The sequence below is a fragment of the Macaca nemestrina genome, chromosome 1 (assembly GCF_043159975.1).
Source record: "Macaca nemestrina isolate mMacNem1 chromosome 1, mMacNem.hap1, whole genome shotgun sequence".
In the NCBI taxonomy this organism is placed as follows: Eukaryota; Metazoa; Chordata; class Mammalia; order Primates; family Cercopithecidae; genus Macaca; species Macaca nemestrina.
Genome location: NC_092125.1, coordinates 208,314,718 through 208,587,478, shown reverse-complemented (window position 1 = coordinate 208,587,478; position 272,761 = coordinate 208,314,718). Strand labels below are relative to the sequence as shown.

Genomic DNA, 272,761 nt, shown 5'->3' with positions numbered 1-272,761 from the left:
AAGAATTGCAGGACGATAACGGCAGAGCATAAAATGCCAAGTGGGGACCCTTCTGAGCCTCGGAGACGAAGGGGTCATAGGAAAGGAGGCTAGAGGAGGTTGTGCACAAGCTTTCTCTGATCTCCATTGTGACCAGGTTTAGCTTATTCGCTTGCAACAGCGGTGGGGACAGGGCTATCGCAAATTAGGCCCTGTGAGCCGCATGGCTAGCACCCTCTTGCCCAGGCCCCCAAGAACCATTGATGGATGGATCTGCCAGGTCCCTTAACCAGCCTCTGTTCTTCCTTCTGTGGGAGGAGACAGATGAACAATTTCACAGGCTTTTATCTCAGAGAACAAAGGGGCTGGAGGCCTGGGGGAGGGAGATGAGCGAAGGCCTCTGTGTGGGGCATGGCTGACCCTATGGCCCTTCCCTGGGTGGTCCTCAATGTGCTGGCTGGGCAGAGAGCATGGGAGGCAGCCTGTCCCTCAACCAGGACCCAAGCCTGCTCTGGCTCATCTTCTGTTCAGCATAGTCACACCCAGAGGGGTGCAGGAGCCAGGTGGCTCAAATGAGCAGGTTGTCTAATATTTAGCAGTTCTGCAAGATGGTTATTAAACTTCTGGTAACTTGAAATTGGCTGTGGTGGGTGTATTTGCATCATGGAAATTGGCAAACAGTACAAATCAGAAATGGGGTTAATCAGCACGTCGCTGACAAGGTAGCAGCTGCCAGCACCGTGGGGCAGGGAGCACCCAGAGACGCACATTCAACGCACAGCTCCGTGCAAGCCCTGGGCTGGGCAAAGGGAACATCTAGGCAAACCAGATACTCTCAAGTGCTTCTGCTCTCAAGGAGCACCCAGCCTAGTAGGGAGACAGAAAAGCGACGTGGAAAGTTATGAACCAAAGGGATACCATTGACAGCAGCTGTCATATCTGAGGTCTCTACTGTGTGCCGTGGTGCTGGAAACTTTTCACACATCACCTCTAGACTCCACTGCACAGACGGGAAAATGAGACTCAGTGGTATTAAGTCACCTGCCCAGGATTGTGCAGCTGGTAAAGTTAGGTCTGAAGCCCACCTTGTTCTGACTGCTGAGCCTGTAGCCTTAACCCCAGCAATATCCTGTCCCCACACATGTTCCATGTGAAGCATGGAGAAGGGAGCAACCCCACCTGGGGTGAGTGCTGGGGTGGCATTGGGAAAGGCTTCCCAGGCTTGGTGACATTTAGTCTGGGCTTTGAAGGATGAATAGGAGTTTGCCAGTTGAAGGGCAAAGTGGAGAAAGGCATTCCAGGTAGAAGGAACAGCAAAGGCATGGAGAAGTAGGAGGATACAGGAAGTTTAGGGGAAGGGGCTACAGGGTAGTATCACAAGGCTATGTGGCTGGGGAGGACGAGGGATGGGAAGGTGGGTTGGGACTTTAGTGAGAAGGGCCTTGAAAGCCAGGCTAAGAGGTTTGGTCTTTATCCCATAGGCTTCGGAGAAGTTGAAAGTTCCTGGAAATCAAACCCTGGAACTATATAGATATTGTGGCAAGATTGCCACCAATGGCTGTTTTATAAAGTCCACTAAGTCGTGCTTCTCAAAGCATCAGTGGAGCAGGACCGTTTTTAAAAGAATTTCTAATCTGTCACAGACCAATGCTTTTGTAAAATACAAGGAAAATGAATTACTAGAAAAATAAAATAAAATAAGACAAAAAACACAAGCCTAATTTAAAAAATGAGATTCAACAGACATAAAATTATCAAATTGCTCTAAAAGTTCTCAACCCTTAATATCTATATTCTCTTTGATAGGACTGGGCTTGTCCAGGGATCTCTTTATAGGCCCAGATTCAGGACACATGCAGGTTGTCCTAGTAAGAGCTAAGTGCTCTCAGACGAGTCCCATTCTAGAGCTGAGGAACCTGCTGCCTGGAGACGGTAGGTAGGTGGGCTGCCCACGATCCCACAGCTGCTGAGTAGGGCTTGAGACTCAAACCTGAGGCTGTCTGCCTCGCACTCAACCAGTCTGGAAGGTGCAGCAGACCCCTAAGCAGAGTCCTCTTTGGCCTCGTCCCTTCACTTTGTCCCTCCTCCTACCTCTTTTCAGCACGAGGTCAAGATCCCTGTAGACAGAAAAGGGGAAATAGAGTCAATTTAAAAAGGGAAACTCCTTGCCCAAAGTGCCATTGCAAGAGGGTGGCAGAGGCGGCCAGCCCCCATGTCTCCTGACACCAGCCTGTGCTCAGTCACACCACTCTGCCTGCCTCCGTGTCTGTGCGGTGACCTCCAGGCCAGACAGTGCCAAGGAGGATGAGGGAAGCGGGGGCAGGAGGAAGCAGGGGACTCATCAATTGCTGGCAATTACACGGTGCTTTGTCATTCTTAATTAGCTCAGTGGCTCCACAGCCCAGAGATCTCCCCGTAGATGCCAGGCTGGGGGAGGAGACAACTGCTGGTCCCACCATGGAGGGCGATTTGGAGGGGTAGGGACCAAGGGCCCCCCCTCAGGAGCACCTCCCCAGGCCCATTAGGGGCTGCTGTTTCTCCACCTGCTGTTTCTCCTCCTTCCTCACCCACTTGCCAGACACTGTGAGAACAAGAGGACAGAAGTTAAGCCATTGGATGCGTGTGAGACACCTCCTCTGCGCCAGGCACCGGTCAGCAGCTCTAGGAGTCCCTGGAGCGAATGCTGATTTCCAGCCCCCATGCCTGAGGCATGCCCAGATGCTGGAAGAGGCAAACAGGCTCACCATCATCATAATAATGATCATCAGAGTTACTCTTTTAAAAAAATGTTATCTTTATTTTTATTTCTTTGAGACAAGGTCTCTGTCATCCAGGCTGGAGTTCAGTGGCGTAATCTCAGCTCACTGCAACCTCTGCCTCCCAGGTTCAAGCGATCCCCCCACCTCAGCCTCCTGGGTAGCTGGGACCATAGGTGTGTGCCACCATACTTGGCTAATTTTTAAAATTTTGTTTTATAGAGACAAGGTTTTGCTTTGTTGCCCAGCCTGGTCCTGAACTCCTGAGCTCAAGCGATGATCCACCCACCTCAGCCTCCCAAAGTGCTGGAATTACAGGCGTGAGCCACCGTACCCAGCCCTGTTACCATTTACTGAGCACTCACCACACGCCTGCCACTAGACTAAGCATTTTGCATATATTATCCCACAGAAGCCTTACAAAGCCCTCTAAGGTAGGTATTATGCCCACTATACAGATGAGGAAACTGAGGCTCAGAGATAGCTAAGGTTACATATACATACATGGAGGATTTGTTTTAGAGCCAAGGTATGTGGAGCTCCAAGGTCTAACAGTTGTTTAGGAGTGTGTGTGTGTTGGGGAGAGATTACTGGTGTGTGGGTGACTGTGACCATGGGTGTTAGGGAGGAGGCCAAGTAGCTGTTCAAGGCAAAGGTGGGGAGGCCAGGAGAGTTGAAGCAGTCTGGCTGGATGTTCCTAGAAGAAGCAGCTGCATGGGAAGGGTCTGAGGAAGGATGGGTTCAGAGGCAACTGGTTGGGGTGGTCAGGTCAGCGGGCATAGCAGGCAGGAAAGGCCCTGCATTTGGGGTAAAAGGTCAGAGCCCTGGGGCTTGTGACTCACCAGTAAGTAACCTAGGCTCCTTCTGATTCCCTGGGAGAGGACTGTCTCCGACCTGGGCCCCAGGGAGGGTGGCGCAACCCTACCCTCTCCGTTGAGGGTGTGATGTTAGCCTGCCTACCGCTCAGACTGGGCTATGCTGGTTCCAATCCCAAGACAAAACGCTCCCTTCCCTGGGGCCCAGCCAAGAACTATGATATTCATAGGTGCTCCAGCCACGCCATCTTCATCGTCCACCCAGTTAGGAAAGCAATTTTAGTTTTATTAAAATATGTGGCCGGGTGTGGTGGCTCAAGCTTGTAATTCCAGCCCTTTGGGAGGCTGAGGCAGGAGGATCATGAGGTCAGGAGTTCGAGACCCGCCTGACCAACATGGTGAAACCCCTGTCTCTACTAAAAATACAAAAATTAGCTGGGCGTGGTGGGTGCCTATAATCCTAACTACTCAGGAGGCTGAGGCAGGAGAATCACTTGAACCCGGGAGGCAGAGGCTGCAGTGAGCCGAGATGGCACCACTGCACTCCAGCCTGGGTAACAGCTAGACTCCATCTCAAAAAAATATATATATATATATGTGTGTGTGTGTGTGTGTGTGTATATATGCAACATATATATCACTTACTATTTGCCAGGCAGAATTCTAAACATGTCACAAACATTAACTCTTTTTTTTTTTTTTTTTTTTTCCTGAGATAGAGTCTCGCTCTGTCACCAGGCTGGAGTGCAGTGGCATGATCTCGGCTCACTGCAATCTCTGCCTCCCAGGTTCAAGCCATTCTCCTGCCTCAGCCTCCCGAGTAGCTGGGATTACAGGCATGTGCCACCATGCCCGGCTAATTTTGTATTTTTAATAGAGACAGGGTTTCACCGTGTTGGCCAGGATGATCTCGATCCCCTGACTTCATGATCCACCTGCCTTGGCCTCCCAAAATGTTGGGATTACAGGCATGAGCCACCACTCTTGGCCATTTTTTTTTTTTTTAGATGGAGTCTCACTTTGTTGCCCAGCCTGGAGTACAGTGGTGCAATCTTGGCTCACTGCAACTTCCACCTCTCAGGTTCAAGTGATTCTCCTGCCTCAGCCTCCCGAGTAGCTGAGACTACAGGCGCCTGCCACCACACCCAGCTAATTTTTATATTTTCAGTAAAGATGAGGTTTCACCACATTGGTCAGGCTGGTCTCAAACTCCTGGCTTCAGGTGATCCGCCCACCTTGGCCTCCCAAAATGCTGGGATTACAGGCATGAGCCACTGCACCCAGCCAACATTAACTTTTAATCCTCATGATGACTCCATGAGGTGTAATCCCCATTATTCTAGTCTATTCAGGCTGCTCTAACAAAATATCAAAGACCGGCTGGTTTATAAACAACAAAAATGTATTTCTCACAGTTGCAGATGCTGGGAAGTTCAAGCTCAAGGTGCTGGCATATTCTGTCTGGCGAGGGCCCACTTCCTGGTTCATAGACGGCTGTCTTGTCACTGTAAGAGTGAACAGGGCCAGGAATCTCTCTGGGGTCTTGTTTATACTCATGCCATTCATGAGGCCTCTGCTTCCATGAAGGGATTACCTCCCAACGGCCCCATCTCCTGATACTTTGAAGGTTAGGATTTTGATATACGAATTTTGATAGGACAGAAACATTCAGTCCATTGCACCAGTTTTACATTTTAGAGGAAACTGAGGCCCATGGAATTTAAATGACTTGCCAAAGGCCATGTAGTAAAGAAATAGGGGAGCCTGGATCCCGGGATCCAGCATCGGTGTGCTTAACTACTGCGCTCTGGTGTCTTCCACTAATAACTCCCATTTTATAGATGAAGAAACAGAGGAAGGGATTGGCTTAGGGAAGTAGGGAGGACAGACCACCTGAGGACCCCAGGGCCTCTCATCCCAGCTTAGGCTTTTGTCTTGGTCCCACTACAAGCCCAAATGATGGCTGGAGAGAGGCTGAGAGCCCTGTCAACCCCTTGGCATCCACTATCTTGCTGGGGTCCTGTGGGTCCGCTGAGGAAGAAATGAGTAAGATTGTAGCTGATGCCATTTGACTAAAGACAAAAGCCATTTATTCCCATAGGTAGCTCCCCCACCCCTTTTACTGTTCTTTTTCTGATCACTAAAGGAACATGATCACTACAGAAATGTTTACGAAGTTAGGGCAGATAAACAGAAAACCAAACAACAGAAGAGAAAAGAAAAATCCCCTTTCAAGCCCCTCTTGAATACTGAGCTACTTTCAGGACTTATTTTTTTCTTTTCTTTTCTTTTTTATTTATTTATTTATGTTTTTTGAGACGGAGCTTTGCTCTTGTTGCCCAAGCTGGAGTGCAATGGCGTGATCTCGGCTCACTGCAACCTCCACCTCCTGGGTTGAAGCAATTCTCCCGTCTCAGCCTCCCGAGTAGCTGGGATTACAGGCATGTGCCACCATGCCCAGCTAATTTTGTATTTTTAGTAGAGATGGGGTTTCTCATGTTGGTCAGGCTGGTCTCAAACCCCCAACCTCAGATGATCTGCCTGCCTTGGTCTCCCAAAGTGCTGGGATTACAGGCGTGAGCTACTGCGCCTGGCCCTACTTCTTTGCCTCCTCCTTGTTATAAGCATCCAAGGTGGGAGGCAGGAGACCTGGCATTTGTTCCTGGCTTGCTGTGTAACCTTGCACGAGTCCCTATCCCTTTCTGGGTCTTAGCCTCCTCATCTGTGAAATGAGGGTTCGGCCACAGTGACCTCAGAGGAGGCCACTCACAGCTCTGACATTCTGTTTCTGCTTCTGTTTCTGCGACTGGCAGAAGGGGCACTAGCAGGCTGCCCCTCTGCAGGGGACACATGGCTGACAGCTCCCAGCAAGCCATCTCCGGGAAACTGCAAAGGCCGGTAAACAGCTTTCGTTGCACACGCAGAGTTCCCAGGCCTTCCTGCTTATCAGGCCCATATGGTGCCCCCTGCCAGCCGGACACCACCAGCTGCCCTTGGCCAGTCTGCCCTGGGGGATCACTTTTCCTCCCTGCTCCAGAATGCTCTACTATTCCAGAATCTAGCTGGCTCGGGATAAGTGAGCCGGGGGGCTCAGCCCTGCGGACCCACCTACCTATTGCCACAGCCCTTTTGCAGAAGGCAGCCTGGTTTGGTGAAAAGTTGGAGAAAGGGAGAAGGGGAGGAAAGGAGGGAGGAAGGATAGGAACACTGACTGTGTTCCAACTCCATTTGGACCCCTTACTAGGCATTTGGGATTCAGAAATGAATCAGAAAAACTTCCTGCTTTTGGAGGGTACAAAGTCTAATGGAGATGAGAAGAGTATAAACAGGCAGCAGCAGTGCTTGCAGTGCTGAAAGTTCAGGATTGTGGGCGCCCACAAAGAGAAACTTAATCTATGGGTGGTAGTCAGGGAAGGCTTCCTGGAGGAGGCAACTTTAAAGGTAGGTTCTCAAGAACAGGATTCAGCCATTCCAACTCCTGTTATTTAGTCCTTACGGATAGCCCCGTGAAATAGGTACAGTTGCCCCTTTTACAGATGAGGCTCAGAAGGGTGAGTTCACAACCACCAAAAGGACAGCTGAGTTCTAACCCCTGGCATTATACTCTACCCCATCGCCTATGGGCCTGAGTCTGATCCCAATCTCTGACTCTCGGAGACTATCAGTGAATGCTTCCCTCCCTGACCTAGGGCTCTCATCTGTTAAGTGGGTCCACCTAAGCAGTGTTGCTGGGGAAGCCAAGGACAGACTGGCTAACAAAGCACTTGGTTTATAAACAGGGGAATGTCAGTGAGGCCACCCTATCCAGCTGGGGACAGCACAGTGCTATGTTTCTCCCGACACAGAGAAGACTGCTGGCTTCTGAGCTGGGAGTAATTACAGAGGCTGAAGTTGGCCTTGCCTGCGGCACCCTCTTCTAAAAGAAGCCAGGCTGTGGCTTGGATGTGTGTGTCCTCCCTCTGGCTACTTTTGGCACAGTTTGAAAGGAAGGCACGGCATCCTAGAGAGTTAGAATAAATCCTTCCAATCCTGGAGTTAGAACATCTGTGCCTGAGCAGTTCTGGGGTTCAGACTGCCCTCCGAATGCTCCTAGGAAGCAGCATGGGGTCAGGGTCAAGGTCATGCAGATTCTTGACCCTGGCAGGTTGGAAGGATCACTAGAGATAGCATTGACTCTCATTCACAGAAAAACAAGACTCAGAGAGGGGAAGGACTTGCCTGAGGTCACACAGCAAGTCAGTGTCAGGGGCACATTCCAGATCATACCATTTCTGAGGCTACCTGGGAAGTTGCAGGGGCATGGGGTGGCCCAGCATGCTCAGGTGGTGCCAGGGAGCAGCCAGGGAGCTACGTGGATGAGTAAAGTAAGGGCAAACTTTTATATACCGACCCTGCGCCTAACAAGGGTCTATACTGCAAGCTTGTCCAACCTGTGGCCCACTGGCCATGTGAGGTCCAGGACGGCTTCGAATGGGGCCCCACACAAATTCGTAAAGGTTCTTAAAACATTATGAGACTTTTTGGGCCGGGTGCGGTGGCTTACAGCCATCCAGCACTTTGGGAGGCTGAGGCAGGCAGATCACTTGAGGTCAGGAGTTCGAGATCAGCCTGGCCAACATGATAAAACTCCATCTCTATTAATAATACAAAAATTAGCCGGGCATGGTGGTGCATGCCTGTAATCCCAGCTACTCGGGAGGCTGAGGCACGAGAACAGCTTGAACCCGGAAGGTAGAGGTTGCAGTGACCCGAGATCGCACCACTGCACTCCAGCCTGGGCGACAGAGTAAAACTGTGTCTCAGGAAAAAAAAACAAAAAAACAAAAAAAAACTCATGAGTTTTTTTTTTCTTTTGAGAGATATATGTGTGTGTGTATATATATATATTTTTTTTTAGCTCATGGGCTGTTGTTAGTGTATTTTATGTGTGGCCCAAGACACTTCTTCCAATGTGGCCTAAGGAAGCCAAAAGTCTGGATATCCCTGATTTACAGCCTCCACTCTTTCCTAAGTCTCCCACTGCCCTGGACATCGCATTGTTCTTGTCCCTGAACAAGACCTTTCACCATTGGAGGAGCCCTCAGTCTCCCCATCTGTAAAATGGTCACTGGAAATCGTAGGCCGCTGCTCTCAGACCCGCAGGCTCCTACGGGGTGGGGATTGGGGAGAAGGAGGAAAGCGGGGGCGTCTGGGGCTTGCGATTCGCTATCTTCTGGCGCCTTCGGGCGGCCTCAGAAGCTCTTGGGGCCTGGACCCTGGGCCTGGACAGGGACCAGGCGGGGCGAGATCGGCGGTCGGGGGCGGGGCCCGCCTGGGGGCGTGGCCTGTCCTTCCTTGCCCCGCCCCGTCGGACGCCGCGGCGGAGCTCGCGCCGGGAGGGGAGGAGCGCGCAGCCCGCGCGCTGCAGGGCCGGGCGGAAAGTTTTTCCTGACGGAGTTTTGGTGGCGGCAGCGGTGGCGGCGCCGGAGCGGGCCATGGACGCGCTCAAGTCCGCGGGGCGGGCGCTGATCCGGAGCCCCAGCCTGGCCAAGCAGAGCTGGGGGGGCGGCGGCCGGCACCGCAGTGAGTGTGCGCGCGTCAGCCGGGCCGGGCCGGGGTCGGCGCGCGGGGCCTCCGCCGGCGCCCGGAGTGCGGCCAAGTTGGGCAGAGGCGGGGCCTGACCGGCGCTCAGGTCCCGGCGTGGCCCTTTCCCGGCCCTGCGGGGCAGGGGGTCGGCCGGGGTCAAGTTGCGCACCTACTCCCCGGCCGCTCGGTGCCGCTGCGAGGAGGGGCAGCGCTGAGGAAGGAGCCCGAGCTCGAGGTCCCCAGGTGCAGCCGGCATGGGGTGGGGTGCAGGTTGGGAGGAGAGGCCCCCGCCACCCGCGGCACCTCCCGCCCTGCTGTCCTGGCTAGCTAGGGGGAGGCAGGCCCTGGTCGTCGGTGCCTGAGGGAGGAGGAAAGGGCGCAGGAGCTTGGAAAGACGCCCCCGTCCCGCACCCCTGCGCCCCAGCCAGCGGCTGCGGCGGGCGGGAGCCCACTGGCCCGTTCTCCCGCCCCCTGTCCGACCCACCGGGCCAACTTTTGACTCCGGGTGTCCAGACACCCACCCAGGTGTGAGCCCGGGGTCGCAGGTACGTACTTGAAATTGGGAGAGAGGCCCCGCCTGGGGTGCCTCGGGAGAGCCCTACATGAGGCGGTCTAGACCCCTGCGTCCCTTCCTCTAGTCGGATCCAGGTGACGAGCCTGGCGTCCCAACTATTTTTGAAACCTGTTTTCTCTCGCACCTTTCCCTTCGGGCTTCTAAAGTCCCTTGGGCGCCCAGGCCAACGGCAGACTCGCTGTCACCTCTCCCTGGAGCGTCTGGGAGGCTGGGAGGGGCCTCCCCGTGGCTTCTTTCTCTCCCTGTCTCTGGTTACGCTCAAGGAACTTGTCACCTGGCACCTTCCCCTGAAGCCAGAAGACCAGCCCAGCGCAGGTCGCAGGTCTCGTTGTTTGGGAGGGAGAAGAGAGTGGCTTGCCTGGGGTCACACAGACCTTCCTGCCGGTTTTGGAGCCAGAACCCAGGACTGCTGCACACTCCCACCTCCCTGCCAGCCACTTCGGGCCACAGCCTCTCCCCTCATCAGGAAACAACTGACAGTACAGCACCCCCTCACCCCATTCCCTCTTGGCCTTACAGGGCTCCACCAGGGGAGCCCGAGCTCCCTGGTCCCAGGAATGCCAGCGTGTCTGGGCCTAGAGGGCCCGCCTTGCTCCTCCTCTGGCCCCACTCTGTTGTTCAGCTGTGGCCGCCTCCCAACTGAGACTGGCATTGGCATTGGGAATGTGGGGTGGTGCCTGCTGGTGGGGGGTGGTGTCAGAGACCCATTAGGGCTGGGCCAGTGGGCCAGGGGATGCACCGTTTATCACACTGATTGCCTCCCAAAATAGACCCTTTAAAAACTGGCAAGATTTGACCAGAACTTCTGAGAATGGCCATCTGTTCCAGCGGGAGAATCCTGCGGTTTTCTCCAGGAATGAGGGAGGGAGTGTGGCAGGGCAGCCCCCGGGGAAGTGGTTTTGAAGGAAGGGGGGCTGGCAAGAGAAGGGAGGCTAGAAAGAAACATCTCTGAATCTGGGGACGCAGAAGAGGTAGCCACTTTGGATGGTGGAAGAGAATTTCTCTTTTTTTTTTTTTTTTTTTTGAGACGGAGTCTCACGCTGTTGCCCAGGCTGGAGTGCAGTGGCGCGATCTCGGCTCACTGCAAGCTCCGCCTCCTGGGTTCACGCCATTCTCCTGCCTCAGCCTCCTGAGTAGCTAGGACTACAGGCGCCCGCCACCGCGCCCGGCTAATTTTTTGTATTTTTAGTAGAGACGGGGTTTCACTGTGGTCTCGATCTCCTGACCTTGTGATCCGCCCGCCTCGGCCTCCCAAAGTGCTGGGATTACAGGCTTGAGCCACCGCGCCCGGCCGAGAATTTCTCTTGCCATCTTCAATCTTGGGCAAGTCACTTGTCCTTTCTGATGCTTGGTTTCCTCATCTGCAACATGGGGATAAAAACTCTTACCTGGCAGGAGTATCAAGGAGATTATTGGTAATAATGCTCCCTCCTAACTGGTGGCTTTCTTCTGCCCTGCTCCTCTTCCCCCTGCCTATCCTTGGGACGCCGCCAGCATGATTAGTACTGTGGTGAGATGGGTTTTGGGGGCCCAGAGCTCGTCTGCACCTTTGGAGGAAAGGAGAGGAGCACCTCTCTCCCTCCTCCAGGCCCCAGTAAGCCCAGAGTGCTGTCCTGGAGCCTCTGGACCTGAAGGAGGGCGGGCCAAGCCCCACCTGTCCCTCGTGATGAAGTCTCAATTTCCTCACCTGTAAATTGCAAATAACAGTAGTACCTGCCTCCAACTGTTTGTGGGGATCAAATGAAATTGCATTTGCCTGGCATAGAGGAAGACTTTGGTAAATGGTAACTACTTTTTTTGTAATTGTTTTACAACGTGTTTTTGCTTCCATTCTCTCATTGACTCCTGTGAGGTGACAGAGCAGGCCCATTTTAGAGACAAAGGAACTGAGATTCTGAGCATTGGAGTCATTGGCCCCAGACACAGAACGTCTAAGAGGCAGAGCTCCACATTCCTAGCGCAGAGGTCTTGGTGGATTCTGCCATGGGAGGAGCTGGGAGCAGTCCTCACCCACCCCAGGTTGGGCTGGCAGCCTCTGACAGCAGTGGCCACAGGTTAGAGCAGGGGCCATGGGGTATGTGGGGGTGGGGGTGCTAGGGTCACCTTGTTCAGGGTTGTGACCCATCCGGGCCTTGGACCTGGTCCCTGTGGTTGAGTTTTGAGGCCAAACTGAAGCCAGTGGAGTTAAAGTTAGACTCGAACGCTGCTCTCAGTTGTGACCTGTTCCTCCCCGTCAAGGTCCCCACTAGGATTAGCATGAGCATTGCTTATTTGTGGAGAAACAAGCCCAGAGAAGGGCAGCACCTTGCCGGAGGGGAGGACTCCCGGGGATGGGACATCTTCATTCCCCAGTCTGCACCGGCCTCAGCATCTCCAGCAGGTAGAGCGGCAGGTGCTGGCAGTCAGCACAACATGGAAGTGGTATGCAGAGGGGATAAGGGCGGCCATTGACAGCACCAGGGAAGGTCCCTGTGAGAAGGTGACTCAGTACACACCGGTGAATCCCAGGAGGGAGGAGTCTGGGAAGAGCGTTCCAGCCAGAGGGAACAGCAAGTGCAGGGAATGGTGAACTGGAGCCTAAGACTCTGCTTCTCACGGGCCTGGGGGCTGTGTGAGGGGCATGTGGCTTGAAGGAGTCAGAGGTCACCCACTGCCCACTGAGGGTCAGATACTCTTTTTGAGCAGCCCTACAGAGCTCTGCCTGATCCCACCAAGGGGCTTGGGCTGCAGGAGGCAGGTGTGGACTGGAGTCCCAGTGCTGTCGATTGTGAGCCATGGTCAGACTCCTCTGGGCTTCTCTATCTGTGAAATGGGAACACTGATCTATCCTGGACTCTTCTTTCAGTATGAGAATGGCCATGGACATGTTAAAGCTCTTTGCATTTGACCATTGGTAATGACAGTAGTTCACACTTGTGATACTTGGTATGTACCAGACAGGGTTCTAAGCTCACCTCAGGTGTGAACTCAATTCATCCTCAAGACAATCCCGTGGATGGATACTCTTTTTTTTTTTCTTTTAAGAGGGAGTCTCCCTCTGTTGCCCAGGCTGGAGTGCAGCATTGGGATCTTGGCTTAGTGCAACTTCCACCTCCTTGGTTCAAGTGATTCTCCTGCCTCAGCCTCCCAAGGAGCTGGGATTATAGGTGCCCGCCACCACGTGCAGCTAATTTTTTTGTATTTTTAGTAGAGACGGTGTTTCACCATGTTGGCCAGGCTGTTTTGAACTCCTGACCTCAAGTGATCCACCTGCTTCAGCCTCCCAAGTGCTAGGATTACACGTGAGCCACCACGTCTGCGGTGGATACTCCTATTGTCCCTGTTATTTATTTATTTATTTATTTATTTATTTATTTATTTATTTTTGAGATGGAGTCTCGCTCTGTTGCCCAGGCTGGAGTGCAGTGGCCGGATCTCAGCTCACTGCAAGCTTCGGCTCCTGGGTTTACGCCATTTTCCTGCCTCAGCCTCTCAAGTAGCTGGGACTACAGGCGCCTGCCACCTCACCCGGCTGGTTTTTTGTGTTTTTTTAGTAGAGATGGGGTTTCACCGTGTTAGCCAGGATGGTCTCGATCTCCTGACCTCGTGATCCGCCCATCTCGGCCTCCCAAAGTGCTGGGATTACAGGCTTGAGCCACTGCGCCCGGCCCCCTGTTATTTATTTATTTATTTGAGACAGGGTCTCACTCTGTTGCCCATCCTGGAATGCAGTGATGTGGTCATAGCTTACTGCAGCCTCGACCTCCTGGGCTCAAGGGATCCTCCTGGGTAGCTAGGACTACAGGTGCACAACTGCCATGCCCAGCTAGTTATTTTTTGTAGAGATGAGGTGTTAACATGTTGTCCAGATTGGTCTTGAACTCCAGCCTCAAGCAATCCTTCCTTCTCGGCCTCCTAGAGCACTGGAAGTACAGGCATGAGCCACTGTGCCTGTCTTGTCTCTGTTTTAAAGTTAGGACACTGAGGTCTGGGGAGGTTCAGTGACTACGGACTCCAGAGCCCATAGCATATTTTTCTCTTACTGTGTAAGTAGGTACTTAGGACGTGGTAGCTGCTGCAATTTATCATTTTAAAACTTATTTTCTTTTGATAACAATCTCAATAGCTTTGACTTCCAAAATTTTCCTAGTACTTTTCACATCCAGAAACTTCTGATGATGCTCCTGAGGGGCTGAACCCATTTGTCAGATAGAATTATAGCCCAGAGAAGCAGCTACACTCCAGGTCAGGGCAGAGCTTGAGCCCTCTTCTGAGATGTTGTCATTCTGGCCTCTGAGGCCATTTCCCCACCAGGCTGGGGGAGACTGGAGGCCAGAGCCCTGGTCAGAGGCTCCCCTGGCCCCTGGGTTTGGCTGCAACTCTCATGTTGCAGACACACCAGCCAGGCTGGGTCTCTGGGAGCAGCAGAAGGGGCACAAGGGCATTCAGCCCAGCTCTGACTCCTGGGTGGTTGGGGGGACCTTAACGAGGAAAGAGCACGTGTTCACAGCTGTAATTTAGACCAGGCATATGGTCTGTCCCCAGCTAACTCCGGGAGCAGGTCATCTGTAAAATTGCAGCGTTAAAATAGCACAGTCATTACCCACTACAGGGCCAAAAATAACTAGGACCGGAACAGGGCTGTGCACTCAGGCCTGTATTTGCCCGGGTCCTCCGGGAGCACCGGGAATAAGGCCTCCGGCTGTGGCTGGCAAGGGGGGCGGGTGTGGTCCTGAGCCCTACCAATGAGCCTTCACTGAGAGCTCCCAGGTGCTGGTTTCTGTGGGGAGGGTGTGGGCATGAGGGGCCTTACGCTCTAGTGAAGAGATGAGTCGCGTGCACAGACCACAGGAGGGAAGCAGCTTCCTAGAGAGAAAGGAGCATCTCAGTGGGGCCTGGGAACATGGGGGACAAGGGAGAAACAGGACCAGACTGGACGGCCACACTGGGCAGGCGTACACCTCCGTGCCAGGTCCTGGGGAAGCAGACATGAATGGCAGGTTCTTTAAAGGGAAGAGACGTGCGGGCAGTGCTTGGCAGTGGGTGGTGTGGCTGCGGGAGGAAGAAGAGATTTACGTTCAAGAAAGGCACCAGCAGCCTGCCCACAGGAGGGATGAGGCCCCATTGGAAGGTGTACTGAGCACCTACGATGGGCCTGCCTCTCTGCTAAATTCTATAAACGTATCCACGGGCCACAACAGCCCCCAGGAGTCAGAGCTGTTGTTTCCCCCATTTTAAAATATGAGAAAACTGAGGCTCAGGGAAGGTAATGAACTCACTCAAAATGGCTCAGACATGAAGCATCGGAGCTGATATCTTAGGATTAAGGCCCTTGCTGTTAACCACAAGGCTACATTGCCTCAAAGGAGGCTTCCTGGAAGAGGTTGGATGTGTGGGATTTGATCAAGTGAAGAAAGGGCATTTGGGATAGAGGGAACTACCTGAGCAAAGGCACAGAAGTTAGACAGTAAATGTGACATTATTAGGAAGAAGCTCTGCATGGTTGGAGCTTCTTGGGGTAGGGAGCGTGTAGGGATATTGTGGGAGAAGAGACGGGGAAACTTAAAATCCCCTCACAGTCACTGGTCATCGTGGGGATTGTCTATAGTGGGCTGGGTGGGGTGAGGAGGGGCCCTCTGACTTGCCCTGTGACCTTGCACAGGTCCTGTCCCTGTCTGGGCTTCAGTTGTATCATCTATCAAGTGAGGGGCTTGAGCTGAGGGCCTAAGGCTGATGAGTGGCAACCAGTCTGTAAGGACGTGGTTAGAGGAGGGGAAGGGTCAGTCCAGGGAAGGAGGAATGCAGAAAAATGCTGAACATTTCAGGGGTCAGGGAGGACTAGGGAATGTTTTGACAGCAAAGAGATCACCAGTGACCTTGGCAGGCTTTGGCTCTTTGGAATGGAGGGAGCGGAAGTGGCTTTGGAAAGGGGCCAGGAAAGGGCTGAACCAGAGGAAGTGGGAGAATGGGGACATGAAAATGGGGGCTGGAGAGGGAGGGTGGAGAATGTTTGCCAGGGGTGGGAATGGATAATGAGATGTTCAAAACTTGATCAATCAGTATTGCCCGCCTGGGGCCTTGTGCTGAGAAACGGTCAGAGGGAAGTAGAGCTGCAATTGATTATCAATGTCTGCCAAGGGCACGGGCCATAGGCACAGTATCACTTCTCTCCATTGCTGTCCTTGCTTAGATGGGTCTCAGGTTGAAAGTGGTGGTCTGGATATCCTAGCCTGCAGATGGGAAACCTTAGGTATTAGGAATACCTAATTCCAGGTGAGAAGAAATGCCTCCACCTCCAAAAACCTGATCTTTTGCTAGAATTAAGGTAGTTTGCTGCATGATAAGGTAGTGTGGTCTCATGGTCAGGAGCTTGGGCTTTAGAGTCAGTCTGTTTCCTCTCTGTAAAATGGGAATGAAAGAATGCCTGCTTGCAAGGTGGCTGTGAGTGTTAGAGGTGATGGTAATAGCTACAGCTTTATTATCGTTGTATCTTTGTTATATGAAAGCGCCGTTTTTCCCTGATGATGGTGCTGTTATTCTGAGCTTGAGAGCAGGGTCTGTGTCTGAGTTGCTCAGGGCCCCATCACTCAACCCAGGACTGGGGACACCTCAGGGACTTTCACATTCTTTTGGAGGATCAAATGGAATAGGCTTGTGCTTGATGGGACAGAGGATAAGGTCATGTTGGGCTTTGGGGTCATCTCAGTGGGGGCCCGGCCTTATGTTGAGGTGGAAGCCCGGGGATGAGGGCTAGAGCTGAAGGGGCAGTGGGCCTGGGGCCAGGGCTGGGGATGGGATGGGGTTGTCCTCATCATTTCTTCCTTGAGCAAGTATTGAGCACTAGCTGCATGCCAGGTTCTAGATGACAGTCAGTAAGTCCCTGCTCACCTGATCTCAAGGCATGAGGGGAACTGGGCACATCTGTAAGTTCCTGTATAACCCTCCGCAGCCCTGACACCTGTACCCTCTTTCAGATGAAGAAATGGCCTCAGAGAGGGACAGTGGCTTGCTCAAGGCAAATCCAGAGAAATGTGGGTGTACAAGGCCCCTTCTGGCTGTGGAGAGGGGGACCAGAGCCCCTGGAGGCCCAGAGCTCTAGGACAGGAGCTGAGAGGGGCAGCAGGGATCCAGACTGGGTAGGGGACCTGGTGATGCCACCTGGACCCAGACTTCTGCTCTTGACAGAGCCAGAACTCCAGAGCCAAGTGGAGCCTTGTAGTAGGGGCCCACATCCCTGCTGGAGCCTCAGCTGCCCTGGAACCAGCGATACCTAAACTTTCTTCCTGTGGCTTTTCAATCGGAGCCAGTGAGGAAGGCCCCAGGCAGAGGTAGGGAGGGCCCAGGACATCTCCCAGCCCCTCCCTGGGGGATGGTCTAGGGAAGCTGGCCCTGGCTACCTCTCATGGCCCCTGGAAACTGATCCCTGGCTGGATCCTGCTCTGTCCTTAACAAGATTGTGTGTGAGGCTGAAGAGCAGTTTTCTTTCTCATCTGTAAAATGGTGCAGTCATAACAAACACCTCCTACAAGCACAGCATCTGTGAGGGGATGGTAGAGGACAGGCAGGGGCTCTGGCAGGTGGAAGTGTGGGGTGTTCGTTCATCTTTGTTCATCTCCTTCCGAGGAGCCGGGGATGGTCAGAAACCACCAGCATAGCCCGATTTTCCCCTCATGCCCATCTGCCTCCACAAGGCCCTCACCCATGTGGTGGGGCACTCTTTCCACATGTCCCTCCTGGTCCGTTTGCCCACCAGTGAGGCAGGCTCATCCCCTTATTTCCTGACATGTGTGTGGTTTGTGCTTTTAGAGGACTCTCCTTGTGGACCCCGCTCTGTGCCATTGCCACAGCCCAGAGAGGGGGATGCAGTGTTAGTCCCAAAGAGGAGAGGGGACTTCCCTAGGACCATCCAGGGAGTGGGAAGCAGAGTGGGTCTCGAGCCTTCTCAGATTTGGGAAATCACCTTCTCCTCTCCCCACCTAGCCTTACCCTACCCTGCTCTCCCTGGGCTACTGTCTCCTTCCCAGCCTCCCGCACGCCCCCGTGGGTCTCTACCGATGCGCACAGGGAGGAAAGCAGTGCAGGCTGGGGCCGTGGGAACCACTCAAGGTTGAAGTCTGACTCATTGTATGTGGCCTTCATCTCATGACTTTGCCTCCCTGAGCCTCAGCCTTCTAATCTGTAGAATCACTATCTCACAGGATTGCACTAAGGATTCAGTAAGAAATGGTATGATTTGCCCTCAACAAGTGGTAGCATTGAAGTAAAGAGGGCTCCGGGCTTGAAAACGGGGCTCGAAACTTGGCTCTTGCACTTCCTGGCTCTCTGGACTTGGTTATGTGATTGAGTCTCCATGGCCTCCATGTCTCTGTCTGTCAATGGGTTTGATAAAAGCGTTGACCTCATAGGTTCTTAAGGAGGATTAATGAGAACATTTTAGGTAAAGCTGCTTACATGGAGCCTTGATATGTGCCAGAAAGCTTTAGCCTTTTATTAAAAGTGACAGTAGGCCCAGCGCGGTGGCTCATGCCTGTAATCCCAGCACTTTGGGAGGCTGAGGCAGGCAGATCACTTGAGGTCAGGAGTTCGAGACCAACTACTCGGGAGGCAGAGGCAGGAGAATTGCTTGAACCTGGGGGGCAGAGGTTGCAGTGAGCTGAGATCGCACCACAGCACTCCAGCCTGAGTGACAGTGAAACTCAGTCTCAAAAAAAAAAAAAAAAAAATGACAGTAGTGGTGGGGGAGACCCCCAGCCAACTTGCTGGGGTTTCCTAGGAAAGAAGGCTGGTGAGAGCTGTTGCTGGTGGTGGGCCCTGAGCCGCAGGGTCTGAGGGCCTTCCCTGTCCTACCCCAGAGCTGCCTGAGAACTGGACGGACACTCGGGAGACGCTGCTGGAGGGGATGCTGTTCAGCCTCAAATACCTGGGCATGACGCTGGTGGAGCAGCCCAAGGGCGAGGAGCTGTCGGCCGCCGCCATCAAGAGGATCGTGGCTACGGTGAGCACCCCAGTTGGGAAGGGTGGAGGGACCAGGGACCAAGGACCAGCTTCTTCCCAGGGTGCCCTTGTCCCAGCTTGTTACTCCAGTTGGGTGTGTCTGAGCCTGGCCCTGCCCTTGATTCTCCTTCCATCCAGCTTTTGGGCCTTGATAGAGGGAACCACTGGACTTGCAAGGTCACGGTCAGTGGCTTCCCTCCAGCCGTTATGACCTCTTCCAGCCTCCCCACCCCCGCCTCAGGCTCCCTGCTGATGCATTGGTGCTTCCCTCCAGCCGTTATGACCTCTTCCAGCCTCCCCACCCCCGCCTCAGGCTCCCTACCAATGCATTGGTGACTTATCAGCACCAGGAAGGGTGGGGAGGTTGCTTTCCCTTGACTACCTGCTCAGCGGCCTGAGAGACAGCATAGCACATCCGAGAGCACATTGCCCCCTCCCTAGTTTTGAGCAAGGGTGGGCCTTTTAAATCCACTTCCCTTGGTGGCCTCGGACCCCTCAGCTCAGTGGATGGAGCAGAGTCCCCAAGAGTCATCCTGCTGGGTTGTGCTAGCTCATTCAGTGCCGAGTCTGTGTGCCCTCCTAGCTGTGTGTCCTTGGGCAAGTCCCTTAGCCTCTCTGAGTCCATCTCCTTCTGGGGAGAGGGAGGATGACTCGAGGTCCACGGTGCCTGACAGATAGCTGGTGCTCAGCAGATGCTGCTCCTGTTTCTGTTACAAGAGGGTGCTGGCTGAGTGGTCTTCCCCATGCCGCTGCCAGTCGCCTGAGCTGAGATGGGCCCCGCATCTGGGTCCTAGGAACAGTGCAGTGTAGGCCATAAGCGTGGGTCTCAAGTGAGGCTGGCAGACTCCTCTGACTCCTGTCTGCCCCAAGGCTAAGGCCAGTGGGAAGAAGCTGCAGAAGGTGACTCTGAAGGTGTCTCCACGGGGAATTATCCTGACAGACAACCTCACCAACCAGCTCATTGAGAACGTGTCCATATACAGGTACGCTCAGCATGGGGTTGACCCATCGACTCTGCCACTGGAGTGTCCCATCTGAGCCCAGGCTCTACCGTTTCCTACCTGGGTGACATTGGAGCCTCAGTTTTCTCATCTGTAAAATGGGGGTGGGAACAGGTCCTGCTGCACAGCGCTGTTAGGAAACGCCGAGTGCATGGCACCTGGCTCACGATGAGCACTTGGTTAAGTGGCAGCTGCTGCTGTCATCATCACCAGTTACAGAAGACAGCTGAGCCTGCCTGTGCCCCGCCCCCTAGTCCCCACCAGCATGCCTCTGAGCCGGGCTTGGAGCAGAGAACTGCAGAGTCACTGCCTTTTCCTCCTTCTGTGAATGCAGCGGCTCAGCTCTGGGTATCTGGCCAGGCATTCCAGGGAGGCCTCAGCCAAGATCTGAGGTCAGTATGGATGGTCTCTCTAGTGGGTCCTCTGGTCAGCCCTTAGAGCCTCAGGCTATCCCCACCTCTCTCAGCTGGTCAGTTGTAGTTTTTCAGAACCGGAAGGGATAGCTCAGGTCCATTTTACAGATGGAGAATCTGAGGCCCGGAGAGGGAATTGTCTACGGCTGCACGGTGAGGTAGTAGCTGAACTGGAACTAGGATACCCAGGCCAGAGCCCTGTCCAGCAGGCTCCCATCTGCCAAGCATCCCCCCACCCTCTTGCTTTGTCTCCAAGCAAATGACTCCGCCCGTTGGTGCACAGGCCAGTAGTAGGGTGGATAGATGTGTGTTGTGGGGGCCTGGGTGATATCTTCCTCTCACTGGCCTGATCATACCTGCCTGCCTTTAGTCAACAGTTTCAGATACCTGTTCTGCCAACATCTGTGCCAGATGAGGACTCCAATCCTGCTCATGCCCTCGAGCTTCCACTCTAATTGGGAATAGTTGGGAGGAAACAGGAGAGAGAGCATAGTGTTTTCCAAGAAGGCAAGGAGAGGGTCTGCCCGGGGAAATCCAGGAAGGCCTCCCAGGGGAGGCGGCACCTTGCTGGGGCTTGAGGAATAACAGGATCTAGTTTATTGATACCAAGGACCCAGTAACATTTAGAGCAGGAAGCTGGATCCCCTGGGATGGAGAATAGGTAGGAAGGGCCCTGGCACCTTTACGCTCTGCCCACCTGGAGTGTTGATGCCTGTGATTAAAGCTGGGGCCATGTGGTTGAGGGATGGGTCTGTGGCACTCTGGTCCCACCTCTGGGCTGCCGCCCCCTCCCCGATTGAGACTCTGAGGCTGACTAGAGGCAACGAGCTGGGACCAGACATGTGAGGGAGGGTGGGAGGCCGAGGGCTTGGGTGGCCCCAAGGTTACGGGTGGCGACTGGGGGCAGAGAGGGTGCTCCATGCAGAGGGAGTTGCTGTGTGTCTCCTCCCAGGCCCACTAGGACTCCTTGTTGGGTCCTTATCACACACACACCCCACCCCTACTCCCAACTCTTCCACCCCTGGCCACAGCTCCAGAACATGCAAATGGTCCCAGCCACCCTGAGAGAGACGGACCCGAATCTCACTAGACCTCTGGGTGGGGGCATGGGTCGGAGGGCAGGTGGGATGGGGGAGGCCAGGTGAAGGGCATCGGTGAGCAGGGGAGTGTCCTGCTTTCTGCTTCCCCTTCCAACCAGTTGGCACATAGCCTTAAGAGGCAGCATGGCAGTCATGGCCTCTGGAGTCCTACAAGTGAGTTCAGGTCTGGGCTCCGGTCTTTAGCCTCAGTTTATTTCATCTGAAAAACGTGGATAGTGATAGAACCCATCTCAGAGGGTAGCTTTGAGAATTACATGAGGCGAGATCTAGAAAGCGCTTGGCACATTGCCTGGTATGTGGTAAGGGTTCAGCTATTACTGTTTTGGGGTGTGGCTCAGTGTGGGATGGGAGGAAGAGGGGAAGTGCCCTGCTTCCAGTCTTTACCCCATTCCTTCCTTCCTGCCTGGCCTCGGCCCCTCCTGCACAGATGGCCTAGGTACCCACCCTGGAGGCCAAGGCTGGACTCTCAGAGTCTGCCCTGGTGGAGTGGGAATAGCAGGTTCTCTGCAACTCAGGGGAGCTGCCCTACAGGGCATCCCACATGTGCTCAGGCTCCCGTGCCAGGTCCGGTGATACTTCCTCCTTGCCTTTCAGGATCTCCTATTGCACGGCAGACAAGATGCATGACAAGGTGTTTGCATACATTGCACAGAGCCAGCACAACCAGAGCCTCGAGTGCCACGCCTTCCTCTGCACCAAGCGGAAGATGGTCAGCGGGGAGGGCTGGGGCTGGGGCAGGCTCCAGCGGCCTTGGCAGCCCTGCTGTGGGTGGGGGGCTGTCTGGTGTGGGAGGCAGGACCCAAAGGTGACCATTACTGAAGAAGAGGGTGAAATCCCTGGGAACCCCAAGTGGGTGCTGAGAGCTAAGTGGTACAGTGGTGAGGCTGCCGGCAGGCAGATGACCCGGCAGTCAGCCTGGTGTGGGCAGTGGCTAGCCCGTGTCCCCAGTGTTTGTCTGGGCCCCTTTCTCTCTGTAACGTGATTTGTTGGGTTGAGGCTGTTTTGGATCTGCTGTCTTTAATATGGTCTAGGGGTGCAGGGCCTTGTAGGGATTGGTCCTCGGAGATGGGAGATCGGGGGGCCTGGGGTGGAAGGCAAAGGCGAGAGCCATCAGAGAACTGGGCTTGCTGTGACCGGAGTGAGGAGGGCAATGGCCATTTCTTGGTGCCTCCTGCGTGTCCATTCCAGCTGTGACCGGAGTGTGGAGGGCAGTGACCATCTCTCGGTGCCTCCTGTGTGTACATTCCAGTGCTAGGTTCCAGGTCTTTACTCGTTTAATCCTCACAGCTCTGCAAGGTGGGAACTGTTACTCTCTCCATTTTTTTTTCTTCTTTTTTTAAATTTTCAATGAGGAAACAGACTCCCAGAGGCCAGCTGTCTTGCTGAGGGTAACACAACCAGTCAGGGTTAGAGTGGGGGTTTAAACCCACGTTTCTTCCCCTCCCTGCGTGACTGGGAAATTCAGAGTTCCTTGTCTCATTTCCAGGACACCCCTGACCACATCTTAGCCGGGATGAGTGGGAACCTTGGTGGTCACTGGGGATTCGTCCTGAATTTGGGGGCAAGGAGTGGAGTGGGTCAAACTTTGGCATTGCAGCTTTTGTTTCTGAGACCCCCAGGATCTGAGCATCCTTCCTATAAGGTGCTTCCTGACACCCGTTGATGGAGCATTGACACCTGTTGACCTCTGTTGACAGCTCAGAGCCCCAGTCCCCATGCCCTGTAGCCCTTGGAACCTATAGGAGACAAGATCCCCTTCCCTCCGCTGTCATCAAAGGACATGTCAGGTCCATCACAGTCTTTGTGGTCCCCAGGCTTCCTGCTGCCCATCAGGGCACACTTCAGATATTGTGTAAGTTGTAACAAATGATGACAAACTTAGTGCCTTAAAACAACACAAATTTATTCTCTTATGGAGAAGAAAAATGTATTCTGTGACAGAGGTAGATGAGGAGTCTAAACTAGGTTGGCAGGGTTGCGTTTTTTTCTGGAGGTTCTAGGGGAGAATCCATTTCCTTACCTTTTCTACCTCCCAGAGACCGACCACCTGCACTTCCAGGTTTGTGGGCCTGTCCTCATCTTCTGAGCCAGCAATGTAGCATCTTCCGGTCTCCTGATTTCGTTGTTACGTTGCTGCTTTTAGCTCTGACTCTCCTACCCCGCTCAACACTCCTTGTGATTACATTTGGACACACTGAGTAATCTGGGATAATCTCCATCGCCAGATCCTTAACCCACATCTGCAAAGCCCGTTTGCTGTGTAAGGCAGCATTCACAGGTCTCGGGGATTAGGATGTGGACATCTTGGGGGCAGACACACAATTCAGCCCACCACAGGTGTCATGGAAGAGGCACTATAGGAGGAGACAGTCTAGCCATCTGATCCTGGCTGATTTGCTGTGTTACCTTGGAGAAGATCCTGCCCTTCTCTGGGCTGCTTGCCTGTCAGCAGAATGAGAAGGTTGCCTCAGTGACCTCTAGGGTTGTTCTGAAAGGCCCCAGGTTCTTTTGAACACCTTGTTTCTTTCCTGCAGACTCAGTGTCACTGGACATTTGCCTCGTGAGGTCCCAGGGCTCCAAGTTGCTGTGGCATCTCCTGTGAGTTCCCACAGATGTGACTCGTGGCTTTGTCTTTTAGGAGCCCACGCAGGCTTAAAAATACAGCTCCTTATGTCCCCATTGTTCATCTCTTCCTCCCTGCTGACCAGGGCAGGCCCTGGGCAGGGACAGCTGGCCTTGGGTGGGAGGGGCCTTTGACAGTGCAGAGGCTTCCTCTGGGATGAGGGGTCTGGGAGTAAGAGAGGTGCAGGCCCAGCTCTTACAAGGGAGACCTGGCCTGTGGTCAGAGGACTTCACACAGACTTGAGCGAAATCAGCCTACTCTCAGGCCATGGGGTGAATTACCGAGGAAAACAGAGCCAGGCCACTGCTCAGCCACTGACTGCAGAGCCCTGACCGGGCAGCAGGAAGGGCCCCTGCCAGACACCCAAATTCTTCATCTTTCTTAGTGTGTTCTTCTCTGGGGTTGGGTTGATGGCTGGAGTGGCTTATCTATCTCCCTACCCTTTGCTACCTGGCCTCCCTGCTTCAGGGGCCCTGCGGAGCCCTCTCCAAGACAGCCCAGCCCAGCATGGTGTAAATACATCACCTGCTGCCTCAAGGTCTTAGCCCAGCCCGGGCTGACAGTGTGTTGATGACCTCGTCATGTTGGAAATCCTAGATTCTTGAGCTAAGTGGAAGTGTTCTTGGGGGAGGCAGGAGATGGAATGGCTGTGTCAGCCTCCGCACCTGCTGGCAGCTCCGCCACAGATGTTTGGCACCGTCTGTCCTGGTCTGCGCCATGGAGAAAACATCGAAGGCGGTAGAGAACAGTCCAGCTTCAGTATCTGGAACCCAGGGGGGCTTAGTTCTGGGGTGGAAGTTAGTAAATCTCACAGGAGAGTCAGTGAGACTTCCCTGAGACAGACACCTGGAATGGGGCTTTGAAGGCTGAGGAGCCAGGAGGAGTTTGCTAGGCCGAAAGAAGGGGGTGGGGTGGTGGGTGGTGAGTGCACAGCAGCACGGGATTAACACGTGCAAGCACAGAGGGGCAAAGTGAAATGGTTCCGCTGGGGTGGGTGGTGAGGCGGCTTCCGTTTGCAGCAGGCCTTGAATCAGGATGTTGAGGGCCTTGAATTGGCGTGTTGAGGGCCTTGAATCGGGATGTTGAGGGACTTGAATCGGGATGTTGACAAAACCGCACTCATTGTGACTGGGGGCCTCCACATCCCTACTCTTCCTGGCTGGGCTGCCTGAATGAGTTCATGACCCATTCAGGTTGGGGGAGAGGGGCTCCTTTCTACATCACCCACCAGTCAGTTGAACTCTGGGGCAGCACAACCACCGCAGCTCTCCCCTCCCTGGTGCTGCTGGGCACAGCCAGCATTGGGTTCCTCCAAGGACTCCCTTCCATCTGCCCAACTGGGAGGCCTCTGGGCTCCAAAGTGAAGGTGTCATGCAGCTGCTGGGCCTGGGCTGATGGTAAGCAAAGTGCTACCCGCATTTCCACCTGGGGGGCACATGGCTGTCTTGGTCCGAGTTTCTGGCCCCTTTTGAGCCATGAGCAGCCTGGTTCCTGGGAACAAGGAATGTGAAAAACTGGGCAAGGTAGCATCCAGTCAGGATAGTAAGGCAGACCTGCAGGCCAGAGGCAGTCAGGAGGGGCGGGCATCCCGCCTGGGCAGGCCCGAGCAGTCCCTCACCTAATGCTGGTCCTCGGATTCCTGCAGCCACCCCAGGAAGCAGGGCCCACCCCACTCCCAGTCCCTGCCCAGCCTGGGCTTGCAGCCACCTGCACACATCCACCTCTTGGGTTGTATTCGGTTTAACTTACAGCTTGGGACTTCAGGGCAAAAGGGTAGGAATGTATGCAAATGAACAAGCAGATTTATGCAAACAGAATTGGAAGGGCTGGGCCCTTCCAATTCTGGCTTTTCTGTTCTTCAATTCCAAGGGCTAAGTCCACAGGTAATTAGGGAGGGCTTCTTGGAGGAGGTAAGCCTCACAGTTCGTTGAATTTAGGGAAGCCCAAAGGGGAAGGAAAAGACATGGAGGTGAACAGCCTTTGCAGTCTAAGCTTGTGTCTCCAGATTTCCAGCAGGCTTAAATAATGGCGTTTTCATATCCCTGCCACATTGGGTGACCAGCCCTTGCTTGGGTGGATAGTGATCTGACTTGGGCTGGTAATTAGCCCATATTTTTAGTTCATGGGCAATTCTCAATGGTAACTGGGTCTATTAAACTTGATTCAGATATGACAGCTTAAATTGTAAACAGCTGCGAAGAGTTTCATACTTAATTACCATATTTAAGTTTTGCCATAAAGTGCCTGTACTTCCATCAAAAATGTAAATGTTGGAGACATTCAAATGAGGTTTTATACTTTTGTGAAGTTTAATTGGCACGGATCCGTCAGTTTGTTTAGGAATTTTAAATATTTTTTTTAAAGGAGTTTTAAAGGCAGTGGCCACAGGTCCGTCTCTCAATTAAATTGAGTTGTCTAGGGGAGGGCAGGGAGTGGGGCTGAAGCTGGTAAGGCCTGAACTTGTTGTGAACTTGAAAGAGGCTGGTGCTTTCTTCTCTCAGCCAGGGCTTCAGAAGGAAGCTAGATGTTTCCGGCTGTAGCTGCGAACTCTGGGACTTCCACTCCCAGAAGCTGAGTTGATTAACCCTGGACTGGAATGGCTGAGAGAGCAAGGTGTTGAGATGAATATGGGCTGGGGATAGGTCCTGGCTGGAATGAGGCCTGCCCCTCAGATGAATATAATTCACCCAGCATTGTTGCCACCTCTGGGAGGCTTTGGCCCGCTCCAGAGGGCGGGGGTGTTCAGACTGATTCTTGCTTTTAGGGTGCACACAGCTGGGGGAAACACAGGCAGGGGAGCCAGTGACACTTTCACATGCATGGTGCCAGAGGGAGGTGGGTGGGGCTAGAGGAGTCTGGGGCTGGTGATAGGAGAGAGGTGGTGACAGATATCTGAGCCGGGTTTGGAGGAGTGTGGGGGGAGTTCCCCCCGGGTGAAGGGCCGAGGTGTGGCCCTTCCTTACAGGTGGGTATAGCACTGACCGGTTTTGGTCCCCGGGCCTTCATTGACATCTTGCTTCTATCAGGAAATTGACAAGCCTTCTACTCTGTGGGATCCAGTTATAAACCCTGGCATAGTCCCAACAGGAACCTAACTTTCACCTCTCTGGCTGTGGCTCATTTGGGGCAATGGCTGGGCCCTTCCGATTCTGGCATTTCTGTTCTCCAATTCCAAGGGCTAAGTCCACAGGTAATTAGGAAGGGCTTGGAGGAAGTAAGCCTCACAGTTCATTGAATTTAGGGAAGCCCAAAGGGGAAGGAAAAGACATGGAGGTGAGCAGCCTTTGCAGGCAGGGGCCCTAGAGTGAGGGTGAGAACTTCGGTGGGACCAGAGATGGTAAAGATGAAGCCCCTACTGCCTCTGCGAGGCTGTGGCCTTATGACACGCCAGGCTGCTTTGGAGACCTGGGAAGGGCCAGGACCCTTCTCTGCCCAGGAGGCATTCCAGAGCCTGGGATGGAGCTGCAGAAGCTGCAGGGAGGGAGCCGGGGGTCCTGGCCTGGAGTCCCCAGCCCTCCAGTGCAGACTTGCTCTGCCCTGGCTGACGCTGCACCCCTCCCCATCCCCACTTCCTGTTTTCAGGCACAGGCTGTTACCCTCACCGTAGCCCAGGCCTTCAAAGTCGCCTTTGAGTTTTGGCAGGTGTCCAAGGAAGGTGAGACTTTACATCTACATTGTGGGTGTGGTGGGAGGTGGGGAGACACGTGAAGGCCCTGGGGTCAGACCTGGACGGACTTCCTGCTTTATCACCCACCTGACTTGTGACTGTGAGCCGGTCCCTTCACCGCTCGGACTCTCAGTTTTCCCATTTGAAAAATGGGAACAGCTGTCTCCCTCCCCAAGGGTGCTTGTGAGGATTAACTGACATCCGAAAGGTTTCTTTCCTCCTGGCTGGAAACCTGAAACTGTCCCCTGAGATTGGCCACAGCTAATCACCCCTGCCCGGTGATTGCTGGGGACGGAGTGCTGGGGTCTGAGGCTCCAACATGTTGTGCCTTCATCCTGCAGAGAAAGAGAAGAGGGACAAAGCCAGCCAAGAGGGAGGGGATGTCCTGGGGGTCCGCCGAGACTGCACCCCCACCTTGAAGAGCTGTGAGTCCTGACAGGGAAGCGGGGTTCTGCCGTGGGGTGTTGGGGTTGTGCTTCACCAGGGGGTCCCGCTCCTGCCTGGGCTGGGGCAGCCTCTTGGTTTTCCACTTTTGTTTTGTTAGATAAATAATACACGTTCATTACAGATTAATTAGAAAATGTAGATAAGGGGAAGAAATAACTCATTTTAGTACATTTTCTTCTAGAGATATATCCCTATGCAAATATATAAATATGTGTCTACCTATGTATATACTTAACATACTGTTGTGTGGTTGCTTAAGAAAACTATTGTGAATACAAAAGTTTCAGTCTAAGCCATTAGTCAGGTTCTCACTCTGTGGGCAGCTGTGCATTTGCCGTGGGGAGGTGCCAGGGCTGGGCTCTGCTAGGAAGCCTGGGCAAGGCCACATCAGAGGGGAGGGTCAGGGCCAGGACAGCCCAGGAGGGGGCCAGGAAGGAAGAGGCTGATCTCCCACTGACAACCTGACCGGATCCTTCACAGTGGTCGCCACTGGGAACCTGCTGGACTTAGAGGAGACGGCTAAGGCCCCGCTGTCCACGGTCAGCGCCAACACCACCAACGTGGACGAGGTGCCACGGCCACAAGCCTTGAGTGGCAGCAGTGTTGTCTGGGTGAGTGGTTGTGTGGCCAGCAGATTGGTGATCCTCAGCCTGACCTCTGGGCAAGCCTTGGGCTGCTCCAGGGACCAGGCCCTGGGACCCGTGACTTGTGGGCCTCTGGGAGGACCAGACCCAGCCCGGTAGTGCCCAGGCCCAGGATGGGGAATAAACAATGTCCCTTTTGAACCTGAGGCTGCGTCCCCAACAAGCTTGGCTCCCAGCACAGCTGTCTCCTCACAATGCTTGGCCTCTTGGCCTGAGCGTCCACGGCTCTGCCCACCACAAGACCAGCCAAAGGCGCCCTTGTTCTTGGCGTGGCAGAGCTCGCTGCTGACACCCCTCCCCCTCAGCTGCCTGAATGAGGACCCAGAGACTTGGGCAGTCACCAGCTTGGTCCCTGACTCCCTCAGGGACTCAGGACAAGCCCCCTGACCTCTCTGTCTCAACTTTTTCATCTCAGTGAGGGTGATGACCTCTGCCAACAGAATCTCCCCGAGGAACCTGAAATTTTAATTTTTCATTTGGAAATAATTTCAGACTGTGTTATAAAAGTAGTACAAAGAATTCCTGTTCACCCTTCATCCAGATTCCCCAATTTTTAACATCCTGCATAACCACATTACAGTGGTCAGAATCAGGAAACAAACACGATACCATGCGGTTGTGTATAATCTGTAGAACTTACACGTTTCTCCAGGTGCCCCTCCGGTGTCCTGTTTCTGGCCCAGGATCCATTGCAGAATCACATGTTAACTTGTCTCTTTAATTTTTAAAAATCTGGGTACTGGGAGTTCCCCAGGTGTCCCTTGAGCCTGTTCTCTGCTGTTCAGGAACTACCCTTGCCACTTGCCCATCCTCACCAGCAGGCCATGGAGGGACCTCACCCATCGCTCTTCCACTGAGGCTATGGGACTCCTGGCATCAGTTATCCCTCATGAGCTTGGAATTTTGGCTTGGCTTTTGGAAATAAATGAAGGCAAGAAAACTTCCTTCCCCACCCTCTTCCTTTTGGAATTTGAAAGCCATAGAAATTATCAGGTCCAACGCCCTCCTCTTACGGAAGGACAAGCTGAGTTTCAAAGAGGAGCAGTGACTTGCCCAAGGTCTCGTGGGCAGGTAGCAGTGGAGCAGGGCACTGAACCCACCTGGGTCTCCAGACACTCTAGGACATGCCCTTTCTCCTCTCCCACGTCTCCAGCTTTGGGTCCTTGGGCTGAGATGCTGGCAATGCACCCAGGCAGGAGGCCTGCCTGAGCCCGTGCCTCTAGGCGCCCACCTTGAGCTTGTGTCCTGAGTCTCCCTGTAGCTTACCCAGGGCTGGGACAAGCTCCAGCTGTGAGCGTGGGCTCCCCCAAACAGAGTTCTTATCTCCTGCTTTGTTTTCCCCAAGGAGCTGGATGATGGCCTGGATGAAGCGTTTTCAAGGTAACGTGAGCTTCCTGTGCTGGACGGTGGGGTTGGCGTGCGTGGGCTGGCCCTGCCACCCTTTCCCCTGGGGATGTGATTAAGAACACAAGCGGCCGGGCACGGTGGCTCAAGCCTGTAATCCCAGCACTTTGGGAGGCCGAGACGGGCGGATCACGAGATCGGGAGATTGAGACCATCCTGGCTAACACAGTGAAACCCCGTCTCTACTCAAAAGAATACAAAAAACTAGCCGGGCAAGGTGGCAGGCGCCTGTAGTCCCAGCTACTCGGGAGGCTGAGGCAGGAGAATGGCGTGAACCCAGGAGGCGGAGCTTGCAGTGAGCTGAGATCCGGCCACTGCACTCCAGCCTGGGCGACACAGCAAGACTCTGTCTCAAAAAAAAAAAAAAAAAAAAAACCACAAGCCACTCGGACCCCTCCAGAGCAACAGACCCATCCCTCCACTCAAATGCTTCCAGGGGCAGGGAGCCGACTGTCTGGGGAGGGAACCCCTTCCAATGTTGTCCAGAGCTGTTAGAAAGTTCTTACTGTTGAGTCAAAAACTATTCCTGGTGACTGCTCTGCCTCAGTCTGAGCTGAGCGAAACACACTGCAGCTCAAGTTGATTTTCTCCGCCTGGCGTGGCCTTCAAAAAGGGGCGGGTTTTTTAACAGGCTTTGCTCTCCAGAGGTCTGCATTTATGAAAAAGGGAAGGGAGAAAGTGCTTAATGAAGCTGTGGACTGTTCCACAGCGGGGAAGGTCAGGCACAGTGGGGAGGTGTTTTGGTAAAGCCTGAGGGTGGTGGCATTTCCCTATTTTCCCAGGGGCCATCCTTGTGGTCCCCTGCAGCTTGGGGACATGCCACTGAGAAGGCTGTGGCTGAGGAGAGGCCTGGGCAGGTCAGGGTTCCGAGCCCTGGGTCCCCGTCTGTCAGGCCTCCCTTTCTCCCTTGAGACCCTCAGCAGCCTCCTACAGCCCTCCCACATCAGGGGCTTTGTTTGGGGTTGCGGTCCGCGATTTTTGGTCCAGCGAGTGGGGACAGAGTCAGGGTCTTTGCCCTCCTGCTTCCTCCTTCCTCTTCCTTGCCTCCTCCTTGCCAGGGACTGGTGGAAACCCCTTGGTCCAGCCTGGGGCGAGGGCGACACCTTCCTGCCTCACTGGCTGACTAAACCCGCCCTCTGAAGAAAATCTTTCACACACTGTTTCATCTTTCCACACTGTTTTGAGCATCATGTGCCCTTTATTAACAATTTTGAAAATCAGCAAAGCGTTAAACAGAAAGTAACACCATCCCATAATCCCACAGCTCAGAGTTTTGGGCTTAATTCATCATGCTAATCCTATACATATACATTATTTTGCATTGATCAGCTCATCGTATTTGCATTTTGGGATCCTGGTTTTTCACTTAACAGCATTGTGTCAGAAGCATTGCTCCAGGCTGTTAAAAACTCCTCGTAAACACCCCTTCCATTGACTGCCTAACATTCTCCTAAGGGAAGCGTCTGTAATTTACTTGACTCTCCCCTATTCTTTTGGACACGTAGGTTGTCTCCCTTTGTAAATTTATTTTTCGAACAGCACGGTGTTGACACAGTTATAGCCAAAGAATCTTCCGTGTTCCCTCCCACAGCTTGTTCCCCACCCCACACCACCCCTGCCGCTCCCTTTACCAGCACTGCCCCTTCTCCTCTTTCCTGGGCATATCCTGACTGAGCTGGGCCACAGAGTGGGTGCTCTGGCCTCTCCCGGGGGTGGGTGCACCGCTGGCTGCCCCAGACTTTTCTGAGCTGTTTGACTTTCAAGGGAGGTGCTTTGATCTGAGGCTCCTCCACCTCCACTGTACTTGGGGCTTCCTTTTTGGGCCACCTGCCCTGCTGTTCCCCACTGCTGCCTCCTCGCATCTGACCCTGGGGCCCGCCAGCCCTCACCCAGGCCCTCGGCTCACACAGCTCTGCCTTCCAGGCTTGCCCAGTCTCGGACGAACCCTCAGGTCCTGGACACTGGCCTGACAGCCCAGGACATCCATTACGCCCAGTGCCTCTCGCCTGTCGACTGGGACAAGCCTGACAGCAGTGGCCCAGAGCAGGATGACCTCTTCAGCTTCTGAGGGCCCGGGGCCAGCCGGACACAAGCGACCCTGACATCTGACGACCAAAGCCACCTGCTGCAGGGGAGCCGGCTCCGGAACCCACCCGCCACCTCTCCCAGCCCTCAGCACTGTCAGCCTGGAGATCAGAGCTGCAGCCAGTCAGGCAGGGGAGAGATTTTTTTTTAAGCCCTGCTCTTTCTCTGAGAACCAAAAGATGCCTTGAATATTTATTCAGTGACTTCTGGCTTATGCTCGGAAGCCAGTCTGCGTCAGGCACGTCTCCTGCTGCATGATGTGTGCAGTGCTGCAGTCGGCTCCCGCTTGCTCTCCTGTAGCAAGCTCTGCCCTGGCTGTGGGTATCAGGACTGTGACCAAAGCATTTCTAGTCCCTTCTCTCTCTCTAAGGACCCAGATTTCCCTGGGGGCATCCTGCTTTCTGAAAGCCGTTGGATTTCAGTGATTTTTTCCCCTCACCCCCCAGCATAGGAGAGCACCCACAGCCTCAGAAGGGGAAGGTGTCCTCCTGCTCTCTTTCCTCAGGGCCCAGCAGGCGGGACTTGAGTCCTGGACCCCAGGCTCTTAGAGACTAAGGGGCAGCTCCTGACCAAAGACGATACAGCTTGGCACTTTAAAGCATTCACAGCAGGTGTGGCCCTGAGGGCTCCTCCATGGTGCTGCATTGAATCCAGCTTTCCTTCTGCCCTTCCTCCAGGAGAAGGGGCCCAAGGTCCCGTGGATGGTCTCCACCTGTGCTTGGAACCAGTGTAACTGGCTGCTCCCCGCTCCCAGGGACTGACTGCGGGGATCATCTCTGACCGCCCTCCGTTGGGCCCCTCCCTGCCTTCTCCCCTGCACGCAAGGCTGTGCTCCTCCTCTGCTCTCTGTGTGTCCCTTTGAGTGTCTCTGCCCCGCCTCCCCATACTTCCTGGGATGATGTGTGAAACCTGACACCTAGATTTATTTGGAAATATTCTATGACCACTTTACAGATGAGGAAACTGAGGCCTCAAGCATGGCGGGGTAGAGTGAAGAGTAGAACCCAGGTCTGATGCCAAAGCTGCTTTCTTCTCTGCCTCCTCCTCACACAACTCACACCTCCTTTGCTTCTAGCTTTGTTGTCCTCCCAGGAACCAAAAAACCCCAGCTATTTTCTGACCAAAATGTGTTTCATAACAAACCATCTGGTGCCTTTCCACACAGAACTGGCAGGAGCCCCGTGTCCTGCTAGCTGTCTCTCTTGTTGATTTCCGTGAAAATGCAGTGTTTGAAGTCTGCTCATCCCGAGGGTGAAACAAAATCCAACCCTGTCAGAATCGTGCTGTTCTCTTTGCTGACACTGTGACCCTGGGTCGGGACATACCAGCAGCAGTCTGTCTTTAGACTCTCTTTCCTTCCTCCCCTTTTGCCCCCGTGGGGCTCCCGGCATCCTGAAAGCCAGCAAAGCCTCCAGCATCTTTGCCATCCTGAGGTGCCTCCCAGTGGCCTGGCTTGTCTCAGCAAGTTTCATCAGCCCCAGGGAAAACCCAGCCCTCCTTAGAACCTCCTTACCTGGAGTAACCGGACACCTTAGATGGAGGTGCCTGAGGGTGGGGTGGGATTTGTAGGGTCATTATCAGAACAAGAGGATAACTTTCTTGCCCCAGCTCTGTAGCCACCTCCTTGGCATCAGCCTCTGTATTTGTCATAAGGCGGCGTGGGCGAGGCCTGACACAGGCCAGCCTTGGCACAGGGGGGGCCCGGGGTTCTGAGAAGCGCTGCCCTATGAGAGCCACACTGGCCTTCGTCTTCATCTCGTTGACGGGCTGTCCGTGTGCCTCCTGTGTGTCTGCAGACAAGTCTTGCTGTGCTTTATTTGTGAAAGTTTAATGAGGAAAAAACAAATAATAAATGTTCTCGTTTTGAAACGCAAGCAGCGCTCATCAGATGGAGTAGACCGGCAGCAGCGTCCGGCAGCTCCTGCCCTTTGGGGATGGCAGCAGCAGTGACTGCAGGCTGGGTGGGGCCACATGCCCAGGTGCAGCACTGAGCTGGGGGGTGATGGTCTTAGGTTCCCGGCGTTGAAGGCCCAGTGGGGCCCCCTTTTCACCCAGCAGCTGGGTGTGTGTGTGATGAGGTCACCTCTGGATGACTCATGGAGGCCACACCAGGGATCTGGTGCATCAGCTGAAGCGTCTGTGAGCCTGGGCGGGGGACCCTGGCCAGGGGCTGTGAGTTCCCCACAATGTACATGAGGTTGTGTACGTGTCCACATGGGCGTTTTCCCCAGAGAGGATGTCCGTTATTTCCATCACTTTTTGGATCTGCAACACTTTTTTATTCCACAGCCTTGCTCCAGGCCGAACGTGGACTGGGCCTGGGTCTCAGTACTGGGGACAGGGGTCCAGGCGTCCCCCGATGGACTCAGGATGTGTCGTTTCAGTGTGTTGGGGGATGGTGGGAAGTATTTCAGTGTCTTGGGAGACTCAAGGTCTAGCCCTAGCTCTGCCACTTGGAAGCTGTGATGCTTGATCAGTCACCTCTTCTCTTAAGCCTTGATTTTCCCATCTGTGAAAATGGTGCAACGACCTCCCCGCTTTTACCACCCTGGGTTTTGTGTGACTCAGCGGTGACCATGATCACGTTGGTAGAACACTTGTGCATTCAGGTTATCTCAGAGCCAAAGGCAATTGGAACTCAATATGTTTAACAATGGCAAAGTAAAATTGTTAGCAACTAGTGTTAACTGAGCTCTTGCTATGCGCCAAGGGCTGTGCCGAGCTCTGCACCATATCAGAACGGTTGTGCTGAGCCCAAATGGTGTTAGATGGCATTCGTTCCCGCTACTGCTGAGAGGAAGTAACGGGAGAGGAAGGCAGCTGTGTTTCCAGTGCCGGGCAGGGCCACAGCCAAGCCTCCGACCTGTGTGGCCCTCACCTCACCATGTCCTGGCCTCCCGGGAGCCCAGTCTGGCCATATGCTGCCTGAGGCCTCCTGTTGACCTGTGCGGTGACCTTCACAGAAGGACCGCTCTTTTCAGGTTCTTTCAGCCACTCTCCGGAGACTCCCCTGCCCGTCAGCTATGGCTTGTGGGGGTCCCCTTGGGCATGTATCTCTTTATCCCTTTCAAATGGTGGTATTTTAAGTGTCCGGAACCCAGAGGCAGAGCCCTCATATCAGCATCAGGCCGACTCCTAGTGAATTCTCAATGGTTCGTGGATGACTTAAGAAATTCTCCCCTTTCTTCTTTCCCTCATAATCTGAAAAGACAGCCAACAAGTTCATCTTTCGGTTTAAATTTGGCCAATGTCTTTAGTCTCCGGATGTCTCGGATTATGAATCCTGAGCACCCGCCGTGTGCTCTTTCATGCATAAGGGATGAAGCCGGGAGAACAAAGTCGCCTTTCAGATGTGATGTGACCTTCAGCTTCACTGGGTGCATGTTGGGATCTTCTCTCCCAGGAAGAGATCCTGTCCCATGTAAATCTCTCTGGGGACTTTTCAACAAGCCTGGCTAGGGAATCGGGGCAGATTTGCATCTGGGGTGCCGGCTTGGGGCCTGGTCTTCCTCCGGCCTCCTTCCCCTGACCATTCCCAGGTACTGATCAGAACAGGTGCCGGTTTGTATATTAAGAAGTAACCCAGCCAGGTGCGGTGGCTCACGTCTGTAATCCCAGCACTTTGGGAGGCCGAGGTGGGCAGATCACAAGATCAGGAGATCGAGACCATCCTGGCTAACACGGTGAAACCCCGTCTACTAAAAATACAAAAAAATTAGCTGGGTGTGGCAGCGGGCGCCTGTAGTCCCAGCTACTTGGGAGGCTGAGGCAGGAGAATGGTGTGAACCCAGGAGGCGGAGCTTGCAGTGAGCCGAGATGACGCCACTGAACTCCAGCCTGGGTGACAGCGAGACTCTGTCTCAAAAAATAAAAATAAAAGAAGTAATCCTTGGGCTTGTTAGGTCTTTTGCACCTAACACCAGTGATACCAGTCCTCGCAGCCTCACATGCTACCAGGTAGGTGGTCCTAGTCCCATTTTCCTGATGAGGCAGCTGAGGGTGAAGGAGGATCAACAAGTTGGCCAAAGTCTCACATCCACTCGGGGATCTGGGATTTGAACCCTGCTCTCTGACTCCAGCGCTCCAGATTTCCACTGCACAGTGCCTCTCCGTGTAGATCAAGGTAAAGCCCAACCGAGCTGCCGTGCCCTGCTCTGCCTCGCCAGCAGCCCCAGCTACCACGGAAGACACTGGAAGCTGCTGGCCAGTGGGTGTCTCCACAGGCAAGAGCTGACTTCCTAGCTAGACACCAGAGCAGATCCCATCTCTTCCCCAGTGGCTGCCCTTTGGGGCCACTTCTCTGGACATGTCTAGTTTAGAACTCCACAGGGGTGTGTGTCATTGCATTGAGACCCTGCTTTGTCCCCAATGGCATTGCTCAGCCTGCCAGTGGGGCCCACAGTGAGTGTTGGTGCCCCTCAGAGAAGGAAGGCTTCCTCTGGGAGGTGAATGCCAGCCTCGGAAGGGCAGGAAAGGAGGGTGCACATCTTGAACACTAGCAGCATCCACACATACCAGCTAGTTTAAGCTGCTGCACAGCACCTGTGCCTGTAGGTATTGTTAGCTCATTTTAGAGATGATGATACTGAGGCCTATGGAGGTTACATGATCGGCCAGCCTCACGCAGCTATTCGGCGGCAGGCCTGAGACCCAGAGCCTGTGTGTTCTCCACTGTGCTGGGTGGCTACCTCTGCAGGCCGGTTGGAACATTGGCAAATCAGGATGACCTTGCTTGCTTAGGAACTTCTGAACCCAGCGCAGAGTAACCTTAGCCAAGTGTCCAGCACAGAGGTACTGGATCAGATGGTGCGTTTGTGGCCAGGACAGATGTGGGCTGTGTCATGAATCCTTGTTGCCAGACAGCAATTCTGACTGCACCTGCTGAGCCCTGGCACAGCCTGTCTCAGGGTGACTGAGGTACAGCTGCCCTTGACCCCCTCGCAGTCCAGGGGTTGTAGTTCATGGCACCCTGGAAAGCTCCCGGGTATGGGCCGGGCTTGCACCAGGCCAGAGGGACATTGGAAGTCAGAGCTGAGGTATGGCAGCTGGGGAAGCCGGGGCAGGCTCCTAGAAGAGGGACTTATCCCTGGTGGGCCTCGAAGGAAGGGTAGAATGGTTGGCGACTGCATGTGCTAGCCTGGGAGCTCCTTGAGGACATGCCTGTCTGATTCGCCCCATGGCCTCAGTGCCCAGCCTACCACCTGGCACAGAGTGGCCATCAGTGAGTTCATCAGGAGGGGAGAACCAGCCTGGCTCCCATGAGAGCTGCGAGAAGGGGCAGCCCTGGCTCAGCAGGCGGCGCTAGAGCCCTGGACCCTGGGGGTCCATTTTGCCAGCTGTCGCATGCATCCTGTGACAGCTCCCCGGTGTGCACTGGGCTTAGGCACTCTGGGTCTCCATCACACACAGCCCGTGGCGTGGCACACCCATCCCGGTTTGGTAAAACGTATTGTGTGGTCCACCCTCTGCGCCGACTAAAGATCTTGGATTTCATGCTGTCTTCAAAGTAAGATTCTAGAATGTTAGTACTGGGAGAGCCCCTGATGGGTCCCAGCCCACCCACTGTGCTTATAATGGGGAGCTGAGGCCTGCAAAGGGCACAGGACTTGCCCGGGACTCACAGCAGTTAAGAGAGCTGGGATCTGAGCTGTATTTTCCACTGACTCCATGCCCAGTCCTCCATCCACTGGGGGAGAGGAGAGAGAAGTCTCGCTAGAAGGGGGCCACGCGCTTGCGGGGAACTGGATGTGATGATAACAAGAGGCTGGAGAAAGGACCTTGGTGGATTCTCGAGCATGTAATGAGCACCAGCTCATCATCCGTCTCTCCACTGTCCCCCTCAAGGGCCCCGAAGTCTCATCTGCCGCTCAGGCTGCTGGCCAGACGCCTAGAAGAGGGGGCATGGAGCTGCGGTTCTGAGTGCAGCCTCTGGGGCCACAGCAGTCAGGACTGGGTTTCAATCCCAGACGACCGCTTTTTAGCCGCAGAAACAACTTAGTAGCCTGTGTCTCAGTCTTCTCACCTGTTAAATAGGATAAAGGTGCAGTCCAAACAGAGGGGCTGCTTTGCGCGGCCCGGGGAGGTCAGATGGGGGTGGGGATGACCAGTCTCTCCCGAGGGGTAAGGCCCACCCAGGGTAGCCGAGGTGGGGAGGAGACAGGTTGTGTCCTACCGGCTCCCCTGATGCACCCAGGTGCACACTCAGGCCCGCCACGTTGAGACCACCACATTGTGCCCTCAGGAAAAACTCAACAAACTCCACGGCCTAGGCAGGAAAGCATTCCAGTCTAGCCATTCCAGTAGGAAGGTATTTAGTGAAGAGCGCCAGATCACAAAAGCCCTGGCAGGGTGAGGGTGCAGGTGGTCCCTGCAGGGGCTCAGGGATCTGGCGGCTGCTGCCCCTGTAGGTCCCGGTGGCTGCATCCCAGGGCAGAGCTGGCCTGAAGCTGCTGACAACAGAAGTTGGGAAGAGGTGGTTTGCAGACATCCAGCCCCTGTGGCTCAGGAGGGCACAGGGAAGGGAAGGGAAATGGTGCTGAGATGCAGCAGACCCTCTGGCACCCCACCACCGCGACACTATTGGGGGGCAGGGAGGGTAAAAGAAGCTGGGAGAGGTTAGCCCCAAGAAAACCTGGCTGCCACACTGTGTCAGGAGCTATGCCGAGGCTTTGCACACATTATCATGTAAGCCTTAGGATAGCAACGTGAGGCCGTGAACTGATCTGATTGAGATGTGAAAAGCTAGGATAGCACCCCAGGGCTGTTTCATATGGGTGGGGCCTGCTCCTGCCTCTCCCTGAGCCAGGCTTGGGTCAAGGGTCATTCATCCAATGCCCAGCAATTGAGTGCCCACTACATGCCAGGATGCATGCCAGGCGCCTGGAACATGGCAGCAAACAAAACAGCAGAAATCCCCATCCTCATGGAGCTGATACTCCTCCAAATATGTATAAATATGTATAAATATGTGAAAATAAGTGTGGTGTAAGCACTTAGAAGGAAAAAGGGCAGGGGAGGGGACGGGAGTGGCCTGGCCAGACGTGCTGCTCCACCCGGGGTGGTCGACGGCATTGGACAGAGCCCTGGAGGAGGTAGGGAGGCCCGAGAGAAAGGCACCTGAGAGGGCAAAAAGCAAGCACAAAGCCCCAGGATTGCAGTTTGGAATGTGCCAAGGGCAGGAGGAGGTCTGCGGCTGGAGAGGAAGGAGGAAGGAGGTGAGCTGGGAAATGGGCTCAGAGCAGGCACAGCGCCTGGACCAGGGGGCAGTGGCAAGGCTCAGACCTGCTGTGCAGGGCTCAGTGTGGGGTCTCGAGGACACGAAGGCTGCACAGCCAGGGGCAATGCAGAGACGGAGGCTCTCGGAGAGTGAGGCTGTCATCCAGGGTCGGACCCAAGAGAGAGCAACCTCCTGGCTTGCAAGGGGGCAGGTGGAAGGTTGGAAAGGCAACCCCGTGTCTTCCCGCTCTGTTGTCCAATTAGGAGCTTCCAGGTTTGTCGAAGAAAAGGATGTGTGCGTGGCCAGTGGCCTGGGTTTGGTGGTGGTCCCAAGTCTGTGTGTCGGGAGTCCTGTGGGTGTCTGTAGGCCTCTGGCAGTGGCCTGAGTCAGAGATTGATGTATCCCCGTGTGATGTGGAGGGCTGGTGTCTCTTTGTTCCTGCCAACCATGTGAAAGGCTGATGTGCCGAGTGTTCTGGGCATGCTATATCATTTCTCTGGGTGTGTGTGAGTGGGACTGTGTATGTGCCAGGGGCGTGTAGACCTGCAGGTCTGTACATGAGTTGAGGGTGAGAGGTCTGTGTGTTTCCTTGTGCATGTCCGTGGGTTCCTGCTTGTCCATAGTGGGCAGCAGTGAGGGGTGTTTTTGACTTTGGCCTGTCACTGTCTGGGTCATGCTGGCTTGACATTCCACAACTCAGCTCTAGTTCTTGCGATGAATCGAAACAGACAGCCCCAGGACCCAGTAGGACTGGCCTGTGCCTCTTGGGGACTTGGGTTCAGGGTCTGCTCCCCGGGCATCTTGGGGAGGTAAGGAAGACTTACTGTCCCGGTCCCCAGATGCAACGCTTTAAACCCAGAGACCCTCCTTTCTGGGTCACAAGGCTGGACCAGGGCTCTCACCACCCGGCTGGGAAGACTCTATGATGTTTGAGCCTTGCCAGCCCCAAGGAAGAGTCAGACCCCTAAACCTGGGGGCCTCCTGGGAAGGCCAGGACTCCGGCACTGTGGAAAGAGCACAGAGTTAGAAGTCAGAAGTACCTGAGTTACAATCCCATTTCTGGCCAGGCACAGGGGCTCACGCTTGTAATCCAAGCACTTTGGGAGGCTAAGGCAGGTGGATCGCTACAGTCCAGGAATTTGAGACCAGCGTGAGCAACATGGAGAAACCCTGTCTCTACAAAAAATACAAAACAAAACAAAGCAAAACAAAAAACCCCCCAAAAAAACAACAAGCCGAGTGTAGTGGCATGCACTGGTAGTCCCAGCTACTCAGGAAGTTGAGGTGGGAAGATCGCTTGTGCCTGTGAAGTTGAGGCTGCATGAGCTGTGATTGCACCACTGCACTCCAGTCTGGGCCACAGAATGAGACCCTGTCTAAAACAAACAAACAAACAAACAAACACTTGCTCTGTCATTTCCTAGTTCCAAAACTTTAGTCAAATGGCTGCTCAGTTTCCTTATCTGCAGAGGCAGGACTGGCCTCTTGGACCTAGTGTGGAGATTAAATGAGCACTGACTACATACCCAGCCCTGGGCTGAGAGCTTTGCACAAACCACCCCATTGCCTCCTCATGATAACCATGGAATGGGTACTGGCCCCATTTTGCAGAAGAGCAGACTGAGGCCCAGAGAGGCGGTGTGAGTTGCCCATGGTCATTCAGCTGGGAATGAGCAGAGCCTGGATTTGAACCAGGCAGCCTGACTTCAAAAGTAGCAGTATGAGGCTGGGTGCGGTGGCTCATGCCTGTAATCCCAGCACTTTAGGAGATGGAGGTGGGCGGATAACTTGAGGTCAGGAGTTCGAGACCAGCCTGGCCAACATGGTGCAACCTTGTCTCTACTAAAAATACCAAAAAAAAAAAAAAAAAAAAATTAGCTGGGTGTGGTGGCACATGCCTATAATCCCAGCTACTCAGGAGGCTGAGGCAGGAAGATCGCTTGAATCCAGGAGGCAGAGGTTGCAGTGAGCTGAGATTGTGCCACTGCACTCCAGCCTGGGTGACAGAGACTCCACCTCAAAAAAAGCAAAAGTAGGCCGGGCACGGTGGCTCACGCCTGTAATCCCAGCACTTTGGGAGGCCAAGGCAGGTGGATCATCTGAGGTCAGGAGTTCAAGACCAGCCTGACCAACATGGAGAAACCCCGTCTCTACTAAAAAATGCAAAATTAGCTGGGCGTGGAGGCGCATGCCTGTAATCCCAGCTACTTGGGAGGCTAAGGCAGGAGAATCGCTTGAACCCAGGAGGCAGAGGTTGCAGTCAGCCGAGATTGTGCCATTGCACTACAGCCTGGGCAACAAGAGTGAAACTGCGTCTCAAAAAAAAAAAAAAAAAAAAAAAAAAAAAAAAAAAAAAAAAAAAAAACCACACACACACAAAAACAAAAGTAGCAGCACGAGACAGTGAAAGGAAAGCAGAGCACCTGGCTTTGGGTACCTGGCTAGTGGTAGCTGTTACTACTGAGGCTCAGAGAGGTGAAGCAACTTGCCCCAGGCCACACAGCCAGGAAGGAACAGGGCCAAGATTTGAGGCTGGACCTAACCCAACATACCATCCACTTTCTCTTTCACAGAGGCTCTCTCCCACCCCATCTGGCCTGCCCTTCAGTGGAAACTGAGATCGGGCCCAGATTTGGGGTGGGACTTGGCTAAGGTCACACAGAAGCAGTCCTGCAGGCCCAGGGCTGCTGCTTCTTCAGAGAGCAGGGTTGAGGGGCAGACAGACACCCATATGCTTAGCAAGCCCCCATTGTAGGCCTGGAGTGGTGCCCGCCCCTCCTGATGTGGAGGAGGCAGGATGGTGCCATCAGGCAGAGGCACTAGGAGTGGCCTGAGACACAGACCCAAGGAGGAGCCAGCAGGGTGGTCCAGGCCCGCACCTGCTGTCTCTAAGAGCACAGAAACTTCTGCCCGGCTCAGGGAGTCTGGGGCGACTCCACGTGGGAAGGTCCTGCTGGGCCATGGATATCCAGCCAGTGGTTTCCTCCTGTGGCGATGTTCCTGTGAGCGTGGCAGTCAGTCCTAGTCCCACTTGGTCACCCCAGGCAGCAGAGACCCTGTGCCATCCCTGCATCCACTGCCTGAGAAAGATTGGGAGGAAGCATGTTCTGAACGCTGCTTTATTGCAATAAGTTTGTGGATTCAGCTCATTACATTTAATTAGAATTATTTAATTAGAATCTTAATAAAAGAGTAGAGCAGGAAGGAGGCTGATGAACGGAGGTGAGGGGAGCTTTGCTGAGCATGAGGAGCAGACCCAGCTGGGAGGTGGAGTGGGGGAGGGCTGCCAGGATGAAGGCCTGGATGGCTAGGCAGAAGGGACGTGCCAAGACCACCAGGGCCTGGGCTGGGCTTTCCTTGACCTGTTCCTTACCAGGTGGCCCTGTGGGCAGGTCCTGGGCTGGTTTCCTGTCCTCAAGGAACTCAGGGTTCATGCAGACAGTTACCACGCCCAGTGCAGGAGGCAGAGTCACGTGCCAGCCAGAGATGGGCGTCGAGCCTGGCGTGCGGTTAGAAAAGCTTTCTAGAGCAGGGAGGCCTGCGGTGAGACCTCACTGTGTTGAAGTTCGACGAGGAGGGGAAGGGCTCCAAGCAGGTGTGAGGGAAGGCGGAACGTTTGAGGCACCTGGCGGGGACAAGACAGGGTGCAGGGCAGAGGCCTGGCGCCGGGTGGCTGGCTCACGTCCCGGTATCACCATGAGTTGGCTCTGGCAAGTGACCTGGGCAGGTTATGCCCCCCTCGGAGCCTCGTCTTCCTCATCTGTAAATGGGGGTGATGGTGAGGCTCTTGCGTGGATGAGAGGAGCTGCAGAGAGCACTTGGAGCAGCGCCTGGCATGCGTCAGTGTGTGTGCACGAGCTGTTGGGACTGTTGTTAGGATTGTCACAGTGGAGGTCTCCAGCAGGTCATCAGTTACATAAGTCAGGAGCTCAGGGGGCTCTGGGCTGGGGACGTAGCTGTGTCATCGGTGAAGCAGCAGGTGTGGGTGAGCCCCCCCACCTCCATTTCCTCTTTCCTCATTCCCTAAAAAAGAAAACAGTTTTGTTCAGAGATCTGACCCCAACAGGGCTCTTGCACTTCAGGGAACACTGGGAGAGTTATTTCCTCTCTCTCTGTCCCTCTCTCTTGAGCACACAAAGAAGCGCGTGACCATCAACTAAAGACAAAAAATCAAGCTTTTAAATAATTAAAATTAGTTTTATACAGAAGTCTTGCTGATGACTATAGACAGAGGCTTATGGCCCACAAGCAACCCTCCAGAGAGGGTTTGTCAGACGACTACGGCACAGCATTTGAGCCCACTGCTGATATGCAGCTGGTGGAGGTTCAGTAGTGCAAAATCACATCGAAGTTTGGGTGCAGGAACCCATCTGGTGACAGATTACAGAGGCATCATCGCTAACCCCATTAGATTAGACATCATTACCTTATGTGCAGGAAAAGGCAAGGACTAGGGTTGTTTATCTTTCTTTTTTTTTCTTTTTCTTAAGACAAGGTCTCACCCTGTCGCCCAGGCTGGCGTGCAGTGCGGTGTTGTGATCATGGCTCACTGCAGCCTCAACCTCCCTGGCTCCAGCGATCCTTCCACCTCAGCCCGTTAAGTAGCTGGGACTACAGGCACACATGCCATTGCACCTGGCTAATTTATATATTTTTTGTAGAGACAGGGTTTCACCATGTTGCCCAGGCTGGTCTCAGACTCCTGGGTTCAATCAATCCACCCACCTTGGCCTCTCAAAGTGCTGGGATGACAGGTGTGAGCCACTGTGCCTGGTGTGTGGCCATTTATCTTTTTTTTTTTTTTGAGACGGATTCTTGCTCTGTCGCCCAGGCTGGACTGCAGTTGCGCCATCTTTTGGCTGTCTGCAAGCTCCGCCTCTCAGATTCACGCCATTCTCCTGCCTCAGCCTCCCGAGTAGCTGGGACCACAGGCGCCCGCCACCACGCCTGGCTAATTTTTTTGTATTTTTAGTAAAGACGGGGTTTCACCGTGTTAGCCAGGATGGTCTCGATCTCCTGACCTCAGGTGATCTACCTGCTTCGGCCTCCCAAAGTGTTGGGATTACAGGCTTGAGCCACCGCCCCGGTCTCATTTATCTTTTAAAGAATATAGTGACTCAGGCAAGAGACGTAGGGGGTTTGTCTTTAAAGCATCTTTCTGGATTGCTGCACGTTGTCACAGAATCAGGGGCTTGTGAAATGATGCTGGCATGCAGAAATGAGAAACATGGCTTCTTAAATTCGTTACTTTGTCTTACATGACCTATGCTACCCCTTCAGAGGACCAGATCTGGGAAGAAGCTAGCAGTATGCAGTATGCAGTATGCCACCTCTCCATGTGTTGTTTAAAACCTTGATTTGTAGTGTTTGTCTATTTCCTAGTATAAATATGGCCAATGTCAAGCTACCAACATGACATCGCTTAACCTGGAGTTAAGATGCACACAGTCTGTTCTTGCAAGCCAGGAAGAGTCGGCTCCAGCACCCCACTCGGTGAGGCCAGCCCTGAGAACAGCAGAGCTGGGAGCGAAAAGCACCTGCACACAGATCTGCACCACGGATCTGCCTCCGTGGGCAGCTTTCTGTTACTTGGGGCCAAATGCATCCCACACCCTGGAGGACTGCAGGGCAAGAAGAGAAGAAAACCCAGGAGCAGCCCAGAGGAACGGACAGGATTTGTGCAGCAGGCAGAGGAAGAGGAGGCCGTGAGCTCAGCTGCCACAGTAATGTGGTGATGCCAAGGGTCAGATTTTACATTTGTTTTTTCACAGACTTAATCCTGCTGCCATAAAAGATAAGAGAATTTTTTTTTCAGCACAGTTATAGAAAGTTCCTAGGCTCCAGTCTATGCCTTGAGCCAAGAATTTAGGGATTTAAGCTTGTTATTCTTTTTCCTTGAATTGCCCAGTGCCACAGAAGCAGCTACCCCATCTCTGAAATCTTCATGCCATTCATGTGTTCAATAGCAGTGTCGACTCAGACCCTCAAAGCTCTACCTTCAATGGCGCTTTTTTCCCAGATGGCCACAGGCCATAATTTAATTAATTATTATAACTTAATTAGCTGTTTCACCACTACATACCACAGCTGCTAGATTCTCATCCCTGAACACTAACTGGATTTTCCCTTCCTTCAGCTCCGACTAGACCAGATCATCATTTTCCCGAGGGTATGGAGTGTGAAACCACCCCCTCCAACCAATTTCCAAACCCGCCAGGTTTCCGAGTTGAAAACAATGGAAACTGACCCTTGCTAATTTAAGCAGAAAGGAACTTATTGGAAAGACACCAAGGAGCTCAGGCAATCGGCTGGAGAAGTGGGCTCAGAGAGAGAACAGCTGTTGAGGGAGGCTGGCAGTCAGGACACAGGCAGGGTGCCCCTACAGATGTCTGCTTCTGTCTGTTCTGTCTGTTTTCCACAGATTCAGGGTAGGCTCCTGGTGGATGGAGTCGTTGTAATGCCTGCTTCTAGCTGACTAGGGTGAACGTCAGCTCCTGCACGGGAAGACAGAGCTGTCTCCTGTAAGGTTCACTGGGCTTGAGGCCGGGCACGGTGGCTCCTGCCTGTAATCCCAGCACTCTGGGAGGCTAAGGAGCACCACTGCACTCCAGCCTGGGTGACAGAGTGTCTCTAAAACAAACAAACAAAACATTTTTAAAAAGGGGTTTGAATGCTGAGTGAGAAAAACAAAACAAAACCAAAAGCCAGAAAATATTTACCTAAGGCCGGGCGCGGTGGCTCACACCTGTAATCCCAGCACTTTGGGAGGCCAAGGTGGGCGGATCACGAGGTCAGGAGATCAAGACCATCCTGGCTAACACGGTGAAACCCCATCTCTACCGAAAACACAAAAAATTAGCTGGTTGTGGTGGTGGGCGCCTGTGGTCCCAGCTACTCGGGAGGCTGAGGCAGGAGAATGGCGTGAACCCGGGAGGTGGAGCTTGCAGTGAGCCGAGATCGCGCCACTGCACTCCAGCCTGGGCGACAGAGCGAGACTCTGTCTCAAAAAAAAAAAAGAAAATATTCACCTTGGCTAGACGCTGTGCTAACATTTTGGCTTCATTATCTCAATTTAATCTTCACAATTATTACTATTTTTGAGACAGGCTCTCACTCTGTTGCCCAGGCTGGAGTGCAGTGGCACAATCACAGCTCATTGCAGTCTTGACCTTTCTGGGATCAGGTCATCCTCCCTCCTCAGCCTCCCAAGTAGCTGGGACCACAGGTGTGAGCCGCCATACCTGGCTAACTTTTTAATTTTTTTGTAGAGATGGAGTCTCACTACGTTGCTCAGGCTGGTCTCGAACTCTTGGTCTCAAGCAGTCCTCCTGCCTTGGCCTTCCAAAGTGCTGGATTATAGGTGTGAGCCCCTGCACCTGGCCCACAATTATCTTTCAAGAGGTGTTGCTTTTATCAACCCCATTTTATAGATGGGGAACAGGTTCTGAGTTTCTTCAGTAGTAACCCCAGGCTTTGGGGTACTGTGAGAACCTGGCAGGACACCGTGAATCCTGGATGGCTCAGAACCAGGCTCTGGAGGGGCTTCCCTAAATTTAGGCCAGCCTTAGTCTGTTGGCCTTAGCAAAGGCAGGAAGAGCCTGTCTAGACTGAGTACTTCCTAATTCTAGATGTTACGCCATTGGCCTGCTTGGGGGCCAGTCCTGGACCAAGAGGGTGCCGTGCTGGGGTGGAGAGCTTCTCACCAAAAGCAAATATGGTGTGAGGAACATGTGTTCTCTGCCGGGCCTCAGCACATGGGCAGTCTGTCGTGATGCTCGCTGTAGCCAGCAGCCTGGGGTGGGGGCCCTGCTGAGTAAACTAGGAGAGCGGCTGAATTCTGAGGAGCAGAGAGGTAGATACGGGCCCCTGGCCTCTTGAGCCGGGGAGAGGAGAGAGTTTCTGAAAAAGAGAGATACCAGCCAGGGCCCAAGCACTGACACAGGAGACCCTGTGATGGCGATGGCTCAGGTCTCCCCCATCAGATCAGGAGTTCCTGAATCCGGAGTGGTCCGTTTGGGCTGGAGGCTCCTAAGGGCAGAACTCTCGCTCCTCCGACACATCGGGAGCTCCTGTGTGCAGGGCTCTGTCTCCAACTTCGGGCTGAGGCTTCTAACGGCAGCACGTCTCTTCCCTCCGACTAGGGCAGTGAAGCGCTAAGTATTCCAAGACAGCAATGTCAGGAAAGGCTGCTCAGGTTTGAGGAGTGGGACCGGCAGAGCTGGATGAAACCTGACTATGCTGAAGCGGAAATGGAGACCCTGGGAGGGGCAGGGACCTGCTGAGTGCCTCCCCTAGGGAGTAGCTGACCTGGACTGCATCCTGGTGCTCCTGCTGAGGGAGGAGGATTTGGGGTAAGGAGAGTAAGTGTGGCCTTAGGAATACAGCCCCCAGAGCCAGGCAGGAGCGGGCAGCCCCACAGGGCCCAGGTTCAAGTGCGAGGCTGCCAATACCGCCCGTTGGAAGCGCCTCCGTTGTTCTGTCCTGGATGTTTGAGTCCTTGGCCAGCTTCCTGGGCAATGGCCTCATCCCACTGAGACAGACAGATGTGCACAGCTGGGGGAGGGGCTTGGTGAAATCCAACCCCGCCCAGCACAGGCCTGGGCTTCCCGGGGCTGGAACTTATCTGGATTCTGGTCCAGATCTCTGCCTTGGCCCTGTTGTGCAGCCCTGGGCAGTGCTGTGGCTTCCCCTTGGGCCTCAGTTTTCTTGTCTCTCAAATAGGGGAAGCTCTTCATTCTTTCATCAGACATTGACTGCGGTGGTCCATCGTTGGCCCACTGACTCTAGTATTTGGGGGTGCATTATGTGGTTGTAGGATACTTCTGCCCCTCTATTTTAAAATTTGTCTCAAAAAATTATGGTAGAATGGTCTGGGCGCGGTGGCTCATGCCTGCAATCCCAGCACTTTGGGAGGCCGAGGCGGGCAGATCTCGAGGTCAGGAGATCAAGACCATCCTGGCCAACATGGTGAAAACCCGTCTCTACTAAGAATACAAAACTTAGCCGGGCGTGGTGGCGGGCGTCTGTAGTCCCAGCTACTCGGGAGGCTGAGGGAGGAGAACCGCTTGAACCCGGGAGATGGAGGTTGCAGTGAGCCGACATTGGGCTACTGCACTCCAGCCTGGCGACAGAGCGAGATTCCATCTTAAAAAAAAAAAAAAAAAAAATTACCATTTTCACCTTTTTAAGTGTACAGTTCAATGGCATTACATACACTGACATTGTTGTACAGCCTTCCCCGCTATCTCCAGAATTTTTTCATCACCTTAAACTTGAATCCCCCTCCTTTTAAAAATAACAGCTTTGTTGTGATATTATTCACATATTATACAACTCATTTAAAGTGTACAACGAGCTGGGCACGATGGCTCACGTCTGTAATCCCAGCACTTTGGGAGGCCGAGGTGGGCGGATTACCTGAGGTCAGAAGTTCGAGACCAGCCTGGGCAACATGGTGAAACCCTGTGTCTACTAAAACTACCAAACTTAGCCAGGCGTGGTGATGCACACCTGTAGTCCCAGCTACTTGGGAGGCTGAGGCAGGAGAATCACTTGAACCTGGGAGGCGGAGGTTACAGTGAGCCGAGATCACACCACTGTACTCCAGCTTGGGGGACAGAGTGAGACTCTGTCTCAAAAAAAAAAAAGAAAAAGTCCATCCCACTCTCTTTTTGTTTGCATGGTTTCTGAGAAGTTGGATATAATTCTCTTTGCTCCTCTGTAGGTAAGGTGTTTTTTTCCTTTGGCTTTTGTGGGGATTTTTTTTTTTTTTTTTTTTGGTAGAATCTCACTCTGTGTCCCAGGCTGAAGTGCAATGGAGTCATCTCAGCTCACTGCAACCTGCATCTCCCAGGTTCAAGTGATTCTCGTGCCTCAGCCTTCCAAATAGCTGGGATCACAGGCACCCACCAACATGCCTGGGTAATTTTTTATACTTTTTTAGTAGAGACAGGTTTTCACCATGTTGGCCAGGCTGGTCTCAAACTTCTGACCTCAAGTGATCTGCCCACCTCAGCCTCCCAAAGTGCTGGGATTACAGTCGTGAGCCACCGCGCCCAGCTTTTTTTGGGATTTAAAAAAATCTTTGATATTCTGTTGTTTGCAAACAATATGCTAGGTGTAGATTTGTTATTGTTGTTGTATTTATCCTGCTTGGTATTCTCTGAGCTTTCTGGATCTGTGGTTTGATGCTTGACATAAATTTGGAAAAATTCTGTTGTCATTGTTTCAAATATTCTTCCGTTCCTTTCTCTTTGTCTTCTCTTTCTGGTATGCCCATTATATGTAAGTTACACCTTTTGTAGCTTCCCATCCCCATCCATTATAAACCCCTATGCCACCCTCCACCATGTCTCTACACTCCCGACTCCCCCAGCCTTAGGCAACCACTAATCTGCTTTCTGTCTCTACGAATTTGCCTGTTCTGGACATTTCATATAAATGGATTCATATGACCTGTATGATCTTTTGTCTGGCTTCTTTTGCTTTGTGGGATGTTTTCGAGGTTCATCATGTTGTAGCACATGCCAGTGCTTCATTCCTCCCTATTTTTAACATCTGGCTTCTCCGGCACAGGGACTGAGAGAACAGGGGCTCGACAGGCAATATCTCCTTCTTCATCCACCCGGACCGTGCTCCTGTCTGTGGGTCGAGCCTGTCAGCAGCCAATGTCCTCTGCATGGCAGGTGTCTGAACGCTGGCTCTGTGGGAGCCTGTGTGTGCTCTTTGGAGGTCCTGTGGGAGCCTCAGCCTCCACAGTCACCTGATGTGGTTATCTGGCTTCTTGATAACCTATTCCAATGCCCCCCCAACCCCCTGCCCTTGCCTGCAGCAGTCCGCCCCATGGTTCCTGTTGCTGGGGCCCCTTGTGTGGTGGGTATCTTCTTGGTTGGGTCCCAAAAGATGGTACAAGTTCAGCTCTTTTTTCTGTGTTCTCTGCTGGCCTCAGCAAATGGCAAGCATGCAGACTGTCTTACTGCCAGCCCCTTCCACCCTGCCATTTCTCTCCACTACTCTCTTCCCCTGCTCAGAAGGCCCAGGGACAGAACAAGTTGGCCACACCAGCAAAGGTCCCCAGGAGGGAGATACCAGTCTTGCCTCTCAGCAGGGGCCTTCCCACCTCCATAATAACATGTGATTTTCTTGGTGCCTCTCCCACTGGGCTTGGTTGAGAGGGGTCTCAGGTGGTGGGGAAGAGGAGAGAAAATCCACAGCTTCCATATGAAACTGAAGCTTCATATCCCTGAAGAATCCCTTCCCCCACATAAATCTAGAAGTAGAGGGATGGGAGGGCCAGTCTTGCCTTCTCAGCAAGCCCTAGAGGGAGCATCTGGACCTATTTGTTGGGGCCTGTCTTCAGGATTTGGGGTGTTCTGCAATACTTCACCCTGGCTCTGCACCCCAGTTGTCAGTTTTGGGGCGAATGGAAAAGCTCCTGCTGCTATCCTGTTCCACATAAAACCCCAGCCTCATGTTACAGTCCTGGCAACTGCGACAAAGGGCAGGGCAGAGAATGTTCTGATCTCATCTGGGGGCACTCTGAGGAAGTGACTTTTGGAGGTCAGACCAGGTCAAAAGAATGGCATGTCCCAAGATCCTGAAACAGGAAGGAGTGTGGCACTTGGGGAGATGGGAAGACCGGTGAGTGTGGGGTGGTGAGACCGAGGACAGAGCGGTGAGAGTTGAGGCTGGCAGTGGCGCAGTGGCAACAGCAACATTTATAGATCATTTCTGTTTATGCATTTCTTATTTAATAATCCAAAAGAGGAAGTAGCTCTGATTATCTCTCTTTTGTACACGGAGGTTCGAATCTTGCTCAGAGAAGTGAGGCAATTCACCTGACAGCATGCAGCAGGTGTGTGGGGAAGCTGGGGTTTTAACCTGGGTCCAGAGCTGGAGCTGGCCTCTGGGCCTATTCGACTCTCCTGTGCTCCGAGATCCTAGCAGACCCGAGGAGGGGGCAGTCTGTCCCGCCCCTAACCACCCACCCCTTCTTCTTTTCTACTGCCTACTCCTAGGAGCCTGCATGAGGGGCTGGGGTGGACATGAACAGGTCAGCCTCTGAGACAAAGGAGGCCTGATTGACAAGAGAAGTAAGGCCTTTGCTGTCAGCAGGCCTGGGTTTTAGTCCCCACACTGCCCCCCACTGGGCTGTGCGACCCTCGGTCAGGTTCTTCCTTTTTCTCTGATTGTGAGTTTCTTCATTTGTCAAATACCCACCCTCCTTCAGTGTCATTTATTCCCATTTTACAGATGGCCCAGAGAAGGGAAGCAAGACAGTGGCACCCAGGAGCCCAGCACCAAGCCCAGGGCTGTCTTCCCTATACCTGGCCATCATCTTTCCAGGGGTCTGGGCAATGCCAGTCCAAGGGGCCAACTTGTAGACAAGGCGGATGGTTTTTGTGGAGGCCCAGACTTCTGAAGACAGGTGGCTGAGGAGCTCTCGTGATAGGAGAATGGGAATGGCCAAGCCAAAGGAGAGAAAGAGTGACCAAGGACTGGTATTCAGATTGGGTGGCCCGGGGCTCTCATGGTGGGCTGGCTGGAGAGTTGCAGCCTGAGCCCCTCCCTGTCCCTGCACTCATCTCCGGGCCTGCCTGAGAGCTGATTGTGCTGCAGCCGCATCTGATCTGGGCGGACTGGTCCCTGCAGATACCAGCGTCCATCAGGGCCACAGCACTTCCCAGGGCCATATACCTAGATCTCTGTTTCCCACGTGTGTGTGTGCGTGCATGTGCATGTGTGTGTGCCTGTGTGTGCGTTTGTGTGTGTTTTGGGTCGGGGAGGGGATGAGTTAGGAGGTCTGGAGCACAGCACTGCAGCAGGGGTGGGGGCTCTGTTGACGTGTGTCTTTACCCTCATTGGGCTTCTCCCGCCTCACTCCCACTCTGGGCACAGGGCACACTCCAGGCCTGAGCAGATGGGGGCCCTGACCAGCGATGCCTGAGCCCTGATAGTCCTCAATCCACTCTCAGACGCAGATTCACATATCTGAGCTCCAGCCTGAGCTGAACCCTGACTCTAGTTCTAAGTTGAGACCCAAAGTTGACCCGAGAGTGAGCTTGACCCCCGCTCCGACGGAGCCCTAATCCTGGTTCCAGGGTGGATCCTCAATCTGGTTCCAGGCTGAGCCCTGAACTTGCTCTAAAACTGAGCCCTCATCTTTTAGACAATTATTTGAACTCTGTTCCAGGCTGGACCCTTACTATACACTAAACTCTAATCCTGGCCCCTAACTAAACCTTGACTCTGATCAGAAATTCTGTAATGATTCACTTCTATTTACTTTTTTTATTTTTGAGACGGAGTCTCGCTCTGTCACCCAGGCTGGAGTGCAGTGGCCCAGTCTTGGCTCACTGCAAGCTCCGCCTCCCGGGTTCACGCCATTCTCCTGCCTCAGCCTCCCAAGTAGCTGGGACTACAGGCACCTGCCACCACGCCCGGCTAATTTTTTGTATTTTTAGTAGAGACGGGGTTTCACTGTGTTAGCCAGGATGGTCTCGATCTCCTGACCTCGTGATCTGCCAGCCTCGGCCTCCCAAAGTGCTGAGATTACAGGCGTGAGCCACCGCGCCCAGCATTTTTTTTTTTTTTTTTTTTTTTGACAGAGTCTCACTCTGTCGCCCAGGCTGGAGTGCAGTGGTGTGATCTTGACTTGCTGCAGCTCCAGCCTCCGGGGTTCAAGCTATCCTCCTGCCTCATCCTTCCAAGTAGCTGGGACCACAGGCATGCACCACCATGCCCTGCTTTTATTTTTTATTTTGTAGAGACAGGGTCTTACCATGTTGCCTGGGCTGGTCCTGAACTCCTGGCCTCAAGTGGTCTTTCTGCCTCAGCCTCCCATAGTGTTGGTATTACAGGTGTGAGCCACTGCATCCGGCCATGAGTCACTTTTAATTTCAGTCCTGACCTCCATCCCTAGCTGATCTGTGCCTGTGACCACAGTCTAACCCCTAATTTCCAAACAACCAACCAACCGTTAACCTCAAACCTAGCCCAAATGGGAGCCCAAGATCCCTTCCCATGGCAGGACTTGTGCTCGAACCAGAAGGAAAGTTAGTGTTTCACCGAGCAGAGCCGTGCAAACTGTGCACAGAGGCATGGAGTGGGAATGTGGAGAATGGAAATGGCCAACGCAGAGAAAAGAAAGAGTGACCGAGAACTGTTATCCACAGTGGGAGCGGGTGCGGTGGGAGGACTCTGGATGCAGTCACAGCTGGGGTTCAAATCTAGGCTCCGCCGTGTGTCAGTAACCTTAGTTTGGATGGGTCAAGTGGCCTCACAGAGGTTCTGTGTTTCCATCGTAAAGTGGGTACGCCCTGCTTTTCTCTTGGGTCATGGAGCTCCTTGAGAGTGTCATTTCCATCTTGCCTTTAGGTCCTGTGTGCTCTCACCGCTGCCTGGACCACTCCTCTTTCCATGCCCACTTCTGCATCTGCAAGATGAAGTGTTCCTTCCTCTAAGAAGTCTTCCTGGGCTGCGTGTGGTGGCTCACGCCTGTAATCCCAACACTTTGGGAGGCCAAGGCAGGGGGATCACCTGAGGTCGGGAGTTCGAGACCAGCCTGACCAATATGGCAAAACCCCTTCTCTACTAAAAATATCAAAATCAGCCAGACGTGGTGGCACATACCTGTAGTTTCAGCTACTCAGGAGGCTGAGGCAGGAGAATTGCTTGAACCTGGCAGGTGGAGATTGCAGTGGGCCGAGATCATACCACTGTACTCCAGACTGGGCAACACAGCAAGACTCCATCTCAAAAAGAAATAAATATATCAAGGGCTGGGAGTGAGCAACACTAAGGAGTATGCTTGTCAAGTGTGATGGTTGATTTTATGTATCAACTTGACTGGGGTAAGGGTTGCCCAGATAGCTGGTAAACCCACTATCATTATGGGTGTGTCTGTGAGGGCGTTTCTAGAAGAGATTCAAATTTGAATCCACAGACTAAGAAGATCCACTCACACCAGTGTGGGTGGGCACCATCCAGTCTCTCATAGAATGAAAGAATGGAGGAATAATATATAGAATAAAATGCTGGAGGAAGGGTAAATTCTCCCTCTCTCTCTGCTTAAGCTGGGGCATCCAACTTCTCCTGCCCTCCAGCATTGAAGCTCTTGGTTTTTGAGTCTTCAGATTTGGGCTGAATTACACCAAGGCTTTCCTGGCTGTCCAGTTGGCAAATGGCAGATCATGGAACTTCTTGGCCTCCATAATTGTGTGGGCCAACTCCCATAATAAATACCCTCTTACAGGCCGGGAGCGGTGGCTCACACCTGTAATCCCAGCACTTTGGGAGGCCGAGGCGAGCAGATCATGAGGTCAAGAGATCGAGACCATCCTGGCCAACGTGGTGAAACCCTGTCTCTATTAAAAACACAAAAAAATTAGCTGGGCGTGGTGGCACGAGCCTGTAGTCCCAGCTACTTGGGAGGCTGAGGCAGGAGAATCACTTGAACCCAGGAGGCGGAGGTTGCAGTGAGCCAAGATTGCACCACTGCACTCCAGCCTGATGAAAGAAGGAGACTCCATTCCTAATTAAATAAATACCCTGTTATATGTATATCTCTCTATATCCTATTTATTCTGTTTCTCCAGAGATCCTGACTAATACACCAAGGCCCAGGGCTGCATGCCGAGGACTCAGGAAGTCTCTTGAAGAATCCTCTGCACACAAGAGCGCTGCTATCCGCCAAAGCTGATGTCAGCTATTCCCTGCAACCTGGCCTGGTCCAGCGGAGACAGCTCTGCTAAACTACCAAAGGCAGGAAGAAAATGAGCCACCAGGGGCCTCCACACTTGTCTCTCATGAAAGATATATGCTCCACAAGGGCAGGGTTGAGTCTGTCTTGTTCCCTGCTCAATAATTGTGTGCTATGGATAAATAAATGAATGGATCAAGAGATAAGGATGGAATAGCAATTTACAAACCCTAAGCATTGTGCAAGGCAGGGCATAATTGGGTAGGAATGCTTCTTCTAGAAGTTATTCCTTAGGAAAGGCCAAACAAAAAGTCTATTAATAGACCCGATTAATAAACATCAGCCAAGGTAAATGTTAACAGGAAGTATTTCTGCAAACGTTGGCAGTCTCTTAGGCTGGGCTCAGAGTAGGCTGGCGTGCTGACTGGCATGCTGGTGAAGAAGGCTTCCTCCTTCCTGTTTGCTCAGAACATGTTCTCAGGCCTAGGGAAGCCTCCTTCTTGAATTCCAGAATGAGTGCCACAGTCCCAGGCTTGCTGCATCCTGGAAGCTCACTCTACTTCAGTATGCAGTGAGACCCAGGTACGCAGGGACGCAGTGTGCGGTCAGAACCAGGTGCGCAGGGACGCAGTGTGCGGTCAGACCCAGGTGCGCAGGGACGCAGTGTGCGGTCAGACCCAGGTGCGCAGGGACGCAGTGTGCCGTCAGACCCAGGTGTGCAGGGACGCAGTGTGCGGTCAGACCCAGGTGTGCAGGGACGCAGTGTGCGGTCAGACCCAGATACCCAGGGATGCAGTGTGCGGTCAGACCCAGGTGTGCAGGGACGCAGTGTGCGGTCAGACCCAGGTGTGCAGGGACGCAGTGTGCGGTCAGACCCAGATACCCAGGGATGCAGTGTGCGGTCAGACCCAGGTGTGCAGGGATGCAGTGTGCGGTCAGACCCAGATACCCAGGGATGCAGTGTGCGGTCAGACCCAGGTGTGCAGGGATGCAGTGTGCGGTCAGACCCAGATACCCAGGGATGCAGTGTGTGGTCAGACCCAGGTGTGCAGGGATGCAGTGTGTGGTCAGACCCAGGTGTGCAGGGATGCAGTGTGTGGTCAAATCCATGTATGCAGGGATGCAGTGTGCGGTCAGACCCAGGTGTGCAGGGATGCGTGCGGTCAGACCCAGGTGTGCAGGGATGCAGTGTGCGGTCAGACCCAGGTGTGCAGGGATGCAGTGTGCGGTCAGACCCAGGTATGCAGGGATGCAGTGTGCGGTCAGACCCAGGTGTGCAGGGGTGCAGTGTGTGGTTCGACCCAGTTAGGTGGTCCTTAAACACGCCATGCTGGTTTGCCTCTGGGGGCTTCACCTGTGCTCTTCCATTTTTCCTCTTTTCCTCACTTCCTTCAGGTTTCTGTACAAATGTCACCTCCTCAGAGAAGCCTCATCTGACCCCACTCAAAATTAGCAGCCACAAAGAGGTATAATATACTGAGAAAAATTTAAAAATAAAAATAAAATAGCAGCTGTTGTTGCCATCATTATCCTTAAAAAAAAAATCCCCTAACCCTGTTTTAATTTTTAATTTTTTTTTGAAATGGAGTCTCCCTCTGTCTCCAAGGCTGGAGTGCAGTGGCGTAGTCTCACCTCACTGAAATCTCAGCCTCCCAGGTTCTCGGCTCAAGCAATTCTCCTGTCTCAGCTTCCTGAGTTGCTGGGATTTACAGGCATGCACCACCATGCCCGGCTAATTTTTCAATTTTCAGTAGAGACAGATTTTCGCCATGTTGGCCAGGCTGGTCTTGAACTCCTGACCTCAGGTGATCTGCTCGCCTTGGCCTCCCAAGATGCTGGGATTACAGGCGTGAGCCACCGCACCCTGCCTTAATTTCTCGAATGGGTTTATTAGAAGTTGAAATTGTCTATAAGGTACATTTGTTTTTATTAATTTTATCTGATTCCCTTTTCATTCTAGAGGGGAAGTTGGACAAAACACATTTTTTTTCTTTTTGTTCTTTTTTTTTTTTTTTTTTTTTTGAGATGGAGTCTCACTCTTGTCTCCCAGACTGGAGTGCAGTGGTGTGATCTTGGCTCACTGCAGCCTCCACCTCCCTGGTTCAACCAATTCCCTTGCCTTAGCCTCCCGAGTAGCTGGGATTACAGGAGCTCACCACCACACATGGCTATTTTTTTTTTTGATTTTTAGTAGAGATGGAGTTTCACCATGTTGGACAGACTGGTCTCGAACTCCTGACCTGAGGCAATCCACCCACCTTGGCCTCCCAAAGTACTGGGATAACAGGCATGAGCCACCGCTCCTGGCCTTTTCTTTTTGACAGAGTCTTGCTCTGTTGCCCAGGCTGGAGTGCAGTGGCATGATCTTGCTCCTGTAACCTCCACTTCTGGGTCTCAAGCTTCCTCCTACCTCAGCCTCCTGAATAGCTGGGACTACAGGCATGCCACCATGCCTGGCTAATTTTTGTATTTTTTGTAGAGATGGGGTTTTGCCATGTTGCCCAGGCTGATCTTGAACTTCTGAATTTAAGTAATCTGTCCACCTCGGCCTCCTGAACTGCTGGGATCACAGGTGGGAACCACCGTACCTGGCCATTTTTCTTTTTTTTCTTGAGATGGAGTCTTGCTCTGTCACCCAGGCTGGAGTGCAGTGGCATGATCTCAGCTCACTGCAACCTGCACCTCCCGGGGTCAAGCGATTCTCCTGCCTCAGCCTCTCGAGTAGCTGGGACTACAGGCGTCCACCGCAACACCCAGCTATTTTTTTTCCTATATTTTTAGTAGAGAGAGGTTTCACCGTGTTAGCCAGGACAGTCTGATCTCCTGACCTCGTGATCTGTCCACCTTGGCCTCCCAAAGTGCTGGGATTACAGGTGTGAGCCACCGCACCTGGCCCGTTTTTCGTTTTTTTTTAAATAAGTAAGTTTGTCCTGTTTACTGCTCTGTCTCCAGCACCTAGAACAGTGCCCGGCACCTAAGCAGGCATTTGGTAAAACTGTGCCAAATGAGCGATGAGGACAGAGTCCTAGTCCTTCACCAGCCCCCTCTCAGCAGTGCAGGCACCTGGCCCGGCTGTGTCTCCCGCACGGGCCAGCGGGCAGTGTGATGGAGGCAGTGCAGGATGCCGTGCGAGACCGAGGAAGGACTTGCAGCCCTGCTGGGAGGATGAGGCAAGGCTTCTTGAATGATGCCACATCTAAACTGAGATCCCAGGGCTGAGTAGGAATTCACTTAAAGAGGAGGAGAGAGGGCTGGGCGTGGTGGCTCATGCCTGTAATCCCAGCACTTTGGGAGGCCGAGGTGGGTGGATCACCTGAGGTCAGGAGTTTGAGACCAGCCTGGCCAACATGGGGAAACCCCGTCTCTACTAAAAATATAAAAGTTATAGCCAGGCATGGTGGTGGGCACTTGTACTCCCAGCTACTTGGGAGGCTGAGGCAGGAGAATTGCTTGAGGGTGGAGGTTGCTGTGAGCCAAGATCGCACCATTGCATTCCAGCCTTGGTGACACAGCGAGACTCTGTCTCAAAGAAAAAAAAAGGAGAGAGAGAGAAGGAGAGAGTTCAGGATAGAGAGACGTACAGGTGCAAAGTTCTGAAGGCAAGAGCGAGTCTGGCAAGTGGATAGAAAATAAAGATTCATGGGTGTGTATGAGAATGGGGAGAGCAAGGTGGGCTCATGAAGGATCTGGAGTGGCTCTTAAGTCTGGACATGACATGCCCAGAACAAATATATGGAAATAGCTCCAGGAACTTTGCCATATCCAGCATCTCTTGTCCTGGTGATAAATACTATTTGCTTAATATTTTACTTATAGCTGAATCACTTTAACTAATTCATATAAAAAGGAAATGCTTTGTAACACTATCCTAATTTGTGTGATATACACAAAGTAACAGTAAAACTAAACCAAAGGAAAACAAAATTCAGATGCTCTTTAACATGAGGTTACATCCTGATAAACCCATTGTAAATTGAAAATATGCTATGTCAAAAACGCATTTAATATTCCTAACCTACTGAACATCATAGCTTAGCCTCACCTCCCCTAAACATGCTCAAAACACTTAAAATAGTCTACAGTTGGGCAAAGTCATCTGGCAACCCAGTCCACGGTGGAGTATCTGCTGTCTACCCTCACAGTCCTGTGGCTGACTACAAGCTGTGGCTCCAAGTCAAAGCACATATTGCTAGCCCAGAAAAAGATCAAAACTCAAAATTCCAAGTACAGTTTCTACTCAATGCCCATTGCTTTTGGATCATCATAAAGTCAAAAAATTGTAAGTTGAACCATCTATTTAAGTCAGGGACTGTTTGCAATGTTATATTTCATTGCCTAAGACTGATTTCAACTTTCTCTTCTTAAAAAGGGAGAATCACAAGTGTCAACAAAGTGTTGAAGACATGGTAGCACCAGATGGAACTTTCTGTCTGGGTTCTTTCTAAGATTACTGTATTTCAGTAACTACATAAAATTGTGTATATATATAAAAAATATATAATTTTTTTTTTTTTGAGACGGAGTCTTGCTCTGTCACCCAGGCTGGAGGGCAGTGGCACAATCTCAGCTCACTGTAACCTCTGCCTCCCGGGTTCAAGCAATTCTCCTGTCTCAGCCTCCTGAGTAGCTGAGATTACAGCCACCATGCCCAGATAATTTTTTAATTTTTAGTAGAGATGGGGTTTCACCATGTGGGCCAGGCTGGTCTCAAACTCCTGACCTCAAGTGAGCCGCCCTCCTCGGCCTCCCAAAGTGCTGAGATTACAGGCATGAGCCACTGGGCTAGGCCAAATAAACTTGTAAGTGGTACAATTTCCATACATAGAGAAACTTGCTGTAAACTTTTCAGGTATCTGGCTGAATGGGAGCAGGATAGGGAAGAGGAAATGAGGTAGATGGCTAAGAAAACCAAATAAGTCAATCAATCAATCAATCAAGTTTTGTCCTCTCACTCCCCTTACATTGTAAAACCTACTCATCCACTCACCATCCATCCAACTACCTGGGCATACTCCTGCCTGCCCATACACCCACGAACCTTTCTGTTTATCTGCCTGCCCATCCACAAACCCATCTACTTACCCATCTGCCTGCCCATCTATCTGAGCATCTTCCCACCTGCCAAATATATGTACCCTCTCTCTCCACCAAACCACTTTCCTAAACATTCTCCATCCTTTCCTCCAGCTACCTACCTGTCCATCCATTCATTGTCCATTTATCTATCCATCCACCCATTCATTCAGCCATCTGTCCGCTCAACCTTCCATTCATCTACTCATCCACCCAACCTTCCATTCATCTGTCTATCCATTCTTCTACCCAAATTTTCATTCAGCTGTCCATCCATCTATCCATCCATCCATCCATCCATCCATCCATCCATCCATCCATCCATATGTCCACCCAAGCTTCCATCCATCTGTCCATTTATCCATCTGTTCATCTACGAATCCATTCATTTGTCCATCTACCCATCCATCCACCCTTCTCTCTATCCAACACAATACAATCCCACATAATACAATCCCCTAGTTCTCCTCCTTTTCTTTCTAACACGGAAATTATGGCCATGACCTCTTTAACTGGTTTCAGATCTGGGGTCTTATTGCCTCGCACAAGCCTCAGTCCTACCTGAGTTGCTTCTTGGATTGTCCCTGAGTAGAATTTCTGAAAAATCACCTTATTCTTGCTGTCTCTGACCCCTTGCCCCCAGACACTCCTCCCTGGGTCTGTTCCCACAACCTTACCAGGGCAGAGGACTAGTGTCAAAGCTGGAAGGACTTGGACAACCAGGTTCAGTGCTTCTAGTTTCTAGATGGGAAAACTGAGGTCTAGAGTGGACAAGGCACTTAAGCAAGGTCACAGTGAGCCAGCTGCAGTGCAAGGAACCTTTGCTTTCCCAAACTAAATCCTCCAGTTCCTGGAAGTGTGTATTGATTTCTAAAATGGAAGGGTTCAAAGCATCCTCAGACATCAGCTCATTCAGTATTTTCTCACTCAAGGAGAAGGGCCTCGCACAGGAGGTTGGGAATGGTCTAGTTGCTGAGTCCTACATTCCTATTTTTCTTTTTTTTTCTTTTTTTTGAGACAGAGTCTCACTGTGTGGCCCAGACTAGAGTGCAGTGATGCAATCTTGGCTCACTGCAGCCTCTGCTTCCCAGGTTCAAGTCATTCTTCTACCTCAGCCTCCATAATGGCTGGGATTACAGGCATGCACCACTACTCCCGGCTAATTTTTGTATTTTTAGTAGAGAGGGGGTTTCACCATGTTGGCCGGTCTGGTCTCAAACTTCTGACCTCAAGTGATCCGTTGGCCTCAGACTTCCAAAGTGGTAGGATTATAAGCGTGAGCCACCTCTCCTGGCTCCTACATCCCTATTCAACCACAGGATAGGAGTATGTAAGATTTTTTTGAACAAGAGATTTTGCTGCTAAGAAAAAGGTTTTAAATCTTTGTTCTCATCCAGTGCCCTCGCTTTATGAACAAGGCAGCAGGCTCAGGGAGGAAGAAGTTCTTACTTAAGGTCTCATAGTAGGTAAGTGGCAGAGCTGGGTCACTAACTCAGGTCTCCTGGTCCTGTCATTTTTCTTTGCTAAGCATCTGCTGGCTTTAGAGGGACCTGAATTGTGGCCAGGGAAGACGGAATGCTACTCTTCTATTTCAGGAATTCCCAGGTCTGCCTTAGGGAAGGCAAATGCTGCAATTTTCCTGTTCATAAACTGAGGAGATACTATACTTTAAAACAAAATCAAATGTGGGCAGAGCATGGTGGTTCACGCCTGTAATCCTAGCACTTTGGGAGGCTGAGATGGGTGGATTACCTGAGATCAGGGATTCAAGACCATGCTGGCCAACATGGTGAAACCCGGTCTCTACGAAAAATACAAAAATTAGCTGAGTGTGGTGGCAAACACCTGTGATCCCAGCTACTCAGGAGGCTGAGGCAGGAGAATTGCTGGAACCCAGGAGGCAGAAGTTACAATGAGCCGAGATTGCGCAACTGCACTCCAGCCTGGGTGACAGAGTGAGACTCTGGCTGCTGAGGAAAGGCAGGCATGGTGAAAATTATACCCTAACTCCCTTCTGTATCATGGCTTCCTCCCTTCTTTTTTTCCTCTTTTTAAAAATATATTTTTTAAGGCTGGGCCCAGTGGCTCACGCCTATAATCCAAGCACTTTGGGAGGCAGGCAGATCACCTGAGGTCAGGAGTTCAAGACCATCCTGGCCAATACAGTAAAACCCCATCTCTACTAAAAATACAAAAATTAGCCGGGCATGGTGATGGGCACCTATAATCCCAGCTACTTGGGAGGTTGAGGCAGGAGAATTGTTTGAACCCAGGAGGCAGAGGTTGCAGTGAACTGAGATTGCACCATTGCACTCCAGCCTGGGAGACAGAGCGAGACTCTGTCTCAAAAGAAAGAAATAAAAAATACATATATCTCTTCTTTTTAGAACCAGGGTCTTACTCTGTTGCCCAGGCTGGAGTACACTAGCTACTCATACGTGTTATCACAGCATGCTGCAACTCCAAACTCTTGCCTCAGCCTCCTGAGTGGCTGGGACTACAGACATGCACCACCATGCCCAGCCCTCCCCTCCATAGCTGTCTCTTTGCTTTACAAAATTCTGTTAAGGTTATGAGAGCTGAGCACACTTTGCTCACTGTTGATTGTGGGGTTTTGCCACCGAAAATGGCAGTCCCACGTAGGAGAGACACAGGATGCTTTCCTCCCCCTATACACAGGACAAATAGCTCTCTACTCCGTGAGTGGATGGCAGCAGTTTTGGGGATTTTTGGACTCCTCTGGTTCAGCTCCTCTTGCAACTCAGCCTGTTGATGTTGTCTGGGATCTAGTGCCAAGCTCTCTTGCATCTGACCTTGTCCTGAGACCTTCTACCTGCACTTGCTGTCACTCTTGAGTTTTTTTGTTCTCACCAGCATTTGCTGAAGCATCATCCTTGTGTGTGCAGAATTCGTGGGTTCTTGGTCTCGCTGACTTCAAGAATGCAGCCGTCGACCCTTGCGTTGAGTGTTACGGTTACTTAAAGATGGTAGTGCGGAGTTTGTTCCTTCAGACGTTTAGATGTGTCTGGAGCTTCTTCCTTCTGGTGGGTTCATGGTGTTGCTGACAGGAGTGAAGCTGCAAACCTTCCCAGTGAGTGTTACGACTCTTAAAGGTGGCACATGTGGAGTTGTTCGTTCTTCCCGGTGGGTTCTTGGTCTCGCTGGCTTCAGGAATGAAACTGCAGACCTTCGCGTTGAATGTTACAGCTCACAAAGGCAGTGTGGACCCAAAGAGTGAGCAGCAGCAAGCTTTATTGTAAACAACAAAACAACAACGCCTCCACACCGTGGAAGAGGACCCAAACAGCTTGTCACTGGCGAGTTTAGGTACCTTGCTTTTACTCCCTTATCTGGCCCCACCCACATCCTGCTGATTGGTCCATTTTACAGAGAGCTGATTGGTCTATTTTACAGAGAGCTGATTGGTCCATTTTGACAGCGTGCCGGCTTCACTTAGTGGATCCTACACTGGGGCGGCAGGCAGAGCTGCTAGCCAGTCCCCAGCTGGGCCTGCACTCCTCAGCCTTTGTGCGGTAGATGGGACGGGGCGCCATGGAGCAGAGGGCAGTGCCCGTTAGGGAGGCTCGGGCAGCGCGAGAGCCCACCGCGAGCCGGCGGGGGGCTCGGACATGGCGGGCTGCAGGTCCCGAGCCCTGCCCCGTGGGGAGGCAGCTGAGGGCCTGCGAGAACTTGAGCGCAGTGCTGGCCTGCTGGCACTCTCTGCAGCTGCTGGCCTGGATGCTAAGCTCCTTACTGCCCTGGGCCGGAGGTGCCGGCCGGCCGCTCAGTGTGCGAGGCCGCCAAGTCCACGCCCCCTGGAACTCACCTGGCCCTGGTTCCCGCCCACACCTCTCTCTCCACACCTCTCTGCAGGGAGAGGGAGCCGGCTCCGGGCTTGGCCAGCCCAGAGAGGGGCTCCCACAGTGCAGTGGCGGGCTGAAGGGCTCCTCAAGTGCCGCCAGAGTGGATACTGAGGCTAAGGAGGCACTGAGAGTGAGGGCTGCTAGCACATTGTCACCTTTCACTTGTTTATCTGCTCTGCCTGGGCCTTTTAATGCAGGTGAACTCACGTTTGTATAACATCATGTGATGATTAAGAGCAGGCTCTGGAGTGAGGCTGTGTGGGTTCAAATCTCAGCTACACTGTTTACTGGTGTGCTCTTGGGCAAATTACTTAACCAGTCTTGGCCTCTGTTTCCTCATCTGTAGAATGGATATATAAAATGATAGGAAAATCAGAGAAAATACTTGTGCTGGGATCCAAAGGAAGAGGGAAAGAAGATGGAAGAGAACCACAGGCAGAAGCAAACAGTGTGTGCAAAGCCCTGCAGCAGCAAGAAGAGGCAGGGAGACTGCGAGAAGGCCCAGGGCTGCAGAGATGCGACAGCTTGGCTTGCTCAGCCTCTTTCGTTGTGTGCCTTCCCGTACTAGAGAGACTCGGAAACTAGATGTCTCTGAAGCCAAGGGTGCAGGTCAGATGTGACTTAGGCTCTACCAATCAGGTGTACCATGGATGTTAATGTTCCAAGGCAGGGGCCATGTTTCTCTGGTCTTTGGACAAGCAGAGTCAAGGAGGTATTTGTTTTTGCACAGCCGTTGTTTTGGAGGGCTCAGCATCTAGATCCATGTGTTGTGATTGTAGGGGAAGAGCTTGGGTCACCCATTCTGCTGCATGGGTCAGGGTAGTGTACTGTCCTTCCTGGGGCCAGCAGGTGTGGTGGTCACCTGATTTCTCACCTTCTTGATCATGGTGGTGGCTGCAGCTCCCCTGGGAGGCCAGTTCTGCAGTTCATATCTGGAAGATCATATCTGGGGATCATATCTGGAAGCTCTTCTGAGGATCATATCTGGAAGCTCAGCCTAGAGCCAGCCTCTCCGGCCCTCCCAACGCTGGTGTAAGCACCTTTCCCTTTTATTAAATTCCTTTCTTCCTAAACAAGCTGCTACAGTTCCTGTGATCTGAAACCGAGACTGTGGTGTTTTAAAGCAAACCATAAAGTTTTCCCATTGAGAAATGAAGCTTATTTCTCCTCCCTTCAATTGGCACTAGCCCTGTGACTTCTTAACCAAAAATAAAGTGGTAGAATTGATGCTCTGTCAATTCTAGGCCTAGCCTGGAAATTAAGAGCTACTGGAATGCTCACTCTTGAGACACTGTCTCTCAGAACCCAGCTGGCATGCTGTGAGAAGCCCCAGCCACATGGAGAGGCCACATGTTGGCACTCCAGGCAACAGCCCGTTGAACTCCCAGGCAACAGCCATCAGCAACCATCAGACATGTGAGTAAGCCACTTTGGAAAAGCCAACCCAGTCAAGCCTCCAGATGACTGCAGCCCCAGAAGAACCATACAGCTGAGCCCAGTCAACCCAAAGAATCACAAGAGATATAAACAATTGTTTTAGGGCACTAAATGTTGGGATGATATGCAGTAAAAGATAACACTGACCGCTACAGGCCAAGGAAGCAAGAGGCAGCTGGAGGAGTCAGCAGAGGTGGATTATTAGCCAGACAATGGTTAGCAGCTTTGTGGATATCCAAGGACATAGACAGAAAGGTAGAAAGGTGGAAAGGTGGCTGGGTGCGGTGGCTCATGTCTGTAATCCCAGGACTTTGGGAGGCCAAGGTGGGAAGATCACCTGAGGTCAGGAGTTCGAGACCAGCCTGGCCAACATGGCAAAACCCTGTCTCTACTAAAAATACAAAATTAGCTGGACATGGTGGTGAGCACCTGGAATCCCAGCTACTTGGGAGGCTGAGGCAGGAGAATTGCTTGAACCCAGAAGTCGGAGGTTGCAGTGAGCTGAGATTATGCCATTGCACTCCAGCCTGGGCAACAGGAGCAAAACTGAAAAGAAAGAAAGGAAGAAAGAAAAAAGAGAGAGAGAAAGAAAAATGACATAGTAGAAAGGCAACATGGTTACATCTACCTTTCATATGGGTCATTCTGCCTTCTGTGTGGAGAACAGATTGCAGGGAGCTGGAGAAGTGGACCAGCCTGGAAATTATTGCTGTTGTCGAGGCAAGAGCGAGTGTGGCTTGGGACAGGTGGTAGTGGTTGAAGGGGAGCCAGGTAGATGCATCAGAGATAAAAGGATAATACTGGGTGTTGGCTGAGGGGCTGCAGGCTTTCTGTATGAGTTCTACCCACCTAGGTCCTTCTAAGGGCCTTGTACCGCTACAGAGTCACACAATGGAAAGAGCAAGGGCTCAGGTATTGGATATATTGGGTGTTAATCTTATATCCAACACCCACCTGCTGTATTACCTCGGGCAAGTCACTTAACTACTCTGGACTTCAGTTTTCCTCTTCAATCAAATGGGACCATAAGAAGGATGATAATAATAATGTCATTGGTTTGTTGAGCAGTGCCTGGCACACAGTAGGCACTTAATAAATATTTGTTGTATAAATGAATTGAATAGGCTGAATTGAGGGGGACAATGAGGAAATGGTCTCCTCTCCCTGCAAACTTGCTCTATAAAGAACAGATTTCCCTTCTTGACTCCTGCTGATAATTCAGGCAGATCTGTGACTTTCTGTTCCTCTTTTGGTCAAAGTAAACAGTTTCATTTTGATAATTAAAACTCACAGCAGTAACTAGAAAGTCCACTCTGACCCAGTGAAATGTAAAATTTGGATTTTGCCTCCAGTTCGAAGGTGAAACAAATCCCTCCCTCAATCAGTACCTACCATGTGCCAGCCCCTGTGTGTGGTATAGTCAGCTAAGGGCAGCTTGAATCATCAGAAAAAAATACAGGAAAGCCTGTTAAACTTGAAATTCACATAAATAATGAGTATCCTTTTAGTATATGCATGTCCCAAATAATGCATGGAGCATACTTAGTAAAAATTATTTGTAGCTTATCTAAAATTCAAATTTAACTGGACTTCCTGTCCAGTATTTTTTTTTTTTTTTTTTTTTTTTTGAGACAAAGTCTCGCCCTGTCACCCAGGCTGGAGTGCAGTGGCGCAATCTCGTCTCGCTACAACCTCTGCCTCCCAGGTTTAAGCACTTCTCCTGACTCAGCCTCCCAAGTAGTTGGGATTACAGGCGTGTGCCACCACGGTCGGCTAATTATTGTTTTTTGTTTGTTTGTTTGTTTTAAGTAGAGACAGGGTTTCCCCATGTTGGCAAGGCTGGTCTTGGACTTCTGACCTCAAGTGATCCACCTGCCTCGCCTCCCAAAGTGCTGGGATTACAGGTGTGAACCACTGCCTCTGGCCCCTGCCCAGTGTTTTTATTTGCTAAATCTAGCAACCCAGGGGCAGAGGACATGGCCCTGAAATGACTTGGCCCTTGTCCTGTGGGAGTGTTTGCCTTCGCTAAAGGCGCTTGACTCCATGTGGATAAACAGGAGCAGGAATACCTTCCCCCTACTTTCCCTTAGCATAGTGGGCATTACCTACACTGGAGAAGGCTGGCTGCCCGCCGGTGAGATTGGAGCAGCACTCCTTTGTCTGAATGACTGGTCCCATTGCCTAGGTATCCACCATTAGAACTACAACCCTTTGACCTTTGGAGGCTTCCTTCCTTCCTTCCTTCTGTCCTTCGTTCTTTCCTTCCTTCCTTCTTTCCTTTTCTCTCTCTTTCTTTTTTCTTTCTTTCTCTCTCTCTTTCTCTCTCTCTCTCTCTCACTGTCTCTCTTTCTCTCTCTCTCTCTTTCTCTCTTTCTCTTTCTCTCTCTCTCTTTTTCTCTCTTTCTTTCTTTCCCAGAGTCTTGCTCTGTCACCCAGGCTGGAGTGCAGTGGAGCAATCTTGGCTCACTGCAACCTCCACCTCCCGGGTTCAAGCAGTTCTCCTGCCTCAGCCTCCTGAGTAGTTGGGATTATAGGCCCTTGCCACCATGCCCAGGTAATTTTTGTATTATTAGTAGAGATGGGGTTTCATGATGTTGGCCAGGCTGGTCTCAAAGTCCTGAACTCAAGTGATCCGCCTGCCTCAGTCTCCCGAAGTTTTGGGATTACAGGCGTGAACCACCGTGTCCTGCTGGAGGCTTGTTTCTTTTCAGATGGTTAGAAGAGCACATGTGCCTCTGGGAGGGTTAAAGGCACGGCAGTGAGCTCTTCATGTGACAACCGATGGGGAGAAGGAGTTTCTGAGAGCAGGATTCAGGGGTGATTTCCTAGAAGGGGGTATGGTGCTAACAGAGGGCAGGAATGGTCTGATGCGGGAGTGGCAGGGCCCCACACTGGGGACCTGTGCCTAGCTACTGGCAGGACGTCTCCTGCACCTCTCCAAGCGAGGGCTGAAGAGAAAGAACCTGGAGCAGAGGTCTGGAGGAAGCCATTGTCTGCCTGGGTGGAGGAAAAGGAGGCAGGGAGAGAGCCAGGGCTGGAGTGATGGGCAGGGCCAGGCTACATATGAGTTTGGGACAAGGCCTTTGTCCCCTCAGGCTTCCAAGACCCCATCTTAAGAATTTGCTCCAACCTCTGGGTGAGGCAGCCCGCCAGACCTGCCTACCTGCATCTCCTTCGTCTTGGTCTGTAACTTGCCTCTGCAGGCTTTCTTCTGGGTCCGGAAGAGTCCACCTCCTGGGACGGACCCACTTTGGCTGTGCTTCTGTGTCTGCCGCCCTCCCCCACCCAGGACACCTGAAGCCCATCAGAGTGCCTGGCACACAGCAGCTGCATGTGCCCATAGAGGGGACAGCCTCACTCACCCCTGCACCTCAGACCTGACCAATGTTTCCATCAGACGCAGTAACTGGGTGGAGGGAAGTCAAAGAAGGGAAGGGAAGCACTCTGCTGTCATCAGTTCCACCTCACCTCGGTATCTGCAGACAATCACTGAGCCATTGGGGGTTCTGCAGCATAAACTGGGTTACTTTCATCTTTCCCCATTGGCAGTTTAGGGTTCAGGGTTCTTTATTTTTATTTATTTATTTTTTTGAGAAAGAGTCTCACCCTGTGGTCCAGGCTGGAGTGCAGTGGCGCGATCTCGGCTCACTGCAACCTCTGCCTCTCGGGTTCAAGCGATTCTCTTGCCTCAGCCTCCTGAGTAGCTAGGATTATAGGCACACACCACCACGCCCAGCTAATTTTTGTATTTTTAGTAGAGGCGGGGTTTCACTATGTTGGCCAGGCTGGTCTCAAATTCCTGGCCTCAAGTGATCCACCCACTTCAGCCTCCCAAAGTTTTGGGATTATAGGTGTGAACCACTGCGCTCCATGGGTTCGGGGTTCTTGCTTCCGCTAAGTTAAAGGCCATCGATCTGCTGCCTTCCAAATTTTTCTAATGTCATCTCCTCTTTTGTGCTAACTATCCTCATGGTTTCATGTCTTTAAAAAATAATCCTTTCTGCCTTCGAGTTTAGCGGAGCATCGGGAGAAAGCAGAGCTCTATGTATGTGCTCAGTCTGACTTCCTTAAGAGAATTCACAGTCAAACTTACCTTCATAACAACATCAAGGGGCCAAGAACACACAATGGGGAAAAGATAGTCTCTCCAAGAAATGGTTTGGGGAAACTGGATATCCACATGCGGAAGAATGAAATTGGACCCTTCTCTTACATCAAAATCGACTCAAAATTGATGAAAGACTTCAACACTAGAAGAAAACTACTAGAAGAAAACATAGGGGGAAAACTCCGTGACCGTCTGGGCGATGGTTTTTTGGATATGATCCCAAAAGCATAGGCAACAAAAGCAAAAATAGGCAAATGGGACTACATCAAACTAGAGAGTTTTTGCACAGTCAAAGAAACAGCACAGTGAAGAGATAACCAATGGAATTAGAGAAATTATTCACAACTACGCATCTGATAAGGGGTTAACATTCAAAATATGTAAGTGACTCAAACAACTTAATAGCAAGGAAACAAATGACTCAATTAAAAAATGGGGCCGGGCTTGGTGGCTCAATCCTGTAATCCCAGCACTTTGGGAGGCTGAGACGGGTGGATCATGAGGTCAGGGGATCAAGACCATCCTGGCTAACACGGTGAAACCCCATCTCTATTAAAATATACAAAAAACTAGCCGGGCGAGGTGGCGGGCACCTGTAGTCCCAGCTACTCGGGAGGCTGAGGCAGGAGAATGTGGCGTAAACCCGGGAGGCGGAGCTTGCAGTGAGCTGAGATCCGGCCACTGCACTCCAGCCTGGGCGACAGAGCGAGACTCCGTCTTTAAAAAAAAAAAAAAAAAAAAGGCAAAGGAGGTGAATAGACATTTCTCAAAAGAAGACATATGAATGGACAACAGGTATATGAAAAAAATGCATCACTGATCATCAGAGAAATTCCAATTTAAACCACAGGATATCAACTAATACCTGTTAGAATGGCTGTTATCAAAAAGATGGAAGATACCAAATGTTGGCAAGGATATGGAAAAAAGGAAACCTGTACATTGTTGGTGGGAGTGTAAATTAGAATAGCCATTATGGGCCGGTCAGGAGTTCGAGACCAGTCTGGCCAATATAGTGAAACCCCCGTCTCTACTAAAAATACAAAAATTAGCCAGGCATGGTGGTGCACACCTGTAGTCCCAGCTATTCAGGAGGCTGAGGCAGGGGAATTGCTTGAACCCGGGAGGCAGAGGTTGTAATGAGCTGAGATCACACCTCTGCACTCCAGCCTGGGCAACACAGTGAGACTCTGATTTAAAAAAAAAAAAAATAGCCATTAGGGAAAACAGTATGGAAGTTCCTCAAAAAACTAAGAACTATTATATGATCCCACAATCTCACTACTAGGTATGTATCCAAAGGAAATGAACTCAAATCAGTCCAAGAGATATCTGCACTCCCCTTTTGTTGCAGTATTATTCAAATAGCCAAGATGCGGAATCAACTTAATGTCCATCAACAAATGAACGGATAAAGAAAATGAGCCTGGAGGACATTGTTAAGTGAAATAAGCCAGACGCAGAAAGACAAATACTGTGTGATTTCACTTAAAACTGAAATCTAAAAAAGTCAAACTCATAGAAGCAGAAAGCAGCATGGTGGTTATCAGAGGCGAGGAGGGGAGGTTGGAAGATGTTGGTCAAAGAATACAAAATTTCACTTAGGAAAAATAAGTTCAAGAGATCTGTTGTACAACCTGGTGTCTGTAGTTAATAGCTATGTATTGCATACTTGAAAACTTCTGAGAGACTTTAAGTGTTCTCACCACAAACAATAGGTGAGATAATGCATATGTTAGCTAGCTTGATTTAGCCATTCCACAATGTGAATAGATGTCAAAACATGATGCTGTACACCATAAATGTATATAAGTTGTATTTGTCAATTTAAAAAACAAAAAAATACCAAGGGGCCAGTATCATCATCCTCATTTTCCAAATAAGGAAACTGAGGCTCAGAGAGGATGTCTGAGGGCTTGAACGTGGCGGGACCTCTAACTGCTCAGGGCCTCCTGACTCCAATACTCTTTTCACAGCTGTGCACAGCTCTCCTTGCAATGCCCAGAGAAGGCTCTGCCCTCCACAGCTACAAAGATATTGGGACTTCTGTGGCAAAACCCTGTGACAGTGGATGCCCTGGGGTGACACGCCATCCTCCATCTGAATGTGTCCTCCTACTGTCCGCTCTGTTAGAGATGAGGCATTATGAGAAGGAGAAACTATTTGTCAAAAGTAATTAACAATTAGAAATGACCTAAATGTCCGATGGTAGCAGATTGGGTAAATAAATGATCATAGAGCCACATAAGAAATACTATTTGGCTGTTCAGAACAATGAAGTAGAAGAATATTTAATTTCATGGAAATGCTCCTGACATATTGGTACATTAGAAAAAGCAGATAATCTAAGCAGTGAGCATGGTACAATCCCATTTTAACAACAACAACACACACAACATAACGAGTCAACATTTATATACCCATACTTATATTCATAGCAGCATATTCACAATAACGAAAACATAGAAGCAAACCAAGTGTGCTTTGATGGATGAATGGACAGGGAAAATGTGGCAGATACACACGATGGAGTATTATTCAGCCTTAAATGGGAAGAAAGTTCTGTCACATGCAAACGGATGAACTGTGAGGACACTGTGCTAAGTGAAGTAAGACAGTCACAAAAAGACAAATACTGTATCATTCCACTTATATGAGGTGCTTAGAGTAGTCAAATTCATAGAAACAGAAAGTAGAAGAGTGGTTACCAGGGACTGGGTGATGGGAGGAATGTGGAGTTAGTGTTTAATGAGTACAGAGTTTCAGTTTTAGGGGATGATAAGTTGCTGGGCAGCACCTATGTCCATAGGCACCAGCCATAAGCCACCAGGGCTTGCAGTGCACTGGAAATGTGGCTTGGCTGAATTGAGATGGGCTATAAACGTAAAACCCACCGTAGATTATAAGACTTGGTATGTAAAAAAGAATATAACTTTTCTCATGAAGGATTTTTTTTTTTTTTTGAGATGGAGTCTCACTCTATTGCCCAGGCTAGAGTGCAGTGGCACGATCTCAGCTCACTGCAACCTCTGCCTCCTGGGTTCAAGAGATTCTCCTGCCTCAGTCTCCCAAGTAGCTGGGACTACAGATTCATGCCACCAGTCCTGGCTAATTTTTGTATTTTTAGTACAGACAAGGTTTCTCCATGTTGGCCAGGCTGGTCTTGAACTCCTGACCTCAAGTGATCCACCTGCCTGGGCCTCCCAAAGTGCTGGGATTACAGGCATAAGCCACTGCACTTGGCCTCATGGAAGATTTACAAAAAAAAAAAAAAAAAAAAAGATGTGGCCGGACACAGTGGCTCACGCCTGTAATCCCAGTACTTTGGGAGGCCAAGGCAGGTGGATTGCCCAAGCTCAGGAGTTTGAGACCAGCTTGGGCAATATGGTGAAACCCTGTCTCTATTAAAATACAAAAAATTAGTTGGGCGTGGCAGCGTGCACCTGTAATCTCAGCTACTTGGGAGGCTGAGACAGGAGAATCGCTTGAACCAGGCAGGCGGAGGTTGCAGTGAGCCAAGATCGCACCACTGCACTCTAGCCTGGGTGACAGAGCGAGACACTGGCTCAAAAAAAAAAAAAAAAAAAGAAAAAGAAAAAAATTGAAGTGATAATCTTTTGGATGTATGGGGTGAAATAAAATATATTATTAAAATTAATTTTACCTTAAGAAAAAAAACTTTTGAAAAGTTAAAAATTCAGTGGCTCCAAAACTCAGAAGTCAATACCACACACATTAATAATCTCTCATTTAAGCCCCATGCGGGTGCAGCCAGTGTGGATCCTCCGAAGGCTCTGCTGGTCACCAGGGCCCTGGCTGAGGGTGCAGCTGCCATCTCATCACGGTCAGTCGCCTTGCTAGTGGGACAGCCGCAGCTCTAGAGGATATGGCACATTCAATTAAATGCTTGGGCCTCAAAGTGACAGTTGTCATTTCTGCTCACAGCTTATTGGCCACAACTCGTCACACGGCTCCACTCAACCACAAGGGGGCGGGGCAATCTTACCAAGTGCCCCAAAGGCAGCAATCTGGAACATTTTGGCCAAGAGGGCAAAATGACTAGCTCCGTGCAGCTTTTTTATTTCTTTAAAATACATAGAATAATTTTTAAAACATAGAATGGAATAAAGTAAGAAATACGGTATGTTTAACATTTTTAATTTAAAAATTTAAATATTAGGGTATGTTTAAACTTTTTAAATATCATGTGTGGGTCACAATAAATATTTGTGGAATGTTGACAATTCTTTCTGAAAAGGGATCACAGCGCTAATGAATATGTCTTCTTGGCTTTATCACTCACAAAGTGCTTGCCCGTGGGTCATCTCATTTAAGGTATTATGGGCCTCTTTGCAGATGAAAAAACTGGTCTAAGACAGATGAGTGACCTGCTGAGGTCACCCAATCAAGTGGCAGAAGTGGGACTTGGGAACAAGCAAGATATGAGACTCCTTCTTCAAACCCCAATATTTCTTCTCTTTCCTATATCAACCTCAAATCTTAAACTGGCTATGCTTTACTTCTTCTGATAATACTAACATTTAACATACTGAGTTGAGTACTGTCATCACTGCTAAGGAAGCTGATGCTCAAACAGAGGAGGAGACTTGCCCAAGGTTACGTGTCCCTGAAGAGGCAAAACTTGGATTCGAACGTGGATTTATGAGAATCAAAGCTACAACCACAATGCCCTCCTGCCACTCTGGCTTATTAATCTGCTTCTAGAAAAAAACTTGAATGGCATAGGGGATAAGTTTTAAGGGGACTTCCCGTGATTGTATGGTCCGGGTGGTGTTCGCCCAGCAACGCCTGGCTGATGCCTTCAGCCCTTCTTACCATTCTAACCCTAGAGGGGCAGATACTTTGACACACTGCATAGAACCTGGAGCCTCAACTCATGGACATTTAAAAAACAGACACACACAAACAAAAACTCCTTGATATTAGCAAGGGGAACCAGGTGACTAAATTATGTCAGGGTTGCATTTTAAAGAGACTGTTTTATTTCTGGCTTTATGGTGCTTGATGTAAGCTTTTGGAAATGTATTTTTATGAGAATCAAAAATATTTATTTTACATGCCCTTTAAAAAGTGCCAGGACTATAAATAATAATAGCTAACATTTAGTTCCTACTATATGCCAGGCACACTGCTTAGACATTAATATGGATTATTTCATTTTATCCTCACAATGTCAGTGAGGTAAACATAACCCAGGACCACGGGAACGAGAAGAACCTTGATGCCTTCCTGTGCGTGCGGAAGCAGCCTCAGCTGGGATTCTTAAGTACTGCTAGCCAGCGTCTGCTCTGCTCCAGCTGCAAGTTACTTACAGGCTCTGATCCTTAAATTGCACATCCGCAACATTCCACCATTGGGCTGAATGATCTCGAAACTCCTGGAGAGGAGGGGCTTCTCTGAGTAGCGCTTAGCGCCACAGGGCTTCCTAAACAGGGATCATATCTTCTGACATGAAATATCGTCCAAACAGGGATCATATCTTCTGAAATGAAAAAGCGGTGTGTACAGTCTGACAAGTGAAAGTTCTCATAGGGACCATGGACAGAGTATTTGAAATTCTAGCATCTCTGAAAGCTCTGAGTTACAATATAGCAGTTTGGGTTGCTATCTTGCCTGCCACTAGGAAGTGAGGCAGTGCTGATTCTTTTTGTCTTGTGTAACATTACTTCATATTTATTGAGTGCTGCTGTGTGCCAGACACTATGCTGAGATATTTACAAAAATTAGCTCCTAAGTCCTCATATCCATCCTACATCATGGGCATTATGATCATCTTCATTTCACAGATGAGGAAACTCAGGCTTCAAAAAGTGGGCAATTTCCCAAGGTGTCACTGCTAGTAAGTGACTGAGTCCAGGCTTAGAGCTGGCACTGTGGCTGCAGGGTCCTCATTCTTACCACTCCATGTTCCCTTCTCCAGCATACTAAGGACTTGGCTTTGGGAGTAGACCCGCTCACTCAAAGGATGAGTAAACATTTGCCTCAAGCTCTTTGCCAGTGATCTTATCTAATCCTCACATCATCTTTCTGAGGTGAGTATCACTATTAATCCCGTTTGACAGATGGAGAAATTGAGGCTCAGAGAGGTCAGACAAGTTACCCAAGATCAACCAGCCAAATGTGTGGTAAAACCAGGATTTCAGACCCGAACCTGTCTGACCTCACAGCCTTGGCTTGGAGCCAAGGTTTCTTACCCTTTGCACCACTGATATTTGGGACCCGATAATTCTTTGTTGTGGGGGACTGTGCTGTGCATTGCAGGATGTGCAGTAGCATCTCTGACCTCCACCCACTAGTGGCACTCCGCCCCCGGTTGTGACAATCTAAATTATCTCCAGAAATCACCAAATATTCCCTGAGGGCAAAATTGCCCCCGATAGACAACCTCTGCTCCCCTGCTCTAACCACTAGGCACCCAGTGCTAGGACCCATGGCAAAGCCCCAGCTGACCGCTGCTTCTGCTGCAGGACTGGGGACTCGGGTAAGAAGAGTTAAAACAAAACCTTTACGCTGTCATTTTAAAAGCCTCATGCCAGGTGTTCCTGGTTCTATGACCCTGAAATTGACCCCTACTGCACAGTGAGGTATTGACTGGATCCCGCAGTCTGCTGGGGTGAGGCCAGGATGGCTGCAGGGCCTTTTGTCTCTCAAGACTAACTTGGTGTGTTCTCATGGGTGCAGCCCCTCCCACAGTCATCAGTGTCTCTTCTGCCCAGTGCCAAATTTGTCTGGTGGCTATTAAGGAAGCTGCTTGATGATTATCTCTTGGCTCGAGCTTGGCTTTATCTCTAGTCTTCGATTCTAAATGAGACTAATGACCATTTGAGATTCAGATTCTGCACCAACTGCCCAGCTGCCTCCTCAGTGCAGGAGCTGAAGGGGAGTCCCTTACAGCCTGGTTCACTGCTCCCATCTCAACAAATACCCCCACCAGGCACAAAAGAGACCCTGGGAGATACCTCCCTCTCCATCACTGCCCAAGTTCAAGCCATCACCTGATCCTGTCAATTTTGACTTCTAAATATGGTTTGGATCCTGTGGTGCTATCCATCTCCCACTTCCCAAAAAGTCTAGCACAGCCTATTGCAATATCTTCTGAAAGGTACCCCCTTCATTCACCCCTGTCTTCCATTCTGCCTTCCACACTGTAGCTAGAGTAACCTTTAAAAATATTCATTGGAATCTGCCCGCCCACCTCTGCCTACACACTCCCACTCCTGCCCTAATTCATTCGGCGTCACTTCTTGTCTTTCTCCATCATTTTCTCTACTCCAGACCTACTGACTTCTATTCTCAAAAGTACCATGTTCCCTCCAACCCAGGGATTTTGCCTGTGCTGCCCCCTCGGCCTGGGCATTCTCACTCTCCTTCTGCCTAGGTAACTGCACTCATCCTCAGGGGGAGCCTCCCCTGGCCACCCAGTGAAGCCTGGGTCCAGGTCCACTGTTGCCTGCTCTTAAGGCAATGTTTCTCTCTCCTTCCTCTCTCTCATCTCAGCTCATACTCCTTTGGAAGTTATTTGTTTAAACTCATCTTCCCCATGAGACTGTAGGCTCCATGATGGGAGAAATGTGTCTGCTTTTTCTCACTACTATATCCCTAAAGCTTAGTGTATTGCCTTGGGTTGGGTATATACATCAGGTGTCTTGTACCTGCTTGTTGAACAACTGAATGAACTTACATAATCCTCCCAACGAACCTATGATGATCTTGCCTGAGGCCAGTGCTCTTTCTTTGCTCTCACTACCTATAGAACCTGCTCTCACAGCATTACAAGAGGGAGACAGTAGACTCTGACAGGCATAGAGGGCTCTGGATCCTGATTGTCTGGGCTCAAATCTCTCTTCTGCCACTTCCCAGCTGTGTGACTTTGGGTAAGTTCCTTAACATCTCTGTGCTTAATGGTACCCCTCACATGGGGTGCTGTAAGGATCAAATAAGTTAGTCTTGTTATTATTATTATTTTTTTTTTGAGACAGAGCCTCACTGTATCACCAAGGCTAGAGAGCAGTGGCATGATCTTGGCTCACTATAGCCTCCAACTCCCAGGTTCAAGTGATTCTTGTGCCTCAGCCTCCTGAGTAGCTGGGATTACAGGCACATGCCACCACGCCCAGCTAATTTCTGTATTTTTAGTAGAGACAGGATTTCCCCATGTGGGCCAGGCTGGTCTTGAACTCCTGACCTCAGGTGATCTGCCCACCTTGGCCTCCCAAAGTGCTGAGATTATAGGCGTGAGCTACTGTGCCTGGCCAGTTTAGTCTTTAACATGTTTTTAAAAGGGCTCAATCACATAGTAAGTGCTCCATCAATCTTAGTAGTTGCTAATATCATTAACAAAAAGCACATAGATTCTGTGATTAGATGGGCCTGATTTCCCCTCATATTTGCCCTATGTGGCTTTGGACAAGTCACGTCACACCCTGAGTCTCAATTTCCCCATCTGCTAAACTGGGTTCTTGAGACTTACCTCAGAGAGGGCTGTTGTGAGGGTAAGACAGGATGTGAGTGAAGCACTAACACTGGTGCCTGGGGGTTCCCTTCCTGATGGGCCAGATTGGTCTGTGTTTGTTGCCTTTTAGACAAGAAGTTCCATGAAGGCAGGCTTCACGTCTGTGACAGGGCTGTATCCTCTGCCTCTCTGTACCTGGCACATAGCAGGTGTTCAATAAGTAGTTTTTTACTGAATGAATTAATCGATAGTAACAAGGGACCATGCTTTGCTCACCTTTGTGTCCAAAACTAGTGCAATATCTTGCATCTAATTTGAATAAAGATTTGTTGACAGAATAAATAGATTTTTAGAAATGGCTGTTTGTTTCTGTTCTCAGTTCCGTTTGAATTTCTGAATTAAACTGAGAAAGATACTGTGAAGGTTAATTTTGTGTGTCAATTTGACTGGGCTAAGGGATGCTTACATAGCTGATAAAACATCACTTCTGGGTGTGTCTGTAAGGGAATTTCTGGAAGAGATTAGTAATTTAATCAGTAAATTGAGTAAAGAAGATCTGCCCTTACCAATGTGGATGGGCAGTATCCAATCCACCGATGGCCCAAACAGAACAAAAAGGAAGAGGAATGGCAAATTCATGCTCTGTGCTTGAGCTGGAACATCCATCTTCTCCTGTTCTTGGACGTCAGCTCTCCTGGTTCTCGGGTCTTCAGACTCAGACTGGTATTTACACTATCAGGCCTCCTAGCTTGGACTGGAACTACACCACCAGTTTTTTAGACCTCCAGATTGCAGACGGCAGACTGTGGAACTTCTCAGCCTTCCATAATCACAGAAGTCAATCTCTCATAATAAATCTCTTTTTATATATCTATATATAGCCTATTGGTTCTGTTGTTCTGGAGAACTCTAATATAGATACTTATAACTCATCCCAAGTCTCCTTGGTATTCTTATCTGTAAAATGGGGCTGTTAATAATTATCTACCACAAAGATTATTCTGGAAAGTAAATGAGACAATATGTATTTGGCACATAGAAAATGTTAGTTCACTGTTGTTCCATTCCCTGAGCCTCAGTTTCCACATCTGTGAAATGGGCATCTACTCACTCATTTCTTCATTCATTTACTGAGCAAACGCAGTGCCCATGTGGAAGGCATTGTGATTAAGACCTGGGCAGTTAGATAAGTTAGAGAGTTAGAGAAGTAAGCAAGCCATGGTGAAGAACGGAGCACCTGCTTTGGGAAAGCACACCAATAGTCACAAATCAGTGGGAGAAGAGCCACGGGATGTATGAGGTCTCTGGGGGCTAGAGGTGTGGGGCAAGGGGACACCCAGGGTTTCAGAGAGCTTTTTAGAGAGAGACTGGTATCTCCCTAGCAAGTGATGGTATCAACAACTTGGTGTGATCACCAACATCACATCACTTTGAAATGGAGTTACCTGCTGGGGCCTCTAGTTTTCGTAGCCTGAGTTTGAAAGGCAGGTCAGTCTTGCTGCAGTCCCACTTTCTACCCTGGCTCACGGAGCATAGCAGAGTTTGGTCAGAGTGTCATATCACAGTGAGCATCTAGTTCAAACAGACATTTCCTTCTGAGATTCAGCTCTGCTCTTCTCCCTTCCTGGATCCTACCTTCACAGGGGACTGAACAGTGATTCCCCTACACTCTCAATGAGGAACAATGCAGATGACGACTCTAATGAATGCTGGCTCCCTGCCTGGTTCTCCAAACACATGGCTGCCCTTTCCTGCACTGAGACCCAGTGAGACGATGCTTGGGTGTTGGCGACATGGGTGAGGCCAGGCCAGGTCTCTGGGCTCCTGCACCCAAAAGGGTCACATGCTTATCTCTGACATGCACAGCTGGTTCCACATCAACCTGCCAACCAAACTCACCAGAGATTGAAATATCTGAATTAGAATTTTATATTTAAGCTGCGTGTATTTGTGGGATTGGGAAGGATTAGTCATCTCCAGTGACCAAAATGTTTGCACCTGTTACCCCACTTTCATTTTCAGTTGAGAGAAAGTTGCATGCCAGGGATATTTAAACATCGAGGGTGGGTCTGCTGTCAGTTGTCTGGCCAGAGGTAGAAGGATGACTGAGTCCCAGCCGCCCATCTGCATCAGACCTCAGGGAAGAAGCAAGATTTACGAGGAGAGAGCCTGCCTGGCCCCCTTCTTCTGTTGGGAAAGGCTTCCCTGCAGTATTTTCTGTCTCGTCAACGCTGCATTTCATTTTAAATGGCAGTTGAAAGTAGATATTTTCCCTCTTGCCTATTACAAACCTCTTAATTTGTCTCTCCCTCTGCTGTTATTTGTCTCTATAAAGTGTTTTGCATGAAAGACCCACACAGCACAATGTTGCTTCACCCTGGGTTAGGTTTAACAGGAAGGGAAGATGCAGAGACTAAGTCCAAGGAGGAAGGTGTGACGGCCTTGCGGTTGAGGACACGCGTGTCTGGGAGTTGATGCCCGGCTGTTTTTGGAGGTATCTGTTGCCTGAATGTGGGTATGCGGGTGCACATGTCCATGTTTGTGCTAATTTGCATATATGTCTATGCATACTGTGGTATAATCACTTGGGTGTCCATACCCAAATTAAGTGTATGTTTGAGTGCATGTACACACCCACATGCCAGTCTCTGTGTGCATATGGATCTATGCCCAGACGCACACATGTGCATATAAACACACGTAGGCATCAAGGTACACGTCCGTCACATGATGTGTGTGGTCTACTGTAGACACGCTCGGGGCGCTCTTCCTTTCGCTGCTTCTCAAGGCTGCGGTCAGGCTCCCTCCCTGCTCCACCCAGGGGCCCTGGCCCCGTTTAGGGTTGTAGGAAAAGGAAGGCACGCAGTGGTCTGCGGGGGGTTAGTGGAAACACCGCCTCCGCCGACCCCGCCGCGGTCACAGCTCTCTGGCTTGGCTCCAGCCACGAACAGCATCGCCGCGGCTCGGCGTTAGCGCTGAGAAGCCCGGGGCAGCCGCCAGGGCGCGGGCTGCCAGCTCCCTGACAACCCCGGACTGACACTGGGGGGCGAGAGAGGTCACCCAGCGACGGGCACAGCCCTCCAGAGCAGCACTGTCTCCGGCCCGCTTCCGGGGGCCACCAACCCGAGCCTCGCGGGCGGGTTGAGGGGTGGTCTCGGTCGCTCGGGGTCCAGCGAAGACTGGGCAGTAACCAATAGGCGACTGTGGCCCAACGGGGATCCCTCGGATGCAGCCAATGCCCTCGCTGCGCTCTCCGCCCCCGCCCTCGCCAGCCCCCCCGCCGCTGGACCATTGGCGCCGGCGGGATCGGGGGTGCGCGCGACGCCGGCCTTTCGGGGAGGGCGGGGCTTGGAGCCGGGCTGCGCTCCCGCCCGCGCTCTGCCTCTGCCCCGCCCCCGGACGCGCGGCCCTCAGCACCTCTGCGGCGCGGCGGCGGCGGGAGGGGGCGCGGGGCGCGCGCGTGGGCGTGGCCGGCGGGCGTGGCTGGCGAGCGGCAGGAGGCGGGGCGGCGAGCGCTGTCGCAGTGAAAGCCGGAGCGGCGGCGGCGGCGGGGACGGCAGCGGAGGCTGCCCGGCGGCTGTGCGCGCGTGTGGGGCGCAGGCTTGGCGGCGGCGGCCCGTCTGGAGCGGTCGCTGCGAGGACGACAGCTGCAGCGGGGGAGGCGCGGCCGGGGCTGCGCGCTCCGCGGAGCCGGCGGGGCCGGGAACAGGTGATCCCAGCGGGAGCCCCGCGCCCTACCGAGTTGGAGGGGCGGGAGCCCGCGCTCCCGGGCGCAGCTGCAGCCGCTCAGCCGCGGCTCCGGACTCGGGCATCCCTGCGCTCTCGGGGGTCCGGGGAAGCCCCCTACCCCCGCAGGCTCGGAAGTGCCTTCTCCTGCTCCCTGGCCGCTCCCGGCGCCCGCTCGGCGGCGGAGAAAGTTGTGGACGTGTCCCGATAGTCGAACCGGGCGCTGTCGCGACCGGGCTGGGTGTGCGCGCGCTCGGGGCGGCGCTGACACGCCAGCCCCCCATCACCTCGGTCCCCTCCGGAAACTGCTTTTGAAGCTGAAACTTTGGGCGCCGACCAGCGCAGGCGGGAGCCCGGGGGGCGGAGGGCGGCTCGGTGCGGGCCTGCGGGCGCCCCTCGGCGCGGACAGCCGGGACGCCGCGGACGGCATGTGACGGCCCCGGAGGCCGCAGCGCGGGAAGGCGCGGGCCCCGGCGCGGCGGGGAGGGCTCGGCCGGAGGGGAGGCTGCGGCGCGCGGCCGGTCGCTGCGGGCCCGGGCCCCGAGCCGTGCCGCTCCGCTCGCCCGGGCCCCGCCGAGGCCGCTGCGCCCCCGCCTCCTCGCGGGAGGACTCACTCCAAACTCCCTGAACTTCGGGGACAGTGCCCCGAAGCGGCGAAACTCTCAGGGTTGGCAGCCCTGCCCAGGGATCCCCATCCCGGGCGGCGCTCCGGACGCCCTCTCCTCACCGCGGCCCCGCAGACACGTGCCTGGACTCCGAGGGCCTCTGGAGCCCCCGGCCCGGCCAAGATGCTCATGAGGAAAGTGCCCGGCTTCGTCCCGGCCTCCCCGTGGGGGCTGCGGCTGCCGCAGAAGTTCCTCTTCCTCCTCTTCCTCTCGGGCCTCGTCACCCTGTGCTTCGGGGCCCTCTTCCTGCTGCCCCACTCCTCTCGCCTCAAGCGCCTCTTCCTGGCCCCCCGGACCCAGCAGCCTGGCCTGGAGGTGGTGGCCGAAATCGCCGGCCATGCCCCAGCCCGCGAGCAGGAGCCGCCTCCCAACCCGGCCCCTGCCGCGCCGGCCCCGGGCGAGGATGACCCCAGCAGCCGGGCCAGTCCCCGCCGCAGGAAAGGGGGGCTGCGGCGCACCCGCCCCACCGGGCCCCGCGAGGAGGCCACGGCGGCCCGGGGCAATAGCATCCCGGCCTCCAGGCCCGGGGACGAGGGCGTCTCTTTCCACTTTGACTTCAACGCATTCCGGAGCCGCCTCCGCCACCCGGTCCTGGGAATGAGGGCGGATGAGAGTCAGGAGCCCCAGAGCCGAGTGCGAGCCCAGCGGGAGAAAGTCAAGGAGGTATGAACTCAGCCCCCACAATTCTTCCCACCAATTGCCCCCACTAAGGAGAAGATCCTCTTTCCCTTGCCTCAGTCACTCCTGGTCCCGGTGCTCCCACCCCTTTCCCTTGCCTCAGTCACTCCTGGTCCCGGGTCTACTTATGGCCCTGCAGACTACACTTTGCACCTTCCCCTTTCCCCCCAAGTGTCCCACCTTCTCTCCTCCCTACACAGTTTCCCACCACTCGGGTCAGTTAATCGTCCCCACCGTGACAGATGGCAGCTGAACCCCTAGACCAACTGCCCCCTCACTCCCAGACTCTGGTCTGTCCTGTCCAACCTCCAGCCCCAGTGAGCCCCACTCCTTCCCTTTGCGGAGTTGCTAATGAGAGAGGAGTTCAGGTTTCTTAGTGCACCCGCTTTTTGCATTTATGGACACAGAGTCACTGGTTCCATTCTTTTTCACTGTGCTAATCTTAAGTCCAAAACCCCTGTAGGACCTGCTTACCTGAAAACCCAGGATTTAAGGGGATATTTGGTGTCCTGCAAATATTTTGTAATCTAGTAAGCAACCTACAAACCAGAGGATATTGTGCATTCTGTTTCTATTGAGCTTTGGATCAATTGTACACGATTGTACATAATTGCATGTGATGCAGGAAGAGATGATAAAGCAGTGGTCATGTTACGGAAGCTCCGAGGTTATTGGCTTAATGAAGCAGGTCTTGAGCTGGTTCCCTGTAGGGATTGTACGAGGAGGGATTTAGAAGGATCACTTTAAGTCTGAATCTTAGTTTAAGAAATCAGAAGCAAACATAAGCCTCACAAGGCTTGAAGACAGTTGCCAGTTTGCTACTGCTGACTAAAGATTCTGCTGGACCACTGTTAGAACTGCCTGCGTGCGGATGGTGCCCAGCAATGCAGAGGGGGCTGCAGTGACACCCCCAGGCCACGAGGGGGCCGTGGGCAAGCTGTGGGCCAGGGTCTCCTCCGTAGATGCTCTCCTCCCTAGATGCTCTCCTCCCTAGATGCTCTCCCCTCCCCATGGACTCAAAGGAAAGAAAGGGCTGCTTTTGCCTGGACTTTTGATTTGCTGCAAAGAAGTCAGCAGGTCGGCCCTGATTTCCAGGAAGAGCAGGCAGCAAGGATCAGGACCTGCTCTGTCAAGACCTGCTCAGAGCCGATGGAGAGCTTAGCCAGATTATCCCCTTCTTCTTGTCTGAACTATTCTCCCTTCCAGCACCCACCTCTCTTCCACTTTTTATCTCTGCTGTTACTTTGTTTGGAGACTTAACTAGCAATCACAGGATATTTTGTGAAGTTACAATAGGAAGCCACAAGGAAGTTGAGTGAGTGCTTGGTGTGTATGTGTGTGTGTGCATGTTTGTGTGCTCTCAGTTTCCAGATTCCTGTTGAAATCGCAGGTTGATTGAAAGCTGGAACTTGCAGTAGCTAAGTAAGGGGCATTAATTTCTCCCTTTCTTGTTAAGGAACTAAGCTGTTGAATACTCAAAAGCACCACCCATAGCTCTTTCTCAAAGCTGCTTCTGAGCACAGTGGCTCTTTTTGCCCCTCTCGGCCTCCTAGGAGGGCAGTGACCCCCGGGAAATTACATATAAATTGCATGCATGCTGTTTTTCATGGGGCATCCAGAGGTGCTATCGGATTTTCAAACTGCCCAAAGGGTTAAGAATTAACTACCGTCCTCCTCAGAAGAGATACTCTCTGTGTTTGCACTTAGATGGTGGTCCATTTCCGAATGCCTGGGGCTGGGAGTCATGGCAAGAAGGGCGGGCTGGCTAGTAGGGAACTTGATTTTCCCTCTCTGTGTAAGACAGTTTCTTTTGCCAGCAGAGTCTTGGATGATGCTTGCTGGAGTGACTGGAGGGCGGTAAGAGGGGTGAGGATTCTGTGCTTTGCAGGCGGGTATAAAATAATGTGATGGGAGAAGGTCTAAGTTGGTGGCCGGATGTCTGGATCTTTCTAGCTGGCATCTTCCTGCACCCCCTGGTACTAGCTGGAGGCATGCTGCATGTACTTGGAGTTAGTGTTCAGCTAGCCCTCTCTTACTAATCTTGAAGACCTTAAGCTTCTCAGAATGGAGAGGACTGGTTTCTGTGTTTTGAAAGCTATTGACTCTTCAGGCTTCCTGCCACTGACCACGCTCCCATTACAACCCGAAAGATGTAGAGTGGTTTTTGGTTTGGTTGTTAACACAGTTACCATTCCTGCTGTCCCACCCCAGGAAGAACGCATATGATGGTTGCTGGAGGATGTCTTTATTTCCTTCACATTTAAATTCTATCTGCGTCATGCCCAGGGGTAGATCATTTTAGAAAGGTGCCTGTTTTCACAAAAGGGACTGTTGCTTTCCTCTCTGGTTTGTTTATTTCCAGACATGGATTGATTAAATCCAAGGAACAGAGGGGGAGCTGGCATCAGATAAAAAAAGGCCCTGTTCTTATAAGATTTTAAAGTGAAAGTAAATATCAGGAGAGAGTCAGAGAGGGTGATAAATGAGCATGAGTGAAAACTGGACGCTTGGACTCTGGATCAACACCGTGTATTCATGAGCATCCCGAGAGATGGACATGGTCACCAGGTCTGTGTTGATAAGATGGTTGAGGCTGCAGGTTCTGGACATGCATACGTCAGGAAACACTCTGTCACTAGAATCAACTATTTTTCCTCACTTTCCAATTTTGGAACCTTGGCAAAAGCAATGTGGTGGAGAGGGGAGACCCACAGAACATGGGTTGGAGTTTCAGCTCACTCTCAACTGTCTGACTTTGGGCAAGCCACCTCTCCTTCCTGGACCTTCTTGTACAATGGGGTGAGGGAGAGGAGAATAAGCTGGTTATAGACCCTCTTGCTTCTGGCCCTGGCCCCTAAGTGAGCTGCCAGTCTGGTCAGGGACTCCATAGCAGCTGGGCTTTCCGAACTCTGTTTTGAGATATCTTGTACTGGAAGTCAGGGACAATGGTGTGGTGGTAGTGGTGGTGTTGATGGGGTCGTGATATTCACTGCTGTATCTCTGTCTGGCACCTAGCCAAGAGTAGACATTCAGGCTGTTGATTAAGTTAATTATTCCCATTACCCTCAGCTTGGAATCATGAAGAGTAAAGGTGTTGGCTAGAATGTAAAGAGGTGAAGGCTTGGTAGTAGCCTTGCCTTTCAGATCTGAGGATAATATAGGAAATGGGGGATGTCATTCATAGGTGGGTTTCCTATGGATTCAAGTTCAAACAAACTTGTCTCACACATGGAAATGTACAGCTTTTTCGGGTTATATCTCAGTGGAAGAATTCAGACTGCCCTGGGTCCTCCCCATGATTCTTGGTTGTGTTTTTGTTGTTGTTTGTGTTTGTGTTTGTTTTGTTTTGTTTTTTAAGGCGGAGTCTTGCTCTGTCGCCGAGGCTGCAGTGCAGTGGTGTGGTCTTGGCTCACTGCAGCCTCCGCCTCCCAGGTTCCAGGTTCAAGTGATTCTCATAACTTAACCTCCCAAGTAACTGGGATTACAGGTGCCCCACCACGCCTGGCTAATTTTTGTATTTTTAGTAGAAACGGGGTTTTGCTGTGTTGGCCAGGCTGGTCTCGATCTCCTGACCTCAGGTGATCCGCTCGCCTCAGCCTCCCAAAGTGCTGAGATTACAGGCACGAGCCTCCGCGCACGGCCAGTGCTTGGTTGTTGTTCTGGGGAACCTGTTCCTTCCAGTGAAGGGGGCTTGTTATAAAAGGGAATTAGGCTGGCTGGGGCACTGAGAACGCGTTGGAACTTGCCCTTGACCATATGGTGTTTTCAAACAAACCACAGAAAGGGCTCCTTCCTCTGGTCAGATGCAGCACCAGCACCACTCCAGAGTGCAGGGCTGGGTGAGGAAAATGTGGGTTGAATTTCCCCACCTTCGCTGTGCTGTTGGCCCAGTGTTCTTATAAGCCACTGTATGCCACAGTTCTGTTAAGAATCCAAGCTGGGCCAAGTCGTAGCTGTTCCATCAACTCTGATTGGAAATTCCTGTTTATTACTGGACCTCAGTCTTCATGGTAAAACCAAGAGGTTGTCATTTAGGGGACCCTTCTGTCTCCTCCACTTCCACCTCTTTACTGTTTTGTTTATGGATTTGCCCAGGCACCTAGAATAGGGTCTGACATTTAGTTGGAACTCAGATACTTGAATGAATGGCTACATTAAAGATGTATAAACTAACAGTTAAGGTTGCTAGTGGCTGAGGCTGGGTCTTCTCCCTCAGGGTACCTGGAATTCCAAGGAGCCTCAAAGTAAGAGCTATAGTCAGGTTTAGAAGCTCAGCAGCTCAGTGACCCAGCAGGCCTTTCAGAAGTTGCAGCAATTTTCCAAGGGCAAATCTGACTTGAGGGAGTGGAGGTGGCACCCATGAGTAAAATCTCTCATGCCTAGATAGCAGGCATCGAAGGGTGCCTGTGATTTGGCAGGGAGTGCCCCAGCTCTTGCCCTCTGTGCCTGCTGCATTCAGCCGCCAGGGTATTGCTGGTTATGATATGTGACAGTGTCTGAATAAGTCATCTTGGCAAATGATCTTTGCTCCCCATTAACGGGCTGGTTCGTTAGTCATGTGTGGTTTTTTTGTGGTTTCTCTGTATATCTGATTTATCGTCACTAGTGCCAGGGACAGGTAGGAAAATTAAAAGGCTTTGTAGCATGTGAATCTGAGCCTGTGAGATGTTCAGGATAATTAATATTAGGAACAGCTCAGATTTAAATAGCTTTCTTTCAAAGAGCTCTGTTTGAGTTGCAAATCCATTCAAGATCCTTTCCCTCCTCCCTGGTCCTTCAGTCTCTTCGGTTTCCCTCTTGTCCTGCTCTACAGTACATTTAACATAGGTGGAGACTGGCCTGTAATAACTGAACAGGCCCCTTGGAAAACCCTTATGTCCTCAGCCCAGCTACACGCCTCCTCCTTCTGTAGGACAGAGTGTGCAGTTGAGTAAAGCTTAGTACTTGTCCCTACCAGGTATACAACTTAACTCCCACATGTTGGTTGAGTCTCTGCTTTCATTTCCAGTTGTACCATTTGAGGGAATTAGGCATTCCAGGAGCAATTGCTTCTCAGGCTCTGTATTCTTAACTCTGTCTTTAGTGTTAGAACTAGAAACAAATAGAAGGACGATTTTTAAAAGTCGCTGCCTATTTCACAGTACAGTTAGCAGAGGGAGGAGGGGGTAAGAATATAGATTCTCCTGTGGTTTTCACGGTGACTGATTTACATCCGAGTTCAAGAAATGCTTTTTCTCTAGCTTTCCCGGAAGACGGATCCATTACTCCACCAAAAATAAATATTGTGATATGTATCAGGCATACTTTGCTCAAAGGGACTTACATTCTTTTCTCTTATTGAAAAAAATAAATCAGGCTTGCAGATTGTAAAGCCTCCGTGCAGGGAGCTTCTTGGTAATCCAGGTGAGCACCCAGCCTTGTGGATACTGACTCTGGCTTGGAAAAGAAACCTCTCTTTGCATCCTAAGTTGAATCTGTGTTAGAGGAAGTGTTGGGAGCTTTATGCTCTCCCTGCATTGCTTTCATTGATGAAATTGGGAAGGGTTTCCCAAGGGAATGATGGAGGTAGGATAGTTGCCTCAGGCGAGCTCGTGGATTTATGATTACATTACTTGAAAATAGGGGCCATTCATGGAGCAAGGACAAGTTCGTGAGTCAAGGATTATTATTCCAGTTCTGTGCACCTGCAGTCCAAAAAGACCAGGCTCATCCAAACAATAAGCCCTGGTTCTTGATTCCCTACTATTCCTGGACCAAGCAAGGCCTTTATGCATAAGCATTTGCATAATTTGGGGAAAAGAAACAACAAATATTCTTAGCTCTATATTTCCATGCAGATGATGGTAAGAATCCAAATTGGAGACTCCTCAAAGAATTCCAGGGACTCAAGGACCTTAGCCCCCTCCCTCTTCCTCCTCACTCCCCCTTCACTCTGGGGGCTGGTCAGTAGCTCTGACAGCAGGGTTTTGGATATCTTAAATGTAGAGTTGATACAACTGAGATTGCTGTTAAGTCAGACCTGCTTTGGTGTCGCCCTCTCAAAGAGAAAGGAAGCCACAGAGACCACAGCCTCAGTGTGGGGACTCAATTGCAGGTGTTTCCTCTCCTAGAAGGCTGTTGCCTAAGATTTGATTGAGAGCTCCCCACACTTGGCAGGCAGGTAGTCAGAACAGTTCTTACTCTGAATTTCTTGGAATCTTCTTTAATTAAAGGCTACCACCAGGGCAATTGTCCATCTGTTTTAGTGCAGTACCTTTAGTGGTAACTTTTACAGAAGAAACTTTGATATATTGATTAGTGCCCGCCTTGATAGATGATCAATAATTGTGCTTTTATCTGGCATCTTCTGGGAGTCAGCTGCTCCCAAGGTGAACCTTCCGGGCAAACAATTGTCACTAAATAGCAACCATTCTCAATGGCCAAATAACAGGAAGTTTTTCTCTCCTCCTCACACCTCTGCCATCTTCTTAAGCCTCATGCTGAACACAAATCATTCTTGCTGGCCTCGTGGTCACCATAAAATCCACTGTGGATGCGGCAATGTCCTGTTGAGGCTGATGGGATGTATCACGAAGACTGTTTGCTTCCCAGCTTCTGTTCTTTATGATCTCGTCTTAGTTTTTACACAACCACCTTGTGTTGTAGCTACTATTTATTTAAGTATAATTAATTAATACATATAGTGAAATGCACAGAATTTTTTTTTTTTTTTTTTTTTTTTTGAGATGGAGTCTTGCTCTGTCTCCCAGGCTGGAGTGCGGTGGCACAATCTCTGCTCACTGCAACCTCCACCTCCCGGGTTCAAGCGATTCTCCTGCCTCAGCTTTCTGAGTACCTGGCACTACAGGTGCGTGCCACCATACCCAGCTGATTTTGTATTTTTAGTAGAGACGGGGGTTTGCCATGTTGACCAGGCTGGTTATGAACTCCTGACCTCAGGTGATCCACCTGCCTTGGCCTCTCAAAGTGCTGGGATTACAGGCGTGAGCCATACCCGGCCAAATGCGCAGATCTTAAATATACAGTTTGCTGTATTTTCAGAAATGCAGAAAACCGTGTAGACCACAGTCCTATCATACACAGAACATTTCCATCATCGCAGAAAGTTCCTCTGCTCCTTGACAGACGATTAACCCATCATCAGCCTCTCATCTAGCCTTAATCACTGTCTTGATTGCTATCAGCTGAGATTAGTTTTTGCCTGTTCTAGAATTTCAGAAAAATGGGGTAGTAAGCCAGGTACAGTGGCTCATGCCTGTAATCCCAGCATTTTGGGAGGCTAAGGGGGGAGAATCACATGAAGATAGGAGTTCAAGACTGGCTTGGGCAACATAGCAAGACTCCCTCTCTCTCTCTCTCTCTCTCTCTCTCTCTCTCTATATATATATATATATATATATATATAAAATACACATATATATATAAAATAATCAGGTGTGGTAGTGTACACCTGTGTTCCCAGCTACTCAGGAGGTGGGTGGATTCATTGAGCCCACGAGTCTGAAGCTATAGTGAGTTTTGATCAAGCCACTGCACTCCAGACTGGGTGACAGAGCGAGACCCTGTCTCAAAAAAAAAAGAGAAAAAAAAAGTAAAAAATAAGTGGAATAGTACAGTACATGCCCTATGGAAAAGGCTTCCTTCATTGAAGACAGTAATGAAATTGATCCATATTGTGTGTATCAGTACTTCATTCCTTTTTATTGTTGAGATGTATTCCATTGTATGATTATACCCCAATTTGTTTATTCATTCACCTGTTGGCCTTTTGAGTTGTTCTGGCTATTGTGAATAAAGCTGCTATAAACATTTTATGTACAAGTCTATGTGTGAGCCTATGTTTTCATTTCTTTTGTATAACTAGGAGTGGAATTACTAGCTCATAGAGCAGATGTGTGATTGACTTTATAAGAAACTGGAAGCACTTTCCCCAAGTAGTTAGACCATTTTATATGCCACCAGCAATATGTGAGAGTTCTGCATCCTTGCTGACACTTATTATTGTCAACCTTTTTAGGTTTAGCTATTCAAGATGGCGTGTAGTGACAGTTTGTTGTGGCTTTAGTTTTTGTTTCCCTGTTAACTGTTGACATTGAATGTCCTTTCATGTGTTTATTTGCTATTTCTTTTTTTTTTTTTTTTTTGAGATGGAGTCTCGCTCTGTCACCCAGGCTGGAGTACAGTGGTGTGATCTTGGGTCACTGCAAACTCCGCCTCCCAGGTTCACACCATTCTCCTGTTCCAGCCTCCTGAGTAGCTGGGACTACAGGCGCCCACCACCACACCCAGCTAATTTTTTGTATTTTTAGTAGAGACGAGGTTGCACTGTGTTAGCCAGGCTGGTCTTGATCTCCTGACCTCAAGTGATCCTCCTGCCTTGACCTCCCAAAGTGCTGGGATTACAGGTGTGAGCCACCGTGCCAGCCATTTATTTGTTATTTCTATATCTCTCTTATAGATGTCTATTTAAAACTTTTGTTCCTTTTTAATGTCAAAAACTGGTCTGTTTACTGTCTTATTGAATCGCAAGAATTCTTTACATATTTTAGATACAAGTTCTTTAGCAGATATATGTATTATAAATGTTTATTCCCAGTCTGTGGCTTGTCTTTTCGTTTTCTTAATGGTGTCACTCAAAGAGCAGAAGTTTTAATTTTTATAAAGGCCAGTGAATCAGTATTTTCCTTTTGATGAGTGCTTTCTATATCTACTTAAAAAAAAACTTTGCCTACCCCAGGTTATGAATATTTTTTAATTCCAGAAGCTTGATCATTTCAGTTTTTACATTTAGGTCTTTCATTGACTTCAAGTTAATTTTGTATATGATGTAAGGTAGGAGTTAAAGTTCACTGTTTTCTATTTAGATGTCCAGTTGTTTAGCACTATTGTTGAAAAAAACTTTCCCTGCTGAATTGCTTTGATACCTTCGTTGGACTAATTGACTGTATACATATGGTTTTGTTTCTGGACTCTTCCACTCTACTGATTTATCTTTTATGTCAATCCATGCTTGCTTGCTTGCTTGCTTTTTTTTTTCTTTTTGACAAAGTCTCGCTTTGTCACCCAGGCTGGAGTGCAGTGGTGTGATCTCAGCTCACTCCGCCTCCCGGATTCAAGCAGTCTTCCTGTCTCAGCCTCCCAAGTAGCTGAGACTACAGGCAGGAGCCACCACGCCCGACTAAGTTTTGTATTTTTAGTAGAGACAGGGTTTTACCATGTTGGCCAAGCTGGTCTTGAACTCTTGACCTCAAGTGATTTGCCTGCCTCGGCCTCCCAAAGTGCTGGGATTACAGGCGTGAGCCACTGTGCCCAGCCAATCCATGCTTTCTTCATGCTGTAGCCTCATAGTAAGTCTTGAAAACCGGTAGTGTGATTCCTCCATCTTTGATCTTCTTTTTCAAAATAGCTTTGGCCATTGTAGTTCCTTTGCATGTCTGTATACATTTGAGAACAAATTTATCACTTTTCATGAAAAATCTTGCTGGGAGGCTGGGCATGGTGGCTCACATCTACAATCCCAGCATTTTGGAAGGCCAAGATGGGTAGATGGATTGAGCCCAGGAGTTCCAGACCAGCCTGGGCAACATGGCAAAACCCAATCTCTAAAAAATAAAATAAAATAAAATAAAGTAAAAAAAAATAGCCAGGCATGATGGTATGCAACTATAGTTCCTGCTCCTGGAAAGGCTGGGAGGTGGGAGGATCGCTTGAGCCTAATGAGGTTGAGACTGCAGTTAGCCATTATTGCAACACTGTACTCCAGCCTGGGCAACAGAGTAAACAAAACAAAACAAAACAAAAAAAAACCTTGCTGAGATTTTGACTGAGTTTGTCTTGAATCCATAGATCAAATTGGAGAGAGTTGTTATCTTAACAATACTGGGTCTTTCATTCTATGAATGTAATATCTCTGTCCATTTATTTAGATTTTCTTTAATTTCTCTCAACAGTGTTTTATAGTGTTTATGTTCAAGAGAGCTTGAACATATTTTATTAACTGTATCTGTTTTACTTTTTAAATACTGTAAATGATATTCTTTATTCTTATTTTTAAATATTTTAAAATTTTCATTTATTTTTATTTTTATTTTTGAGACAGAGTTTCGCTCTTGTTGCCCAGGCTGGAGTGCAATGGCGTGATCTCAGTTCACTGTAACCTCTGCCTCTCGGGTTCAAGCAATTCTCCTGCCTCAGCCTCCCAAGTAGCTGAGATTACAGGTGCACACCACCACACCTGGCTAATTTTTGTATTTTTAGTAGAGATGGGATTTCACCATGTTGGTCAGGCTGGTCTCAAACCCCTGACCTCAGGTGATCCGTCTGCCCCTGCCTCCCAAAGTGCTGGGATTATAGGCATGAGCCACCACACCCAGCCATTTTTAAAATTTTAATAGCTTTTGGAGTACAAGTGGTCTTTGGTTACATGGATGAATTACATAGCGGTGAATTCTGATATTTTAGTGCCCCCTTAACCCAACTAGTATAGATTGTGCTCAATATATAGGGTTTTTAAAAATCCCTCCCCCTTCTGAGTCTCCAGAGTCTGTTATATCACTTTGTATGCTTTTGTATAATCATTACTTAGCTCCCATTTATAAGTGAGAACATACAGTATTTGGTTTTCCATTCCTAAGTTACTTCACTTAGAATAATGGCCTCCTGCTACATCCAAGTTGCTGCAAAAGATGTTATTTCAGTCCTTTTCATGGCTGAGTAGTATTCCATGGTATATATATATACCACGTTTTCTTTATCCACTCGTTGGCCAGTGGACACTTAGGTTGGTTCCATATCTTTGCAATTGTGAATTGTGCTGTAGTAAACATGTGTGTACATGTGTCTTTTTTCATGTAATGATTTCTTTTTATTTGAGTAGATACCCAGTAGTGGGATTGCAGGATCGAATGGTAAATCTACTTATAGTTCTTTAAGGAATCTCTATACTGTTTTCCATAGAGGCTGTACTAATTTCTATTCCTACCAGCAGTGTATTAGTGTTCCCTTTTCACCACATCAATGCCAATATCTGTTGTTTTTTGACTTTTTAATAATGTCATTCTTGCAGGAGTAAGGTGGTATCTCATTGTAGTTTTAATTTGCATTTCCCTGATGATAAGTGATGTGTAGCATTTTTCATAGTTTCTTGACCGTTTGTGTATCTTTTTTTGAGAAATGTCTACTCATGTCATTTGCCCACTTTATTAATTAATTAATTTACTTTGAGACAGGGTCTCCCTCTATCACCCAGGCTGGAGTGCAGTGGTGCGATCTTGGCTCATTGCAGCCTCTGCCTCCCGGGTTCAAGTAATTCTTGTGCCTCAGCCTCCTGAGCATCCGGGATTACAGGCATGTACCACCATGCCCGGTTAATTTTTTTGTATTTTTAGAAGAGATGGGGTTTTGCCGTGTTGCCCAGGCTGGTCTCACACTCCTGGGCTCAGGAAATCCACCTGCCTCGGCCTCCCGAAGTGCTAGGATTACAGGCATGAGACACTGCACCCAGCCCAGTACTATGTTTAATAGAAGTGGTGAAAGTGGGCATCCTTGTCTTGTTCCAGTTCTTAGGGGGGAATGCCTTAAACTTTTCCCCATTCAGTATGATGTTGGTTATTATGGGTTTGTCATATATGGCTTTTATTATTTTGAGATAAGTCCTTTCTGTGCCTAGTTTGTTGAGAGTTTTTATCATAAAAGGATGCTGGATCTTATTGAATGCTTTTTCTGTAACTATTGAGATGATCATATGGTTTTTGTTTTTAATTCTGTTTATGTGATGTATGACGTTTATTGACTTGTATATGTTAGACCATCCCTACACCCCTGATATGAAACCCACTTGATCATGGTGTATTATGTTTTTGATGTGCTGTTGGATTTGGTTAACTTGTATTTTGCTGAGGATTTTTGCATCTGTATTCATCAGGGACATTGGTCTGTAGTTTTCCTTATTTTTGTTATGTCCTTTCCTGGTTTTGTTATGAGAGTGATACTGGCTTCATAGAATGATTCAGAGAGGATTTCCTCTTTCTTAATCTTTTGGAATAGTTTCAGTAGCTGGAGTGTAGTGGCACGATCTCTGCTCACTGCAGCCTCCGCCTACTAGGTCCAAGTGATTCTCCTGCCTCAGCTGCCTGAGTAGCTGGGACCACAGGTGCGTGCCACCATGCCTGGCTAATTTTTGTATTTTTTGTAGAGATGGGGTTTCACCCTGTTGGCCAGGCTGCCTGGTCTTGAACTCCTGACCTCAAGTAATCCACCCACCTTGGCCTCCCAAAGTGTTGGGATTACAGATGTGAGCCACCGTGTCCAGCCCCAATTCTTTGAATGTCTGATAGAATTCAGCTGTGAATCCATCAAGCCCTGGGCTTTTTTGTATGTGTGTGGCAATTTTAAATTTACTGATTGAATCTTGCTACTTGTTCCTGGTCTGTTTAGGGTTTCTGTTTTTTCCTGATTTAATCTAGGAGGGTTGTATGTTTCCAGGAATTTAACAGTTTCCTTAGATTTTTCTAGTTTGTGTGCATAGAGATGTTCGTAGTAGTCACGAATGATCTTTTGTATTTCTGTGGTGTTGGTTATAATACTTGCAGTTTCATTTCTAATTGAGCTTAGTTGAATCTTCTTTTTTTCTTGGTTAATCTAGCTAATGGTCTATCCATTTGAAAAGCTAGTTTATCTTTTCAAAGAACTAGCTTTTTATTTCATCTTTTTTTAATGTTTCAATTTCATTTACTTCTGCTCTGATCTTTGTTATTTCTTTTCCTCTGCTAGCTTTGGGTTTGGTTTGTTATTGTTTCTGTAGTTCCTTGAGAACTACAGAATTGAGGTGTAACATTAGGTTGTCAATTTGTGATCCTTCAGACTTTTTAATGTAGGCATTTAGTGCTATAAACTTTCCTGTTAGCACAGTATACAGAGTTTTGATAACTTGTGTCACTATTATTCGTTTCAAAAAATGTTTGAATTTCCATCTTGATTTTATTGTTAACCCAAAATCACTCAGGAGCAGATTGTTTACTTTTCATGTATTTGTATCATTTTGAGGGTTCCTTTTGGAATTGATTTCTAGCTTTATTCCACTGTGCTCTGAGAAGGTACTTGATACAATTTTGATTTTTTTTTTTTTTTTTTTTGAGACGGAGTCTCGCTCTGTCACCAGGCTGGAGTGCAGTGGTGTAGTCTCAGCTCACTGCAACCTCCGCCTCCCAGATTCAGGTGATTTTCCTGCCTCAGCCTCCCAAATACCTGGCATTACAGCTGCATGCCACCATGCCCAGCTAATTTTTGTATTTTTAGTAGAGACGGGGTTTCACCATGTTGGCCAGGATGGTCTCGATCTCTGACCTCATGATCTGCCATCCTCGGATCCCAAAGTGCTGGGATTACAGGCGTGAGCCACTGTGCCTGGCCACAATTTCGATTTTTAAAAAAATTTATCGAGACTTGTTTTGTGTCCTATCATATGGTCTGTCTTGGAGAATGTTCCAGGTGCTGATGAGAAGAATGTGTATTCTGCAGTTCTTGGGTAGAATGTTCTGTAAATGTTAGGTCCATTTTTTCTAGAGTATGGTTTAAGTCTCTTATTTCTTTGTTGATCTATCTCAATGATCTGTCTAGCGCTGTCAGTAGAGTATTAAAGTCTCTCACTCATTTCTTAGATCTAGTAGTAATTATTTTATGAATCTGGGAGCTGTAGTGTTAGGTACATATAAATTTAGGATTGTAATATGTTCTTGTTGGATTGATCCTTTTATCATTATGTAATGACCTTCTTTGTCTTTTTTTTTTTTTTACTATTGTTGCTGAAAAGTCTGTTTTATCAGATATAAGAATAGGTATTCCTGCTTGCTTTTGTTTCCATTTGTGTGGAATCGTTTTCCACCCCTTTACTTTGAGTTTATATGAATCCTTATATGTTAGGTGAGTCTCTTGAAGACAGCAGATATTTGGTTCATATTCTGCCATTCTGCCAATCTGTATCTTTTAAGTGGAGCATTTAGGCCATTTATGTTCAACATTAATACTGAGATATGAGGTGCTGTTCCATTCATCATGTTAATTGTTACCTAGATGCTTGTTTTTCCATTGTGTTACTGTTTTATAGGCTCTGTTTTATGCTTTTGAGAGCTTCTATTTTGGTGCATATCAAGCTTTGGTTTTAAGATTTAGAACTCCTTTTAGCATTCCTTGTGGGGCTGGTCTGGTGGTGACAAATTCCCTCACCATGTAAATGATATTCTTTAAATATTTGTTTTCCAATTGTTTGTTGCCAGTACATAGAAATATAATAGGGTTTTTTTCTGTATATTGATTTTGTATCATATGACCTTATTGAACCCATTTATTATGTGTGTATGTGTGTGTATATATATATATATATGTATATTTTGGTAGCTTTCTTAGGGTCTGTTACGTATATGATCATGTTGTCTATGTCAAGACAGTCTTACTTCTTCCTTTACAGTTTATATGCTTCTTATTTCCTTTTCCTGATTCATTGCACTGACTGGGACTTCCAGTTCAATGTTTAAAAGAAGTAGTGAGAACTGACATCTTTGCCTTATTCTTGATCTCGAGGGAAAAGCATCCAGTCTTTCATCATTAAGTATGATGTTAGATGTAGGTTTTTGGTAGATGCCTTTTATCAAGTTGAAGTTCCCTTTTATTCCTAGTTTGCTGAGGGTTTTTAATCTGTAATGGGATTAAGTTTTGTCACATGCTTTTCCTGCATCTATGGAGATTATATTGTTTTCCTCTTTAATTCAGTTAATATAGTGAATTATATTGATTTTAAAAGAATGCTAGACTGGGTGCATGGTGGCTCACGCCTGTAATCTTAGCACTTTGGGAGGCTGAGGTGGGCAGATTGCCTGAGCTCAGGAGTTTGAGACCAGCCTGGGCAACATGGTAAAACCCCATCTCTACTAAAATACAAAAAATCAGCCAGGCTTTTTGGCACACTCCTGTAGTCCTAGCTATTCGGGAGGCTGGGGCATGAGAATTGCTTGAACTAGGGAGGCAGAGGTTGCAGTGAGCTGAGATCATGCCACTGCACTCCAGCCTAGGCAACAGAGCGAGACTGTCTCAAAAAATAAAAATAAAAAAAAGAATACTAAATCAAACTTGCATTTGATCTTCTAATATTTTTGTTAAGGACTTTTTCATCTATGTTCATGAGGGATATTGGTCTATAGTTTTTTTTGTAAATCCTTTGGTTTTTGGTGTCAACATTATGTTGACCTCATAAAATAAACTGTAAATTGACTTGTATTCCATGTCCCTTTGTTTTCTTTCTTTCCTTTTTTTTTTTAGATACAGTGTTTCACTATGTTGCCTAGGCTGGCCTCGAACTCCTGGGTTCAAGTGATCCTCCTGTCTCCACTCCAGAGTAGCAAGGACTACAGATGTGTGCCTCCATATACCATGCTCAGCTTCTCTCTTTTCTGAAAGAGTCTGTGGGACACTAATGTTTTCTCTTTCTTAAATATTTCATGGACTTCATCAGTGGAGCATTATATGAAGCCTAGAAGATATTTTTTTGGGGGGGGTTAATTATTAATTTAATTATATAACAGATATAGGGTAGTCAGAATTTTTTGTGGCAGTTTTCTCAATATGTATTTCAAGAAATTTGTCTGTTTCATCTAAGTTGTAAAATTTATTGGTCTAAAATTGTTCCTAAGGTTCTCATTTTCTTCCTTCCTTCCTTCCTTCCTTCCTTCCTTCCTTCCTTCCTTCCTTCCTTCCTTCCTTCTTCTTTCTTTCCTTTTTTTTTTTTTTTTGAGACGGAGTGTCGCTCTGCCACCCAGGCTGGAGTGCAGTAGCCGGATCTCAGCTCACTGCAAGCTCCGCCTCCCGGGTTTACGCCATTCTCCTGCCTCAGCCTCCCGAGTAGCTGGGACTACAGGTGCCCGCCACCTTGCCCAGCTAGTTTTTTGTACTTTTTAGTAGAGACGGGGTTTCACCGTGTTAGCCAGAGTGGTCTTGATCTCCTGACCTTGTGATCCACCCGTCTTGGCCTCCCAAAGTGCTGGGATTACAGGCTTGAGCCACTGCGCCCGGCCTCTTTCCTTTCTTTTTTTTTTTTTTTTTGTGAGATGGAGTCTCGCTCTGTCTCCCAGGCTGGAGTGCAATGGTGCAGTCTCAGCTCACTGCAATCTCTGCCTCCCAAGTTCAAGCAATTCTCCTGCCTCAGCCTCCCAAGTAGCTGGGATTACAGGCATGTGCCACCATGCCCAGCTAATTTTGCATTTTTAGTAGAGACAGGGTTTCACCATGTTGATCAGGCTGGTCTCAAACTCCTGACCTCATGTGATCCACCTGCCTTGGCCTCCCAAAGTGCTGGGATTATAGGCATGAGCCACTATACCCAGCCTCATTTTCTTTTTTTTTTTGAGACGGAGTCTTGCTCTGTCGCCCTGGCTGGAGTGCAATGGCTCTATCTTGGCTCACTGCAACCTCCGCCTCCCAGGTTCAAGCAATTCTCCTGCCTCAGCCTCCCAAGTAGCTGGGATTACAGGTGCCTACCACTACACCTGGCTAATTTTTGCATTTTTAGTAGAGATGGGGTTTCACCATGTTGGCCAAGCTGGTTTGGCCTCCCAAAATGTTGGGATTACAGGTGTGAGCCACCACGCCCAGCCCATTTTCTTTTTAATGTTTGTGAGATCTATGGCGGTATTCCTTCTTTCATTCCTGGTATTGGCAATTAGTTTTTCTGTTTCCTTCTTAAAAATAATTTAGCTCAGCTATCGGGGAAACCTGCCCCCAATATTTCAATGTAGGTTCCTTCTATTTTCCATAAGTGTTGGCTGACTGAGAAATAAACAGAAAGAGTACAAAGAGAGGAGTTTTACAGCTGGGCCTCTGGGGGTGACATCACATATTGGTAGGACCGTGATGCCCACCTGAGCTGCAAAACCAGCAAGTTTTTATTAAGGATTTTAAAAGGGGGAGGGGTGTACAAACAGGGAGTAGGTCACAAAGATCACATGCTTCAAAGGGCAAAAGGCAGAACAAAGATCACATGCTTCTGAGGAAACAGGACAAGGGCAAAATCAGAACTACTGATAAGGGTCTATGTTCACCTGTGCACATATTGTCTTGATAAACATCTTAAACAACAGAAAACAGGGTTTGAGAGCAGAGAACCGGTCTGACCACAAATTAACTAGAGTGGAGTTTTTTCCCCACCCTAATAAGCCTGAGGGTTCTGCAGGAGACCAGGGCGTATTTCAGTCCTTATCTCAACTGCATAAGACTGACAGACACTCCCAGCGTGGCAGTTTATAGACCTCCCCCCAGGAATGCATTCCTTCTCCAGAGTATTAATTATTAATATTCCTTGCTAGGAAAAGAATTTAGCAATATCTTCCCTACTTGCACATCTGTTTATAGGCTCCCTGCAAGAAGAAAAATATGGCTCTACTTTGCCCAACTCCGTCGGCAGTCAGACCTTATGGTTGTCTTCCCTTGTTCCCTGAAAATCGCTGTTATTCTGTTCTTTTTCAAGGTGCACTGATTTCATATTGTTCAAACACACGTTTTAAAATCAATTTGTACAGTTAACATAATTATCACAGTGGTCCTGAGGTGACATACATCCTCAGCTTATTAAGATAACAGGATTAAGAGATTAAAGTAAGACAGGCATAAGAAATAATAAAAGTATTATTTGGGAACTGATAATTATCCATGAAATCTTCACAATTTATGGTCCTCTGCTGCAGCTCCAGCGGGTCCCTCTGTTCGGGGTCCCTGACTTCCTGCAACACTCGGCCAGGCACAGTGGCTCATACCTGTAATCCCAGCACTTTGGGAGGCTGAAGTGGGTGGATCACTTGGGGTCAGGAGTTTGAGACCAGCCTGGCCAACATAGCAAAACCCCATCTCTACTAAAAATACAAAAATTTGCCAGGCATGGTGGCACGTGCCTGTAATCCCAGCTACTCGGCAGGCTGAGGCAGGAGAATCGCTTGAACCAGGGAGATGAAGGTTGCAGTGAGCTGAGATCATGCCACTGCACTCCAGCCTGGGCAACAGAGCAAGCTCTGTCTCAAAAAAAAAATTAAATTAAAAAATAATTTAGGTCATACTTTATCAGTTTTATTAATCTTTTCTAAGAATCAACTTTTAGTCTTCTTAAAAATATCCCTTTAAAAATTTTATTAATTTTCACTCTTTATTTCCTTCCTTCTGCCTATGTTGGGCTTAATTCACTGTGTTTTTTCTAACTTAAGATAGAGACTCATTGATTTGGAATTTAATTTTCCAGATATCTTTTAATTATTGATTTCTAATTTAAGTCCCTTGTGTTCAAAGAACATACTCTAATTTTTGAAGCTTTTGAAACATGAGACCTGTTTTATGGTCAGCTATATGTTCTGTATTGGCAAATGTTCCATGTACATTGAATTAAGAAATGTGTATTGTATGGTTGTTGGGTGGAATGTTCAATAACTGTCACTTAGGTCAGATAGGTTGATAGTGTTGTTCAAAACTCTATGTATTTTTTTTTTTTTTTGGTCTAGTTTTAAAGTCTTTTATGGAGAAAAAAATATTGCTTTCCAACTGTAATTATGGATTTGTTTCACAATTCCCTTTCATTCGGTCAGGTTTTGCTTCATATTTTTTGTATTTATGTTATTAGGTATGTACACATTTAGGATTATTCTTAAAGAATTGGCCCTTTTTAACATTATACATGTATTTCTTCATTTCTGATAATTCTCTTTGTTTGCAGTATATTTTACCTGATTGATATAGCCTCTTCAGCTTTCATATGATTAGTGTTTGTATGGTAGAACTTTTTCCATTCTTTTATTTTTTAACCTATTTGTATCTTTGTATTTAAAATGTACCTCTTATAAAGAACACATAATTGGGTCTGGCATTTTGAATCTAGTCTGACAATCTGCTTTTGAATTAGTGTTTATTCTATTTATATTTAATGTGTTATTTATGTAACTGGGTCTAAATCTGTTGTATAGCATTTTTTATTAGTCTCATATCCTTTGTTTCTTTTTTCCTTTTCATGCCTTCTTTTGAATTAATCAAGTATTTCAGATTCTATTTTTATGTCATCCATTATACATATACAGACACACAGAGAAACATACTTTATTGTTTTGGTGATTAGAATTTTCATTCCTATCACAATCTACCCTGAAATAATAATCATTTCATGTATAATGTAAGTCCTTCCAACAATATACTTCCATTTATCTTCTCCCAGACTTCATTCTGTTGCTGTCTTATATTTTACTGCTAGGTATGTTACAAATCTCACAATATATTGGTATTATTTTTTGCTTTAAACAGTCAGTTGTCTTAAAGAAATTAATAACTTAGATTTCTTTTATTTACACATATACTGACCATTTCCAATATTCTTCATTTCTTCTTATACGTCTGATATCCATCTGGTATTATTTCCCTTCAGCATGAAAAATCCCTTTTAACATTTTTTTTGTAGTGTTGGTCTGCTGGTGACAAATCCTTGCAGCTTTTGTTGATCAGAAAGCATCTCTATTTTTTTTTTTTTTTTTTTTTTTTTTTTGAGACGGAGTCTCGCTCTGCCACCCAGGCTGGAGTGCAGTGGCCGGATCTCAGCTCACTGCAAGCTCCGCCTCCCGGGTTCACACCATTCTCCTGCCTCAGCCTCCCAAGTAGCTGGGACTACAGGCGCCCGCCACCTCGCCCGGCTAGTTTTTTGTATTTTTTAGTAGAGACCGGGTTTCACCGTGTCAGCCAGGATGGTCTCGATCTCCTGACCTCGTGATCTGCCCGTCTTGGCCTCCCAAAGTGCTGGGATTACAGGCTTGAGCCACTGCGCCCGGCCAGAAAGCATCTCTATTTTGCCTTTATTTCAGAAGGATATTTTTGCTGGATGTAGAATTTTAGGTTGACTCTTTCTTTACACCAAAGATGTCATTCCATTATCTTGTAGCCTGAATTGTTTCTGATGAGAAGTTACAGGATATTCCCCTGCATGTGCTGATTTCTCCTTCCTTTTGGATGCTGTAAGATTTTCAGTTTATCTCTGGTTTTCAGCAATTTGACTATTGTAGTTAGCTGTGATTGTCGTTGTTGATCTTTCTTGGGGTTTCTTGAGCTTATTTTGTCTGTGGATTGATATTTTTTCATCAGTTTGGAAAAAGTTTGGCCCATATTTCTTCTCACTCAACCTATCTCCTTTTCTTTTATTACTCCAGTTACATATAAGTTAGATTGCTTGATATTGTCCTAGAGTTCACTGAGGTTCTGCTCACTTTTTTTTCTTTAGTCTTCCTTTCTCTCTGTACTTCAGTATGGATAATTTATAGTAACCTATCTTTAAGTTCACTGGACCGTTCTGTAATGTACAATCTGTTGTAAGCTCACCCAATGACTTTTTTATTTCAAGTAATTTTTACTTTTAGAATTTCCATTTGGATTTTTAATGGTTTTTGTTTCTCAGATTTCCCATCTGTTCACTGATTGTTTCCATATTTTCCTTAAATCCTAAAGCATATTTATAATAGCTTTTTAAAAAATTTGTTGTCTGCTGTTTCCAACATCTTTGTCATCATTTGACCTGTTTATATTGACTATGGGTCACAGCTTCCTACATCTTAATGTGTTTAGACAATTTTTATTCTATGCTACACATTGTGGATGCTACTTTTTTGAGATTCTAGGTTCATCTGCTTTGAAACAGTTTTTCTCCCCTCTTTTTGTTGGGTTGTCAGATGTTACTTCTTGTAGCTGTCAGAATACTTGCCTCTGGCTACTATATTCTCCACCCTTCTTTGTTATTTTCTAACCAGCGGTTGGCTAGGAAACCATTTAATGTAGCTTGTTAGCCTTATATGTAAAGTACAAATAAACAGACATTGAGTAGATCTCTAAAGACTCCTGAATCAAATGCATGAACTTCGGTGTACAGGTTTTTGCATAATTTAGATATTTAAAGATTCTTACTTATTTTTTGTAATTGGCATTGGATGAGTGAAATACAATTTTGTGTTGAAACTATGACCTGAAGAGAGACAACAGTTCTCCAAAGGGCTCCTAATTTCTGGCTGATGTCATCCCAAGTTATTTTTGTAGTTTTTGCTCATCTGCTTTTAGTGTTAGAAGAAAACGTTGATATTTGTCATGTTCCCGTAGCCTCTATCAGTGTGACTTTCAGTATGTCATAACCTGTCAAATATTTTCTCTGGGCTTTTTACCTTAAGCCTCATGACTGCTTTTTAAAACTTACTTTGTAAATCCTCACATTAAAACAATTTTTAAAAGGAGAATCATTCACATAAGCCAAATTGCTGAATTACTAATCATAGGGATGCTAAGTAGCTGAAGGAGTTTCCAAGGCACCATCTGGGAGGTCTGATCTCTTGTATCTCCTCATTCAGAAAATTTCAATGTGAAGTAAATATTGTTTTTTTTTTTTTTTTTTTTTTTGAGACGGAGTCTTGCTCTGTCGCCTAGGCTGGGGTGCAGTGGCCGGATCTCAGCTCACTGCAAGCTCCACCTCCCGGGTTTACGCCATTCTCCTGCCTCAGCCTCCTGAGTAGCTGGGACTACAGGCGCCCGCCACCTCGCCCGGCTAGTTTTTTGTATTTTTTAGTAGAGATGGGGTTTCACCGTGTTAGCCAGGATGGTCTCGATCTCCTGACCTCGTGATCCACCCGTCTCGGCCTCCCAAAGTGCTGGGATTACAGGCTTGAGCCACCGCGCCCGGCTTTTTTTTTTTTTTTTTTTTTTTTTTTGAGACAAATATTGTATTTTATTGCAAAGGCTGCCTTTAATTTCATTTGTCTGATTTGGGATGGGTGACAGTATTGAATAAAAGTTTTAAGTCTCTTAGTTAAGATCCCTCTCCCCCATCCTCATTCTTGGAATGAACTTTTCAGAGGTTAAACCTATACTTTGCCAAGTAAATGCTGATTTCCTGGGAAGACATTTCAGCACCTTTTCTGTTTTTCTGCACTTTCTTGACCTAAATCAGCAAATCTTCCTCCTTTCCAAGTGTCCCAGAAGCCCTTCTCCATGTCTGTCACATATCTTACAGAGCTCTGGAGTAGTCTTGTTTTTTAATTATAAGAATCAATAAGAAAAAGAAGACTTTAGTTTCTTCCTTTCAGAACTGGACCTTAGAGAACAGCCTATAAAATAGAATCAATTTTGCTACTTCTGAGTGTAAGGAAACCCTTTGTAGAGAAAGGTTCACGTTTTGGCAGAATAATAGCAGCTCAGTCTAGAGACTTCTCTAGCAGTTTCAGAAACTGGCATTTTTGTGTGTATAATTAGGTGAGGGGTAGAGACCCCAGACTAATGTATACTCAGGTGGTATTGTGTAATAACTTCCCTATAATCATGCTAGGATATCTGTGCCTGATTATTGATCCTTGAGTAGCTAAAACTGGTGCCAGAGTGGTATAAATCCAGATGGAGCCGAGGGAGACCAACATTAGACATTTCTGTGATTAGGCACTGGGGTAGATTTTAGCATGATAAGTTTCTCTGTGCTCTTAGTAAAGTGCTCTTCAACTTGGTGCTAGTAGGAGCAGGATTCAGGTTTGTCAGTTCTGGAACTTGAAGTCAACTTGCCTGTTAGAAAAGGGGGTTTTAGACTCTGTACAGCCTGTAGTCTTTTAAATGTAAGAATCCCCAGGGAGTCTGCTTTGAAGGGGAGTTGGGGCTAGGCTGGAACAAGGCTTCCTGGACAGATCAGGTCAAAAATTACCAGTGTGCAGGGTATTCTTAGAGCCCACACATCCCCTTAGGAGTTTAGCTGATCCGGCCAACAGCCTTGTGGCATACAGAGCATGGGCTCTCATCCTGTTTTAAGACTGAGAGAATGAAGACCCTGAAAAGGGATGTGACCAACACCAGGTCCTACCAGTTTAAATTGCGATGCCTAGACTTAAACCTTCCCTCCCCACTCCAAGGGTGATGTTCTTTCTGTGACGTCATTTGAAGCCTGGTGGGTGATGACTTGGAGGAAGAGTTTTCACTTTGGAATGGAAGAAAATAGAAATTGTCATAGCCTAGATAGGCATGCAAAAGAACCGGTCTTGTGAATCTTTAGACCAGGTATCTAGCCTTTATTGCAGTCTGGAATTGCCTGGGGCATTTTAGTAAACATTGATGTCTGAGTTCCTCCAATTATCAGAGATGCAGATTTAATTGGTCTGGGGTGCAGCCTGAGCCCAGGGATAGAAAAATCTTTAGAATGAACCTGTGGCAATTGTGTCTTAGCCTCGCCTTGCCTCTTTTCTGGCTGTAGTTCACTTTGACTCACTTATGGAAGAGGTTGGAAATTTTCTTTATTTATTAAGACCTGCACCGAAATTGAGTCAGAAAAAAGCTGGAGAAGAGACTCAAAACTGAGTTTTCCAGAGTTAAGAGCAGACACTGTTTACATGATCTGGATAAGCCATGAATTTATTAAAACTTTAAGAGAAATGTTGAAAACACCAACCATCTATTGAGTCTCAGTTGCAGTGAGCTGAAGGAAAGACAGAGACGAGTCTCTGGCTTTAAGGAATTTTACTGTGTAATCTTGCCATGTACCAGAATCACTTCTAACCACATACAGGTGCATGGATGTAGGGAAATATTGCTTGGCTGCATCAATATTTGCCTGTCCCACCTAAATCTTCTTTGAGGAAGCAGCCAGGACATAAACAGCTGAAATGAAAATATTTACTTGTCCCGAAGTCGATTTCCCCACAGGCCATCGCCCTCCCTCCTGTGGCTGCCTCTGCTGTTCTCATTAGCAGAGCAGCCTTTCCCTGTTGCTGTCTGGGCCTTACAGAGATCCTGAGGGCAACGAAGCCGGTGGTCATCTATAAAATCCAGTAACTGATTGATGCTCAGGAAATAGGAGATATTGAAGAAGTGAAAGAGCCTAACCCAGTCCCAGGTGTTCTGACTCTGTAGCCGTGCTCTGCTATTTCATCTCGGCCATGCCAGGTGCTAGATGTGACTTCACCTGAGAATTGCTGACCTGTGTTGATCAGATCAAATCTATCCAGGCCACCTCTGGCAGAGGCGGCAGCAAGTGAGAATATGCTGTAGATTAGTGTGAGAATCCTCCCCAGAGGGCTTAATGATGGTCCCTTGGAGAGCTCTGTTTCTATGCAAGAAACCTGTGAATTCTCAACCTTTGCCAACTTGTAATCTTTCTTCAATCTGCCCCAACTATTTCTAGCAAATTCTTTGGCTAATGCAGCATAGAAAACACATCCTATTTGTCCCAGACTTATTTCATTCCAGCTTCAAGGGGGGGACATTTAGCCTAAGAGCATTCATAGAGAGTCAGACTTCAGAGAAGATACTTCCCTCTGTTAAATCGTATATGAAACCAAGCTTGCTCCGAGCCTGCTGGCTGCAGGAAGCAGTGACAAGGATGGAGCTTGGCAGATGGTTGTAGCTGTGGTTTCCTGGAGGCCTTTGTGGGGAGGTGATTGTTTGTGTATTGGTGTTCATTTATGTATTGGTCTTATTTTCATCTTCCTGAGGTACCCAGATGCTATGGTAGTAGACTGATTGGAAATGACTCATTTGTCAGGGTTCTTTGGGGGACGTAGGTTCCCTTCTCGTGTGCAGTAGAGTCTAAAATGTTTAATTCGATGCTGAGGCATTTCTGCATGGGTCCATTTCTGCCCATTCTCCCAGGTGGATGCCATTTCTTAGGTTACAGAGGGACGGGGTTGGGGAGGGACTTTCCAGCTCTCCATCCTCTCCCTCTATCTTCTTATTTTGTCTGGCTGCAATCCTTAGTCCTACCTCCTTTTTAATTAACTAATTAATTAATTAATGAAATAGAGTTTCGTTCTTGTCACCTAGGCTGGAGTTCAATGGCACGATCTTGGCTCACTGCAACCTCCACCTCCTGGTTTCAAGTGATTCTCCAGCCTCAACCTCCTGAGTAGCTGGGACTACAGGCGCCCACCATGATGCCTGGCTAATTTTTTTTTTTTTTTTTTTTTTTTTTTTTTTTTTTTAGTGGAAATGGGATTTCACCATGTTGGCCAGGCTGGCCATGAACTCCTGACCGCAGATGATCCACCTGTCTCAGCCTCCCAAAGCGTTGGGATTACAGGCCTGAGCCACCACGCCTAGCCTTTTGTTTATTTTAATATATTTATATATAATGTATATAAATTTATATATATTATATATTTATTTATTTATTTTGCCTCAGATTCCTGAGTAGCTGGGATTACAGGCACCTGCCACCCCACCCAGATAATTTTTTTGTATTTTTAGTAGAGACGGGGTTTTGCCATGTGGGCCAGGCTGGTCTCGAACTCCTGAGCTCAAGTGATCCACCCGCCTCAGCCTCTCAGAGTGCTGGGATTACAGGCATGAGCCATCGCTCTTGGCCCTACCTCCTTTTGTCTGCTGTTTTCTACCTCCTAACATTATTGTCCTAAAAATTGCCTTCATATGGCTGCTAGAATTTGCAGAACTGATTCATGTTGGAAATCTAGTTGTCAAACAGGTCCAAACCAGACTTCATGAAATAATGTAGTTGAACTGATATGCAGTGAGAGGAATATTAACTGCTGCTTATCTGTTTTGTTCTACTTCAGCTTTTTCAGGGCCTTACTTTGTTCTTACTGTGTGCCAGGCAATACCCTACATGCTGAGGATGGAAAGGTCTGATGGATGCACCATGGTAACACCATGGAGATGCTAGATAAAGGTGTGAGCAAAGGGCTGGGTAGTCACCTGAAGATGACGTGAGTCATGGGTGTGGGCGAAAGAATGGCATTTCAGGCGAATGTGGGCAATCCTGGGGGTAATGGGTTTGCAAACTAGCAGAAAGCCCCGTGTACTGAGTCGTGGGAGGTGTTGTACATGTGGATATGGTGCAGCTTGGAAAGGCCAAGGCTTCCACCTGGGATAGACGGTGACATAAAGAAGTGGGAGACAGTGAGACATCCTGGAAGAGGGAGAGGGGTTTAATGCTAGGCATGATAAAAATGAGATGCTTGTGAAATCTAGGTGGACACATCTAATGGGTTGTTGGAAATATGGGCTTAGGACTGATTGGGGTAATGGTACCAGAGACATAGATTTGTTTTATTTTATTTTTATTTATTTATTTATTTATTTTGAGACAAGGTTTCACCTTGTTGCCCAGGCTGCAGTACAGTGGTGCGATCTGGGCTCACTGCAGCCTCCATCTCCCAGGTTCAAGCAATTCTCCAGCCTCAGCCTCTCTGGGACTACAAGAACATGCCACCAACACCCGGCTAATTGTTTTGTATTTTTGTGGAGATGGGGTTTCGCCATATGACCCAGGCTGGTTTTGAACTCTTGGGCTCAAGGCGATCCTCCTGCCTCAGCCTCCCAAAGTGCTAGGATTACAGGCATGCGCTACCACTCCCAGCCAAGAGATGTAGATTTAGAGGTCATTGTATGGTGAGTCAGGGCTCGAAGACTTGAGCACAGAGCCATTGGAGGAAAACCTGGATGGAAAGGGAGAGGGCTCAGAGCTTTGGGAACACCAGTGTCTTAAAGAAGAACCAGAGGTTGGAGGAGAAGTTTGAGTCAGGTGGCAGAAAGACCAAGTGTTGCATCCAGCCTACTTTTCCCTTTACTAGCTGATTCTGCCAAACCTGACTGTCTGCTGAGCCTGGTGAGCAGGCCTAAGCCACTGGGGGGCTTGCCTGCAGTTTCCCCTTCTCCTCTCCCTTCGCCTGGTGTGCCGAGGGCGTCTTCACTGGCTGCAGGCTCCTGGGCTTTGTTTCCTTGCTGGCATCAAGGATTGGAAAGCCTCTTTCTCCCTCATCTTCTGACGTTGGTCAAGCCTCACCATTCCACCTCTGCCAAGGAGCGCTGGGCACTCTCAGCTGTCTGCTTTCCGGCTTCCCACTGAGAGTGCGAGAGCTCACCTGAGGACCGTCCTGTGTCTCTTCTCTTGGACTGTGCTGCTGGAGCCCAGGCTTGTAGCTCATTCTTTATGCCAGCAGAATGCCCAGAGCCCTTCCTCCATCGCCTTTCTGGAAACGGGATGCAGCTCTGACCTGGCCACACACTGAAGATTCACAGGCTAGCTCCCTCCTCAGGAAAGAAGTTCATCTTCATTGCTGTTGAGGAAAGGAAGAAATTGCAGAGTGGTGAAGATGTATTTTGTCTTTACTCAGTGACCATAAGCACACAGTGGCCAAATAGATAACACCATGTGTTCTTCTCAGTTTCTGCCTGGAATCCTCGGTAGCATTCTCTTGAAACCAAGCCCTGACCATTGAAGGGAGAGTCATTTGGCAAAGTTCCTGCTGAAACTGTCATCCACTTATGTCTAAGTGGCATTCTGGCTCCAGCCGTCCTTCCAGATTTCCCCGATATCTGATCCCTCGCTGCTGCCACCGGAGCCGCCCTGCTTCTTGGCCCTGCCTGGGTTTGAACACAGCTCCTCAGCTGGGCTGCATGTCTGAGGAGGTCTTGAGGCTCTGATGCCACAGCAGTCCCTGTCTCTGGCACCAAGTAGCCTTGGCTTTTGCTGTCTTGCCCAAGTCATTCTGAGCTTTCTTCAGTGGTTTGAGCATCTTGAAGAATGAACGTTGAGGTCTGCCTATCCCCCGGGGTAGCAGGTGAGATGGGGCCGGTGCACATCAATTCCAGTTCTCTGTTGCAGAACTGAGAAGTGTGCGGGGACTTTCTCCTCTGTGTTCACTGTGTTTTCAGCAGCCAGTGCTGGGCTACCTAGCCTCCTTGGAGAGGTGCGGAAAGCTAACCTGAGTTCCTGTTCCTTCCTTCATGCTGGTCCCCCCAGGGCTTGTGGTGGAGGACCCTGTGGCCATCTCACCAACTACACTGAAATGCATCTGACTTCTGACACCACGCCCATGTGCGGTGCAGCCTCCCTGCTGGGCCCAGGCCTGCCAGCCGCTTGGAGATGGTGCCCTGATCGTCCTGGGCCTTCCAGGCTGCAGAGGGTGCTGGGAGCACCGAGGAACTGCATAGATGGCTGTGGGAGGTGGTGGCTTTTAAAAAATTGTAGTAAAATACATATAACATAAAAATATGTGTTGGCCATTTTAAAATGTACAACTCAATGGCACTAGGTATAATACATTCACGGTGTTATGTGACTATCACCACTGCCTACACTATCCACAACTCTATCACCCCAAATGGAAAACCATACCCATTAGGCAGTTACTCCAGACCCCCTACCCCAGCCCAGCCCCTGGCAGCCACGAATCTGCTTTCTGCCTCTGAATTTTTCTATTCTGGATTCTTTATATAAATGGAACCACAGAATATGAGGTCTTATGACAGTTTTGAGGTTCACTGTGTTGTAGTGTGTGCGAGAGTTTCATTTCTTGTGATGACTGGAGAAAATCCCGTTGTATGGGTAGACCACGTTTTGTTTCTCCATTCTTCTGTTGATGGACATTTGGGCTGTTTTCACCTTTGGGCTGTGATAAATAATGCTGCTGTGGACATTCGTGTACATGGTTTTGGGTGGACATGTTTTCAGTTCTTTGGGGCATATACCTGGGAGTGGGACTCCTGGGTCATATGGTGACTCTGTTCACCTTAGTGGGGAATGGGCAGACTGTTTCTCCCAGTGGCTGCACCACTTTACACTCTCAGTAGCAGTGTATGAGGGGAGGTGGTGACTTTGGAAGCTCAGAGTGCCAGCCCCTCTCTAGCACAGACAGAATTACCTGGAGTGACCCTCAGTGGAGGGTCACTGGGACCAGTGGCATAAGGAGTGAGCAGGGAGGGCACGTGGGGCCTGGGGAAGTCAGGTGGCATTCACAGGTGCAGGTGGGCAGGCCAGCGTCTGGTCCCGGGCGGCTGAGCCCTCTCCAGTTTTGTGGGAGCATGCCGTGGGAAGGCAGGGGACTAGGGTGGTGCAAGGCTGCATGGTGAGCTTGGGAGGGATGATCCAGGTGGTGCCTGTGGTGCAAGGTGTTTGACCCTAGGGCTGGGATAATGGCAGAGTGTGGGCTCACCCAGGGAAGACAGGTTGCAAGCCCAAAGGAAAAGGTGTGAGTTGTGAGTCCCCAGGCTCTCTTGGCTGCTGGCTAATGGCTTAGGACCTAGGGTAGGATAGGGGTCTGAGAGGACCGGAAAGGATGATGTGAAAGCCTCTGGGGTGCTGCTGCAGGACTGTCCTTCCCACCCCTTGCTGGAAAGACCTGGAGCCAGGCCACCATGAGCCCACAGCAGCCCCAATCAGCACAAGTAGTATCGGCTGGGCACTTGTTGCTGTGCCCAAGCTCTGGGAGCCCCGCCTGCATCTGGCAGAGGCTTCCTTTGGGGCATGTGGGCCAAGTCAATGCCATCTTTTTTCTTTTTTTCTTGAGATGGAGTCTTGCTCTGTCGCCCAGGCTGGAGTGCAGTGGCACGATCTCGGCTCACTGCAAGCTCCGCCTCCCAGGTTCCCGCCATTCTCCTGCCTCAGCCTCCCGAGTAGCTGGGACTACAGGCGCCCGCCACCACGCCCGGCTAGTTTTTTTGTATTTTTAGTAGAGACGGGGTTTCACCATGTTAGCCAGGATGGTCTCGATCTCCTGACCTCATGATCCGCTCGCCTCAGCCTCCCAAAGTGGTGGGATTACAGGTGTGAACCACCGCGCCCGGCCAGTCAGTGCCATCTTGTAAGCAGCATTAGGGTTTAGCAGTGCTACCATCTCCTGGTGATGCTTCTACAGTCACTGTCTCCTGGAAGCATCTGCTCATCAGGGAGCATATTCCCAGTTTACAGATTGAGGTTTAGAAAAAGAGTGGCTTTAAGTTCCATGAGTAGAAGAGCCAGAACTAGAACACACATCTGGGGCTTCTGGCTCTAGATTCAGCATTCTTTTTGTTGTGTTGTACTTCTTGCAGAAACTATCTGATATTGGTGCTAATCTTTCCTACCCTCTCTTTGTTAGAGCAGATGATGGTCTTGGGGTTGCAAAGAATCTGGAGGAGGAGGAGGGTGACACCTGATTCTTATGCAGGGTGCTTTCTCCTCCTCACACGCTGGTCACATATGAAATGGATCTATTTTACCCAGCTCTGTCAAGGCCATCTTGACCCCTGGCTCTGCCCCATCTGTCCCAGCCCTTTACTGGGCAGCAGCCTCCCCAAGAGACAAGCCCTCACCTGGAGTTGGCAGAAATATTTGAGTGGAGCCTCAATTCTGATGAGGCACAGTCAGCTTCCTCTGCTGTGGCCCCAGCTTTCAGCAAATGGTCAACTCTACTTGAGGGCATAATTCAATTATGAAAATCTATTTCTCTTACACATTCAAAAAGCTCCTAATGTGCCTTTGTGCACACACACATTTAGTGACACATCACCCAATGTGTATGTGGCTGCCAATGGAAATGTCTGTCTTCTAATGTGGCATTCCAAGAGCAGAAAGAAGGGAAGTTTTCTTTGTAAAGAGAAGCAGAGCAGAACTTGGCTAATTGTCATCACACTAATCCCCAAACTGTCATTCCTTCCCTCACTACCTGTCTTCTACTTCCTGTCAGCAACTGAACAGGGGAAGGCAAATCAGTGTGCAGGACTGGGTCTCTCACATTTCCTTAGGAATTTCACAAGCATTGTTCTTAACCCTTGTGCCAAGCACGTACCGGGAAGGACACCGGGTCTTCTTGAGTTGAGTTTGCACCTGGAAGCTTAGAAGGTACCTTCCTGGACTGTCTAGCACTTGCCACCCACGAGTACTCAGAAGAACTCCTGGCACCATTTCTCTGTGGCAAGTGCAGGCTGAATAGGGCTTCTGAAGAGGCTTTGTGTTTCCCACCAGAGCTTCTGTCTTTGTGACAAGGGCATGATGTGACAGCATATAGAGCATGCCAGTACGAAGGCACTTTTTGAGTCTTGGAAATCCCAGATGTTTTCTTAGTGGTGGTGTGAGTCCACAGTGTGGGACCTGAGTCTGGCTGCATGCCTCTGGTCTTCCCGGCTCAGGCTCAGGTTGATCCTCACCCTCATTCTGTTTTCACTTGTCCTCTTGACTTTCTTGACTGAGCCTTTCTGTGGGCAACGAGGTCCTTATGTTTCTGGACTTTACCAGCAGTCTCTGAGGGGATCCTTGGTCCATATTAGCGGACTCTTTGACTGGGTCATTGGGCCGCCTTTCCCCAGTTTTGGCGCCAGTTAGCAGTCCGTTTTCTTTTTTGGAGATAGGGTCTCACTCTGTCGCCCAGGCTGGAGTACAGTGGCGCAATCTCAGTTCCCTGCAACCTGCCCCTCCCAGGTTCAAGCAGTTCCCCTGCCTCAACTCCTCGAGTATTTGGGATTACAGGTGCGTGCCACCATACCTGGCTAATTTTTGTATTTTTAATAGAGAAAGGGTTTCGCCATGTTGGCCAGACTGGTCTGGAACTCCTGGCCTCAAGTGATCCATCTGCCCCAGCCTCCCAGAAGTGCTGGGATTACGGGTGTGAGCCACCGCGCCCGGCCTGGCCTTGTTGCTTTTAGTGCGGAAAACTCGAGGGTGCTCCGTCTTGTCTGTGGTTGTACTGGCTCTCGAGAAGACCTTCAGCCCCTGGCCTGGCTGAGTTGCCAAAGTCAGGGGAGGGGGTGGTGCACAGACCCAGCTTCTGACTCTCAAAGCAGGGGCTGTACATTCTGGACATCCCACGTCCACAGCTCTGCACCCCTGACTGGGCCGTGTGGGTCTCCGCTGACTGTGGGTCATGCAGCAGGTCATTTCTGCCAAAAGACAGTGTCCTTCTTGCTTTTATAAATCAGGTCCTTAACATTGTTTCTTACCCAGTGTTTATTTCTCTGGCCCTCAAGGGATTAATCTAGAGGCATCTGGCTCATGGCTGGGCTGTGACCTTATTGAATGTGTGTAAATTTGACCAAGAGCTGAGGGAATCGTACCAGCAACTCCGTAGGGGATGCAGAACCTTTTATTACCAAATACGGTGTCCAGTGTCTGCTCTTCTGAGGCTGCTGTGGGTGGCCACTGCTCCAGTGTACTTTCACATAACTGTTGCTTTTGAGGTGGTTCTGAGATTATTTGGGGGCCTGTTTGTGGAGCTCATGACCCCCTGCAGAGAGAGCAGGTCCAGGTATGGCCTGCTTGACTCTGTGGCCTCTCCATAGCCTAACCAAATCTCTCCAGCAAGGGACGGGGCTTTTAACAATAATAAATTCTGTTTGGGATAATAGAGAACTTGGCTTTGACATAGTATGTTCTCATTCTTTCTTTCTGCCGTTTTAGACACCAATAAATCTACCAGACTTGGATGTATAAATGGCTGTTAGGAGAGCTGGCTGCCCCCTTTCGCTCTTGGCTTGTGCAAGTAAATATCAATTTAGTCCTTACAGAAGGAGAATAAAGGAGACTTGGTTGTCTCCCTAATCCACAAACCCTGTAATTCTCACCTGGAAAATCTAGCTCTCCTATTTCAAGTCAGTTTTAATAGCAAAGGCTAAAGGGAGGCTTTATTGCTCTTATCCAGGCTTATTTTTAAACTTATTTTTTTACTTATTCATTCAGTAAATAAGAACTCCTCTAAGGAAAGCTGGAGGGGGGTGGCTTAGGAGAAGGGGAGAAGGTGAGTGAATGGAAGCTTGGTGGGAGAGATTCCCACTGGGTGGACACTCACAATAGGGGCCGCTCACCAACTGAGCAGGCGTTCTGGAAATCAGCAGATCCCAAGGACCAGGACGGCTGCTGCCAAATTCTTGAGCACCAGTGGAGAATCCTCTGCCACCCTTTCTTCTGTCCCAGAGGAGAAGCGGGCAGACTGGCCCTGGCTGGAGACTCCTGACAGTGACCAGGCTCAGCTGGCCAGAAAGACAGACTGCCCTGACTGACGGGCAGGAAGGCCCTGGTTGGTCCCAGTCTGCGCTGGCCTTGCACAGCTCTTCAGCTGTCCTGTAAGCCTCTCTCGAGCTCACTGCCTTGTTGCTGGCGCCTGGGCTGCTCATTGCCCTGCAAGTGGTATGAGTGGGATGGATTCCTGTTCCCATTCTGCCCTGGTCGTGTGTGACAGGCAGGAAGGAAGGAGCAGCCCAGCACTGTGGTCCGAGTCTCATCAAAGAAGTATCCAGCCTTTCCTTTGTCAGAGGGGCCGTGACCCAAGGTGAAAATCCTTTTCTTAGAGGAAAACACTGTCTGCAGGGAGAGACCAGTGCTGCCTCCCTCTGCCCTTGCACGGAGCAGGTATTCAGAATTAACATGCTTATTCTGTAACCACACACGGGTCCTTCTGGCCTGTTCAAAGGTGTTATAATCCCCACCCTGGCTATGACCTGAGATTAAATGTCAGAAAGAAAATAAGATGTTCCCCACGGGAAAGATCTGTGTATTGGGGGTTATATCAGGGTGATTTCAGGTGTTTCCTCAGACTGATAGGTTGTAAGGTTTAGAAAAGCAACTAAGTCCTGCTCCATGTAGGGTGTTAGCAACATGTTCCCACGTTGCTATAATGGGTGCTTGTGAAGGAGGAGAGAAGGCCCTGCTGCCTGCCTGCCAGGGCCAGAGATTGGCCTGAGCAGGAATTGTGGAGTAGTTTGGGAACCCAGTGGGCCTGTCCTGCTGCCCAGCAATGGCCACTCGAAGCCAAGCACTTGATCTTTCTGATTGGCCTCTTCATAGCAGCTACTGACTTCTGAAAGTCTGACCCCAAGGCCTCCAGGCACTTCCCGAGGACATGTGTGGACGCTCTTGTCCTGGGGTCTAAGCTGAGGAGCCTTCCTGCTGCTGCATGTCAGGCCCTGAAGGCCTGTGTCACTCCCAGAAGAGGCCTCCCTGACCAGAGGTCCAGGAAGCAGGAGGGACTCCTGTGCAGGACAGCTGCTGCCTTCCTGGTTGCTGTTGGGAAACAAATGGCTTCTCCAAGTAGCGCTGGAACTCTTGCAAGGATCACTCACTGCCAAGGAGTCTGCTCAGTGTGGCAGTGTCGCTCTCCCGGGAAGTGAGACACTGCAAATGTGTTCTCAAGTTCTGTTCCAGCTGGCGCCAGCCCTTCCCACCCCACGGGCTGGAGGCCCCCAGCACCCACTCAGGCATGGGGCCAAGTTGCTGGCAGCCCTTGGTGCATGGCTGGTTAGCAGAGACCAGAGCCTTCTGCCTGCCTGAAGCCATGTCATCTTTTCGGTGGGTCTTGGCATTGGCATGAGGTTGCTTCCTCCTGAAGCAGAGTGTGGGTGCCCTCCCACCAACATGCAGGATCAATGGTGGGCCTGGAGCAAAAGTTACTCAACCTCTGCCTCAATGTCCTTTTCTGTACAATGGGTGACAGTGGGATCACCCTCGGGGTTGCAGTGCTCAGCAGAGTGCCTGGCACGTAGGAGGTGTTTAATCAATGTCGGCTTTATTGTGATCACAGCTCACTGTAGCCTCAACCTCCCAGGCTCAAGCGATCCTTCCACCTCAGCCTTCAGAGTAGCTGGGACTACAGGCATGCACCGCCCTGCCTGGCTACTTTTTTGGTATTTTTTGTAGAGATGAGGTCTCACCATGTTGCCCAGGCTGGTCTTGAACTGCTGGCCTCAGGAATTCAAGAGATCTGTCCGTCTTGACCTCCCAAAGTGCTGGGATTATAGGTGAGAGCCACCACATCTGGCCTGTTTTGTTTTGTTTTTGTTTTTTGAAACAAGGTCTCACTGTTGCCCAGGCAGCAGTGCAGTGGCACAATCTAAGCTCACTGCAGTCTTGCCCTCCTGGGCTCAAATCCATCCTCCCACCTCAGCTTCTCAAGTATCTGGGACTACGAGCACATGCCACCATGCCAGGCTAATTTATTAGTTTTTGTAGAGGTGGGGTTTCACTAAGTTGCCCAGGCTGGTCTCAAACTTCTGGGCTCAAGCGTTCCTTCTGCCTCAGCCACCCGGAGTGCTGGGATTACAGGTGTGAGCCACCATGCACAGCTGTCACTCCTCTGTTGAAACCCCCAACCATTTCCCAATACTGCTGGTACCTTATTATGGGCCCTTATAGGAAACCATCTTTTTGTGTTGTGCTGTGACAACTCATGTGGCCCTAAGTCAAGTTAGGTGTCTTGTCATCCCACCCTGGAGGAGGACCTCTGGCTTCTCAGGTGGGGTGCTCCACGGATTCCCTGACCTTTCTGAATGCTCTCGGACATAGTAGGTATCAGTGTCCAGGGCTGAGGGGCCACATCACAGAGGCCGTTGGTTGTAAGAGCTGCTTTCCCCAGAACTAAGCTGCTGTGGTTTGGCCTTGGCTCCCCACAAGTCTGGCTTCTGCAGGAAGTTTGCTGAGTAGCCCAGCTCTTCCCTAGAGGGCAGGGGATCAGGCATGTTTGGGAGGGCAGAGCAGGGTCAGGTGGGGGTGGGGAGCAGCACGCTCCGAAACTTGCCATCTACTCCAGTTCTCAACTGGGCTACTTTTGCTCCCCCATGGGAGTCGAAGGTCAGTTTCTCGAGACGTTTTTGGCTGCTACACTGGGGATGCTATTGGCATCTCGTGGATAGGGGTCAGGGAAGCTGATAACCATCAGACAGCACCCAGGACAGCCCCCACAGCAAAGAATTATCTGGCCCAGCACGTCAGCAGTGCCGGGACAGGGAAACCCTGACCTATTCCTGGCTGCACAGTGAGACAAGTTTGGGAACTCCCAGGGTTGTAGAAGCAGTATCACCCAGATGGGTCAGCCTGAGCCCTTCATCCCTTCATCCCCCAATCCAAGAACCTAGAGTCACTTATCCTTGCTGATGTGCTGTGTAATTATAGACAAATGCCTTGCCCCCACCAGATCCTTGGCTTTCGTTTCTTAGACACAGCGGTCCTAGGGTTGCCTTCCAGATGAAGTTTATCAAAGACTTGAAGTCTTGTGTATGTGGTCTTAGAGGACCCTAGGCTGTTATAGCGATCCATGAGGCATCTGACCCCTTCCAAAGGGTAAGGCTTTGTAAAAGGAAAGCAGTTCTGACTTTTACTTTGGGGTGGGGAGACTGCTGAGCAGCTGCTGCTGCTGAGTGAGATCCAGGCCCCTAGTGGAGGAAACTGTCCCACACCAAGTGGGTGCTCACCCCCAAGCCTGCCAGGTCCCAGGACTTAGCTGTTGCCGAAGCAGCTTTTCTCTTCTCCAAATAACTGTCCTTTCTTTTTGCTTAGCAGGCTTTTACTTTAATCTGTGTGTGGCTGCACCAGAAAGGCTGACTTTATGGCAGATGCTATGGAACATAATCTGCTCACGTTTAGGCTGTAAATTTTCTTTTCTTTTCTTTTCTTTTTTCTTTTTTTTTCCTGAGATGCAGTCTTGTGCTGTCGCCAGGCTGGAGTGTAGTGGTGCAATCTCCACTCACTGCAACCTCCGTCTCCTGGGTTCAAGCCATTCTCCTGCCTCAGCCTCCTGAGTAGCTGGGACTACAGGCGCCCGCCACCACGCCCGGCTAATTTTTGTATTTTTACTAGAGACAGGGTTTCACCATGTTGGCTGGGATGGTCTCGATTTCCTGACCTCATGATCTGCCCACCTCAGCCTCCCAAAGTGCTGGGATTACAGGTGTGAGCCACGCGCACAGCCTAGGCTGTAAATTTTCCATGGTTCCAAAGTGCTGTGGAGTTCACTGGAACACATGCTGTCCTCTGATAATTGAAGTGGCTTAAAACAAAACAAGTCTTGATTGGTTTGAAACAAACCATCTTGTGTGCTTGTGCTTTTTTAAAACAAAAGCAAAACTGAGACCCTATCTCCAGTTGAGAGCTTCAGCCTCCTTCACCCCCAGAGATCCGGACTAAGTAAGGAATTTATTTACCATGTGATCTTGGGCAAGTCCTTTCAACTTCTCCAGGTCTGAGTTGCAACTACAAAATGTGGGGATAAGACTCGATCTCCAAGCTCTCTTGCTGCAGCCTCTCACTCAGCTCCTGGAGTCCGTGGCTCTCAGGGAGGGAACCTGCTGTCCAACACTGCTCTTCCAGGGTTACAGTGTCCCTTCTGCAAGGCGAGGGCGAGCTGAAGAAATGAGCCCCCCTTCTTGCCTCTGTAGTTATGATTCTCAGATGCTCTCAAAATACCAAATAGCTAGTTTAGTTACAGGGAACTGGTGGACACTTGTAGTTTAAATCTCTTTTCTCGGCTTCAAGGGAGTGAGCTGAGTTTGACAAGCACAAATGGAAAACTGTTCTCGGGTTCTTTCCTCTGGCCTTTGGGGATAGTGGATGATCGATGTCTGGGCAGAGTGGAGCTGGTTAGAAGGCAGGCTCTTCCTCCGACATCCTTTCCAACTCCTGCTTTCTGTCCTTGTGTCTCTTATCGGCCTCTGATTAGGGGTACTGACTTGCAAGTCTATTGGATGAAATTCTTCTTTTTTCCTCCGGAAAAAGATGCCAGTTTTTCCTCAGGGACTTGTTCTCGGGGTTAACAGGAGAGTGGAAAGAAATTCACTTTTGCCCCAAAACCTCCATTTCTCTTGTTGCAGTTTGCTTTAAAGAAGAAAAGTCTTGTCCTTGAGGCTGACAGTGTGGAATAACTCCCCCAGGGCTGTGGGTGGGGGAGAGGGTGCAGGCCCTGGACTGGGGGTGCTCAGGAGCTGAGTGAGGGAATGGGTAGAGGCCCTGGACTGGGGGTGCTCAGGAGCTACCAGTGAGGGAGTGGGTAGAGGCCCTGGACTGGGGGTGCTCAGGAGCTGCCAGTGAGGGAGTGGGTAGAGGCCCTGGATTCAGGATGCTCAGGAGCTGCCTGTTTTTGGGAGGGCCCCAAATGGACTAGCAGAGTCCAAAGCTGATGTGGGTCTTGGGTTGGGATTATCAGTGTTGTTTTTTTTTTTTTTTTTTTGAGACAGAGAATCACTGTCACCCAGGCTGGAGTGCAGTGGTGCAATCTCGGCTCACTGCAACCTCTGCCTCCCAGGTTCAAGCCATTCTCCTGCCTCAGCCTCCCAAGTAGCTGGGATTATAGGCATATACCACCACGCCCAGCTAATTTTTTTATTTTTAATAGAGATGGAGTTTCACCATGTTGGGCAGCCCAGTCTCAAACTCCTGACCTCAAGTGATCTGCCCACCTTGGCCTCCCAAAGTGCTGGGATGACAGGCACAAGTCACCACACTGGGCCTATCATGTACTTTAAAAAAAATTTTTTTTTTTATTATACTTTAAGTTCTAGGGTACATGTGCACAACGTGCAGGTTTGTTACATATGTATACATGTGCCATGTTGGTGTGCTGCACCCATTAACTCGTCATTTACATTAGGTATATCTCCTAATGCTATCCCTCCCCCCTCCCCCCTCCCCACAATAGGCCCCGGTGTGTGATGTTCCCCTTCCTGTGTCCAAGTGATTTCATTGTTCAATTCCCACCTATGAGTGAGAACATGCAGTGTTTGGTTTTCTGTTCTTGCGATAGTTTGCTGAGAATGATGGTTTCCAGCTGCATCCATGTCCCTACAAAGGACACAAACTCATCCTTTTTTATGGCTGCATAGTATTCCATGGTGTATATGTGCCACATTTTCTTAATCCAGTCTGTCACTGATGGACATTTGGGTTGATTCCAAGTCTTTGCTATTGTGAATAGTGCTGCAATAAACATACGTGTGCATGTATCACGTACTTTTAAAGACATCGTTTCATAATATGGCTGCGGAGACATTTGGCACCTGCACTGGGCGGCTGAGTTGCCTGCTTTGATAGTGCTTTGCCCAGGTATTTGCTGAAATACTTTCTTCAGTGTTACAGGGTCAGCTTCATGTTTGAATAAATAAGCCTGAGTGTTGAATTCCTTCCAGGGTCTCTACCTTCTGCGGTTAATCTTCTGTGTGTCTTTCTGCTATACGTGAGGCAGTGCTTAAGCCTGCTTAATTGCAGTGGTTCACTTGAAAGTGCTGTTAGAAGTATAAATTAAAGGAGAAGACACTTGTTGGGTGCTGCCCAAGCTGGCATCTTGCTGTCCATTTAGGTTTGCTATTCAGGGAGGAGTCAAGGAGGGGAGAGAGATGGAGAGAGATGGAAAGATAGACCAACCTTGGGTCTTAACCAAGCAGGAGAAAGGTCTCCTCCCTGGGGTCCAATTGGAAAACCCCAGGCCCTCAGCCTCCTAAGGAGAGCCTGCCACAGCCATGCTTACCATTACCGAGGGCACAGTTCTGGGTCCTAAAAACCCTTTTCTAGGAGTAAAGGAACTTTCAGACTGAGCAGACTGCCCTCCCCCTTGCCTTTCTCAGAGCCTCTTCTCCAGAGGCTGGGCAGAAGGAGGGGCAAGGCTTATCAGGCCAGCCTGGCCCGGGTGCAGCTGGGTGGGGGTGCTTGATGTAGGGGGAAAGCCATGAAGTGTGGCGCTGAGGCTTGAAGTGGTGGCACCTTCCCCTTGCAGCCAGAGGTGCCTACCTTCTAGTGAATCATCTGCACATAGAAGCAATTTATGCTCTTCATTATTCTTTAGCAAGAAATAATTTCCTACCCATTTGTCACTTTAAGACTAAGGGTTTCACACTCCCTGTGCTGAGAATATAGTAGCTTGTTGTACTTCAGTTCTATTTATGTCCCATTTGGGGCTTTGGGGGCTGCCCTTTGACAAACACACAAAAAGGAGATTGATACAGCCGGAGCCATAGACAAACAAGACGACAGGCCCTGGGAACATGGGAACCTCATGTTGTGCCCTGTTACCCATGGGGGCTTTGGCCTCAGTAAGTTATTACTGGCTAGTACCGCCTTGTATATATCATCCTCACTAGAATGAAAACACCCATGTAACTCTTAGTGAGTTGCTTGCTCTGCATTGAGGCCCCAGGGATATGAACCCCAGGCCGAGTCTGTGTGTGGACGGAAGGAAGTGAATGGACACACACAGAGCCTGACCCACCAGCTGGACTGCTGCCCACTTTCAGGGGTCACCCATCAGCATTTCCAGCCAAGGCCCTGTGGTGCTCGACACCATCTCCTTGCCTGCTGCCCTGCCCCCCGGCCTTGACCTGTCCGAAGATGAGACCACCTTTCCTGCTCTACGGGAGCCCCTGGTCCTATGCAGGGTGGCCTAGTAGATATTAGTAATTCACAACCAAAACTCAGTGACTGCTGCAGAGGGTGGGCCTTTCCCATAAGCTGTTCACCTTCACAGTGGTCCTGGGAGACGGGTTCTCCTGAGTTCCAGGTGAGCAAGCCGAAGCCCAGAGGTATTAAGCAGTGTGCCCAGAGTTAAGTGTGCCCAGAGTTACACAGCTTGAAAGTGGCAGCACCAGGTTGTGAACCTGTAGCCAGGCTTTGAATCTGAAGTGAAGCCCTTGGTTATCCCAAACCATAGACCCTAAAGGCTAGCATGAGTGGGAGGGGACTCGAGGCTTCATGGGGAGTGAAGGCAGGTGGTCCCGGGCTTGGAATGAACCTAGTAAGGAGACAGCCTGGCTGTTCATCCAAACTTGCTGCTGCTGCTTTTTTTTCTTTTTCTTTTTTTTTAAACGAGGTCTGGCCCTATATTCCAGGCTGGAGTGCAGTGGCGCCATCTCAGCTCACTGTAACCTCTGCCTCCCAGGCTCAAACCATTCTCCCACCTCAGCCTCCCGAGTAGCTGGGACTACAGGCACATGCCACCATGCCTGACTAATTTTTTTTTTTTTTTTTTTGTATTTTATGTAGAGACAGGGGTTTCACCATGTTGCCCAGGCTCATCTTGAACTCGTGAGGTCAAATGATCCGCCCTCCTCAGCCTCCCAAAGAGTTGGGATTATAGACGTGAGCCACTGCGCCCAGCCCCAAACTCACCTCTTAATATTCTGTCTCTTCTCTGAAGTTCCTCCCAGCTGCTCAGCCGATTGCCACTTATAGATATTTCCCCAGACGCCCCCAGCCTGTGCAGTTCCATCAGACTTTACACACACACACAAGCTGAGCAGGGTTGTCCTGCTTGCTTGTGCTGCCTGCAGTCTGCATTTTTCAGTCCTGGCCAGCAGCATCATCGGCGGCCCTGGTCCTGCCAGACGCCCTGCATCGTGCCTGAGCCTGCTGCCCAGAGGGGATGCATTGGGAAGAGCAGGAGGCCATTGCAGGGCTGAGGAAGGACTGGAGCTGCAAAGGCACGCACTTGCCTTGGATGTTCCCTAATCTAAGCACAGCTGCACCCAGCTGGGGCTTGGATGTGACTCGGGTTGGGGATTGGTTTGGCCTGTGGCTGAGCCAATATCCTGGGAAGCCTTCAGAGTCAGGGCTGTTTGGTTCTAGGTGGCTTGTCTCCAGGGCTGTTTCCCCACACTCCCTGGGGCTTACAGTTATGTTTCTGGAGCAGCCTCTCTGCCCGCCACCCTCACATCAGACTTGGAAACACCTCTCACCTGGATGACCTGCAGGGAACTGCTGCTTTGGTCCTCAGACTGCAGTTTCCTACATTACATACTTCCTTATGTAAAAAGCACAGTGCTGGCTACCTCCTTCTCAAGCTGTTCCCTCCAGGAACTGAGCAGGCCTGGGATGTGGCCAGAATGTGGCTTTTAGAACCCCTAAACCTGGGGAGCTTATGGAGCCTAAAATATAATTCAAAAGAAATCTTTCTTTTTTTAATGATAAAAGTTACATGTTGTGCAAACATTGATGTGGCTTCTTTCTAGCATTTCTGATTGTGCAGTCCTGGGTGAGTCCATTGAAGCAGAATCTCCTGGACTCCAGCTTTGCCAGTGCCCAAAGCAAGGCTTGGTCTGCCTGTAGGATACACTCAGGGATGACTTCTGAGAGCCAGTTGTTACATTTTCAGAAATGTGTGCAAATTGTTAATAGCCATTCTTTATAAAAACAAATGATTTAAAATTATAGTTAAATAAATTAAAAACAAGGGTAGCCAATACTCAAAACTCATCCCTTCCTAATTGTTTTACTATATTATTTATCTGTATGCACCTGTTGTGTCTATATATAGTGAAATGTCACAGCCCACACCAAATCCACGTTCAGTGACATCATGTTGGTAGCTCTAAATCAGCCCTGGTGGGAATATTTCTGTTCGCCACAGAAATTGGCAAACACTATAAATCTGGGTTTGATTTATTGTTTTGATAATTGCTTAGACTTAGAAAAGTGGTAGAATGCTAATCAGATTAAACTTAAAAGTGTTTATATATGGTCCAGCACGGTGGTTCACGCCTATAGTCCCAGCACTTTGGGAGGCCAAGGCGGGTGGATCACCTGAGGTCAGGAGTTCGAGGCCAGCCTGACCAACATAGAGAAACCCCGTCTCTACTAAAAGTACAGAATTAGCTGGGCATGGTGGGTCATGCCCGTAATCTCAGCTACTCGGGAGGCTGAGGCAGGAGAATCGCTTGAACTTGGGAGATGCAGGTTGCAGTGAGGTGAGATTGTGCCATTGCACTCCAGCCTGGGCAACAAGAGTGAAACTCCATTTTTGAGACAGACTCTTACTCTGTCACCCAGGCTGGAGTGCTGTGGTACAGTTATGGCTCACTGCAGATTTGAACTCCTGGGCTCAAGGGGTCCTCCCACCTCAGCCTCCCAAGTAGCTGGGACCACAGGTGCATGCAACCATGCCCGGCTAATTTTTTTATTTTTGGTCGAGATGGGGTTTCACTGTGTTGCCCAGGCTGATCTCGAACTTCTGGGCTCAAGTGATCCTCCTGCCTCGGCCTCCCAAAGTGCTGGGATTGTAAGTGTGAGCCACCATGCCTGGCCAAAAGTGTGTCATTGTAAATGACAGTATTCAAAACTTACCATCCAATTCAGCAAAGAAGTGGCTCATATCGTTGACAAACACATGAAATTCTGGGTGTTTTTTTAAATTTCAGTTTTATTTGTTAAGGTACATGAAAATATCAACCATTGCCCATGTTGGAGCTACATGCAGAGGGTTGGTTGTTAAACCGCACACTGCTGGGTGCAGCTGTGCTGCGTGGCCCATGTATTTCAACACCTGTATGCCTTTGCTCCTCGCTATTTCCTTTTACTGTCTCGCCCGAGTCCCCTTTCATTCACTGACTCATTTATTTAACAAATAAGTATCCAGTGTGGACTATGTGCCAGGCACCAGGGACACAGCAATGAACAAGACAGACACGAAATACAAATTCTGTTCTAGTGGAGTTAGAGGAACAGTAAGCAAAATAAACATGTTAACGGCGTGGTATGCAGTTTCAAACTCTCCCCTGTTTTCCCCAGAGCACAAATGTCCCCCTCTGTGTCTTGCTCTCCCCCATCAAGGGTGAGTTCTGCCTCCATTGTGGCCGGATCTTTCAACCTCACACCGAAGGAGACAAGGCTTAGCTTGAGCACAGGGTCTGAGCAGAGATGTGTGCATAGCCGGGAACTGGAGACCGAGGCCTGGCTTTGTGGAAGACAGGCAGGAAGCAGGAAGCAGAGCCACAGTTTCATTCGAGTTCGTGAAAATGGGATGTCTCCTCCCAATGTAATGATGTGCTGAGTGTTCTCAGTGCTGTGTGTGGGGCTGAAGGGAGATCTAAGATGAAACCTTTGCACCTGCAAGGAGTTAAAAATATGTAATGAAAGAAATATCACAGGATAGTCTGCTCATTCCCTCATCCATTTGTTTTGCAAATGCAAGTCCTATTCCACATCAGGTGCTATAAGCTCTATAAACTGTAAAGCCAAATGATCTACGGTCTCTCCCCTTGAGGAATTTTTTAACTTGGGGGCAATTTATAATCCAGATTGCTGGCCAGCGAACAGTGGTCAGAATGCTCCGGAAGCCTTCCCCATCTCTCTGGAGTCATCAGGCCCTTGCAGGTAGTCAGCCTCCTCTCTCTGTTGTCCCCTCATTAGAATTGACCTTAGTTTATAATTCTGCATCTGTTTGTGTGTTTGACTGATGTCTATCTCTCTCACAAGAATGTCAGCTTCAGGAGGCAGGGACCCATGTCTGTCCTGTTCACAGGGCCTGGCTTGAGGAAATGCTCAGGAAAACCTTGTTGAATAAGCAAATGCAGGGAGGAGTGAGAGTGGAGGAGGAGATGGTGTGAGAGGCCTCACGGGTGTCCTAAAGAACGAGCCTTTGTTCTTTGACATCAGGCAAGTGAATCCAGACTCCTCAGCATTTGTCCAGGTGCAGCTAGACAACACCTCCATTGCATAGCCTTTTCATATTCCTCTATGGAGGGACCTCTAGAACAGAGCACAGCAGTTTGCATTGCAGTTTATACATGAGTCTTAACATTTCCTTGTGTCACAGTCTCCTTGCTGACCTTATAAAAACTATAAATGCTCCATCCCGGAATAATGCTCATGGCATGCACACATGTGCGCGCGCACACACACACACACAAACACGGTTCCCTAAAGCCCATCCATACACTCTAAATCAAGAACTCTGTTTTTAAAAATGTGGTCCCATCTGGGCGTGGTGGCTCACACCTGTAATCCCAGCACTTTGGGAGGCTGAGGCAGGAGGATTGCTTGAGCCCAGCAGTTCAAGACCAGCCTGGCCAACACAGTAAGATGGTCTCTATTAAAAAATATATTTAGGCTGGATGCAGTGGCTCACACCTGTAATCCCAGCACTTTGGGAGGCCAACGTCGGGGGATCACGAGGTTAGCAGTTCAAGATCAGCCTGGCCAATATGGTTAAACCCTGTCTCTACTAAAAATACAAAAATTAGCCGGGCGTGGTGGCAGGCGCCTATAGTCCCACCTCCTCGGGAGGCTGAGGCAGAAGAATTGCTTGAACCCGTGAGGCAGAGGTTGCAGTGAGCTGAGATCGTGCCACTGCAGTCCAGCCTGGTCGACGGAGTGAGACTCCATCTTAAAAAAAAATATATATATATATATATATACACACATACATATATATATACACACACACACACATATATATATATTAAATAAATAAATAATGTGATCTCCATAGCAGACACACCTCCTGTTCCTCTTTAGCCCCAATGTCTAGCACAGTTCTTGGCATATGGGCAGCACTTATTGTGTAATACAGTACCCCCCCCCCCTTACCTGCAGGAGATATGTTCTAAGACCACCAGTGGATGCCTGAAACTGCAGACAGTACTGAACCTTATATATACTATGTTCTTCCTATACATATGTCGCTATAAGGTTTAATTTACAAATTAGGCACAGTAAGAGATTAACAACAATAATGGAACAATCTACTATAGGAAAAATTATGTGAATGTGGGCTCTCTTGCTCCCAAAATACTTCATTGTACTGTACGCACCTATTTTTGGACGTGTGGGTAACTGAAACTGCGGAAAGTGAAACTGCAGATATGGGGGGATTACTGTATTGGGATTACTGTGTTGGGGGTGCCGTGGGACGAATGGGGAGATGGGTATGTAAAAAGAGTGTGTGGGTTTGCCATGACCTACATAGAGCTGAACTGACAATTCCATTGAAGTCGTGAGGGAGAGGGCCCCTAGAGCAGAGTGGTAGCACTCTATACCACTGCTCTGTCCTGGCCCTGTGGGTTCTCCCCATACCCAGGAGGCCCACCAAGTCCATAAGATCATTTTCCAAATAAAAAGTTAGAACACGGTGTCTCACACATTGTCTGATAATGGGACATAATATTTGAAATTGGGCCTGTCTCACAAAACCAGGGGTTATATGAATTTAAAGGAACATGACTGAGTCCTTCCTGAGGCTGGCAGGGTTCTTCTTGGTGATTCTTTAAGCCTCCCAGAAGGGGAATGATCAGGGACTAGGCTGTATTCCCCATAGAGACTAGGTTATTCTGGGTAGAGGGGGCCAGTACGGCAGCCCATCTACCCTCCCCACTCTCTGTGGTCACCTGTGTTGGGGGACCTGAGCCTTAGTGGCACCCCTATGCTGCTCATTACCACCCCAAAAAGTAGTCAATCCTGGCTTTTTTTTTTGAGACGGAGTCTTGCTCTGTTGCCCAGGCTGGACTGCAGTGGCCGGATCTCAGCTCACTGCAAGCTCCGCCTCCCGGGTTTACGCCATTCTCCTGCCTCAGCCTCCCGAGCAGCTGGGACTACAGGCGCCCGCCACCTCGCCCGGCTAGATTTTTGTATTTTTTAGTAGAGACGGGGTTTCACCGTGTTAGCCAGGATGGTCTCGATCTCCTGACCTCGTGATCCGCCCGTCTCGGCCTCCCAAAGTGCTGGGATTACAGGCTTGAGCCACCGCGCCCGGCCAATCCTGGCTTTTAAAATGTTCAACCCTACTAGTTTTGTTTTGTTTTGTTTTGTTTTGTTTTACTTTAATCCCTATTTTTCATATGAGGCATTTGGCAATGCTGATTTTTAGACACCAGAATAGTTCAAAACCATGGGGGAAAAAACCTTACAGTACTAGAATTTGCTTGAAAAACAGTTGTCAAGGAAATAGATTTTGCAAAACATTTCCTCCCAGGAGAGTGCTCACTTTCCATGTATCCCCACACTGAACATTATTCTGCCATATGATAGTGGTAGGCAAAGGTACTATAGACAGATAATTTGTCTAGCCAACATCTAATTATGAATTAAAGCCCTGGCTGGCACTTTTACAGCTCGGCAGCCAATGGTGGACAGAGTTCAAGTCGAGTTTACAGTGCATCTGAAATGTTCTCGGACATACAGGAATGACGGAAGATTTCTTGGCCTTGGCTACAGACTGGGGAATAGGATTCTGCAAACTCTATTAGTAGACAATGGAAGTGTCTGATAGATGGAGCTGAAATTGCAAAGCATTGTTCGATAAAGGGGAAGAGTCGCTGGGCGGGGGCTGTGACTCAAGGTACTCATATAAGGAGGCACTTATCGCACGATTGGACATGCTGGCAGCCCAGACTCCAGCCAGTGCTACTTGGAGAATCCGTCACTGTTAGACATGCCAACAAACATATGTACTGCTCAGTTGAGAGCAGACCTCACAAGCGAGGCTGGTGGCTTTAATTATCACTTGTGAGAACTTAGTCAAGAAAGTGCTAGCCTGGTTAGAGTTATGGCCACCAATGCTGGCAGGTGGTTAATTATAGGCCCCTCCATTCCCACAAAGGTGCACGGCCTGTGTAGAAACAGTTTCTGACAAAGAGGCAGAGAGATGGTTGTGTCTCTTCATTATTTCCATTTGTGTTAGGATCTATTGTATTTGCAATAATCTTTAATTATAGAGGCTATTACTATGGAATGGATTATCAATGTTATTCGTTTCTGCAATGTTGCCTGGTAACGTCCCTTTGTGTCTGAGAGACACGTACGCACGTCTCTGTAGTTATGGGCCGTAGAAGTGATACCTTCCTCTCAGCCATTTGCCATCACAATATTATAAAAAGCTATTTTAGGAAGTGAGAGTGCCCAATGTGTGGGGTGAAAAATGGACTCGGTGTGATAACAGCCTACATCTTCAAAAAGACTTAATTTTAACCGGAGTAGTTCTGCACGATACAATGTTCCCCAGCAGCAAGACAGAAAAATGCTTCCAAATAGTTAGCTGCATTCTGCCATCATCTTTGGATAACGCTCTGTCCCATTACAGACCAATCTCTGCCTCGAGACCCATTTTGCACACCCCTGACATGAGAAGTTGGGAGTCTTTAGGTTTTTGAATATTTCCAACCTAAGAAATGATCACTGATGGAGAAAATCGGGCATTAGATATTACAGGTGGAGTCTGTTTGGCCCCTCTGTGAAGTCAGGTTTTCTCCATCATCCTGCTGATTTTGAAAATGGCCCATTAGTAGAAGAAATGGTGGCAGAGTTATCACCAGAAGTACTCAAAATCATTCTCTTGAAAGGTCACACTAGTGGAATTTTCAGGTAATACTTGGCGTTGGTTTTTTTTTTTTTTTTTTTTTTTTAGTGGGAAAGCAGCTGCTCCAGCCGTGGGGAGAGGTCATCTACTGGGTTTCAGATCTCAAGTTATGGCTGTAACTCCACAAAAGTGGCTATCGCTTGAAGATAATTACATTCCACATTGTTCATGCTAAACTCTTGAGATGGACTGATTGGCATATTTAAATCTCATCTCCCAGGCATTTGCTAATTATCATAGCCTAGTTGGAAGAAAAAAAAAACCCCTCTAATAAAATAGCTGTTTAGAGATGCTTTGCATTTTAAAATTTTGCTGGTCATAGGAAGAGAGGAATTATGCCTCTGATTTCTTCTGGCTCTTTCCCTGACCTCAGGAGGGTTTAGACTTTTAATGGTTTAAGTAGCCATAGCTAGCCACCCAGGAAACATTTTTGCATTTCAGTTCTCTTTTTGCATCATTTTCATCCCCGACCTCATTTTTCACTTAGTGACTTCACATCCAGGAGGGGGGGGCTGTTGAATTCCAGCTAATGAGCCTCATCTTTTCACTCCTCTTAAGTGGTCCCAGCTAGACCTGGAGTCAAATCGGAGAGCAAACGGTAGCACACATCTTTCTCAGGTTCACAAACGGAACACCAAGTCCGTAGTGAAAGGGAGAGGAATTTCTTCCTCTTGCTCAGAAAAGAGACAAAAACAGCAGCTTCTCAGGGCAGCAGGTTGCGTAGAAGCCACCCTCCTTAGAAAAGGCAGACTTGGTGGTGTTTAATTAACAGCAGCTGTAAAGGACCCCCACTCCTCCACAACTGGCAGCTGAACCGACATCGTTTTATGTAATAGATTATTTTCAGCTGCTGTGCTCAGAATTGAGAAAACCTGATGGTTTCCTCCTTTCTACAAAACATACGGCTGTCAGCGACAGAAATCTCAGCCAGGCCTTTCTTTTATGGGGAGAATCTGAAAGGGCCTGTCTCTGAGATTTTGAAAGAGTCCCAGTGAGCCACCATCATCCATAGTTGTACCTCAAAAGCAAGTGCAGGGAAGAGGAATTCTGTGAAGGTTTTGAAACACCTGTCATGGGCCATGAGTTCATTTGTGCCCTGCCTATGGCAGGGTCTGTTTTGCCGACTGGCAGGAGCTGCTGTTTCCTGTAGCTGGTTTACAGGCCCCAGCAGGAAGTCCCAGATCTGGAGGCAGCATAGGAAAGAGAAAATCCTGGTCCTGTTAGAAGTCAGAGCAGCAGACCTAGAGAAGGTGTATTCAGTTCTTGGGGAAGAGGATGTGAGAATGGGAGGGAGGTAGGAGGAGAGAGCTCAAAATCTTGCCAGTGGAAGGCCTGTGTGAGCTTTGATTTTGGCCATTTAAACAATTCAAAGAGGCTGGGAGTGGTGGCTCACACCTGTAATACCAGCCCTTTGGGAGGCTGATGCAGGCGGATCACTTGAGGTCAGGAGTTCAAGACCAGCCTGGCCAACATGGTGAAGCCCTGTCTCTACTAAAAATACAAAAATTAGCCAGGCGTGGTGGCAGGCGCCTGTAATCGCAGCTACTTGGGAGGCTGAGACAGGATAATCACTTGATCCTGGGAGGCTGGAAGTTACAGTGAGCCAAGATGGGGCCACTGCACTCCACCCTGGGCAATGGATTGAGACTCCATCTCAAAAAAAAAAAAAAAAAGAAAAAAGAAAAGCAAATCAAAGAAAAAGAAGCAATGAAACTTGAAGATCTGAGTTTTTTTTTTTTTTTCTCTCTCTCTCCTAGTCTGTCCCCATTAGTTTATCACGATTACAGCCTTTTGATTTTCATAGTTAATTGTTCTTCAGCATTCTATTTCAGGGTTTTGAAATCAAATTGCTCAATCTTTTACTCTCTCCTGTGTGATTAGGTTATCTTTTATAGTACAACTGCAATAATCCTTTCAAGAACACAGTGCTTTAGCTCAGCACTGTCAAAGAAAATATCCTAAGTGGCCCCTGAAATTCACTCTTGTAGGAGTGAGAAGACACCACCAGCCCCTTTTTATGAACCCAGACGTGCCACCACACATCACCCATCATCACAGACCTGGAAAAATGAAAGGAAAACCCACACTGAGCGGCCTGATTAATGCAAACTCAAGGAGCGCTTATGGGGTGGCGGCTACGTGGCTTCATGGGAAGAATGACTCCAGGACCTCAGTTATTTTATGTGGCATTTGTAAGGCTAGGCCGATCTGTTTACTGCTTTGGAATTCTCTCTCCCGGGGTGAACTGGTAACCTTATCAGTGGGTTTTGCAAGCTTTTCTAGCCAAGAAAAGAAAATATGTACTTTGGAATCTCTTCTGATGGGGGCCTGGAGGAACAAAGAGAAAACCCGAATGCCTTTCTCAGGCTATAAATGGGAAACGAGGTGCATTTTTTTCAGATATTTATTAAGGTCTCAGCTCAGCTGTCATCTGGGAGGCCTTCCTTGGCCACCCTGCCCACTCAGTTACCCCCCACCCCCTTACCTTGCTTGACTTTCCTTCATAGTGCTTGTCACCATTCAAAATTCTCCTGCTGGCTGCTGGCTGCCTCCCCACACTAGGATGTAGAGGCCATGAAGGCAGGTGCCTTTCCTATCTTGTTTACTGCCATAGGTACTAGAACATGGGGTACATAGTAGATGCTCAGTAAATATTTTCTGAATGTATGTCAGGTGGGGAGAGAAAAGAACGGTTAACATGCAAAGATTGGAATCAGACAGACCTGGGTTTGAATCCAACCCTTCTACTTTTTAGCTGCTGTGCTCAGAATTGAGAAAACCTGATGGTTTCCTCCTTTCTACAAAACATACGGCTGTCAGCGACAGAAATCTCAGCCAGGCCTTTCTTTTATGGGGAGAATCTGAAAGGGCCTGTCTCTGAGATTTTGAAAGAGTCCCGGTGAGCCACCATCACCCATAGTTGTACCTCAAAAGCAAGTGCAGGGAAGAGGAATTCTGTGAAGGTTTTGAAACACCTGTCATGGGCCATGGGTTCATTTGCGCCCTGCCTATGGCAGGGTCTGTTTTGCCGACTGGCAGGAGCTGCCGTTTCCTGTAGCTGGTTTACAGGCCCCAGCAGGAAGTCCCAGATCTGGAGGGAGCTAAGGAATGAGAAAATCCTGGTCTCCTGTTAGAAATCAGAGCAGCAGACCTAGAGAAGGTGTATTCAGTTCTTGGGCACACAGTTAGCTGTGTGCCCTTGGAATTGTTACTGAACTGCTCTCAACCTCTGTTGAGAGCTATATAGTTTTCTTATCTATAAAATGGGCTTAATACTTGCTTCTGGAAGTAGCAATGGAAAATTAAATGAGATAAAATGTGTGATCACATCTGGCACAAGGGCTGGTACATGGAGGTGCTCAATAAATACTGGCACCATCGGGCACACTGGTTCCTGCTTTTAATCATAGCACTTTGGGAGGCCGAGGCAGGAGGATCACTTGAGGCCAGGGGTTCAAGACCAGCATGGGCAACATATTGAGACCCTATATTTATAAAAAAAATTTTTTTAAATCAGTCAGATGTGGTGGCACACACCTGCTACTCGGTAATCCTGGCTACTCAGGAGGCTGAGGTGAGAGGATCACTTAAGCCTAGGAGTTCGAGGCTGCAGTGGGCTACTGTCATACCACTGTACTGCACTCCCGTCTGGACGACAGCACTTTGTCTCTAAAAATACATACATACAAATAAACACTGGCTTATTCTCCAGTTCTTAACTGAAATGCTTTCACTGGACAAAAAACAAGGCTCTTTACTGCCCAGGAATGTCAGTCGTTCTCAGGCCCCCTTCTTGAGTCCAGGAAAGGAATCTGTCAGAAGAATCTTGCTGATCCTCTTTTGGTTCCAAGAACTACCAGAAAATGTAGAACTACCAGAAAATGTGGAACTACCAGAAAATGTAGATGGTTTCACATGATTCTAAATGGATTTCCCAAGCGGTCTATGCCCACAGCTGGTTTCTCCAGAAATGACAACACTGTCTGAAAAACAAGACTCCTGCCCTCCTGGAGCCTTTGTTCTTGTGCTTGGCCCAGGGCCTCCCTATAAGCCCCAAAGGCTCTGAAACCCATCACCCAAATCCCCTTGTGGATGCAGAGACGCCACTAAGCAGTCTTTAGACGGCGATTATCAAGGCTGAACTTCCAGATTTCAAATGGCATCACCTCCCTGGGAAACCAGCACGTGGAGATTCCTGTGTTCCCTGTGCCCTGTAGGATCTCTCTGCCACTCGCGTTGGTATTTTCTTTGTTTTCACTTAAACCTGTTTCTTTAAAAAAAAAAAATTCTTAAAGTTTGGGTAAAATAACTGGTTCCGCCTCTTTCATGTTTCCAAAGGCTCCAGGCTCTGCTGGGGCAGCTTTAAAGCGGGTCGTCCGATCCTTCTGGCAGACTGAGCCTTCAGGGGGCAGGAATTTGGACATTTCTCATTTTCAAAGAGAAACAGACATAAGGATGGGCCACTTGAGCCAGGCACAGGGCGGCAGCCGGCCCTTGTTTGATTCTCTGTGCCACATGCTGCCCAGAGGTGCTGGGTCCATGTTGTGTTGGTTCATTCATTAGACAGTAGAGCAGCCTGGTGAGATGGAAGAGACAAAGCTTTTTGAATCAGCCAGACCCCGGCTTCAAACACTGGCTCTGCCATCTGCCAGCTACAGAGCCCAAATGTTGGCAAAAGGAGAGGCTGATCTTACCTCTGAGGGTGGTTGGGTAGGAAGCAATTTGCTGTCATGGTTAAGACTACAGCTCTGCATTAGCCTCTTGCATCCATTGCCTGCCTCTGCCACTACTTTTTTTGAGATGGGGTCTTACTCTGTCACCCAGGCTGGAGTGCAGTGGCGTGATCTCGGCTTGCTGCAACCTGCACCTCTTGGGTTCAAGCATTCCCCTCACCTAAGCCTCCCAAGTAGCTGGGACCACAGGTGCGTGCCACCATGCCTAGTTAATTTTTCGTATTTTCAGTAGAGATGAGGTTTCACCATGTTGCCCATGCTGGTCTTAAACTCCTGGGCTCAAGCGATCCACCTGCCTTGGCCTCCAGAAGTGCTGGAATTACAGGCTTGAGCCACAGCACATGGACGCTGCCGCTGTTTGTTCCATGTCCTTGGGCAAGTTGTTTCACCCTCCAGGACTCATTGCTTCATCTTGTAAAATAGGGCTAATAATAACCTACCTTGAGGAGCTGGCGTAGGATTAAATGCTTGTGAAGGGCCTAACCCAGTGGGTGGCACACAGTAAGTGCTCAGTGGATGCCCACTACTGGATAATAGAGGTAATGCATGTCCATTGTTAGTACTGATGTGCTATGTTGACTCCCTCTTTATGGCCAAGCTCTGTGCTAGGGCTTGGGGATACAGAGGGGAGTAGGTTCCAGCATTCAAGGGCAAAGGAGACAGACATGAAATAAATGATTATCCCCTAGAGGTGTTAGGTATTGTCACTGATGGACAATAGGGGGCCATAGGAGGATAATGAATTCAGAATGCTGGTGCCCATGCCCCAGAACATGAGAACTCCTCATGTAGGAACGCGCCGTGGTGGAATGGAAAATGCACTGGAGATTTGGTGGGTTGGTTTGTTCATTTGGTTATTCATTGGCATGTACGAAGGCCCTGAGGTAGTGTATTAGTTTTATCTTGCTGCAGTAACAAATCACAAAAACTCAGTGACTTAGAACACAAATTCATTCAACTTACAGTTTAGTGGGTCAGGGGTCTGAAACGGTCTCACTAGTCTAAAACACAGGTGTTGGCCAGGCCTTGCTGCATTCCTTTCTGGAGGTTCTAGGGGAGTGCATTAATTAGGATTCTGCAGATAACTAGAACCAATAGGAGAGGGTAGGGGCGGGACTTATTAGGGGAATTGGCTCACATGATTATGGAGGCCGGGAAGTTCCACAACAGGGCATCTGTAAACTGGAGAAGCAGAGAAGCCAGTAGCGTGGCTCAGTCCAAGCCCAACGGCCTGGGAACCAGGGCAGCCAGCAGTGTAACTCTCAGCTCGAGGCTGAAAACTTCAGAACCTGGGGGTGGAGGGGCAGTTGGCGCAAGTCCCAGAGTCCAAAGGCCAGAGAACTTGTTCTGATTCCAAGGGCAGGAGAGGAAGATGCCTTAACTCCAGAATAGAGAGAGAGAGGCAAAGTATTTGCCTTTCCTCTACCTTTTATATGCAGGCTCTCAGCTGATGGGATGGTGAGGGTGGGCCTTCCTAACTCAACCCACCAACTCAAATGTTAGTCTCTTCCAGAAACACCCTCACAGACATACCCGTTCCGGTATCCTGGAAAGAATACTTTCCCAGCTATCTGGGTATCCCTTAGTGCAGTCAAGTTGACATCTACCAGGAACCATCACAGGGAGAATGAATCCCTTGGAGAGGCTGCCTGCATCTCTGCATTCCTTGGCTCATGGCCACCTTCCTCCATCTTCAAAGCCAGCAGTGGTGGAGTCTTTTTCACATCTCGTCACTTTGACAGTGACTCTCCTGCCTCTCTGTCCTACTTATAAGGACCCTTCTGATTATACTGGGCCCACCTCGATAATCAGGCTAATCTCCCTCTCCCCAAGTCAGCTGATTAGCAACTGTAATTCCATCTGAAACCTTAATTCCATCTTATCTTGTAACCCAACATTCACAGGCTCTGAGGATTAGAACCTTTGGTGGCCATTGATCTTCCTGCCCTAGGCAAGAGGGGCTGTGTGTGTTTGAGGTGATGGGCAAAGGCCCTGCGGCTGAAGCATGGTGGGGAAAGGTCCAAGAGGCAGGTAGGTGTTTTGAGGCTCACTGCCGTGGGGCTGGTGGTTGGAGGCTCTTACAGAGAGGAATGGCATTTAATGGTTTGCATTTTCAAAGGGTGGCCCTGGTAGCTATTTGGAGAAAGGGTGGGGGTGACATGGGGGGAGAGAGGGCAGCCGGAGACCATTACAGATGAGCAGATGCCAGCCAGAGGTGGATGGGGAGGGGGAAAGGAGGTGAGTCAGAGATGCTGTTGCCAGAAATCCTGTTGAATGGATTTGGGTGGGGAGAAAAGGAGACTTGAGAGGACTTGGTTTCTGATGTGAGCCAGCAGCAGGATGACGGTGCTGTCTCCCGATGCAGGGAAGACAATGAATGGGAAGCCCGGGGCAGGTGGAGCACCTGCGAACACTTAGCGGAGTGTGCTGTGCCCAGGTGCTGTGCCTAGGGCCTTGGCATTGTAACTAATCCTTGCAGCACCCAGGGAAGGCAGGCACGGTTACCGCTCCATTCTGTGAGGCAGTGGAGTATTGTGGCCGTGAGCACAGACCACCTGCATTCCTATCCTGCCTCTGCTGCTTACTTGGTATGATACTTGGGCAAGTACCTCAGTTTCCTTACCTGAAAATGAGAGTGATGTTGTACCAATCCTATAAGATTAGTGTGAAGGTTAAATTTGTTTATATGTAAAGCACTGATGACTCATGGAAAACACTAGATAAGTATAACAGTATCATTGTTTTTAAACAGATGAACAGATTGAGGCACAGAGAGGTTAAGTATCTTGTCCAGGGACACACAGCTGGGTAAAGCCAGGATCCAAAGCCAGGCTCTGAACTGCTACGCCTTACCTCCTCCCCAGGACCACCTCACGGAGGTGTGGTGAAAACGGCATGTGCACGTGCATACAAAAGCACTTAGCAGTGTGCATGACACAATACGTCCCATAAATGTCTGTATGTGGAAGTGTGGTTTCTTTTGCTGTAAAATGGGGGTGATGTCCCCTACCCTGCCTAACTCACAGGTGACTGTAAGGCTCAAATGAAAAAGGCAAAGCATTTTGGAAATGGTGGAGACACCTGCCCATGGGCAGGTTTTGTTGAACCATTTCGCATTGGAATTTCACTGTGGGTGCCCTAAGATCTTTTCCACTGTCCCTCATCTGTGTCCCCCACACGCTGTCTCCCTGCCCCCACCTAACACCCAATCTGTGATAGAACAGAGCGGATGGGGACCCGTCCCGATGCAGCGGCTCCCAGGTCTGGTGGCCTTCTCTGCGCAGCTGCTTTTGTTTGTCTGCATGCTGCTCCAGGACCAAAGTCTCGCTGGGAAGGGTCTCACCTGCTCTTGCTGTTGTGGCCTCACAATCGGAGCTGTCCCCTTATTGGGCCTTTGATAAATCCTTGTTGAGTCAAGGGCCCTGGGCAGTGAGCGCTTCTGTCGCAGGCATCCCCCTTAATCCTTTGACATGAGCAGCCCTAGAGGGTGCCTCCTGTGTTGTCACCATCCTTAGTCATTTAATCAACATATTTTTATGGAAAGTCTGTATGTGCTGGGTACTCTCCTAGGTGTCAGGGAGCAATAATGAGCAATGGAGTCAACAGAGCCTCGTGGAGCTTGCATTCTCATGGGGGGAAATAGATACTAATTAATCAGTCACACAACTGATGTAAAATTTTGACTTTAATAATCCTCCATAATAGGGTGATTCAACCTGAAGGGAAGACTTCTCTGGGAAGTGGCAACCAAGCCTGGGCGCTGAAAGATGAGTGGAATTCGGCAGGCAAAAACAGGAGGGAGGAGTGGTCCAAGGAGCGGGACTGTTGTGCACAAAGGCCCTGTGGCAGGGGGAGGCGTGGTTCGCTGAGGAACGGAGAGAGAAAGCTAGTGTGGCTGGGGCAGAGGTGGGGAGGACAAGCTGACTGAAGGCATGAGTGGGTGACTTCCTGGGGCCTGATGGGCCTCAAGAAGGAGTTTATTTAAGTGTGTGTTTGGGATGAAGCAGAGAGAGATGAATAAATTTGCACTTCAAATAACCACCCTGGCTACACTGTGGAGAGCAGTGTAGGAAGCCAGGGAGGGCCCGTCTAGGCCAGTTGAGGCGGTCGCAGGAGTTCCATGGAGAGATGGGAGTGGTTTGGATTAGGGTGGTGCTCACGGTGGTGGTACCAAGAGAAGTGGATGGAGAGATATTTCTCTTTTAGTGGATATGTTAATAGGATAGCAGTATCCAGTGGCTGCTTTTTATTGATTGATTGATTTTTTTATTTCAATAGTTTTTGGGGTACAGGTAGTTTTTGGTTACATATTTAAGTTCTTTAGTGGTGATTTCTGAGATTTTTGTGCACCTGTCACCTGAGCAGTTTATGCTGTATCCAATATGTAGACTTTTATCCCTCAACCCCTGCAATCTTTCCCCAACTCTGAGTCCCCAAAGTCCCTTATATCATTCTTATGCCTTTGTGTTCTCATAGCTTAGCTTCCTCTTATAAATGAGAATACACAATATTTAGTTTTCCATTCCTGAGTTACTTCACTTAGAATAAGGGCCTTCAGCTCCTTCTAAGTTGCTGCAAAGGACATTATTTCATTCCTTTCTATGGCTGAGTAGTATTCCATGGTGTATATGTACCACATTTTCTTTATCTACTCATTGGTCGATGGGCACTCGGGTTGGTTTCATATCTTTGCAGTTGCGAATTGTGCAGCTATAAACATGTGTATGCATGTGTCTTTTTCATATAATCACTTATTTGGTGAGGATGGATACCCAGTAGTGGGATTGCTGGATCAAATGGTAGTTCTACTTTTAGTTCTTTAAGGAATCTCCATACTGTTTTCCATAGTGGTTGTACTAACGTATATTCCCACCAGCAGTGTAAAAGTGTTCCCTTTTCACCACATCCATGCCGTGGCTGCTTTTTATTGTGCACATATTATATACCAGCCATTGTGCTCAACACTTTACATATGTTATTTACTCTCAGGGTTATTCTAAGGATTAAGTATTTCTGTCCTTTTACAGATAAGGAAACTGAGACTCTTAGAGGTTAAGGCACTCGCTCAAGGCCACACAGCCAGTAAGGTGGCAGAGCCCTGGAGCAGCCTCTCAAGTTTCAATGTGCATTTGAATCACCTGGGGCTCTTGTTAAAATGCTGCTTCAGATTAAGCAGGTGGGAGGGTGGAGCTGAGGTACTCTGTTTCTAACGTGCTCCCTGGGTGGCCCTGCTCCTGGTCCCTGGAGCATTTTGAGCAGCAAGGGTCTCTGCCTGAGAGTGCCTGCACACTCTCGACCCTGATGCCTTAGAAACAGCTGCAGACAGGATGCAATTCCTGAAACTGCTCAAACCTGAATCCCCGTGGGCAGGATGTGGGTGAGCTGTCTGGACCTCAGGTGTATGGGAGTTGTATCACATGCTCATTCCCCACGTTGGCCTTTCAATAGCTGGAATAAACCTGAAACTGAGAGGGTTGGAGGCAGCATCTCCCCTTCTACTCCCCAGCTCCACCTCCCAGGGCAACCAGACCCCCTCCTGTGCCCAGCTTCTGAGCTGTAGACCTGGGCTGTGTATTTGCAGGAGCCTCGTTGGAATCACCAACCAGGTCATGTTGTGTTGTGCCAATAAATGGGACTGGATCAGAAAATATAACGTGGATAGTGTTTAGGTACCAAGCTGTCAGCTCTTTCCTTGGACTGTGCTGAAAGTGAGAGAGAGAAAAAAACCAAACCAATGTTCTAAGCTCTCTGTCTGCATAGTCATTAGATCCCAGAATCATTAGAGACCAAATCCCTTCCCACTTGGCCCCTGCAAATGGGGCCAGGTGTCACTGCTGGGAGACGCCAATAAGGCTGCACGTCATGGTGTGAGCACTTGTCTTTAATGACTAGGAAAATCTATTTCCCTTCTTGGCAGCTTTGAATGTAGCAACTGTGGTTCTGGGTCACTGCCAGAGCTGGCCTTGTATGTATGTGTGTGATTTTTTAAAGTGGGGGAGAATGTCTTAATATTCAGTGCTCACCCCCTTCCTTCCAAGTTGTCCCCCCCAAATAACTGTCCAACACAAACTTTAGAGTCTTCCACTCTGGGAGCGGTCTGCTGGCACCCACATGTCCTCCGCTCCTCGAATGCATCCTTTCTTTCTTGATGGCATTGTTCTGGGGTCCTCAGCTGAGTGGGCATCTGTGCCTGGGTGATCGATTCTAGTCTCTTTTCTGCACGAGAGAACCCTTGAGCTCTGACACAAGTAGAAAGAAAATCTTAAACCAAATAATAATGTCCTGCCTCACACTAGTAAATATTTTGCATTAAAAAATTCCATGTCATTTTGATTTGTTCAGGTAGACTAGAACATCTTTTGTTTGAGGAAGAACTGAAGAGATTTCTTAGGATTCAGCTCCGATGGCTCTGCCTGTGTCTCTATCTTTGGAGCTTTGTTTTCCGCCTTTGCAAGACTTGAGTGAAGGGAAGGCTTTGTGGTCTATTGTTAGGTGCTCTTTGAATCTATAAATCACAGGCTACAGGAAGGGAGGGGCTTCCAGAGACCATCTAGAGCCACGCTGTATCTCTAGCGCGGACACACACACACACACACACACACACACACACACACACACACAATGACTGTCTGTTGTGCGTTTCTAGAACCCAGTGGGGACAGGGATACAGTTTCTTTTGGTATGTACTTCTCACATTGATTGGTTCCGACTATCATGTTCTTGCACCTGTCTTGAGTATCTCTTGCTGTAGCTCTGGCCCTTTCCCCAGTCAGCTATGGCACCGCCCTGGCCCATGTTCTTAGAGACATGATTATCTCTGTGCTGTTAGTGTCTGAGTCCTAGCCGAGGCAAGTCCCTTCCCTTTCTGAGTCTCATATAGTTCTTATAAAATGTGGCTTTGAGAATAGATGATGTCTCTGGTCCTAAAATTCTCTTTGACTCTGGAGTTCTGGATCTGTGCTTCTCTTTGATGTTGTTTCTCTTGCTGGGTGACCTTCTCTCTGACTCCCTGCGGTAAAGACCTCCTTTTTTTTTTTTTAATCAAAACCTAACTTGGTCCCACCTACCCCACGGCTGACCACCCAAGCACTTTCTTCTGACTTAAGGGTAGCGCCATATGATGTCTTCTTTTTGTTTTTCATTTTAACAACCTGTGTTTTTCACATCACAAAACATTTCTAGATATTCATTGTAGAAAATTCAGAAAATATAGGTCAATAAGAAGAAAAGGAAATCACTAAACTTCTATCAGACATAACCACTGTTAAGAATTTGGTGTATTTTCTTTCAGTCTTTTTTGCAAACACTCATACATAGGCCGGTGAATTTCATGCTATGTAATTTTGTGTTCTGCTTTTCCACCTAATAATATGTAATGAGTCTTTTTACCTATCATGAAACATTTGTAAACATAATTTTTAATACCTGTTTACTACTTTACATCTCCTACTTTAGCCCTGGCATAATTATTTCCAAATGGAAAAAATATCTATCCTGTCAAGCCCACTGAACTGGCCAAATCAAATGAGTTAAAATATGCAAAGAGCTGCACAGATGTGAGTGATGATTGTTCATTTTGTTCGTTTTATCTCCCCAACTGAACTACTTTACTGTATCGTCACAAAATCGTTATACATTGTTTCCTGTTCACCAAGTTTTGCACAGTGGTGGGCAAAACATGCTGTCTGACTGTAATATCTTAAAAGGGCATTACATATTAATAGCTTTAAAAGTTTTTTCTTAGCAATTTCTTAGAAACTCTGGTCTAAGGAAATTATTCAAAATGTTATGTGCACAAAGATGTTTGCTATGGCATTATTTACAATAGCCCCAAACTAGAAATCACCAAAATGTGTAATTATATGGGAAAGAGGTGAAGTAAATGATGATGAACCTACTTTCTAGGCTATTATATAGCTATTAAAAGTGATATTTACAAAACCTTTGTAATAAAATTGCAATATGTCATAATTATGGGAAGAAACAAAGGTACAATATGAGAGGGAAAAGAGTGGAGAGAAAGACACCAAAATGGGATTGGTGGTTGGAGTTAAATAATGGGCAGTTGTTTTCCTTCTCTTGTAATCTGCTTTTCTTCAATGAGCTTGTGTGCCTTCAATACATTAAAAGGTAGAGAAACAGAGAGAGAGACAAGACAAGAGAGAGACGAGACAAGAGAGAGAGAGTGAGGTAAACCTTGTTTTTAAAATTTCCTGAAAGGATTTATGCAGAAGAGGGAAGGAAGGGGCACAGAGCTGAGTTCAGGAGAAGGGAGTGACCCAGAAGTGGGAGAAGCGGGCATGAGGGCTGAAGCCTGAATTGAGCTGAGACTTGTAGAAAATTCTCAGAACCACCAAAGGAGCCTTTTAATTTTTTTGGAGTAGGAAGAAAACAGGCACCTCCTTTGAGCATGCTCATATAATTATAAAAGGAGAAACCAAAATAGCTAGTTCCTAATTTGTTCACCAGACTTCTTCCTCCTCTGACCAGCGTGGGGAACAGGCTTGGTGAGACCATCCAGGCCATTGAGGAACTGGGGGCTAAGAGGAACTTCAGGGAGACTGATAATGGCCACATTCTGTTGTAATTTATAAAAAGTGAAGGAAAAATAGAATTCTGTAATGTATAAATTTGGGTGAAAATGACAGCCTCCAGTAAAGTTTCCTAAATGAGTTAAAAAAAAAATAAAAGAATTTCAGACTTACAGAAAAGTTATAAAAATCTAACAAAGATTTTACGTTTTCCTTCACCCAGACTCCACAAATGTTAACATTTTACCCTGTTTGCTTTCTCTCTGTTTTTCACTCATTTGCTTTACATATATATAATATATATGCACACTGTATGCATAATATACATATACGCATGTACATACATATTGTCTTGTGAACCAATCTGAAAGTTGCAAATATAATGTCCTCTACCCTAAAATACTTCATTGTGTATTTCCAAAAATAATGACATTTTTCTTTCTTTTCTTTTCTTTTTTTTTTTGAGATAGAGCCTACCTCTGGATAGAGGCCTGGGTGACACAGCAAGACCTATGTCTCAAAAAATATATATATGTGTGTGTGTGTGTGTATGTGTATATATATATATATAGAGAGAGAGAGAGAGAGAATTCACATACCATAAAATCTGACTTTTAAAGTATACATTTTAGTCATTTTATTTTATTTTCAAGACGGAGTCTCACTCTGTGGCTCAGGCTGGAATGCAGTGGCGCGATTTCGGCTCACTGCAACCTCTGCCTCCCGGGTTCAAGAAATTCTCCTGCCTCAGCCTCCTGAGTACCTGGGATTACAGGCACCTGCCACCACGCCCGGCTAATTTTTGTGTTTTTAGTAGAGACAGTGTTTCACCATGTTGGACAGGCTGGTTTTGAACTCCTGGCCTCAGATGATCTGCCCACCTCGGCCTCCCAAAGTGCTGGGATTACAGGCGTGAGCCACCACGACCAGCCTCAGTCATTTTAATATATTCACAGAATTGTGAATCATCACCACAATCAATTGTAGAAAAATTTCATTACTCTGAAAAGACCCCATGCCCATGAACAGTCACTCCCCATTTCTCCCTTCCTCTAGTCCTGGGCAACCACTAATCTGCTTTCTGCTTGGATGGATTTGCTTATTCTGGACATTTCCTACAAATGGAATCATACTCCAGGTAGCATTTATGCATCTGGCATCTTTCACTAATCATAGTATCTCAAGTTTCATCCATGCTGTAGCCCATGACAGTGCTTAATTCCTTTTTCCATCTGAATAATATTCCATTGCATAGTATATCACATTCTGTTGATCCATTCAATCCGTGGACATTTGGGCTGTTTCCACTTTTTGGTTATTACAGATAGTGCCACTGTGAACATCTGTGTCCAGGTTTTTGTGTGGCTCTATGTTGTTATCTTTCTGGGGTATGTGTTAGGGGTCCCCAAGACACCACTCCTGGATTCAGTGATGTACTAGGAAGACTCATAGGACTCAGCCCATAATTCTTGTGATGGTGATGATTTATCACAGTGGAAGGTTTCAGAGCAGCTGAGCGCAGTGGCTCACACCTGTAATCCCAGCACTTTGGGTGGCAAGGCGGGCGGATCACCTGAGGTCAGGAGTTCGAGACCAGCCTGACCAACATGGGGAAACCCTGTTTCTACTAAAAATACAAAAAAAAAAAAATTAGTTGGGTGTGGTGGTGCATGCCTGTAATCCCAGCTACTCAGGAGGCTGAGGCAGGAGAATCGCTTGAACCCGGGAGGTAGAGGTTGCGGTGAACTGAGATTGTTCCATTGCACTCCATCCTGGGCAATAAGAGCGAAACTCTGTCTCAAAAAAAAAAAAAAAGAAAAAGAAAAAAAAGAAAGAAAAAAAAAGAAAGTTTACAGAGCAAAATTAGCAAAGGAAACAGTGGATGGGGACAAATCCAGAGGAAACCAGGTGCAGGCTTCCAAGAGTTCTCTCCCAGTGAAGATGTGTAAGGTGTTATCGACCAGGGAAGCTCTTTAGAGACTCAGTGCCCGAGGTAGCCACCCCCTTTCTAACAAGTACCAGCATTCCAGACTCCAGAAGGAAAGTAGCTGTTTAGCATAAGCCACATTGTACAAACAGTCCAGACACAGGAAACCACCTTTATCAGTTAGAGACTGATAGAAGCACTCGCAAAACCCAGGTTCCTAGACACCAGCTGAGGACCCACCTCGCAAGCAGGCCTTTCTGAGGACAGACGTCTAAGATCTGCTGCATTAACTTTTCTGCACAGATACGTACCTAGAATTAGAATTGTTAGGTCATATGGTAACTCCATATTTAACTTTTTTTTGCCAAACTGTTCTCCAAAGTCGCCGCACCATTTTCATTGCAACCAGCCATGTATGAGGCTTCTGATTTCACCATATCCTGGCCAACACTTTTCATCATCCATCTTATTTAGTATGGCCATCCTAGTGGGACTAATAGATTTTTAAGTTAGTGATTTGCAAGCATTTAGGATAAAAAATGATGATCTATAGGAGCCAAAATAGGTTCTCTAACAACAATCATAAAAGCAATTTATTTTTCTGTACTAGCTGTACTAGGGCAGAGTGTTTTTATATTTTAGCCTGTCTTTCACAATATCTTGGTGTACAAAAACGGAGAATCGGGGGTTGTACGGATTGCTTGGCAGATTTCTTACTTGCTGATGAATGACATCAAAGAAAAACAAAACAAAACAAACAAACAAAGAAGGGAGCTGGGTCCAGGAGAGAGACTCCTGAGGCTGTTTTCCTGACTTAGTCCTCAGCTGGCTGTTTATGTGTCGGTTCAAAACCTGAGGGTAGATGCAGATAGCAGTCCCATCAAGTCTGCAGATTACCCAGAGGAGGCAGACACATGTGTTGAATAAGATCTGGTTCCAGAAAGGTTGGATCTAACCAGAGAGATCCTTACAGCATGGAATGATAGGCAGAGTCCAAGGAGATGGAAGTTATTAGGGACAAATGACAAGTCCACACCTACACGGTCTGGCCCAGAGGTGACCAGAGCAAATGGGCACTTCGGTTTCTGCTCATTTCCAAAAGAATGACCAGCCACAGCAAGTGAGTGACAGAGGCGTGGGGCACCTAGAAGAACACTGTGTCGTGTGGGTCTGCAGTTTCAGAGGGCTCAGTAGGTGAGTGCACTTCAAGAGCTGGCTCCCCGTGGCTAAAGGTCTGTGGTATGGAAGCAGGAAGAATTGTCTCCCCTGTGGCCCATAAGGGAAAACAGATTTCCGTTGATTAAGGAAGAACTTTGTGAAACTCCACAATCGAATGGGCTGCCTGGGAAGGTGGAGAGCAGCCCGTCACTGAGAGTGTTCAAAAAGAGACCACTGGCCAGGCATGGTGGCTCACACCTGTAATCCCAGCACTTTGGGAGGCCGAGGCAGGTGGATCACTTGAGGTCAGGAGTTTGAGACCAACTTGACCAACATGGTGAAACCTCATCTCTACTAAAAATACAAAAATTAGCTGAGCGTGGTGGCGCACGCCTGTAATCCCAGCTACTCGGGAGGCTGAGGCAGGAGAATCGCTTGAGCCTGGGAGGCGGAGGTTGTAGTGAGCTGAGATTTCACCACTGCACTCCAGCCTGGACAACAGAGCAAGACTCCATCTCAAAAAAAAAAAAAAAAAAAAGAGAGAGAGAGACTACTATTAAGGAACTTCCCCAGGTGACCTTTGAGGTCTCAGAACTGCCTAAGCATGATTTCAGGAACTGTCTGTCTCTAAAGTCCAGGTATTACCCATGGCACACATCACCAGTTCCAGAGTGAAAACATTAGCCTTTCTGTGGGTCACTCTTTCTTGTGCCCCTCACAGTTCTACCTGTCCATCAGAACTCTTGTTCATCCATCCACGAAGCTTCCCTTGAGACACACACTTGCCCTCTTCTGAACACCTGTTGTCCAGCAGCCCCTCCTCTCTGGCTTGTTTGCCTGTTACATGTCTTGCCTGTGAAGCGTGTGGTCCACATTGAGTCTTCCAGCCATATGTTAAGCTCCAGAGCCAATTCAGCAAATACTTAACAAGCACCTTCTTTGTGCCGGCCCTTGGATGCACTGTGGGGCATGTAGCTGTGAATGGGGGTGGGGGGCCTGACCAAATAGTTGCAGGTATAAAAGCTTGACTGCAGGCCACCATGGGTCTGCATCAGGAATGTGGGATGGTGTCTGACTTCGGGCTGGGAAGAAGGCCTCCCTGCAAAGGTGCCCTTTCAGCTGGGACCTGAAGGAAGATGGGCAGTTGGCAGGGGGGCAGAGGGTAGGAGCTGGGAGTGCATTCCCACCGTGGCTATAGCCCAGACACAGGACAGGACACCTAGTAGGGGCTTACTTAGGGTGTGTTAGGGAGAGAGAGAAGGACCACCTTTCTGGAGGGAGGCTGTCCTCTTCATCCCCTGTCCCCTGCTCACCCAGCATCTAGGCTGAGCCACCCATGGCCTGAGTCAGGAGGCACGTGTGCATTGAAGGAACGAAAACACGAAGAGTCAGCCCTGATTGCCTTGTGAATTCAGTCCCCAGTGATGCTGAGATGTTTTGTGCCTTCATTCCCTCCCTTGTTGTGGATGACTGTGAAAACGGGCCACATTCCAAACCTCACATTCCTGCAGTGACAGCTTCTTTGAGACCACGTAGATACCTGTGATTCTCGTAATTACTCCTGAACACCCACTTCTCTCTCTCTAGGTAGGGGGAATTTTCAGGGTGGGGTGTGGCCCCCCACTTAGACCTCTCCTCCTCCTTTTCTGCTGTCATTTATGCTTTAACAGCTTGCTGCTCCCCACCCCAGCCCCCCAGCCACCTGCCCGCTCTCCCCCAACACTGACTTAATAGAGAAAGCCCCAGATAAGAGAGACTGAGGGAGGAGGCCGTTCTCTCTCAAGCACTCATGCCTGGCAATTATTTGTTGTTATTGCCGATTGAAGATAAGTAGAAAATAACAGAGGAATGGAACCAGGACTCAAAGCCCGTGCCAAGTGCTTGACTGTATTACCATGATGTTTGCATGTGTGTCACATGGGAAGCCACATGTCTGGCCAAGCCTGGGGGGTATCTGCTGCTCTGGGAGATGAGTGAGCCAGGTTCTGACCTGGCTGCTGTGTTGCCCTGAGCACTTCTCATCTCTGGACCTCAGTTTCATCATCTGTGCAATGGGGCAGCGGTGCTAGATTATTCTGCCGTTTCACGGAGAGTCCAGGCCATGCACCTGTCAGGTCTGCCTGCCCTCCTGGTTTGTGCATTCGGGCTGCAGCAGTGAGAGCAGCTGTTTACTGTCCTGGTGTGCCTGGAAGAGACGTCTTCTAAGCGTGGGCACCAGGAGTGGCCGAGCATGGAGAATACAGGTGGTGATATCCTAGAAAGTGGGCCGCTAAGGCGGGAAACACAGGCTGGGAGAGAGGCGGGGAAAGCCAAGGGATGCAGGACAGTGTCTGGAAGTGAGCAATACAATGTAACAGGTTGGTGCTTCTCAGATGTGGCCCATGGGCCAGCAGCAGCACATGGGAACTGGTAGAAAAGCAGATTCTTGGGCCCCACCCCAGACGTGCTGGATCAGAAACTCAGGGTGGGGCCCAATAACCTGTTTTAACAAGCCCCCCAGTGATTCTGATGCCAGCCAACATTTGAGAGCTAAGAGACTGGATGAAAGGAGGGGTGGATAGCCGAGGCTTGGAGAACCAGTATTTTAAAGGTCAAGGAGGAAATAGAGCTAGTGTTTGTCAATCGCTTGCTGTGTCTGGTCGGAAACTGGGCATTCCCACTACTTTCTTTCATTTCAACCTATCAGGATGGTGGCAAGGCTGGCCTTGTCCCTTGCTAAAGCAGATCTCAGCTGATGCAACTAATTTCATGCCAGAGTCACAGAGATCGCGGCAGAGGTGGGATTAGGACCTAGGCATCTCTGATCTGGGAGCCTGAGTATTTCCCAGCACACTAGGCTGCCTCCCCATCCACCTGCGTCTCAGCTCTGCTGCCACTGCGGGACCCGGGCTCCTCCTCTGCTCCACAGGTCACTCCAGAACTCTGCTGTGCTGTGCTCCCTCTGCAGCCAGCCATGCCAAGGGAAAAGGGGCACACCATAAAGGCAAATGAGGGAGACCTTGGGGGCTGCAGCACAGGGTTGGGGGTGGACTGTCACCTTGCATCTGCTTCAGCCTGAAGATCCTGGGGCAGCTGGGGAGCAAGGTGCTGGCGTGACGCTCCTGAGAGCCGATGTAGCTGCCTTGCATCGTAAGAACTCGTGCATACTCTGGGTGACAGTCCATAAGCATCCATTGATGCCTACCTGTGCCAAGCCCTGTGCTGGTTGCTGTGGGAGAAACTGAGGCAAGGCAAGTGTTGTTTCTAGCCTCAAGGAGTTTATGGTCCAGAGCTAGAGGAACAACAAGTAACTGGGGTGAGCTGGAGTGCATGGGAGGCCAGGGTAGGTCAAAGGAGTTCAAAGAGCTCGAATGGTGATTTTAGGGGACAAAACCAAGGCTTTGGGGACAGACCTAAGGCTTTGGAGCCAGAGGGGATGGCTCAGTTCCCAACATGCTCACTGACTGAGCGATCTCGGATGAGTTACCTCATGTCTACAACCTGTCTCCTTAGCTATAAAATGGGTTGACGATACCTAGCTCAGGGGAGTGTTCCGTTACAGCAAGCACGCGTTTTCCTTCCCTTCGGAGGATGACTTTAAGCGAGCAAAACAGGGAAGGCTTCCTGGAAGAGGTGACTTTTCACTTTGGCACTGAAGGATGTCTAGAATTTAGTGCTTTTTCTGTCTTCTCTAAGAAATCTGTGGGTAGGCCCTAGACACATGGCGTTGTCTAAGAAGAATGACCTTCCCAGCAGCTATAACTGTACAAATAAAATCATGTTGAGAGGAAGTCACTTTCTTCAATTTGGAAAATTTGGAAGATTATTTTTTAGACGTAGTTTAAAATCCTGTTGCAAAGGGCAAAGCCAGGCGGCCAGTGCGCACTGCCAGGAATCGTCACACTAAGGTTCTCTCTGTGCTGCTTTTTCTTGCAGATGATGCAGTTTGCTTGGCAGAGCTATAAGCGTTATGCAATGGGGAAAAACGAACTCCGTCCACTAACGAAAGACGGCTACGAGGGTAACATGTTCGGTGAGTCGATTGAAACCACTTTGATATGGGGAGGGACCCACTGCCCGCCTGGTGACTGAGTGGAATTTTACTTTTGCCTTTTCACCTCCTGAGTTGTAGGGGCTCCTCAGTTCTTCACATCTGGGGTCTTCCAAGTCTGTGTTTCCTCTGGGCTGTTCAGGCTTCTGAGTCCTCCTAGATTTAGGGGGAATCCTATATGCTTCTCTCTAGCCTTACAGACTGCTTTATATGAAATTATCATTTATTTTTTAAAGTGCAGAAACTTGGAAATGGGAGTAGGGATAGTGAGGGATGGAGATTTGTTCCCATGGAGGTTTGGAGACCTAAAGAACACGGAGGACCAGGTTTAAATCCACTCCTCTGGAGTGTCGCCATGAAATGGTCTTGGATGTTTTCGTAGATTGCTGAACACATATCTGATGGGGTTGGGTACATGATTTTTAGAGTCGTTGGGGGCCGGGCGTGGTGGCCTTCACCTGTACTCCCAGTCACTTGGGAGGATGAGGTGGGAGGATCCCTTGAGCCTGGGAGTTCAGGTCCAGCCTGGGCAACATATTGAGACCCCATCTCAAAACGACAACAGCAGCAAAAACAAAAGGGTATAGAGTCATGGCTCACAAGCTACTTGGAAGCCAAATGGAGCAGCCGCACATCAGGAGCAGTGGCATGGGTCCTGCTGCTGCCTGGCAACTCATTGTGTTTTATCTGCAGCCCCACTTGCTGGTGTCTTTGTCCTCGCCCAGCCGCAGGATTCTCCTAACTCCCAGCCTTGGGAGCCTCTCTCTGTGGCTCAGAGGGACTGCAAGTTGCCTTCTTGTGGGCATGGCCTCAGATTCCAATAGTAACACCCATGCAAGTTGCCATCCCCCTTGTCTGCAGCCTGGCCTTCATCTCCCCTGAGGGACAGGAGTGGTGTGGGGCTGGAGAGGGGCAGTCCCGTACCTGGATTCCTCACCCCTTACAAATACAGTCTCCTGAAGTCAGGAACCAAATAACTGAGTCTGAGATGGAAATTCCCAGGAAAATCTTAAAGGCAAATTTACAAGGGATATCCCCCTATCACCCCCATCGTGTGCGGCCCTATCAGAGGTGTCCATGTTATGGAAAAAGTGACAGGAATCGACCTTCCTCCCCTTCACCAGTCAGATCGTCACCTATCTGGCTGTTCAGACATTTCACTTCTCTTCTGGGAAATGGGGTGTGAACTGGGGCAGCTTTATGTATTTATTTTTCTCATTATCCTAGGAGTGTATGGGGGAAAAGGAAAGTATCAAAAAAGTGCAAATCAGGCAAAAAATAATAATAATAATCTGTTCTGCTCTGTAGATGCAGCCTCCATCGACATCTTTGCTTATTTCCTCTCAATCTTTTCTTCTTTCTGCTTTTTTTTCCCTTTTATATACCATTTTATGTCCTTTCTGCTCTTTTTTTTTTTTTTTTTTTTTTGGCTTCATGTTACATCGTAAGTGTTACCTGAAGTCATCTAAATGTTTTCATAAAGAATGTTTTAATGGTGTCTCTGATTGTATGGATATGCCACAATTCATTTGATCATCTTGCTAATGTTGGGCAAAGATTGTTTCCATTTTTTTTGCTATTAAAAATAATGCATGAGTTATCTTTGGGCATAAAATTTTGTCTCGGGATAGATTTTTAGAGATGAATTCCTGAGCCAAATGGGAGGAAGAGAGATGTTTCTTTTACTTCAAATATGAATTAAAGAGATATGTTGATTCCCGTTAGGAACCTGGCTATCTTACCTGCCTAGAACACAGAGCTTCCCTAAATATCCTGCGTCAGCCCTAGGGAAAGATTGCTGGTGCAGATCCCATCAAAGTTGTTGGAGTTTTGCTATTAGTATAAACAAGGAAGTTATCAAGAAAGCTTCCTCTTTCTTTCTAAACACAGTTTGCAAATATTCAGGGAATTGGTGGTGGGGTGGGAGGGGCTGTTGACTTCTCCAACTGCACATAGCACGGGCACGGGTATGGCTCAGACCATCACAGGAAACGCTTCTGGGAGAGATTCCAATTTGTAAAATTCCTCAGGGCCTAGGATTTAAATCTCAACCCTCTGGCCCCTTTCCAGTCACCCAGCCTGGTGGCGCATGCTTGAGCCATCTGGAATGATGGAAAGAGCCCGGAGTTAGAATTGGATGACCTGAGCGCAAGTCCTCACTCCGTCCTGAGCTGTGTGGCCAAATTCAAGGCACTTAACCTCTCTGGGCCCCTGTTGGTTCATCATTCATACTGGAACCGCTAGAAGGATATAAATGAGTATGTACGAACAAGCAAAGGGCCATGTCTACATGAGTGATTTATGATTTCTGTTGTAATAAATGAGGTTGGCAGTTGTCCCAGTCAGCCCATGGCAGGCTCTGAGGTCCCTTGGGTTGTCTGTCTCAGGAGTGGCCTTGGCAGGGCCCAGGGAACCCTGTCATCCAGTACCTGTAGCATTCCTAGCAGTGAGGCAGAGCCTTCCCTCTGCAGCCAGCAGATGAGCCACAGTGGGCAGCTGGCACCTGGGAAAGGGAGGTGCATGGGGACCTGGTGCTGGGCAGGGAGAGCCGGTCTTGATTGACTCCTTCTCTCCATATATAACTTGTTAGGTGGCAGTGCCTCGTGCTGATGCTGGGGATACAGGGATAAATGGGACAGTGAAAGTTCTACCCACTCTGCCAAGACATGCACTGGCAACCCTTCCTGAAGTCTCTTGGAGGTCTGTCTAGGTGCTCTCAGAGAGAGGGACAAGTGCGGGTGACCACAGGTACTGACATGGACAGTCCTTACGGGCTGGAACTTCCGGCAGACCTCGTTTAAATTCAGACTTTACTGCTTCCTGGTTGTGTGACCTTGAACAAGTCATTTCTCTCTGAGGCTGAGTTTTTCTGTAAATTGGAGCTAATGATAAACTTAAATCCCGGCCTAGGGACTGCCTGACAAATAGACCCTGTTAACAGTGGTAGTTCAGATCACTGTCACCACAAATGGGTCTCAGGATACAGAGGCTTATGGGAACACACCCAAAGGATGAGGGCTGAGGGGCATTCTCGGAGCCTGAGAGGGGTTCTAGTTGGGGTGAACCCATGACGGGCACTGAAGCTAGACTATTCCCAAAGATAGGAGATGAACTGGCCTGAATGAAGCAGCTAGTCACCCACCACTTCTTTTCTGGACTCATGGGGGCTGCTGGGTTGCATCATCCCTGGACATTTAACGTCCTCCCTATAGGCCGAGCCCTGCAGACATGGGACACTGGGTGCAGTCAGGTGGCAGGCTGTGCCCATTCTGCTGTGCTGGCTGAGTAGGGTATACAAGGAGACCCTGAGCAGCGCTTCGCCTCCTGGTGCTTGGCTTGGACACAGGCTCCTGCAGCCTCGTCTCTGGCCTGCAGGGCTGGCAGGGCTGTGTAATGGAAGGGTAATGAGTTCACACGGGTGCCTCGTTTTGCTGAGATTTACAGGAGCTGCAGCGGGGGCAGTGGGATGCCCGAGCCTGGTCTCCCAGTGCAGCACTTCACCAAGCGAATCCCCCTCCCAGCCGCCCACTTGCCCTTCCTTGAATCTATTCTTACTTTAAGGACAAGATCTCTGGGTGAGGCGTCTCTGAAGCCAGTTTCTGTGTCCTAAACAAGTCAGTGTCAAAGTGGCTTTCTTTTTACCCACATCCGGCTCAGCAGGCCCTGTCAGAAGATGTTCCCCAAAGCCCAGTGGCCACCAACAAAGAGGATGCAGCCTGTTCCTCGCCTTGTGGCTCAGAACAAGGCTGATCTCTGCCTCTTTTTTTTTTTGAGATGGAGTCTTGCTCTGTTGCCTAGGCCGGAGTGCAGTGGCGCAGCCTCAGCTCACTTCAACCTCTGCCTCCCGGGTTCAAGCGATTCTCCTGCTTCAGCCTCCTGAGTAGCTGGGATTATAGGTGTGCGCCACCATGTCTGGCTAATTTTTGTATTTTTAGTAGAGACAGGGTTTCTCCAGGTTGGTCAGGCTGGTCTCGAACTCCTGACCTCGTGATCTTCCCTCCTTGGCTTCCCAAAGTGCTGGGATTACAGGCATGAGCCACCACTCCCGGCTCATCTCTGCCCCTTTCTCCTCTGCTGAGAGGTGGCCAGATAGGGCAGTTAGTGTCTGGCTGGGTGGCAGAAAGAGCATGGGCTTTGAATCCAGACAGGCCTGGGTGGAAACTCTAGGTTACTGCTTAGGGGCTGTAGAGTGGAGCAGGGGCCCCGCCTCCAGTCTGTGGTGAGGATTAGAGAGGCCTGCAAAGGCTTAGCCCCGTGCTAGGCACAGAGCAGTCACTTGATCGGGGGGTGCTGTTCTTGCCGTTATGTCACAGAGGTGAATTTGCAGCTTGAAGAATGCATGGCAGAGTCAAGGAGGAACCAACCGTAAAGTGGCTCAGTACCCTGAGGCTTGACTTCCTCGCCTGTAAAGGGTGCAGATGATACACCTGCTGCTAGGCTTTGGGGGAATATTAAATAAGCTAGCTAAAGAACATGAACTCAGCCGGGTGTGGTGGCTCACGCCTGTAATCCCAGCCCTTTGGGAGGCTGAGGCGAGTGGATCACTTGAGGTCAGGAGTTCGAGACAAAGCCTGGTCAACATGGTGAAAGCCCATCTCTACTAAAATACAAAAAGTAGCTGGGTGTGGTGACAGGCGCCTGTAATCCCAGGTACTCAGGAGGCTGAGGCGGGAGAATCTCATGAACCCAGGAGGCAGAGGTTGCAGTGAGCTGAGATCGTGTCACTGCCCTCCAGCCTGGGCAACAGAGACTCCGTTTCAAAAACAACAACAACAAAAAAGGACTTAGACTCTGGGGCCAGATGGCTTGCATGTGCATGCTGCTTTGCCACTTACTAGCTGCGTGACCTTGGGCAAGTTTCTTAACCTCTCTGGGCCTCAGTTTTCCCATCTATAAAGTGGGAACAATAATAGTACCTCCTTCACAAGATTGTTTTGGGAACGAAATGAGTTCACACACATGAAGTGCTTATATTCATGCGCAGCACATAGGAAGCATTCATCAAGCGTCAGCTGTGGTGAAGATGCTGCAAAGCCCTTAGAACAGTGTGTGCTGCTCCCATTTTGACTGGGGTGGGCGTCCAAGTCCCCTGGACCCAGGAAGCCACATGAGGACTTCAGGGCTTTTCCAGCCCTGATTCCCCCTGTTTGTTCCCCTAGCCCTCAAATGCCCATGGCAGAAGTCTTGGCGGGCAGAAGTCTTGGTAGGCTCTGTACCTCTCGCACCTTCATGGAAGCAGCTTACACCGGAACTTGTAACAGGAGGAGGTGGGGAAGGTTAGGGTTCACGACCTTGGAATAAAGGCCTCCTGCCAATGGCCATTGGTGGTCAGCTGGACAACCTTGAAAGTACTTAACAGATATCCATCTTTCCAATAAATCTGTGTAGTCCATGAGAAATTCTTCCTCCGTTGGCAGCAGGGGAAATTGTCAAGGGGCACAGAGTCCTGGAATGTCGCCACTGGAGGGGTTCTTTGATGGTGAGTCCAACCCCCTCATTTAGAGTTGAGGAAACTAAGGCTCAGAGAGGGGAAAGGGCTTGCCTGGTGTGATCCAGAATGTTAACTGGGGGACCGGGACTGGAACTCTGGTGGCCTGAGTCCCAGTGCAGTGCTCTTTGCGCCACACACTCTGAGATCAGCTAGATCGTTCAAGGCCGTGCTGCGAAAACACAGCCCTGCCCATCATGGCCAAGTCACCACCAACAACTAGAAATCCTCAGAGAGTTAGCAGGGGGAAACTGTCTCTTAGGAGGTGTCTGATTTCAGGCCCAAGAACCCATTCCTTGCACATACCTCATGCCAGGCACCATAGCTGTATTCACTCTCTTTTTAAAATATATATATATTTTTTTAATTAATTCAGACGGGGTTTTGCTATGTTTCCTGGGCTGATCTTGAACTCCTGTGCTCAAGCGATCCTCTCAAAGTGCTAGGATTACAGGCGGGAGCCACTATGTCCAGCCCATGGCTGTATTTCCTTTTTCTACTTCACAGCCCTTATAAAATCTAAATTACCCATCTTATCCCCATTGCACAGATGAGGAGACTGGGATTTGGCAAGTTTGAGGACTTGCAAAGTCTTAATCCCAGTTCCGCTGGACTTCAAAACCCAAGCCATTGACTACCATGCTGCTGTATCGCCCAGTGACCACGTACAGTGGCCATCAAGAACAAAGTGGGGTAGAGGAATGGGCTCGGGGTTGGTGTATGCCACATCCTGCACACCACTGCCCCAGTGGAAAGCCAGGCAAGGCCTGTGATTCGTGGTCAGGGTCTGCAGCCTCCCATCTCTAGGCATCATCATTTATTAGACATCAGCTGAGTACTCAGGGCTTGAACAGAAGACGTAGATTTCCCTCTTTTCTTCCACCATAGGAATATCTTTTGTCTGTGCCTCATAACCTAAAAACATCTAGAGTTCACTCTTGAACAACACAGGGGTTAGACACGCCAACCCCCTGCACGGGTGAAAATCTGAGTCTAACTTTTGACTTCCCAGAAACATAACTGCTTATTAGCCTACTGTTGACTGGAAGCTTTACCAATGAAAAGTTAATACATATTTTGTATGTTCTGTGTATTATATACTGTATTACAATAACATAAGCTAGAGAAAAGTGTCATGAAGAAAAGGAAGAGAAAATATATTTACTGTCCATTAAGTGAAAGTGGATCATCATAAAGGTCCTCATCATTTTCCTCATCATTTTCATGTTGATCAGGCTGAGGAGGAGGAAGTGGGAGTTGGTCTTCTGTCTCAGGAATGGCAGAGGCAGAAGAAAATCTGCATTGGCTGGGCCTGGTGGCTCACATCTGTAATCCCAGCACTTTAGGAGGCCAAAGTGGGCGGATCACCTGAGGTCAGGAGTTCGAAACCAGCCCGACCAACATGGTGAAACCCTGTCTCTACTAAAAATACAAAAAAATTAGCTGGGCATGGTGCCGCCCACCTGTAGTCCCAGCTACTCGGGAGGCTGAGGCAGCTGAATTGTTTGAACCTGGGAGGTGGAGATTGCAGTGAGCCGAGGTCGCCCCACTGCACTCCAGCCTGGGCGACAGAGTGAGACTCCATCTCAAAAAAAAAAAAAAGAGAGAAAATCTGCGATGAAGTGGACCCACGCATTACAAGTTCATGTTGATCAAGGCCAAATGTACTTGCAAAACATACCATTGGCTGTCAGTGTGATGGACAGAGAGGAGAATGGATTTGAGAACCAGACCAGCCTAAGTTTGAATCCTGTCTCTGCTACTTTGTAGTCGTGTAACTTTGGGTGAGTTTCTTAACTTCGCTCCACCTCAGTTTCCCCATCTGTACAATGGCGATAACAACTACTACACTCAAAAGCTATAAGGATTAAATAAAGTTGATGTGTGTAAAACACCTGGTGTATAGTACCTGCTGATACGCAGTCATAAAATGTAAGCTGCTGTCATTATTATGTTTGGTAAAAAGTAATAATGAGAATAATTATAGTCCAAGGAAAGAAACAGTGCCTGACGCAGGGTAGGCTTTCAGTACATTTTGTAGAATAAATAAATTGCCTAGTGCACTCTCTGCATGACCTATTTTCCCTCATGCCCTTCGGCCTGGGTTTGGCTGGGTAGGGGCTGGGTCTTGCTGTGTTCTCTATTCCTCTCATCCCCTGCAGCTGCCTTGACCTCTTGTCACAGAGTACACTCAGAATCAACAGACAGACCCTGTAAAAAGTAGCAGTTCCCTTTAGTCAGCAGATCTGATGTTCAGGCATCTTCTCTGTGCTTGCGTGGCCAAAAGTAACGTCTCCCTGCTCTGAACCAGCCCCAGGATGACCATGAGGAGCCCCAAATTGGATTCCGCCTCTGCCTCGCAAATCCCCAATAGAACTGCCAGCCAAATCCCCATTTCGAGGGATGATTTATGGCCTTGGGTGAGTTAAGAGGCAAAATGAACACAGCATGATTTTCAGATCACAGGCTGGGAATGTTCAGCCTTGGCAGAGAGAAAAATCATCTTTTCCTTGTAAACGGAGCAAATATGATGTTGAAGAGGGAATAAATCCAGGCCCCAAGATGTCATTTTTACAATTGCTTTTTGGCGTGTGACTTAGTAGTGCCTTCTGCAAACTGTTCACACTCTCCCCCTCCACACACACAGCAGCCTTGGTGGGTCTTTTTGTGGGGGTGAGAGTTACTCCACCAGTGTGGCTGCCTTGGGAACTGCAGATGTTGCCAGATAGATAGTTTGTGAAAACCAGCTGCTTCACTAGTTTTCCATAGATCTCCACGTATGTTTCTGGGAGATAGCAGCTTTGACTTCAGAGATATGCCTAGGTTTAAATCCCATCCCTAGCACTTACCAGCTGAGTGAAATTGGGCAAGTCACAGACTTCTCTGAACCTCGGTCTACTCACCTGTGAAATGGGGGGTTGGCACACGGTAAGCCTTTACCAAACATTACATTTTTTTCCTTCCCTGAAGGTGTACACACCCTTCCTGGTGTGTACATTTTACTTATCTGACTGAAAATACCATAACTACTTGATGAGTTTTGTTTTTTGCAGGTTTTTCTCTGGAGAAAAAAAAAATCCATAGTTCCTGGAAACTCAGAAACTCGGGCTATGTTGCTCACTGATTCTGGCAGGCCATGGTGCACATTCCTGACCCAGGCTTTGAGTTTGTTTTGAGAAGAAGCTGTCATCAGCTTTGTAAGTGGTGATGTTGCAATTCCTTGGATAGGATGGGTCAGGCTTAAGGGCAGCAAGCAAACCTTCCTGGTAGTCACATGCTTTGAGAGCCCTGAAAGCTCCATCCGGAGGCCAGAGGCTATAAAAGTCAGAGGAAATGACTTAGGAGCACTGGTCACTGACAGCCAGGCCCTTAGCCCAAGGAAGTTAAGAGAACCTGCTGTTAGACAGATGCTGTGGCCCCATGGTGGTCTCCTTGTGACCTTGAGTGACATGTGCACAATTCCTCGGCCACCTTCTGATGATTAGAATATTCTTGGGGCCCAAGAGGTGGTCATCAGAGCAAAGCATGCCTCGAAATTAGCCTGCCGCAGTGTCGTGCACTCACACCGCCGACCGACCACTCGCCGCTCCACGCTCTGCCCTTTCCTTCTTCAAAGAGTTTTTTGCCGAGCAGTTTCTAATTAAGATGCATCTTGGCCATTTTCTTGTTCTTTAAAAGGCTTTCCACTAGCACAGAGCATAATTTATTTCTCTAGAAAATATAGTAGCAAGTTGTTGTCAAAAGAAAATCGGAGGTTAAGAGCCTTGGGTTCGTGTCCCTGCTCTGGCGCCAGTGGCCGTGTGAGCCGGCGTCCTCTGGGCCTCGTCTCATCATCAGTACAAAGCGGTTTGCTTTCTCTCTGCCCAGGGTTCTGTGACTGCTGGTTGCTTACTAGGTTGATTTCTTTCTTTCTTTTTCATTTCGAAGTGGGTATTCGGGCTGGTCCTCTTGGAATCTGAAATTTGAGCAACAAGTCTTGTTCCTGTCAGGAGAGGAGTGAGTCAGGGTGTCTATTCCCAGAGCAAGTTGCTGGGGATGTAGGAGATGATTCATATTGAAATTGACATTCTCTCCTGGTGGCAGCGTGTTCCGCCCACTTTGCGAAGACCTTTCCTTCCTTAGAAACAAGGCTGAGCCTACAGCAACAGCCTCCTTTTCTTCTCACCGCATTGATGGCAAGCACTTGCCAAGTTTCCCAGCAAACCCTGTGACAAATAGGTATGTGCATTCCCAGAATCTCAGACTGCCAGGCCACTTGGATCCTTTGTAGCCTGCGGTCCAGTGTCTGAGGACCGGGAGGCAGGTCCTGAGAGGGCCGGGACTCCCTGAGGTCAGACAGCCGGGATCAAACCCTAGTCTTCTAACTTGAGCCTCTACTTTTTTGTTTTAAAATTACCTTTTAAAAATTGGGGTATAGCTTATAACATGTCTACATTAAAATGCACCAAAATGCACCAATCTTAAGTGCACAGTCTAATGGATTTTACGTATAGATACCTCTGTGTAACTGCCATGCAGGTCAAGATTAAAAACGTTTCCATCACTCTAAAAGGTTCTTTCAGGCCCTTCCTAGTCTGTAGCTCCCCAAGGGTAGCTGCTGTTCTTGTTTTACTTTTTCTTTCTTCTTTTTTAAAATATAGACAGGGTCTAGATCTGTTGTCCAAACTGGAGTGCAGTGGTATGACCATAGCTCACTGCAGCCTCTAACTCCTGGGCTCAAGCAATCCTCCCACCTCAGCCTCTGGGTAGCTAGGACTGCAAGCACAGGACACCACACCTGGCTAATTTTTTAATTTTTTGTAGAGATGAGGTCTTGCTGTGTTGCCCAGGCTGGTGTCAAACTCCTGGCCTCAAGGAGTCCTCCTGCCTCAGCCTCCCACAGTGTTGGGATTACAGGCATGAGCCACCATGCCTGAGTAGCTACTATTCTGACTTCTCTCACCGTAGATTAGTTTTGTCTGCTTTAAAATTTTGTATTATACTGCATGCACTCTTTTATGGTGTGCTTTTTTCCTCATTATTGTATCATGAACACTAGTTTGTTTTTCCTGTTTTTCTTTCCATTCTGTTCCTGGACATTTTTGTTTTCAGGATTTGGTTGTATCATACCAAAAAGAAACCCTGTACTCAATGGCAGTTACTCCTTATTTCTCATCCTCTTTCCCGCATTTCCCAGTCCTAGGCAACCACTAATCTATACTCTGTCTCTGTATAGACTTGCCTGTTCTGAACACTTCATATAAATGCTATCATACCGTATCTGGTCTTTTGTGACTGACTGCTTTCACTAAGCATAAGGTTTCAAGGTTCATCCACATTGTAGCATGTATCATCAGTACTTCATTCCTAGTGTTATTTGGAATTGCCTAGAAACATTCCTTTATATGGATATACCACATTTTATTTGTCCATTCAGCGGTTGATAGATGTTTGGATTGTTTCTATGTTTGTTTACTGTTATGAATAATGCTGATACAAACATTCATGTATAAGCTTTTATGTGGACATAGGTTTTCATTTCTCTTGGGTACATGCCTAGGAGTGGAATTGCTGGTTCTTTTGGTAGCTCTACATGTAACTTTTTGAGGAACTGCCAGACTGTTCTATAGCGGCTGCACCATTTTAAATTCCCACCAGGGGTGTTTAAGGGTTATGAACATTTCTGTGCATGTTTTTTGGTGGAAATGAGGAGTCGTTTATGTTGCAATACACCCAGGATTTGAATTGCTGGGTCAGACTGTATTCGTATGTTAAGTTTTAGTTGGAGGCTGCCAGATTTCCAAAGTAGTTAAACCAATTCGTAGTTTTGCCAGCTGTGTGTGAGAATTCTAGTTGCCCCATTATCCTTGCCAATGCTTGCTCTTGTCAGTATGCTTCACTTTTGCCTCCTGCTAAATGCTGCCTCTCTCCTCATCAAACCCCACAATGTTCAAAGCCCCAGCTTGCTGGCCCAGAGCTCCCCTGCACTGCCTGCTAAGCGCTGGTCTAGAGATGGTCCCTGCTCTTCCTGCCTTCATTTACTTGTGATTTGGGGCTCCCACACCAGCTGCCTCGAGTGCTTCTTGCAGCAGAAGGAGCAATCGGCGAAGTCTTCCTTCACCCTCTTCTCTTCACACTCCCTGATGCCATGGGGTGGTCTCTGTTTCCCATTCCACTGCAGCTCTGGTGTGACAGGCTTAAGCTTCTGCTGAAGTAGAGCTTCTCCAGTCTGGTACCAGGATAGGGGTGTTAATGGAGAAAGTGTTGACGTGGGAGTCAGGAGGCTGAGTTCTTCAAATCCTGGCCCCACCACTAACTCACTGGGCAGGGATCACGTTTCTTTTCTTAGCCTCAGTTTTCTGTCCTGTAGAGTGGGGATGATAATGTCCTCTTACAGGATTGGTGTTGGGATCTCATGAGACCATTCCTTCTTGTGGGTAATTGTTCAGTGCCTGCTGTGTGCCACACACTGTTTAGGCACAAGACAAGTAGCAGGGAGCAAGACAGACGCTCTGTGTCCCTCCCTGGCCAGTGAGGAGACGGACACATGAATCATACTTCCAGTGAAGACCGTCTGTGTGAGTACTGTGAGGTACAGGCTCACACCAAGGGCTATTCAACTCATTCTTGGAGGGATGAGCTTCAAAAAAGCTTACTGGGACTGGGCGCGGTGGCTCACACCTGTAATCCCAGCACTTTGGGAGGTGGAGGCAGGCAGATCACAAGGTTAGGAGTTTGAGACCAGCCTGGCCAACATGGTAAAACCCCGTCGCTACTAAAAATACAAAAATTAGCCAGACATGGTGGCATGCATCTGTAATCCCAGCTACTTGGGAGGCTAAGGCAAGAGAATTGCTTGAACCTTGGAGGCGGAGGTTGCAGTGAGCGGAAATCGCACCACTGCACTCCAGCCTGGGAGACAGAGCAAGACTCTGTCTTGGAAAAAAAAAAAAAAAAAAGCTTATTGGGAAAGCTGACCTCCAAACTGAGACTGGAAGCATGAATGAAGAAACATGAAGGGCTGGGCACAGTGGCTTATGCCTATAATCCCAGCACTTTGGGAGGCCAAGGCAGGCAGATCACCTGAGATTGGGAGTTCGAGACCAGCCTGACCAACATGGAGAAACCCCGTCTCTACTAAAAATACAAAATTAGCCAGGCGTGGTGGTGCATACCTGTAATCCCAGCTACTCAGGAGGCTGAGGCAGGAGAATCGCTTGAACCGGAGAGGTGGAGATTGCGGTGAGCCGAGATCGCGCCATTGCATTCCAACCTGGGCAACAAGAGTGAAACTCCATCTCAAAAAAAAAAAAAAAAGAAACATGAGAGAGGGATTATGGCACAGAAACACATGGACAAAGGCCTAGACAGGAGATGTGGCAAGACCTCGGCCCCTTGAGGTCTAAAAGATGTTCAGTGTGGCTGTACTGGGTGGGGGCTGTGGTAAGACGCCATCTGTGAGTGGTGCTGGCATATAAATCGGGTCATAAATGTAGCTCCTGGTATTTCCTCCCCACTCCGGGTCCCAAGAGCCAGGCCAGGATACCTGCCTTTTAACTGCTTTTCAGCCATCAGTCGACTCGGCCACCCAGATGAGGCCTGATCCCCATCACAGAGTGTGGGCGTCTGACATATGGTCTCTTGGGTTACTTCTAGGTCCTAAAATAGCAGGTGATTGGGCCACTGCTGGGTGTGTTTCATCCTGGCTGATGACAGCCTGGTGCAGCCAGGCAGACAGCAGGGTCAGCCCTGGAGACAGAGGTGCTTCATGGGTCACAGTGGCCCCACGCTGCCCCACAGCCAGTGGAGACTGAGCCACGGCCACCTTTCTGGAAGGTGTGAGCCAGGGCTTCACTTCCCGCTGCTACTCGGGGCCTCCGAGGCAGGCAGATCTGTTTCCAGGCTCCACAGACGGCTGTTCTCCCGAGCATAAACGGTCAGCATGAGAACTATGCAGGGATCAATAGGAATTGTTGAAAAATTCTGAAAAGAGAGCCTGGAGGAAGACAAAGAGCTCCGGAAGTATGTTGTCAGCACAATTTGGTGCTAATACCCAAGTTTGTTTTTCTTTTCATCAAGTCTGAAAGGCAGTTGGAAATCCACTGCCCTTGTTTTTTTTGTTGTTATTTTTGTTTTTGTTTTTAATGACTGGATAAAACACAATTGCATTTTCTCCCCCAATAACTTTGAATTCTGGGAATAGACCACGTGGGGATAACTGCTGCTGTCTAATCCCTCTGATGGCTTCGCAAAGGATTAGGACCGGGAGCAGAGGAGTCGTCACCCTGGCTCCCTGCCTTCCTTCCAGCACGCAGGGCGTGGCTCCCAGATAATGCTCCTCCTGAAATAGCAGTTGCCTAGAAATGCATCTGGAGATTGTTTTGCAACAAGAAACTGACAGTGCATGGGGACATGGAGAATTTGAGTAATTTCTTCAGTTTCCATTCAATTCTGCAAGTTTGTCCTGAGGACCTTCTCTCTGCCAGGCTGGGAGCTGGGAGTGGAGTGGAGCAGAGGATGTGAAAATGAGCAGAACACAGTGGGCTCCTCAGAGAGAAGACACAGGCCATCCCCCTGTGCTACCAGACATGAGGCCGGCCTAAGGAACACATCTACAAGAAAGTGGGCATTTAAGAAGAGAGGCTTGTCATACTCCTGGGACTCTTTAAGTGTCTTCATAAAGTTCCCCACAGTTCACTGCTGGGGAATCACACAGATATTAGAATTTGAATGGAGGCTGGGAGGAGGTGGACTGGGGTGGTAGGTTTTGACAGACGTCGGTAAATTTCTCTGTGACAGGTCGGAGGACAGGCCAGGCCAAGCGTAGGAAGCCCTGCGGGGCAGTGTTGGTGCTGCAGATGGGGTTGGGGTGGGAGGCGGGGAGTGCAGGCTTGAAGGGAAGGGGCCTCTTGGGGCATCCAGCACCAGCCGGTCACCCCCCTAGACGGCTGTCTGGACAGGGCTGACTTCTCCATTAGGCTTGGCACCTAGGGCCCACAAAAATGTTTTCATTTTAATTTCTTTTACAATCCAAGGAGAAAAAGTGCATATAATAATGAAGCTAGCCTGGATTATATCCATCTTTATACCAATGCAATTGTCAACAATCATTTTTAATATTTTTTTATGGAGCAAGGGGCTGCAAAGGTACCTTTGCCAGGGCCAGGGGAGTCATCGTGCAGTCCTGCTTTTGGTCCTTGGCTTCCTCCCCAGCCCAGGGCCTGAAAGCCTGCGCCTGCTCAGACTCCATGGGAAGGGTCCCTTTGCATTGTTGTCCCAAAAGCTGGCGAATAAACCCACTGAGAATTCGGGTTCTAGTCCTGGGCAGGAAGGGCATAGCCATGGGTGCCCACTGGCTAGTGCAGACCCCTTCCTGTGAGTTTCATGTGTTGCTTACAGTAACTTTGAAGTGGGTGTCATTCTCTTGAGGAAACTGAGGCTGAGAGGGAGGCAACTTGCCCAGGCCTGCACACCTGGCAAAGAGGCGTGCAGCAGGTCACAGCCAGGCTCATCTGCCTCCAATGCCCACGTTCCCTGTTTCCTCTGCCTCAGGGACTGGGACCTACCCAACAGGCAGGACCTCCCATTCAGCTTACCTTGTACAGTGACACATGGTATCAGCCCAGGTGGCACTTTTTGGGGTATCTGGGGATGATAAACAGCAAAACAGGGTCTGTGTATGCCATTGATTCAAAGGGCATGCGATGTGCCTCTGTGGACCCTGTTCACCTTCATTCCTTGTGTCCCTCTTCCCTGTGTTAGGCTTTAAAAATAAAGCCATGATTTGGAGCAGTGGCTCATGCCTGTAATCCCGACACTTTGGGAGGCCCAGGCGGGTGGATCACTTGAGGTTAGGAGTTCAAGACCAGCCTGGCCAACATAGAGAAACCTTAACTCTGCTAAAAATACAAAAACTAGCTGGCGTGGTGGTGCACACCTGTAATCCCAGTTACTTTGGAGGCCGAGGCAGGAGAATCGCTTGAACCTGGGAGACGGAGGTTGCAGTGAGTCTAGATCTCACCACTGCACTCCAGCCTGGGCGACAGAACTAGATGCTGTCTCAAAAAATAAATAAGTAATTAAAAGTAAAGCCAAATTAGTTAGTTACATTCCCCAAACCAAGGAGGATAAAATCCCAAACACCCGAGAGGAAGCTAATGCATGATGATCACCGGCCTAAGAGGGTGTCCCCGTGGGGTTGCTTAGAAAGAACTTGAGCACCCAGATGGACCAGGGCAAGCTGCTTCTCATTCTTAGCCAGAGCTAACAGTGGGGCCCACATTGCCCCTGGCAGTGTGGCTTCATCCAAAGGGCCTTGAATTCCCAGGACATGAAACTCACCCAGATCCAGATGTAAGCACAAAAGTGGGTCCTGCTGTCAGTGGAGAGGCGTGCTTCCTGGGCTCTCCCAGGCTCTGAGGGTCGGGGCTGCAGCTCTTCCTCCTCCTCCAAGGAGCAAATCTAGGCAGCTCCTCAGGGCCCATCCCCACAAAACATCCCAGAGTCTACAGCTCAACCCACTGAAATGGGGAGGAAGCAAAACCTTGGAGGGAGGATCTCAGGGATTTGAAGCAGTTAAACAGAAGCACAGGCTTTGGCATCAGGGGGCCTGGTTCACCATTTTCTGGCTGTGTGACCTTGGGCAAGTGAATCCACCTTTCTGTGCCTCAGTTTCTTCTCCTGGAAAAAGTGGAATTATAGTACCTACCTCGTAGGGTAGTTGTGAAAAATCCAATTAGTTAATGCATTGTGAAGGGCTTAGAGTAGTACCAATAAATAGCTGCTGTCATCATGATTACCATTATCTTTATCATTAGTATTGTCAAAGCTGCCCAGGGAAGCAGGAGAGTTGGGCGGCATCTTTGCCGTGCCAGTGACTGCCTATGTAACGTTGGACAAATCGCTTTCCTCACCCTTCCCTGGGACTCAGACTGTCTGTGAAATGAACAGTTTGGATGAATTTGTGCTCTTCGCCAGGAGAAAGCATCAGAATTGCCTGCAGGGCTTTTGCAAACATAGACTTCCATGTTCTGTCTCCAGAAATTCTGGTTCGTTGGGTCTGGAGCTGGCCCAGGGATCTGCCTTAAAAATAGCATCTCCGTTGATGCTTCTGATGCACAACCCAGGTTGGGAGCCACAGTTAACCAGGTTAGGATCCTGAAGTGATTGGTCCCCTTCCCTCACTCCCATGAGCTCAGGTGGTGTTTTAGCAAAGGGGAAGCTCCTGCCCTCTCTGTGGGTGCTGAGGCTGTTGCCTGGGTGGGGTCCTGCTTTACTAGGTGTGGCAGGTCACCAGTTCCACAGGAAGCAGTGGTGACTGGAGAACAGTCCTGAGGCATGAGTGGAGCCAGCACATCTAGGAGTTTTCATTCAGCAGATGTTTGGTGAAAGTGGGATCTGTAGGCTGGGCGCGGTGGCTCATGCCTGTAATCCCAGCACTTTGGGAGGCCAAGGCAGGCAGATCACTTGAGGTCAGGAGTTGGAGACCAGCCTGACCAACATGGAGAAACCCTGTCTCTACTAAAAATATAAAATTAGCGGGGCGTGGTGACGCATGCCTGGGAATCCCAGCCACTCGGGAGGCTGAGGCAAAAGAATCGCTTGAACTCGGGAGGCTGAGGCAAAAGAATCGCTTGAACTCGGGAGGCTGAGGCAAATGAATCGCTTGAACTCGGGAGGCTGAGGCAAAAGAATCGCTTGAACTCGGGAGGCGGAGGTTGCAGCAAGCTGAGATCGTGCCATTGCACTCCAGCCTGGGCGACAAGAGTGAAACTCTGTCTAAAAAACAAAAAAAGAAAGTGGGATCTGCAGATGGGAGCAGAACAACTGTGAAAATGAGGTGTCCCTGGCCATGTGATACCTGGGGGCTAATCCTACCCTCAAGGTATCATGGGAGACTCTCTGCACTGCTTGTGAAGTGTGGTTGAAAGGGGCTGAGGTGTGGATGGATGCCAGCCCCAGTTTCCTTCATGGCCACCCAGAAGCTTTGGGATGCTTTGGGTAGGACAAACCTCCAAGGAGCTTTAGGGTCACAAAGGGCCCACCTCCCTGGGCACTGGCTAGATCCGTCTGCCCAGTTCCTGGTTGCCCAAGCCCATCCCATCATCCAGCTTGCCAACAGACGCCCCTGCCACTTGTGCCTGGCTACCTGTCCCTTCATCCTGGCTCCTGTCTCTGCTCCTCTCCCTGATCAATAGCAGCCAGTCAGGAAAGCAGTCCTGCAGTGTTGCAGGCTCACTCCTTTAATCTCTCCCGAGGCTGAGAACAGCCTCTCTCTAGCCATCCAGCCCCTTTATCTTCCTTCCTGCCCCCAGTCCTGCTGCTGCCTTTGTGAGGTAAGTTGGACTTGTGTTTGTCTTTGGAGAACAGCTCTGCAGTAGAAATAGCTTCCTGAAGGCAGGAGCTGCCTCTGAGCTGCCCCTAAGCCGGCCTGGGGCCTGCAGTACAGATGCTGGGAATGGGCGCCTGACAGAACGAAGCCATATCCTATCCTTAGACCCAATCCCGGACAGCAGGACCACGTGGCTCCCAGTGTGGAGATAAGAGGGAAGCAGTAGCGACATCTGGGCATCACTTGGCAGCGTGGCACTGGCCGCTCAGCACACGCGTGCTTGCTAAAGAATCCCTGATGGCTGTTATGGCTTACACGTTTAACCACTTCCCTTTGGCACATGTCTAGAGGTGCTGGGTAAGCATCTTGTCAACTTTAACACAGCTGACAAAGTTATGACACCAAGAATGCTTCGACTTTGCAGTTTTCCCCGACCTCCGGCTGATCCTGTTAAAATGTCTCTCCTTCCAGAGAGCTGATTTGTGCCCCCAAATTTTCTCATCTCGGCAGGCGGGGTCTCTTCTCCAGGAAAAAGAGAAATCTGTTGTCATCCAGATACTCTGATTTAGCATTATCTGAGAGGAAGGCATGTTTCCTATCCGGTTTGTTGCTGATTTTAAGTTGGTTTCCGTGGGATGGAGCTGTGGAGAAGGATAGCTGGAAACACTTGGATTTTCAAGCTCCTCTCCTCCAATGCAAAGCCTTTAAATGCGTGGGATTTTCCCTCTTGTCAAGGCTGCGGTCTTCATGCCTCTTCTCAGTTGGAGAGTGATAAATTTTGAACAAGTCCCTTTATTTGTGTTGGAAGTATCTGAGTATGAAAATCCTTTTCTACCCTTAAAATTACTTGATCCTTTTTTTTCTTTTTTTTAAATGATCAATTTAATACATGCCCATTATAGTGAAATTAGAAATTACAGACAAGAACCAGAAGGATAAGTTGCTGAAGTTCCACCACCGTGTATCCCTGCAGACATGTTCCCATACAGATGAGCTGATACAAATCTGTATTTTGAAAAAAAGGAAGAAAGGAAAGAGAAGATATGTATTTCTACATACACAGAATCATTTGATAAATGCTGTCTTGTGACCTGCAGTTTCACTTATCAGTATTTTGGGATCTTCTGAAGCTGTCAGACAGTAAACACCTGAAGTGTCATAGTCAATGGCTGTCCAGTATTCTATCAAATGGATGGACTGTTGTTATATAATCTATTATATTGTATATACTGGACATTTTGGTTATTTCTGATTTTTGGCCAATCTAAGCAATGGTGAGATGAATGTCCTAATTTGGTTCACTAATCTTTACACATTTGTCTTAGTGTTTTCTTAGGATAAGTTTTTAGAACAGGATTGGCTAGCATTTTCAAGCATTTACCGTGTGCCACTCTGCTAAGTGCTTTAAATATACTTTCAGTCAGGCATGGTGGCTCACGCCTGTAATACCAACACTTTTGGAGGCCAAAGCAGGAGGATCATTTGAGGCCAAGAGACCTTGAAAGTCTATGACTTAGGGAGACCCTGTCTCTACAAAAAATTTAAAAATTAGCTGGGTATGGTGGCACATGCCAGTAGTCCTAGGTATTCAAGAGACTGAGGTGGGAGGATCACTTGAGCCCAGGAGTTTGAGGCTCCAGTGAGCAGCATCACTGCACTCCAGCCTCGGTGACAGAGCAAGACCCTGTGTCAAATAAATAAATAATCTATTGAATCTTACACATGATTCTATACAGAAATATCCACATTTTATAGATAAGGGAACTAAGTCACAGAGAGGTTGGGTACCTTGTTTGGGGTCACACAGCTGGCAAACTGCAGAGCCAGTATTGGAGCCCAAGCTCTCTGACCCCAGCAGCTTCTGGTGTTTAGCCTTACTGCACTATATAAGGATGCCCGTCCCTGGCTTCCTCTCCTCCAGATCTTTACCCTGTGGTCTCCTGGAGTCCCCTCACACCCGCACTTGCATAACAGGAACAGGGAAGGAAGAATCGGCAGTGTTTGTGCCATGCCCGAAGGATGGCAAAGCATTGTCCCACATGACCCAGATGTGCATCTAGCACCCCTTCCTGGATTCTCTCCCCCTGGGAGGTACCTTCTAGGGAACCATCCAGAGACAGGAAGATGTGGCCACTGGAAACCTGCCTTAGGGGAGCTGTGGGCGTGTCGGTCAGGGCTGGACCAAGTTGTGCTGGAAGAATCTGTGTTCTCCCTAGACCAGGTTCTTTGCAGAGACTGGACTCTGGCTGGTGGGAATCCTTGCAGGCCATTCTAGGGAGAGTTGGACATGCGCAGGGCAGCCTGGGAGTCTGAGTCCTCAACAGAGAGCGTGCTGGGAAAAGAAGGATGCTGAATGAGATACAATGCTAGACAGGGGCTGTGGGTGATTTACTTGGTGAGAATGCCCCTAGATCGGGCAAATCTAAGGCCAGGCCTCTGAAGTGGACCACCTGTTTTGCACAGACTACTCACCTACAAGCACTAAGACAGGCTTGTGACCCAGGGGTAAGAGCAGGGCCCTCCTCTCATGACCCTACTAGGCCTGGCTCTTTGTCAGTGGCTCTGCCCTTTGGGGATAACCAGAGTTCCAGCTGCCTCTGCCATGGGGAACAGGGTGTGGGTGTGGCTGGTTCCAGTACACAGGCAGAATAAGGCATACCATCTCCAAGCAGCAGGGACTGTAGGATTCCCACCTTAGTTGCCTTGCAGGGAATGTCTTGGCCCAGCAGAAGAGACAGAATGGGGAGGGCTTGCCCTCCGCTTGGCCCAGTTATCTCCTCCCGATTTATCCATAGATTGAGCTTGATGATCCAGACTCATATTCATTCAACTAATCACATGAGTTATTTCTGCAATTTGGGTCTTCAAATAAGTACACTTGGTTGCTGAATATGTGATCAGCCACAGATTTCTTATTCTTTAAAACTCAGGGAGCGGAAATGCCAACATATAAAGCCATCAGCATGAGGCAGAGATTTCCAAAGCACTAAAATCAGAACATTCAAAGTGCTGGCCCCTGGACTTCCCGTCAAGCTGCCACTTGGCCCGTCAGTGCTCTGTGCAGAGCCCAGGTAGGGGGGCTTTATCTGTGAAACCAGGGGAGGAAGGCAATCAATACATAATCTTTTCACATTCTTTTTACTTAACAAGAGAATTGGTTTGCCTCTGAAGTAACTTGATCTGGAGGAGAAAATGCATTTGAGGGCTTTTAAAGGGTGCAGACCAACTGGGAAAAACTACTGCAGGCCTTCAGGTTGGGAAGGTCAGCTTCTGTTCTGCCCTGAGCTTTGCTGTAACCTTGAATAACAACTTCCCCTCTTCCTCCCTATCATCATCATCACAGTCCTCACCACCAGCTGGATCCCTGGTACAGTGAACCAGCCACTCCACAGGACTTACCATTCATTTATTCATTTGTTCATTCAACAAGCCACTGTTGAACTACTACAGAAATCCAAGTAGTGGATTAGGCCCTGGAGATTTCAGAGATAAACCCGATCTGGATCTGTACTTACATTGCTTGTAATGTCACATGGAAGACCGTTGCAAACAGTTAAAATGCAGGCGTGGGAAACAAATACTGGGAGTAGAAAGGAAGGGCCTGTAGCCTCTGTTTAGCCACTCTATGAGGAACTGCCTGGGACAAGGATTGTGGCTTCTGTTCCTGTCTGGGGGAGGCTGGGATGGACCCCCAGGATAGACCCTGTCAGGAGTCATGACCTGGCTGTAGGAGGCAGCTGTTTGCTCATTTTGTTCCCAGAAAGGGGCCCCAAACCAGATCCCAAGAGAGGGTTCATTGGACCTTACACAAGAAAGAATTTGGGGCGAGTCCATAAAGCGAAAGCAAGTTTATTGAGAAAGTAAAGGAATAAAGAATGGCTACTCCATAGGCAGAACAGCAGCATGGGCGCTCGACTGAATATACTTACAGTTATTTCTTGACCATATGCTAAACAAGGGATGGATTATTCATGAGTTTTCTGGGGAAGGGGTGGGCAATTCCCTGAACTGAGGGTTCCTCCCCTTTTTAGACCATATAGGGTAACTTCCTGACGTTGCCATGGCATTTATAAACAGTCATAGCGCTGGTGGGAGTGTCTTTTAGCATGCTAATATATTATAATTAGTGCATAATGAGCAATGAGGACAACAGAAAGTCACTTTCATTGCCATCTTGGTTTTTGTGGGGCTTTGACCAGCTTCTTTACCACAGCCTGTTTTATCAGCAAGGTCTTTGTGACCTGTATCTTGTGCTGCTCTCCCCGTCTCATCCTGTGACTAAGAATGCCTAACCTCCTGGGAATGCAGCCCAGTAGGTCTCAGCTTCATTTTACCCAGTCCCTATTCAAGATGGAGTTGCAGCCAGGCACAGTGGCTCATGCCTGTTATCCCAGCACTTTGGGAGGCCGAGGCAGGCTGATCACCTGAGGTCAGGAGTTTGGGACCAGCCTGGGCAACATGGAGAAATCCTGTCTCTACTAAAAATACAAAAATTAGTTGGGCAATTGCTGCGCTCCTGTAATCCCAGCTACTTGGGAGACTGAGGCGGGAGAATCACTTGAACCTGGGAGGTGGGAGTTGCAGTGAGCTGAGATTGCACCACTGCACTCCAGCCTGGGCAGCAAGAGCAAAAGTCTGTCTCAAAAAAAAAAAAAAAAAAAAAAAAGAAGCCACTGGCTTGGAAAGTGTCTGAGAAAGTCCCTGGTAAATTTCATTCCACTCCAGCTGGGGTCTTGGCACTTGCATTTTCCCGAGCCCAGCCCCAGGGGCCGTGGGAATCCACAGATCTGCAGGGATGAGACATAGCCGATGCCCACCGCCATACAGGATCCTAAGACCTACTAGGCTGAAAGTCACCCCAGGGCACTAAGCTGGGGAGGGTTGAAGCGAGTGGAAGATCATCAGGGAGAGAGAAGGTTTTCCTATTTGAGAAGTAGAAGGCGCTATGGAGGGCTGTCCTCCATGCCTTGGATTGTAGGTGGCATTTCCTGCTCAAGAAGAAGGGACACTCAGAGACCTGATGCAGAACACAGAGGAGGCAGTAAGACCAGCTAAGCTAGGTGAACTTAGGAAAGTCCAGCAGGGCCACCTACTTATTTTGCAGTCATAACAACAGCAGCTCCAGGCCCTCAATGCTGGCATGTAGTAGGTACTCAATAAATGTCTGCAGAACAATGAATGAGTCCTGTGAAAACTAACAGTACTGAATCACACCAGTGTTCTGGGAGGCAGGCACACAGATATTTCTTGTCCACCCTAACTTTCCAGCTCCAAAGCCCATGCTCTTATCCAGGGCTCTGTGAGCCCTATTCTGTTGTGTTAATCAGATGTGGCTGCATTGCCTCCCCACCCTCTTGGTTACAGTAAATGTCCTTTAAGTTGCAAGGGCCTGGGGTGGCAGGGGTAGGGGAGTGCATGAAGATTCCAATGCTCTACATCCTCACCAATGCCTGATACTGTCAGTCTTCTTAATGTTAGCCTTTCTAGCAAAAGGAAAAGACTATATATATATATATATATATATATATATATATATATTTTTTTTTTTTTTTTTTTTTTTTTTTTTTTTTTGAGATGGAGTCTCACCCTTGTCGCCCAGACTGGAGTGCAGTGGCACAATCTCAGCTCATTGCAACCTCTGCCTCCCAGGTTCAAGCAATTCTCCTGCCTTAGCCTCCCGAGTAGCTGGGATTACAGGTGCCTGCAACCATGCCCAGCTAATTTTTTGTATTTTTAGTAGAGACAGGGTTTCACTATGTTGGCCAGGCTGGTCTCGAACTCCTGACCTCAGGTGATCAGCCTGCCTTGGCCTCCCAAAGTGCTGGGATCACAGGCATGAGCCACTGCGCCCAGCCGGAAACACTATGTTCTTGTTGAGCCCCTGGAAGTTGATTTATGTACTCATTCTGCATTTTTGTTCACTCCATACTCTGCTAAGCACTGGAGAAAACAGGTGGGTTATCCTTGCCTGTTCTCCCACTGGCATGAGTTGGACAGCTGGGGTAGGAATCCTGCTTTGCCACTTCCTAGATTTATTGACCTTGGGTAAATTAATCTCACTGAGCCTCTCTTTCCACATCTGTAAGATGGGGTTGGTACCTCAAACAAATGTTGTGAAGATGAACTGCAATGTCGTATGTAAAAGCCTGGCCTGCCCAGGCATTCAGTAAATGTTCACTGTGCTTGTTATTCATTCATTTTGTCTGCTGGCTGACAAATGGTAACAGGCACCAAAGGTTTAAGAAGCTGTGTCAGAACAGAACTTAATAATAATAGTAGCTAACATTTATTGAACACATACTGTGTGCCAAGTGCTATTCTAAGTACCTTTTATAGATTACTATTAATATTGAAAATCTTATTGATTTCTGTAATTTTTTACAGAGTGGGGAAAGGCTACTATGGTTTGATTTTCATGGAAACACTTGGTTGTAAATTGTGGGGACCCAGTGTCTTTCTGGAGACATGATTCTAGAACCTCAGAGGTAGCAAGATAGGAAATAGCGAGATAGACTTTCCCTTTTCATGGCTGCTCAATGACCTTCAAGTACCTGCTGCTGCCCTTTGTTCAGAACCTGAAGGCTGATGACTTAGTAAAGATGAAAACAATGGATTCTTAACGAAAGGTCAAGGTTGGGTATAGTTGGTGGGATCCTGGATGAGTGGTTTCTTACTTGGACTCTTGCATTGGCAGCTGTGATCTTAGGGAAGTTCTCTCCCTTCTGTAGGCCTCGGGGTCCCCACTTGTTTGGAATGCTGAATTCAGTGTATCAGCTAGCGGTTGCTGTGTAACAAACCACCCTGAAACTTAATGGCTTAAACAAAGACCATTTATTATTTCTTGAATCTGTGGGTCTTGGCTGGGCTAACTCATATGTCCCCTGGAGCTGGTTGGTCTAGGAGGGCCTTGGTTAGATGACTCAGCTCTGTTCCACATGGACCTGGACTTCGCTTATGGCAGAGATAGGGTCCGAAAGAAGAAACAGAAGCATGCAGTCTCTTAAGACCTAGGCTCAGAACTGGCACACAGTCACTTCCTCTGCATGCTGTTGGTCAGAGTAAGTTAATAGGCCAGCCTGGACACAAGGAGTGAAGAGAGAGACTCCATTTCTTGATGGGAACAACTGCTAAAGTCTCATGGCCAAAGTCAGGGCTACAGGGAGAAGTAGGAAACCAGGAACATTTTTGCATTCTGTCTGTCACACCAGACTCCTTCCCACTCAGACATCTCTAAAATCAAATCGCTCATGGATGGGTCAGTGTGGGAGAAAGAAGTCAAATTCTTATCTCCTTAGGCCAAAGCTGGACATGCCTTTCCTGGGTTTGAGATAAATGGACCAGATACCTGATCCCTGTTGGTGCTGAGCTTAGCTCCATTTGATCAAATGTACAGAACTAAAGTACATATTTTTATTGAAGCATTCATTCTGCATGTATTGAGCACCACTGTTTGCCAGGCCCTGCTCCTTGTGGCCCCGCCCCTCCCGTGCATGCTGCAAGCTGCCCCGTCTCCGCCTCCTGCCCCTGTGCCTGCGCAGCCCAGGCCAGGCCCTGCTCCTTGTGGCCCCGCCCCTCCCGTGCATGCTGCAAGCCAGCCCTGTCTCCGCCTCCTCCCCCTGTGCCTGCACAGCCCAGGCCACTGCTTGTCTTGATGGAAGGAAGTGATCAGTCTTTGCAAGCTGTGCTGTCCTGTGTGTGAAAGAGGATACTTTCTGTATTTTCCTAAAAGATTCCTTTCATTCAGATCATGAGACAGAATTGGGAAATTTAAAAATTTGATCTTTAAGAACAGATGTGTAAACAGCTTTCAGGAATGTTTGTTTAAACAGACTCACAGTGAGCATGTCAGGGAGTGCCATCCTTGTGCCCAGGCCCTGCTCATCCTGATGCAGAACACGGAGGAGGTGACAAGACCAGCTAAGCTGGGTGAGTTTAGGAAAGTCCAACAGGGCCACCTACTTATCTTGCAGTCATAACAACAGCAGCTCCAGGCCCTCAATGTTGGCATAAAGTAGGTGCTAAATAAATGTCTGCAGAAGCTGGCGTCTTGGCAGGGGAGCTCTTTTGTCTGGCTCCCCATGTCTAACCTCCAGTTATAGAAGACATTTTTGGGTGGTTTGCACATATTGACGTGCCCATTAGGCACCCTGTTGCTTTCACTTGCTGTAAAGCCCCTGGGGAAGCCCCTGGGTGGGCTGCTCTCGGGGAGGGTCTGGAGAGGAGATGGGCTACTTGTGGAGCTCTCCACAGCAGCTCCAGCCTAGCAGAGGAGGTGACAGAGCACATAGGCTCATGCTGGTAATATGGGGCAGCTTCCTGGGAGAAGGGGTCTTGGCCTGTTGGGAGGGTTTGTAAAGGCGGCAGAAAGGTGAGCTATCCTGATGGTTCTAGCATGTTTAGAGGTCTTTGTGAAACTACTTACCTGTCTTGAGTCCGTTCTCCTTGAGCAGGAAATGCCACCTACAATCCAAGGCATGGAGGACAGCCATCCATACCGCCTTCCACTTCTCAAATAGGAAAACCTACTCTCTCCCTGATGATCTTCCACACCCTTCAACCCTCCCCAGCTTAGTGCCCTGGGGTGACTTTCAGCCTAGTAGGTCCTAGGCGCCTGCATGGCGGTGGGCATCGGCTGTGTCTCATCCCTGCAGATCTGTGGATTCCCACGGCCCCTGGGGCTGGGCTCGGGAAAAGGCAAGTGCCAAGACCCCAGCTGGAGTAGAATGAAATTTACCAGGGACTTTCTCAGACACTTTCCAAGCCAGTGGACTTTTGATATTGACTTGGGAATAAACTCCCACTGCCTCAGATACTAAGATCATATATGCAGTTGTCCAATGTTTTATATTTTAGAAATACTTTGATATGAGTCTTCTTGCGTAATCTTTCTAACTTAACCCTTTGAGGCTGGTCAGAGTTAGGAACTAGTCTTCCCATTTTACAGATGGGGACACTGAGGTCATTACAGATGAGGTAAATAACTTGCCAGGGATCAGACAGGCCTCCTGCCTGCCTCTCAGTCCAGTGCTCTTTCTGCTATATGTCATGTCCTCTCATAATGAGGCAGGGATGGGGAGCAGAGAGATGGAGGGATGTGTTGGGTGCTTTTGTGTTACCACATTGCACCCTCATCACGATCAGGCGAGATGGCGCCATATCCACTTTACAGATGAGGAAACAGACCCAGGTAAGCTGAGTGATTTGCCCAGCGTAAGTGTAACAAATAGCAAAGCAAAATTCACAGCCAGGTTTTGAGTCTCCACGGTAGCAGGCAGAGACCTACTTTCTAGAAACAGAGTTTATTAGGGTCCAGTCTAAAGGGTGAAACAGATACGCGGGACATGACAGTGCACAATCCAGGCACTGGCTCTTGAAAGCAGCTCTCTGGAGGCTGGAATGGAATTATTTTGCTAGAGGCGTTTGGATGCTGCTGTCTAACCCCAGAGACATGGAGTTTATATGGGACAGTTGGGCCCTAAGCCTTCCTGATTCGTGAGAGGTCTGAAAAGAGGCCCATGGATCTGCCTCATCACTGGCCTCTGTTCAGACTGTAGGGTGCAGACACATAAATCATTATAATGCAGCCTGCACAGGTGATCAGAGGGCCATGGAGAAGGCATTCCTGGGGCTCAGTTTAACACAGGACCAGCGTTTAGACTTCCTTGGGCCCAGTGTCTGCTCTTTGCTTCCAGGAACCAAGGCTCCAGGTTCCTCATGCACTTGCAAGTGACTGGAACTTCAGAGGGAGTTAAATCAACCTTCATGTTTCCTGCAACCCCTCCTCAAATAGACACCAGCTGGCATTTTTCCTTAAATACCACTCATTTTTAAAAGGGGAAAAAAATGTTGGTGGCGTTGAAATAGATCACACTTTAAAATGCAGCGTAGCAGAGAGTCAGTTCAAATTATTCTCTTAATAGAGTTCTTCAGAGTGAGGAAGTGATGAGGGAACATAATCACTTCTTTTGTCATATGGGCAAAATCTGAGGACTGCGATTCATTTGTCTGCAAATGTGTCTCTTCGGTACAAATTGCAGCAAGCAATCCATTCCCAGGGTAAATGGTCTTTAATTAAAGTCAGTCAGTTGTCTTGGATGGTTAGGGGAGGAGAGGGGTTTGAAGCACAAACTAATACAAATTTTTATCCCTTCAAAAATAAAAAAGAATATATTTCTAAGTGACATTACCTCCTTGATTTGATAATTAGGGAAAAAATTTGTTTATAGGTAAAACTATTCTGGCTCTTATTCATGGATAAAAATGTTTGCAGTAAGGCCTCTGAGAAGCAGTAGAAGAATTTCTGCACCAACCCTGGTAAAAATGCATCCTCAAGCATTGATTTTTGTAACTGAAGTGCATTATGTGTTTTGCATGAGCTTTTGAAAGCTTAGATAAATGAGGTGGCTCAGAAAGCAGATAAAAAAAAATGGGAGGAAATTATACCGATCCAAAAGAAGCTAAATGTCCACTAATTCTCAGATTAACATTTTCGACTCCTGTGTTTTTATAGGGGAATTTTTGCAATGCTGATAATGTGAGATTGGTTTACAATGTCACATACCAGGTAGAATCAATGAAGCTTTGTTCGAGCTCTCAGAGTCAGCTACACTCTAAAGGAAGCGGAGTTAATGCCACAAGCTGGTGGTACCCTGGCTCCCACCTGTATTAAGTGCCAGCACTACACCTAAGATGACATATTTTAAGGGTGACATTGATCCTCAAGGTCAACTATGTTAGTTTGCACTCTCCAGGTTGCAAGACACAAAAAAACTGAAGCCCATTTAAGTTCAATTTACTAGATCACTTGATTGAAAGTCACTAGGATTAGACTTCAGGCATAGCTTGATCCAAGTCTCGAATGAAGACGGACACTCTGTTTCTTTCTCTTCCCTGTGGCCTGTTTTCACTGTCTTCATTCTTAGGTTCGTCTTCCTTGATGGGAACAAGCTGGTATAGCAACTTTAGCCTGCCCATCCTGTGTCTGGTGCAGAAGAGCTAGTGCCAACTCTGTTTCAGTTTAAGCCCAAAATTAGTGCTGGTGAGCTTTAATTGGGCCCATGGCTCTGCCTATCCCTAACTCATCCTCATGTCCAGAAGGATGAAAGGGCTCGACCGGCCAAGGCCTAGGTCACATGATCATGCCCATTGTTGGGGTCAAGGCAGTTCTACCTCAAGCAGAACATGAGCTAGGAGTTGGGAAGGAGGGGAGGTGTAGAAGGTGATTCAGGGACCCGTCAACTAGAGAAAGTATAAGTGGATGCTGGGCTGTGAAACCCTAGATTTCTGCCACATCAGCCTTTCAGTCCTTCTCTCAACAAATACCTAAGCACTCACAACAGACCTTGTGGACCTAGGTGTGAGAGTTACTGTGGGGAACAGAAAGGTCCAGGCTCTGCCCTCAGAGAGCATCTAGCTGGTCTTGTGCCAGGGCTTGAACCATGCCGTGGTCTTTCAGCTGACTAGATGTCTTTACTGAGTACCTGCTACATGCCAAGTCCTGGAAACAGAAAGATGAGGAAAGCCAGGCCTCTCCCTTGAGCAGTATAGAGCAGAAGAACGATGGTAGTTTCAGGAGAGGCTGAGGCACTAGGGACGCTAGCACTTCACATCTTTCTCTGCTTCTGTTCATTTTATCTGTTGGGACTGGATTCTGCCGGAACTCAGGAAACCCAAAATAGCAAGTCTTAACCAAATAGTTTATTTCTTTTTCATTTATAGGTCCAGGTAGTTAGTCTAGGACTGGAGTAGCGACCCCACCATCATCAAGGACTTGGGTTCCACTGTTTACCCTCAGTACTGGCTTCCACCTTACAGTCCAGAATGGCTGCTGTGGCTCTAGTCATCGTGTCCACATTCCAGCCAGCAGGAAGGGAAAAAGAGGAAGAGAAGAGAATGTCACTTCCCTTTAAATGTATTTTCCAGAAGTCACATGCAGCACTTCAACTGAATCCTATTGGCCAGTACTCGGTCATATGCCTACACATAGCTGCAAGGGAGGCTGGGAGATGTAGTTTTTATTCTCATGGCCATGTGTTCAGCTAAAATTATTGCTTCTGTTTCTACGGAAATTGAAGGAGAATGGATATTAGGGGCAACTAGCATACTTGGCCACATTCAGATCTGCCTGACAGGTCCCTGCTCTTTCTTCTGTGTGTCTCTTAAATTCAGTTTTGTTCTTTTTGAGATGGGGTCTCACTCTGTCACCCAGGTTGGAGTACGGTGGCATGATCTCGGCTTACTGCAACCTCTGCCTCCCAGGCTTAAGCCATCCTCCCACCTCAGCCTTCTGAGCAGCTGGGACCACAGGCACAACCTGGCTAATTGTTTTTGTATTTTTAGTAGACACAGGGTTTCGCCATGTTGCCCAGACTATTCTTGAATTCCTAAGCTCAAGCAATCCGCCCACCTTGGCCTCCCAATGTGTTGGAATTACAGGCATAAACCACTGTGCCCAGCCCTCAAATTCAGTTTTAAAGACCAGGCTTACAGACTGCCTCCTTTATGGAGCCTGCTGGGTTTTAATCCCAATTGGAATCAATAGCTTTACCCTTTCTAAATTTTCAAATCCACTATATTAAAGTTTAATTTAATGCAATAAAATGTATTTCAACACCACTAAAATCAAGGTACTGAACATTTTTACATCTGAAAGTTTCCTCAGGTCCCTTTGCCATTCATCCTTCCTCAGCTTCTGGCCTAGGCAATCACTGATCTGCTGTCACTCTAAATTAACCTGAGCCTTCTGGAGTTCCTTAGAATCACACGGTGTGTATTCTTGTGTCTGGTTCCTTCACTCAGCATGTTTTTGGGGTTTTTTATCTGTCCATAGTTGCTCCTGTGTATTGCTGAGTAGTATTCCATTGTATGGATATGCTGTGGTTTGTTTTTTCCATTTGGCAATTGTTTTGTTTCCAGTTTGAGGCTATTAAAAATAATGCTGCTTTGGCTGGGCGCGGTGGCTCAAGCCTGTAATCCCAGCACTTTGGGAGGCTGAGACGGGCGGATCACAAGGTCAGGAGATGGAGACCATCCTGGCTAACATGGTGAAACCCTGTCTCTACTAAAAAATACAAAAAACTAGCCGGGTGAGGTGGCGGGCGCCTGTAGTCCCAGCTACTCGGGAGGCTGAGGCAGGAGAATGGCGTGAACCCGGGAGGCGGAGCTTGCAGTGAGCTGAGATTGTGCCACTGCACTGCAGCCTGGGCGACAGAGCGAGACTCCGTCTCAAAAAAAAAAAAAAAAAAAAAAATTGCTGCTTTGAACATTCACAAGCAGTTTTCATGTGGATGTATGTGTTCATTTTTCTTAGGTATATACCCAGAAGTGGAATTGTTGGGTCATATGTTAAATTTATTAACTTTGTAAGAATTTGCTGGTTGGGCGCAGTGGCTCAACACCTGTAATCCCAGCACTTTGGGAGGCTGATCACTTGAGCCCAGTAGTTCAAGAGCAGCTTGGGCAACATGGCAAAACCCTGTCTTTACAAAAAAAAGAAAAAGTTATATATATATAGCTGGGCATGGTGGTACATGCCTGTAGCCCCAGCTACTCAGTAAGCTGAGGCAGGAGGATTACCTGAGCCCAGAGAGGTCGAGGCTGCTGTGATCTGTGATCACACTACTGCAGTCCAACCTAAGCAACAGAGTGAGACCCTGTTTCAAAAACAGAGAATTTGCCAAATTGTCTTTTTCAAAGCAGATGTACCATTTTCCATCTTTTTTTTTGTTTGAGATGGAGTTTCACTCTTGTTGCCCAGGCTGGAGTGCAAATGGTGCAATCTCGGCTCGCTGCAACCTCTGCCTCCCGGGTTCAAGTGATTCTCCTACCTCAGCCTCCCGAGTAGCTGGGAGTACAGGCATGCGCCACCACCCTGGCTAATTTTGTATTTTTAGTAGAGATGGGGTTTCTCCATGTTGGTCAGGCTGGTCTTGAACTCCTGACCTCAGGTAATCCGCCCGCCTCGGTCTCCCAAAGTACTGGGATTACAGGCATGAGCCACCGTGCTCGGCCCCATTTTCCATTCTTACCAGCAGTTGTTCCATTTCCTCACCAACACTTGGTAAAATCAGTCTTTTTCTTTTTAAGGCTATTCTAGTAGATGTGTGTTGATATCACACTATAGCGTTATTTATGCACACACACACACACAGCCATTCCCCCATTCTTCCCATTATAGTTACATCAAAATATTGGTTGTTCAGGGTGTAACCTCCTATGGCTGTGTACACACTCTTCATGGCTGATTCTCATATTGTATGATTTCCTTCCCTTTTCTACGTAACTATTTGTTTTCTGCAGAGTTAATAATCGTCCTCTTTGTTTGATGCTTAGTTTGTCACATGTTTATCACTTCTTAACTCCACGATCTCCCCTCACTGTGTAAACCTCCTTGAAGTGTGTTCCAGTGCATTAGGTGGTATGCCAGTTTCATCCTCTTGAAGACATCTGTCCTGGAGGCTTCTGACCTGCCCTGTTCTGGACATTTGACCCTCTGCCTGCTGCACAGCTGCTGTCCCTGGGATCTTTTTACCTCTCTTTTATTTGTTTTGTTTTTAAATAGTTTTGTTGACATATAATTTACATTACCATAAAAGGTCCCCTGTTGTAACGTACTATTCAGTGGGTTTCAGTATATTTACAGCATTGTATAAACATCATCAGAATGTTTCCGTCACCTAAAAAGAAACCTTGTGCCCATCACAGTCACTTCCCATTTCCACTGCCATCCCCAGGCAGCCAGTAATCCTCCCTCAGTCTCTATACATTTGCCTTTTTTGGATGTTTCATAGAAATGGAAGCAACAACCTGTGGTCTTTTGTATCTGGCTTCTTTCACTGAGCATAAGTTTTTTAAGGTTCATCCACGTTGTAGCATGCATCAGTATTTCATTTCTTTACATTGATGAATAATTCATTATAAATCTACCACATCTTATTTATTCATTTATCAGTTGATGGACATTTGGGTTGTTTCCACTTTTTGGCTACTATGAATAATGCTGCTATGAACATTGTGTACAGACTTTTCTATGAACATATGTTTTTATTTCTCCTGGGACCTCTACATTGAATTTTCTGAAGAACTGCCAAATTGTTTTCTAAAGAGGCTGCACCATTTTATATTCCTATCAGTAATATATGAGGGTTCCAATTTCTCTATATCTTTCCAACACTTTTTTTTTTTTTGAGACGGAGTTTCGCTCTTGTCACCCAGGCTGGACTGCAGTGGCGCGATCTCGGCTCACCGCCACCTCTGCCTCCCAGGTTCAAGTGATTCTCCTGCCTCAGCCTCCCGAGTAGCTGGGACTACAGGCACATGCCACCATGCCTGGCTTTTTTGTGTGTTTTTGGTAGAGAGGGGGCTTAGCCATGTTGGCCAGGCTGGTCTCAAACTCCTGAACTCAGGTGATCTGCCTGCCTTAGCCTCCCAAAGTGCTGGGATAACAGACGTGAGCCACTGTGCCCAGCCCCAACACTTACTGTTTTTTATCTTTTTTTTTTTTTTTTTTTTTGAGATAGGGTCTCACTCTGTGCTCAGGCTGGAATGCAGTAGCATCATTTTAGCTCACTGCAGCCTCGAACTCCTGGTTTCAAACAATCCTCCCACCTCAGCCTCCTGAGTAGCTGGAACTACAGGCACATGCCACCTTGCCCAGTTAGTTATTTTTAAGTTTTTTATAGAGACGGGGTTTCACAGTGTTACCCAGGCTGGTCTTGAACTCCTTGCCTCAAGTGATCCTCCTGCCTTGGCCTCCCAAGGTGCTGGGATTATAGGTGTCAGTCACTACACCTGACCTACACTTTTATTATTGCCATTCTAGTGAGTGGAAAGTGATATCTCATTGTTATTTTGTTTGTTTGTTTGTTTGAGACAGTTTCACTCTGTTGCCCAGGCTGGAATAGAGTGGCGCAATCTTGGCTCACTGCAACCTCCACCTCCCAGGTTCAAGTGATTCTCCCGCCCTAGCCTCCTGAGCTGGTATTACAGGCGCCCACCACCCTGCCTGGCTAATTTTTGTATTTTTAGTGGAGACAGGGTTTTGCCATGTTGACCAGGCTGATCTCGAACTCCTGACCTCAAGTGATCCACCTGCCTCAGCCTCCCAGAGTGCTGGGATTACAGGCGTGAGCCACGGTGCCCGACCTCATAGTGGTTTTGATTTGCATTTCCCTAATGTCTAATGATGTTAAACATCTTTTCATGTGTTCTTTCATCCTTTGTGTGTTTTCTTTAGATAAATGTATATTCAAATATATATTCAAATCCTTTTTGTTTTTCGAGACAAAGTCTCACTCTTGCCTAGGCTGGAGTGCAGTGGTGCAATCTCGGCTCACTGCAACCTCCACCTCCCGAGGTCAAGTGATTCTCCTTCCTCAGCCTCCAAGTAGCCAGGATTACAGGCACGCACCACCGTGCCCGGCTAATTTTTGTATTTTTAGTAGAGATGGGGTTTCACCATGTTGGCCAGGCTGGTCTCGAACTTCTCACCTCAAGTGATCCGCCCACCTCGGCCTCCCAAAGTGCTGAGATTACAGGTGTAAGCCACCGAGCCTAGCTGCTGCCCATAGTTTAATTGGGTAGTTTATTGTTGAGCTGTAGAAGTTCTTCGTTCTGGATACCAGTTCTGTATGGGACATATGATTTGCAAGTATTCTCTTCCATTCTGTGGGTTATCTTTTCTCTTTTTTGATGGAATAATTTTCAGCACCAAAGTTTTTAGTTTGATGTAGTCCAGTGTACCGATTTTTTTCTTTTGTTACTTGTGCTTTTAACATCTAAGAATCCGTTGCCTAATCCAAGGTCATGAACATAATTCCTGTGTTTTCTTCTAGAAGTGTTATAGTTTTAGCTATTACTTTTAGGCCATGACTCATTTTGAGTTTATTTGGGGTTGTGGTGTGAGGTAGGACTCCAGCTTCATTCTTTTGCGTGTGGATATCCAGTTGTTCCAGCATAATTTTTTGAAAAGACTGTTCTTTTCTGATTGGGTTGTCTTAGCATCCTTGTCAAAACTTAGTTGAGCATAATATCAGGTATTATTTCTGGACTCTCAATTTCATTGATCTATATCTGTTTTTTTTTTTTTTGTTTGTTTGTTTGTTTGTTTGTTTGAGACAGAGTCTTGCTCTGTCACCCAGGCTGGAGTGCAGTGGCGTAATCTCGGCTCACTGTAAGCTCCACCTCCCCGGTTCATGCCATTCTCCCACCTCAGTCTCCCGAGTAGTTGGGACTACAGGCGCCCACCACCATGCCCGGCTAATTTTTTTTTTGTATTTTTTTTAGTAGAGACAGGGTTTCACTGTGTTAGCCCGGATGGTCTCGATCTCCTGACCTCATGATCCACCCGCCTCGGCCTCCCAAAGTGCTAGGATTACAGACGTGAGCCACTGCGCGCAGCCCATCTATGTCTGTTTTTATGCCAGTATCACACTGTCTTGATTATTGCAGCTTTGTAGTTTTTGAAACACGAAATGTGAGTACTCCACCTTTGTTCTTTTTCAGGTTGTTTTGCCTATTCTGGGTCCCTTGTATTTATTTCCATATGGATTTTTTTTTACAAGAGTCTTGCTGTGCTGCCTAGGCTGGTCTCAAACTTCTAGCCTCAAACAATCCTTCATTTTTAGCCCCTCAGAGTGCTGGGATTGGTGTAATCTCAGTTTCCATATTAAATTTGGGATCAGTTTGTCAATTTCTGTGAAAAAGCCAGTTGGGATTTTGATAGGGATTACACTGCATTTATAGATCCATTTGAGGAATATTGCCATTTTAATAATGTTAAGTTTTCCAGTTCATGAATATGAAATGCTTTTCCATTTATTTAGATCTTCTTTAATTTCCTTCAACAATATTTTATAGAGTGTACAAATTTTGCAATTATTTTGTTAAATTTATACCTAAGTATTTTATTCCTTTTTGATGCTGTTGTAAATGGAATTGTCTTCTTAATTTACATTTTGGAATGTTTATTGCCAGTATATAAAATTACAATTGATGTATCCTACAGCCTTGCTGAACTCATTCATTAGTTCTAATGGTGTTTTAGTAGATTCCGTAGGATTTTTTATATACAAGGTGTGTCATCTGCAAACAGAGATCATTTTACTTCCTTCTTTCTAGTATGGATGCCTTTTATTTCTCTCTCTTGCCCAGTTGCCCTGTTCAGAACCTCCATTACAATGTTAAGTAGAAGTGGACATCCTTGTTTATTCCCGATCCTAGGGGGAAGGCTTTTGGCCTTTCCCCATAAGTGATGTGAGCTGTGAATCTCTCTCATTTTCCATCCCCCATTTGCTGGTTCCTTCGTCTCTTTCTTGGTCAGCGCCATCCAGTAGCTTCCTGGAAAAGTGTGCATAGGGGAGGGGTGAAATATTTGAGATTTTTTTGAAATCTGAAACTCTATTCTGCTCTCATGCTTAATCGATAATTAGGCTGAATAAAGAATTATAGGATGGAAGTCATTTTCCCTCTGAATTTTGTTTTTTTTTTTTGTTTTGTTTTTTTGTTTTTTTTTTTTTTTGAGACAGAGTCTCGCTCTTATCGCCCAGGCTGGAGTGCAGTGGCCGGATCTCAGCTCACTGCAAGCTCCGCCTCCCGGATTTACGCCATTCTCCTGCCTCAGCCTCCCGAGTAGCTGGGACTACAGGCGCCCGCCACCACGCCCGGCTGATTTTTTGTATTTTTTAGTAAAGACGGGGTTTCACCGTGTTAGCCAGGATGGTCTGGATCTCCTGACCTTGTGATCCGCCCGTCTCGGCCTCCCAAAGTGCTGGGATTACAGGCTTGAGCCACCGCGCCCGGCTTCCCTCTGAATTTTGAAATTGATCCATTGCTTCTAGCTTCTGACATTCCAGATGAGAAACCTGATGCCATTTTGATATCTCGTCATTTGTATGTGACCTGTCTTTTCCCTGGAAGCTTATAGTGCCTACTCTTTGTCCTCAATGTTCTGAAATTTCAAGACGATATACCTCAGTGTAGGTCTCTTTTCATTCACTGTGCTGGGAAATGAATGGACCTTCCCAGTCTAAAAATCCATGCCTTCAGTTCTGGGACACCTTGAATGATTTCTTTGATTATTTCCTTCTACCGATTTTTCTGTTTCTGGAATTCCTACATTTCGTGTGTTAGACCCCTGAGCTGGTCCTCCAATTTCTCTTCTATTTTCTATCTGTCTCTTTAGTTTTGGTTCCACTCTAGAAAATTTCCTCAAGTTTGTCTTCCAACTCTTTTATTGAGTTTGCATTTCTGCTGTCAGACTGTGTATTTATTTCCAAGAGCTCCATTTTATTTTGTGAATGTTCTTTTGTTGAGCATTCTGTTGTTGTCTCACAGACACGCCGTTTTCTTTCATCTCTGATGATATTTTGTTTTTAAAGTTTTCTTCTTCCTGCAGTCTCTGTGTCTTCCCAGTTACCTTTCCTGTTTGTGTATATGTCCATCTCTCGTGTTAAGTTTCCCTTAAAAATGTTTGTGGCTCCTTGGCTGTGTCTTCAAGTTAAATGTGGGGCAGAAAAGAAGATGGTTGGGGCTCTGTGTGGTGAGTGGGCTCTGCTGACTGATGCCTCCCAGTAGGAAAATCCAATGGGAACTCAATATAGTTGTTTGTTCTCTAGCGCTAGCTAGTCGGGTTCTGCATAGAAGATGTTTTCATTCTCCTGCCTAGCGAATGGACTCATGATCACAGCCTTCTGATTGTGACCTGTCTTTTCTCTGGAAGCTTATAGGGCCTACTCTTTGTCTTCAATGTTCTGAAATTTCATGACGATATACCTCAGTGTAGGTCTCTTTTCATTCATTGTGCTGGGAAATTAATGGACCTTCTGAGATCCATGTGGGCAAGAAGGGCAAAGGTGGGCAGCCCAAAAATCTTCACTTACCCCCTCTGCTCCCAGGATGGCACACGGTGCCTCAGCCAGGCATCCAGGGGCCCTCTGTCTTACTCCTTTCTGAGACTCTGCCTCTGGTTTTCTGCGGGGATGAGAGGGAACATTTTCTTGGCAGAAGTAGGAAGAGGATCTAGGGATCTTACTGCCTTTAAGCCGACTTGCAACAAACCCTCCTCTTATTTCACTTCCAGAGATACCTGGTGTTGCCACCAACCCCAGAGCCTTTGGAGTTTTCTAGCACAAACCTGAGTGCCTGTTTGCTTGCATTGTCATGGCTTAGGGTTCTGCTTTCTTGGCTTTGCTGAGTCAGCACTCCACATCTCTTTCCCAGCTGCCAAACTTTGTTACTATCGTCTTCTTCCCTGGTTGCTCTATCTTTGTGGATTGATGCATTTTTTTAAAAATTATACTATTGTCTTAGTGGAGTTTCTGGGTGGAAATAGAGGCTAGTGCATTCATTGAACTCACAATCTTTAACCACAGTCTCTGGCTCTTCTGTTGGGTTCCCTGAGCTTCAACATCATCATCTGTAGAGTGGGACAAAAGATCCCTTTCCTGATGTCTACCCAGGAGCCTTTGTGAAGATCAGATGGGTTTTTGCATAAAGATTTACCATTCAAACAGCAGGATGTATGACTCTCCATTCTAAGTGGTGCTTGGACTAAAGGATTGAGGGGTACCCTCTAGAGGCTGGGACTGGAGAAAAGGTCAGCCTGGGCTGAGGGATACTGTATCAGTTACAAACAACCACAGACCTCACTGGCATGCAGCGATAAGTGTTTAGGTAACTCAGGAATCTTCAGAGTTCAGCTGACCCAGGCTGGGCAGGCCAAATGACTGCCTACCTTTTTTTTTTTTTTTTTTTTGAGACAGAGTTTTGCTCTTGTTGCCCAGGCTGGAGTGCAGTGGCACGATCTCGGCTCACTGCAACCTCTGCCTCCCGGGTTCAATCAATTCTCCTGCCTCAGCCTCCAGAGTAGCTGGGACTACAGGTGCACATGACCGCGTCCGGCTAATTTTTGTATTTTTAGTAGAGATGGGGTTTCACCATGTTGGCCAAGATGTTCTCGATCTCCTGACCTTGTGATCCACCCACCTGGCCTCCCAAAGTGCTGGGATTACAGGCGTGAGCCACCGCGCCCGGCCTACGACTGCAGGTCTTGACTGGGCTCACCCTTGTGCCCAAGGGCAGCTGACTGTTGGCTGATCTGAGAGATCCTTGGCTTGGACAACTGGGCCAACTCAGCTCTGCTCCACACATCTCTGCATCTTAGCTCTCATTCAGATGTGTTCCCATGGAGGTGGCAAAAGGACAAGAAAACAAGCAGAAACATGCACGTGCTTTTTCAAGCCTCTGCGTGTGTCACATTTGCTCTCATTGGCTGAAGTTAGCCACATGTGTCTGAGCCCAGAGGAAGAGGATGGGGAGAGACGTCCTATTCAGTGGCAAAGGACATGAATGCAGGAAGGGATAAGGAATTGGGACCACTGGTGCAAACTCTACTGTGAGTGGCTAGGCATGGCTCACGAACAGAGCACCCCCCAGCCTCTATTATTTTCCTGCAAACACAGAATATTTTGCCAAAACAAGGAACCTGGGGTTCTGCCACCCTGATTTGCATTCAGTTAAAAGAGCCAATCCTTTACTTGCTACTGGAAGAAATGCTGTCCATCTCTAAAACAATCAGACATGATCTCTCTGATAGAACAGTATACTCCCCAGGCCCAGGCTGGAGCTGTAGATCACAGGCAACCGATTAAATCTGCTTAATTATTTGATTCAATCAGAAGTTGGCTTAATTATTTTCTTGCTCTCACCTCTTTTGAATCCATTCTGGAAACTGATTATGTCTTTAACACCAGTCCAGAGATAAGCGTTTCAATTGGGAAATGTAATTAGCCAAGGAAAATGAATGTGGGAGCTGCCTTTTGTCAAAGCACCATTAAAACCCAACCCTGGTCAATACCAATGTGGTGTGAAGACAAAAGGCTCAGTTTGCTCCTCTTGTGACTGGAAAGGGGAAGGCCCAGCAGGAGGTGGGAAAATAGGCATCTTGGGATCTTAGCAAAAGGAAGCTCATTAATTCATTCATTCAGAGGCATTTCTAGGCCAGTTCTGGGATGGATGCTAGAGATGCAAAGGTGCACTGGCCACGTCCCTTGCCTCGAAAGAGTTCTCTTCTTAGAGGAGGGATTCACGCATAATTATGAGGTCAAAGTGCTACGGGAATACAGAGGAAGGAGCCACTGATTCTGCCTCTGGGAACTTGACAGAGCAGGTAACGTTGAGCTGGGCTTTGAAGAATAAGCTGGAGTCTCCCAGGTGAGAAGGACATTCTAGGTAAAGGGCACAGCACGTGCAACGGCATGATGGCATGAGAGTACTGGAGTGCTTATTAGGGGCCCGCTAGAGCAAGCCTGCTGAGGGCTTTATGGGTTATCCTAGCTCCTCCTAGAATAAAGTGTGCAGCGTGTCCTTGGGCCATCCCACCTCACTTTTCAGTGCCTCGGGATCCTGCCTCGCCTCCCACTTTGCCCTCTAGACGGCATTATTAAAGATTCTCTCCCAGTGTTTGTTTTAATGGAAGTTGAAGGCATGTGGCATTTGAGGGAGACTGCACCATCTGAAAACTGGGGGCTGGGTTCAAGGCATCTGAGAACAACAGATGCACACGGTAGAGCTGAAGAATGAGAAGGTGCTCAGGCAGAAGGTCCAGCCTGGGCCGAGGCTCGGCGGTACAGCACGCTGAGCTGAGTGTGGCTGTGGCATGAAATGAAAGGTGAGGCTTTCATTTGAGTGACCTGCCCAGCTGGGCAGGGGCCGGATCGCAAAGGGCCTTTTACAGGCCATTGCAGACCGGCTCCTTGGCCTTGGCCTCTATGGTGGGGGACTCTCTTAACACTGCTCCGACTATAGCCCCTCTCCTGCAAGTCTTCACTTCTTCAAAAGCGGTCAGTGCTCAGAGCAGTGGTCTCTGGTTTGCTTGGATCTCTGCCCAAGGCAGAAGCTTGTCTGGAATGCAGTGAGGTGGAGAAGTTATCTGACCAGGTGGCTCCTACACCTGGGGAAAGGGAATGAGAGGGAGGACCACCACGACCACTGTCTCCAGGGCCACAGCAAGGTGGACCCACCACACCTGTGCCCACCTGGTTCCTATTTACCTTAACACTTAGCCATCCTTACAAGGAAGAATTCAACGGTGGCCAGGCACTAACAGAAGCTGCCAGGCCCTGCCTCCCTCTGAGACACACAACCACTGACTACCAGACCCCATCCCACGTCATCCATGTACACACACTTTGTAATGGGTTGTGGTCACCAACATGTGTGCAATTTTATACCCTGCTTTTTTGCTTGGTAGGACTTAAAGCCTCATCATCTGCCTTCCCCAGGTGGGCCCCGTCTCCCCTGTGAGGCCGCTGGTGTAGGGAGAGAGCACAAGTACGGTAGGCATTCGGGCCGTGGTTCCTGCTTATTTGCTGTGCAGCTTTGGACAAGCTTCTTAGCTTCTCTGAGCCTGTTTTGTCATCTAGAAGTGGAGATAATACAACCACCTACACTGCAGTATAATTATGAAGATTAAGAGTATAAAATTCTCAGCCAGGCATGGTGGCTCACGTCTGTAATCCCATCACTGTGGGAGGCCAAGGCGGAAGGATCACTTAAGTTCAGGAGTGTGAGACCAACCTGGGCAATACAGTGAGACCTCATCTCTATTAAAAAAAAAAAAAAAAAAAAGCCATGTGTCTGTACTCCTAGCTACTCAAGAGGTTGAGGTGTGAGGATGGCTTGAACCTGGGAAGTGGAGGTTGCAGTGAGCCGAGATTGTGCCACTGCATTCCAGCTTGGTTGACAGCGCAAGACCCTGTTTCAAAAAAAAAAAAAAAGCAAAATTCTCAGTTTAGTTGTTGGCATGAAGGATGTATTATGATGATCATGGAGGCTGCTAGACCCAGCTCAGATTACTGCCCAGTGGACTAGCTGGATGATGTTAGGCACCAGTCATGTAAATTCCTCCTCTGTAAACCAGGTTTAATGACACCGCTCAGGGTGGGGATAAGGAACAAACAGGCTAAGTCCTGCCTGTGGATAGACTTTGGAAATGGATGCTTCATGTCCTTGTTGTAGTTCAGGGCACTGATGGTGTTTCCTCTGCCAGGTGATTTGAGAACTCCTCACAGGTCCCCAGTGAGAGGCGGTGAGCGACTGTGTGAAGGAATGAGACAGCGTGGGAGGTGGAGGAGGCTGGCGTCTGCACCCACCCTGCCCGAGAACGGGACAGTGGGGGATACGTGCAGGACAAAGTGGCCTTGCACCCTACTCCAGGCTTCAGAGGCTGGGGGTGAGCATTCTCTGCCCCCACTCTGAAGCTGTGGCAGAGGAACCCAGCAGCAAAAGGACACGGAGTGCCCAGGGTATTCTGTGTGAAAGTCGCTGAGGCCGGAGACAGCTCTTCACATCCTGTGTCACTCAGGCCTTCCCCACCCTGTCTCCCTGCGGGGTCTCAGCCCCAGTCCTGGGCAGGGAGTGTGGGATGCTTAGAAGAGGGGTACAGGCTGAGCCTCAGGCACCCTTGCGGGAATCCATCCTGGGCCCCTGGCCCTGGCCAGAGAAGCTGGCACATTGCCCAGCCACATCCAAAGGCAATATGTGCTCTGAGCACAGAGCCTGGCCGAGGACACCAGAGAGCAGGAGAGCGTGGGGTCCGTGCAGACACATGACAAGGCTTTGATAACACAGTCTACCTGCCATGTCTGAAAAATCAGGCGTGCGTCTTCCTGGCAGGGAATGCAATTTCCTGTTAATGAGTTGTGAGAGGTTGGAACAAGTTATCAGAGGGAGGCTGGGCCGACTGCTTCCCAGGGCAGCTGCCAGGAGATGGAAGCCAGGCCCCAGCCTCCTCCCTTCGGGGAGCTCAGCTATTTGGGGAGCATCTCTCAAAGGGCTGAACTAAAGCCTGGAGTGAGAGGCCCCAGCCTAGGCCAGGACCTGCTGGTGGATCTTGAGACCCTGCCAGGAGCTTCTCCAGGCCTTGGCTGCTGTACTTCCCTGCCTCAGCAGGGACTGGCCAGAGTCCCCTCCCTTCTGCAACCTTGGGCTCTCAGAGGGACCAAAGCCAATAACCCCGTGACAGACAGATCTCTGTGGTTCCTCGCTGCTTGCAAAGCACTCACGCTTGTCATCTTATGAGGCACTCACAACAATCTGTGTGAGAGAAACAGGCTCAGGGAGGTAAAGTGCCCAATGTCATTCTGCCTGGTGGGTCTGTTGAGGGCAATGCTGGCTGCTGTGACAGATAAATCCAGAGACTTCAGTGGTTGGAGACAACAGATATTTCGTTTTTGCTCATGGAAAGTCAAATTGATGGTGGGGAGAGCTCCGTTCCCCCTGATGATTCAGGCACTCAGGGTGATGGAGACACCATCGTCTTCAGGTTGTAACCCCCAAGGTTGCCTCAGCCTTGGAAGATGCACGAATGGTTTTTATGGGCCAGCCTCAAAGTGGTATATGGAGCCTATGCCCACACCCCATTGGGTCCTGCGGCCCCACCTAGATGCAGAAGGGCTGGGAAATGCAGTTCCTGCCTGGACGGCTATTTCCTTTCAACGGCTCTGCCTAAGGAAGGAAAACGGGAGCAGAATCTTTCCTGGCGCAGTAGAGGGTATTACCCTCAAACAAAGGCTGGGGACCCCTGGTGAGAGTTTGGTCACCTAGGAGTCAGCAAGCGCCCAGTGTGGTCTGAGACCTGAAAGAAAACTCGCTGTGTGGCTCTGACCCCAGAAGGATTCTGGATCTCCAAATGCTGTTCCAGCCTTCTCGGCAGCCTCTTGCCCCTTCATTAGCTTCTAATGTACACGGCTGCTCATGGCCCAGCCCTGAGACACCCCTTTGTGGCTCCTCATGGCCCTCAACATAGAGATCAAACCCCTTGGCCTGCATTTGAAGTCTTTCCCAGGACGGCTCCAGCTGACTGGCCACATTGCTCCCCTCATTCCCCACTGCCTAAACCTATGCTCCTCTCTGACCAGCTTCCTGCCTCAGGGCCTTTGCACATGCTGTGCTCGCTGCCTGGAATGTCCCCCCTGCTGCTCTCCACCCTGCAGGTTCCTGCTCGTTCTTCCCGATCCATCACAGGTCTACGAGTCTTCCTGAGCAGAGTTAGCCACTCGGCCAGCATTTATTGAGAGCTTACTGTGTACCAAGCACTGCAGTAAAAGCTTCCCAGGAATTAACTCATTGATCTCCCAAGCCTACAAGGCAGGCATCCCATTTTCTCTCTTTTTTTTTTTTTTTTTTTTGAGATGGTGTCTTGCTCTGTCACCCAGCTGAAGTGCAATGGGGTGATCTAGCTCTGTCACCTAGGCTGGAATGCAATGGAGCAATCTCGGCTCACTGCAACCTCCGCCTCCCAGGTTCAAGTGATTCTCCTGCCTCAGCTTCCCGAGTAGCTGGGACTGCAGGCCCACCACGCCCAGCTAATTTTTATTTTTTTAATAGAGACAGGGTTTCAACATGTTGGCCAGGATGGTCTCGATCTCTTGACCTCATGATCTGCCCACCTCGGCCTCCCAAAGTGCTGGGATTACAGGCGTGAGCCACCGCACCGGGCCAGGCATCCCATTTTCTAGATGAGGAACCCAGGTCTGTGAGGAGTGTGTGTGAGGTCACACAGCTGCAGAGTGGCAAAGTCAAATTCCAAACCTTGTGGCTCACAGCCAGGCCTTAACAGCTGCATAAACTTCCACCTATTCTTAGCACCTGTCACAAGGCTTCATAATCATTCGTTTACTTGCTGTTTTGCTGGGAAACTGCTTACTGTCTTTCTGCGAAAGCAGCTGCAGCCTCTGTAAGGACAGAGGTCAGGCCTGATCCATCCTAGAATCTTCCTCACCACTGTCACCACCACCACCAAGGCCAAGGTCTGGGTGGTGATTTCCTCTCAAATAAATCCCTTATCCTCTGAGAACTAGAAAGAGAAATTCCTCAGATTATGATCTGTCATAATCCCCTCCCTGCTTGCCTGTGAGTTTTTGAAAGTTACCCTGAAACTGTTTGAAAATGATCTCAGAGGCAGAGACTGGCCTTCTCCACGCATGATTAAGTACAATGGCTTTTTAATGATTTGAGCTGTGCCTTCTGTGGATTGACAAAAATGGATTATCATATATTTCTGAAAACCACACTGCCAAAATCAGATTTTTTATTTTTATTTTTTTTATTTTTTAGTTTTCTCAGCCGTCCTGGAAAACCTTAGCCGAGAATGACAAACACTCAGGGCTTTAATTGTTCAGTCACATGAGGGTGGTGCCTCCTGAGTTCTGAGAACTGCTCTCGCCGGGAAAGCCTTGAGACGCTCCTGGTGTTCGATCTTTAGGAAATTGAACTGTGTGTTTTCTCTGAAGCGGAGAGCTGTCTCCTGGGCCGTGGCACGTTTGCTGCATTTGTGAATTGTTTGGGCACTGAGGTCTGAAACAGAGGCAGCTCTTGCCCTGGAAGCATGCTCAGGGCTGTCACGACTGGATGAGGCCTGGCTTGGCTATGGGTGGGTGGACAGGGCAAGCGGTGGGGAAGGGGGGCCTCTCCCTGCGTGGGCACTTCCTCCTCCTTTTCACTCTCCTGCCTGACTCTGTGTGTGGAGTCCTGTACCCTTCACCTAATCCAACCCACCCACATCTGCGACAGGGTTATTGCTGGTACCTTGGACAGATGCAGACTCACTGCTGGCTCAGAGAGGTTAAGTCACTTGGCTGTGGTCACAGGCTGGTAAGCCACAGAGCCAAGGCACATAGTTTGACCAGAAACCTGTGCCTCCCCAACAATCACTGCTGCCTTTAAAAAATCAAATGAGGCCAGGCCTGGTGGCTCATGCCTGTAAGCCCAGCACTTTGGAAGGCTGAGGTGGACAGACCGTCTGAGCCCAGGAGGTTGAGACCAGCCTGGACAACATGGTGAAACCCCGTCTGTACAAAACAATTAGTCAGGCGTGGTAGCAAATGCTCATGTAGTCCAGCTACTCGGGAGGCTGAGGTAGGAGGATCACCTGAGCCCAGGGAGGTCAAGGCTGCAGTGAGCTGTGATCGTGCCACTGCACTCCAGCTTGGGCAACAGAGTGAGACCCTGTCTCAAAAAATAATAACAACAATAATAATAATAATCAAATGAGAGGCAACTCATAGGTATCCTCTGTAGTCTATTTACATTTAAGGAAAACAAACAAACCTCATTGTGTATCCACTAGCACCAGTGACTTCAGTAATCTACATTATCTGCATTTCACAGAGGAGAGTGTTGAGGCTCATGGGATAAGGTAGCTGACCAGAAGTCCCACAGCTAGTAATAGGCCAATTATGATTTTGTTCTAAGTCTACCTGATTGCAAAGTTTCTGCCCTACTCTGTCCTTTGTAGGAATCTGTCTCAGGCCCCTGCCTCCCTCTCTGTTAGACACAGGTAAGTCTGGCAAGGGGAAGCCTGAGTGGCTTCTGTGAGGTTCTGGAAGGGTCCTGTGGACCAAAGAAAAGGAAGGCTCTTGGTCTATAGGAGTGTAGGCTGATCCCCTCCTCTTTACTGATGCTGGGAGTAAACCAGGTGGATTCGTCATGGCCTGATGGAGAGAGGGCCACTTGTCCGGCCTGTGGTCATGCGTGCTCTGGGCTCCTGCTCTGGTCTATCTCAGGGTTAATTTACTATATATTTACTCCAAACCTACCATGCACCTGGCATCACACTAGGCTCTTTGGTGGTTCCAAAGATGCATCTGGCAGGATCTCTTCCTTCCAAGGCTCCCATCTGTCAGAGAAAAAGACCAACTCAGCCCTCCTCATGCCCTCCTATGAGTGAGCCTGGGCCAGGGGATCAGTGGTGGGTCCCAGAACAGTGTAGGTAAGAAGAGCCACCCCTCGAGGGCATGTGGGGAGGCTCCTGCAGAGGATGCCCAGGCTCCCAGGGAGAGGTGGCAGCTCTCTGCAAGGTAGTGCCTGCTGCGGGGGCGCCTTGCTCCAGCCCAGAGGTGGGAGATAGGGTCAGGCTGAGCCACAGGCCCGCAGGAGGTAGCCTGCAGTCTCAAAGCCAAGAGTACTTCCCCGGGACCTTCTTGGGCCCTCCAAACCAAGCTCAGTCTCCCAAGTTGTGCAGGAATGGAATGGCATAGCAGTGAAGGGCAGAGCCACCAAGGCAGATAGCCGGAGTTGAGTTCTGGCTCCCTGTTCATCAGCACTGGGAGGTTTAGATGATTTTCGAAGCCTCAGTTTCCCCATCTGTAAAACAGGGGCAGGAATTGCACCCTCCTCCTCATGTGTTGTGAGACTTAAAAGAGGTGCTGCCTGTGGTGCCCTCAGCAACATGGTGTTGGCCTCCACGCAGGTTTGCGTCTGTGGCATCTGGCATTTTGTGTGATCTCTAGCCCTCAGGATGGTTTGCAAGGTGGAGGTCTTGCTCCCACTGTGGAGGATGAGGAAACTGAGGCAGCTAGTAAGTGGTGGATCCAAGCATGGATTTCCAGGACTCAATCCATTCTGCTGGCCCACTGCCTGCAGCTAAGCCATCCCAGCAACCACAAAGACCCTCCCTGAGGCTCAGCGCCCTACCAGGCCCTCCTGGTACTGCCTCTGCTATCTCTTAATGTTTTGCAGGGGTGTATGGGACCTCTTTGATTTCCTTTCTTTTCCCCTTTCCAATAATCATCATTCATCTTGTTATCAGAGCCATGCATCTGCACCTCTTGGCTGTGGTCCACAGACTGTGTTTGCCATGATCAATGCATAGCTCTGTGTGGCCACAATGTATACCCAAGACAGCACTGCAACCCTGTGCCCGTGGGCCCAGGAGGCTCTGGCACTGTCAAAAACAGCTGGAGCCTCCCCCAGGAGTTGAAGTGAGGCACCTGGCTCACATGCCCCCTGGTCTTGTTGAATTCTTCTTGTTCCTGGACTGGTAAACAGCTGCCCCCCACCTCCAGCTGCCTTCGCAGGGTCTCAAAGCACAGACCCAGGTGCTCCTGCCCCCGTCCTCCTCATCCATAAGTGCCTAGAGGACAATTCACCAAACCAAGATGGGTAGCTCTGGAGTCTACCCAAGATGGGCCCAGCCACTCATCATACAGCAGCCAGTCAGATCCAGTTCCTAAGCCATCCAGACCCCCTCTCCTGAAGCCCCAGGGCCACATGTGGTCTGGCCCCCACCCCCTCACTGCCCACTGCTTTCCGCCTTTCCTACTGCACACAACCCTTACCTCGGGATTTTCAATGTGCTGTGCATTCTGCCTGCCGTGCCCTTGGCCCCTTTCCTCCTGGGCCTCCTTCAAGCCTCTGCCCGAATGCTGCCCATCTCCTGGCTGCGTCCCCCACCTCCACCTAAATGGCGCTCCTCCATGGCCACTCTGTTTTTCTGCATCGCATGTGTTACATTTAGTTGTGTCTCTGCGGGTGCTTCCCCTCACTCCACTAGACTCCAGTGCCAGGCATACCCCAAGCACCCAAAAAATATATTTGGGATGAATGAATGAATGAATGTTGAACAAATGACTTAATTCCTCTAAGCCTCAATCTTTGTCTGTAAGAGAGGGACAATGAGTTTTTATTTTTTTTATCTTTCATTTATTTTAATTAATTAATTAATTTATTTTTGAGACAGAATCTCTCTCTGTTGCCCAGGCTGGAGGTGCCGTGGCACAATCATGGCTCACTGCAACCTCCACCTCCTAGGTTCAAGCGATTCTCGTGCCACACCCTCCCAAGTAGCTAGGACTACAGGCGTGCACCATCTCGCCTGGCTAACTTTTGTATTTTTAGTAGAGATGGGGTTTCACCATGTTGGCCAGGCTGGTCTCGAACTCCTGGCCTCAAGTGATCCACCCGCCTCAGCCTCCCAAAGTCCTGGGATTACTGGCATGGGCCACCACTCCTGGCCCAATGATAGAGTTTTTAAAAGATGGATGTGAAACAAACAGCACAGTGCCAGGCACAAAAGGATTGTTCTTAACTTCTGATAAGGAAGGGTTGGCTGGCATTTAGAATTCCACATTCCACAAGAAACTTTTTTGGGGGTGTCTACCCTGGGCCAGGATCTCAGAGCCTCATGGAGTCAGGGTCTGGCTCCCAGAGCCTCACACCACAGAGGAATTGCCTCTGGCCAGGGCACTGGCTGTCAAGGAGGCCTCCTCACATAGAGGCAGCGCAGGGAGGGTGTCCAGTCCTTCACTCCGCAGATCCTGGCATGCCAGGAAGAGGAAACAGCTTGAGGAAAGGGCTGGAAGCTGGAGAGAATGGGCCACATGGAAGTAGTAGTTTGCCTAGAATGTGGAACACATGAAAAGACAATGAAGACATAGGGGGCCAGTCGCGGTGGCTCACGCCTGTTTTCCCAGCACTTTGGGAGACCGAGACAGGTGGACCACTTGAGGCCAGGGATTTGAAACAAGCCTGGCCAACATGGCAAATCCCCACCTCTGCCAAAAATACAGAAATTAGCCGGGCATGGTGACACATGCCTGTGATCCCAGCTACTCAGGAGGCTGAAGCAATGAGAATCATTTGAACCCGGGAGGTGGAGGTTGCACTGAGCAGAGATCGCACCACTGCACTCCATCGTGGGCGACAGAGCGAGACTGTGTCTCAAAATGTGTATGTATGTATATGTGTGTGTGTGTATATATGTATATATATGTGTGTGTGTGTATGTATATATATGACATAGGACTATAAGAGCATTGTATCAGTCAACTATTCCCATAATAGGGTTGTATTATAACAAAGTATTCCACAGTGAGAGGCAGACCACAGTGAGTGTTTTTTGTTACTGCAGATAGGCTGGAATTTGGTTTATCTAGGCTGCATCTAGCTAGGTCCAAGTCTGCTCTGCACATATCTCATCCTTCCTGACCAGTGGCCATTTGAGGTTCATTCTTCTTATGGTGAAGCGTGGGAGCCTAAGAGAGCAAGCCCAGCCATACAAGCATGTTTCAGATCATGTCCACTAATCCCTGTGGCAGGTCTCATAGCCAAACCTAAGATCAAGGGCAGAGTTTAATTCCCCACCCACCATGAAGCCAAAGCAAGTTACATGGAAAAGCCCAAGGTTAACGGGATAGGGATATTTACTCCTCCCGAGGAGAGAGAGGGAGGGAGTGAAGATTTGTTGAACAACCATCTAATTTCCCCAGGCAAGTAGAGGCCAGAGTGTGAAGGGTCTCTGTGTCTGCTGTCAGGAGCTCACCAGAGCAGTAGCTGGACTTTGATGTCTGGTGGGATGAGCGGCAAAGGGCTCTGATTTTTGCCCTTCTCCCCGCTGAGGCAAAAAGAGTACTGCAGTCCTATTGGGTAGTTAAAATGCCCCAGTCCCTGCCAGCTCAGTCCTGTCTTCCCTGTGACTCACGTTTTCTGCTTGCCTGGCACAAAGGCAGTACCTTCTCTGCTGGGCCAAGCATCTGCCAGGGCTCGTAGCTTTGCCAAGCCTGAGGGTGACTTTCTCTGTTGGAACTGAACCTTGTGATAACAGCCCCATGCGCTGAGTACCTGCTGTAAGCTGGGTGTGTCATTTTCTCTTGTAGTGAGCGCCTGCTGAGTGCTGGACAGTGTATGGGGGTTCTTTATACGTATTCATCCAAACTCATCACCATACCACCCTAAAAGGGAGACCTCATTGTCCCATTTTACTTTGTTTAACTTTTGTTTTTGTGGCAGGGTCTTGCTCTGTCGCCCAGGCTGGAGTGCAGCGGCGCCATCACAGCTCACTGCAGCCTCTACCTCCTGGGCTCAAGCAATCTTCCTACCTCAGCCTCCCAAGTAGCTGGGACCACAGGCACATGCCCCTTGCATTTTTTGTAAAGACAGGGTTTTGCTATGTTGCCCAAGCTGGTCTTGAACTCCTGGGCTCAAGCGATCCACCTGCCTAAGTCTCCCAAAGTGTTGTGATTATAGGCATGAGCCACTGCACCCTGGCTCATTATTCCATTTCACTGAGGGTACAAGAGGTCAAGTCAGTTGCCCAAGCTCACACAGCAAGGATGGATGAGGCTGAGATCAGAACCGGGTCTGTTTGGCTCCAAAGCCCATGTTCTCTTCCCTATCAAGGCCTCACAGGAAATGTAAAGGTCACGTGGCTAGAAGGTGGCTTCTGGTCACAGCTCTGCCCTGAGTTTTGGGACTCTGGAGATATCACTCCAGAATTCTGAGCTCCAGTTTTGAGATGAAAGCAGTTCAGAGCTTGCTCTACAGCACTGTCAGAGGGAGCTTTTAAACACAGGTTTCCAGATCAGACAGCACCCTCCGCTCTTGTTTAAAAACAAACATTAACATTTTACAAACACACCCTGTTTTCCAATGAGGAGCTGTGTCCAGCGGACTGCCTCAGTGAACTGTGTCCAGCCACTTGTCACAGGGAAGCTCCTCCAGCCGTTGGCTGCGGTAACCATTCTCCAGTCAGCTGTGGCAGCAAAGCGTGGCATCTGCTCGGGAAGGGTGGAGAAAGCCATTAGTTCCACCAGGGCCCTGACATCTGTGGCTGCCCATTTCACCCCTTCAACAGGGATTTCCTTGGTAGCTGGCCACTACCGTGTGTGCTGTGTATTCTCCGAGGCCCAGGGGCCTGGTAAAGTGTTGGAGACCCCCAAGAAAGAGCTGTTCGCGTTTCCAGTCACCATTCATTCATTCATTCATTCAACAACCACTGGTTTCTGCCTTCTTTGTGCCCAGCCTGAGGATGGATGCCGGGGCCACTGGGAAGTGTTAGACCCAGCCACTGCACCCTAGGATTCACAGGCACCTACGCAGAGACATACAATATAGTGCACACGGTGCTGGGACAAAGTCACGTGCAGCGGAGTGGGTGGGCACCAAAGGAGGGCATGGTCAGTTCTGTTTGGCGGCTCAGGAATGTCTTGGGAAAAGGCTTAATGTATGAGCCAAGGCCAGAAAGATGAGTAGGTGTTTACCAAGCCAACTGCAAGGGAAGGCATCCCAGGCAGAGGGACCCATATCAGCAGGCACACCAGGGAGTCTGAGGAGCTGCTGGTGGTCTGATGTGGGTCGAGCATCACATGCAAAGAGAGCAGGACAAGAGGTGAGGCTGGAGAGCTTGCCACAGCTGGGACCATGGGCTCTGCACGCTGTGCCCAGGAGTTTGAACTTGGAGAACCGAGGCAGGGGTGAGGTTGAGGGCGGTTAAACAGGGCAGCGATGTGATCATTATGTGTTCATCTCTCATGCATCAGCCTCCAGTAAGAGCATTCTGTTGGGTTCCAGGAAGAGTCCCTAAAAAATATCTTTCCTTCCAGAGGCTTCAAGAAACCTTTGCCTGGGAATATTCAGCCTCAGAGCACAGTGCTATGTGACCCAGGAAATGGCCATCATGGGAAAATTCAAGGAAAATATTCCTGCTCAAGGAAAAAAAATTAAAACACAACACACGAAAAACAGACCAGATAGAAATGGAGAGGTCCCAATCCATAAATGGGTTTTATGCAGCCAGAAGACCTCATCCTACTAGACGATCTGGTTTTAAACAATAAACTTTGGGTAATGGGGATGTCACTTTAATTAATCTTCCTAAAAACCCATGTGGCAAAAACATTCCAGTTACTATTGCTGTGTTGCAAATTACTCCGAAACTTGGGGGCTTAAAACAATTATTTTATTATGTGCACAGATTGAGTGGGTCAGTAATTCAGAAGGGGCACAACAGGGGACAGCTTGACTCTGTGCAGTCATGTAGAGGCACTCAGCTGGGAAGGCTTGAAGGCTGAGGCTGACTCGACAGCTGGGTGCTGATATTATCTGGAAGCTTTTGAGTCATGCATTGCAATTGATGCTGGCTGTTGGCTAGAACCTCAGATGGGACTGTCAGTCAGAAAACCGATACATGGCTCTCTACGTGTTTTCTCCTTGAGAGCTAGCTATCTTGGGCTTCCTTACAATATGGTGGCTGGCTCCAAGATCCAGCATTCTGAGAGGCAGGAGGTGGAAGCTGCCAGTTTCTTAAGGTCTGGGCCTTAAGGTCAAGCCAGGCACAGTGGCTCACCCCTATAATCCCAGTGCTTTGGGAGACTGAGATGGGAGGATTGCTTGAGGCCAGGAGTTTGAGACCAGCCTGGACAACATAGTGAGACTCTCATCTCTACAAAAAAAAATTTAAAAAGTTATTCAGGCATAGTGGTGCACTCCTATAGTCCCTGCTTCTTGGGAGGATGGCTTGAGCCCCAGAATTCAAGGATACGATAAACTATGATCACACTACTGCACTCCAGCCTGGATGACAGATCAAGAGACCCTATCTCAAAAAAATAAAGAAAAGAGCACCTCATCCTTTCTGCTTCATTCTGTTGATCCAGGTGATCACAATGGTCTGCCCAGGTTCAAGGGGAGGAGCCATGGGAGGTGTGTCAGTGTCACAAGAAAAGCTTTGTTCTTCTTGTGGGATAAGATACACCACAGCAGCCGCCTTTGAAAAGGTGGCCTACCACACAGCACATGAGTTTCTGTGGATGCTGAGAAAAGCGTGTGTTGTTTCTTTACAGATTAAGAAAGATCTCTGTGGATTATCTCATTAAATTAAATGCAGCCATTAGTATGTGGCTCTGGGGATATTGTGGGAATAGGCTATGCCTTGGGTGATTTTTTTTCTTCTAAATGTTCTTCCTGGAGTTTGTGTTGCCAGCCTGACCATTTCTCTTTCCTAATATGATATCACATAAAAACCTCATCATCGTTAATATGGCAGAGTCAGCAGGGTGGGATACAGACCACGATCCAGGGAGGCAGGCTGGCTCCTGGCTCAGCAGCTCCTCGGGAGGAGGTTCTGGGAACTGGAGGTTCATTTCCTTGTAGAGACTGACACGCTCCTCACAGAAAGCTTTGTGCAGGGCGAGGCTTTGGGCACACGTTGTCACCCTGGGCAGCCTGGTGGGAGGGTCTTTTTATAGTGGTGGCAGCCCCTGGAGTAGATGACCCTGCTCTGGACGTGGTCACCACAGACGCCCGTGCTGTGGGCTCATGTTGTTTAGCCCAACCCCTTACCTTTAATGCCTCCTAGGGTCAGACTGTAGCCAGGCACTGGGGGTTGTGAATGCGCCACAGCCCCCCCTTGAAGCCCTCCCCATTCAGTGGGAGGGGGCCTTTCTTTCCTAAATACTTACGTGCCCCCGTGGGGGCTGGACAGTGTTCTGGGCAGAGGAAGGTGACGGTGAACTGAGTTCTCCCCCGTAGGAGCCAACCCCTCAGGAGAAGACGGAGTGTCTGGGAGAGCAGATCCATGCAGGATGCCCATGGTGATGAAGGCTGGGGAAAACCAGAGAGGACAAGGGGACAGCGAGTGGCAGGAACAGTTTCAGCAGAGTGGCCTGCAGCTGCCAGGGCCTAGGCAAGGAGAGCAGGATTTGGAGGCTGAAGTGGAGGCTGAAGGGACAGTGCGCAGTCAAAGTGGAGGAGGAGAGGCAGTGAGGGAGCCAGGGCAGATCACAGGGCCCCAGGGATGGGAAGGACTAAGGCTTTCAACTCTCAAGTCAGATGGGAGCCATGGGGGGATTCGAGCAGAGGAGTGGCATGATATGACTTGAATTTTGTTGTTGTTGAGACAGAGTCTCGCTCTGTCGCCCAGGTTGGAGTACAGTGGTATGATCTCGGCTCACTGCAAGCTCTGCCTCCTGGGTTCACGCCATTCTCCTGCCTCAGCCTCCCAAGCAGCTGGGACTACAGGCGCCCGCCACCACGCCCAGCTAATTTTTTGTATTTTTAGTAGAGACAGGGTTTCACTGTGTTAGCCAGGATGGTCTCGATCTCCTGACCTTGTGATCCGCCCGCCTCGGCCTCCCAAAGTGCTGGGATTACAGGCGTGAGCCACCGCGCCCGGCCGACTTGAATTTTTAAAAAAATCTCTCTGACTGCCACACTGAGGACAGATGGGTGGGGTGGGGGAAGAGGGAAGGGCAAGGGTAGATGCCAAGGGGGCAGAGAAATAATAAAGCCAGTGGAATAAATGCAAGAGAGAGGAGGTAGCTGGGTTAAGGCAGTAGCACGGAGGAGGTGAGGTGTGGGCAGTGTCTTGAAATCTTACAGAGACAGAGCCAGCAGGAATTGCTGCAGGACTGGATGAGGGGGTGCGAGACAGCGTCAAGGGTTGGGGGCCACAGCTCTTGGGAGGAGGACATTGGCATTAATCAAGATGAAGAAGATTGGAAGGAACAGGTCTGGAGGAAGGCGTGGGATTGGCTTTCAGATAGTGAAACATGAGATGCCTGAAGACCTTCAAGGGGAGACGTGCATGCAGAGTTAGATATGTGAGTCTGGGGTTTGGGGACAAGGTCTTGGCAGGACACTTAAATCTGGGGGTCATCAACATGTAGATGGATTTTTTTTTTCTTTCTTTTCTTTTCTTTTTTTTTTTTTTTTTTTTTGAGACGGAGTTTCGCTCTTGTCATCCAGGCTGGAGTGCAGTGGCACGGTCTCAGCTCACTGCAACCTCCACCTCCTGAGTTCAAGCGATTCTCCTGCCTCAGCCTCCCAAGTAGCTGGGATTACAGGTGCCTGCCACCATGCCCAGCTAATTTTTTGTATTTTTAGTAGAGACAGGGTTTCACTTTGTTGGCCAGGCTGGTCTCAAACTCCTGACCTCATGATCCGCCTGCCTTGGCCTCCCAAAGTGCTGGGATTACAGGTGTGAGCCACTGTGCCTGGCTGATGGATTTTAAGATTTGAAATCACTAAGAGAATGATGGACAGAAAAGAAGCCCAAAGACAGAGCCCCAGGGCACCCCAGTCTTTAGAGGTCAGGAGATGAGGAGGAACCAGCACAGCAGACTGGGAAGAAGCCATTCCAGGGTAGAAGGAGAAGCAAGAGAAAGATTGGCAGCCTGAAGGCCAAGATCCAGTAAGGAGCCAGGATCCATGACACCAGGAGACCAGCCTGGCTCCTGCCCTCCTGCCGTCCCACTGTGGGGAAGACACAGATGCAGACTATAGTCCCCACTATTATAAAGTGACAGGGACAGGGAAACGCATGAGTCCATTAGCATGAGATGAGAATGGGGGAAGGTGGAGGTGCACAGTGTAGGGGCCTAGAATGTAGACATGGGGGGCTGGAGAAGACCCTCTCACAGAGAAAGGGCTCTAAGCCGGACATCAGAAGGTGAGATCACATGCATGGCTTTGTGGGTAATGAGCCATTTGTGGTGGGCCCTAGATTTCCACAGGAGAAGGTGGGATGGGGAAAGGCAGTTCCTGGCAGAGTTTGTAGAAAAGTCATAAAAGTAGTGGTGTGTGAAGAGGCTGCAGGAAATGGCAAGTAGCCCATTTGGGTTTGGGGTTCTGACCTTTGGGATGCTTGGAGACAAGGCTGGAAGGTGGGGAGGGGTATGAGAAAGGCAGTGGGAGCCCTTGACCTCAAGAGGCTCACAGTCTAGTTAGGGAGGCAAAGCCCCACAGTGCAGGGAGATGGTGGCGGGTGTCCAAGAAAGTGCTGTGGGCACTCTCAGGGCAAGGAGAGGTTAGCTAGTGGAACCAGGTCAGGCTGCCCCGGGAGGCAGACCTTGAAGAACATGTTGGTGTTGAACATGCCAAGATGCACAGAGAAGATTTCTTGGCAGAGAAGACCACACATGCAAAGGTGTGGAAGCAGGAGCTTGCACCCCTTCCTGCATGGGCACTGGGGAGCCATTGGCGGTTCCTGAGCTGGGGGAGAGATCCAAGTTGGATCTGGATCTAGGGTGGATAAGAGGTAAAGGGAAGGGGTCTTGGAGGTAGGAGCACCCTTTTGGAGGCAGCTACACAACGAGATCAGGTAGTGATGGCCTCGGCAGCAGATACATATGGGACCTATGGGGCGGTTTTCCTTTAAGTTGGGCCAAGGATTTTTGCAGGCTGCAATCTCATACTCACATTGCCCTGCAGGGGTGAGGGAGAGGGCCGGGAATGCAGTTGCAACCCAAGGCCTCACTGACCCAGGAAGATTTTTGTGGAGAGGCTGCCCAGGGCCAGTGGGGGCAAGGAGGGCCGCATGTACTCACTCTCATGCCAGCCCCTGTCCATCAACCTGTCCCATTTAACCCTCCCAGCAGCCTTATGGGGCAGGTCTAGTGTCATCCCCATTTTGCAGATGAGGGAAATGAGGCACAAGAGGTAGAATGGCTTGCGCTATTGCACGACTAGGGTGCAAGAGGCCAGGATTTGAACATGCATCTCCCTGACACCAAAGGCAGCCTCTTAGCTATGTGTGAGGTTGCCTTGCAGAGGCTTTATTCAGTAGCCAAAGGTCCAAACCCTCCCAAAGGAAAGGATCAAGAGGGTCTCCCCGACCTCGTTGCCCTTCCTCACTCCCTGGCCAGGCTGCTATTTCAAAGTGAACTAAGGGACCCCAGAAATAAGACCAATGAACTGATTTATCAAGCACTTAGTCTGTGCCAAGCATATAGAATGTATTTATCAGATGTATCTAGGCCAGGTGTGTATATGATGTATTTATCCTGTCTCAGGAACCTGGAGTGGCTCCCCAGTGCCCTGGTCCAGTGGTCTTAACCTCATTTCACAGATGAGAACTTTGATGCTTAGAGCAGATGTGTTGCCCATAACGGGATTTGAACATCGGGCTGCTGATTCCTGGGTCTGTATTATTTCTAAGACACCTCACTGCCTTCTGCACTGGCAGGAAGGGGTGAACCCATGGCTTCAGAACTGGAACAGGAAAGTGGACCAACATGGAGCCCGCCCCAGCCGCAGCCCTAGGGAAGCGTCCAAGCTGGCTCTTTGTATATAAATCATGGTCTGTTTACTGAACAGGGAGTGTGTCTTTCCTCCTGGGGAGCTGCCCCAGGGTGGCTGCAGGTGCAAATAGGGTTGAATTCAGGATAGGGCCTTCTCTCCTGCCCAGCCTGACCGCTGGGTAACCTCTGGCCTGGAATGAAAGGCTTTCCAGTAAGTGCTTTGCTGGACTGCAGCTCAGCCATGTGCCAGGTGGGAATGGGGGTGGGAGACCAACCAAGAGAAGGATTCAGGAGCCTGAGAGCAGGGGCAGGAACTTGCCAACAAATCTCTTAGCAAGCTGCTTTCTCAGCTGGCCGCATAGAGCGTCCCCAGGGACGTCACAGGGCAGAGCTGGTCACGAGGAGCCCTGGCTGCCCTCCCAGCCTGATCTAGAGGAAGAAGGGCGCATGGGGTGAAAACACCAGGGAGCCCAGGGCAGGATTCAGAAATCAGACCCTGCGGCTGCCTGTCCCCTGGCCTTGAAGGACACACGGCCTGGGCCTCTCTTGATCCGTAACTGATCCGAGTGGGTGGGGTGGGGTGGGTAATCAGATCTGCAACTGTTTTCACAGAGAACTGAGCGACCCTGCCATGCCCCATGTGTGGAAAACATTCCACTTGGCCTGGGGCCAGGCCAGTCCCCCCTTGGTCTAGACTTGAGTGTGTCCCATCCCCTCTCTGGGGTCTTCATCTATGACAATGAAGGGGTAGGGGCAACAGGATCCCCCAAATTCCTCCAGGCCCTTCAAACGTCTGGTTTGAGGTCCCGTGATAGAACAGGAAGGGGCCTGAGCTGCAGCCAGGAGCGTGGACACCAGGCCTGCACCCTGTGTGCCTTGCTCAGTCCGCCTGGGCTCCTCAGTGCCTCCCTGCTTGAGCACCTCGAGAGGGTGAATAAGGCCCAGGAACTCCGTTCAGCCCTGCCACCTACAGGGGAAGCAGCTGGGATGAACCAGCAAAGGATCAAGTCTGTTTGGCTTTGGGATGTGTTTTCCTACCACTCCTTAAGCGTGGGAGGGGCTGACATTCTGGAAATTCACTTCAGCCCAAACAGGGAAGCCATCCCAGGATGCAGTGCTGAGTCCCTCCAGCCTTCTCCTCCCTCCTTGGCAAACTCCCTTCTGGTAATAGATTCTCCGACCTCCAGCCCATCCCAGGACACAGGGCTGGATCCCTCCAGCCCTCTGCTCCCTCCTTGGCGAGCCCTCCCTTCTGGTAATAGATTCTTCCACCTCCAGCCTCATCTTCCTCCTAACTGCTCCCTCCCTCTCACTTTCACTTCCTTCCTTTTTCCCGGCCGTGTGCTTTTTCAGACCTTGCCTGGCCTAAAGAGGTGGTTAAGTGTGTGAATTTCAGGATTCTCTTCCTCAGTCAACACAAGTGAGCAGTTAGGAAGCCCTCATTAAGGAGATTAGAGGCTAACTCTGAATTCAGGAGGTGCCGCAAAGCACACACTGCAGACTCAAGTGGGCTCAACAGGCTCCAGAGTTTCCACTGCGGAAGGTGGAGCCTGTGACTTTCAATGTTTTCAGCCTCTGCAGGGAGGACACTGAAGGAACAATCACTCCTGTTAGGGTTGCACTCTGGTCCCTAAAGGAAATTGCTGCTGCCTGCAATGACTCCATAGTTGTAAGGAGTTGATGGGAGACGCCACCTCTTTCAGGAAGCCCTTCAGATAGTACCAGGCATGTCTCTTTCTCCCTCCCCTTCACCTTCAGTTTCCTGCACTGAGGGCAGAAGGCTCTGGTTGTGCCCGAGGGTGTCTTCCTCATTACTTTTCTGTCTGGTTCATGGGATGGAAAACTATCATTTTGCACTTATGTCAGCCTTTACTCCCAGGACAGGTTCCTGATGTCCAGTGGTAGGGGCCAGGCCTCGTAGTTCGTTCATGCACTAGAATGAGAATGGCCACAAATTTTTGCTTTGTGCATTTGTTTGGTTTCTTTGCCCAAATTTTCTTTCCTTTTTTTTTTTTTAATGGAAATAAGTTTCTGGTTATAAAAAAGTAACCCATGAGCTGAAGAAATCAAAAATCACTTGTAATCCCGGCACTCAGAGGTAGCCACTGGGTCATTCTATCCAGACTTAGTTCTGTACACTTATACTTTGATGTACAATAAGAATTGTATTTTTTTTTTCTTCTTTGCAATTTACTTTAAAAAAAGAAAAGAAAAACACAGATCCCATGGATGTCTCCCCAGGTAAATAGGCACAGGTCGACCCCACCTGTGTGGATGACTGTATGGTATCCTATTTTCTATTTGAGCCTCAGTTCACCCTCTATTAGCTACAACTAATCTTGAAGAGACAGAGGATTGGCACGGTTATGATTTTTGGGCCAGATGCGGTGGCTCATGCCTGTAATTCCAGCACTTTGGGAGGCTGAAGTGGGCAGATCACTTGAGGCCAGGCATTCGAGACCAGCCTTGGCCAACATGGTGAAACCCTGTTTCTACTAAAAATACAAAAATTAGCTGGGTGTGGTGGCATGCGTCTGTAATCCCAGCTACCTGGGAGGCTGAGGCACGAGAATCACTTGAATCCAGGAGGTGAAGGTAGCAGGTTGCAGTGAGCTGAGATAGCACCATTATACTCTGGTCTAGGTGACAGAATGAGACTCTGTCTCAAAAAAAAAAAAAAAAAGATTTTTGTATGCCAGGCTGGGTGTGGTGGCTCACGCCTGTAATCCAGCACTTTGTGAGGCCGAAGTGGGTGGATCACTTGAGGCCAGGAGTTCCAGACCAGCCTGGCCAACATGGCAAAACCTCGTCTCTACTAAAAATACAAAATTTAGTTGGGCGTGGTGGTGAGCACCTGTGGTCCCAGCTACTCGGGAGGCTGAGGTTGGAGAATCGCTTGAACCTGGGAGGCGGGGGTTACAGTGAGCCGAGATCACACCACTGTACTCCAGCTTGGGGGACAGAGTGAGACCCTGTCTCAAAAAAAAAAAAAAAAAGAGTTTTGTATGCCAAAGTAGAGAAAAGTGGGTGGCTGACTGGCACTGATAGTTGACGCGCTGACCAATAGAAGAGTGGACCGAGGTCTGGGAAGTGGCACAGCCTGAGCCCTTGGTTTCTGGCCGCTCTTTTCTGCCCTGAGGAGGAAGCAGCCCATGGTGGGGACTCTGGGTCTCAGCCTCAGCTTCGATGGTGGCACTGGAGTCCGCCTGGATGGTGCCTGAGGTCAGCCTTTGCTGCCGAGCCTGCGCTGGCGTTGGAGGGGCCCTGGGAACAGTGGCTTTTCCAGTTGGGGAAAAGAGAAGGATGGCCCTGGGTCACACCCTCCATGCTCTGTGCCTGCAGGAGGCCTCAGTGGGGCGACGGTCATTGACTCCCTCGACACCCTCTACCTCATGGAGCTGAAAGAGGAGTTCCAGGAGGCCAAGGCCTGGGTGGAAGAGAGCTTCCACCTGAATGTGGTGAGTCAGAGGCCCTCGGGGGGTGGGGGCCAGAAGAGGCCCAACAGCCAGCTTCACCCTGTCATCTGAGACCCAGAGATGTTGAGGGTCTCGCCCAAGGCTGCACAGCCCAGCAGTCTCAGAACCGGGGCTGCCGTGCACTCTGTGCTGAGTCCCTCCCTTAAGACAGCCTTGAGGTGGGGACATCTTCCCCAGTCTAGCATCCTCCCTAGGGAGGGGACACCACCACAACCATCTGTCCCCTCCCTGCAAGGTCAGTCATTGCTCATCTGGGGCACATTGCTCCCACCCTGGACGGCCCCCCCAGGGCTGGATCTGTCACACAAAGCAGCGGCAGCAAGTGGGGAATGGCTTTGTGGAGGAGGGAAGTGGCTCATCTGCTCGGAGCTGCTCCAGCCTTGAGCCTGCCCTGCACTGGCCTGTTGAGATGGCTGGGTGGGGTGGGCATGGGGTGGGTGGTGCATGTCCCTTTGCAGGCCCATGACCAGGCCTGGGACCTCTTGGTCTCCAGCCTTGCAGTCACACTTGCTTAGGGACCAGGGCCTTGCAGAGGGGATGGTCATGTGTCTGGATGGCACAACAGCCTTGAACACCAGACCCCACCATGTTGATCCCTCAGTCCAGACTAAAGCAAGGCATGCATCCCAGAGGTGAGCTCCCCACGGAGAGAGGCTATTTACATGGACTTGGGGAGTAAGCAATGGAGACCGGGAGGGGAGGAGGGGCCGCATCCAAGCACACACCAGCCTCCATGTGGGCTCCAGGAGTGCCAAGTCCTGCTGCAGACAGGTCTGGGACCGGCTCCTCCAGCTCCTGGCAGCAGCAAGGCCCCTGCCTCCTTGAGAGACAGTTTGCCAGCACAGGGCAGGGCGGAGAGTCTGGGAGAGCCTGGGAATGCAACACTTTAGGCGAGCTTCCCTGGAGACAGAGGCCTCTGGAGTCCTGGCTGCCCTGCACCTCTTGGAAAAGTCATTGACCCTCCCTGAGCCTTGGATTCCTCAACTATACAATGAGAATGGTGACAACAGCAACGATATTAATAATGCCTAACTCATAGGCTTATCATGAGAATTAAATACAGTGGAGAGTTGTAGCCACATTTTATAACACTGTGAAGTCTGATGCTGGTGTAAAGTGAGGTCACCCTTGTCATTATTAGGATGACTTTGAGGCTTGTTAACACTTCTGGTTGTTTGTGTGAGGCCAAGGAAGCTGAGAATCCTCCATTACCCGTCTTTGGGTTGGAGAAAGATGGAGGAAGGAGAAGGAAGGAGTGTCCCCCTAGGCCTTCCTTGTCCCCTGTGTAGACAGTGGCTCTTTGGGATACAGAGTGGGCTCAGGCAGCCACCCACAGTGCCCTAGGAACCGGGGAACACTCAGGCAGGTGGGGGAGGTGAGGAAATGTCCCTGGAAGAAAGCAAGGTGGGGTCACTCGACCTCGAACCTTGACTTTCTCATCTGAGAAGTGGGAATGATGACCCTTGCCACACTCTGACCTCACTGAGCCCTGGGAGGCTGAAAGGGAGCGGTTTTGCAGGTGCTCTGTGGGTGGAAGAATTCCCCCAGGTTAACAGATGAGCACTGCTGTTCTCAGTGATAAAGACAGTGGTGTTCAAAGCATGCTGGGGGAACCCTCCGGGGCAAGGAGGGTGACAACAGGCATGTCCGGCTATGGGCAGGCCTCTCTCTGCAGCGCCCCTGTGTCCCATCTCCACCCTGCATGGGAGGGGTTGGCAGCCCTTTTCTGCAGCTGAGGAAATGGGGCAGGGAAGGGCTGCACATCTTTCCTGAGGTGCCAAAGCCAGGTCCGTGGCTCAGGTGGGATTTACCCCAGATCTGGTCCTGGCGTGATGCTCCAGCACCCCTGATTTGCAATCCCAACTTAGGAAAGAAAATAGAAATGATTAAGGCAAGTATGGGCATGCCCTGTGCGCTCTGAGCTGAGGGCCCAAGAAACTGCTGCTCACTGAATATGCAGCTGCCAGGCCCCTCCTTCTTAGCCCCAGCCTGTCCCTGTCTGCCCCACAGCCTCCTCAGAGAACCAGGGAAGGGCCTCGCTGTCTTCCTGCTAAGCCCTGGGGTCTCCCTGGGAAGGAGAAGTAGCCTGACCAGAGCGGGCTTCGCCTCCCCTCAGTCTAAGCTCCAGCCAGCAGCTCTCCAGGCAGGTTCTGGCGCTCCTTGGAGCACAGCCAGGCATCACTTTGCTGCCATCGCCTTGGCAAGGGCTGGGGAAGGAAACCAAGCCCAGCATTTATTTGGAATGCTGGAAATTGCAGGAGCTCTGCCAGGCAGGTGCTGATTCCTCTCAACTTTTGTTATGAAAACCACCACCACCTTGCCTGGCTCACCAGAGCCGGGCACAGGTACGGGAGGAGTATCAGTGGCCAGGGTGACCTGTCTCAAGGGTCTGCATCTTACAAGTGTCCCCACTGTCCCCCTCCTTTCTGTCCTGCAGAGCGGAGAAGCATCCTTGTTTGAGGTGAACATTCGCTACATCGGGGGACTCCTCTCAGCCTTCTACCTGACGGGAGAAGAGGTGGGTTGGCCCTTCACGACCCCTGGACTGTCCAGGCTGGAAAGGGCTTTGGAGAACATCCAGTCCTTCCCCCTCAGGCCACCCATGGGAAAAGAGACTTCAGAGGGCAGGGATGGGCCTGGGGCCGCCCAAGTCCGCCCCTGAGGGCCTGTTTTCCCTCCGACCATCCCTCCCCTCCCTGCTTAATCAGTCATTGCTTATGGTGGGCATGTTGCTCCCACCCCGGACGGCCCCCCAAGGCTGAATCTATCACACAAAGCAGCGGCAGCAAGAGGGGAACGGCTCTTCCTCCTTTACTCTGATGCCCCCATTCTGCTGCCCAGGTGAGGCCAGCTGGCTCCCACGGGTGCTTGTACGTTCTCTGAGAGCAGCAGCTGGGTCCACACAGCATCCGCCCGGATCCCACTCAGCATCCAGCAGACACGTGGGCTGCTTTTCACGGGTGTTTGTTCTCAGGACTGATAAAGCCAAGACCAAGACCCCCAGGCCTTGTCCTCCACAGCCACCCCTTGCCCTCCCCTCCTGGGCCAACCACCAGCCAGACACCTGCTCCAGGTCTCACGGGGCAGCAGGTGAGGTGGGGCAGCCACTGCTGTATCTGCGAGTGTCAGGCCTTGCCCCCAGGTGAGCTGTGTTGGCTTCCACAAGGAGGGCTGGGAAGTGCACGCTGCAGGAAGGCAGAGTTGGTGCAGTCAGGAAACCTGGCCCTCACTCCATGCCACCCTCACCTACTCATGGGCTTAGCGAGCTCCTTGTCCCACCCTGGGCCTCACCTCCTTCCCCAGCATGGATGGTTCTGATACCCCTTCGCTCAAAGAGCTCTTAGGACATGGGATAGGAAGAAAAGTGTGGGGCCCCAAGGCTGACGGCTCCAAAGTCCATATTCTCCTCCCTGCAACAGAATTTTGAAAACCACAGAACTCTATAGAAATGGGAGGCTTCTTCATCCCCCATCCTGAGCTCCAGTGAAAGCACAGCCCAGATATCTGGTGGCGAGGTTGGCTGAGTCCCCAAAACATCAGTCATTGGTCAGTTCTGTTCCCCATTACTCAGATGGGCTGCCGTGAGGCTGGACGCCCCACTGCTCTGACCACCCAGAGACAAATAATGATGCCTGCCCCCCCGCCACTCAAGAAGCCATAGAGGTGAGGCGGGCAAGCCACAGAATAATCCCTCTTCACCTCCACCGCTGCTGTCTGGAAAGTCATTTCCACTTTCCTTCATCTGTGAAGGTGCCAGGGGCTGAAGTCAAGGGTTTCGAGGCAACAGGTGGGCGCCTTATCTCTGCAGTTGCTCCAGGCCTCTCTCCATCGAGCATAATCTCCTCAACAGAGATTAGCGCTTGTACCAATTTGTCCCCAAATAATTGCAGATGGAAGCCCTCGGCTTTGAGCCACCCGATGCCTGAATTTCATTTGAAAACTCCAGGACAGGAAAATGACAGAAGGGGCAGAAAAACATCCGTGTTCTTCAAGGCATGTGCCCAGCCTCCTTGCTTGGCCGTGGTCAATGGAGATGGCCTGCAGGAAGGAAGAGGGGAGGACACAACTGAGGACTCCCGGGGCGGTTTGGGGGTGAGCAATTCAGGAAAGAGTTGATAGCTGTTGAGACACATTGCCTCTTCCTTCCTTCCCTCTCTTCCATCCATCTTTCCTCCCTACCGTCCATCTTTCCTTCTGTTCTTCCTTCTTTCTGTCCATCTTTCCTCCCTTCCCTCCCCACTTTCCATCCATCTTTCCTTCCATCCTTCTACCATCTTTTCTTCCATCCTTCCATTCATCTTTCCTTCCATCTATTTTTCCTTCCTTCCGTCTATCTTTCCTTCCATTTTTCCTTTCCTTTGTTCATCTTTCCTTCTGTCCTTCCTTCCATCCATCTTTCCTTCCATCCTTCCTTCCCTTCGTTTACCTTTCCTTCCATCCTTCCTTCCATTTATCTTTCCTTCTGTCTTGTCTTCTTTCCTTCTCCTTCCATCCATCTTTTCTTCTGTCCTTTTCTCCTTCCATCCATCATGCGTCTTCCCTGCCATTTTTCTTCCCTTCCTCCCTTCCCTCTTCAAGGGCATCTGTGGTTCTGAGAACTTGCTTTGAGGCCTCAACTTCCTAGAAGGCACCAGCAGCTCAGCTTTCCAGAACATAGACCAGATAGTGGGGTGTGGACAGGAGCACCTGTGACTTGAAAAACAGCTCAAAAGGCTCAAGGAGACGCCAACGTGGCCAGAACCCTTGGGTGGCCAGGCAGGCTCCTGTGCCAGTCAGTGCAGCACCTGCCATCTGGCCACACCTTACTGATTTGTCCCCCGAACACCTCCCTGAACCAGATGCCATGCTGTGTTCCTCATGTGCTTTCTCACTGGAGCCTCGGATGGCCCCGTCAGGTGCATGTTATCACCAATTTGCAGATGAGGAAACTGAGACTTAGAAGCAGTAACTGGCTCTGGGTCGCACAGTCTCTGAGGGCTGTGTTGGCCCTGACTCCTGACCCTGTGGCCTTTGTGCTATGGGCCTGGATCACAGCCTGGCATGGCATCACTGCTTGTCACCCGGGCTCAACCACACTAGACTGAGGTCTCCCTCTTCCCTTAGTCCTTGAGCTCACATGCAGTGGGTGCCTGTTGGGTGGATCTTTCCATTCTTAAAATTTCCCACAAAGGTTTGTGGAATGAAGGGTGAAGGAGACCCCACACTTTTCTAGGCTGAGGCCTTTCTTTGCTTAAGATGAAGCTTCAGAGGGAGACCCCCTGCTAGGTAGGCCAGTCCTACCGAGAGCCAGTGCCCATGGGAATAACTTGCATAACCACAGCTGCACACGTGGTGTTGGCACAGCACTTCATAGTTTACAAAGCGCATTCATTTCTCTACATCCTCTCATTTGATTTCCACAAAGACCCCTGCAGCAGCGGGGCACGTGCCACCATTGTGTTGTGCGGATGAGGAAACCAAGGTGCAGTGAGGTTTCCTTCCCCCTCCCTTCTCCTCCACCTGGCTATTTTCGTATTTTTAGTAGAGACGGGGTTTCACTTTGTTGGCCAGGATGGTCTCGAACTCCTGACCTCAGGTGATCCACCCACCTCAGCCTCCCAAAATGCTGGGATTGTAGGCATGAGCCACCGCGCCTGGCCTACAGCATCGTTTCAATAGCTGCATGGTATTTTGTTGCATGGGGCCATTATCTAACCACTTTCCTATTGTTTGATATTTAGAACACTTCCAGTTTTTCCCACTATTCTAAGGGGCGCACTATAGCCACACAGCTGCGAAGTGGAAGGATCCGCACTTGGGCCCTGACTCCCAGCCCTGCGCCCTTCCCACCTCACAGAATGCAATTCCTACTGGTTTCTCTCACCCCTGTTCTGGAACTGTGGCCACTAGGCTGTATCTCTGCGTTGGAGAGACAGCTTGGTGTCCTGGAAAAGAGCCCCTTAACAGCTCCACAACCTTGGGCAAGTTGCTCCTCTGAGACTCAGTTTCCTCATCCTCACAGTGGGTCAGCGCCTTCCCCACAGGCTGTTGCAAGGGCTGAGGCCAGGCACGCCTGTCCGCACACATTCACTCAGCATCCTTCCGGGGACAGCTGAGACCTGCAGTGCCAGCCAGCAGCAGGGCCTTCAGAGGAGGGGATGTGGTTTGCTGGCAGAGAGGAGCATCTAAGAAGTGTTAGTTCAGCATCCCCAGGGCTGAGGGCAGCCAGACGGCTGCGTGGAGCCTCAGCATCTGGGCTGTGGTTCTGGTGGGTTCGTTTGTTCACCTTGGGCAGCCTCCCTGGGGGCAAATGAAGAGATAAAGAGCCTCAGTGCGACCAAGGGCCTTGAGAGCCCTTTGTTGTTACTAAGCCTGGCTGTGCACTAGAATCCCAGAGAGCAGATCTGTCTGTCATTCTGGGCTTTGGAATCTGAATCCTAGACCAGCTCCCCAAGGGATCTGATGGGGCTGGTCCCTGTGCCCGCTTCTGGGCCCCTCTGTCTGGCACTAGACATTCTCATCTTCTCTGACCCATCACTGCCAGACACAGCGCAGCCCCTCCCTCCCACGAGAAGAAAACCACCCCCACCTCAGAGACCTCAAGTCCACATCCCTTTTAAAGTGTCCTGAAATTCCCCTCCCACTGCATTCCCTACACAGCTGCCTCGGCAATTTCTAATTGTCGGGGAGCCGGGGCAGGACTCAAGAAGGCTTTGTTTTGCAAGGACCACAGGAGGTCAGCAAACTGGGCCCCCTCAAGCTCCAGAAGTGAAAAGACCTGTATATTCCCCACTCTGAGTGGTTTCCTAGGGGCTTGTGTCTCATCTTTTAAAAATAAATAACATTTATTGTGGCTGTTCTTTTATTATGAAAATCACAGAGGAAATAGAGATGAGCCAAAAGAAAAAAATGATCCATACACTTAACCCCCTAGAAGGCCATTATTAATATTTTGTTATATTTCTTTCCTTTCTTCCATGTCCACGGGATCTTTACCAAAGTTGAATTACTCCGTTTTGAAATGTATTTCTCTTAATAGATTATAAACCCTTTCTTTGCTGTTAATATTCGTCTACAGCAGCATTTTATTTTATTTTATTTTATATATTTTTGAGATGAGCTCACTGGAACTTCTGCTTCCCAGGTTCAGGTGATTCTCCTGCCTCAGCCTCCCGAGTAGCTGGGATTACAGGCGCCTGCCACCACGCCCGGCTATTTTTTGTATTTTTATTAGAGATGGGGTTTCTCCATGTTGGCCAGGCTGGTCTCAACTCCTGACCTCAGGTGATCCGCTCACCTCGGCCTCCCAAAGTGCTGGGATTACAGGTGTGAGCCACCGCGCCCAGCCCACAGCATCGTTTCAATAGCTGCATGTGATTTTGTTGCATGGAGCCATTATCTAACCACTTTCCTATTGTTTGATATTTAGAACACTTCCAGTTTTTCCCATTATTCTAAACAGTGCTGGAGTAAATAAATCTTTTTTTTTTTTTTTTTGAGACGGAGCCTTGCTCTGTCACCCAGTCTGGAGTGCTGTGGCCGGATCTCAGCTCACTGCAAGCTCCGCCTCCCAGGTTCACGCCATTCTCCTGCCTCAGCCTCCCGAGTAGCTGGGACTACAGGCGCCTGCCACCTCGCCCGGCTGGTTTTTTGTATTTTTTTTAGTAGAGACGGGGTTTCACCGTGTGAGCCAGGATGATCTCGATCTCCTGACCTCGTGATCCGCCCGTCTCGGCCTCCCAAAGTGCTGGGATTACAGGCTTGAGCCACCGCGCCCGGCCATAAATAAATCTTTACAACATTCTCGATTATTTCTTCAGAATAAATTCCCAGGCAGGAAACGGCTGGGTCAGAAGGTCACAGGTCCTTTTGAATTAATCAGACATCTCAGAACAGTTTGAAGGGGTCCGAGCCTCAGGCAGGGGCCGTGACGCCTGGGATCTCCCTGTGGCTCCCTTGCTATCCTGTGGGTGGTTGAGGATAAGCTACTCACCCTCTCCCTTCATTCCCCGTCTGTGAAATAGGAACGGTGGGCAGGATCAGGATGTCAAAGTGGGACAGGCCTGTCCACTGCTGTTATGCAGGAAGAGGGAAACTGTCGCCCAGGAGGAAGTGGTCTCTGGAACCTGAGGGTGGTCTTGGCTCCCAGTCCAGTGCTCTTGACAGTCTGTCCGAATGGCACTACCCGTTCCCATGCCCTCTGCCTGTGGTATCGTCCTGCAGTGTGGGCAGGCACGGACCTTTGGAGACCGGCCCGTTTCTGCCAGGTCTTCATCTGGACTTGGAGGTGCCCCCCGCCCCCGGCACCTCACTGCTTTCTCCCTCATCTTCCCAGTAGCCACCCCGTCCCAATGAGCAGCATCCAGCCTTTGCCACCAGAGTCCTGACACTGTGGTAGATGCTTTGCCACAATTATCTAATTTTCATTTCTCCCAACAACTCTGTAAGAAGGCCAATATTATCCTATTTTATGGACAAAAGCTGAGGCTCAGAAGTACCTTGCCCAAGTCCACGTGGCCAGCAGTTGGAAGGGCCGGGCTGGTGGGCTGCAGCACTGCCGCCCACTCTAGGCCTGCAGCCCTGGGTGGTTCATCCTGCCTGCAGCAGTTCTGGGGTTGATCTTCCCTCACCCAGCCTGGAGTCGAAAGCCCTTTGACCCCCTTCCTTTACAGGTGTTCCGAATAAAGGCCATCAGGCTGGGAGAGAAGCTCCTGCCGGCGTTCAACACCCCCACAGGAATCCCAAAGGGCGTGGTGAGCTTCAAAAGGTAGGACGCCATCTCGTTCCCCACTGGGGCTTTGCTGCGACCATGCCCGCCGCTTGTATGTCTTCTCTGGGTGGGGCTGGTGAGGAGGCTCCAGGGGCAGTGGGCAGGCAAGCAGGAGGGAGGACCCTTGGAACCACCTTTGTCAAGCTCGTTCTTTTATGATGTAGAAACTGAGGCTCAGGGAGAGGACCATACCTGCCTTGGGAGCCACAGTGAGTCAGTGGCACAGTAAAAGTGCCAACGACTTTCCTGGACAGGTGTTTGTCACCAAACCTGGGTCTCAGGGTTTAGTCCACATAAGCCTGAACCTCCTGGGGTGGGCAGGGGCAGTTCCTCTGGACATCCCACAGTGCTGTCTTAAGAGCCCTCCACAGTGGCCCCAAACACTCTCTTCCCCCATTGGGGTTCCAGAGCCAGCAGGCACATCACACCCTCCTCCTCCCCCAGTGAGGAGGTCCCCGAAGCTGCTAGGAGATCTCAGGATCCCAGCCCTCCCGGACAGGAGCCTAGCTCTCAAGGAGCCCTAGCTACTGTCCCTGTGCTGCATGGAGCTACTTACTAGAAGCCACATCCCTGGGCACCCAGCAGCTCTCTGGGGCCATCCTCGAGGCCCTCCAACAACCCCGACCCTAGGAAGGCTGTGATGTTCCACCGTACCAGACTTCCCATCCCATCTCCCGAAGTGATTTCTTATCTCAGGGCTCTCAACCCAACAGAAGCTTCAGCCAGCTGTCCAGGAGGAGAGGCAGGGGCCCTGGGCTCTGGTTGGAGGACCTGTAGCTCCGGTCACTGTCCTGGGGAGGTTCCACCCTTCATGTCAGCCTCAAGGGCTTCACCACCTTTCTCTGGTCTTGCAAAAAGAGGGCTTGGCATGTTCAGCATCTTCATCAACTGTCCTCCCTGTGGTCGGGAAGAATTCCCAGGGTGTGAGCTCACTGGAATCTCACCATAGGCCAGGGAGGGGGGTGCTCTCAGGGGCTGGAGAAATCCCAGTCTTGATGCCAGGGTTGACTCCTCAGAGCTGGACTCTTGGATCTCTGCTCAGATCCCTCTTCCATAAACCCTGATCCTGGAGAGACACGGCCAGCTGTCATGAAGCCCAGACACACACACACTGTCCTCTGGCTCCCCCTCCCCGGGTCTGGGGTAGGACCTCGTTGGGGGCATCCTTTTCTCTTCTGTCCCTAGCCCTTCCCTAGGTCTCTCAGAGCAGGGACCTGATCTGACACGAATCCTGACATTTCTGATTAAGGAAGTGCGTTTGCTTTTAGGCTGTTTGTGTGTTCTCCATGCCATGTGCGTTCATGTGTATTTCCTGGCAACATCCCCCTTTTTGTTCTTGGTAAGAGAGGCTGTTGCTAAAAATGCCTGCCTTGGAGAGTGGCAGGGCTGTATGGGCCCATGTGGCACTGAGTTTGCTCTTCAGAGGGGGCCTCCTGGCAGGAGCTGAGCTACTGTTGTTGCACCTGCCCCCGGCAGGGCTCACTGTGGGCAGCCCCGACAGGAGGGGCAAGAACGTGGGCCCTCCAGGAGAGTAGGTAACCAGCCCTGCCCTACACATCAGGGTAGGAAGGACCCTGAGGGGAGGCCATTCCCCAGCAGGTTTGAGCTGCACCTCCTCCCTGGTGTCTGCACAGACCAGCCTGGGAGACTGAGGCAGGGCCAGCCTGACCTGGGACCTTCAGGGACACTGGACTGCCTGGGAGAGTGACGACGGCCCGTGCAAGGACCTCTGCAGCCAAGTCGGTCTCTTTCACTCATGCTCTCTCACACACATGCAAACACTCTCCTGCCACCCTTATAGATCATAAAGGCCCGGATACACAAGCTGGCCTTTGTCGCAGACACGCTGGCATCCATACACAGGCACACACATTCACAAACGAATATCCGTTTACACGTGCATGCTTCCGCCACACACAAATAGACATGTCTTCACAATCGCAAATGTCTGGTGAGAAGTCACTGTGCGTCAGGCATCACGTGAGCACGTGACATGGATTGTCTTTTCAACCTTACAGCAACCACAGGGACTCCATTTTACCAGTAAAGAAACTGAGGCTCAGAGAGGTGAGGTAACTTACCTGAGGTCACACAGCAGCAAAGCAAACTTAATTAGAAGCCCAGTCTGTCTGCCTCCAAAGTTGATGATTACACCATACTCATGAGTGTACCTGCCTAGAAGCTATAGCCAGGGTGGGGAGGGGCATTGTGGAGCAGCCCCCTCCTGCCAGGAAAGAGAACACACAGGCTCTGCGCCCACTTGCACTTGAAAGGCTGGGAGAGGAGGGCAGAGCTTCCTGCTGGCCCATTGGCTCACAGGGCTGAGCAGAGGACCTCCTGGTCTCTGGGATGCTGCCCAGAGCAGATGCATTTGGGGCACAGAACACCTAGGATTTGGAATTGGATTCAGTTCTACCACTTACTGTGTGGCCTCGCCCTCATTCTATGAAATAAAGATAATGGTATCTACCTCCGAAGTTGGTTGTGAAGGTAAAATAAGAACCACCAGAACCACCTAGCACAGATTAGAAACTTAGTAACAACAACATTTACATGTGCATAATTACATAATGATAAAAATGACAATACTTACATGCATAATTTATACCTCACAATAACTCTATGAAGTGTGGGTGCTGTCACTTAAGGGATGAGGAAACTGAGTTCTAGGGAAGTTAACCAACCTGCCCGAGGTCACCTTGCTGGGACCCGGAGAAGCCAGCATTGGAAGCTGGGCAGGAGAGGAAAGGCACCCAGCCACCTGCCCGCCTCTGCCCAGGCCGGCTCACTTGTCTGCCAGGGCGTCTCCACCACAGGAAGCCCACTCAGGAGGGTGAGCGTGTGGGAGTGGGAGAGAGGAAGGAGAGGCCCACGTGGAGGAAAATGAGAACAAAAGACAGCTGGAGGGCTGGTGGCTTTTTCCTACTTTAAACTTCCCTGAGAATACAGGAAGAATGAATTATTCAGGAAGCTCTCTGAGACTCACTGAGATCACAAGCTGGAGAGAGAAGTCTCAGCTAGCCTTGGGGGAAGAGGGACAGAGAGGGGGCAGGATGGCAGCTCCCTCTTTCCCTCTGGGTGAGTGCAGGGCCGTCTTAGGGTGGGAGGCCCAGCAGACCTGTTTGAATCTTGTCTCCATCATCTTCTGCCTCTGACCTCAAACACTTCACTTCCCTGTGTGAGCCTCAGTTTCCTCCTTTGCATAGGGGTATGAATGATGCTTTATGTTATGGGCTTTCAATGAAGTAATGATGTAAACTGCTTGCCCCAGTGCCTGGCACATTATAGCAGCTCAATAAATGGAAGTTCTTTTGTTTATTCAGATCAGGAGCCAAGTTTCCCCTCCTGTGCAACCCATCCCTCCCCCACTGTCCCCTGCCCCAAGCCAGGATGAAGGGGGTGGCTGTCTCTACATGTGTTGAGGTCACCTGACCCCAAAGATCTCAAAACCTGAGTCCTCCATCTGTTCCCAGAAGCTGGGAGGCTGGTAAGTGTCCCTACTTTCCCAGAAACCACATCCAGCCCCAAGAACGGAGTTAAGAGAGAACAGCAGCATCAGGGGAGCCCCAGCCCTACCCCAGGAAAAGCAGCACCCCTCAAGTGGCAAACAGTGACCTCCACACCCCCACGCCTGCCTTCCTAAGTCCATCCATGGAGACAGAGGGGCAGACGGGCCAGTTCCTGGGAGGGCAGTGCGACCAGCAGCAAGGAAGCAGAGTGCCCCTGGCAGAGCCCGTCCCTCAACCTGTTCCACACTAACTGCACCTCAGAGCCGCTACAAATGGGAGGACGTCACTCCACCCTGCTCTGCCCCACCTCTGTCCACAGCCTTCCTGCAGAGACCGTGTGCCCCTAGTTGTCCTAAATGTCCCACAGGAAAGATAATCATGATACATAGAGGAGACTGAGGCGCAGGGAGGGGGAGCAGCTTGCCCAGAACCACCCCCATTCTGCACCCTCTTTTCCTCTTTATCCCCACAAAAGCCCAGGAAGGAGGAGGCATGAACCTAGGAGATGGAGGCATCACCTTTGCCATGTCTTACGGAGGCAGGCACTGAGGCAAGCAAGGATTAAGTGGTTTGCCCGAGGTCTCCAGCTGAGTGACACTTGAACCTGTACCTTCTGGCTCCAGATCTCAGGGAGACTGTAAATGAATGCTCCTGGAAAGGCAGTGTCCTTGTTCCCTATCCTGTGATCAAAAGAGAAGCAAGCTGCACAGCAGTTAGCACAGGCTCTGGCGTCAGAGCCAGCGCTGGATCCCAGCTCTTCGAATTACTGTGTGATCTCAGGCGGGGGACATCACTGTCCTGTGCCTTGTTTACCCCATTTGCAAAAGGGGCAGCTGTGAGGATTAACCAGGATCCAGCCTCTGCATTCTTTGTCTTTGAAAGCACACAGCTCCAGATGTGTGGTCACACCAGAACTCCCTGCCTGTCTCATGTAGGTTCCATGAAATTCCAGGCCGGGGCCGTTTCGTGTCCGTGGGCAGCACTGACAGGGTGCTGGGAGAGGGAAAGAGCTAGGCGGGGCACTGCTTTTCATGGGCCCCATTTGCACCCGAATCACAGCACTGTTTATCCTCCACATGCAGAACCACCAGTGGTTGTGAGCCATCCGGCGCCTTCAGCCAGAGGACAGCAACTGGGTGTTCTATGGGGTCTTTGTGGTCCCCGACGGCATTAACCACATCATCTGTAAATTCAGCATAACTCTTGTACCAGGTCTCGAGTTCCTAACTCTTACAGGGGTTGCTTGATGATGGAACAGAGAATATTCCAAGTCAGGCCTGGGTTCCAATGACCTTCAGTGAGTTACTTTATCTCAGTGTCCTCATCAGGAGGATTCACTGGAATTGTACGGCAAAAGCTCCTGGTTCCGTGCCTGGCATGTAGTAGGTGCCCCCACCGAGCAGCTGCCGTTACTCTCAGCAGAGGAGCCGGCCTGGCCAGCGGGGGGATGATGGGACTGCTTCTGTCTTTTCAGCGGGAGCTGGGGCTGGGCCACGGCCGGCAGCAGCAGCATCTTGGCGGAGTTTGGATCCCTGCACTTGGAATTCTTACACCTCACCGAGCTCTCTGGCAACCAGGTCTTCGCTGAAAAGGCAAGTCTCCTCCCCACGCCCTCCCAAACAGCTCCCACCTTCTTCCTGCCGAGCAGAGGGATGAGCGTGCAGCTGCCACGGGGTTTTCAGAGGCGAATGTGTCCTCCCTCGTGGATCAGCAGGAGGGCAGTGGGGAGCCCGGGAGCCCAAGCTACCGCTAAGATAGCAAATAGCATCTACCTGTGCCCTAACGCCAGGTGGCAGGGAAGGTGAGCACGCAGAGTCAGTAAGATTCTACAGAGGGAAAGGGAGAGACAAAATTCTGCTGGGGAAAAGGTTCTCACTGGTCTGCGTCAGCTCAGTGGCAACCACCCATATGTGAAGTCTGGAGAAAGTGCAACTGAAATCTAGGCACCACCTTGCATTGGCAGGAATTGGCCACCTGGTGCAGAAGTCCCCTTTCCAGAGATGTTTAGCTTTTCCATGTGAGATCTGCCTGCCTTCTTCCCTGTGCCTGTTTAGCTCATGCCGTCAACAGGCTGGCATGGCAATACCCTGCCATGGCAGATGCCCCAACTGTTCATTCCTGCTGTTCAAGGCCACACGGGAAGCTGAGAGCACCAGTCAGCCCTGACAGCTGCCCATAACTGGCCTTGGGCAGTCCCCACTACCTGGAAGGGTCGCTGTAGGTCTGATCTTAAATCCAAAGAAGGGAAGTGCTCACACCTCCCTCAGATGGCACTCAGGCTCCAGCAGCTACGGTCCCTCCCTGAGGGCTGCCTGGGGAGATGGAAGCCCTGCCCATCCTCTAGAGCCCTCCAGGGAGAACTTTGTGGCGGCGCCACTCCCAAAGCCTTGTCTTCCCCCTGGAATGCCCGCCTCTTAGACCAGTATGGGAGCTGGGAGATGACTGATAGATTCCCACCTCTACGCCACAGCTCCCAGCTTGGCAACTGGGAGATGATCGATTCCCACAGCTACCCCATGGCTCCCAGTATCATGTCGCCATCCAGCCTCAAAGCATCACCTGGCTCAGCTGTGAGGAAACAGATTTCTGGGCTTCGCTCCAGGGCCAGGCATCTACATTTTTAATACGCATTCATGTGCTTTTTGACGCATGGTTTGGGAGCACTACTTACTCAATGTAGGAGTCCACCTGAGTGTCCTTAAGAAGCTCAAGAAGAGCTGTTCAGCCTCTTCTTGATTACTTTCGCTGACAAGGAGCTCACTGCCACCCTTAACAGCTCATCCTCCTGGCAGCCCTTCCTTCAAAAGTGTTTTCCTTACATTGAGAGGGACTCTGCCTCCCTGAAACTCCCCCGTTTGAAAGCTCGTGCAGTGAGTTTAACCTCACTTCCCGGTAGCTCTTATTTTCTGATCCTTCCCCACCTCCAAGTCCCATCCCCCAACCTCCCTGTTTCCATTGCTCTTTTTTTTTTTTTTTTTTTTTTTTTTTGAGACGGAGTCTCGCTCTGTCGCCCAGGCTGGAGTGCAGTGGCCGGATCTCAGCTCACTGCAAGCTCCGCCTCCCGGGTTCACGCCATTCTCCTGCCTCAGCCTCCCGAGTAGCTGGGACTACAGGCGCCCGCCACCGCGCCCGGCTAATTTTTTGTATTTTTAGTAGAGACGGGGTTTCACTTTGGTCTCGATCTCCTGACCTTGTGATCCGCCCGCCTCGGCCTCCCAAAGTGCTGGGATTACAGGCTTGAGCCACCGCGCCCGGCCTCCATTGCTCTTAAGTCAGACTCCTCTAGGAAGGTTCTGACCAGCTCGGAATGGAGTGGTACAGGGAACTCACTCCAGTCCCTGGTTATTCTGGAGTAATAGCTACCCCTGCCTGAGCACCCACTATGTGCTAGGCACATTATAATAGCTCCGCTCCTCCCAACAACCCTGTGAGGTGGGTCTTCCTGGTGCTCCCATATTTACAGAGGAGGAAACTAAGACTCAGAGAGGTCAAGTCACTTGCCCTGGGCCATCCAGCTGGTCAGTGATAAAGCCGTGATTGAAGTCCAGGACGTGCTGGCTCCTTCCAGACCAGATTGATAGAGCAGGCTGCAGGCTTTTGCTCTAGAGTCCATCCGTCTGTCTCTGTCTCCTCTACATTTACATACTCTGGCTATTTTCATCCCCCAATCATGCCTCCCACAGAGGCAATTATTGGCAGTCAACAAATTGGCCCAAATTCTAGAAGCGCCCGCGCCCTCCAGGGGAGCCAATTTAGTCTGCTTCACTGCTCACCACCAGGACAGTCGAGAGTAACTCAGGTACAAGCACATTCCTGTCCCGGTAATGGACTTCGTTAACATAAATGGATATGAAGTCTGACGTGGCAAAGCCAAGTGCTGTCGCCTGGAAAGGAAGGTCTGACTCAGAAAGGTGGCTGTCCCGCACTCCCGGCCCTGTACACACATAACTCTATCAACATGAGACAGGGTGGTCCCAAGGGCCTTTCTCTCCCGAGGGGTCTTGTGCTGGCTAGGATGTGCTGAGTAGGATTTAACCATTGTTGGAGAGCAGGCACTATGGATAAAGCCCTCCTGGATTCCACTTCTCACCTTCAGAGTCCCAAAGGTTGCAAACCCAGCCTCTTCCTGCTCCAGCTGGGGCAGCCTCTGCTCCGTGGTTACCACCCTGATCTGCATTGGCCCAGTGCTGCCCTGTGTCGGGCAGGAATATGTATGGTTTATGTTGTCAGAATTCATTCACGTCCTGGCTCTGCCACTTAAGGACCAGGTGGCCATCAGCAAGTCACCAAACCTATCTGAGATTCAGGTTTCTTGTCTGTTACACTGAGATAATCCCTTGTCTCGGTTATAAGGGTTGGCGATAATGTATATAACAGATCTGGCTCAACGGAACTGAGAAAGGTTAACAGCTGTCATTGCTTTTTATAATTATTACTCTTTTTATTAAAACCCTGAAATGCCTGTTAGGGCATGGGTTATTCAGGAGCCCAAGCCTCTTCCCTGAAATGATTCCAGGATATCAGATAAAATAGCATATTACTAGACTGGGCCATATGAAACTGCCAATATTGGACCTTTTTTGATTGCCTTATATACTTATTGTTTTTTAAATGGCCAGAATACTTAAGTTAGCAACACTTAGCACTAAGCAGTTTTCAAGAATATAATACATTGTTATGAACTACAGTCATCATGTCTTATACCAAAGATCTCTTAAACTTTTTTTTTTTTTTTTTTTTGAGACAGAGTCTTGCTCTGTTGCCCAGGCTGCAGTGCAGTGGCACAATCTCAGCTCACTGCAAGCTCCGCCTCCCGGGTTTACGCCATTCTCCTGCCTCAGCCTCCCAAGTAGCTGGGACTACAGGTGCCCGCCACTACGCCCGGCTAGTTTTTTGTATTTTTAGTAGAGACGGGGTTTCGCCGTGTTAGCCAGGATGGTCTCGATCTCCTGACCTCGTGATCCGCCCGCCTCGGCCTCCCAAAGTACTGGGATTACAGGCGCGAGCCACCGCACCCGGCTGATCTCTTAAACTTAATTCCTCCTAACTGAAATTTTATATCCTTTGATCAGCGTCTCCCCAACCCTTGGTAACCACCATTCTACTCTCTACATCTACTTCTTTTTTTTTTTTTTTTTATTTGAGACGGAGTCTCTCTGTCACCCAGGCTGGAGTGCAGTGGCATAACCTCAGCTCACTGCAACCTCCGCCTCCCAGGTTCAAGCGATTCTCCTGCCTCAGCCTCCTGAGTAGCTGGGATTACAGGTGCCCACCACCATGCCCAGGTAATTTTTGTATTTTTAGTAGAGACAGAGTTTCACCATGTTGTTCAGACTGGTCTCAAACTCCTGACCTCAAGTGATCTGCCCACCTCAGCCTCCCAAAGTGCTGGGACTACAGGCGTGAGCCACGCCACCCGGCCTCTACTCTCTACTTCGATGAGTTCAACTTTATTACATTCCACATATAAGTGAGATCAAGTATTTGTCTTTCTGGCCCGGCGTATTTCACTTAACACAATATCTTCTGGGTTCATACATGTTGCAAATGACAGAATTTCTTTCTGTTTTAAGATTGAATTATATTCCATTGTGTATACCACATTTTCTTTCCTTTTTTTTTTTTTTTTTTTTTTTGAGGCAGGGTCTCACTGTTGCCCAGGCTGAAGTGGAATGGCATGATTATAGCTCACTCCAGCCTCAATCTCCTGGGCTTAAATGATCCTCCTACCTCAGCCTCCTGACTGGCTGGGACTACAAGAATGTGCCATCACACCCAGCTAATTTTTGTATGTTTTGTAGAGACGGTTTCGCCATATTACCCAGGCTGGTCTCAAACTCCTGGGCTCAGACAATCTGTCCAACTCAGCCTCCCAAAGTGCTGGGATTATACGAGTGAGCCACCACCCCTAGCCTATACTATATCACATTTTCTTTTCTTTCTTTCTTTTTTTTAAACAGCATCCAGGCTGGAGTACAATAGCGCCATCTCTGCTTACTGCAACCTCTGCCTCCCAGGTTCAAGCAGTGCTCCTGCCTCCACCTCCCGAGTAGCTGAGATTACAGGCCTGTGCCACCATGCCTGGCTAATTTTTGTATTTTTAGTAGAAATGGGGTTTCACCATGTTGCCACAACTGGTCTCAAACTCCTGGCCTCAAGTGATCCACCTCCCTTGGCCTCCCAAAGTGCTGGGATTACAGGCGTGAGCCACCATGCCTGGCTATACCACATTTTCTTTATTCATTCATCTGTTGATGGACACTTAGGTTGATTCCATATCTTGCCTATTTGAATAATGCTGCCATGAACACAGGAATATAGGTAATCTCTTCAACATACTGATGTCATTTCCTTTGGATATATACCCAATAGTGGGATTGTTGGATTTGACCATTTTTGACCTATTAGCAAGGCAATTTTACCTAAAGCTAACAAATGAGCTACTGTCACTTAACCCCACCTTTAAAAGAACCCTCCGTAGGCCAGGCACAGTGGCTCACACCTATAATCCCAGCACTTTGGGAGGCCGAGGCTGGTGGATCACTTGAGGTCAAGAGTTCAGGACCAGCCTGGCCAACATGGCGAAACCCCATCTCTACTAAAAATACAAAAATTAGCCAGGCGTGGTGCATGCCTGTAGTCTTAGCTACTGAGGAGGCTGAGATGGGAGAATCACTTGAACCCAGGAGGCAGAGGTTGCAGTGAGCTGAGATTGCGCCACCACACTCCAGCCTGGGTGATGGAGTGAGACTCTGTCTCAAAAAAAAAAAAAAAGGTCAGGAGTTTGAGACCAGCTTGACCGACATGGTGAAACCCTGTCTCTACTAAAAATATAAAAATTAGCCGGGTGTGGTGGCACAGACCTGTAATCTTAGCTACTCAGGAGGCTGAGGCGTGAACATTGCTTGAACCTGGGAGGCAGAGGTTGCAGTGAGCCGAGATCATGCCACTGCACTCCAGCCTGAGTGACAGAGTGCTACTCTGTCTCAAAACAAAACAAAAAAAACCCTCCCCGAAAGAACCCCTCAAAAAGGACCCCTAAAGCAGCAAGCAATGAGGACGTGTTGAGAGTAGGGTGGGGTAGGAGTTGGCCAGGCAGTGGTTCTGGGGTGAGACTGTCCAGGCACCAGGCAGAGCAGTCAGTGGAGAGGCTTATGGATCAGGCCCTGCCACACCCTGCACGTGGCACCAGGGCAAGGCCATGTCACCACCCCCGGGTTGGAGTCTGCAGTCCATTGGGCAGCTCTCCCTTCCTGCCTCCTCGTAAGGTTTCCTACGTGCATCTGAACCAGCTGCCTCCAGCATCCTCAGCCGGCTGGGTGCAGTTGGCTTCTTCGGAAGCATGAAGGCTCATTTGGTGTCTGTCTCTCGGCAGGTCAGGAACATCCGCAAGGTCCTCAGGAAGATTGAAAAGCCGTTTGGCCTCTACCCCAACTTCCTCAGCCCAGTGAGTGGGAACTGGGTGCAACGTGAGTACAGAGACGCCACTGCCCCTCATTCAGCAGGTTCCTGCCCAGGCTTCCTAGGAAGACCCTGCCAGGCCCCTGGGCTGAGTGAGGATGTGTTTGTCAGAGCTGTGCAGCCAGCAAGGCATTCTCTCGGTGCTCCTGGACACCACTTGCCTTCCCACGCATCCTGGGGGCTTGCCCGTGGTTGTCCGCTGCTGTGGTGCCGGGTGTGATGGCTGCTGTTTACTGAAGGCCTGCCCTGTGTTTTCCACATCCTACCTACCTTATCTGGCGCCGTCAGTGCTGCAGCTTTCCATCTCCTATCCTGCTGCAGGAGCTTCCTGCATTTTACCCCAGGCTCTCGGGAGGGTCCCAAGTGGAGTCATCCATCCTAGAAGTGGCTCCAAGAGAGGCCAGGCATCCTTTCCCAGCCCCTTTGATCAGGTTCCCCATTTCCAACTTCAATTTGTTTTGTTTTGTTTTGTTTTTGAGACAGAGCCTCGCCCTGTCACCCAGGCCAGAGTGCAGTAGCGGAATCTCGGCTCACTGCAACCTCTGCCTCCCAGGTTCAACTGATTCTCCTGACTCAGCCTCCCGAGTAGCTGGGACTACAGGCATGTGCCAGCATGTCTGGCTACTTTTTTGTATTTTTAATAGAGACAGGGTTTCACCACGTTGGCCAGGCTGGTCTCGAACTCCTGACCTCAAATGATCCACCTGCCTTGGCCTCCCAAAGTACTGGGATTACAGGCATGAGCCACCACACCTGGCTCTAACTTTAATTAAAACAAAACAAAACAACAACAACAAAAAACTACACAACAATGTAGAAATCATGAATTCATCCAGGTGCATGACGGGAGGCCGAGGCAGGTGGATCACGAGGTCAGGAGTTCAAGACCAGCCTGGCCAACGGGGCGAAACCCGGTCTCTACTAAAAATACAAAAATTAGCTGGGTGTGGTGGCACATGTCTCTAGTCCCAGCTACTCAGGAGGCTGAGGCAGGAAAATCGCTTGAACCCGGGAGGCAGAGATTGCAGTGAGCTGAGACCGCACCTTTGCACTCTAGCCTGGGCGACAAAGTGAGACTCTGTCCCAAAAAAAAAAAAAAAAAAAAAAAAAGACATCATGAATTCACCTGTGCATCTTAGACCTACAAGAAAGAATCAGTCCCAGAGTTTTCAGTTGTTCTCTGTTCAGAGACTTGTTTCTCAGCCAGATAATAGCCAGTCACCCATGGAACATCATTCACAAGCCCCCAGCCCCACCCACTGCAACAGAATGGGGTTTGGGGTCCTTAGGTGTGAGGATGTGGACCAGTCCCCCAGGCCCCTGGAATGCGCATGCCTGTTGAGAAGCCCAGCTCTGGGAAGCAGAGACGGGCCCTGGTCACATGGTCATGGTCAGCCAGAATTGGCAGTGATAGGTTCCATGGGCACTGCCTCTAGGGCCTCCCAAGACCTGGCAGAGCCCCCATCCCCACTGTCTCTGTGCAAACAAGGACCCCCTTCCCTTTCCCCTGCCTCCGACCCCATTTTTGTGACATCAGTGAGGGCTCAGGGGCAAAGTGGATATGAGTCTAATGACTGCATGGCTTAGGGGGGAATTCACTGTATCTCTTTGAACCTTGGTTTCCTGTCCTGCAAAATGAAAGAAGGGAGTGAGATGCATTCTTTGTGTGCCATGGAGAGGCGTAGGAAGAATGGTCAAAGGCTGCAGGAAACAGATTTCACTTCCATCTTCCAAAGATGATCCGAGTTGTCCCAAAAGGGAACAATGCAAGCGGGGCCTAGAGAGGCGGCATTGGGGACACTGTGGCAAAGCAGCTGAGGCCTTTCCTTCCAACCCGAGTCTCCCCCAGAAAACTCCACCCAGGAATTTTCCCCAGTGATGACCTCACCCCAGGTGGCCTCCTGTAAAAACCGCTTACAGAAATGCAAAGTATTTTTAACCAAAACACACTGGCAAATCCAAAAGTATGGGGAGAAAATGAAGCTTGAATTGCAGATTATGGCCACGGGAAGAGGCAGTTCAATAACAGTTGCTGATTTTAATTGCAAGGCCTGACTGGGTAAGGAGATAAAGCCCTCTGCTGGACTGAGCTGCTCCAGGGCAAGGCAGCAGAACCCATGAAAAGGGCTGAGAGGGGTGTGGGCTTCCCAGCTCAACAGTTACCTTGGCAAATTATAAGGGAGCAAAATATGCCGGGAAGCATAATTTTCTTCTCAGGCTGTGCCAGGGGCTGCAGGTCTAGGCAAAGTCAGTCGCATATGGGAAATTGTTTCCTATTAATAAAATCTGAGCCCTTGGCCTGCTAAAGAGCAGAGGGGATTATAACGCCCCGCTCGCCCAAATGTCTGCCTTCCTCCCCTGGCCTTGGTGCCCAGGGTCATCTCAGTTTTCCTCTGGTTTGTTTTTTTTTTTTTTTTTTTTTTTTTTTTTTTTTTTTTTTTTTTGGTGCACAAGTATTCTTTTAGCACACGATAGCATTACCACCTTGCATAAGCTTAAGTGCACGCACATCATTTTCTCTTCTTGAATCTTCAGAGCAAGCCTGAAGGCAGGACAGGCAGGGACTGTAGCCCATTTGCAACCACAAATTGCAGCCTAGAGAAACGAAGAAGGAATTAGGACTGCCTCTCAGTTACCTAGGCCTCTGTTCTTGTTGGCTTCCCACTCCTCCTGGAAACCGAGCTTCAGGGGCAACAGGGGAGGCCCAAGACCGTCCTACTGCTGAGACTTCACACCCAGGATAAACCCACCAGGCTCCCAGTGGCGCCCAACACAAATGGGATGACCCTGAGGTCGACCCGCTGCGAGCTGAGAGCTGCCGAGAAGGGGTCACCAGCCCCTCCGTATGGCGCCTGAGTAACTTGTCCACTGCCTGAATCCCACACTTTCTTCTGTGGGAGGGAAGTGGCAAGTCCAGACCTCCTTGGCAGGTACAGGAGTGTGAGCTTCAGCCTGGCAGCTTCCCTGGCATTAGATCGGCTGATTTCCAGGCTTGTGGCCCAGCCTCCTGCTGCCAGGTGTGACAAGGGCATTGGCACGGTCAGCAAGCAGCAGAGCCTGCCTCTGTTCTGGGGCTCAGGGACACCAGCTCCTGCCCTCTTCACACATCTAGAGATGGGGAGACTGAGGCCCAGAGTGGGTGGGGGTGCACCTTGAGCTAATGCAGAGCCATGTCTTCTCATTACTGTGCCTGTACTTCTCCCAGCCCGCCTCAGTGTTGGGGAAGACCACACTCATACACACACACACACACACCCACCCCACCAGCACCCCACCCACCATCCCTCCCAGACACACACACATTACACACTCCCCTCACATACATTCACACTCCCCTCACACACACTACATACACTCTCCCCACACACAGACCCACACACCCACACTCCCCTCACATCCACACTCCCCTCACACCACACACACACATTACACACTCCCCCACATACCCACACTCCCCTCACACACACACCACATACACTCCCCCCACACACACACTACATACACTCCCCCCCACACACACACTACATACACTCCCCCCCCACACACACACTACATACACTCCCCCCCCACACAGACCCACACACCCACACTCCCCTCACATCCACACTCCCCTCACACCACACACACACACACATTACACACTCCCCCCCACACACTCCCCTCACATACATTCACACTCCCCTCACACACACTACATACACTCCCTACACACACACACTACATACACTCCCCCCACACACACACTACATACATTCCCCCCCACACACACTACATACACTCCCCCCACACACACACTACATACACTCCCCACACACACACACTACATACACTCCCCCCACACACACACACTACATACACTCCCCCCACACACACACACTACATACACTCCCCCACACACACACATTACATACACTCCCCCCACACACACACTGCATACACTCCCCCACACACACACACTACACTCCCCCACACACACACACTACATACACTCCCCACACACACACACACTACACTCCCCCACACACACACACTACATACACTCCCCACACACACACACACTACACTCCCCCACACACACACACTACATACACTCTCCCCACACACAGACCCACACACCCACACTCCCCTCACATCCACACTCCCCTCACACCACACACACACATTACACACTCCCCCACATACCCACACTCCCCTCACACACACACCACATACACTCCCCCCACACACACACTACATACACTCCCCCCCACACACACACTACATACACTCCCCCCACACACACACACTACATACACTCCCCCCCCACACAGACCCACACACCCACACTCCCCTCACATCCACACTCCCCTCACACCACACACACACACACATTACACACTCCCCCCCACACACTCCCCTCACATACATTCACACTCCCCTCACACACACTACATACACTCCCTACACACACACACTACATACACTCCCCCCACACACACACTACATACATTCCCCCCCCCACACACTACATACACTCCCCCCACACACACACTACATACACTCCCCACACACACACACTACATACACTCCCCCCACACACACACACTACATACACTCCCCCCACACACACACACTACATACACTCCCCCACACACACACATTACATACACTCCCCCCACACACACACTGCATACACTCCCCCACACACACACACTACACTCCCCCACACACACACACTACATACACTCCCCACACACACACACACTACACTCCCACACACACACACACTACATACACTCCCCCACACACACACACTACACTCCCCCCCAACACACACACTACATACACTCCCCCACACACTACATACACTCCCCCACACACACACACTACACTCCCCCCCAACACACACACTACATACACTCCCCCACACACACACACTACATACACTCCCCCCACACACTACATACACTCCCCCCACACACACACACTACATACACTCCCCACACACACACTACATACACTCCTCACACACACACACACACTACACTCCCCCACACACACACACACTACATACACTCCCCCACACACACACTACATACACTCCCCCCACACACACACTACATACACTCCCCCCACACACACACACTACATACACTCCCCCCACACACACACTACATACACTCCCCACACACACACACTACATACACTCCCCCACACACACACACTACATACACTCCCCCCCACACACACACTACATACACTCCCCACACACACTACATACACTCCCCCCACACACACACACTACATACACTCCCCACACACACACTACATACACTCCTCACACACACACACACACTACACTCCCCCCCCACACACACACTACATACACTCCCCCACACACACACTACATACACTCCCCCCACACACACACTACATACACTCCCCCCACACACACACACTACATACACTCCCCCCACACACACACTACATACACTCCCCACACACACACTACATACACTCCCCCACACACACACACTACATACACTCCCCACACACACACTACATACACTCCCCCCACACACACACACTACATACACTCCCCCACACACACACACTACATACACTCCCCCCACACACTACATACACTCCCCCCACACACACACACTACATACACTCCCCACACACACACTACATACACTCCTCACACACACACACACTACACTCCCCCCCCCACACACACACTACATACACTCCCCCCCACACACACTACATACACTCCCCCCACACACACACTACATACACTCCCCCCACACACACACACTACATACACTCCCCCCACACACACACTACATACACTCCCCACACACACACACTACATACACTCCCCCCACACACACACTACATACACTCCCCACACACACACTACATACACTCCCCACACACACACACACTACACTCCCCCCCCACACACACACTACATACACTCCCCCACACACACACTACATACACTCCACACACACACTACATACACTCCCCCACACACACACTACATACACTCTCCCCACACACAGACCCACACACCCACACTCCCCTCACATCCACACTCCCCTCACACATACCACACACACATTACACATTCCCCTACACACCCACACTCCCCTCACATCCACACTCCCCTCACACACACCACACACACACATTACATACACTTCCCCTGCACACACTCCCCTTACACACTATGCACACACCCCACACACACATTACACACACTTCTCCTACACACACCCACACACACTACACACACTCCTCTCACATATACATACACTACACACTCCCCTCATGCACACACTACACACCACCCACACTCCCTCCCCCACACACTACACACCACCCACTCTCCCACATACACACCTACCACCCACACTCACACACACTACACACCACCCACACTCACTCCCACACACACTACACATCACCCACTCTCCCACACACACACCTACCACCCACATTCACACACACGCTACACACCACCCACACTCACATACACACTACACACCACCCACACTCACTCCCACACACACTACACACCACCCACACTCCCTCACACATACTACACACCACCCACACTCCCACACACACTACACACCACCCACACTCCCACACACTACACACCACCCACACTCCCTCACACATACTACACACCACCCACACTCCCTCACACATACTACACACCACCCACACTCCCACACACTACACACCACCCACACTCCCACACACTACACACCACCCACACTCCCTCACACTACACACCACCCACACTCCCTCACACTACACACCACCCACACTCCCTCACACATACTACACACCACCCACACTCCCACACACTACACACCACCCACACTCCCACACGCACACCACCCACACTCCCTCACACTACACACCACCCACACTCCCACACGCACACCTACCACCCACACTCCCACACACACACATACACACTCCCCTCACACACTACACAATCCCCGCACACACACATTCCACACACACACCCCACACATTACACACATTCCCCTCACGCACACACCCCACACACTACACATAGTCCCCTCACACACACTACACACCACACTCCTTGACACACACACACTCTCCCTACACACATCCACACACCCCTACCCCTCAGTGCACACACACACACACACACCCATTCACCTACATACACACACACACATTAACTCACCACACATACACACCACCCCACACCCCATACATAGACACACACTCCCCACACACCCCACACACATAAGCTGTAAAGCAGTGGGACCCTCACATGTGAGACGCCCACGTAAGTGCCCCTGAGAGGCAGCCGCATCTCAACACCGCGGACCCTAATGGCCTGGCTCCCTCCCCTGCGTGTCCCTCCAGAGGAAGCCTGGACCTTGTCACGCGCACACTCCGTCACCGCATGATTGTGTCTAAACTCCTTGGCTTGGCATTTGAGGCCCTTCCTGGCACAGCTCAAGCCTCGCATCCCAGCAGAGCCCAAGCCTCCCTTGCATTCACCCGCTCAGCACTCCGTGGGCATCTCTGTGCACCGTATAGTTACTGAGCACCGAGCGGGAGTCGCATGCAATCCCTCCCCACAAAGAGCCCATGGGCTAGTAAGGGAGGCAGACCCGTGCACAGGCACTCATCACACACCCGGCGGGCACCTGATGGCAGAGTGGGCCCACCACCCAAGGGGAGTGTGGCTGCCGAGGGCTTCTGATGGTAGCTGGCCTTGTTTCACTTAATCCCTGTGGCCACCCTATGGGGAGGGACCGTGAGCAGGGTTGTGAGAACGCTTGAGCCCCCGGGTGGGGGACGAGGTGGGAAGGGTGCGCCACACGGAGAGGTGACAGTGCTCGTAGCTGCCGTGCCCATGATGGGGCTGGAGAAGGGCTCTGAGCAGAGGCCAACCCATGACTTCCAGCCTGAGCCTGACCCCTCCTCTGCAACAGACCTGCCCCTCCTCAACATGCCAGGCCTGGCCCAGCCCTTCCCTTCTGTGGGGTACGTAGGAAGAAGAGAGGTGCCACTTCTGTCTTCCCTCCACACCAGAGCACAGTCCAGCCCAGCCTGGCCCCTTCCAGCTCCTCCCCAAAGCACATGCTTCATCCTGTCTGTTCCAGTTTTTGCAGATGCTGGTCCGTTCTGGAACCCTTGCTGGGCCAGGACTTATTTATGGATCAGGGCTGGAGGGGGCCTGAAGGGCAGGTGTACCGTGTGGCTGGCCTCCTCTCGACCCCCATTCCTGGCTCCCATCTGTCTTCGCCCTGTCTTTTGGTCCCTTGGTCCTCACACTTGTCTTTCTTTCTCTGCGTGTCTCTGTCTTCACTCTCTGGTTGACTGTGTGCAGCTGCGGAAGGTGAGGCTCTGCCCTTCACCCGCTTGATGGTCTTGGATGAGCCATTTAGGCCCAGTTGCCGTTCTCCCACCTGGGAAATGGGGTCGATAGCACCTACCTTGCAGGGTGCCCTGGAAGATTAAGTTATAAATAATACAGTGAGGCTCCTGGCCCACAATAAATGGTAGCTGTTGGTGTGTTCTCTCTTTCTGTCCCTCCTCCCCCCACCCACTTTCCCTCTCCCCTCTCTCTTGGCCCCCTTCTTCTGCTGAGGAGTTGAAAACACTCTGCCCATTCCCCCACCCCGCCTTCGGTCCACCCCCATTTTCTTTCTGCTCTCTGTTTCTCTGCTTAAGTGAATCAGAACACAGAACTGGTTTGTTCTTTGTTAAATCTATCAAGTGCCTTTACGTTTCCCCGTTGTCAATTGTCAAAGCCTAGGAATGAAGCGTTTTCTGTCTTGCATCTGCGGTGAAGTGTTCCTCGGGCAACCCGCCTTCCTCCTGGGACGGCCCTGGGTGGAGAGACCTCTGGGCTCAGCCACAGCCTGTGAGGCCCTGCTCCTTGGCTGGCCCACTGTCCAGCAGGCAGGGGCCACCAGGGCAGAGAGGGGTGTTGCGACGCAATTCTTCTCTTTCCTGCTCCTTTGAACTCCATTTATCCCAATTTGCTAAATTTAAACTCAGTTTTTCCAGAGTGGCTCTACTTGAGGGCTCGGCCAGCTAAATTAAGGTTTTTCCTCCTCTTTCCCATGGCCTTTTATGAAGCTACCCAGCATTAATTATCATGTTTGTCACTGGGTAATAAAAACCTCTGAACTCCCTGCCACCAGATTATCTTTGTAAAGAAATGCAACTCACTTACAGTTAATAACCAGAGGCCCCGCCGTCCCCAGCCTGCTAAGGCGAGGTGATTTATAGCACCCGCCGGATGAGCCCATGCACTTTTGTGCAGGACGAGTGCGCTCTAGACAGCCCGGATTTCCTCCGAGTCGCAGGCTGCGTCTGCCTTGCAGTCCCCGTTCCAGGTTCGGTGGCTGCTGGCGAGATGCCCACTTCCTACCCGTACAGGCACCAGGCCCCTGAGGCCAGGCGGGTGTGCGAGGCCCTGCCCCAGGAGAGCCGGCGGCAGATGGAGTTAATGTTCTTGTCCTCTTTCCCCTCACAGACCATGTCTCGGTTGGAGGACTCGGGGACAGTTTTTATGAATATTTGATCAAATCCTGGTTGATGTCGGGCAAGACAGATATGGAGGCTAAAAATATGTACTACGAAGCCTTGGAGGTAAGACAAGCACTGGATTATTCACAGGCCGCTGGTCACCAGCCTCCGGCTCTCTCACAGGCCCCTGAGTGCTGGGGCTGCGGGGCCAGATGGGCTGAGGCTTGCTCCCACCCCCTGCAGTGAACTGGTGAGAAGATTGACAGGACAGCCCCCTCCCAGCCAGGCATTTTACACCCCTACGACCCTCCCACATGCTCTAAGACGGAGGCTGTGTCAGATGCAAAACCCAAGCTCAGGGAGGTGAAGTCATGTGTCCGAGGTCTCCTCGGAAGTGACCGTCAGTCTGATTCAGAAACCGCCACCTGCTCGGTGTCTGTGCTTCGACTGATGTGTCAGAGTCCAGAATGCAGCCAGACTGGGGGCTGGCACCCCCAAAGGTGGCTGCCAGAGTGTGACCCTCAGCCGTGTCTTCCTTGGACAACAGAGGTGACAGGAGAAGTATGTCCAAGCTGGAAGAGGCCTCCTTCAGTGGAGCGTCCAGTTTTGCTCCTTCTCTTTATGTGGATGGAAACCAAGGCCTAGAGAGGGGAAGGCACTTGCCCAAGGCCGCACAGCACAGAGCTGGCCAAGCTGGCACCACTGGTGGTCTGTCCACGGGGTGTGGAATGAACGAGGGCTGGAAGGCTGAGGTGAGTCCCTCCAAAGAGGAGAGACCAGGACAGAAGAGGGAAGCAGTTAGCTTGAGCCATTGGGAAGAGGGCTAGGGAATCCCACGACTCAACAGATACCTCGGAGCCCAACTAAGGAAAAGGCACTGGGCCGGCTCTGGGCCTCAGTTTCCCCTTAAAGCAAGTTGAGCAAGTTGGATCTACTCTGCCACCACCTTGGTCTACGCTACCTCCTTATTTCCTCTAAACCGGCTTCCCCTCTGCCCTGCTCTCTGAATGCTGTGTGGGGAACAGAAGCCAGAAGAGCTGGACGTGCACATCCCTCTCCTCTCTGGCCCCCCTTAGCAGCTGGAATAAATCCAACTCCTCTCCTTTACCCATCGGGTCCGCCTTCCCTGGGCCCTGCTGATCACCCTGACTTCACGCCTGCCTCTCTGCCCTGTGCTCTCTGGGCCCTGGCACCAGTCTTCCTGCTCTTCCTCAGACACCCCAGGCAACTCCCACCTCAGGGCCTTTGTACTTGCTGTCCCCTCTGCCTGGAATATCATTCCAATGGCTAGGTCCCACTCACTAGTCAACTGTCAGTTCAGATGCCACTGAAACTACCATTCCCAGCCTGTCACATACCCAGGCTTATTCTCTTCACCTTCATCACCCTCTACAATTATCACAGGCATGTATTTGTTTACTTGCTCATTCTCTATCTTCCCCAAATAGAATGTCAGTTATCTGGGATCAGAGATCTTGTCTGCTCCTAAAACAGTGCCTGGCACATAGCAGGCACATGGTAACTGTTTTGTGAACAAATGAATGAATGCATGCATGCATGAATGCTGAAAGGATGGATGGAGGGAAGGATAGATGGATGGAGGGAAGGATGGATGGATGGAGGGAAGGATGGATGGAGGGAAGGATGGATGGATGGTGGGAAGGATGGATAGATGGAGGGAAGGATGGATGGATGGAGGGGAGGATGGATGGAGGGAAGGATGGATGGATAGTGGGAAGGATGGATGGATGGTGGGAAGGATGGATGGAGGGAAGGATGGATGGATGGAGGGAAAGATGGATGGATGGAGGGAAGGATGGATGGAGGGAAGGATGGATGGATGGAGGGAAAGATGGATGGATGGAGGGAAGGATGGATGGAGGGAAGGATGGATGGATGGAGGGAAGGATAGATGGATGGAGGGAAGGATGGATGGATGGAGGGAAGGATGGATGGGTGGAGGGAAGGATGGATAGGTGGAGGGAAGGATGGATGGATGGAGGGGAGGATGGATGGAGGGAAGGATGGATGGATGGTGGGAAGGATGGATGGATGGTGGGAAGGATGGATGGATGAAGGGAAGGATGGATGGAGGGAAGGATGGATGGTGGGAAGGATGGGTGGATGGAGGGAAGGATGGATAGAGGGAAGGATGGAGGGATGGATGGATGGAGGGAAGGATGGATGGATGGAGGGAAGGATGGATGGAGGGAAAGATGGATGGATGGAGGGAAGGATGGATGGATGGAGGGAAGGATGGATGGAGAGAAAGATGGATGGATGGAGGGAAAGATGGATGGATGGAGGGAAGGATGGATGGAGGGAAGGATGGATGGGTGAGTAGATAGATGGGTGGGTGGGTGTGGGCAGTTGGATGGATGGATAGATGGTCTCTGACTACCCTCTGATCACAGGAATCTGGCCAGGAATGGTGGTGCTTAAAACACACACATTGAAACGGACTGCTAGAGCCCTGGACCCTTTAAACCGTAGGCTCAGCAATGAGTTTTCCCTGCCCAGCTCCCTGGCACAAGACCTCCGTCATGAAGCAGCTTCTGGGACTATAGTCCCATCTCAGTCTGAGTCCCAGCTTTGTTCACTCCGGTCTTTGGCTGAGCTCAGACCAGAGCCCCGGTCAGAGAATTAGTGTGCAGCTGGTGGTGGCCAGAGTGTGCTGCCCAGAGGCCCTTGATGCCTTCTCTTGCAGAGTAAACATAAAGTTAATGAGCAGCCAGGCTCCCTGCCCTCAGGGTACACTGTAGTTGAGGCTTCAAGGGAAGAAGTGGCCATGAATTATTTAAGGCAACTCGGAGCACTTGATTTTGTAGGAGAGAACTTTGAATAGAAGAGGCTTTACTCTCTGCATTTGATCTTCCCAGTGAAGAGCCTGGAGCGTCTTTGACCCTGGGTGAAGGCTGGGCCTCTGGCAAGTTTGGGGTTTTGAAGAATCTTCTGGTGCTTCTCAACCATGTTGGCATGTTAAAATCACCTAGGGAGCTGCAAAGTCCTGATGTTCAGACTGCACCCCTGACTCAGAACCTCTGGGCATGGGGCCCGGGCCGCACATGAACCTCCTTGGGATTTCCGTGTGTAGTCAGGGTTGGGAATCACTGACCAAAGACTTTCACCCCTGCCTGTACCTTAGGAACACCTGGAGAGCTTTAAAAATCCCATGTCTAGCCTCACCCCAGGCCAATTAAATCCCAATCTGAGCTTTTTAAAAAGTTCCTTCCACGGCCGGGCAATGTGGCTCACGCCTGTAATCCCAGCACTTTGGGAGGCCGAGGCGGGCGGATCACGAGGTCAGGAGATCGAGACCATCCTGGCTAACACGGTGAAACCCCATCTCTACTAAAAATACAAAAAATTAGCCTGGCGTGGTGGTCGGCACCTGTAGTCCCAGCTAATCGGGAGGCTGAGGCAGGAGAATGGTGTGAACCCAGGAGGCGGAGCTTGCAGGGAGCCGAGATCTGGCCACTGCACTCCAGCCTGGGCGACAGAGCGAGACCCCGTCTCAAAAAAAAAAAAAGAAAAAAGAAAAAAAAAGTTCCTTCCACAATTCTGTTGTGCACCTGGGGTCAGAAAACCACCAGGTTAGACCAGTGTCCAGCTGGGGTGGGCCTGGGAAGGTCAGACAGTTCAGACTGGGCACACCTCTGAGTGTCACGGCAGGAGACAAGAAGAACAGGGAGAGCTTTGGTCACTTTGGCCTCCTCTGGGCCAGTGCTCTAAGTACCTCATCTTCTTTAGCCCCCATCTTACAGATGATGAAACTGAGGGTCAAAAAGGCCCAAGGTCCAGATAGCAGCAGGTGTCAGAGCGAGGACACAAATACGGGTCCAACTCCAGATCCAGTGGGCTGGCCTCTGCTTACCAGCGGCCAAGTCACAGAGGGGCCTGGCTTGCCTGAAACCCCTCCCACGAGTGCTCAGATGGGGCTCCTGCAGGCAGCAAAGGAAGGAATAGCCAGTGCCAGGCACTGAGCCAGGCTTCGAATATCCTGTTCTTTAATCCTCACAACCGATCCAGGAATCATTATTCCCATTTTATAGATGAGCAAAGTGAGTCTTCAGTAAAGTGAAATAACTTGCCCAAAGTCATCTAGCTCCTAAATCGCAGAGCTGAGATTCAAACCCAGGCCCCTCGCCACTCTAGGCTCACTGCCTATGGGTTAGCCCTGCTCTGCAAGGAACAGTACAAATATTTTTGTTAATACTTTAAAAAAATAAACCCTGGTCTTGCACCCCAGTTAGCTCTTTGCACCTCTGCTTGCTGTGATTTAAACCTTTTACCAGTCGTCTGCCAGCCTGCGCTGTCTTGTGTTTTGTTTTAAAAAGCCTTGTTTTTTATATTTGCATCTGCGTGTCTCAGTTGTGTCTTCAAAGAGGCACTGGTTTATAATTTCCTCTTGACCGCAATTACTTAGCTTGGGGCCAACCCGCAGTGGAAATAACCTGTGGGAGGCGGTCTGGAAGGTGCAGATGCCAGCTCTGGTGTGTGGCATCCTGAGGTCTCCCTCAGATGTCTGTGTTCTCTCCAAAGTGTTGACAACTGGTGACTCTGACCCAGGTTTCTGAGCCCTGACACTCCTCCCCTGCGCCACACACTTAGTGACGCCGAGCAGCTGCCGGGGACATGGCTCTGCCCGGGAGCCAGGCCGGGCTCAGAGCAGACCCCCGCCTGCAGCCCGGCTGCTCTGCAGGTGTCCTCAGCACTCCCCCATGTGGAGCAGGTGCCCTGGCATGTCACATTGTCAGCGCTTCTCCATCTGCCACTCAGTGTGGGTCCTGCAGCCAGCCCACCAGCCCTGGGCCCTGACAGGAGAGAAAAAAGAAAAAACAGACCCAGGAGTGAGCGAATGTTCCTTGAGCATCTCCTGTGTGTCGGGCACTGGCTGGAGGCTGCTGGTGGTGGCTTCTGCTGTCACACGGCACTCAAGAGTCTGAGAGAGGGACAGATACACAACAGAAACATACGCCAAGTAGGAATGGCACCATGTAGAATGACGGGCCCATAGTAATGGCAGTGGCAGTGCTAGTTTAAATTGCAGCATTCTCTCCAAGGAAGTGACATTCTGGAGGAGTTAGCAGAGTCAGGGCTGGAGCATGCAGGGAGGAGGCACAGCACCAGCCAAGCCCTGAAGCAGGAAGAAAAATGCAGCCTTCAAGAATGTCACCTTTGCAGAGAGACTTTCCCAGACCTCACTCTGCAAAGTACAGCACTGCCCCCACCCCAGCTCTTTGTTTTGTTTTGTTTTTGTTTTTGTTTTTGAGACAGAGACTCACTCTGTTTCCCAGGATGGAGTGCAGTTAGTAGAGATGGGTTTTTGCCATGTTGTCCAGGCTGGTTTCAAACTACTGGGCTCAAGTGATTCATCTACCTCAGCCTCCCAAAGTGTTGGGATTACAGGCATGAGCCACTGTGTCCAGCCTCTCCCCATCTCCCCCTGCATTTTTTAATCTCATCCTCTCACTTTGTTTTATTCAAAATGCTGATCACAAATTGTACCTTTGGGCCAGGTGTGGTGACTCACACCTGTAATCCCAACACTTTGGGAGGCCTAGGTGGGTGGATCCCCTGAGGTCAGGAGTTCAAGACCAGCCTGGCCAACATAGTGAAACCCTGTCTTTACTAAAAATATAAAAAATTGCTGGGGGTGGTGGCACACGCCTATATAATCCCAGCTACTTGGGAGGCTGAGGCACGAGAATGGTTTGAACCTGGGAGGCGGAGGTTGCAGTGAGCCAAGATAGTGCCACTGCACTTCAGCCTGGGTGACAGAGTCTAAGACTGTGTTTCAAAACAAAACAAATTGCGCGTCTCGTGTACATTTGGTTTTGTTGGGAATTCCCTGCACTAATGGGCGAGCTCCCTGAGGCAGAGTCCAGGCTCCTCTAGAGCACACCTGTAGCCGCAGTACCTAGCACAGCACTGACACCAAGGAAATATTACATGGCTCCCGAAATATTGGAAGCCAGGAGGGTACATGAGTGAAAAGAGGCCAGTATGGGTGAGGTAGGGTGTGAGAAGGGAGGGGCAGGAGACAGACTAGAGAGGAATCATAGGGGCCAGTAATTATTGGGGACTCACTCTGTGCTGGGAAATAGGCCAAGCCCTGCAGGTGTATCTCATTTAATTCTCACAACCCTTTGAGGCAGTTAATGCTCTTATCCCCAGTTTACACATTAGAAAACTGAGGCACAGAGAGAACATACAACCTGCCCAGTGTCACACAGAGTGGAACTGGTGGAGATGGGATTTGAACCTGACGAGTCTGTGCCCCAGAGCCATGTCCGTAGCATCAGGTCCACCCTCAGGGTCCAGATCGTGGAGTCTTGGCGGCCTCTCTGGTCTTTTCACATAAGGGCACTTGGAAACCACTGCAGGTTCTAAGCAGGCAGATGATATGATCCGGTGTGTTAACTGCAGAGTACGGAGAGCCCCTGGAGAGTAGATTGGAGGGGTGAGAGTGGAGGCAGAGGCCTGGCAAGGGCCCCAGAGGACCCCAGCCATGGGCCAGGCCCCATCAGCCCATGGAGTCTGGTCTCAAGGCTGTGTGAGCAGCTTCCTTCCTCCCCTGGGTCCCCAGGGCTCCTGGGACTGACAGCAGTGTGACCCCCTCATGTCCCCGACATCCCAGAGTCTTTACAACAGCATCACCTCCCTTCCCACCAAAAGGCATGGCCATGGGGTAGAGGAAGAAGCAGAGCTCTGGACAATGTGGGGTCTTGTTTCTAGGCTGGTGTGGCTGCATGGCCTGGGACAAGCTGCCCCCTCCCATTTGTGTAGGGCGCTACAGCCCAGGTGCCTGGCTTGCTGTAGGCATTAAATGAGGAAACGTGTGACAAAATACCGTAGAGAGCAGCTCTTAATTTTCTGCAGGTTCTTTTTGAGAAACTGAGAAGAATAGAAGGACACTCTTCCCATAAAGATGCACATCCACTAAAAAGTATTGGGTGCAGTTTTAAGGGCCTGGACCCCTGAAGCCTGTCCACAGGCCCGCTGGGTTTCTGGTTAAGATCAAACAGAGGACATAATGGAGGAGGAGGAGGATCACCTTAAAATATTTTTTAATGTTTTTTAAAACGTGGAAGATTTTTTAAAGACTGAGAGACTTGCCCTGGGGAGCTGCCGTGTGTCTGAGCCTCCCAGTGAATAGCAGCCCCTCCTGTGCCCTGGCAGGCATCTTGACCAGCAGAAATCAGTGGGCCTCCTTTGCCTGGGATGGAGGGCTTGGCAGAGCTGCCCTTGCTACTGTCTCCAAAATGTTCATTTTCCATCCTTTCCCCCCCTTCTCTGTGCCCTCCCACGCCCCTTCTCCCTGCCCAATCCCCACCTTGCTCCCAGGCGATAGAGACCTACTTGCTGAATGTCTCTCCCGGGGGGCTGACCTACATCGCCGAGTGGCGAGGGGGGATTCTGGACCACAAGATGGGGCACCTGGCCTGTTTCTCCGGGGGCATGATCGCCCTTGGCGCCGAGGATGCCAAGGAAGAAAAGAGGGCCCACTACCGAGAGCTCGCAGCCCAGATCACCAAGACGTGCCACGAGTCATACGCCCGCTCAGGTAACCCTGCAAGGGGAAGGGGCAGCAGGAGAGACTGAGGCTAGACACCAGGAAGAAGTGGAAAGACCAGCAGCAGTGAGTGAAGGGAGCACATGGCCTTAGGGAAGCCTCCCATTGGAACTTAGGTAGAATTTGAGAGATGTGCTGTCCAGGCTCTGAGACTGTACCCTGAATGAACGGGAAACTAGTACAGACGCAGAAAGCGCTTTGCGTGTACCTGGTGCTCTTCCGCCCTTGACACACATCATTACTGAACCTCACCACACGGATGAGGAAACTGAGGCTCAGAAATTACTTGGCCAAGGTCCCTTGAGAGGGGCACGGAGTAAAGGATCCTCCAGCTCTGGAGGCAGAAACGGCAGCTTCCTGAGCCCAGCACATGTCCCACCCTGAGTCCCATGCCTTCGAATGTGCTTCTGCCTTTCCCCCGGCACCCTCCTCAGAGGGGGTCTCACTGCCTCCTGCTCCCCCCTGTTTAGTCGCCCTCTTTGACCCGTGACCACCAGAAACCCTGAGAGCTTGGTCCTCCCCACCCACCGCTCACCACTGAATTGTCAGATGCTAGAGTCAGAGGTCACATTTGAGAGCCTAAGCCTGGCTCCTCATTCTACACAGAGAAGCGGAGCCAGCCCAGAGGGGGAAGTGACTTAGCCAAAGTCACACTACAGATAAGGAATTGATCCTGGGCTGGAACCCAGGCCTTTTGATGCCTGCACCCCTCCGAAAAATCCCCAGCCCCTATGTGGTCCCAGGAGACTCCCGCTGCTCCCAGTGGTAATCCCAGTGTTGGCTGGAGGGGACGAGCCAAGATTTGCAGTAAAAAATCCCAGGCTCAAGCACCACTCTGCCACTGCCAGCTGGGCAGCCTCTGTTTTCTTATCTGTTCGATGGAAATAATGACACAGGTTTCAGAGTGAGGCACAGGGTCCCATGAGAAAGTACTTTGGCAGCCGCCTTCTGCCAGCAGCACTGCAGCCACTTGCTGACGGTCCACCGCGATGTGTCTGTGCCCGCCCCAGCTGAATGGGGTCTCCTGGAGCTGTTTCCAGGAAGTCAGAGATTCGCAATGGGTCTTTAAAACTGGTCGTCCATTCTCTTCAAAGAGCTCACTCTGCCAGGGCCATAAACAAATAACAAATCTCAGGAATAATAAAAAGCTCACTATTTGTCTGAGACAATCAGCCCAGACCATAAAAGACAGCCGCTTAATAGAGCATATTGTTCCAGCCAGCCTCGGCTTGTCCCGTGGACGCCTGCAGCAGCGGCTCCTGCCTTCACCCCACTAGCGACTTGGCAAAACGACTGTTTTCTGATGGCCAGGAGCTGCTACGCCGTTTGAAAAGATTCGAGAGGCTAGGGTCTAGCTAATTCCTCTTCCCCGAAGCCCTCCGTGGAAGAGTGGAAGTCCTGCAAACCTCTAGCCCCTGCCTCTAGAGTCAAAGCAACCCAGGGCCTCTCAAGGTTTTGAACCCTGGTGGGAGGGAAGAGGGCTCACATTAGGAATGGAGCTGGGGACTCGGGTGACCTGGACAGGAGGGACAGGCATTAAAGGTTGAAGGATCTGGCCCTCATACCCTACATGTTGGGCCTCTGAGGATTAGACCCAGGAGGGAAAGAGCACCACCCTAGGAGAGGCATCAGACACATCCAGGGTCAAGTCCCAGCTCAGCCACAACTCGCTGTGTTACCTTGGGCAAATTACTTAGCCTCTCTGATCTTCAGTTTCCGCCTGCGTGAGAGGGATAGTAGCAATTACCTTACTAAAGAACCATGTTTTAAGAATTGAAATAGTGTATTAAAGCACCCAGCACAGCCTTTGAAATCATACGCGGTGACTGCAGCGGTGGTTACAATTATGGCCATACAACAAGAATGACAGCACATTGCCCCAAAACAAAACAGTGACAATAACAGAACCCAGGCTTCCTTGGGCTTTCCTTCCTCAGCTCCCTTTGTGAAAGTAGGTGCATTCCTGGGCAATCTTCCCTCCATTTCCACCTCAGCTGTTCCCAAACTCTAGAAGTTCTGGGAGGTGTTAAAAGCAGTTTTCTAAGAGAAAGGGTCCCGTGGAGAAGCCTCATTGCATATTAGCATATTAAAGGATCTGATAAATCCTGCAGATGGGAGACTCACTTTGTTTAACCCTCGGTTCCCCAGATGTGTTGAAACCCGAAACCCTCTTGGCTGAGGTCTGGCTAACCTCTTGCAGAGCTATTGCCTCATAGTACATAGTCAGTGGAACCCTGCCCAAACCTTCACCTACCCAGACTGCTGAGTAGCTCATCTGGACTCTATGAGTCCAAAGCTGCTCACATTTCGAGTCCCCGAGGATCTTGTTTTGTCCAGCCCAGTTCAAGAGGGAAGCTGGGCATCTGCCCGGTGCAGCCTTAGCCAGCAGTCCAGGCAGGGGCGCCCCACACCCACACACCCCTGACATCACCCTGGCCGTGGCTCGAGGCAACTGACATCTCTCCTGGATCCCGAAAAGCAGGAGGTGGGAGGACTGACCTGGGCCCTCTGCTTGGCTGTTTCCCCAGACACCAAACTCGGGCCCGAGGCCTTCTGGTTTAACTCCGGCAGAGAGGCCGTAGCCACCCAGCTGAGCGAGAGCTACTACATCCTCCGGCCAGAGGTGGTGGAGAGCTACATGTACCTGTGGCGACAGACCCACAACCCCATCTACAGGGAGTGGGGCTGGGAGGTGGTGCTGGTGAGTGGGCCCCAGGGATGGGCAGCCAGGTGCCAGATGCCCCCTGAGAATTCACAGACAGGGTGGGTGCTAGGTGTCCTGGCTTGGGCACGGAGTGGAAGTCCAAGCCACACTGACCTCTGGCCACAGTTCAGAGTGCAAAGGGTCAAGGTGATGGTTACAGAGCCAAGAGTTCCCAGCTGGGCAAAGTTGTCCTGAGACAGGACAGGGCAGACTTGTGAAGAGGGTTCTGAGTGCCCATGGCCTTGGGGCCTGGGATCAGGCCTCAGTAAACTTAGAGGGTCAGAGGCTAGGCAGCTGCCTAGAGCACCACGCGGGCACCACTGTCCCAACAGACGCTTTCTTGATCCCGAAGCTGGGCAGCTCACCTCCGCCTCCCTCCTCTTCCCACAGGCAGCCCAGCCCCAGGGAGCCCCCACCCTAGTCTCTACTGGCCCTCGAGGCCTACCCTGCCCTCAGCACCCAGCCCCACACCTAGGTGGAAATTTAATGGCTGTCTTGGGGGAGGTGTCAAAGGCAGGTGTGGGGATTCCAGAAGGTTCCCTGGTGGATGCTGAGCCTTCTCTGCCCCTATCTCCCCAACCACCCCCATGCCCACTCCGAGCATTGCACTCAGACGGGGTCTGGGGCATGCTCAGGTTCACTGGCCCTGTTAAGTCCACCTGCTTCCCCAGGACCATTGCTCTTGGCCCTCAAGCATCTTGTGCTCCTATGTCCAGTCCACAGACCCCTCAGTGGGTAGAAATTGTATTTATCAGCCTATAGGCAACATGGCAAAACCCCATCTATACAAAAAAATACAAAAATTAGCCAGGCATGGTGATGCACGCCTATAGTCTCAGCTACTTGAGGGGCTGAGGCAAGAGGGCTGTTCGAACCCCAGAGGCTGAAGCTGCAGAGTGAGCTATGATCGCCCCACTGCCCTCCAGCCTGGGTGACAAAATGAGACCTTGTCTCAAAAAAAAAAAAAAAAAGCATTTATATAGAAAGATGAATGGCTTGGCCCACTCGCCTCCAGCCCAGGGGCCGTCTCTCCTGAGAATCCCTGGGGTGCCAAGTCCATCCCCAAATCCCAGCCCATGGCCATCACTTCTGCTTACCACTGTGGGTGAATCTGTGAGACCAGCCTAGTCCCCTGAAACACGAAGAGAAGCTTCCTCTAAGTCCAAACCAGGTGGAGAGCTCAGGACAGGCAGCCCATCGGGCCAGAGCTCTCAGAGGTGTGGGGGGAGGGAGTGTGGCCCCTCCAGCCTGGGGACAGGTGGCTAAACCCTGAAAGAATAATTTGATCTTCTATTCCCACAAATGCCAGGAGTCCCCAGCCAAGGGGTTGGGGTGCTGTCTGCTTTCTAGCTCCAGCCTGCCAGGCATGCACAAGTCTTGAGGGGCCTTTCCTGTCCCGTGTTAAGGCTGTTTTCCTCCTCCTCTTCCCCTTCCTCAGGCCTTGGAGAAATACTGTCGGACAGAAGCCGGTTTCTCCGGGATCCAAGACGTGTACAGTAGCACCCCCAGCCACGACAACAAGCAGCAGAGCTTCTTTCTCGCGGAGACACTAAAGTGAGCAGCGTGGGCTTTTCCTAGGGATGGACAGGTGGGCGGTTAGGGGCGGGGGTCTGCAGTCCCTCCCTTCCACAGTCATGTTCTGTGGTCACAGGACGGGAGCCCAAGAGGGGTGAAGGGCTTGGGATCCAGAGGGCTGCACCCCAGGGGTAAGCCTTGGGCCAGGCCGTTTTCTTGGAGAGTGAGACTAGGCTAGAATCCAAGTTCCCTAGGGATGCACCGTGTGATACCGCAGGTTCCTTCAGTTGCCCACCTATCTCCGCAGGTTCCTTCAGTTTCTCACCTATCTCCGCAGGTTCCTTCAGTTTCTCACCTATCTCCGCAGCTTGCTTCCATTCTGGGAACTCGAGTGTAAAATGGGATAGGATTAACGATGATGATGTCGGTGCTGGTTGCTGGCATTAACTTTCCCTCCTGTGGCCTCTGCACTATGGGTGCTGTGCCCCCCTCAATTTCTTGCCGTGGAAGGTGGCCACCCCACTTCCTCGCTGTTCCCCAAAGCAAGCCCCTTGAGCTTTAACCGATTAGGGTGGGTCAGAATGATCCGTTCCTTCCAGCGGGGAAAAAACCCACAACCTGGAAGCTGCAGTTCTAGAGTCACAACCCCCTGTTCGTCTTAGTGCCCTAATGTGTGCTCTGAATGTAGAGTCTGCGGGCAGCAGTGGGGCACGTGAGAGCCGACTGGACTGGAGCAGCCCTCAGGCACCCCTGCAGAGGAGATCTGGGCCATAAGGGCTCACATACAGGGCCGGGCAGGTGAAGCCGGCTGATGGCAGATGGCAGAGCCAGGGTAAACTAAGTCCTTCTGACCCCAAAGCTCAAGGCTTTTCTCTGCATCCACAGCCTCCTTCCCCAGGACTAGCACCCCCACCCTGCCGCCCACAGTTTTGAGGTTTCAGGCTTCCTGACCTTGGTCACAGGCCCATCACAAAGGCCCTGAAACTTGTTCCCGGGCCCACCCTTCTTCCCCAGGCCACTGACAGACTGTGTCTTGCTTCCCTGCCCTGCCTGGGGCACAGGTATCTCTATCTTCTGTTCTCTGAAGATGACTTGCTCTCCCTGGAAGACTGGGTGTTCAACACCGAGGCCCACCCGCTCCCGGTGAACCACTCAGACAGCTCCGGCAGGGCCTGGGGCAGACACTGACCTCATCCCCCGCCGCCGCCCTGGGGCCACCGCAGGGATGCCTTGCCTTTTCAGGATTTGGGACTGTTTTCAAAGGGACTGGGAACGAAGGCCCCATCTCGGGCAGACCCCCAGCAGATGTGTCAGACAAGCAACTTCTTTTCCTCTGTGAGGAGACAAGACTTGGAGACGCAGCAATGTAAGGCCAGGGCCATGGCCACACTGGCCCACACATTCCTTTCTACAGAGAATTTCTATGAAGCCCTCTCACTTGCCATTCCAGGGCCAAAGGACCGGAGGTTTGCAATCTGCCCCATGTATTTGATTTGCTTCCTTTTGGTTTCTCGGTTTTTGTTTTTGCTTGATTTTGTCTTTTCTCTATGGTTTAGTTTTATCACAATTATACATACAGTTTTCAGAATTATGCGCTTTCTAAAATGATGTCATCCTGATAAACAAAACCCAGTGTTTGCACACATACAAAATCTTGACCCCGTTATCTATATTTTAAATGCTTTTTGCCCAACACTGACCCTGCATTCAACTATGTGTCATTTACCTTATAATTTGAGGAGGGGTTTCCCTTTGATTGGGCCTCAGTGTTACAAATCACTAGTGCTCTTTTCATTATTATTGTAATGGAAAAATCTGTGAACTAGAATAAAAGAGTTTATTGAATAAGAAATATGATTGGGCTCATTGCACATCAGTGACTCCTAGAAAAACCATTGCAATGTTACCATCGGAAAGAATAATCAGCCAGCAGTTGATTTTAGGTATAATTTAGTAAATGATTCCAACTTCTATTACCTCCCCTGAAATCGGTCCTGATATATTCAAGAAGTGTGGGGCCAGCCCTTCAGATGCAGTTGTTTATTTACACTCAGGTTGAGATTGGGAAGAGGCCCAGGGAGGAGCAGCAACTTGCCTGAGGTCACACAGCCCAAAAAAGGCAGAGGAGAGTCTCACCCCTGCTGTCTCCTGGCCACCCCAGTTGAGTGTCTGTCTGTTCCATCATTCAGCAGATGCTTGGTGAGTGCCTGCAACGGACCAGACACTGGGCTAGAGGCCAGGGACACCGCTGGGAGTGAGACAGTCATAAGCCCTGCAGTCTAGGGGTCAAGAGGGGAGACGGCGATGGTAAGGGAAACTGACAAGCAAGTGAAGTGACTGCAGGTCATAGGAAATGCTACAAAGGAGACAGATGGACAGCTGAGGACCTACCCTATGGGGTCAGGGAGGGCCTCTCTGGGCAGGTGACCTTCAAGCCAAGACCCAGAAGATACAAAGGAACGCAGAAGGACTATCTGGCAGAAGAATGAACCTCCCATAACCCAGCCCCCTTTCCCACCCCGCCCCCCCATGCCCTCCCTGGGAGGGGGCCTGAAACACTGTGGCTGTTGTGCAGAGCAAGGAGTTCAGGTCCTAACACTGAAGTGACAGCGCTTCCTCCCCTGACACTTTTTTTTGTTTGTTTGTTTTGAGACCCAGAGTCTCTTTTTTTTTTTTTTTTTTTTTTTTTTGAGATGGAGTCTCGCTCTGTTGCCCGGGCTGGAGTGCAGTGGCCAGATCTCAGCTCACTGCAAGCTCCGCCTCCCGGGTTCACGCCATTCTCCTGCCTCAGCCTCCCGAGTAGCTGGGACTACAGGTGCCCGCCACCTCGCCCAGCTAATTTTTTGTATTTTTTAGTAGAGATGGGGTTTCACCGTGTTTGCCAGGATGGTCTCGATCTCCTGACCTTGTGATCCGCCCGTCTCGGCCTCCCAAAGTGCTGGGATTACAGGCTTGAGCCACCGCACCCGGCCCAGAGTCTCATTCTGTTGCCCAGGCTGGAGTGCAGTGGTGCGATCTTGGCTCACTGCCACCTCCACCTCCTGGGTTCAAGCAATTCTCCTGCCTCAGCTTCCCCAGTAGCAGGAATTACAGGTATGCGTCACCACACCCGGCTAATTTTTTGTATTTAGTAGAGACGAGGTTTTGCCATGTTGCCCAGGCTGGTCTTGAACCCCTGAGCTCAGGTGATCCGCCCACCTCAGCCTCCCAAAGTGCTGGGATTACAGGCATGAGCCACCACACCCAGCCCTTTCCTGGCACATTTGCAGCTTGTCAACACAGTGGAAGTCACGGGAGAATTTTGAGCCCTTCCCTGGGCTCAGCTGCTTACTCTGTTCATAAGCTTTAGTAGCTCCTGCCTGGGGCCCTGAGCCAGGTGACCTGGCTTTCAATCCCTGCTGTGTGAACTTAGGCAGGTACCTCCTCTCTCTGGGCTCTTTTCCATCAAGCAGACAGAAAACCTCAACCCCACAAGGCTGCTGTGAGAAGTGGGAAGCTGCTGGTACCCTGGGCTCAGGAAGTGCTTGTTCCTGGTTCTGAAGACTCAGGACATTCCCAGAATCTCCTTAAGCAGAGCCGCTGGGGAGTAGCCCCTATGGCAAGTCACCATGCTCTTGACAGGCAGCATGAGAGCGTGACTCCCATGACCCACCTGTGCTCACTAAAAAAAAAAAAGCAAACCAGGAAAACTGACTACACAAACATTGTAGAAAGATTAGAAAATAGAAGCAGAAAGAAGACGCATTGGCCATCCCACTCTCTGGGGTGAATACTGTTATATTTTCTTCTAGGCCTTTTTCTATGAATATATAGAATATCTATTTTGCCAACGTGGTATCCTACTATGCACACTGTTTTCTTATAATCTGCTTTTGCACTTAACTATATATTGTGAACCTCTTTCCATGTCAACAAATACACGTTTATCTCATCGCTGTGCGTGCTTGTGGAGTATTCCATTGTGTACTGTAGCCTACTTTGCTGATCTAAGCCCCTGTTGCCAGGCATTTGGGTTTGTGTCCATCTGGGATTTTAGTTACAAATCACAGAAATCAATTCTGTCAACTTAAGCACAGAAAGGGATTTACTGAAATGTCATGGGGTGGCTTATGGAATCTTAGGAAGGAGTAAACAGTCGAACCTCAATAAGGGCTAGAAAGGACTTGGCCAGGGACGCTTCAAGAACCAGGGAAGCCTCTCTAGGCACCGCCATCAGAAGGGCTGAATCCAAATGTTTCCAGATCCTACTGTGGCTCCTTTCCAAGTGGCCTGGCCTGGGTCTCATCCCCGCCCCTAGCCAAGGGCAGGGCCAGGCATCTTGACTTGGCAGACCCCCTGAGATTACCCTGTGCAATGGGTGATGGGCTGTTCCCTAGAGAAAAACATGAGATTCATCACCAAAATAAGGGGCCTGCAGGCTGCACAGGCAAAAACAGCAGGACTGTTTACAGTTTGCTTTGATTTCTTCAGTATTATACAGAGAGTTATGAAGCGCATACTTAACCATCCTCCTTTTCACTTTTGTCCAATTATGTCCTCAGAATAACTTCTAGAATGTCTCTGTCTCAAAGCCACTTTGCAGTTCCCCAAGCCCCAGGCTCCCCCGCCAGGCCCGTGCGGCTGTCTCCCTCTCCTCTCCTGTCCTCTGCTGTATTGCTGGGAGGAAATGGTAAAAATGAATATTTTAAAATGTATCCTCCAGGAGGGCCCTTGCAGGTGGAGAAATATCATCCTTTTGGCAACTTAACTCCATTCCATGGATAAAAATAAGTACGACTCAAGATAGGCCGAGAGGAAAGAGGAATTAAGGGATGACTCATCCTCACTGAAGGTAGGAGAGAGCTTCACAAGCCACCAAATCTGAACACCCAAACCTCTCCCTGAAGAGCCCTCTCCTTCCCCAGCTGGGGGTCAGTGCGCAGCTGCCAGGCTCATTTTAAGCCTTGTCTGTGCCCTTGCTGAGGATGGAAGTACCGATTGCACCTGCTTCCCTCATAGAAGGGCGTGATGTCGGCTCCTTCCCAGAAAGCGTCATCAACACCCAGCTCCTGGCACTGAGGTCTGCAGAGCCTCACGGCCCCGGGAAGGGGGAAGTGGGGGGCACAGTCCTTTTCTACGTGCCTCCCTTTAAATGACTGGCCATTTGGTCAGACCGGCCAAAGGCGTTGGGAAGAAAAGCAAAAATGGAAAATCTGATTTAAAGGCAGCATCCAAGATGTGATTCTCAGTTCCATTCCCTCTGCTTTGAGGAGGTGACCCCACTGTGGTTTGAGAAAGTGCCAGAGATGAATGGGCCAGCTTCCCCCAGCGTTTCCCCTGGGGGCCTGTCCTTGCAAGTATGGTCATTGGTCATGTGGCACAAAGATGCTCGGCCCTCTGTGACTAATGCTTAATTACACCCTACTGGAGGAGGGGGTGCTGATTCTATTTTTCGTATCTGAAAATATCAGTTTGGTTTCCTATATTTGGAGCACTATTTTGTTCCTGCTCAGCCTGTCTGTTAAGTCGGAGCTTCTCAAACTTGAACATGCACAGGAATCACCTGGGAGCTTGTTAAAATCCAGGTTCATGTTCAGCGGCTGTAGCATGGAGCCTGAGATTCTGCCTTTTTTGTTTTGTTTTGTTTTCCTGAGACAGGGTCTTATTCTGTCACCCAGGCTGGAGTGCAGTGGGGCCATCACAGCTCACTGCAACCTTCATCTCTGGGGCTCGAGCAGTCCTTCCACCTGGCCTCCCGAATAGCTGAAACTACAGGTGTGTGCCGCCACATCCAGCTAATTTTTTCTCTTGCTATGTTTCTCAAGTTGGTCTCAGACTCCTGGGCTCAAGCAATTCTTCCGCCTTAGCCTCCCAAAGTGCTAGGATGGCAGGCATGAACCACTGTGCCCGACCAGATTCTGCTTTTCTTTAACAAGCTCCCGGGAGATGCTGATGCTGCCAGTCCTTGGACCCCACTTTGAGTAGCAAGACCCCAGTTGGTGGCCACTGCCTTGGTTTCTGCCTTTTCTTTGCATTCCTGGAGCTGTAACTGCTCCAGAGTGGCGTAGAGGGGCTCCGGTGTTGGGATGGCATCTATAGATACTTTGAATGCAGCGCAACCTACCTTAAAACAGGTGTGCCTACCGCCTGTGTCAACAGCTCTCTTCTTCAGGACAGCCAGAATAAGACAGGAGCAGGGCCGGGCGCGGTGGCTCAAGCCTGTAATCCCAGCACTTTGGGAGGCTGAGACGGGCGGATCACGAGGTCAGGAGATCGAGACCATCCTGGCTAACACGGTGAAACCCCATCTCTACTAAAAAATACAAAAAACTAGCCGGGCGCAGTGGCGGGCGCCTGTAGTCCCAACTACTCGGGAGGCTGAGGCAGGAGAATGGCGTGAACCGGGGAGGCGGAGCTTGCAGTGAGCTGAGATCCGGCCACTGCACTCCAGCCTGGGTGGCAGAGCGAGACTCCGTCTCAAAAAAAAAAAAAAAAAAAAAAGACAGGAGCAGGCTGCTGGTGGCTTAGAACAGTGGCGTCCAGTAGGGTCACCCCATGTGGATCTGGAATACTTAAAATGTGGCGAGTGCAATGGAGGAACTAAACTTTTAATTTCATTTCCTTTTTTTTTTTTTTTAATTGAGCAGAGTCTTGCTCTGTCGCCAGGCTGGAGTGCAGTGGTGCAATCTCGGCTTACTGCAACGTCTGCCTCCTGGGTTCAACCGATTCTCCTGCCTCAGCCTCCCGAGTAGCTGGGACTATAGGCATGCACCACCACGCCCAGCTAAATTTTTTTTTTTTTTTTTTTTTGAGACAAAGTCTTGCTCTGTTGCCCAGGCTGGAGTGCAGTGGCTTGATCTCGGCTCACTGCAACCTCTGGCACCCGGGTTCAAGCGATTCTCCTGCCCAAGTAACTGGGATTACAGGCTTGTGCCACCACGCCAGGCTAATTTTTGTATTTTTAGTAGAGACAGGGTTTCAGCATCTTGGCCAGGCTGGTCTTGAACTCCTGACCTCATGATCCACCCGTCTCGGCCTCCCAGAGTGCTGGGATTACAAGCGTGAGCCACTGCGCCTGGCCTACACCCAGCTAATTTTTGTATTTTTAGTTTCATCTTGTTGGCCAGGATGGTCTCGATCTCCTGACCTCGTGGTCCACCCACCTCAGGCTCCCAAAGTGCTGGGATTACAGGTGTGAGCCACCGCGCCTGGCCAATTTCATTTCATTTTAATTGAATGTAAAGAGCTGTGCATTGCTGCTGGCTGCTGTTTTGGACAGTGCAGAATTAGAACTCAGAAAGCAACTACCCTGCTGATGCCGCAAAGACCTCCATCACCTGCACCACTACATAAATCATCTTAGCAGAAAATATATTGTTTAGGGACTCAAGGATTCCCTTGAACATACCTGGTTATTTTTATACTCATTCCAGCCTCTGTTTTCTGCACAAGCCTCTGGGTTGGGTTTGGTTTTGTGTTTTCTTACTCACGGTCTGCAGCAGGGAATGCAGTGGGTAGGCTGAAGGCAAGAGAGGCACAGGGGCGCGACAGGAGAGAACAACCCGTGTCAGTTTCATACAAGCACAGCCTTTGAAACTGGTGGACCTGTGTTCAGCTCTGCCCTGCCGTTTTCCAGGGCTGTATGGCCTTGGGCAAGCCCCTTAGTTAAGCTCCTCTGAGCCTCTGCTTCTCCAGCCATGGAAAAGGAAAGTGGTTTCAAGGGTTAATCGAGCCTCCCCACCCCACCCCCTGTAAGAACTCAATGCATCCTAGCAGTGATTGTTATGATGTGAACCTCTTTGTAAACTATAAAACCTTGTGTAAATTTGAGGCAAAACACTGCTGTCAAAAATTCTTCTTTTTAAACAAAATGCTCTGAGACTTGCAGGAAACTGTATCAACCAGGCCCAGGAGACAGACCAAAATCTCAAAGCAATAAATCTGAACGTTTTCTGCTTTTCCCACTGAGCAAGCATTTTGCCATTAGCCCTGAATCTACAGAAATCAGGAAACCGGGATGAAGATTTGTTGACTGTCCAAGGTCTTCCAGGGACCTGTCTGGTGGGGGGGATGCTCGGGCGGGGGCCCAGGGTTGAGGAAGATGCTGAGAGCGTGCCCAGGAATGTTTGAGGTCCAGTTAGTTTTTCCTCTTCATGGAGTACCTGATAAATCCTGTCTACAAAACTTTGGAAGGTGGGCAGGAAAAGATGGCACCCCCATTTATAGAGGAGGGAACTGAGGCCCTAACAGGCTTGCCCAGGTCAAACAGCTGTTCCCGGTCTCTGGGCAGCCTCCACAGAGGCCACTCTGCACTCCCTACTGTTCCCCATACCCTTCCTCCACCCCACCCTTGTGTATGACCCCCAAGGCTAGGATGACCATCCCACTCATGACATTTGCTTATGACCGATTTTAACCTGTTGTTCCAACATCATAAGAGTACCCCATTTGCTCTTAAAAGTGCCCCAACTTGGACAGTAAATTTTATGGCCCCCTGGTCTAAGTGAAAACAACGATAACTAAGGTGTTTTTCCCAGAAGCCTTCGGTGCACTGAGAAATGGTAAAACTCAGCCCGGAAAAACATGCAAATATCCCAGAGATTCTTTCCTTTAGAAACCAAGCTGGAAACTCGCCATTTTCTCACACACCTCCATGTCTCCTCGCATGCTGCTTCCTGCCTGGACTCCACCCCCAAGGTATGCCTACTAAACTCCTCTCCAGTCCTCCTGGCTGCCCTCAATGCCACCTCCTCCAGGAAGCCTTCCCTGACTTCTCCCTGCCCCTCCTTTGACCTAGGCGTTAAAAACTCCTTTGACCTGGGCTCCTACACACCTAGGGCAGACCCAGATATGCATGAGCCTCTCCACCGTAGACTGACCGCTCCCCAGTCACAGGACTTTTGTCTTCTCACCTTTGTGTCCTCAGCATGTTATAGATGAAAATAAAGGTCTGTGCTGAAGACTTGGGGATTAACCATGCACCCGGCCTCCCTCCCAGCTGCAGCTGGCTGAGAGTGGACCCACTGAACCAGGCAGGAAAAACAATGAGCGGTTTCACTGCAGGGGTTCTGTGGGTCATCCTGGTCTGGTCCATGGACTGACTGTAGATTCCAGAAAGCAAGGTGGGAAGGGAGGAGAGTTCTTTCCATTAACAGGAAGGTCCCAGAAAGATGGGGTACAAGATGGCTGGTCAAGTGGCCTTTTCTCAGTGCAGTGACCCCCTTTCCACTGGTGATTGCAATGAGATTGTCAGGAATTGCCCAGTTTTCCAATCACAAGTCCCACACCATCCTACAGAGTGTGTGGAAATGGGCCAAGCCCATTTATCCAGTGGAGAAGTCCCCAGGCTAGGGACTGAGCGGCGGTGTAGAGGAAAAGGGGTCACACACATGCCCACAGTCACACACACATTCACACACATGCACACACACGCTCACACATTCATACAAACATGCATAACCACACACACGTTCACTTACACACATGCACATTCATGCAAACATGCATACCCCCTACATGTTCACTTACATTTCATACACACACGTTCACTTACATGCGCACACACATTCATACACGTTCACATAAACACATGCACACACGTTCACATAAACACACATGCAAAACATGCACATTCATATACATACGTTCACAAACATGCACACACATGCATTCATACACACGTTCACACAAACATGCACACATGCATTCATAAACACGTTCACATAAACACACATGCACAGACATTCACATAAACATACACACACACATGCACATTCATATACATATTCACACACACCCACACACTCATATGTTCACTTAAACACATTAACACACACGTGCATTCACATAAACACATTTACATTTACACATGCACATTTACACACACATTCACACATACACATTCACAATACACGTTCAAACACATATTCACACACACACCCACACACGTTAACATACACTCACATGCATATTCATACACACATATATTCACATATACACACATTCACACGAGTTCAAACACGTACACATTCACACACACACACGTTCACATAAACACATGCACATTCATACACATGCACATTCATACCAACGCATACACACACACGTTCACACACATGCACTTTCATACACACACATTCACATAAACGCATTCACACACATGCACTTTCATACACACACATTCACACACATGCACTTTTATACATTCACACCTACATATATATTCACGTTCATACGCACACACATACATTCACATACATATGTTCACACACACATTCACACATACACATGCACATTCATACACACGTTCACACATGCATACAAGCACATTCACATACACACATATTTGCACACACACATACACACATTCACACCTTGACTTTCCTCTCTAAGCCTGTGGATTTCCTGGCCAAGCTTGCAGTCATCAGGGGTTGGGGGTGGCTGTCTCTTGGGGGCACCGGCTGCATATCCAGGTGGTCCTGTCCTGACTCTCTGGAGGCCCCTCATCAGCTGGGCACTTGTTACTCCCTTGGGACTTCCCTGGAGCCCTGGGGTAGGAAGCTCTGCTTTCACCCACAAAATGATCCAGAACCAGGCAATAATTCCATCAGCGGTTCTGAGTGTGGAGCCTGCAGCCAGCCCCAGCAGCACCTGGGAGCTTGTTGGGAATGCAGATTCTCAGGCCCCAAGGAGCTGAATCAGCAGCTCTGGGGCAGCCCAGCAGTCAGTGTCTTTGGCAAGCCCTCCAGGTGATTCTGATGCAGCTGCAATGTGGGTCATCTCCCAAGTGCCCTGTTCCCCACAGCAAACCCCTCCCTGAGCCTGTTACCCCCCTTACTTACTACAGCCTCTCTATCCCCTGGTGGGTCAGCAGATAATTCTGCAATGATCCAGGTAAGAAAAAGAAAACTGTCCCACCTTTGACCAACAGGAACACCCTCTAATCACGTAATCTTCCACTCAAAAAAAAAGTTTTAACTTCACAATGAAATCCTCTCTGTGAAAACTGAAATCCGGCCGGGCGCGGTGGCTCACGCCTGTAATCCCAGCACTTTGGGAGGCCGAGGCGGGCGGATCACAAGGTCAGGAGATCGAGACCACGGTGAAACCCCGTCTCTACTAAAAATACAAAAAATTAGCCGGGCGCGGTTGTGGGCGCCTGTAGTCCCAGCTACTCGGGAGGCTGAGGCAGGAGAATGGCGTGAACCCGGGAGGCGGAGCTTGCAGTGAGCCGAGATCGCGCCACTGCACTCCAGCCTGGGCGACAGCGAGACTCCATCTCAAAAAAAAAAAAAAAAAGAAAACTGAAATCCAAAGAAACATCCAAATTCTTCCATCCTCAATTTTTATTCTGCTCAATCTTGACCAGGAAGGCTCCTTAGATGTCAGGACCCCTCCAGGATCAGGCCCTGCAGCCCCAGCCACCTCCTGGGTCATTTTCTCCATCGCTGGTGTGGTACTTTCACCTCCTCCACTGTTGAATTAACCCTAGCCCAAATTTCCGGAGCATCTGCTCTTCCAAAGTCTGACTCAACAGAGATGAGACTCCCAGCAGCTGCCCGAGGTTAGAAAATACCAGCACACTCCTTTTCCTCTGGCAGTTATCCTAACAAAATCATGCTCCCAGAACCCAGATAATCCAGACCCACCATGTCCTCCCCATCCGGGGACCAGAACAAGGACAAAGTGTAAACAGAGCACAGAAAGGAGAAGATGTGGGCCTCCGCCGTACCCCCTGGGCCACTTCTCAAAGAGAAAGACCTTTAGGGATAATTCCATCATCTTGCACAAGTTACAGAATTTCAACTGTGGCTTTCCCAGGTCTTAGGACCTGCATGGACCACCTTCTCCAGGAATCGAGTTTACATGGAGATCACTGGAGATGGAGAGGTCAGGGATGGCCCCTGGGGAGCTGGCATTTGTGACAGTCTGTGCAAAGAGCATTCCAGGCAGAGGGAACAGCAAATGCAGAGGCTCAGAGGTAGGAAGTGTTGTATCTGAGGCACAGAAAGGCAGTGAGCAAGTGGGAGGGTGCTGATCTGGGGGTCAAAGGACGTCGGCAGAAGGGGCTCCATCCCTCAGTCCCTGGTGGGCAGGTAAGTATTTGCTATGCTTTGAATGTCCCCTCCAAAACTCATGTCGAAATGCAATTGCCTTTGGATGGTATTAAGAAGTGGAACCTGGCTTATTAAGAGGTAATTAGACCATGAGGGCTCTGCCCTTGTGAATGCATTAATGTTATTATCAGGAAAGTGGGTTGTTCTGAAAGCCGATTCAGCCCTCGCTTGCTTGCTTGCTCACTCTCTGGCACTCTCCTGCCCTTCTGCCTTTGGCCACAAGCAGACTCAGCACGAAGGCCCTTGCCAGATGCAGGCCCCCAACCTTGGATTTCCCAGCCTCTAGAAATACATTCCTTTTCTTTATAAATTATCCAGTCTGTGGTTTTCTGTTATAGCAACATAAAATGGACTAAGACAGAGTTTAATTTTAATCTGAGAGCAGCAAGCAGCTAGGAAGAGTTTAAAGCAGCGCATGAGATGACCCACTTTACATTTCTGAAAGTTTCCTCCAACTTCTGAGTGGAGAGACCTAGGAATTCTTTTTCCTCTTACATCTGTCTCAGTGGAAAACCATTCTCAGATTCCTAAGCGGAAGCTTCTGAAGCCTGTGCCCCAGGAGTGCTGCGAGGCCCGAGTGCCCTCTGCCCCGTGTGCATGGCCTCTCCTCTGCTTTTGTAGTCCCTGGGTTTTGAGGAGCCTGGGAGACTTCAAGGGCACCAGAAACCTTTCCTCTGACCCTTCTTCCCTGTAGCCTCGGATCAAGCCTCCAGGCTGCTGCCCCCTCTTTCTACCGCTCCTTTCGAGCAGGCTCAGCTGCGCTTTTGAAAAATGGAAGCTGCTTCCCAAGATGGCCCTGCTCCTTCTCTGGCACATGCGCAATGGAGGCTGTTTGTGGCGCCTGGGGCCTTCTTCTCATTCTTCTTTGAAACCTTCAGGATTTATGGCAGGTATGAAGTCAGGGAGTTCTGGGTGTCTCAAAAGCACATATTGCTGAAACATAACATTGTCTACCTTCACTGCTCCTCCGTGGGTAACTCCAAGCAGACCATCGAGTGCTCTACACCTGCCCACGTTCTACCTAAGTCTGCCTGGCTGGGTCCCCTTCTGTTGTGTCATTCTCCGTGTGCTTCCTGAAGGGTCCTGACTCCACATGGTTCCCCACCTATGATCACCATGTGGTCTGGACACCTCCCCTGTCCACAGCTCACCTCATCACCAAGGGACCGCCCCAAGCCTTGACTGGTGCCACCAACCATAGCTCTCAGGGTCCTCCCAGGGGTCATGGAGCCATTTGGATCCCTAGTATCTCCCGATCCCCTTAGCCTATCTTCGGAGCAGTCAGGAACTATCTGCCTCCTCTTCCCTTTTATCTCTGTGTCTACATGTCCCACCTGTCTCCTGAGAAATCACTCCTTTCCCCAGCCCAGTCAGCATGTCTGCCTTCATCATGCTGTCATTTTCCAAGGCTCCAGTGTTTGAAACCAGCGTTTCAAGGCAGTTCGCTTGAGGCCAGGAGTCCAAGGCTGCAGTGAGCTGTGATTGTGCCATAGCAAGCCCAGCCTGGGCAACAGAGTAAGACCCTGTCTCAAATAAAATAAAATAGGCTGGGCATAGTGGCTCACAACCATAATCCCAGCACTTTGGGAGGCCGAGGTGGGCAGATCCCCTGAGGTCAGGAGTTTGAGACAAGCCTGGTCAACATGGTGAAACCCCGCCTCTACTAAACATACAAAAATTAGCTGGGTGTGGTAGCAGGTGCCTGTAATCCCAGCTACTCGGGAGGCTGAGGTGGGAGGCTCTCTTGAGCCCAGGAGGCAGAGGTAGGAGGATCACTTGAGCCTGGGAGGCAGAGATTGCAGTGAGCTGAAGTTGCACCACTGTACTCCAGCCTGGGTGACGGTGAGACCTTGTCTCAAAAAAAAAAAAAAAAAAAAAAATTCCTCTGCATTTTCTGTCTTAATTTATACAATACTACTTATAACCGCTTAGCTCCTATCTAATAAGGACGCTCACACTTTTTTGTCTGATCATTATGAAGCCCTCTTCTACCCATTTGTGGTAAAAACCTTTGAAGTGCACAGCCAAGATCAGAGATAATGAAATAAAGCCTCTCAGATGCAAGCTGAGATATGCCTCTCCCTTGTTTGAGTGACTAGCTCATCCCAGTTTGGGTTTTCCTGCTTGTAGGACCGATGCATCCTCGGTCAGTCCTGAGCAGAACAGGGTGGCTGACCCCCTGACGCTGTTCCCTCCTTGGCCCTGGACCCCGTTCAAAACACACCAGACAAGCGGAGCAGAATTCAGGGCAGATCACCCGGCACCATCTGCCTGTGCCTGACACTCACCGAGGGAAAGGCCCCAAATGTCAAACTCTTTTTTGTGGCTTGTGTGTGGAACTTTGCCGTCTATATATTTTCTCCATCTTGGCTGTGCATCCAAATCACTGGAGAGCTGGTAAAAATGTCCCTCCTTCCCCCAACCAACCGGGGGTTGGCCCTAAACATTGGTCTCCTTCAAAGGCCCCAGGTGACTAGTGGGCAGCCAGGCTGGGTAACCAGGGCCTCTGTACTCGTGATGCTGACAATAAAGCTGCCCGTCTGGCAGAGTCCCGGGGGCATTTACTGACCCCGAGAAACAAATCTCTCTCCCAGCCTGGACAGCACGAGAGCCAAGCCAAGGCTGTCATGACCTCTAACATTAATCTATTTTCTGGCTAATCACAGCCACAGCCCATGCCTGTAAATCCAGCCAAAGCCACTCAACCTTCCAAGACACGGCGGCATCTGTGGCCACATAGGCCAAAGGCTTCTTCTCTTCTCTCTCTTCAATGATCTCATTGAATCTTGTGGCTTTAAATGTCATGTTTAGACTGGCAACTCCCAGATTTATAATCTATGCCCCCTTCCCTACAGTTCATAGCCCCATACTCACACACACACACAACTGCCTCCTTGACACCTCTGTGAGGGTGGCTCTCAGGCATCTTTTTTTTTTTTGAGATGGAGTCACCCTGTATCACCCAGGCTGAAGTGCAGTGGCGTGATCATGGCTCACTGCAACCTCAGCCTTCCCGGTTCAAGCGATTCTCCTGCCTTAGCCTCCTGAGTAGCTGGGACTACAGGCATGCGCCACCACGCCCAGCTAATTTTTTGTATTTTTAGTAGAGACGGGGTTTCACTGTGTTAGCCAGGATGGTCTCGATCTCTTGACTTCATAATCCGCCCGCCCCAGCATCCCAAAGTGCTGGGATTACAGGTGTGAGCCACCGCGCCCAGCCAGCTCTCAGGCTTCTTAACCTGGCAGACTGGACTGAGGGTTCTCCCAAGTCAGGGCTCCTCCAGCCTCATCTCAGAATGGTGCTACCAGCTACCCAAGCTCAACCCACGGCCGATGCTGGTCTTTCCTCTCACCGCCCACGTCTGACCCATCCGCAAATCCTGTCTGTGGCTCCACTACACTCATACATCTTATCCACGCCTGCCCAAGCCCTGCCATCTTACGCCTGGGGGACTGCATTAGCCTCCTGTCTCCCTCCTTCCTCTGTCCATCCCCTAACTCTATTCTCTACCCAGAAACCAGGAAGGTCTTTAAACAAACATCAAAACCAAGCGGCTTTACTGGGATATCATTTACATGCCATAAAATCCACCCACTTCAAAGATGGACAATTCATGTTTTTTTAGTATATGCACAGAGTTGTGCAAGCATCATTATTATCTAATTTTAGAACATTTTATCACCCCAGAAGAAACCCTGTACCCATTAGCAGTCACTCCCCAGCCTCCTCCTACCCGTCTCCCACTGTAGCCCCAGGCAACTGCTAATCTAGTTTCTGTCTCTCTGGATCTGTGGATTCTGGACATTTCACTGAATGAATCACACATTCATTATCTTTGTGTTTGGCTTTTTCCACTCAGCTTAAGGTTTATAAGGTTTATTATTGCCAGCTAATACCTATCAAATGGATACACCGCACTGCTTATCCATTCATTGATGGAAATTTGGGTTGTTTCTGCATCTGGGCTATCAGAAAGGGCTTTTAAAAAACAAGTCACCAGCCGGGTGTGGTGGCTCACTCCTGTAATCCCAGCACTTTGGGAGGCCGAGGTGGGCGGATCACTTGAGGTCAGGAGTTTGAGACCAGCTTGGCCAATATGGTGAAACCCTGTCTCTACTAAAAATACAAAATGTAGCCAGGCGTGGTGACGCACGCCTGTAATCCCAGCTACTCTGGAGGCTGAGGCAGGAGAACTGCTTGAATCCGGGAGGCGGAGGTTGCAGTGAGCCGAGATCACGCCACTGCACTCCACCCTGAGTAAAAAGAGCAAGACTCCATCTCAAAAACAAACAAACAAACAAACAAAAAACCAAGTTACACATTGTCACCCCCCTGCTTAAAACCTTATAATGGGGCCGGGCGCGGTGGCTCACGCCTGTAATCCCAGCACTTTGGGAGGCCGAGGCGGGTGGATCGCGAGGTCAGGAGATCGAGACTATCCTGGCTAACATGGTGAAACCCTGTCTCTATTAAAAATACAAAAAAATTAGCCAGGCATGGTGGCACGCGCCTGTAATCCCAGCTAATCGGGAGGCTGAGGCAGGAGAATTGCTTGATCCCAGAAGGTGGAAGTTGCAGTGAGCCAAGATCGTGCCACTGCATTCCAGCCTGGGTGATAGAGCGAGACTCTGTCTCAAAAAAAAAAAAAAAAAAAACAACCTTATAATGGTTTCACATCATATCTAGAATGAAGTTTGGCCAAGTGCCGTGGCTCACACCTGTGGTCCCAGCTACTGGAGAGGCTGGGGTGGGAGGATGCCTTGAGCCCAGAAGTTCAAGGTTGCAGTGAACTGAGTGAGATCATGCCACTGCGCTGCAGCCTGGGTGACAGAGCGAGACCCTCTCTCAATAAATAAATAAATTGAATGAAGTTTGTTGCCATGGCCTGCAAGATTCTGATGTCCTGCACCAGTCTCTGTCACCAAGCTTTTCTCTCCCCATGACTCACTCTGCCTTCTGTGTGTCTCCTGGACATGCCAAGCTTGTTTCCATCCCAGGCCTTTGCACTGGCTCTCCCCTCTTCTCTGTGCCTGGGATGCGCCTTCCTCAATTCTTCTCATAGCTGGCTGCTTCTTCACATTCCAGGACCAGTGTACATGTCACCTCCCAGCTACACTGCTCATGCCTGCCCATGGCACTGTGCCACAGTGCTCTGTCTCACTCCTTCACATTTACCTTTCTCTGAAATTACCTTGTGTGTCTGTCATTTCCTTCCTCTGAGTAGAATATTCAGCCCCCAGAGAGGAAGTGCCTTGCCCGTCTTCTATCCTACTGTGTTCCCAGGGCTGCGAACAGTCCCTCGCACATAGCAGGTACTTAGTTTGCGGAGAGGGCCACGTGGTCCAGGCATGCTTAAGCAACTCCTGCAGTGGCACCAGAAGCCTGTTTCCCCCAAGTGATCCTTTGTTCTCAAACGCTGGTCCTATTATTGGCTGCCAAGATGTTAAGGTTGGGTTTGGGGGAAATCACCTGCCTCTCTAGGGTCCCAGATGAAAAGGAGAAACAAACAAAAAAAAAAAAACAGAGCCAAATGGCCCTCTCCCTGGCGAAACTGGAGTGGAAAATCCTAATTTGATCTGATTCCCTGGAGTGCAGCAGCACCCCCTGCAGGAAGTAAACCCTGGTGAGTTTACCCCAAAGAGACGGGAAGCAGAAGAGAGGATGCTACTAGGAGGCCGGCAGGGGTGTGTGTGTGTGTCTGTGTGTGTCTGTGTGTATGTATGAGACAGAGAAAGAGAGACAGAGACAGAGACCAGGGGGTTCGAGGCAGTGACCCTGCCCCTGCTTAACATGTGGCTGCACGCAGGTCAGGCTCCCTCCTCTTCTGGTGGGTGGATGGAGTGGCCTGGAGTGCTTACACCGACACCCTGTGCGCAGGAGGTGGGTGTGGAAATCTGTGGTCCTCTGCCCCCAGGCGGAAGCTGGGACGCAGTAGGGAGTCTGAAGGGTGCTGCAGTGGCCGAATGTCCCTTTCTTCTGATGCCTCCACACTGTCTCAGTGGTAAAGTCCAGGCTTTTCCACAAGCGGATCAGAGCTCCAGCCCAATCTTCCTGCCTCCTCCTTCCTCTTCACATTCCCCTCCGGGTCCCTCTGCTCAAATCCACTGGACTATGTTCTCGAGACGCTATGGATACTCCATCGGGTTTCACACCCCTGGGCCTTCGCCTCTGCTGTTCTCACCCTCTGGAATGATCTTCCTGGGTGCTATGCCTGGTGATCTCCTGAAGTCAAGGTCTGGCCAGACCTCTGCTCTGGGAAGCCTCTTCTGGGCTCTCCTGATAGTCCCGGGGACCCTCCTCTGTGCACACCCCTTTCAGAGCCCCCCTCGAGAGGAGGGTTGCAGTATCCATCGACTCATCTGGAAGAGCAGACTGTTTTGTTTCCAATGGACGCCGAATCCCCAGGACATGGCATAGTAGTCCTTCAATACACGTGTTGGAAGGATGAATGAACGAGTGCCCACTAACCTCCGAGACCCTCGTGGATGTGGCCGGTGCGTCACTCACCTCGCTGTGGTTCCCATTGGTTGCCAGTTCGCACGTGCCACCCTTGCCCACTGGGAGGCAACAGCGAGGTGCCAAAGAGATCCTGCAGGGCTGCCCTGGCCAGAACCGCCCACTAGGCCCTATCTCTCAAGGCCTTGCCCTGCCCGGGATCTTGGTTTGGGACAAGCCCTTCTGGGAAGGGCACCCTCCAGTGGGAAACCAGCACTGCTCCACTGCCAGTCCCAGAGCTGACATCTCCCAGAGCTGACATCTCCCAGAGCTGGGCCCAACATTGATCCTTTTCCCAGAGGCACACTGATCTGACCTCAGTGTCATAAACCCAACCCCACTATATGCCTTCCTGAGCTTCTAGAATCATCCCCCAAGTCCCACAAGCCCCAGCAGCCCATTTCTTCAGCGCTGGGCAGCAGAGACCAGTAGGGTATCTGTATCTTTAAGAAAAAGCAAGCGTAATAAATAAAAGTTATCTGGGAAAGAAAACTTCCTTTGTTGATTTTCCAGAAGCTTTAGCTCATCAATCTTCCCCTCCTAACCTGCTTTGTGCTCGGCTAGTTTTGCTTCCCATAGAATGGAATTTGGTTTTCTAGTAGCATCTGTCATATGCAGGGTGTCCCCAAACAGTAGCAATAATGAGTTGAAAGTGGCACAGTTGGAAGCCTTCAGAAGCCAACGCCAGATGTCAGGCCCTCAGTGGGCCCCTCTAAGGATACTGGGGCCAGAGCACAGGGCAAGGGTTGGGTCGGGCCCACAACTCTGGAAGGTCCCTGGGAGTCATTCATCTGACAGACACTGAGGAGTGCCCACCATGTGCCACGCCCTGCATGGGCACTGGGAAGGCCTCACCTGGCGCTGCCATGGCTGGCTACCAAAGAACAGAATGGGCAGTGGAGGCAGGACCCCACCCCCAACTCAGTTGACTGGGCCATCCCCTGGGAAGCCCGGGAGGCAGGATGGCAGATTTGGACCCAGGTAGACCTGGGTGCCAGAGCTCAGGCTTCTTCATTTGAAAACCAGGCAAGCAGCCTCTGCCTCACAAGGCGGCTTGAGAACAGAGTGAGAGTGTAAATCACCCCGCCCCAAGTCCAGCACATGGGCGGAGCTCAGCATCCTTTGGATCCCTCAGGCCTAACAAGTGCCCCTGCGCTGGAGGGCTGGTGGGGCTCCGCAAGGGCAGGCACTGCTCACCTCTGGGCTCAGAGTTCTTGCCTAGAGGCTTCTGTAGCTGCCACCCTTGTCTGAGAAAATGCAGGTAGAGCCACCCGGGGCAACTGGGGGCTTTGAAAGAATGGAAGAGAGCCCCAAGGAA

The 272,761-nt window shown here is 49.9% G+C and overlaps 2 protein-coding genes across 8 annotated transcripts; both read left to right on the top strand.

The window, feature by feature from the left end:
• The first annotated feature begins 8,931 nt into the window (after positions 1-8,931).
• Positions 8,932-55,396, top strand: LOC105494471 (low density lipoprotein receptor adaptor protein 1). 6 transcript variants are annotated; one of them, XM_011762902.2, is made up of 9 exons: positions 8,932-9,112; positions 18,521-18,663; positions 19,533-19,645; positions 21,771-21,885; positions 27,382-27,454; positions 27,808-27,891; positions 28,394-28,524; positions 29,903-29,937; positions 31,885-33,920. In XM_011762902.2, the coding sequence occupies exons 1-9, from the start codon at positions 9,025-9,027 to the stop codon at positions 32,027-32,029; spliced, it is 927 nt and encodes a 308-aa protein (XP_011761204.2). In that variant the 5' UTR covers positions 8,932-9,024; the 3' UTR covers positions 32,030-33,920. The 6 variants fall into 6 exon arrangements, with proteins under 6 accessions (XP_011761204.2, XP_011761207.2, XP_070954450.1 ...); XM_011762905.2 differs by lacking the exon at positions 8,932-9,112 and adding an exon at positions 10,965-11,743; XM_071098349.1 differs by lacking the exons at positions 8,932-9,112; positions 31,885-33,920 and adding exons at positions 11,928-12,069; positions 54,859-55,396 and having other exon boundaries at positions 29,906-29,937.
• Positions 55,397-81,438: 26,042 nt separating this feature from the next.
• On the top strand, positions 81,439-258,442 carry LOC105494473 (mannosidase alpha class 1C member 1). 2 transcript variants are annotated; one of them, XM_011762908.3, is made up of 12 exons: positions 81,439-82,970; positions 150,853-150,949; positions 211,680-211,795; positions 214,251-214,331; positions 220,465-220,559; positions 225,546-225,663; positions 231,447-231,540; positions 241,065-241,180; positions 248,405-248,624; positions 251,162-251,334; positions 252,776-252,891; positions 257,555-258,442. In XM_011762908.3, exons 1-12 carry the CDS (start codon positions 82,431-82,433, stop codon positions 257,658-257,660), a joined length of 1,872 nt encoding a protein of 623 aa, XP_011761210.1. In that variant the 5' UTR covers positions 81,439-82,430; the 3' UTR covers positions 257,661-258,442. The 2 variants fall into 2 exon arrangements, with proteins under 2 accessions (XP_011761210.1, XP_011761209.1); XM_011762907.2 differs by lacking the exon at positions 257,555-258,442 and adding an exon at positions 253,914-254,704.
• Positions 258,443-272,761: the final 14,319 nt, after the last annotated feature.

Excerpts from the sequence above, each read along its gene's own strand:
- LOC105494473 (XM_011762907.2), top strand. The coding sequence starts at position 82,431 with ATGCTCATGAGGAAAGTGCCCGGCTTCGTCCCGGCCTCCCCGTGGGGG. Across the intron at positions 214,332-220,464 it reads TCTACCTGACGGGAGAAGAG|GTGTTCCGAATAAAGGCCAT; the intron begins GTGGGTTGGCCC and ends CTTCCTTTACAG. Across the intron at positions 225,664-231,446 it reads ACCAGGTCTTCGCTGAAAAG|GTCAGGAACATCCGCAAGGT; the intron begins GCAAGTCTCCTC and ends GTCTCTCGGCAG.
- LOC105494471 (XM_011762900.3), top strand. The coding sequence starts at position 11,946 with ATGAGCATTGCTTATTTGTGGAGAAACAAGCCCAGAGAAGGGCAGCAC. Across the intron at positions 12,070-18,520 it reads GGCCTCAGCATCTCCAGCAG|AGCTGCCTGAGAACTGGACG; the intron begins GTAGAGCGGCAG and ends GTCCTACCCCAG. Across the intron at positions 27,455-27,807 it reads TTGGCAGGTGTCCAAGGAAG|AGAAAGAGAAGAGGGACAAA; the intron begins GTGAGACTTTAC and ends TTCATCCTGCAG.